This window comes from Neoarius graeffei, chromosome 10 (genome assembly GCF_027579695.1).
Source record: "Neoarius graeffei isolate fNeoGra1 chromosome 10, fNeoGra1.pri, whole genome shotgun sequence".
Classification (NCBI taxonomy): Eukaryota; Metazoa; Chordata; class Actinopteri; order Siluriformes; family Ariidae; genus Neoarius; species Neoarius graeffei.
Window position 1 is genome coordinate 62,115,664 of NC_083578.1, and position 288,358 is coordinate 62,404,021.

The 288,358-nt window shown below is 41.8% G+C and overlaps 5 protein-coding genes across 5 annotated transcripts in view; 3 read left to right on the forward strand and 2 right to left on the reverse strand.

The window, feature by feature from the left end:
- The first annotated feature begins 31,799 nt into the window (after positions 1–31,799).
- Positions 31,800–134,638, forward strand: gnai3 (guanine nucleotide binding protein (G protein), alpha inhibiting activity polypeptide 3). The gene is made up of 9 exons (XM_060932034.1): positions 31,800–32,476; positions 87,986–88,028; positions 91,563–91,704; positions 91,793–91,950; positions 109,146–109,274; positions 109,370–109,499; positions 109,944–110,097; positions 130,633–130,845; positions 133,131–134,638. Exons 1-8 carry the CDS (start codon positions 32,359–32,361, stop codon positions 130,821–130,823), a joined length of 1,065 nt encoding a protein of 354 aa, XP_060788017.1. The 5' UTR covers positions 31,800–32,358; the 3' UTR covers positions 130,824–130,845; positions 133,131–134,638.
- A 3,433-nt stretch (positions 134,639–138,071) lies between these two features.
- gnat2 (guanine nucleotide binding protein (G protein), alpha transducing activity polypeptide 2) lies at positions 138,072–149,594 on the reverse strand. Its single transcript, XM_060930841.1, has 8 exons — positions 149,477–149,594; positions 146,067–146,109; positions 144,788–144,929; positions 144,371–144,528; positions 142,251–142,379; positions 141,994–142,123; positions 139,644–139,797; positions 138,072–138,262 (listed from the first exon to the last, which is right to left on the reverse strand). The coding sequence occupies exons 1-8, from the start codon at positions 149,592–149,594 to the stop codon at positions 138,072–138,074; spliced, it is 1,065 nt and encodes a 354-aa protein (XP_060786824.1).
- Positions 149,595–183,961: 34,367 nt separating this feature from the next.
- ampd2b (adenosine monophosphate deaminase 2b) lies at positions 183,962–235,979 on the forward strand. The gene is made up of 18 exons (XM_060930842.1): positions 183,962–184,012; positions 206,211–206,332; positions 210,216–210,346; positions 210,655–210,723; positions 210,806–210,914; positions 212,293–212,479; positions 212,604–212,745; positions 212,951–213,040; positions 213,435–213,564; positions 217,351–217,545; positions 217,708–217,839; positions 219,178–219,341; positions 219,499–219,625; positions 219,775–219,938; positions 227,577–227,697; positions 228,749–228,922; positions 229,136–229,246; positions 235,104–235,979. Exons 2-18 carry the CDS (start codon positions 206,303–206,305, stop codon positions 235,314–235,316), a joined length of 2,289 nt encoding a protein of 762 aa, XP_060786825.1. The 5' UTR covers positions 183,962–184,012; positions 206,211–206,302; the 3' UTR covers positions 235,317–235,979.
- A 20,435-nt stretch (positions 235,980–256,414) lies between these two features.
- LOC132893177 (glutathione S-transferase Mu 3-like) lies at positions 256,415–267,541 on the forward strand. Its single transcript, XM_060932035.1, has 8 exons — positions 256,415–256,523; positions 262,806–262,881; positions 263,087–263,151; positions 263,241–263,322; positions 264,493–264,590; positions 266,687–266,782; positions 266,902–267,012; positions 267,121–267,541. The coding sequence occupies exons 1-8, from the start codon at positions 256,491–256,493 to the stop codon at positions 267,214–267,216; spliced, it is 657 nt and encodes a 218-aa protein (XP_060788018.1). The 5' UTR covers positions 256,415–256,490; the 3' UTR covers positions 267,217–267,541.
- Positions 267,542–268,703: 1,162 nt separating this feature from the next.
- Positions 268,704–288,358, reverse strand: part of eps8l3b (EPS8-like 3b) — a 36,893-nt gene continuing 17,238 nt past the window's right edge. The window contains exons 14-20 of the mRNA XM_060930843.1: positions 284,462–284,633; positions 281,879–281,910; positions 281,265–281,358; positions 279,953–280,057; positions 279,736–279,821; positions 270,974–271,106; positions 268,704–270,838 (exon numbers count right to left, since the gene is read on the reverse strand). Of these exons, the coding sequence (XP_060786826.1) occupies positions 270,797–270,838; positions 270,974–271,106; positions 279,736–279,821; positions 279,953–280,057; positions 281,265–281,358; positions 281,879–281,910; positions 284,462–284,633 (664 nt within the window). The 3' untranslated portion in view covers positions 268,704–270,796. The remainder of the gene's footprint in view (positions 270,839–270,973; positions 271,107–279,735; positions 279,822–279,952; positions 280,058–281,264; positions 281,359–281,878; positions 281,911–284,461; positions 284,634–288,358) is intronic.

The following is a 288,358-nucleotide window of genomic DNA, read 5'->3' on the forward strand; positions in this document are numbered from 1 at the left end:
TGAGGAAAATGATCCAATAATCTCCTCTTTTCTTTCATTCATTCATTTTACAAATAAATACTTGAAATAGTGCGGCACGGTGGTGTAGTGGTTAGCGCTGTTGCCTCACAGCAAGAAGGTCCTGGTTTGAGCCCCGTGGCCGCCGAGGGCCTTTCTGTGTGGAGTTTGCATGTTGTCCGCGTGGGTTTCCTCCGGGTGCTCCGGTTTCCCCCACAGTCCAAAGACATGCAGGTTAGGTTAACTGGTGACTCTAAATTGACCGTAGGTGTGAATGTGAGTGTGAATGGTTGTCTGTGTCTATGTGTCAGCCCTGTGATGACCTGGCGACTTGTCCAGGGTGTACCCCGCCTTTCGCCCGTAGTCAGCTGGGATAGGCTCCAGCTTGCCTGCGACCCTGTAGAACAGGATAAAGCGGCTACAGATAATGAGATGAGAATATTTGAAATATCACAGATTTTGTGTGCTAATAGTTTGAAATGTTACAGGGAATCACTTTCAGACAAATCACATTTAAATTAATAGGTCCATGTTATTTTACTCTTTTCACTATGCTGACATGCAGCACTAATATACAATATGCTGTAGTTCAACAATAAAAATGGACAAATTTGTCCATACTGCCACTAAACAAACTAGTGGTTTGTCTCAAATGGCAAACTTATATACTACTTTAGACTGTTATTGAGTGCTAATGTTAAATGTGTGTCTGTGTGTGTGTGTGTGTGTGTGTGTGTGTGTGTGTGTGTGTGTGTGTGTGTGTGTGTGTGTGTGAGAGAGAGACCCACCACAGTAATATGGGGTGATTAAAGGGGACCTGAAGGCAAATTTTTTATTATCAAAATTCTATTTCTCTCATTTTACAAAATGTAGGAATGCATTTCTGACGGCTATTTTGTCGCTGCTGTAGCAAGTTAAGAGAGTTTGAAATATGCTATGTAATATATCAGTCCATGTGTCAAAGCAATGGCAATAAACGAAATTCACTGAGACCTGTGCAAGACTTCGTAGGGCGGAAGTAAAATGTACAGCAGAAATCAAAGTGACCAACATCTGACAACATTGTCAAAAGACGTGCACACCCTCCTTCAAATGCTGACGTAATCAAGCCAGATGTTTTCCCTGTGTCTGAAATCGCTTCCTACTCACTATATAGGGCACTATAAAGTGGGGACGCCATTTTGTAGTGCTGTCCGAAACCTTAGTGAGGATTATGTGGGAAATGCGCTCAGTATAATATGTATCACAAAAATACATGTATGTATTTATTATTTTGAAAACCCACCACCCGCCTGATCTGGCACATTTTAATTGTGTGACAGTAATGACGTAAATACCAGCGCGACGGACTCGTCCTTATCCTGTCGTCTTTTCAACTCTTCTCTACTCCACGTTGGTTTGAAGTCGTATGGAATAATCTCCATCACCGATGAAGCTGGCAAATCTCGAAATTAATCTAAATTGGAATGATGTGGCGATCTGGCTGCTGTGTAAATGGTTTTCAAAATGGCAACACTGACACTTCACATTTGAAGTCTCACACAAGTCTCGTGAAGATCGCGCGGATAAGCGACGCCTGTCGTGGACCATACGAACTGCATTCAACATGGCTAAAAACCGAAAAGACTGATCAGTGTAATATAATACGCCAATACGCTGCACGGTATAAGGTTAATAAAACCGAAAACGTAATTGAATAACATGTTAATTAAGAAATAAAGCAAGTTTAAAAATGACTTCAGTTCTCCTTTAATAATTTGGGGTCACAGAAAATTCATGTCCATTTGGGGTCATTTGCCCGAAAAGATTAAGAGCCCTTGCAAAAGGTCAAACAAAGCAATTATAACAAGTAAAGAATAAAACATGATGGGCCATGCTGTTATAGGAAGATAATCCATGATGGAGTGATGTGATCTGGTCAAACCTGAAGCAGAATGAAAAATTTTCCAATAACACCATGTCCTGAAGTGTTGTATTTCACTTGTACCACAGTGAATAACCAAAGATCACAATTTTTAATTTATTAACCAATGCTTTTTATCGTTACTATAACTATCACTTACCTTATAACAGTTATAGCTATAAATATCATTCCCTCACCAGTCTCTCTTTTCTATATCTCTTAAAACTCTCCTAAATTTAATAAGGCAAAAACATTTCCTAGAAAACGGTAACATCTCAACAAGGATAAATTTTTCCTTTGTTAAATAACAACACAATTTTGACCTGCTTATTGTTAGATTCTGTGGAGCATCTGCCATACAATTCCCGGTGAATGAGCTGTTACTATAGAAATGATCTGTGATTTCGAACAATAGCTTTACTATCAACCTATCATTTGAATTACAGCTGGCACTATTGTCAGAGTCATGCTGTTGTAGAAAAATAATCAACAAAGTTGACCAGTCAAATTTGAGAATAAAGCATTTTGGTGAAGTAAAATACAATCATTATTGAATTAGATTTCCCGTGTTATTCTGACAATGCTGTTGTTTTGCAGAGGTGCTTTTTTTTTAAGAAGGATTGGACTGTAGTTTTAGTAATTACATGTGTGTGCACATACAGTAAATAACATACAAATAGTATTTTATATTGACTGGTAATTTGGTGACATTTGCTGAATGGTCAGTGCTTAGTGAGCATCAGTAATGATGACAAGCTGAATAAATCAGCTAATTTAAACCACATATTGTACCTTTTTATTCATTTTCCTTTGTTTACTCATGAAGTGAATCAAATGCTCGACCATGTCTTTAATATACAATGATACATCTGAACAGTTTAAATGTTTGAAATGAAATGTCCTTTCCAACAAAAACTAATAATATAGTCATGTTTTCCACCCTGTAAACATTTTATCTTGTGCTTTGTTATAGGTACAGTATCCTACAAAGATTTTTTTATTTTTTTTACTTTTCTGCAATACAGCAATGTCTCTATTTTAAGAGTTCTTAGCAGTCAACCTGTTGTTTACCATTGCTATCCATCCATCCATCCATCCATTATCTGTAGTCGCTTATCCTGTCCTACAGGGTCGCAGGCGAGTTGGAGCCTATCCCAGCTGACTATGGGTGAGAGACAGGGTACACCCTGGACAAGTTGCCAGGTCATCGCAGGGTGTACAAACAACGAGACGAACAACCATTCACACTCTCGGTTAATTTAGAGTCACCAGTTAACCTAACCTGCATGTCTTTGGACTGTGGGGGAAACCGGAGCACCCGGAGGAAACCCACGCGGACACGGGGAGAACATGCAAACTCCACACAGAAAGGCCCTCGCTGGCCGCTGGGCTCGAACCCGGACCTTCTTGCTGTGAGGCGACAGCACTAACCACTACACCACCGTGCCACCACCATTGCTCTCCTTATATTAAAAAAATAGTCATCAGCAAAAAAGATCAATCAAATCATGATACCCCTAGGATGTGCCGCTTAAATCAAATCCCACAGGGTTTTGATTGATTGATTTTATTTGGCAATAAAAGTACATGTACATAAAATACATAAAACAGACATTGCTGAGGATAGCACAATAAAGCATAAAACTTATTTCCACTGTGGTCCTCAGGATTTTAAAAAAAAAATAAATAGGCATAGCAAGTGATTAACAAAATAAAAATTAACTAGACAGGGACACTCTAACGAGTGCAAACCCCGCCTTTTCCCTATTAAAATACATTGGGCGAAAATTTTGAAGTTCTGCCGTGACCTTGACCTTTGACCTCCAAAATTTAATGGTTTCCTTCCTGGGTGATTGGCAACACATGTACAAAATTTGGTCCAAATCGATCCATTGGTTCTTGAGATATCTTGCAGACACACAGACAGACAGACAGACAGACAGATACACACACACAGACTGACGCAGGTGAAAATAATAACCCCTCCGACTACTGTCGGCAGGGTTAACAAATAAGGCTAATAATACATGAAATTGTTTTGATCATTAACTCGAATTTGTGACATCAAGAATTGTTTAACAGCTTTCTTAAAAGAATCTTTAGTCCCTAACAATCTGATAGAAACTGTTTAAATCATTCCATAACTTAGCACCAGTATAATAAAAACTGTTTTTACTAGAAGAACCAGCATGATTGATAGTAAAACAGCCAAAATTATTTCTGGTACGATGAACTGAAGACAACTGGAAAATAGTTTTCATATATTCATGGGAGCTATTGTAAATATTATACACATGGTTCAATTACAATTGTTTGACTCGATAATTAACAGATGACATATTACCTTCCCTAAACTCTTCAATACCGGTACAACAATTACTGGGTTTCAGTCACGTGACTTTTCTTAGCGGTTTTACCAGAAGTGAAATAGGTGGTGGTCTAAACAGCTGCCGTAGTGCAAACAACTAGCGATAATTTATCAGAGTATGCTCGTAATCTAGAAGCCGCTGCTCGCTTTAGATCTATTCAGAAGATTGCTATGTGCAATGGAATCGACCCCTACAGTCTGGGAAAGAAGGATTTGTCATACGATCTCAAAAATTACCCTTCAGTCGAGTTCCCAGACATCTCAAACTATCTGGTGTTGCAGACGTCCTTCTACACCGCAAAACAGATGAAAGTGTGGAAGAGTATGGAGGCTTACAACTGTTTTGTATGTGGCTGGGTAAAGGACCTCGCTATCAAGTCGCTGCTGAATTATTGTTTTTGCCCGTGTAAGTATGGTTTTTTTTAAGCTTTTCGTTTGCGTCTTTACAACGAAGCGCTGCAAGTTGAAGTGTAAAACAGTAGTTCGCTTGATTCTCACTCACGTTGGCTCTTATCTCATCTCATTATCTGTAGCCGCTTTATCCTGTTCTACAGGGTCGCAGGCAAGCTGGAGCCTATCCCAGCTGACTACGGGCGAAAGGCAGGGTACACCCTGGACAAGTCGCCAGGTCATCACAGGGCTGACACATAGACACAGACAACCATTCACACTCACATTCACACCTACGGTCAATTTAGAGTCACCAGTTAACCTAACCTGCATGTCTTTGAACTGTGGGGGAAACCGGAGCACCCGGAGGAAACCCACGCGGACACGGGGAGAACATGCAAACTCCACACAGAAAGGCCCTCGCCGGCCACGAGGCTCGAACCTGGACCTTCTTGCTGTGAGGCGACAGCGCTAACCACTACAGTACCGTGCCACCCGGCTCTTATCTCTCAGGTAAATCATTCACAAAGATCATCAGAAACCCCTTTAAAGACCTGGATCTTAGTTAAACAGGACGGAGACGTGATCACGGCGCATTGTAACTGTACGGCTGGGGAAGAATTTTGTTGCGACCATCATGCATATGGACTTTTTGAGGAGTAAACAAAGAAACAGCTGGGGACTTTAGCACTTCGTGACTAAAAAAAAAAGTACCATAAAATAACGACACATAGCAAGAAAAATACTTGGAAAACACTAAGGACGTAGCTGAGAGGGAGATACAAACTGTTCACGAAGCAATCAATGCAAACTCGAGCATGCTTCGACTCGGCTCCCTTCGATTTCAGTGAGAGGTTCAAAAGCCACCTTTCTCGACGTCTTTTTGTGAAATCCTGTGTTCGTTCACCCTTTTTTATTAGTTCATGGGGAACCCTGAAGAAACTTATCAGTTTCACAGTTTGATCTATTCAAACAACCTAAAACAACGCAAGCGTAAGGCATTTTTCATGCGAGCAATGCACCTTCTCCGTACAAACGCTTTATCAATTGAACTTTGGTAGACCACCAGCTAAAGTTTTGAATAACTAATAAGGCGGATGTAACGTTACGTGAAACCCAGCAATATGGAGGGAGGTACAACATGAATCTAATGACCTTATTCTGAGCCACTTGTAATCTGGACTGAGATCTTTTTGTAAGTCCACTATACCATGAGCTACAAGCATAGTCAAAATGACTCTGAATCAAAACTGAGACAAGTAATTTCTTAGTTTTTAGGTCAAAATTTTGAGCATTTCTGTACATTTAGATTTATCAGCAATGACATCATCAGATAAAGATTGATCCAAAGTTATGCCTAAATATGTTACTTGCTGCTTTGACACAATTTCATTTCCACCACGTTACATTTACTTGGTTACATTGTTTCAATTTACGCTTCGATGCAAATAAAATACTTTCTGTTTTCCCGAGGTATAATAGATAGCTTGTTATCAATAAGCTGTTCCTATACAGCTGAGAGCTCCACACTGAGGGCCGCCTCTATTTCTGACACATCTTCATCATCTATAAAATGTCTGTAGTGTATCATGTTTGTGTTTCGTAAAGCGTTACATTAATGCTTACAACTTCAATAAATAACGTTAGGGATAGAATGAGAATGAAGGTTAGCACAGGAAGAGGGGGTAAGTACAAGCACAACATTTGCAGACCTTCACTTATTATCCACCCACCTCCAGCACACTGCTCAGATTTTTGTGCTTTGATGTTTGGGAGGTGAGGAGGTAAGAGGGAGGCCCCTAGTGGTGAAGTTCAAACACTCTGACCTTTCACTTGAGACCAGGGATAAAGGTGTTCTGTGAGCTTTGTGAGTCATTTTAAGCATGGTTAAAGCGTTAAAATTGTTACGTGTTACTGGTTTAACATCTAGAAAGAACATAAGAGAACACTCGTTCTATAGTCAGCCCAGTCTCTTAGTATATACAGTGAATATGTCTGTGAAGGTTCTCAGTCATCCAGGTCATCATAAACCATAGGTGCTAAGCAACGGAACTGGACTTGCTTGAAATTCTTGACGATGTTTCACCTCTCATCCGAAAGACTTCTTCAGTTCTGGCTGACTATAGATGACTTGCAACCACGTGATCAAAATGTGCTACGTCATGAGCGTCCGCCATGATGGTGGATATACAAAGCAACTAGGATGGCAGCAGCTGAAAGTGTGTCTGTAAACAATGCTGAATTTTCTCAGGATTACCACGATTTTAACGCTCGAGCGAAGATTGGATACAAAGAGAAGATAGGTATGTGTGGTTTTGACCCATATTATTTTAAAAAGTCAGACTTTTCTGAAGATAAGACGCTTCTACTGACCATCCAGTACCCAGATATCGCGTTCTATCTGGTTTGGCTGCCAAAGAATCAAGTCCGACCTTGGACAAAACATAGCCCATTTACTGACTGGGTGCCCAGTCTGGATTGTCTCCATCATATAATTTTGCTGGCGCTCCTCGAAGCGAAATGGTAATACATGTGCTAAAATTATAACAACAACCGAGTGAACCACAACAAGAGGACACTCATTTTATAGCAAAATTCTAGCAACACGAAATAAAATTCTTCCACGATATTATTGAGAAAGCTTTTGAATCTCATCTGAGATAAAATGATGACTGCAGACACGAGCTGTTTTGGTTTTAGCCTTGGTTAGATCAGCCCTGCCGATGTTGTTCAGCCGTGCTCGTTTCCTCTCCGTACTAAGCCTCAGAGTTTCCTCGCCCTCTTTCCGAATCACAGACAGAATTCTACAACCCCAGTTCCAAAAAAGTTGGGACAAAGTACAAATTGTAAATAAAAACGGAATGCAATGATGTGGAAGTTTCAAAATTTCATATTTTATTCAGAACAGAACACAGATGACATATCAAATGTTTAAACTGAGAAAATGTATCATTTAAAGAGAAAAATTAGGTGATTTTAAATTTCATGACAACAACATCTCAAAAAAGTTGGGACAAGGCCATGTTTACCACTGTGAGACATCCCCTTTTCTCTTTACAACAGTCTGTAAACGTCTGGGGACTGAGGAGACAAGTTGCTCAAGTTTAGGGATAGGAATGTTAACCCATTCTTGTCTAATGTAGGATTCTAGTTGCTCAACTGTCTTAGGTCTTTTTTGTCGTATCTTCCATTTTACGATGCGCCAAATGTTTTCTATGGGTGAAAGATCTGGACTGCAGGCTGGCCAGTTCAGTACCCGGACCCTTCTTCTACGCAGCCATGATGCTGTAATTGATGCAGTATGTGGTTTGGCATTGTCATGTTGGAAAATGCAAGGTCTTCCCTGAAAGAGATGTCAACTGGATGGGAGCGTATGTTGCTCTAGAACCTGGATATACCTTTCAGCATTGATGGTGTCTTTCCAGATGTGTAAGCTGCCCATGCCACACACACTAATGCAACACCATACCATCAGAGATGCAGGCTTCTGAACTGAGCGCTGATAACAACTTGGGTTGTCCTTCTCCTCTTTAGTCCGAATGACACGGCGTCCCTGATTTCCATAAAGAACTTCAAATTTTGATTCATCTGACCACAGAACAGTTTTCCACTTTGCCACAGTCCATTTTAAATGAGCCTTGGCCCAGAGAAGACGTCTGCGCTTTTGGATCATGTTTAGATACGGCTTCTTCTTTGAACTATAGAGTTTTAGCTGGCAACGGCGGATGGCACGGTGAATTGTGTTTACAGATAATGTTCTCTGGAAATATTCCTGAGCCCATTTTGTGATTTCCAATACAGAAGCATGCCTGTATGTGATGCAGTGCCGTCTAAGGGCCCGAAGATCACGGGCACCCAGTATGGTTTTCCGGCCTTGACCCTTACGCACAGAGATTCTTCCAGATTCTCTGAATCTTTTGATGATATTATGCACTGTAGATGATGATATGTTCAAACTCTTTGCAATTTTACACTGTCGAACTCCTTTCTGATATTGCTCCACTATTTGCCGGCGCAGAATTAGGGGGATTAGTGATCCTCTTCCCATCTTTACTTCTGAGAGCCGCTGCCACTCCAAGATGCTCTTTTTATACCCAGTCATGTTAATGACCTATTGCCAATTGACCTAATGAGTTGCAATTTGGTCCTCCAGCTGTTCCTTTTTTGTACCTTTAACTTTTCCAGCCTCTTATTGCCCCTGTCCCAACTTTTTTGAGATGTGTTGCTGTCATGAAATTTCAAATGAGCCAATATTTGGCATGAAATTTCAAAATGTCTCACTTTTGACATTTGATATGTTGTCTATATTCTATTGTGAATACAATATCAGTTTTTGAGATTTGTAAATTATTGCATTCCATTTTTATTTACAATTTGTACTTTGTCCCAACTTTTTTGGAATCGGGGTTGTAAAAAGTTGGAATGTGCCACGGTCACAAGTACTGTTGTGACCACAACCATAAACAGCACAAACGCTTAAAGCAGTGGAAAAACAAAGAGAGTTGCGCACGCGTGACTATGTTTTGTATGGAATGTCGCTTGACCCCGCATGTGTATATCCACCAACATGGCCGACATCAGGGTTTCTATTTTGCTTTGACATCACTTGCAAGTCAAGAATAACAACCTCTCCCTAAATGGTGGGGGGAAGAGTGACTGCTGGAAGGCCCACACCCAGCACTCCCTGCTGACCATCAATGGAACTGCTTTGGAACGGGTGAGCAACACCAAATTCCCGGGGGGTGCACATCACAGCAGGCTTGTAGTACTCGAGTCTGACTCATGACTTGACTTGGACTTCAGCACTGATGACTTGGACTCGGGCTAGTGCGTTAACTGCATTAGGACTCAGATTTTTTTCTTTATTTTTATAACATACCATGATAATTTGGCATAAGATATTTATATCTAAATTAATTTTTTTTTTTTTTAAGATATTTTTTTGGGCTTTTTGCACCTTTATTGGATAGGACAGTGTAGAGACAGGAAATGAGCGGGAGAGAGAGAGACAAGAAGGGATCGGGAAATGACCTCGGGCCGGAATCGAACCCGGGTCGCCCGCATTCACGGCATGGCGCCCTAACCACCCGAGCCACGACGCCCCCATCTACATTAATTTTTATACTAATTTCGTGCAAGAGAATGCACATTCACCTGTTCATACATCATGTTCAGGAAGAAACTAACGTTAATGAAAAAAATACTAAGCTATTACTAAGGCTACATCCACACGACAACGGCAACGAGATTTTATTAAAAAAAAAAAATCGCGTCCACATGGGCAACGGATCAGTAAAATATCAGGTACATATGGCAACGCAACGCTTGCTGAAAACGATGCAATACACATGCCACACCTCTACGCCCATGTTTACATTAGACCGTATCAGCGGATCATCAGATTAACGTTTTTAAAACGATTAGTGTGCACACAGCAACACCAATACACGATTTGCATGCACATAGCAACGCCAATACACGGATACGCTCGGCTCCGCAGGCATCCTGCGCTCCAAATCACTCCGCCCTGAACAGCGAGTGCCCTCTGGAGGGTGCGCACTCCGGCCCTGCGCAGCTCACAGAGCACGCGAGTGGAGCGCACAAGCCACGATCCGGGACTGAGCCGCTGTGTGTGTGATCCCAGCGCATATCACTTACTACTTGCAAGTGGAAGGATGGCAAGCCTAAAGACAATCATAACTACACAATGGGCAGTATTTGCATCAGTATTTGCAGTATTTTCATACTTTTATACTCTTTAATGAAAGGTGATACAAGGCGGAAGTCCGCGCCGTTTTTCAGCAGTCGCGTCACATGACCAACGCCAGCGAATCAGGAAGGTGGATGTCACAGTGACGTTGTCCAATGAGACGCCAGCTAGAGCTCAGCACTGCGTATCCGCGTATTCTGAATGTTTACACAGCACCGGAGCTGACACGATCTGGATTGAATACGTGGACACTGGCGGATTCCCGTTTCCCGGCGTTTCCAGGCGGTTTAATGTAAACGGACAGTGCATCCGCGAAGAAAACGAGACAGATACGGTCTAATGTAAACGTAGCCTACGTGTGCTGTAAGACGGTCCCATCGGAGACACCAGAACAATAGAAGAAGTAGACGCATGCGCATAAACCCCTTCTTCTACCCGGTGTGAAGCACTGTCAGGAACAAACACACAACAACAAGAAGAAGATGGCTGCGACTACGTGAGGAAATCGTGCCTTCTGTGTGTACAAATTAGTTTTATTAGTGTGCATAGTTTTATATAACTTAATTTTCTTATTGTGTGTGAACATTTTGAAAAGCATTTTTATATAATTTAGATAACTTTTTATATTGTGTGTGAACATTTTGAAAAGCAGTCTTATCCAATAAAAAAAAGAAATTCAAGAAATGGTTCAGTTACTTGTTTATTTAAAAGAAAAGCTGTATACAAAAGTGAATGCAATGCAGTGGTTCATACAAAACAGCGAGAGTGCTGCTTGTTCTAGTCATGTGGTTGTGACGTCATCGTAAACAAATCCGTTCTACTCATCCAGACGACTTCGCAACGGCGCCATTGCCAGATTTTTCCACTCTGGAACCCGTTCTCAAAAAATATCATTGTGGGGCACCCAAAACGCCGGTGCCGTGTGGACGCCAGGCCGAAACAATAAACAATTTTATCAGAGTCACCTGAATCCGTTGCCGTGTGGACATGGCCTAAGCCTCAGAGTTTCCTCGCCCTCTTTCCGAATGACAGACGGAATTCTAAAAAATCAGAACGTGCCACGGTCACGTTCTGTGGTGACCACAACCATATACAGCACAAAGACATGGCATAGCTAAAAGAACACTTACAGCAGTGGAAAAACAAAGAGAGTTGTGCACGCATGATTATGGCTACGTTTACATTAGACCGTATCTGTCTCGTTTTCTTTGCGGATGCACTGTCCGTTTACATTAAACCACCTGGAAACGCCGGGAAACGGGAATCCGCCAGCGTCCACGTATTCAATCCAGATCGTATCTGGTCCGGTGCTGTGTAAACATTGAGATATGCGAATATGCTGTGCTGAGCTCTAGCTGGCGTCTCATTGGACAACGTCACTGTGACATCCACCTTCCTGATTCGCTGGCGTTGGTCATGTGACGCGACTGCTGAAAAACGGCACGGACTTCCGCCTTGTATCACCTTTCATTAAAGAGTATAAAAGTATGAAAATACTGCAAATACTGATGCAAATACTGCCCATTGTGTAGTTATGATGGTCTTTAGGCTTGCCATCCTTCCACTTGCAAGTGGTAAGTGATATGCGCTGGGATCACACACACAGCGGCTCAGTCCCGAAAACACTGCTAGTGTGCTTCACTCGCGCACTCTGTGAGCTGCGCAGGGCCGGAGTGCGCACCCTCCAGAGGGCACTCGCTGTTCAGGGCGGAGTGATTTGGAGCGCAGGATGCCTGCGGAGCCGAGCGTATCCGCGTATTGGTATTGTTGTGTGCACGCGAATCGTGTATTGGTGTTGCTGTGTGCACACTAATCGTTTTAAAAACGTTAATCTGATGATCCGCTGATACGGTCTAATGTAAACATGGGCTATGTTTTATATGGAATGTTGTTTGACCCTGCATTTGTATATCCACCAACATGGCCGACATCCGGGTTTCTATTTTGCTTTGACGACACTTGCAAACCAAGGATTGGGGAGTTTCAGGTATTTATCCTTTAGTGGACTAAAAGCAACCATTAGGAGAGTCGTTGAGGTAACGTGGGTCATTGACCCTCTCAACCATCCTGTAGGTTGTTAGGGTCACTGGAGGCCAGGAATGATCTCAATAACAAAGGACACTCATTTCAGGACTGCAATGTATGCATTTTAGCCAGAGAAGACCGGTTTTGAAGGAGGAGTAAAAGAAGCCATCTTCATCAACCTGGAATGACTATAAGAGGAGGTGAACAGAGGAGGTGATCTAATGCTGTGTTCACACTTAAGGCCTCTGCATGCTCTTGCGACAAGGCTTTCGCAGATAGCTTTTCGCAGACAGTTGTAATTTATCGTTGAGCGGGGAGTAATAGGCATGTGCGATGTTATTCACTGCCACAACGCAAGGGGGCGCGAAGTCGCGAAGTCGCTAGGAGTAGTTGGTGGGTGTGGTTAGTGGAGTGTTTATCCTCCGGTTACTTATAATGACTAGAACTGGAGTTGTATAGATGTACGTACTTCCTCACTTCCTCGATCAACTGCTCTTCGTGCTGCTCCATCTTCACTCGTGTTTTTAAAAATGGCAGTCGTGAAAACAAACCGGATGTAGAGTGGACCAATCAGAGCCCTCTTGTCTGCGACGCTGTCTGCGAGGCTGTCTGCGGTGGTCACAATTTTTGGGAGGTGCACGCAGAGCGTCTGCGAAGGGGGGGGCTTCGCAGACGCCATCTGCGAAGCCATCTGCGAGGACTGGGTTGTCAGCATAAATTGGCCTTTATACCGGTACGAAAGTGGTATAACTGTATCGATACAAAGTATACCGGTACAGTTTAGTGCATCTGTCCACACTAGCGAGAAATGTTTGCGGTTTTCTTTCACGGTAGTTGAAATGCGCGTGCGCGAAATGTTTCCGTGGTTACCGAGTAACTTCCTTCCGAGAATATGGTGGATGAAACAATGTGTGTGTGCTTTGTTGTCAATGTACAGTCTGTATTTCTGGTGGTCATTTATTCAGTCGAATTGTATAAAACGCGCGAGGCAGTTGAGAAAGAAACAAAGAAAACGAATCTCCCTTTCTCCCCCCTCACTTTCTCCCTCTTTCCTTCTCTTCTCCTCCCTTTCTCTCCCTTTTCCCCTCTTCCTCCTTTCCCCCTCCCTCCCTCCCTCCCTCCCTCCCTCCTCCCCCTCTCCCTTTCTCCCTCCTTTCTTTGCTCCATGTAGCTCCACGGTCGTTTCGTTTTCGCATGCGCATTATATTTGTACTGTTACAGAGCCGCTTCATCTGTCCACACTACAGCAAAGCGCTACAGTACCGATACTGTACCGGTACGAAACCCAAATGTATGGGTTTCGTACCGATACAGTTATACCGCTACAGTACCGTTATAGTTGCTAGTGTGGACAGGTGTTGCGGTACGAAAGTAGTTTCGTATCGGTACAAAATCCCTAGTGTGGACAGGGTATATGACACCACTTATCAGCCACCTACAATGCAGTCCTTGGCATATTTCCCAGAGAACTGAATACACATCCACACCAAGACCCAGCTGACTTCAATGACTCCCATGATGGCAGAGAGAGTCAGTGACCCACAGATCACCCTAACAACCCTCTAGGCTGTTAACACCATTCACACTCAGCCTCCAGTGACCCTAACACCTACAGGATGACTAAGGCTACATCCACACGACAACGGCAACGAGATGTTATTTAAAAATATATCGCGTCCAAATGGGCAACGATCAGTAAAATATCAGGTCCATATGGCAATGCAACGCTTGCTGAAAACGATGCAATACACATGCCACACTTCTAGGGGCGCTGTAAGACGGTCCCTTCGGAGACACCAGAACAATAGAAGAAGTAAGGACGCATGCGCATAAACTATTATGCGCGATACTTCATATTAGCCACAAAGTCAGGAAAATCTGTTCGTAAAATTACATTATAATGACCAAATACAATGAAAAGTATTTTTCCAGTCTCACCTGTGAAAGGTAATCCCATGTGATCTCGTTTGGACAGCAAACCTGTTGGTACAGTTAAACGCAGCACATGCATCTTTATTCTCCGCTTTGACCCATCCAATATGGCGGCAAGGATGACATATGATTCTATGTGGAAGGCGGCGTCTTTAATGGTCCGAAATAAATTGAATGCTACACGTTGATGGATTAATTTGCTCTTCTACGCCCTTTTTGAGGAATGTAATGTAGGACTTAAACCAACATCTGAAGAGGTGAGATCGCTCCTTTTTTTCCCCTATTTTTGCTGGCGGGATTGACTCTGCCCTAAGGGCAGAGTCTCTCTCTTTCTCTCTCTCTCTCTCTCTCTCTCACTCTTTCACTTTGCACCATTACACAATAAATATTCACAGTGAAAATATTTTGTAAGCGCGTTTCATGAACCAAGTTATAGGATTTGTTGACAACTCGCATCGAGTTCATTACACTTCTACCCGGCGTGAAGCACTCACAGTCATGTGGTTGTGACGTCATCGTAAACAAATCCGTTCTACTCATCCAGACGACTTCACAACAGCAACGTTGCCAGATCTTTCCACTCTGGAACCCGTTCTCAAAAAGATTGCATTTTGGGCACCCAAAACGCCGGTGACGTGTGGACGCCAGGCCTAAATGATAAGCAATTGTATCGGAGTCACCTGAATCCGTTGCCATGTGGACAGGGCCTAAGGCTACATCCACATGACAACGGCAACGAGATTTTTTTTTTTAAATATCGCATCCACATGGGCAACGGATCAGTAAAATATCAGGTACATATTGCAACGCAACGCTTGCTGAAAACGATGCAATACACATGCCACACCTCTACGTGTGGACACCGGTGCCGTGTGGACGCCAGGCCGAAACGATAAACAATTTTATCAGATTCACCTGAATCCGTTGCCGTGTGGACAGGGCCTGAGAGTGTCAACAATCCATGTGACCTCAACGACTCTCCTTAGGTTTGCTTTTGGTCCACTAGAGGATAAATACCTGAAACTCTCCATGAGTCAGACAGAAATGAAGAAGCCTTTTGGATGAGAGGTGAAATGTCTTCAAGGATTTCAAGCAAGTATCCTTCCTTCGTTGCCTTCCTTCGCACTTACGGATATATACAGTAAAATTCAGTAAATTCATCTTTACTGGTTATTGGGTTGATGGCATTGGGTTGCTCTTAATTTCACATCCATCCATCCATTATCTGTAGCTGCTTGTCCTGTTCTACAGGGTCACAGGCAAGCTGGAGCCTATCCCAGCTGACTATGGACAAGTCACCAGGCCATCGCAGGGCTGACACAGAGACAAACAACCATTCACACTCAGGCTACGTTTACACTAGACCGTATCTATCTCGTTTTCTTCGCGGATGCACTGTCCGTTTACATTAAACCACCTGGAAAAGCCGGGAAACGGGAATCCGCCAGCGTCCACGTATTCAATCTAGATCGTATCTGGTCCGGTGCTGTGTAAACATTGAGATACGCGAATACGCTGTGCTGAGCTCTAGCTGGCATCCTCATTGGACAATGTCACTGTGACATCCACCTTCCTGATTCGCTGGCGTTGGTCATGTGACGCGACTGCTGAAAAACGGCGCGGACTTCCGCCTTGTATCACCTTTCATTAAAGAGTATAAAAGTATGAAAATACTGCAAATACTGATGCAAATACTGCCCATTGTGTAGTTATGATTGTCTTTAGGCTTGCCATCCTTCCACCTGCAAGTAGTAAGTGATATGCGCTGGGATCACACACACACAGCGGCTTAGTCCCGAATCGTGGCTTGTGCACTTCACTCGCGCGCTGTGTGAGCTGCGCAGGGCCGGAGTGCGCACCCTCCAGAGGGCACTCGCTGTTCAGGGTGGAGTGATTTGGAGCGCAGGATGCCTGCGGAGCCGAGCGTATCCGTGTATTGGTGTTGCTGTGTGCACGGCTAACGGTTTTAGTGTAAAAGCGAATCGTTTTAAGAACGTTAATCTGATGATCCGCTGATTCGACGTAATGTAAACGTAGCCTCACATTCACACCTACAGTCAATTTAGAGCCACCAATTAACCTAACCTGCATGTCTTTGGGGGAAACCGGCGCGCCCAGAGGAAACCCACACAGACACGGGGAGAACATGCAAACGCCACACAGAAAGGCCCTCGCCGGTGGCGAACCAGGGAACTTCTTGCTGTGAGGCAACAGTGCTAACCACTATACCACCGTGCCACCCTTAATTTCACAATAAATTCAAAATGAAGCTTTCTGATGAATTGCTTTATGAAACGCAAACATGCTACACTACAGGTATTTTATAGATGATGATGATGATGATGATGATTTCGGATACAATCCTATACTTCTTTACTAAAAGAATTAATTACTAATAAAATGAAATTAAAAGAATGAACAAATATATAAAGTATAAAATATACATAGTACAGCGCAGAAGTCTTAGGCACCCTATTTTTTTTTCATACAAACTTTGTTATAGATTTCTATTTTATGACTTCTACATTATCGAGTCAGTATAAAAACATTTAGAGTTCCAAATGTTCGTTTTCCCTCACAATATTAAACGTTAGAGAGAAAAAAAGTTTTTTTTATCTTATCAGCATGTTACATAAGAGAGCACTTTTCAGATTAAAAAAGAAAACATAATGAAGGCTGCTGGGTTTTGGAGCAAAATTGGGTGACAGTCAAAGTGTCCAGAAGAACTGTGGCTGGTTCTGTAAGATGCTCAGTAAAACCTACAGCTCATTTCCTTATCAAACTGCACTCACTGTACCTCAGACTACTATTTTTTTTAAAGCAAAGGGTCGTCTCACACCAAATATTAACTTTGTTTCATTTATTATGACTTACTGCTGTTTATAGTATTTTTTTTTAATGTTGAAACATTTCATTTCATTATTTTTAAGCCATGTTTGGTCTACAGCATTTCTTTACATGTGCCCAAGACTTTTGCGCAGTACTGTATGTGTAGGCGTGAACTTAGAAGGGAAAAAAAAGGCACCTATGTACCATTACAATTGCAGATATCTTTTTATCTTTTTTACATGCTATTTTCTTTTATTGTGTATTAGCTCTCTGGTCTAATATCAGACTGATAGAGCCTTAGGTGTTGCTGAAGTCATAATTAATTTGCATAAAATATTTTTCCTCTGTAACTATGAGAAAGACATTTTAATGTGAACAGGATCATCATTTATAGAAATCTAATGTCATTCTACAGCCTGTACGAGCAGGCCAGACACATACAGCCTGGATTGAACTCCACAGGATTTATTTGCAAGTGCGGAGGAACTTGGTGTTTCCATGGTAACTTATCCGCTGCCACATTGCTCTGTAGGCTGAATGTAGTGAGCATTAACAGCAGACCACTTCTTCAACCATTTATCACACATGATGGAGGAAGACAATGGCGAACAGGCCAGTGTTTGTACCAGGTTGTTTTAGTTTTATACACTCTCTCCTATTAAACAGAGAAAAATACCACATATGAACCATGTTAATTTTCTTTTTACTAAGAAGTACTACTCTGACTCTGACATTTGTCTCTTTTTCATCTCTTTGTAATAGCTGAGTCAAGTCAGGCCACGAATACAAACTGACATTCACACGTTGATTGAGCATTCTGTAGATGACACCAATGTGATGACATGGAGTAGCATGGTGATGTGTAGTTGTTTTCACCAAAAATTTAATTTTGATGGAAAATGAGTCCATATGCAACTATTTCTAAGTATACACTAGAACATCGCAGCTCTGCTTACAGGAGCATCTAAAGTAGCCTAACTTTGTGAGCTGCTTCAAATGATCTTTAGCATTTTATATTCTGTTACAGATTCAGTCCAGCTTGAGTTCATAAAGAGATGGTTCAATCCATCCATCCGTTCTCCGTAACCGCTTATCCTTGCAGGGTTGTGGGCAAGCTGGAGCCTATCCCAGCTGACTATGGGCGAGAGGTGGGGTACACCCTGGACAAGTCGCCAGATCATCACAGGGCTGACACAGAGAGAGACACAACCATTAACACTCACATTCACACCTACGGTCAATTTAGAGCCACCAATTAGCCTAACCTGCATGTCTTTGGACTGTGGGGGAAACCGGAGCACCCGGAGGAAACCCACGCAGACCAGTGGCGGCTGCTGGTTTTTAAAACAGGGGAAGCCCATTTTACGCATTCATCGTAAAACCTGTAGGCCGGATATCAAAGCATAGAAAGGTGTGCCCCATTAGCATAGTGAACTAGACAACCCTACCTAGTGGCAGAAAGTATTTTTGCTTGTACATTTCATGTTATAGTCTGGCTTGCCAGGCTAGTGCCTCATATCCTTAATCAAAAATATCAAACATCCAAAAATCACTGGCTATTCAACAAAGAGCCTTGATCATCATACCCTGATATGCAACACAGAGTCTTTAACACAACACCCAGCTGTGCAACACATCCTGAACATCTTCTGCAACACAGTCTGGAAATTCATAACCAGGTAGGCTATGCAACACACAGAACCTTGAATATTATACCCAGGTATAACCTATAACACAGAGCCCACCATTCTCTTAACATTACTGAACAATATACACACTTCAGATTCATGAACACTATTTATACACAAATTCTGCCCTCCGCTCCTTTTCCAGAAAATGGTCTGTGACCCTGTCATACCAGCTGGTTGTGCTTTCCAGAGACTTCACCAATTTCTGTTAGCAGCTAGCACTGCAGATCCCAATAAGGCTCAAGCTAGCCTACAACCAGATTGAACTACAAATGAAATAAACGAGTGAATTCACGAATGATCAAACTGATAGAATGGATGAAAGTTAACGGAGCACAACGAGTAATATTTACATTTATTTACAGAGTAATGTACAGAGACATCAATGAGAAGAAATGTTTATATGAAAAGAAATTCGGACAGCACTTTAGCACACGACTACACTTTCTCGACATCCGCTAGGGACTGACTGATCATACTTCCGTGTTCCTCGCCGAAGTACCGCCCTCCTCATGTCTTTCATACACTACCTCCAATAATCCTTTATCAGCCCGGCTTCTTGTCCCTCCCACTGTCTCGTTTAGTCCCAGAGAAGCCCGGCTTCCCTGGAAGTGACGATTTTGTTGATTTTAACCAATAACAACTAGCCGAAATTGGCTGTTCAGAGCCGTCTCGTAGACTGCAACGGATACCCGGCTGCCAGTCAGTGTTGCCAGATACTGCTGACGTTTTCCATCCCAAAATATGTTCAAAACCCGCCAAAATGCACTTAAAACCGCCCAATCTGGCAACACTGCTGCCAGTCCATAGAGCCCATTGAAATAAGAAAGGTTACAGCCTGGCAGCAAAGGTGATTCTCGTAGCGAACTGCAAGTTCGTCAGACATCACTCAAATAAGTTACAGGATAGTTATGAACATAAATACAATCTTGGGCATATATTATGCAAGTTATTGTTTTAATGAGAATTCAACGTCGTAGACGCCGCAGTTTGGGGAGAGAATTTTAGGGGAAGCTCGGCTTCCCTTGTTGTCTCTGAGAAATCGCCCCTGATGCAGACACGGGGAGAACATGCAAACTCCGCACAGAAAGGCCCCCGTCAGCCACTGGGCTCGAACCCAGAACCTTCTTGCTATGAGGCAACAGTGCTAATCACTACACCACCGTGCCACCTGAGACAGTTCAATGCTAAAGAAATTCACACAAACTCGCCACTAAAGCCTAGGTCACAACCGGCTGTACGTGCTCCTACGGCTGGTCTACATGCAAAAAATGCAAGAAACGCACAGAGGGCGCACGTATGACGTGCTGATTTTCAAGCCGTAGACTGGCCGCAGAGGTTCTTTGTCATGTCAAACAAACTCTACGGGCGCTTACGTTTTTTTCAGGTTGCAAGACAAACTTATGGCCAACGTGCGTCTTTCTCCACGAACAAAAAAAACGCAGCGATTTGGGAAACGCCAAAAATCGCATGGCCAAAAAAATCGTACGTCCGGTTGTGGCCTAGGCTTGAAATGTTGTTGATTGGCTATCGGCCATGTTTAGCTACGATAATGGAAATATCTATATACTGTATACCGTATAGTACCAGTCAAAAGTTTGGATGCACCTACTCATTAATAGGTTTTTCTGTATTTTGACTATTTTCTACATTGTAGAACAATACTGAAGACATCAAAGCTATGAAATAACATCTGGAACATGTATGGAGGTTTGTGTGAAACAAAAAAAGTGTTAAAAAACAAAAACTGCTTCATAATTTAGATTCTTCAGTGTAGCCAGCGTTTATCTTGACGACGCTTTGCACACTATTGGCATTATCTTAACCAGCTTCATGAGGTAATCACCTGGAATGCTTTTCGATTAAGGCCAAGTTTACATTAGACCGTATCTGTCTCGTTTTCTTCGTGGATGCACTGTCCGTTTACATTAAAATGCCGGGAAACGGGAATCCGCCAGCGTCCACGTATTCAATCTAGATCGTGTCTGGTCCGGTGCTGTGTAAACATTGAGAATACGCGGATACGCTGTGCTGAGCTCTAGCTGGCGTCGTCATTGGACAACGTCACTGTGACATCCACCTTCCTGATTCGCTGGCGTTGGTCATGTGACGCGACTGCTGAAAAATGGCGCGGACTTCCGCCTTGTATCACCTTTCATTAAAGAGTATAAAAGTATGAAAATACTGCAAATACTGATGCAAATACTGCCCATTGTGTAGTTATGATTGTCTTTAGGCTTGCCATCCTTCCACTTGCAAGTGGTAAGTGATATGCGCTGGGATCACACACACAGCGGCTCAGTCCCGAAAACACTGCTTGTGCACTTCACTCGCGCGCTCTGTGAGCTGCGCAGGGCCGGAGTGCGCACCCTCCAGAGGGCACTCGCTGTTCAGGGCGGAGTGATTTGGAGCACAGGATGCCTGCGGAGCCGAGCGTATCCGCGTATTGGTGTTGCTGTGTGCACGCAAATCGTGTATTGGTGTTGCTGTGTGCACACTAATCGTTTTAAAAACGTTAATCTGATGATCCGCTGATACGGTCTAATGTAAACATGGGCTAAGAGTTGTGCCTCGTCAACAGTTAATTGGTGCAATTTCTAGCCTTCTTAATGCGTTTGAGATCAAACAGTAAACAGTAAATAATAACAATACAGTAAATAGCCCTATTCCACAACTGTAATAATCCATATTATGTCAAGAACCGCTCAACTAAGGTGGGGTTTACATTAGACCGTATCAGCGGATCATCAGATTAACGTTTTTAAAAATGATTAGCGTGCACACAGCAACGCCAATACACGGATACGCTAATTACATGACTAATTTGGCACGTAAGTTGAAATGTGTCAGTGCGGCTCATCGCTTCCTCCTCAGCGGCTGCGCTCCAAATCACTCCGCCCTGAACAGCGAGTGCCCTCTGGAGGGTGCGCACTCCGGCCCTGCGCAGCTCACAGAGCGCGCGAGTGAAGCGCACGAGCAATGATTCGGGACTGAGCCGCTGTGCGCAAGTCACTTACTACTTGCAAGTGGAAGGATGGCAAGCCTAAAGACAATCATAACTACACAATGGGCAGTATTTGCATCAGTATTTGCAGTATTTTCATACTTTTATACTCTTTAATGAAAGGTGATACAAGGCGGAAGTCCGCTCCGTTTTTCAGCAGTCGCGTCACATGACCAATGCCAGCGAATCAGGAAGGTGGATGTCACAGTGACGTCCAATGACGACGCCAGCTAGAGCTCAGCACAGCGTATCCGCGTATTCTCAATGTTTACACAGCACCGGAGCTGACACGATCTAGATTGAATATGTGGACCCTGGCAGATTCCCGTTTCCCGGCGTTTCCAGGCATTTTAATGTAAATGGACAGTGCATCCGCGAAGAAAACGAGACAGATACGGTCTAATGTAAACTTGGCCTAAGTAAAGAGAAACAACATCCATCATTACTTTAAGACATGAAGTGACTTTTAATTCTGATAAAAAATAAAGAAAAACCTCTGAATTAGAAGGTCTGTCCAAACTTTTGACTGGTGTGATATATATAAACTGCTGATCTCCTGGGATCCAGAACAGTCTTTCGAGTTTACACAGAATGGTGTGACAAACAAATCCATTCTGTGAGCAGAGGGTCTGCAGGCTGAAACACCTTGTTGATGAGAGAGATCAGAGGAGAATTGCCAGACTGGTCGAAGCTAATAAAGGAATGAAGGCGCCAGAGGTACATTATACCACATACTCACGAACTTAATGAAGATCTTATTCAGGCAACATCACTCTTGTACAAAATTATCAAATATGTGGAAATTAAAAGCAGCGTGGAGCAAGTATGATTTGAATGTTGTGAGTTTAGAAAAACAAGACAATGCAAGCCTATCTTTGCCTCAACTGCATAGCATTTGTTACACAAGTATCCACAGTATTTCAACAATGGCGAGGCAGTAATTTATATAGAGTCTAGAAGTTATACACTCACCAGCCACTTTAATAGGAACTTGTTCTTGATTCTAAGATTCCTGTTCTTGGCTGGCAGGAGCGGAACCCAATGCGTTCTTCTGCTGTTGCATGTTGAGATGCTTTTCTGCTCACCATGGTTGTAAAGAGTTACTATATCCTTCCTGGCAGCTCTGGACATTTTCCTCTGATCTCTCTAGACATTTCCACCCACAAAACTGTCGCTCGCTCAAAAATTTTTTTTTTGCACTATTCTGTGTAAACTCTAGAGACTTGTGTGTGAAAACCCCAGGAGGTCAGCAGTTTCTGAAATACTCCAACCAGTCCATCTGGCACCAACACCCATGCCACAGTGAAAGTCACAGAGATCACAATTTTTCCCGTTCTGATGTTTGATGTGAACATTAACCAAAGCTCTTGATTTGTATCTGCATGATTTGCTGCATTGTGCTGCTGTCAAGGGATTGGCTGATTAGAGAACTGCATAAAAAAAGCAGGTGGGTGGGTGTTCCTAATAAAGTGGCTGGGGAAAGTATATCCTTCTTATTAAAAGTCCTTGGAACATAATTTAGTGTTTTGGTGGACTGTCCTGTGTTTAAAAAGAGGTGCTGTGTCATTGCTAGATAGCTATCTATCCATCTAACACAGAACATAAAAAAACCAACATCATGGTTGAAATAAATACAGCTAGTATGGAGCTACAAATGCGTTCATGTTGCAGTGCATTCTCACACCCCTTGGTTAAATATGTTATACTCGCTACAATAATATCTCAAGCATGGACATAGACCCTTATGAAACAACACAACTAACCTTTAGCTACCCTACTGCTACTCTCAGCGACCTGCGAACAAACACAGCAGATACAGTAGTGCTTGAAAGTTTGTGAACCCTTTAGAATTTTCTATATTTCTGCATGAATATGACCTAAAACATCATCAGATTTTCACACAAGTCCTAAAAGTAGATAAAGAGAACCCAGTTAAACAAATGAGACAAAAATATTACACTTGGTCATTTATTTATTGAGGAAAATGATCCAATATTACATATCTGTGAGTGGCAAAAGTATGTGAACCTTTGCTTTCAGTATCTGGTGTGACCCCCTTGTGCAGCAATAACTGCAACTAAATGTTTCCGGTAACTGTTGATCAGTCCTGCACACCGGCTTGGGGGAATTTTAGCCCGTTCCTCCATACAGAACAGCTTCAACTCTGGGATGTTGGTGGGTTTCCTCACATGAACTGCTCGCTTCAGGTCCTTCCACAACATTTCGATTGGATTAAGGTCAGGACTTTGACTTGGCCATTCCAAAACATTAACTTTATTCTTCTTTAACCATTCTTTGGTAGAACGACTTGTGTGCTTAGGGTTGTTGTCTTGCTGCATGACCCACCTTCTCTTGAGAGTCAGTTCATGGACAGATGTCCTGACATTTTCCTTTAGAATTCACTGGTATAATTCAGAATTCATTGTTCCATCAATGATGGCAAGCCGTCCTGGCCCAGATGCAGCAAAACAGCCCCAAACCATGATACTACCACCACCATGTTTCACAGATGGGATAAGGTTCTTATGCTGGAATGCAGTGTTTTCCTTTCTCCAAACATAACACTTCTCATTTAAACCAAAAAGTTCTATTTTGGTCTCATCCGTCGACAAAACATTTTTCCAATAGCCTTCTGGCTTGTCCACGTGATCTTTAGCAAACTGCAGACAAGCAGCAATGTTCTTATTGGAGAGCAGTGGCTTTCTCCTTGCAACCCTGCCATGCACACCATTGTTGTTCAGTGTTCTCCTGATGGTGGACTCATGAACATTAACATTAGCCAATGTGAGAGAGGCCTTCAGTTGCTTAGAAGTTATCCTGGGGTCCTTTGTGATCTCACCGACTATTACATGTCTTGCTCTTGCTCTTTGTTGGTCGACCACTCCTGGGGAGGGTAACAATGGTCTTGAATTTCCTTCATTTGTACACAATCTGTCTAACTGTGGATTGGTGGAGTCCAAACTCTTTAGAGATGGTTTTGTAAACTTTTCCAGCCTGATGAGCATCAACAATGCTTTTTCTGAGGTCCTCAGAAATCTCCTTTGTTCGTGCCATGATACACTTCCACAAACATGTGTTGTGAAGATCAGACTTAAATAAAACAGGGTGCCCACTCACACCTGATTGTCATCCCATTGATTGAAAACACCTGACTCTAATTTCACCTTCAAATTAACTGCTAATCCTAGAGGTTCACATACTTTTGCCACTCACAGATATGTAATATTGGATACTTTTCCTCAATAAATAAATGACCAAGTATAATATTTTTGTCTCGTTTGTTTAACTGGGTTCTCTTTATCTACTTTTAGGACTTGTGTGAAAATCTGATGGATGTTTTAGGTCATATTTATGCAGAAATATAGAAAATTCTAAAGGGTTCACAAACTTTAAAGCACCACTATACATATGAACCATTCACTACTTAAGCCAGTATCTCACTGGGCTGCAACAGCTTGCAACAAATTGCGAATGTCATTGGCGAGAAAGTTCAAAAGTGTCTTGAAACATTCGCGGGGCTTCTCATTTTCCTTGCATGAGTCGCAAAGTGTCGCTCCTTCGTCGGTGAAATTTTGAACATGTTCAAAAAATTCATGCGATATAATTTCTCTCAAAATAGCTGCAAATGCGGCGCTGGTGTCGCAAAGCCGTCACGAACCCTTCTCAAGTCAGTTTCCGTGAGACAGGAAGTGCGACTGTATCTCACTGGGCTGTGACAGCCTGCGACTAGTTGGAGACACAACAATTGCGATAAAATATGCAAATATCACTTCAGTGTGATTCCAAATGAAAATTGTCGCTAATTCGCATATTTTATCGCAATTGTTGTGTCTGCAACTACAACCCCGATTCCAAAAAAGTTGGGACAAAGTACAAATTGTAAATAAAAACGGAATGCAATGATGTGGAAGTTTCAAAATTCCATATTTTATTCAGAATAGAATATAGATGACATATCAAATGTTTAAACTGAGAAAATGTATCATTTAAAGAGAAAAATTAGGTGATTTTAAATTTCATGACAACAACACATCTCAAAAAAGTTGGGACAAGGCCATGTTTCCCACTGTGAGACATCCCCTTTTCTCTTTACAACAGTCTGTAAACGTCTGGGGACTGAGGAGACAAGTTGCTCAAGTTTAGGGATAGGAATGTTAACCCATTCTTGTCTAATGTAGGATTCTAGTTGCTCAACTGTCTTAGGTCTTTTTTGTCGTATCTTCCGTTTTACGATGCGCCAAATGTTTTCTATGGGTGAAAGATCTGGACTGCAGGCTGGCCAGTTCAGTACCCGGACCCTTCTTCTACACAGCCATGATGCTCTAATTGATGCAGTATGTGGTTTGGCATTGTCATGTTGGAAAATGCAAGGTCTTCCCTGAAAGAGACGTCATCTGGATGGGAGCATATGTTGCTCTAGAACCTGGATATACCTTTCAGCACTGATGGAGTCTTTCCAGATGTGTAAGCTGCCCATGCCACACACACTAATGCAACGCCATACCATCAGAGATGCAGGCTTCTGAACTGAGCACTGATAACTTGGGTCGTCCTTCTCCTCTTTAGTCCGAATGACACGGCGTCCCTGATTTCCATAAAGAACTTCAAATTTTGATTCATCTGACCACAGAACAGTTTTCCACTTTGCCACAGTTCATTTTAAATGAGCCTTGGCCCAGAGAAGACATCTGCACTTCTGGATCATGTTTAGATACGGCTTCTTCTTTGAACTATAGAGTTTTAGCTGGCAACGGCGGATGGCACGGTGAATTGTGTTCACAGATAATGTTCTCTGGAAATATTCCTGAGCCCATTTTGTGATTTCCAATACAGAAGCATGCCTGTATGTGATGCAGTGCCGTCTAAGGGCCCGAAGATCACGGGCACTCAGTATGGTTTTCCGGCCTTGACCCTTACGCACAGAGATTCTTCCAGATTCTCTGAATCTTTTGATGATATTATGCACTGTAGATGATATGTTCAAACTCTTTGCAATTTTATACTGTTGAACTCCTTTCTGATATTGCTCAACTATTTGTCGGTGCAGAATTAGGGGGATTGGTGATCCTCTTCCCATCTTTACTTCTGAGAGCCGCTGCCACTGCAAGATGCTCTTTTTATACCCAGTCATGTTAATGACCTATTGCCAATTGACCTAATGAGTTGCAATTTGGTCCTCCAGCTGTTCCTTTTTTGTACCTTTAACTTTTCCAGCCTCTTATTCCCCTGTCCCAACTTTTTTGAGATGTGTTGCTGTCATGAAATTTCAAATGAGTCAATATTTGGCATGAAATTTCAAAATGTCTCACTTTCGACATATAATATGTTGTCTATGTTCTATTGTGAATACAATATCAGTTTTTGAGATTTGTAAATTATTGCATTCCGTTTTTATTTACAATTTGTACTTTGTCCCAACTTTTTTGGAATCGGGGTTGTAGTTGCAGGCTGTCGCAGCCCAGTGAGATACTACCCTTACTAGCTAATGTTATTTACATTGAGGTATGATTAGATAGCTAGCCAGCTAAACACAGAACATGCAGTCATGTGATTAAACAACATTGTGATCAAGACAAATAGCCAGTGTGTAGTTACAAATACATTAGTGTCACAGTACATTCTCACACCCCTTACAGTAATACTTCAAGCATGGACACACAACATGAAGTGACAACATTAGCTAATCTACCTCTCTCTCTCTGAGAGACAAGTATCCCAAAAGGACGTGGAGGTGAGCTTTTGTGAACTAACACAGACAGCAGATGCATAGAATGTCCCTGGTATCACTCACTGCTTGCTTTAAGAGTAACTAGAATGAAATTAGCTTGCTAGATTCCTTGTACATGTGCATTTCATCAACTGGACTCAGACAATCAGTCAATCAGTTTCTGAGCAAAAAGGATAAATGTTTGGCTTTTCCTTTTAAAAAGTAACCACCAATAGACACCCAAGCCAAAGGCCACTAACACTGAAATATGCAGCCAATGATTAGTAGCATGTGTTTCGGTTTTCTTAGAAATGTGCAACAGTCAGTTAGGTAAGAAATACAAAGGGCGGTGTGATGCGGACCAACGTGAAGCTGACATGAAGCAATTTTCCAACGATTTCAATCGGTTTACTTATTAATGAATGGCATGTCATATGCTTTAACCAGTTATGTTTCATGTTGTTAATGGAAATTCTGCAAAGAAAAGTTAGCTCCAGTAATCATTTATGTTACAGCAGCTATAAACTCACCAGGCTCACATTTCCCCCCTCTATTAAATTTAAGGAGGGGGGAGCACAACTTTATTCATCACACACTTGTGAAATTTCTCTCTGCATTTAACCCATCTGAAGCAGTGAACACACACATGCGAGCAATGAGCACACACACATACCCAGAGCCTATCCCAGCAGCCATGCGAACAGCGCCCGGGGAGCAGTTGGGAGTTAGGTGCCTTGCTCAAGGGCACCTCAGCCCAAGGCTGTTCCATATTAACCTAACCGCATGTCTTTGGACTGTGGGGGAAACCGGAGCACCCGGAGGAAACCCACGCTGACACGGGGAGAACATGCAAACTCCGCACAGAAAGGCCCTCGTCAGTCACTGGACTCGAACCCAGAACCTTCTTGCTGTGAGGCAACCGTGCTAAACACTACACCACCGTGCCACCCAATAACAGTACAGATAAAGCATTTTACCAAGAAACCAGACAGTATGTTGACAGTGAGAAGACTCTCCTGTAGTGTAAAACTTGGGCTAACTAAATTCCACCAAGTTTCACTATATAAACTATTATTTGTTTTCATCTCATTATCTCTAGCCGCTTTATCCTGTTCTACAGGGTTGCAGGCAAGCTGGAGCCTATCCCAGCTGACTACGGGCGAAAGGCGGGGTACACCCTGGACAAGTCGCCAGGTCATCACAGGGCTGACACATAGACACAGACAACCATTCACACTCACACCTACGGTCAATTTAGAGTCACCAGTTAACCTAACCTGCATGTCTTTGGACTGTGGGGGAAACCGGAGCACCCGGAGGAAACCCACGCGGACACGGGGAGAACATGCAAACTCCGCACAGAAAGGCCCTCGCCGGCCACGGGGCTCGAACCCGGACCTTCTTGCTGTGAGGCGACAGTGCTAACCACTACACCACCGTGCCACCAGCACATTAATATAAACCTGTGATTTGAATTTCAGCTGGCAATATTGTAAGAGCTACTGTTATAAAAAATTAACCAACACCTTCTAACCAATCAAAATTAAAAACTCAACAGTGTTGTGGTATAATTAATCACAACAGTACGAAGATATTTTCATCAATATATACAAAAAATTAATTGTGAAGACTTGTGATAAGATTTTTTTTTCATAAAATGCAATTATGAGCTAAGAAATCAGATGTTTTAACTTGGACCTTGATCATATTTTTATAGTCAGCATGTTTGTAATGACATGAATATCTATTTCCATACACATCCCTGTATAAGTCCCTTATCTTATCTTCTGGAAATTTTGAAATAAAAATTCTGTGTGATTTGTTATTTTGGTATATAAATACATTTGTTAAGCAATGATTAAATGTGTCGAATGACAGAGAGCCTGCAGAGAAAATATTCTTGGGAAAAAAAAATCCTTTTATTCTTGGGTGTCTTCTGCATGGGATTCTTCTGAGTTTCCTTCCACCACAAACAACAACGGCACTCCGGAGAGTGCATACCTCCTCCTTGGCATGATTTGCATCATACCTCTTAGGTATGATATTCAGATTTGCATCAAAATCTAATCAACTGTTTCTTGGCTCATATTTCCTCAAAATTTCATCAAAATGCAATTCACTACTTTTTGAGTTACATTGGGAACAAACAAACAAAACAAAGGTGAAAAAAAATGACCTCCAACAAAGTTGGCGGAGGTAATAACAACAACAACAACAACAACAACAACATGTAAATAGATGTACTACTTCTTAGAAGAAGAAACCTTTAGTTGTCACATGCACACTTCAAGCACAGTGAGATTCATCCTCTTCATTTAACCCATCTGAAGCAGTGAACACACGCACACACCCAGAGCAGTGGGCAGCCACACTACAGCACGGGGGAGCAGTCAGGGGTCAGGTACCTTGCTCAAGAGCACTTCAGCCCAAGGCCGCCCCATGTTAACCTAACTGCATGTCTTTGAACTATTGAGGTATTTCACCTGACGTCACAGGGTCACATGACGCCCCAGTGTCCGCCATTTTGAACGTCAAGCTACATACTAACGCTGCAGACAGAGAGGGAGAACCGGCTTGAAAAAAAAGTGTTACAGACACCTAGAATAGATTAATTTGTCAGTAAGCACTCTATAAATAACCATGGTGTTTGCTTGTTGTGCTGTGGGCTGCCACAACAGACAGGGACAGTGTGCAGGACGCTCCTTTTACCGGTTTCTAGTGATGGGAATTTCGGCTCTTTTGGCTCTTCTTACTATAAGGAGCCGGCTCTTTCGGCTCCCAAACGGCTCCTGAGATTTTATTTTTGATTTAATTGCTGCAATTAACTAGTTAATTAATTACATTATTTATATTTTATCAAGGAGTTTGCATGTTCTCCCCGTGTCCGCGTGGGTTTCCTCCGGGTGCTCCGGTTTCCCCCACAGTCCAAAGACATGCAGGTTAGGTTAACTGGTGACTCTAAATTGACCGTAGGTGTGAATGTGAGTGTGAATGGTTGTCTGTGTCTATGTGTCAGCCCTGTGATGACCTGGCGACTTGTCCAGGGTGTACCCCGCCTTTCGCCCGTAGTCAGCTGGGATAGGCTCCAGCTTGCCTGCGACCCTGTAGAAGGATAAAGCGGCTAGAGATAATGAGATGAGATGAGATATTTTATCAATAGGATGTTTTCCATTTTATTTTTTAGTTTTTGAGGCCATTGTAAAGCTTTGTAAAGTATAGCAGTGTAACAATGTTCTAGCTATAGAAATAAAACTTACTTACCAATTAATAAATTATTTTCTCACAAACATAATGCAAAACTGTGTTATATTACCAAGATAAAATACACAGCTGATTTTCCCCTCCGGGCGGCACGGTGGTGTAGTGGTTAGCGCTGTCGCCTCACAGCAAGAAGGTCCAGGTTCGAGCCCTGTGGCCGGCGAGGGCCTTTCTGTGTGGAGTTTGCATGTTCTCCCCGTGTCCGCGTGGGTTTCCTCCGGGTGCTCCGGTTTCCCCCACAGTCCAAAGACATGCAGGTTAGGTTAACTGGTGACTCTAAATTGACCGTAGGTGTGAATGTGAGTGTGAATGGTTGTCTGTGTCTATGTGTCAGCCCTGTGACGACCTGGCGACTTGTCCAGGGTGTACCCCGCCTTTCGCCCGTAGTCAGCTGGGATAGGCTCCAGCTTGCCTGCGACCCTGTAGAACAGGATAAAGCGGCTAGAGATAATGAGATGAGATGAGATGACATTTTACATTCAAATAAATTTACAGTGTTTCTCCTAGGTACATCTGGTGATTTTTTCAGAATTTTTTGAGACCTAAGTGTGCGGGCCCTGGTTGAATTGATGTGGAATGACCCTGTGATGACCTGGCGACTTGTCCAGGGTGTACCCCGCCTCTCGCCCATAGTCAGCTGGGATAGGCTCCAGCTTGCCTGCGACCCTGTAGAACAGGATAAGCGGCTACAGATAATGGCTGGCTGGCTGGATGGATGGCTGGAATCTCTACAGTAGAGGGTGCAAATGCACCCTTTATAAAACCCTATGGCAGTTATCATCACCAGGAGCACTGTGTCAGCTCCAAGCTACCGTTATGTGGACTCATTCAGGACACGCTAATATGAGAATAAAGCAAGTGACATAAGTTGAACCAAAGAGATAACGGCTGGCAAATACTCATTTCGAAAATGGCGCTTGATGACAGAAGAACTACATTTCCCAGCATTCCTGTAACCCCGGCCCCGCCCTCCTGCAGCCCCCCCACCACGGCTGTGGGCTGAGCGCGTGCTCTTCAGCGTCTCACAGGCTTGTCAGCAACTTTGAGGAATTGGGCTTTTTTTCTCTCCACTGAGTTGTTTTTAAAGAATATATTTTAAGGATATCTTACGCTCCAGCTGTATTTTTATTTTTATCGATATGGTATTACTTGCGACTTAGTGGTCACTTTTTAGTCAAAGAAATATCCAAGTGAGCTGCTTTCTTTCTCCGAACCGAACACAACGCTTGGTCTTGTTTATGATCTAAACTAGCTGGGTTTGTTTGTTTGTTTGTTCACACACCACTTTTTTTAACGACTTTATCGTTTAAACGAAGTCGTTTTAATTCCGTCGGATGCCAGTTCGTTTCTTTCCCATGTGAGAATCGTCAGAACCAGCCAACCAACGCCTTTTCTGTGCGAGCCGTAAAGCGTATGGTGTGAGAACAAACCCCAGCAGCCGAACACAGCCCGGTGCGCCATCACCTCATTACTGTTACTGCTCTGTTTTTTATTTTAATCAAGCGTCGTTTCTGTTGTTTTAGACAACAGACGGGTTTTAGGTGAAGATGGGTTGCACCCTAAGCGCTGAGGATAAAGCCGCGATAGAAAGGAGCAAAATAATCGATAGGAACCTGCGGGAAGACGGAGAGAAAGCGTCCAGAGAAGTCAAACTGCTGCTGCTGGGTAAGTAAGAGCACGTTTGGGTACAGTGAACGCACCATTTATCCTCATTCATATATGTGTGTGTATATGGACTACATATGCGCCTTAACGAATTGCTGTGTACTGTATAGATAACATTTATTTTGGGGTTCTGGTTATGTCAGTAAACCCTGTGACTGCTCAGTTTCTGAATAAAACGAGTTGAGTGAAGGTTTGTGTGAGAGGACTGTTGGAGAATCATTTTATTTCGACGGTTTGGTTTTTAAAACACGTCCAGTCTTTCATACAAATAAGAAGTTAAAATACTGAAGTGCATTGAACTCTGCATTTCCTCACTGGGTTAATGTGAGCTGTGCAATAGGCCTTTTACTGTGCTGATTTTTTTTTTTTTAATGCTGTTTTTGGTTCCTGGTTTGTCTGTAAACCTGTTTTACAATCAGGGTACGCAAGCTAAAAATCACGTTTAACACTTCAGTATCAAAAGGCTTGACTAAATCAACTTGGTTGTTTATTGTAGCCCTGTGATAGCTCTATTTACCATGCAAAAAAAAATTTGGTGATAACGTTATGTCATATTTAGCAAAATTACTCGTGTCATTTAGAAAAAGTGTTTTTTTGACCACAGGTAGCTCCAAAAGGGATGCACTTACATCATTCTCATCTCGTTATCTCTAGCCGCTTTATCCTGTTCTACAGGGTCACAGGCAAGCTGGAGCCTATCCCAGCTGACTACGGGCGAAAGGCGGGGTACACCCTGGACAAGTCGCCAGATCATCACAGGGCTCAGACACAGACAACCATTCACACTCACACTCACACCTACGGTCAATTTAGAGTCACCAGTTAACCTAACCTGCATGTCTTTGGACTGTGGGGGAAACCGGAGCACCCGGAGGAAACCCACGCGGACACGGGGAGAACATGCAAACTCCGCACAGAAAGGCCCTCGCCGGCCACGGGGCTCGAACCCGGACCTTCTTGCTGTGAGGCAACAGCGCTAACCACTACACCACCGTGCCGCCCTACTTAAATCATTCTTTATACCATAAAACAAATATTTGGTTCCATATCATTGGAAACATAGTTGTTTTAATGTTGAATGCCAGTAAGTTTTCAGACTATTTTGATCAAATTAGTATGTAATTGTGTCAAAAAAGTCCTCTCCGAGACAGCTAATTTTTCAATATAAAATAACATATCTAAAATGATTTTCATCCTAAAATGTAGTCAAGATACAGGGCTGATAGCGCTCCGGCTATTTCCGGATTTCCGGCGTAGCAACGTGGCTGATTTTTTTTTTTTAATCGTCCTTTCTGTCGTTATTTTCTGGATTCGCGATGCGCAGACCAATTTTAACTGTCAACTACAGATACATGTCTATGTACAAGACGATAAGCCAATCAGAAATAGGGCGGGCCTTTGTCTCAGCCAATAACAGTAGGCTAGATTGATGCTGCTGAACCAGGCTCTCACACGAGCCCGTTTGTGCCGACTCGAGTCCCGCATGCGCCTCCCAACTTGTCTGTGGCGTCGGTTAAGCATGGCTACGTTTATGAAGCCAGGAGAGGATGTATAAAACATCGATAAAGGTATAAAAAATAAATGGCGCTGGGGTTGGCTGGAGGATTTGGGTGTTGACGGTAAACCCTTTTCGAGCTGGTGTCAAAAGTTACCTCAACCCGGTGTATGTTACTGCACTTTATGTAGGAAAAAGTTAGTCTATGGTACAAGTGGAAAAAAAATGCTACCCCGGCACGAACAAGATGCTTTCCACAAAGCAGCAGCCAGGTCAGTGCAATATACATCACGTTTGCCAGGAGCAAGTGCCACAGCGGACATTCCGCCCTCGATTACAGACAGAGTGACTGATTTAAAAATCCGACTGTGTGCCTTCATTGCGGAACATGACTTGTCGTTCACGGTAGCTCAACCACTTGTAGCCCTGTGTAAGAAAGTCGCCGAAGATGGAACCGCACTTGCACAGCTCTCCGTGTCAAGACAGCATGCGAGCTATCTGCTCACCCATGGCATATCGCCAGAATTTAAAAAACGTCTGTCTGAGAAACTTCGGAGTTCTATGTTTTCCCTCAATATTGACGAGGCCACGGACAAAAACATGGACAGGATTATGAATATACTTGTCTGGTTTTATGACGAGGATACAGGCAGTGTGAAGACCCAGCATCTTGCCAGCAGGAAGGTTAACATTGCAAATGCTGAAGCTTTGATTGCAGCGCTAAATGACGTCCTGCGCTCATATGGACTCGACTGGACACAAGTTACCAGTCTGTTACTTGATAATTGCGCCGTTATGAGGGGGGAAAAAGTCTGGGCTGGAAACTCTGGCGAGAAAGGAGAATCCTAATCTACTTGACATATCTGGAGACACGGTGCATATGGTGTCAAATGCGGCAAAAGCCCTTCTGAGCCCATTTCGATCCGAAGTGGAGGATTTTTGCTCCGATGTCTACTATGACATAGAAAAATCGCCCAAGCAAAAGGAGATATTTTCGCAATTCCAAAGTTTATTGCATATCCCCCGGAAGAACTTGATGAGGCCCATCAGCAATAGATTTATCCAAATGTTGGAGGTCTGTAACCGGATGAACGAGCTTCTGGATGCTGTTGTGCTGCACTACTATCACGTAATAGACCCCAATGAAGAACACAGATACAGGTAGTAATAATAATAAATAATAACACCTGTGATTTATTTAGGGTGATCGCCCCAAATCAAATTGAATGAGGCCATTTACTTCCAGTGATTGTGCAAAACTGGGCTAATAATGCCAATCTAAGTTTTGAATACATTGGGAAGGACATGGGCAGTGTTTTCCTGAGTAATAGGGTATTGAAATGAAAGTATTGAAAAAAGAATCAAACTATTATCAAAAATAGTGACTTCACGATAGTGATGTCACACAGGCTGTTAATTGTTTGAATAATGTGTTAAAACAGTACGTCGCATACATAATACCCCCACCCCTTACCTCCTGAGAAAGGAAAAAAAAGATCAGGCTCAGGATTTTTTTTCACTATCAGCCCTGAAGATCTTGGGACATAAATATTAGACAACTAACACAAAGCTTACAGCCTTATATTTAAAAGCACTATGGAAGTAGTGGATTCTGAATTGTCAAAAAAAAAAGTCCTCTCCGAGAATCACTTCATTTGTTTCTCCCAGCTCTGCTTAAAGCTACACTTAATCTTGTTATAATACAAACTATTACACCTGCCTATCTGTTCTTTAACTTCACTTAAAAACTGGTACAAGAACCAGTTTGAATCAATTTGAATTTTGGACCCCTGTGACACACACTTTGTACCCTGATTGTAAAACAACCCATATTGTTCCCCATGGTGTGACTGGGAACCATCTGATGGTTATTTCTAATGGGATTTAGAGCTCTGTGATGGTGAGTTTTAGTACCAGTTTGTATGGGGTTTTTATTTCTACTTCATTCAGTGGAACTTTTTTTGGTGTTTTGCTCATTTTCTCTACTGAACATGAAAAAGAGCAAATTTACTTATGGCACAAATGCTATCACTTCGTTCATATTTATTACACAGATTATGTTCATGTCAGAGCGGTGGAGTGGTGATCACTGTCGCCTCAGAGCAGGATCAGGACACTTCGTTCAATGACCGTTTCGTTCATCCGAAGCCTTTTTCATACACGCTGTCAATTATTTTATACGTGGTGACAATATGTGCGACAAAATTGAGCCAGAATCTACACGGTCGCCTCACAGCAAGAAGGTTCTGGGTTGGAACCCAGCAGCCGGTGAGGGCCTTTCTGTGTGGAGTTTGCATGTTCTCCCTGTCTCTGCGTGGGTTTCCTCCGGGTGCTCCAGCGTCACGGTCTGAATTTACCACCAGTCTGAATTTACCAGGTAAATTTAAACTGTAGCAGCCACGGTCTAACCTTACCACAGTGTAAATTTACCAACTTGGTATAATTGGGCCTAGTCTGAATTTACCAGCCTAATATGAGATTTATGTTCATACTTGAATTATTTACACTTTATCTTGATGAATATTGGTTTGTTTAAGTAAGACTCCTCATGATTATAATAATTTAGTTATTCTCTCAAATTTACCAACTTGGTATAATTAGACTGCTGTCATTGGACCTAGTCAGAATTTACCAGCCCAGTATGATAGATTTATGATCATACTTGATCCACAAATAAATGTTCACTTTATCTTGATGAATGAATGAATGACCCGTGCTTTAGTTCCAGTTTATGCACCAAGTAGGCTGATCAGGACCAGCCAGGAATGATGAACTTTATCTTCATGAATATTGATTTAAGTATATATATGAAAGAACGAAGTCAGAATGTAGTGTTTTGAACAACTTTATTTTTACACATGCTAATAAAATTCAATCCAAACCATTCACAGTTCGCGTTCTATTAGTCCACAAATGTGTTGAAATGCTCGGTACAAAATCGCAGCAAGAATTGGTAAATTTAGGCTTCCCGGAAGTTGGCCGGGAAAAAAAATCGGTCTGCGCATGGTAAATTTATACCAGCGCGCGATCAGACCGTGACACCGGTTTCCCCTACAGTCCAAAGACATGCGGTTAGGTTAATATGGGACGGCCTTGGGCTGAGGTGCCCTTGAGCGAGGCATCTAACTCCCAACTGCTCCCCGGGCGCTGTTAGCATGGCTGCCCACTGCTCTGGGTATGTGTGTGTTTTTTCACTGCTTCAGATGGGTTAAATGCAGAGAGGAAATTTCACAAGTGTGTGATGAATAAAGTTTCTTTCTTTCTTTCTTTCTTTCTTGGCTCGGTAATGCACACTGACATGACGTAATACTTTGCACTGAAGGGGCGTTTTCTCAGTTTTTATTTAGGCACGCTGTTGCGTCGTGTGCAGGTGAGCCTCATTAACAGCGCGTGTGCGAGAGTCCACTGGCACGTGCGCAGTCCAGAGCGCGCCCGAGAGTCCTTCAGGTGCGCCGGTAAAGTGCGTAGGACTGACACCCACAGTAGTTGGGGCTCCAAAAACGGATATCTGGCAAGTGCGAGTGTAGATTTTCTGTGTAATTTGGTCTAATAAAAACGATCTCTCCCCAGAAGCGGCCCCAGCCGGACGCACCCGAAGTTGACACGCTGATTTGCGTTTCCGGTTTCGTTTTCATTTTGCAATGGTGCCGCCCCCCCCCCCCAAAAAAAATGCGCGAAGGAGTATTTCTTGGATTTTACATGAATACTAGGTAGGGACCCATAGTTTATCACACTCACAGAGAAAGGGGAGTCTGGGGTGATCTTTATGCGCCATTAGATTTCACAACTCGCATTTGGTGGGTGGTTAAACTGCACACTGCAAAATGTTTTGTTTCGGTCAAATTCTGTTGAATTCCTTTTTTTTTTTTTTTTAAACTTTTTACAAACAAATACTTGAAATATAAAATAATTTAGTGCATATGAAAAAGGCTTTGGACGAAATGACCCGTATCCCTCACAGCAAGCAGGCTCTGGGTTCGAACCTGCAGGACGACTGAGGAGTTTGCACGTCTTCATCGTGCTTGTGGGGGTTTCCTCCAGGTGCTCAGTCCAAAGACGTGCAAATTGGGTCACCTGGTTCGTCTAAATTTCCCATAGGTGTGAATGAGTGTGTGAATGGTTGTTTGTCTCAGTGATAGCCCTGGCTGTTGGAGAATAATGGCCCTTTTCCACTACCCTTTTTCAGCTCGCTTCAGCTCGCTTCAGCTCACTTCAGCCCGACACGGCTCGCGTTTCGACTACCAAAAACCAGCACGACTCAGCTCGTTTCAGCCCTGCTTAGCCCCTAAAACTCGCACCGTTTTGGAGTGGGGCTGAAGCGAGCCAAACCGTGCCGACTGAGGTTGGGGGCATGAGCAGACACTCCCCTGTGCACTGATTGGTGAGGAGGAGTGTCCTCACATGCCCACACACGCCCCGCGAGCGCGCTGGGATCTGTAAACACCGCAAACCCGGAAGAAGAATAATTACGAATTGCGAGAATTTCTGAAGCCTTATGCGCCTCGCCTCATCTATACGCTCTTGCCAGTATCTGTCCGCGTTGTCGGTGACAACAAGCCACAGCACCAAGACCAGCAACACTAACGACTCCATGTCCTCCATGTTTATTGTTTACTATTCGGGTCGTGAGACTACCGCTTAAAAGCTCACTGAATCAGTGACATACAGAGCATCGTGGACGAGTTCGCGGAGCGCAAGGCTCGTCGTATGCCCTTCAAATAATGCGCGCAGTAGGCTATTGATGTTTTATTATGAGCCATGTACAGTATGTCGCCGAATGTTTTTTTGTTTCTGAGTTACATGTTCGTTTGAAGGACTTAATGTACAAACTAACATAGTTGCACCCCGGAGTGTTGAAATTGGTAAACACAGTGCATTCAGTGAGGTTTGCACCGCCCTCCTTTTATTTCTGACTCTTCCTGTCAGCGTTGCAACCTCTGAGCGCTCATTCGTATGCCCTTCAAATAATGTGCGCAGTATAGGCTATTGATGTTTTATTATGAGCCATGTACAGTATCCTAATGTTTTTTGTTTCTGAGTTACATGTTCGTTTGAAGGACTTGATGTACTAAATAACATAGTTGCACCCGGTAGTGTTGAAATTGGTAAACACCGCAGTTGCGGACATTTTGTAGCCTAAAATGATGTTATGATAAGCTTTAATAAAGGGCCCGGTCATTTGCCCCGCCCCCGGCCCGGCTCTGACTTGTTCCGCCACTGTCACTGATGTCACTGTTTGCGCTGCTTAACGACATCACATGACGTCCACCCACTTTCGCTAACTCCACCCAATGTGTCCACCCACTTCCAGCCAGCACGGTTCAGCGCGGTTGTAGTCGAAATGCAACTCCAACAGCCCCGCTCAGCTCGACTCAGCTCGACTCGGCACGGCACGGCTCAGCCGCGTTTGTAGTGGAAAAGCGGCATAAGCGTATCTCTAGGTTTTGGTTTTCAAAACGCATAGTCTTTCATGCAAATAAGTTTATTTGCATGCAATCCAGATCGCACCCCATCTCTCGCCCATTGTCCGCTAGGATTGGCTCGAGCTCACCTGTGACCTGCAGTGGATAAGTGGTATAGAAGATGGATGGATGTTCACATCATTTTCACACATTTCGAAAGTGGTGAAATATCAATGACTTCCTGAACTGAATTCCCTCTATTCCATTACCTCCATTTCTTACATGCATACACCCTCTGGTAGACGCAACCCCAGGCACGAGAAGTGGTTTTGTATGTCTTTACTGTTGCCCAAAATAAATAATCTTATCAAAAAATATTTTTTTGGCTGCCCAAAGACTATATGACCTGGGGATGGTACATAAGTTGCCAAATTGCAAACAGAACTCAAAGGTCAGTGGTGATGTAACAGACCTGTTGGACTTAAAGGGGAACTGAAGTCATTTTTAAACTTGCTTTATTTCTTAACGTGTTATTCATAGGGATCGACCGATATGTTTTTTTCAGGGCCGATACCGATTATTATGGAATTGGGATGCCGATAACCGATATGTGCAACCGATAAATGTAAACATTATAATTCACATGAAATTAAACATAGCACACACTGACACAGACCTTCATATCCATGAAATGTATGTTTAATTGTAAAATTGAACATGAAATTTTGTGCAGGGAGATGCCAGCAGCATTTGTACAATAAAGTCAAACATTAGTTAGAATAAAATGAGAAATAAAATATTCACCAGTAAAAAAATAAATCACTCCCTACTATATTACAGCTCACCATTTGCAGTGGAAAATAAATGAAAATACACTCTGGATTCTTCTACACTAAGAACTAAGTAAGACTTACCAACTTCAAGTAGTTTTTAAATAACAAATCAAGTGTAGGGAGCTGCCTGCAGCATTTTTTAAAAAGTAAAATCAAACATAAAGTAGGCGATCACTCCCTATTATGTAACAACTTAACAAGTAACCATCTACGGCTCTGCTCCTTTAAGAGTATATCGCTTTCCGAATCGGAAGCGCTAGCGAGGAGAATCACTTGCGCAAGAATTATAAATAATAGTGGAATACATTACAGCGCAATGTGAAGTAGCATAAGAACATTTAAGTCAAGAGTTTAATTGATGTATTTCGTTCATTACCGTTTATCTAAGCAAGTGCGCATCCAGGACACAATTAACTACTGAGCCCACAACAAGCGTCCTGACAAATTCCCTACAGTATTCCATAGCCTACTAGCACCATATCACACCTGGCTTGTTTAAATGTTCAAATAGCGCTTTATAAAGTTACCTAACATATACAAGTGCAATGCGCTTTTTGAGCACGAGTCACGCCATGAAGTTTACTCATCACCATAACAAATAGCCAGTAGGCTTGCGCTAGCCTACAGAACACAAACACTACATTTTATTTCGTCTTCCCTTGACCACCTCTCTGTATGGCTGTCATTCTACTGTTCGAGTAGAACTACTGACACATTCACAACGTTTCCAGACGGGGATTTAAAAATGACTGTAGCCTACGTTATGCTGGGGACTGCTTACAACATTACATGTAGTTTCAGTGAGACTAGTTGGTTGTAGGCTAATTCAAGTGCTTCCTTCCGTAAGCTGTTTGCCTGGCTACACAGATGCAAATGGACAATTTTAACGAGTAGTAGATGAAGAATGCAAACATATAATGATGTTGTGCTTTTGCAACTTGTTTGTGTGACTTATTGCAGCAAAAGCAGCGTGTCCTTACCTTGAAGTGGGATCTGCTTCTGCCCGAGTGCCCATACGGCTGCGTAGCTAAACAGAGTTTAGCTACACGTGTTGATTGGCTGTATCCCTTGTGCCGCTTCTGCCCGAGTGCCCGTGCGGCCGCCTTGAAACAGTTCACAACAAATCAGATGTTGTGGTGGGTGGGACCGTGTTCTTGAACTCGGAGGCGAGTGCAGGAAAGGACGTGCAGTGACAGTCGCGTTAGGAACGAAATGGCTGCAAAAAGGCATGTTATCGGCATATCGGTGGAAATTATGGCCGATACCGATAACCCTAAAAATGCAAGATATCAGCCCGATATATCGGCCAGGCCGATTATCGGTCGACCCCTAGTTATTCAATTACGTTTTATTAACCTTATATTGTGACTCGTATTGGCATATTATATTACACTGATCAGCCTTTTCGGTTTTTAGCCATGTTGAATGCAGTTCGTATGGTCCACGGCAGGCGTCGCTTATCCGCGCGATCTTCATGAGACTTGTGCGAGACTTCAAACGTGAAGTGTCAGCGCTGCCGTTTCGAAAACCGTTTACACAGCGGCCAGATCGCCTTCCAACTTAGATTAATTTCGAGATTTGCCAGCTTCATCAGTGATGGAGATTATTCCATACGACTTGGAACCAACGTGGAGTAGAGAAGAGTTGGAAAGACAACAGGATAAGGACGAGTCCGTCACGCTGGTACTTGCGTCATTACTGTTGCACAATTTAAACGTGCCAGATCAGGCAGCTGGTGGGTTTTCAAAAATAATAAATACATGCATGTATTTTTGTGATAAATACATATTATACTGGGCGCATTTCCCACATAATCCTCACTAGGGTTTCGGACAGCTCTAGAAAATGGCGCCCTATTATTAGTGAGTAGGGAACGATTTCAGACACGGGGAAAACTTCCGGCTTGATTACGTCATCATTCGAAGGAGGGCGCGTGCGTCTTTTGACAATGTTGACAGATGTCGGTCACTTTGATTTCCGCTGTACATTTTACTTCCGTCCTACAATGTCTCGCACAGGTCTCAGCGAATCTCGATTATTGCCGTTGCTTTGACATATGGACTGATGTATTACATAGCGTATTTCATACACTTGCTGTAGCAGCGACAAAATAGCCGTCAGAAATGCATTCCTACATTTTATAAAATGAGAATTTTGATGATAAATTTGCCTTTAGTTCCCCTTTAATATTTTCACCTGTAATAGGAAAACACTAAGATGGTGTTCATGGCTATTTGGTGAGAATCCAAATACTCTAAGTCAATTACTGACACTGAATATTTCATTAATCTGTAACTAAATCAATAAGAAGTCTACTTTCAAACAAGTGGCTCTTTATTGAAGACTTGTCCCCTTTCACATTAGGAATATTGTTGAGTTTCTTTTTCAGCAGGGTGTTTAGAAGAATTAAAATGCCAGCTGTACAACTGCTTGCTTTGACCAAAAAAAGTGTGTGAGGGAATAAACCTGGTAGTTTTCCCTTCAAAGTTTTAAAAAAAAAATTTTTTTATAACTATTGTTTAAAAATGTCAGCTACATGTAATGTTCACAAACGAATAATGCACGGATGAACGTAGCCTGCTAAGCCCCAAATTACAATGAAGGGCTGTTTTGTAGGTCACCCTCCATCACAAGCCATCATTTGGAAAACCCCGGAGTGGCCTTTGGGTTAGCTTGGCTAAATGTAAAGCTTAGAAGAAGAAAGATGAAGTCTCTGTCTTAAATCAAAGCCAGAAGACTGTGAAAACGTCCACTGCTCATGATGTGCATTTTCATTTTAATCGTAGGTTCTGTGCAGGCTTTTAGGCAGGATTTTTTTTTAGGGAGTCTAACTTTTTTGCAGGTGTCACTGTATGTGGCGAGGTGTAGCGGCGCGTTGAGCGCCGCTGGCACGAGTGTTTTAGGGGGTTCCGGGGGTACTCCCCCGGAAAATTTTGAAATTTCTAATGCTCTCAAATGCTATTTCCTTCATTTTGACAGCAAATTTTGAGCAATACAGCCAAGTGTTTTTGCCTTTGTTACAACATTCTTGTATCGTATATTTTTAATGAATATTATTAAAATGGGTATATTTCTGGGATTTTTTGAGCTGGAGTTGCATATTAAGCATGACAAATTAGCTATAAAGCTTTCTGATCGCAGAATACTACATAAATAAAGCTTGTTGTAGCTGTGTTTGTCTCAGTCAGTAGTGCACCTATTGCAATTGCATTACATGTGACAACCAACCCCGGCTGACCAGTTTTGCTTTCAAAGCCGCTAGCGTCCAAAGATTTAGCATAACAAAGAAAAAAACACACAGGAAATATGGCTAAGTCTTCAAACATTATAATGGTATTCGTTTTTTCAATAGAAACCCATTAATTACAAAGCTAGAAGCTATCTTCCTTACCAAATATCCCACGTGTTCGTCCTTTTCACGTGCGTTCTTTGGAATCCCAGCATCCTTTAGAACGTGTCATATTTGATTATTGTTTAGCCTACTAGAAATACTACCCGCCGGCTCGACTACCACACTCTCCACTACGTAGCCTGTAATGTTGGGAAAATCTGCATGAAAATGTGTTATTTACTGTTAAAAGGATTTATTCGGGATAAATAACATGTCAGGTAAGGCCGGTTTTCTATAGACTACATTCCACATTTAGCTGCGGCAATATAGTCTACGGCTATATTGTCTGGATATTTATGCCAGTGTCTCCTAGGCATACATCTTTTCCCCCTCTGCTCTGGGAACGCATATTACAAGTGCTTTGTACACCAAATTTATTTAATAACCCATTTATTTATAACGAGGGCTCTCACAACTTTGAAATTAGTGCAGCCATAGAAACGCGTGTTTCTGTAGCTCTGCGGCGGGTGCCTATATTTTGTACTCTGGGCTCGTGCTGTTGCTATGGTAACCCTGGGCGTCTTCGGGAAAGACAGCTGTCAAAGCGAGACTTCTGAAATTTCCAAAATGGCGGTGTCAACAAAGCTTGTAGATCCTCGGAAAGCTCAGACTCGGCGATTTTTTAACATATTCAGCTAAGTTACCGGACATAACACGGGCGGAAATATTAGGGCGTCTTTAGGGCGTCGTACTAAAAAGTAGGGCGTCCAATTTCTTGTTTTTTTCAGTACAGGGCGTCGAAAAGACGCCCAGACGCCCCTCTATCTAAAAGCCTGGTTCTGTGCACATATGAGGTGCTTGTGAAGCGTTTCTTGTGGTGTCTCAATCATTTCAGCGGTCGTAGGGGGTCCGCAGTGCTCGTTAAACACTGCAGGAAGCCTGTGAGGATTATTACTCCTACTGAATTCATGCAACCTGAACAAATCACATTTTGGATTGTGATATTATAATTTGGATCAGAATCCAAATGGTGGACAAATGATAAATGTATTAGCGAGTCTTCAAGGCAAGTGGACGCCCCGGCGTGCTGCCAGGCCCCAGGTTTTGGTTATCCAGAAAACTAATGGCCCTTTTCCACTACCCTTTTTCAGCTCACTTCAGCCCGACACGGCTCGCGTTTCGACTACCAAAAACCAGCACGACTCAGCTTGTTTCAGCCCTGCTTAGCCCCTAAAACTCGCACAGTTTTGGAGTGGGGCTGAAGCGAGCCAAACCGTGCCGAGTGAGGCTGGGGGCGTGAGCAGACACTCCCCTGTGCACTGATTGGTGAGGAGGAGTGTCCTCACATGCCCACACACGCCCCGCGAGCGCGCTGGGATCTGTAAACACCGCAAACCCGGAAGGAGAATAATTACGAATTACGAGAATTTCTGAAGCCTTATGCGCCTCGCCTCATCTATACGCTCTTGCCAGTATCTGTTCGCGTTGTCGGTGACAACAAGCCACAGCACCAAGACCAGCAACACTAACGACTCCATGTCCTCCATGTTTATTGTTTACTATTCGGGTCGTGAGACTACCGCTTAAAAGCTCACTGATGTCACTGTTTGTGCTGCTTAACGACATCACCTGACATCCACCCACTTTCGCTAACTCCACCCAATGTGTCCACCCACTTCCAGCCAGCACGGTTCAGCGCGGTTGTAGTCGAAATGCAACTCCAACAGCCCCGCTCAGCTCGACTCAGCCCAACTCAGCACGGCACGGCTCAGCCCGACTCAGCCGCGTTTGTAGTGGAAAAGCGGCATATTTGGCTAAAACGTAGTAGCTAAAGTGACTAATAATATTCAGGGATGAGTGTTTTCCGCTTTTCGGCGGATTTCCGCTTTTTCTGAGTAAAAATTAACCTTTTTATATTATGCCAAATCCGTTTTTCATTTATTGAGGGGGGTTGGGGTATGTTCCTTTGTGATACTCAAGCGTAATTCATTCCTACGATGATGTTACATGTTTACATTTTCGCCGTCTTTAGTCTCGCTAAGTCTCGCGGTAGAATACGTGTTATCTACAATGTAATTGGCCAAAACATCGCTGGTGAGAGCATGATAACCAATCATAACAGTTCTTACAAGAGTGTGGGAGAGAACAAAAGCCAATCATAAGTTCTTACAAAAGTACCCGCATCTGTTCTATTTTATCGAAACTTGCACATGTTCATTGTCGCTGCTCTTCAAAAATACGTTTCTCTTTCATATCGGCTTTTTTACTCAAAATGCCGAATACAATTGACAAGTGAGACGAAGCAAAGGCACGTGAAATCAATGCTGGTATAAAAAACAGAGGACTGAAAAGCTCTTGTCTTTGGCCAAAAAGCTGAAGTTGTTGAAATGATCAAACGAAAATGAGAAGTGACTGTGAACTATAAATAATTGTATAAAGTGTGCATAGCCATTATCCCATAAACTTAGCATTCGTTTGATTTAGTACATTGAACATGTATATGATGGTCAGTAAATCTGAATTAATGCTGACAGTTTTGAAAACTTAAATATTTCAAAAGACTCTTTGAAGAAATCATATGCAACTAATGAGGACATGGGGAGAAAAGGTCAGTCACCCTAAAATTGTATTTAATATATGAACATTTTGATAATTAATAAAAGGGTCAGTCCATGAAATGGGGTTACCAAAATGTGACCTAGAGGGAGTCACTTAAAACAATTTACAACTGAAAACAACTTTTATTTCCATGAAGCATTGACCATATAAGAAAATATAACGTAGTTAAGATAACTCCTGCTCTGCAATGTATGATAAAATCCATAAATATTTACCCGGTTGCTAATGTAATGCCTCTTTTCCACTACAAACGCGGCTGAGTTGGGCTGAGCCGTGCCGTGCTGAGTCGGGCTGAGTCGAGCTGAGCGGGGCTGTTGGAGTTGCATTTCGACTACAACCGCGCTGAACCGTGCTGGCTGGAAGTGGGTGGACACATTGGGTGGAGTTAGCGAAAGTGGGTGGACGTCACGTGATGTCGTTAAGCAGCGCAAACAGTGACATCAGTGATCTTTTAAGCGGTAGTCTCACGACCCGGATAGTAAACAATAAACATGGAGGACATGGAGTCGTTAGTGTTGCTGGTCTTGGTGCTGTGGCTTGTAGTCACCGACAACGCCAACAGATACTGGCAAGAGCGTATAGATGAGGCGAGGCGCATAAGGCTTCAGAAATTCTCGTAATTCTCCTTCTTCCGGGTTTGCGGTGTTTACGGATCCCAGAGTGCTCGCGGGGCGTGTGTGGGTATGTGAAGACACTCCTCCTCACCAATCAGTGCACAGGGGAGTGTCTGCTCACGCCCCCAGCCTCACTCGGCTCGGTTTGGCTCGCTTCAGCCCCACTCCAAAACGGTGCGAGTTTTAGGGGCTAAGCAGGGCTGAAGCGAGCCGAGTCGTGCTGGTTTTTGGTAGTCGAAACGCGAGCCGTGTCGGGCTGAAGCGAGCTGAAGTGAGCTGAAAAAGGGTAGTGGAAAAGGGCCATAACAAGGACACGAACAAGCTTTTAAAAATAAAGGAAAAATATTGATAAAATCAAATTTTTGCTTTTATTTGCTTACTTTAAACATTAACACTGAATAAGAATTCATTAGAAATATTAGTTCAACATCATAAACACTGAAAATATGAAATACCAGTATTTCACAAACTTCATAAAATCTCTAAGATTTGAACAATAACGAGTCATTAACAGGAAACAGTTTCATCCTATATGGGGTAAATGAGATTATTGAATTCATTACTTTACTTAGTCACACTTATATCTGCACTTCTCTAGAGCACGTGTTGTGGTGTGTGAGATCCCGCGAGAAGTTATCTCGCGTCAGTTCAGCTGACCTAGATTGAGTAAATAGGTCTCGCAGGTTGTGAACGAACCAGGAAGTGAGTGGACGCCAAGTTAGGATGTGAGAGAAAACATCGATAATTTCTTTTATTGCCGTTTGTTTAAATTTCTTTCTACCTACATCGTTTTATAGTATATTCTTCTTTATATTAAAAACATCAATCATGATTTCAACTCGTTTCATCATTTTTTTATAAGCCTGGTTTCTAACGTAACACGGTAGGACATCACAATGTTGCGTTCACAACCTATTTTTAGTGGATGAATTCGAAGCTAAATAGTTTATAGAACCTTCTTAACTTTATTATGTGAGTGTAAAACTAAATTGCAAGTACCATGAAACTAATTTTATTGAAATTCTCAGAAAGTAATGAAGGTTTATTTAAGCTCAAAGTCAGCAAATATTCCATGTCTCAAAAAACGTGTGATCCGTGTCCAGTCACAGGGGAAGAAAATGTTTCACATTTCTTTATTTCAAAAGAAAACTTCATTTTTTTTAATTTATTTTATTTCTTCAAACAATATTTATGGGTAATCTGCTAAATATTTCTTTAAATCATGGAAATTAAAGATGAAATGATTATGTAAACCCGGACCAATGAAAAGTAACATCATTTCATGGACTGACCCAAAACTTAAGTTTAATGTGAATTTAGTTTGTCGCTTTTGTTGATCATGAATTATAACCATACCCTTGAATGTAGAATGTGATTTTATCTTGAATTCAAACAATACTCCTATTGATTTGAAACATATTTTCATGTAAATATATAAAAAAGACAACAGATATATACATACACTACAGCTCAGATTGCAGGACAAGTGGTTTGTAAGGCCTTATTTTTCTTTGATGACCACCCACTCTCATCCCTGAATATTGGCTTGTGTTGAGCGCTATATCAGATATATTCCATTCAGCTCGCATGATACTGAACGAGGTGAAGATGAGTTCAGTATCCTGCTAGCTGAATGGAACATATCTGATATACCATGGGGCGGCACGGTGGTGTAGTGGTTAGCGCTGTCACCTCACAGCAAGAAGGTCCTGGGTTCGAGCCCCGGGGCCGGCGAGGGCCTTTCTGTGTGGAGTTTGCATGTTCTCCCCGTGTCCGCGTGGGTTTCCTCCGGGTGCTCCGGTTTCCCCCACAGTCCAAAGACATGCAGGTTAGGTTAACTGGTGACTCTAAATTGACCGTAGGTGTGAATGTGAGTGTGAATGGTTGTCTGTGTCTATGTGTCAGCCCTGTGATGACCTGGCGACTTGTCCAGGGTGTACCCCGCCTTTCACCCGTAGTCAGCTGGGATAGGCTCCAGCTTGCCTGCGACCCTGTAGAAGGATAAAGCGGCTACAGATAATGAGATGAGATGAGATGATATACCATGAAAAACTATTATACATACATGTTTGATGGAACAACTATAGGTTTTACTGAAAGTTAAGAACAATGGAGTTACTCACAAATATCCAATGCTGATTCTGATCCAATCAGTCGCTCACTAGCGTACAACTTCCCCGTGTAATACGTATCTTATGGCATTTTCAATTCACTGCGACAGTTTACTGTTTTCTGTTACATGCGCAACAGAACACTTTCTCATTTGAATATTCGCATCAGCTCTGACGTGTGACATCATGTCTTGATAACCATGCAGTATCGTAAACCATATTCAGCGCTCATTCTCCATTGTGTAGAGTGATACACATAGGATAAGCGATATGCTAACAGTATTGCATGCTCTCAAACCAAATGAATGAAACCCACTAGAAGGGAATAGAATACATGTTTTATTCCATCGAAAAAGCGTCCTGTATGTATAATATGTGGCCAGTGTGCATTGGTATAGTATACAAATTCCTGTACAGAGGACAAAGATTGTTATCCATTCAAGAGAGCAAAAGTCTATTAAAAATTATTCGTCCATCAACCAACTAACTTCAGGGCTGATGTGTGTAGTGCAGCAGGTAGTGAGATTTGAAAGCGTACGTTATAATTACAGCATTAAATCTGCAGTACCAGTCAAAAGTTTGGACACACCTACTCGTAGGTTTTTCTGTATTTTGACTTTTCTACGTTGTTGCACAATACTGAACATCAAAACTATGCAGTAACGTGTGGAATGTAATTCCCAGGGGTGATAGCGTTCCGGCGCCGCGCCGGATTTCCGGCGTACCGTGGCTGGGGGAAAAAAAAAAAATCTAGTTCGCCCATTGTCCTGTGTCATTCTGAGATGCGCAGATGGACAGTAAAGGGAATTCGCATGATATGGAACTAGTGGGAAAAAAGTGCCATCACGGCACGAATTAGACCCTCGGAGGTCTAATTCCAGTAAATTATGGGCGACGGAGATGATGGAAATCGCTTGAACATTGAAAGGCAATTTTTTTCCCCCTTTCTTTCTGGGATCGAGTAAGAGAAAACCGCCAGTTGCCGGTGCTTGTGGACATCTCGGGTGCAAATCTGAGAGTCCTTCCATCCCTAATATACACTAAATGAAAACTTTTATTTTGAGAAGCGAAACAGAAATTCTCTTTCTTTGGTTGATGAAGCTGCCTGTCTAACTATTAATAAAAACCGAAAAAAAAAAACCCCTATAGACCCTTTTCAGTCATGTGACCTTCGTAAACGCGACCGCCATTTTAGACATGTAGTGGACTTCGGTTCGAATCGGTTTGAATGCGAGGAAGGCGACAAACGAAAAACATAAAAGAAAAAGGAGCGAGATGCAGAAAACACCTTCACTATCCAGCGACGTAGGGCATTTACAGGGCGAGCAGAGAGAGAGGTGTTTGCAAAAATTGAGTTTAGCAGGCTTAGAGAACGACGTTTACCTGCTTCCACCAGGATTGTTCACTGACGTACAGAAGTACACGAAGCCCTTGTCTTTACCTGACTTCGGCCCACATGATCTGTATACCTATGTCGTTAAAAACCCATCGCCATACACAGGTATTGATCTGAAAGCGTATGAGTTTGGATGCCTACAAATATTTTGTGTCAGGCTGGGTAACATGCCTACATCAGCGGGTCGTCCCTGGAGCCGGTGGTCGCCATCTTATTACAGCTAAGGTTTGTTCACATTTTCATTTACTTTCGGTCCTCAGGATAAACAAAATGTTATTAAATGTCATTGAAATAACTTCTTAGTCTGTTGAGACATGGCCCGTTATAAATTTGCTGTTACCAGGCAATGACCAAGAACTGTATTATTAGGGTTGGTGTCTGTGTTGTAGCAGTGTACTAGCAGCTAGCTGTTAGCACTAGCTAATGTCAACAACATAGTAGCTAGTATGTTACTGTAGCAATGTTTACGTTCAGTCATTTGGATGACTGTTAAAACCTTTCAGTCTCAAGTTTTTCCTTTACTGTATTTACTAGTTTACTGTAATTATGATCCGGCAGCTATTTACACCGGATCAGTGTAAATAGCTGCCGGAGCGCGCTCCGGAACCTCGGCCGGAGCACTCCTGGAGCAAGCCGGAGCGTGCTGCTTAATTTGAGGGGGAGCAAGCCGGAGCGCGCTCCGGAACCTCGGCCGGAGCACTCTGGGAGCAAGCCGGAGCGTGCTGCTTAATTTGAGGGGGAGCAAGCCGGAGCGCGCTCCGGAACCTCGGCCGGAGCACTCTGGGAGCAAGCCGGAGCGTGTTGCTTAATTTGAGGGGGAGCAAGCTGGAGCGCGCTCCGGAACCTCGGCCGGAGCGCTCCGCGAGTAAGCCGGAGCGCGCTGCTTAATTTGAGGGGGAGCAAGCCGGAGCGCACTCCGGCAGCTATTTACACTGATCCGGTGTAAATAGCTGCCGGATCATAATTACAGTAAACTAGTAAATACAGTAAAGGAAACTTGAGACTGAAAGGTTTTAACAGTCATCCAAATGACTGAACGTAAACATTGCTACAGTAACATACTAGCTACTGTGTTGTTGACATTAGCTAGCTTGACCTTCAAAATGGCGGACACTGGGGCGTCATGTGACCCTGTGACGTCAGGTGAAATACCTCAATAGGCCAGCACACACGCAGGGTACAAACCCCCAAAACAAGTTGTGCAGAGTTAGACGAGCAGCCTAACTTTCCCTTTTCTTTCTGTCTGTCTCTCTCGCACTGCTGTGTGTTTTGGACGGTTTTGTTCTTATTAATGCGTTATCACAATCTGTGTTGCTTTTCTTTGCACGTGAAGTGTACTCTGAGAACAGGAGTTCCAGCGAGTTCAGATTTCTGGACCAGCCTTTAACCGTTCTTAAAATTCCACGGGTCCGAATTCTCACTTTGGTCTGAAAATAGGACACTGTGGGCTTTTCTTCCCAGGTCCTTGTGCTCTTGTCTAAACCGTGCAGCTTACTGGAGCATGGAAGTGCGCTTGGTTCATACTGAATGCATGAAGTGGAGTGAGCTATTCAGTGAGCCCAATTTCACACAGGCTGTTTAGCCCAGTATGCAGAGCATAAAATAAAGCCTTCACCATAAGCACAAACATTTATCCTGGGAAATGGAGGTTTAGCTGGCTGAAGATCAGTTCTGTTGAGGGTGAAGTGAGGGGTTTGGATTTGGGAGGCATCCCAATAGCACATTAATTCTTTATTTAGCACTGGTGTGTTGTTGGAAGACTGTTAACACTTGATAATCTCTACTGACAACAGCGCTGAGATGCAAATCAAAGCAGCAGTGGTGTTTGTGCAAGCTAAATGGATTGGAGCTTGGTAGGTTTTTTTTGGACTGAATCCATTCGTTCAACTTTTGGAAGAACGTTTTGCTCTTTTGTGCACTGCACAGCTCTCCTGACGACAGCAGTTTTGTGATTGTCGCGGCTCCACTATCACCGCTGGACTGGAAGTAATCCATTATTCTCAGTTTGTATGGCTTTCTGCAACTACATCCAGCTTTTTGGGCGGGGGGGAAGAATCAGTAGCTTAAATCCATGACAGGATTCTTTAAAGGTTATGGTTGCTCTTGTGGGCATGCGGTAATGGGTGGCACGGTGGTGTAGTCAGCGCTCGAAACTAACGGTGTCCCGATGTCCCGGGGACCATAAAAAATGTCATCGGGACACAAAATTATCATATCTGGGACAATCCCGGGACAATGGAAAAAAACAGATCTAGAAAAAAAGTTCTACATTAATATTATTTACAAAGCCGTAACACATACGTAGACATTCACCTAATTTGTCAATTTTAATTTTAAAACGTTAACAGCGAAAAATACATAGTAGCTACACTTTCGATGCACCTGCATCCGTAGGCTACAGAGCAGCGCATTCTGTTCTAGAATCTTCGGCCGGAGTCCGCATTATATGGACTTGGAATGGAATTGCTACCGCACACGCTGCGCCGACTCTTGCCAGAACAAAAATGCTTAAGTGGTTGAAGCGGACCGACCGCGGGGAAGAAACTGAAAGCCCAGACATAACGTCTCCGGGACCTTCAGGATCCAAAGTGTCATCGCCTGGTCTGCAGGCAACGCTAGCAACTGAATGAACTTAATGAACACTGTTAGACACGTTATAAAATACAACAGGAATGATGTGGATGATATTGACGGAAGATACCGTTCAACAGGATAAGTGAGTTTTCTTGGTGTCTTTCTAGTTCAGAAAGTTTAGTCAGTCAGCAGCACAACTAGGCTCGGACCTGGCAGGTCCGTGTATCATCGTTTTCCAGATTGCATGGAATACTTGAATGATCGGATGATACACGGACCCTGGCACTATGCTGATGTTGCTAATGTTTGCAACCGGCAGCGAAAGTTCATAAAATGGATAACGGAAAGTTCATAAAAATGGATAACGGTAATGGTGAAAATTATAAGTTGGCCTTATATATGCCAACAGATATTCAAGGTATAAGTAGATGAAATGAACATAAATGGGGTCTTATTTTCAACTAAAGTGTACTGCAGATGTAGGGAGTTGAAACATTTTCTGAATGAGCTAGTTGGCCCCTTTAAATAAACGGGTTTCTATTCATACAGTGAGATCGCCAAAGTTTAATAAACTGAAAATACAATAACTGTAATTTTGAAGTAGATGATGTATAGGACATGTGTCGCTTGTGTCTTGTGACTTATTGTAAAAATGATATAAAGGGTTCAAAATCGCATAGTTACAAATATAATAGTAACTTCATATGATAATATTAACCACTGGTTATTTCAGAGAGGAAAAAAATGGGGACACTATTGCTTCCATTCGGGGCAATGCAACACAGAATTCGGGACCACTGGGGGACACAAAGAAAAAAAGTTAATTTCGAGCCCTGGGTGTAGTGGTTAGCACTGTCGCCTCACAGCAAGAAGGTTCTGGGTTCGAACCTAGCGGCCAGCAGGGGCCTTTCTGTGTGGAGTTTGCATGTTCTCCCCGTGTCAGCGTGGGTTTCCTCCGGGTGCTCCGGTTTCCCCCACAGTCCAAAGACATGCAGGTTAACTTTGAAACAGCCTTGGGCTGAGGTGCCCTTGAGCACCGAACTCCCAACTGCTCCCTGGGCGCTGTTTGCATGGCTGCCCACTGCTCTGGGTATGTGTGCGCGCTCATTGCTCGCATGTGTGTTCACTGCTTCAGATGGGTTAAATGCAGAGAGGAAATTTGACAAGTTGTGCTTTCTTCCTTTAATATCTGGAATTTCATCAATACCTGCATGTACTTCAGCGTAACTTGCTCATGGAGTGTCCTTATCTTGAGTAAAAGCTGTGGAGGTTTTGCGCACACCAGTAAGGGTAGTAGCTCACTGAGCTGCAACTAGTTGGAGAGACAATTGCGATAAAATGTGCGAATTAGACAATTTTCACTTGCAATCACATTGAATTGATATTCGCGTATTTTATCACGATTGTTGTGTCTCCAACTAGTAGGCTGTCGCAGCCCAGTTAGATACTCTCGCACTTCCTGTCTCATGGAAACTGACTTGAGAAGGGTTCATGACGGCTTTGCGACACCAGCGACACATTTGCGGCTATTTTGAGAGAAATTTTGTCGCACGAATTTTTTGGACGTTCAAAATTTCAGCGACGAAGGAGCGACACTTTGCGACTCATGCAAGGAAATTGAGAAGCCCCACGAATGTTTCAAGACCCTTTTGAAACTCTCTCGCAAATGATGTTCGCAAGCTGTCGCAGCCCAGTGAGATACTGGCTTAACGCAGCAGTCAAAAAGCACAGTGGTGTAGTGGTTAGCGCTGTCGCCTCACAGCAAGAAGGTCCAGGTTCAAGCCCCGTGGCTGGCGAGGGCCTTTCTGTGTGGAGTTTGCATGTTCTCCCCGTGTCTCTGTGGGTTTCCTCCGGGTGCTCCGGTTTCCCCCACAGTCCAAAGACATGCAGGTTAGGTTAACGTGTGGCGGCCTTGGGCTGAAGTGTCCTTGAGCAAGGCACCTGACCCCTGACTGCTCCCTGGGCGCTGTAGTGTGGCTGCTCACTGCTCTGGGTGCGTGCGCGTGTGTTCACTGCTTCAGATGGGTTAAATGTAGAGGATGAATGTCACTGTGGTTGGTGTGCATGTGACAAATTAAGGTTTCTTTTTGTGTCTGCTTCATCCTCAACAATCCCCTGGGGGATGGGAAGAGTCTCCAAGATAGTGAGTGAGCACAAACAAGAAAGCGGAGTCTTCTGTCATAATACATGTTTGCACACGTTGCATTGAATGATGCCAATTCTTCTCACTTCTACTCCTCACTTGGAATGTACAACAGCCTGTTAAGGCCTCTGCATGCTCTTGCGACAAGGCTTTCGCAGATAGCTTTTCGCAGACAGTTGTAATTTATCGTTGAGCGGGGAGTAAAAGGCGTGCGCGATGTTATTCACCGCCACAACGCAAGGGGGCGCGAAGTCGCGAAATCGCTAGGAGTAGTTGGTGGGTGTGGTTAGTGGAGTGTTTATCCTCCGGTTACTTATAATGACTAGAACTGGAGTCGTATAGATGTACGTACTTCCTCACTTCCTCGATCAACCGCTCTTCGTGCTGCTCCATCTTCGCTCGTGTTTTTAAAAATGGTGGTCGTGAAAACAAACCAAACCGGGAAAATAGGGAAGCGGAAGTGCGTGTACAGCGGATGTAGAGTGGACCAATCAGAGCCCTCTTATCTGCGACACTGTCTGCAGTGGTCACAATTTTTGGGAGGTGCGCGCAGAGCGTCTGCGAAGGGGGGGGGGGCTTCGCAGACGCCATCTGCGACGCCATCTGCAAGGACTGGGTTGTCAGCATAAATTGGCCTTTAGGACCAGTGTAAAAAAAAAAATGGGGGGGTGGAAGTGGAAAGAGTAATATTCTGAGGAAAAAAAGAAATTAAACCCCCCCCCCCCCCCCAGAAATTCCAAAATTAAAAGGAGAGCCTTTCGATTTCATAAAATGAGTGAAATTTGGTCATTGTGATGCATGTTTATTTCTGTAATATCTAAAAATAAAACCAGGCCATTCTGTGGCTGGGAAGTTATTTAATCTGCGGGGATTCCCTCGCAAATAATGTGCATGAAATCGCTCACATCGCGCAGTCACAGAGGAAGTCCGTGTGCGCATGCGCAGATTTACCTGCTTTTCCTTCTTTTTGGTTTTACGGCAGCTGGCATCCACAGTGTTGCATTACTGCCATCTACAGGTTTACCTTGACCGTGCGCTGACAGTTACATCATTCTGTTGCTAAACGAACAGCTGATCACACTGAGGTGCTCGCTGACCGCCGATATTTATTAGTTTGGTCCTGCGTTTCCTTCCCTTGGCAACATAACGCCTTTTCTCACTTTCGTCTGTCTTTCACGTTTCATTCTCACGCTTGCGTCCTCCATTTTTCTCTCCTGTTTCAAATTTGTATCCCACAATGCCTTGCACGAACGGGGAAAACCCACCATGTGTTAAGTCGTTCAAATTCTGTAAAGCTGCTTTGCGACAATGCTTATTGTTAAAAGCGCTATACAAATAAACTTGACTTGACCACATGATTCATGACGTAGTATCCTGAACTGCGTCACGGTGAAGCAAGAAAAAATAGCGGAGAATTTGGGGCCATGTGGCTCTCAATTCATTCATATAAAATTGGAAGTCTGTGATTCGAATTCAGTAGCTTTTGGTCTACTAAACAAAAATAGTGTCGGGGAAAATTATTATTATTACCTACACTTGAAAAATCTGAAAGGCAGTCTGTCTTTAAGAAGTCGCAACTTAATGAGATGGCGAAAAAATACACATTCCCTGTTTCCTGGTTGCAGTGCATTCTGGGAAATACAGTTGAAAATCTCTTGGCACTTTATTCTTTTCTATTGTGTGACTGAGGAGGATAAACTACATTTCCTATAACTTCTGGCTCGACCGGGGCGTCTGTGGTGTGATGTCGATCCAGCCTTGCACAGTGAAGTGATCTGGTTCGTTGATTAAAAATACTATTTTCCCAGTCCCCCCCCCCCCCCCCCCCCCCGTAAAATTGTGACCAGTTTAATCTTGGAATTTCTGAATTTTTAATCTCGGAGAATTTTGTTTCCCCTCAATTTTAATTACAACTTGAATCTCAGAACTTTTTTTTTTTTTTAATCCAAATTTTATTCTTACTCAGTTGCCCCTTTTCCACCAAAGCAGTTCCAGGGCTGGTTCGGGGCCAGTGCTTAGTTTGGAACCGGGTTTTCTGTTTCCACTGACAGAACTGGCTCTGGGGCCAGAAAAACCAGTTCCAGGCTAGCACCAGCTCTCTGCTGGGCCAGAGGAAAGAACCGCTTACGTCAGCGGGGGGGGGCGGAGTTGTTAAGACCAACAACAATAACAAGACCGCGAAAGGTCGCCATTTTTAAGTGGCGAGAAGCCGCAGCTGTACAAACGCGAAGTCATTTATTATTATTGTTGCTGCTGCTTCTTCCGTGTTGTTTTTGCTTTGATATTCGCACCAAGGTTTAAGCAAACGTAGTGACGTAATGACGTATACAGCGACGTAATGACGTGGCACCGCGAGCGATGGAAAAGCAAACTGGTTCTCAGCTGGCTCGCAAGTTGAACGAGTTGTGAACCAGCACCAGCACTGGCTCCGAACCAGCCCTGGAACTGATTCGGTGGAAAAGGGGTAAGTGTTATCCCTACCTCGGTGCCGCCCCCCCCAATTTTTAAAATAACCTACATCGGCCTTAATATGCCTTTTGAAGGCATGCAAATCATGCTTGCTTATTAAAATATTCTCATTTTAGTTTTATCCGCAAATTCTGCAGATGTTGGATTAAAACGTTATTTGGTGTCATGCAGACATTTATTTCCACTGTTTTCACTGTAATCATTAGCAGGGTGTTAACAAAGGCTTTGCAATAATAGCACATAGTAATGTGCTTCTAAAGCACTTGTTTTATTTCTCTAAAAGGCTGGAGGTATTGGGCCTGCTTTGCTCCAGCATCATTGATTTTAAGGAACATATTAAGGTTTAGATCCTCTTGTTTTGGTGAGGCTTTCTCATTATCACCCTATTTTGTCTAATGCAAGTGATAAGTCGGCTCGAGCCAGGGCCTGTTTAACACCTGCATTAAACAAAGCATACAGTCAACGTCTCATAATACCGCTTTCCCACAGAAGACCGTTTAGATTTAATAACCGTAATGTGATTGGTGGCTGATGGGAGGTTATTGTACTTCCAGGGATGCAGGCTTAAGGCCGTGCCAAGCTGCATCGTATAACACCGAGTCGAAATCCTCAGCTGATTTTTATAATAGCAGGGACCACATCCACAATATAGATGGCACCACTGCTCAACATGTAATTACAGAAGTTATGCAGCTATTCACATGCCAACGCAAACCATTTACAGATGTTTATAAAAACGGATGTGCAGTGACCACTGTGCTCATTTACAGTAAGGGAACTCTGATGCCTTCCAGGTGTGCTGGGGTTTATCCGTCATGACCCATCACTTATAGTTAATTGAAGACTTTTTCATTTTGGTTTTCTTGGACAGTAAAATGTCACTGAGTATGGCTTTATTTCTCTCACATTTCAAAAATCCTTTGCATGTAGCAGGGTTCCCGCTAGCGCTCGTCACTGAGTATAATCCATCTAGCCTGGCAAGCCAGACTAAATGTGAATATTTAGTCTGGCCTCGATCCGTAGACATTTCTGAAGGGGGTGGGAGGAACAAACCGCTGTCTTTCAAACTGTCTGTGTGCGTATAGGCCAACGCTCTGACCAATCAGCGCAACTGTGACGTAGTCAGAGCGACAGAAAGCAGTGGGGGAGACCTTGAAATAAATAATTTTTCAAAATGCGTATTAATTAATAAACAGGTTCTAGATATTAAGAAGTTTGGAGATAATGACCAAGTTTGGAGTCTGTACCACATACTTAACATACACTCATTTTTTTCAAGGGTTTGCTTAAACTGTTTTTGAGAGTTTTTATTTAGCGGTGTTTGGTGAAATAATTTCCCTTAAATTTAAAATAACGGGAAAATAAGAAACAATCAAAAAGTAATGTTTCAAAGCTGTTTATTAATTCTTCGTACTGCACAAACTAGCCCCATCCTTTTGGCTACGAGCGGAGCCAGCTGGTAGATCAGACTTTTGCCACAGCCGGTCGGCAAAACCACGAAAACGTCCTTCTTGAAAAGGAATGAGCGGAGAGCCTCTTCCTGCTCATGTTTCAACGAAAACTCCAAGTCTAATTCTTCTAAAACTGATTCCAAAGTGGAGTCAAACGCGCGCTGTTCACGAACCCGTAGCCATCTTCCCTGTTGTGCTTTCTCCAGCGTCGCGCAGCTTTGTCGTCACTCCTGCAAAAGCCCACCCAAAGAATCCAAACAAAAACCTTGCGTTGTGATTGGCAGGCATAATTTGATGCCCGGGGTGTTTTTGTTTATATGGTGCGAGGCTAGACCCATTCGCTAGGCAAAAAATATTTTTGGCCGCTAGGCGGGTGGGTCTAGTTTACTAGGCTATAATCCATCAGCGACGAAGAGAAAATTACTAGTAGCCATCACAGTCATCATTATCATAAGTCATCTTTTCTAGAAGTCCCTCCGTTTGTGACCAATAAAAATCGACGACTTGTACTCCAAGCTTTTGACCAATCGCAGTGTCTTAATCGGCCTGGTGGGGTGGTGTAATCTCTGCGTGAACCAAACAATGGCGCAGTCTAAGCTGGTGACGTTTTTTGGAAGGGGTTTTTCAAGTAATGAAGATGATTTAAGGGCTGAAACAGCCACGGAGGAGGCACACTCCGAGTCCCGACTGTCCCTGAGCACATCAGATAGTGTCAGTAATACAGGGGTTGGTAAAAAAAAGTGAAAGTGCTGTCAGCCGGTAAGTGACTGAAGGGCTCCACGTTTCAGGTGGTGTTGCGTTCCCGTGGCTAACACTGTGGCGTCGTTCGGCCCCATCACTCGGGTTATGGCCCCCGGGTATTTTCACCCTCAAAAAAAAAAGTAAGAGGTTAATCCAGAACAACGGACTTGGCTGTCATCTGGGATTTTGAATGTTGTAATATAATGTAGCATAGAATTGGTGTCTTTGGGGGCGTCGTGGATAAGGTGCCACACCATAAATCCGGGGGCCCGGGTTCGATTCCGACCCGAGGTCATTTCCCGATTCCTCCCCGTCTCTCTCCCTCTCCTGCTCATTTCCTGTCTCTACACTGTCCTAGCCAATAAAGGTGAAAAAAGCCCCCCCCCCAAAAAAAAATCTTTAAGAATTGGTGTCTTTGTGATCCTAAAGGAGCGAGAGATGTGTGAGTGAGAAATATATTTTTATTAAACTGATGATAAATTTTACTAGTGATATTTGTGTCAGTTGACACATGCCTCAGTTTCCTAAGACATTAAGGTTGTTGTTGATAACTTGGTAATAAGGAGACAGAAACTGAAGTACATAAATTTAAAGAGCAGTGAAAAAGCAGTAATAAAGACGTCATAAGCTTTGAATGCGTGCGGGTGGTGGTGATATCTTGTAAAGTTAGATATAACCTCACCAACCTATTTATGGCAAAAAAAATACAAGCCCTAGGAAAACTGGACTCGGCCCCTGGTCTTTTCAAAAGTTAAAAACACCCCTGGGTTAACTAACGTATGATGAAAAACGTGGTGACGTTCTGTGTTCGGTTCATAAATCGACAGGAAATTCGGATTCCTTCACTGTTTGTCCCAAGATTCCTATAATTTTCTCTTCCTCTTTTACAACAGGATTTTCCCGACTATAGCATTTGTTTTCTTAATTCTGTTTTTGGCATGTCGTGCTCTTTTCAGTTTATATTTACATTTACATGTTGTGGAACATTTTTTTAAGGCGAGATGGTTCCCGGTATTGTTTATTATTGCAGCTATAAACGGCGCTTCCTGTCTCACCTGCCTCCCTTTTTTCCACTCCCTTGCAGTTAATGACACAGAACAGCAGCTTGTTCTGCTTCTGAGAAAGTGCAGATGACTCTGTCCTGAAGACTTTCCCATGTTAGAACACGTCCTGACTGTTACAGCGCTGACACTGAAGACTCCTTCCAAATAAATCTCTTACTGAAAGCTTAACCCGATCAACTATTATAGGTTTTTGTCTGTTACTGGGCGTATCGGACGCTTGCTAGCCGTGCTGTGAAAAATGTGCGTGTAGACGCTCATCTAAATTTCCAAATCTGTTACTTAACTCTTGAAGATATTTTTATTGTGAATACTATCATCAAAAAGCTTGTTTTTGCTTTCCAAAGAAATTTGTCTCGTTAAGATCTGTTCAGTACTTTGGGAGTAATGGCAGGTTGAAGTCGGCACAACAGAGTGCGCACTCTGCTTGCGTGACGTCGGGAAACTGCCGGTGCTTTCTGAGTCACGGGAAAGCGCTCAGGCTCTCTCTCTTCTGATTGGTTTTTGACTGGATTACTCGTGAATATCAGTCATAACTTTTATTGAGGTATTTCACCCATGTGACCAAGTCACGTGACGCAGCCATTTTGGACGGCACGCTTAAGTCCTTCAGTGCAAGGTGGTATGAGATGGTGGAGACCTTTGCACATTTTAACAAGAAAGTAAGCTGTGATTCGTGTTAAATTGGATCTGTCTTTTATCACAAACACTGTACCCAGCCTTGGTATGGAGCCCTGTTTATTTATTTCTGTGTCCCGTTTCTTTCTAGCCTCTGTTATTGCGTTTTATGTCTGATGTCTGCTACATGCAACCCTAGACAAATTAACACTGCCTTGTTTCACTGCTCAGATGGGTTAACAAACACTGACCCATTTACTTTTTGCTATATATTTTATCAAAATTGCGTTAACTGATAAACTAACCTGAAATGAAATGATCACTGCAAAGTCTGGAGTACTCTGTTGGCTCCCAATCCTGTCTCTTCACAGCTGCAATCCCTCTTGTCTGGCTCAGTAGGAAACCGGTAGTGATGTGTCAGTCGCGAACGATCCGGTTCAAAGAGCCGGCTCTTTGAAGTGAACGACGGGAGCCGGCTCTTCGGTGGGAGCCGAGTTGGGGAGCCGAATTAGTTTTTTGTCCTTAGGTGCCTCAGAGAGAGAGACTTTCACAAAAAAAGTTGCTGTCCGATTGCGTCTTTGTGTTGTCTATTACCATTCAAAGGAAAAAAAGTAGCATGGTGTACGCCTACTTTTTTTGGTTGGGGGGGTTGATGTCATTCACAGCTGCGAAAATACGAAAATTGGTGTAATGCTTAAAGCTGTGGAGCGCAGGGGAGAGGAGTCTGTGAGGCACCTGAGGAGGGGAAAATCAGCTGTGTATTTTATATTGGTAATATAACACAGTTTTGCATTATGTTTGTGAGAAAATAATTTATTAATTGGTAAGTAAGTTTTATTTCTATAGCTAGAACATTGTTACACTGCTATACTTTACAAAGCTTTACAATGGCTACAAAAACTAAAAAATAAAATGGAAAACATCCTATTGATAAAATATAAATAATAATGTAATTAATTAACTAGTTAATTGCAGCAATTAAATCAAAAATAAAATCTCAGGAGCCGTTTGGGAGCCGAAAGAGCCGGCTCCTTATAGTAAGAAGAGCCAAAAGAGCCGGCTCCCGAAAAAGAGCCGAAATTCCCATCACTAGAAACCGGTAAAAGGAGCGTCCTGCACGCTGTCCCTGTCTGTTGTGGCAGCCCACAGCACAACAAGCAAACACCATGGTTATTTATAGAGTGCTTACTGACAAATTAATCTATTCTAGGTGTCTGTAACACGTTTTTTTTTTCAAGCCGGTTCTCCCTCTCTGTCTGCAGCGTTAGTATGTAGCTTGACGTTCAAAATGGCGGACACCGGGGCGTCACGTGACCCTGTGACGTCAGGTGAAATACCTCAATAGGGATGTTCTCTCGCTTTTACCGTTTCTGATGGTGTTCAGCAAAATTTTCCGTCGGCTAGTTTTGATGTTATGATTCGTGGGAGACTTTGAAGTGAGTTTTCATAGCTTTACCTGCTTATTTTTTCAAATCAAACTGATTTCATGTAAGTACATAACTATTTTATAATTTAACAGTAGTTGTTTTGATGAAAAAATATTAAGGTTAGTGGTCGGAATGGGATTTTAAAAAAACGGAAGTCAGAAACACGAGTGTCAATTTCAGTTCAATCAAAGGGAATTGCTTATTGGATGTGAAACACCGGTTTTTTGAGGTTAGCCTTGAAAGCTGTGAATATCATTTATATTCTTTCATATAAACACTAGTAGGCCCTACTTTTGAGAAATACAAAGGCCTACAGAGCACAAAGAGGGGATTAGAAATAATCTTTTATTACTTTTTTGAGTGTGCAGGTTTAATGTTTTTACCTCATTAGCATGATTAATACTAATTAAATACTAATTTGCATAGTTTGTTTTTACTAATTTTTCCGACTTTTTCAGTATACAACCATCTATGTGCCTTCCAATTTCCATGTAAATATCTTGAAAAATAAAAAGTTATAAGAAAAAACCTTTGATCTCATTCATTAATGAGGCCCATTTTGGACCTCATCTCATCTGTAGCCGCTTTATCCTGTTCTACAGGGTCGCAGGCAAGCTGGAGCCTATCCCAGCTGACTACGGGCGAAAGGCAGGGTACACCCTGGACAAGTCGCCAGGTCATCACAGGGCTGACACATAGACACAGACAACCATTCACACTCACATTCACACCTACGGTCAATTTAGAGTCACCAGTTAACCTAACCTGCATGTCTTTGGACTGTGGGGGAAACCGGAGCACCCGGAGGAAACCCACGCGGACACGGGGAGAACATGCAAACTCCGCACAGAAAGGCCCTCGCCGGCCACGGGGCTCGAACCCGGACCTTCTTGCTGTGAGGCGACAGCGCTAACCACTACACCACCGTGCCGCCCCCATTTTGGACCGTGTGATCCTAATACAGAATATTACAGCAGTTTTCTAAAAATTAAGCCATTTTTTTTTTTCAATCTTTGATTTGTAATATCTCAAGAACAGAAACATTTTAGTTCTGTAAAAAGTATGTTTGGCATTCAATTCTGAATTCAGTGAGTAACTTGGATTGAATTTGAATTTTCACCTGGTATGCCGACTGTTGCATATAAGTTTTAATCCATTTTATTTATTATTAGTCCCTATGAATTCGCTATTAACCATAGAAATGGCATATTACAAGACCATTTATATAATATACCCTGTGATTTGACACTATTGTCAGAGCTGCTGCCGTTATTGTGAAAAGATTAAGAAATTCAGCAGCACTGTGATGTAACTTTTCTGAAAATGGACTGCAATCACAATGTGTAAGGTGTTTATGTGTAAGGTGTTTTTAGGGGGGAAAAAAAATCTTGGCCAGTTGTCTGGGTGTGTTCAGTAGTCTCAACAGTAGTGGATTCTACTGTAGGTTTGATGCACGGTGTCCAGAATTTCCCTGAAACCTCATGTACTGAAACACATGATCATTGCGTGGCCTTTTTATTGCCTACTTCTCTTTTTGGGTTGCATGTCACTTGACCGTTATATTTGGTGAATGAGTTCATCTTAATAAAAAATCTTTTTGGTGACGATGCATGGTGATGTACAGGCGAGCTAAAAATTGTGGTCACACAGCAGGCGAACGCTTGACTGTCACGTCTTCACGCGCTCAAGTGACCACGCTCGCTGAACGGGCCCCTGTCATTATGGGAAACGCATCCTGATCATGCTGATTTGAGCACAATCGGCACATGCACATAAGGACCCTTCACGGTAGCGTTTGTTTCTAGCCATGTTTATGACCCTGCTTTCGGTTTTGCTTATGGCTTCATTTGTGTTTTGTTTTTGTAAATATCACGCCTGCTAATCAACACTCTTCCTGCACTTGCGTCCGTCTACCTGACAGAATACTTCGCAAAGTATCTCGGGCGGCACGGTGGTGTAATGGTTAGCACGGTCGCCTCACAGCAAGAAGGTTTCGGGTTCGAACCCAGCGGCCGGCGGGGGCCTTTCTGTGTGTAGTTTGCATGTTCTCCCCATGTCTGCGTGGGTTTCCTCTGGGTGCTCCGGTTTCCCCCACAATCCAAAGACATGCAGTTAGGTTGTCATGGGGTGGCCTTGGGCTGAGGTGCCCTTGAGCAAGGTACCTAACCCCTGACTGCTCCCCAAGCACTTTGGTGTGGCTGCCTGCTGCTCTGTGTGCGTGTGTGTTCACTGCTTCAGATGGGTTAAATCCAGAGGATGAATTTCACTGTGCTTGAAGTGTGCATGTGACGAATAAAGGTTTCTTCTTTTTCTTCTAAAAAACATCGTCCTTATATACACTCAAATCAATATCCGGTGTTTCCCATAACGACTGGGCTCCAAGTATGTGAACAACATGCTCTGAAGGATCCCCGAATGTAAATACACTTTTGAAGTCTTGGCAAAGTTTAGGCTATGCCGGGTTGCTGTGTTGGCGGCTCCTACGAGCATTGGGGACATGGATTTGAGCCAAATACATCTCAAGAGGCTTGATGAAGGCTCCCTGAGCTTCTGGAAATATTCCCAAACCCATCTGCGAGTATTCGCTGCTTAGTTTGCTGACAAAAACATCACCACCAAATTTCAGTGGATGCATTGAAGTTTTTGGCCACTCATGAGGCGGAGAAGCAACAAAAAACGACTCGCGAAGCTTGGAAAACGTTCGCCATGCATCTTATGATTGGTGGCGATGTTACCGATTTTTCATCGCCAAGTATTCGCAAACCCATTGTGAGCTGTAGTGTGACCAGGGCCTAATATAACATCCTTTTCGTTTTGCTGGGGGGGGGGGGGGGGGGAAACTGCTTGCGTTTTCAGGCCATATACATTGTTTGCTAAGGCCAAAAAAAAAAAAAGTGTTTCCGGTAACCCGACCGATCGAGAATTTCCGCGTCGAAATTGCCGACCGTAAAGTTTTTATTACAAATTTCCCTCGATATTTTAGTGTAAGCGGCGTTAGTTTGTCATAATTTTTTGTTTAAACGCATTCAAGTTGTGAAAGAAACAATAAAAAGTAAAATGTTTCGCCACTTCTATCAGCCCTCCTGCATAAACATGGAAGCGCACTTGTATACTGAAGGAGGAAGGGAAAACTGAGCCGAGCCGCCATTTTGAATCCTCATTCAAGGCTGTAATGCAAATTGCTTCCTCTTCAGTATACAAGTGCACTTCCATGGCAGGAAAAAACACTACGTTTTGCCGCCTATGTAGTCCCCTATTTATACAAATAGGAGTCATTCAGGATTCAGCCATGTTTTTGCTCGGTGTTTTTGCTCGATCCAAGCTCTACAGTAGGCTAGGCTAGGCCGTCTGCATTTAATGGAAGTAGCCTAGCCTAGGACGTTATTTTCACGTTATTTCTTGATAAGGTGTTTTCACGTTATTACATGAAAATATCATGAAATTACGTGATATGTTATTACATGATAAATATATTGTAAAAACGTGATAACCTTAACAATATCTTTTCACGTAATTACTTGATTCTAAGCCAATTTTTTTGAGTGTGGCAGCAATACGCTTCCGTAGATCATAACTCGAACTCTCGCGATTTTTTTATTCGTTTAAAGATTTAAAACACTTTTATTTTATTATGATGTGTGGTGTAAAGGATTCTGTGCCAAAATACTATTTTGTAAGATTTTTACTTGTTAATTTTTTCGAACAAAATAAAAAAAAATTAAGAAAAAAAAACCCTTTTTCCTACCTACCGACCTTATTTTAGTATTTCATGTTACCGGAGACACTTTTTTTTTTTTTTTTTTGGGCTTAAGCGTTTGAATGTGGAGTGTGTGTAATCGACATATGGGTACGTACTGCCCAGTGTATACAGGGTTCCACCTGGGTTCTGAAAAATATTCTTCACTTTTTTTCCTTGAAAAATAGTCAAATAAGTATTCACTTTTTCTTAGTCTGTATTTATTTATTTTTCTTAGTTACCGACTTATCAAAGTGGACTTAGTTCAGGTTTATGCCAACCAAACTAGCACAATTCAAATATTTGTACAGACACAGCTAGGCCTCTCCATTACATATAAACTTTAGGCTCCACTCTAATAAGAGAGACTTGATTTTGAGCATCAGGCTAAAATAGACCTCTTTTAGTTTGAGCTTACCGAAGGTTATTTTAGCCTGGAATTATTCCAAAGAGGTATTTGGACTCCCTTTAGCCTTTACTTCAGCACAAAACTTGATTTACAATTGAAGAGAGTCTAGAAGAATATCAGAACAACCTACAGTGAAGGAATTCAAATTTCCTGTCGATTTACGAACCGAACACAGAACGACACCGCGTTTTTCATCATGCGTTAGTTAGACAGGGGCGTTTCTATTCTAGCTCTTGAAAAAACCAGGAGCTGAGTCACGTTTTCCTGGGGCTTGTATTTTTTTTTTTTAAGAAAGAAAGCACAACTTTATTCATCACACACTTGTGAAATTTCCTCTCTGCGTTTAACCCATCTGAAGCAGTGAACACACACATGCGTGCGCGCGCGCACATACGCAGAGCAGTGGGCAGCCATGCTAACAGCGCCTAGGGAGCAGTTGGGGGTTCGGTGCCTCACTCAAGGGCACCTCAGCCCAAGGCCGTCCCATGTTAACCTAACCACATGTCTTTGGACTGTGGGGGAAACCAGAGCACCCGGAGGAAACCCACGCAGACACAGGGAGAACATGCAAACTCCACACAGAAAGGCCCCCACCGGCTGCTGGGGTCGAACCCAGAACCTTCTTGCTGTGAGGCAACTGTGCTAACCACTACACCACCGTGCCGCCCAAGGAAGATTAGCAATGATAGGTTGGGGAGGTTATATCTAACTTTACAAGATATCACCACCCACACACATTCAAAGGTTGCGATCTCTTTATTGCTGCTTTTTCACTGCTCTTTTTAACTTTATGTACTTCAGTTTCTGTCTCCTTGTTATTAACACCCTTAATGTCTCAGAAAACTGAGGCATGTGTCAATTGAGTTAAATATCACCTAAGATTTCTCAGAAGTTTAGTAAAAATACATCATTTCTCACTCGCACATCTCTTCTTTCGGACCACAAAGACACCAATTCTAAGCTACATTATTATATTACATCATTTCAAAATCCCAGATGACATCCAGGTCAGTTGTTTCGGATTAACCTCTTATTTTTTTTGAGGGTGAAAATACACAGGGGCTATAGCCCGAGTAATGGGGCCTAATGACGCCATAGGGTTAGCCATGGCGACTCAGCATGCCACGCCCCCTGAAACATGGAGCCCTTCAGTCACTTGTTGGCTGACAGCACTTTCACTTCGTTTTTAAAAAAAAAAAAGGTTTATTTATTATGTTTGTTAAACCGACCCCTGTATTACTGACACTGTCCGATGTGCTCGGGGACGGTCGGGGCTCTGAGGGTGCTTCCCCCGCGGCTGTTTCAGCCCTTAAATCATCTTCAGTGCTTGAAGAACCACACTCAAAAACTTTGCCAACTTGGACTGCACCATTGATTAATTCATGCAGAGATCATTACACCACCACACCAGGCCGATTTAAGACGCATTGCGATTGGTCAAAAGCTTGGTGCTCATTTGGTCATTGTGTGTAACCGATTTTTATTGGTCACAAGTACGTGCTCATTGTTTACACACTGGCTTCCCGCCGTCTCTTCACTGGGGTTGGAGTTTGGCAAACGGAGGGATTTGTGGAGGGATTTCTAGAAAAGATGACTTATGATGATGACAAATACATTTGTCACTGTGACGACCGCTAGTAATTTCCTCTTCGTCGCTGATGGATTATATTTGTCAGTGATGAGCGCCAGCGGGAACCCCGTGCATATTACGTGCAGTGTAATTATTGCTTGCTGCGGAGAGAGGTTTGCAAAGTTGCAAGCTTTCAAGGCTTGTTTGGCATGAGGCTGATGAAGACTGACCAAACTTTTAGGTACGAGATGACTGAAATTTATTTGCATACTAACCTGAAATGGGACTGAGATTAGATGATGCGTCATCTTGAAAATCTACAAATCTCTGTTACCCCTTTTCCACCAAATCAGTTCCAGGGCTGGTTTGGGGCTGGTGCTGGTTCACAACTCGTTCAACTTGCGAGCCAGCTGAGAACCAGTTTGCTTTTCCATAGCTCGCGGTGCTAAGGGAAGCCACGTCAGTTACGTCGCTGTATACCTCGGTTACGTCGCTACGTTTGCATAAAACCTTGGTGCGAATATCGAAGCAAAAACAACACGGAAGAAGCAACAGCAACAAGAATAATAATGGATGACTTCGCGTTTGTACAGCTGCTGCTTCTCATCGCTTAAAAATGGCGATCTTTCGCGGTCTTATTGTTGTTGGTCTTAACAACTTGCGCCCCCCCTGCCACCGCCGCTGACGTAAGCGGTTCTTTCCTCTGGCCCAGCAGAGAGTTGGTGCTAGCCTGGAACCAGTTTTTCTGGCCCCAGAGCCAGTTCTTTGTCAGTGGAAACAGAAAACCCGGTTCCAAACTAAGCACTGGCCCCGAACCAGCCCTGGAACTGCTTTGGTGGAAAAGGGGCATGTGAGGGCTGGATAATGCCAGTGAGGTTATGGCTTATATCGCAGTCTTGCATAAATTAAAATTAGCAGGGCTGTTCACTCTGCTTTCGGATTTTCACGGTTTCCCAATCAGCCTTGATACAGATCAGTACGTCTTGAAACATGCACGCTCAGACATTTTGCTGTGCTGCAAGTCAGCTTGCACAACTTGGAATAGTTGCATGCTAAGGTAACAACCAGAACCATACAAATACTGACTTATCTAGTGCTGGGGGATGCTCATAGACAAACAGCTAGTCAATTAAATTAACTTTATGAAGCATGGATGCCCCTGAAACGAAGTGATGCAAACTTGCCAACAAAGCTAAACAGCAACCCACACAAGCACTTAGTACTGATGTAGCAAGTGACTAAGCCTCTGTTGAAATGGACTGACTTGGCTTATGATTAAAGGCTAGCGAGTCGACAATTTTGCTAAGTCAAACATCAAGCAAGTGCAACAACGCAGCACATGGCAAGGCAGCTAATGTAATAAGTTAAACAGAGAGAAGGCCAGCTTGGCATCTGTCTCACAGCCTTTTATTACTTTTGAACTCTCATAGAGTCCAAGGTTTACTCTTGTCCAGTCTCTTGCTCAGTCATTCTCTCTCGCGCTCTCACTTCCTGGCTTCCTCCAACAGCATCGTCTTCACCTTGACTGCAACGATGTCCGTACTGAGAATCCCAATTTAGCTTATTTTTAGGGTGGCTGGAATGCCATAAACTGTTACGCAGTTCTCGCAAGGTGGGACGCCCCACCAGAGTTCTGTAGGTTTACTGGTAAACCAGATGTGGACTCGGAACGGAAGGCGAGCCATTGTCACTATTACAAGTCAATGTACCGTCAAAACGGTTGAAGCTGATATTTTAAAGGCATCCTCCAGCGGATTTACTCTTCAACTTGCGTTAAGTAAAAGTATTCGTAGATTTCAACAGTCAAACATTCATTTTCAGAGACCCAAGTGTTCTAGGAAAAAAATGAATAAGGACGTGAGGATATCTTTTCACCGTTTACCTGGCCGGAATCGTCTGACTGTTCACAAGAAACTTATTAATGCCATTGGAGCACCTCAAAACGTGTCTGCCTGCGATGCCGTACGTATGCTCCGTACGTATGCTCCGAACATTTCGAATCATCCTGTTTCAATGAATCGACGGAATTAAAAGCAAGATTAAATGGGGGCTTCCAGAATAAAAAGAAAGAAAAGACGATGCCGTGCCAACAATACTTGCCCATCGTTCAGCTCCAAAAGTCTGCAGTGTTGAGTGGCAAGAGACTCAAACACCAGGAGGTTAGTTTCGACTTTGTTCTACCGTGATGCTATATAGTATAGTATCAGCGTCTTACCTGGTGAATTGTAATCGCTATTCCGATGCGTTGTAGGCTGTTCAGCATATACTGGAAGAAAATACGGGTAACAAAGAAAACACTGACGTTAAAGAACGATCACTACGAAGACAAGATTATCCAGTGCTCTTTCGAACCCTACTAGGAAAACCACGATATAAGTAGAGGATATAAACAGCCGAGTTGCTCCAAGCTTCCACCACACCGTGTCATCACATGCGTCACTTCCGCAGGAGGCCCGTCTGGTATTTTAATCAAAAATTCGTTTTTCTAGAACACGACTTGGTCTCTGAAAATGAATGTTTCACTGGTGAAATCTATGAAGGCTTAACATACAAGTTTAAGAGTAAATCCACTGTAGGATTCCTTTAAAGGAACAGTCCACCGTACTTCCATAATGAAATATGCTCTTATCTGAATTGAGACGAGCTGCTCTGTACCTGTCCGAGCTTTGCGCGACCTCCCAGTCAGTCAGACGCGCTGTCACTCCTGTTAGCAATGTAGCTAGGCTCAGTATGGCCAATGGTATTTTTTGGGGGCTGTAGTTAGATGCGACCAAACTCTTCCGCGTTTTTCCTGTTTACATAGGTTTATATGACCAGTGATATGAAACAAGTTCAGTTACACAAATTGAAACGTGGCGATTTTCTATGCTATGGAAAGTCCGCACTATAATGACAGGCGTACTAACGCCTTCTGTGCGCTTCAGCAGCGCATTGATACGGAGCTCAGATATCAATGCGCTGCCGAAGCGCGCAGAAGGTGTTAGTACGCCTGTCATTATAGTGCGCACTTTCCATAGCATAGAAAATCGCTACGTTTCAATTTGTGTAACTGAACTTGTTTCATATCACTGGTCATATAAACCTATGTAAACAGGAAAAACGCGGAAGAGTTTGGTCGCATCTAACTACAGCCCCAAAAAATACCATTGGCCATGCTGAGCCTAGCTACATTGCTAACAGGAGTGACAGCGCGTCTGACTGACTGGGAGGTCGCGCAAAGCTTGGAGAGGTACGGAGCAGCTCGTCTCAATTCAGATAAGAGCATATTTCATTATGGAAGTACGGTGGACTGTTCCTTTAAGGTAAAATTCCTACCTGCTGTTGCTTTAAGCAGTTACTGACGCATGCCTACTAATGGCATGTTGATTTAGTACTTTAGAAGCAGATATGATATCTAAAACCTCCTGTCATCATATGACTACTAGCAAGAGATTTATTTCCCAAACATCTGGAATGCCTTCTCTGCACTATCAGTCTGAGCACAGATACAGCGCTCGACATCTCCATCCTGGGAAGTGTTTATATAACTTCTATTTCTGGCATGTGATGCCCTGATGTGGTTCTTTTCCATGACTTGGGGCAAAAATGTAGGCAAATATCTATAATGTTTTGGGTTAAACTCTCGGGCTGAATCGAATCCCGCAGTGATGGAAAACTTCTGCAGTGTAATAAGCTAGTCATTGTGGTTTCAGTTCAGTAGAATTCAAATTTTCCTTGGTGTAGAAAACACTTTGACTCGGGTATTTCCCTGCAAGTCTTAATTTCCAGCTGGTTTGAATTTCACAAAAACCATTGCCTTTAGGGATGGGGGGGAATCGATTCCTGAATGCCTCTTGATTTTCTGTTCACTGATTCATAGATCTCAATCAGTTTTCAGTGCAGTTTGACCCTATGAACCCTGGGCTATTATCAGTGTAATTTCACCACCTTTACTTTTAATCTCTTATCTTGGTCATTATAAGGGCTAGCCATGCATGCTGTATTTATGCCTCCGCCACCGTAAAGCCTCGGTCACAACCGGCCGTACGTGCTCCTACGGCCGGTCTACGTGCAAGAAACGCACGGAGGGCGCGCGTGTGACGTGCTGATTTTCGAGCCGTAGACTGGCCGCAGACCGGCCGCAGAGGTTCTTTGTCATGTCAAACAAACTCTACGGGCGCTTACTTTTTTTTCAGGTTGCAAGACAAACTTACGGCCAACGTGTGTCTTTCTCCATGAACAAAAAAAAACGCAGCGATTTGGGAAATGCCAAAAATCGCACGGCCAAAAAATTGTACGTCCGGTTGTGACCTAGGCTTAAGGTGCAGGAGGTGTTATGTTTTCGGGTTGTCCGTCCGTCCCGAAACCTCGTGAACGCGATATCTCAAAGGCTAATGAAAGGAATTTCACCAAACTTTCACCATTTGTGCACTTTGGGACAAACATGAGCTGATTTAGATTTTGAGATCAAAAGGTCTAAGGTCAAGGTCACTGTGAGGTCAAATGTCTGTCCGCAAACCTTGTGAACACAATATCTCCAAGGCTGATGCAAGTAATTTCACCAAACTTTCACCATTTGTGCATTTGGGGACAAAGATAAACTGATTAAATTTTGAGATCAAAAGGTCAAGGTCACTGTGAGGTCAAATGTCTGTCCGCGTGTGTATGTCCCGAAACCTTGTGAACGTGATATCTCAAAGGCTAATGAAAGGAATTTCACCAAACTTTCACCATTTGTGCACTTCGGGGCAAACATGAACTGATTAGATTTTGAGATCAAAAGGTCTAAGGTCAAGGTCACTGTGAGGTCAAATGTCCGTCCGAAAACCTTGTGAACACCATATCTCTAAGGCTAATACAAGTAATTTCACCAGGTCAAGATTACTGAGAGGTCAAATGTCCATCCCCAAATCACAACTTAAGGCGTGTAGTCTACCGGGTGGAGGCGTTCTATCTAGTTTCTAATTTTTTTATTTTTTTGTAATTTTCCTGTTCCTTCCAGAACAGTCTTGGCTACCCAGATCTTTCATCATTTGATATGATACTTGCACATTATTTTTTACATTTAACATTTTTTTTTTTAATATTAACCTTTATATCAAGGGGGGGGGGGGAAAGATTTACGTTTTTATGAAATTTTGTTTTTACATGCATCTCACTACAAAATGCTGGCTGTAGAGATGTCTCTTCATGGTGTGATACTGTATGGCTTAGTAGTTTGCAAATACATGTGCTTGGTGTCTAATGGAATGAAATGTCATTGTTTTATGACTGCTCCAACCATTTCTTCAGATTTGCTGATATTGACTGTGTTGGGTCAGCAAATCTGAAGAAATGGTTGGAGCAGTCATAAAACAATGACATTTCATTCCATTAGACACCAAGCACATGTATTTGCAAACTACTAAGCCATACAGTATCACACCATGAAGAGACATCTCTACAGCCAGCATTTTGTAGTGAGATGCATGATATGACTATGTTGGGTGGGTGGCACGGTGGTGTGGTGGTTAGCGCTGTCGCCTCACAGCAAGAAGGTCTGGGTTTGAGCCCCGTGGCCGGCGAGGGCCTTTCTGTGCGGAGTTTGCATGTTCTCCCCGTGTCCGCGTGGGTTTCCTCCGGGTGCTCCGGTTTCCCCCACAATCCAAAGACATGCAGGTTAGGTTAACTGGTGACTCTAAATTGACCGTAGGTGTGAATGAGTGTGTCTGTGTCTATGGCCAAGTTTACATTAGACCGTATCTGTCTCGTTTTCTTCGCGGATGCACTGTCCGTTTACATTAAAACGCCGGGAAACGGGAATCCGCCAGGGTCCACGTATTCAATCCAGATCGTATCTGGTTCGGTGCTGTGTAAACATTGAGAATACGCGGATACGCTGTGCTGAGCTGTAGCTGGCGTCGTCATTGGACAACGTCACTGTGACATCCACCTTCCTGATTCGCTGGCGTTGGTCATGTGACGCGACTGCTGAAAAACGGTGCGGACTTCCGCCTTGTATCACCTTTCATTAAAGAGTATAAAAGTATGAAAATGCTGCAAATACTGATGCAAATACTGCCCATTGTGTAGTTATGATTGTCTTTAGGCTTGCCATCCTTCCACTTGCAAGTGTTAAGTGATATGCGCTGGGATCTCACACACAGCGGCTCAGTCCCAAATCACTGCTCGTGCGCTATACTCGCGGGCTCTGTGAGCTGCACAGGGCCGGAGTGCGCACCCTACAGAGGGCACTCGCTGTTCAGGGCGGAGTGATTTGGAGCGCAGGATGCCTGCGGAGCCGAGCATATCCGTGTATTGGCGTTGCTATGTGCACACTAATCGTTTTAAAAACGTTAATCTGATGATCCGCTGATACGGTCTAATGTAAACCCCACCTATGTGTCAGCCCTGTGATGACCTGGCAACTTGTAGTCAGCTGGGATAGGCTCCAGCTAGAACAGGATAAAGCGGCTAGAGATAATGAGATGAGATGAGACTGTGTTGGGTCTCATCAGCAACAATGATGAAGCAAATTACAAAAGTGAGGTGAACCAACTGGCCATATAGTGTAGGAATAACAATCTCTCACTAAATAATGTTGGGGCGGGGGAGAGATTGATTGGCTGACTGTTGGAAGGCCCACACCCAGCACCCCCTGCTGACCATCCGTGGAACTGCTGTGGAGTGGGTGAGCAGCACCAAATTCCAGGGGGTGCACATCATGGCAAGCTTGCAGTCCTCCAGTCCGACTCGTGACTTGACTTGGACTTGAGCACTGATGACTCGGACTCGTGCATTAACTGCATTCAGACTTGTAAACTGGAGACGAGGACTGATTTTTTTTTTTTTTTCTTTATTTTTATAACATACCATAATAATTTGGCCTAAGATATTTATATCTACATTTTTATGCTAATTTTGTAGAAGTGAACGCACGTTCACCTGTTCATACGTCATGTTCAGGAAGAAACTAACGTTAATGGCGCTAAAATGCCTGGAGAGAAGCCCCTAGGATTGTCTGCTTTGCTTATACAGACTTCCTGTGCAGTGGGGGAAAATGCACTGCTGTGTGTTCCATATGTAGAAGAACTATCGAGGAGACGACGCGGACAACCTCGAACTTCAGTCATCATTTGGCAAGACTCCACCCAGAGAAGGAAGTAACATACTATGTTCATTGCTCTGTTGATAGCGAGGCTTGCTGAGCGATGAGCTAGCTAGTGTTAACCCTCTCATGTTATTTGCCCTGTTGATAGCGGGGCCTGAGTCGGATCAATAGTGGACTTGACTCAATTTTCTTTAATGACTCGGACTTGATGCTTGTTTTGTGCATTTATGTTTACACCGAGGGTCTGGGAGAACGGATATTTCAATCCCGTCCATGTCCTGTACATGTGGCAGAATTGACAGTTGATGTATTTGTTGTGATTTTCAAACCAGATTACTTTGTCACACAGCGAAATATTTATCATCTAAAACAGACCTGGGCATTTTACAGCCCGCGGGCCGCATCCGGCTCTTTGGTTCATTCTGACCGGCCCATGTAAGGTTAATTAGAAATTACAAAATAAACGTATTTTTCTAATTTTACCTCATGTATGGACTGAATGTGCATTGCTTTTATTTTGAAGTTGTGTTCAACAAAAACGCAATGCGCGCGACATGAACATGACATGAAATCAGGGGTTGAAATTAAGCATGTACCGACGGACATGGGCAAGTCATTCTCATACTCGGGCAACAATAAAATTATCACTAGTTGTCCGTCGGACAACTGTTTGTCTATTTTACCAAGAAAAATTAAGTTGTGATTCCTAACAGAAACAGAACGAAAACTTTATTTTTCCCGTCTTCTCTTTCGTTTGTCCTTGACTTTGGTTCGTTGCGGTAGTTGACGCTTCCATTCGCGAGATGGTGCTACATGATATGATTATTCACACGAGGCACCACTGTCACGTAGGCTAGAACGAACGAAGCGTCTTTTTGGACTGATTTTTAATTCTGATCTGATCAGTTACACTTGACCATGATGACATGATGTTTTCTGACTGTTTAACATGTTTAATAGAAGATACTAGTAGTTATACCTAGTTGTTTTACTGTTCATCATGATGAAATAAACACCAAACACATATGAGTGTTATAACTTTATTTCTATCAATCAGTAATCAAACAATGGCAAAACAAGTTGAAATATTTTATTGCATACTCTATAATATACATCCAGATTGCTTTTTATGCAAATTACTTACCCAGTCAACCTGCAAAAAAGTAGGGCAACTGATACATGCATGCGGGCAAGTACATTTTTGGGGTTGGTTGCCCTGCAGGCAAGTACATTCAAAAGTTAATTTTGACCCCTGGAAATCCCACGAAACCTAATCCCGCGATAACTACTTCCGTAATTTGTCCAGACCAACCACAAACTTGTACGTCATCCTTCAAACGGTCCAGCCAATCACATAGTGCGACGTCACCAGCAGGCGCCGGAGCCCGAGCCGATCTGTAGATCTGATACCTACACCGAATGGACTGATGATCATCTGTCAGCTGTGCTTCGCATCTCCACCTCAGACATTCAACCTGACTCTGATGCACTCGTTAAAGACCAACAGACACTAGATTTCTCTCACTGAACAAATAAACTGAAAAACACCAAATGAGGTGATTAGACTACAAATGTGGGCATCATGATGTATCTTGCTTGATATTTGGAGTAGAAAGACAATATTGTGATGTCTTTATTGTGTTTTGGGGTGAATGTGACTGAAAAAAAATGGTACAAACGTTCACATTTTGTTAACCATTGTTTTGGGAAATTTGATTGAATAAATGACGTTTTTTGTAAGGCAACCTCGTTTTTTCCATACTCTTACCAGTCTTGGCAGCTTGGAAAAACAATATTTATTGCTTTATATAAAGAAATACAATTAATATTATGCAGAATTTAGTTCAGCCTTTTGGTCTGGCCCTCCACAAAATTCTGTTTCTCATGTGGCCCTATGGAAAAAATAACTGCCCACCCCTGATCTAAAAGGACCGGTGCTGCTGTTTTTGACATGTGGTACTTTGTGAAGTGATATTCAACCAAGAGACAGGAGTGTGAAAACAGGTGAAGAAATTTGTAAAGAGATTCCTTTGCAGAAGTTTGATCAGTCTTCATAATGTGGCTACTTTGGCAGGTCCAAATACTGTACAACTGCGTGGCCCGGCATCATCTAGTCATGCGTGTTCCGTATCTATAGTGACGTTCATGAGTAATTTAAACGAGTGATGGGTGTGGAGATGGATGCTGAGCTGTCTGCTATGATTAAGTTTGATGTACATGAAAAATTCCCCTCAAACAGGCATCAACAAGCGACTCATCATTGGAAAGGTTGAGTCATGCCATTTCATGTGATGTGTAGTATACTTTGTGAGTGATGTGAATGTTTGCGTTTGTCGGGTTCTAAGGGTTAAAAATGGTATACAAGATAACTTAAAAAAAAAACAAACCACTATCTATGCCCCTTTGGGTCATGAAATGCAAACAGATAGGATCGCAAGGGTGCTCTGTGCATGTTCGAGATAACTGTGCTGATGTCTGCTGGTGTGCACACATTCCATTGTCTCTTGTCAAAAAAATTTTTTTTGCTGTCACATGCAAGTGAAGCATAAACTCCATGTAAATCCGTTATAATTTTATTATTATTATTATTATTCATGGATGCAAACGGCGCACCTTTTGGAGGATGCCGCCTTTTTCATGGCTGTCTGGGGGACTTGTGTGAATCACGCAGATCCGATGTGTGTTTTTTTTTTTTTTAAGGGGGGGGGCGTTGGAGTGTCTGATTATAATTTCATCAAAGTAAATTCTGTATTAAAATTACTAAATAAGCAAATGCCGTTACAGTCCATGAAACATAGGAAGTATGAGAAGAAAACAGTAAATCAGAAAGCTGCGCACGTAAAGCCAATTGGCTGTGCGCCATTATCTGCTGCTGGCTGCACTTCACTGCATGCGCAAGGATTTCCATCAGTCCAACGTAAGTTACGTAATTGGCTTTATGTGCACAGCTTTCTGATTTACTGTGTTCTCATACTTCCTATGTTTCATGGACTGTAACGGCATTTGCTTATTTATGGCCCTTTTCCACTACCCTTTTTCAGCTCACTTCAGCCCGACACAGCTCGCGTTTCAACTACCAAAAAACAGCACGACTCGGCTCGCTTCAGCCCTGCTTAGCCCCTAAAACTCGCACCGTTTTGGAGTGGGGCTGAAGCGAGCCAAACCGTGCCGAGTGAGGCTGGGGGCGTGAGCAGACACTCCCCTGTGCACTGATTGGTGAGGAGGAGTGTCCTCACATGCCCACACACGCCCCGCGAGCACGCTGGGATCTGTAAACACTGTAAACCCGGAAGAAGGAGAATTACGAGAATTATGAAGCCTTATGCGCCTCGCCTCATCTATACGCTCTTGCCAGTGTCTGTTGGCGTTGTCGGTGACAACAAGCCACAGCACCAAGACCAGCAACACTAACGACTCCATGTCCTCCATGTTTATTGTTTACTATTCGGGTCGTGAGACTACCGCTTAAAAGCTCACTGATGTCACTGTTTGCGCCGCTTAACGACATCACGTGACGTCCACCCACTTTCGCTAACTCCACCCAATGTGTCCACCCACTTCCAGCCAGCACAGTTCAGCGCGGTTGTAGTCGAAATGCAACTCCAACAGCCCCGCTCAGCCCGACTCAGCCAAACTCAGCACAGCACGGCTCAGCCCAACTCAGCCGCGTTTGTAGTGGAAAAGCGGCATTAGTAATTTTAATACAGAATTTACTTTGATGAAATTAGCCTATAATCAGACACTCCAATGCCGCCCCCCCCCCCCCCCCCCCCCCCCAAAAAAAAAACCTCATCGGATCTGCGCGATTCACACAAGTCCCCCAGACAGCAGTGAAAAAGGCGGCATCCGCCAAAAGGTGTGCCGTTTGCATCCATGTTTATTATCTCACACAGCCATAGGCCAATGAGCTACTGCTATCATACGGCGTCCATTCCCAACTCACAAAAATGGCTACTACTCATGGAGTTTTCACTGGATTTTGATTCTGATTGTTTTGTTTGGAAGATCTAATCAGTCTGCACAAAAGTTCCTCCCTGGTTTTGTGATTTCTCATTAACAAGTTGCTAATTAGGCTGCTTAACGAACTTTCAGGAAAATCGCTACTCGTCACAGAGTTCAATAGATTTTGATTCTGATTTTGTTTGGAAGTTTAAATTGTTCTCATGAAGAATAACTTGGCTATGTCTAAATGAGTCTGGTTTCTCATGGTATAGCCGTGTGAGCTACTGCGTCACTGACGCTCTGGTTTAAAATCTTAATGTAAAGATGTAAAAATTTGGGCAGCGTGGTGGTCATCACTGTCGCCTCACAGCAAGAAGGTTCCGGGTTCGAACCTCGCGGCCGACGGGGGCCTTTCTGTGTGGAGTTTGCATCTTGTCCCCGTGTCTGCATGGGTTTCCTCCGGGTGCTCCGGTTTCCCCCACAGTCCAAAGACATGCAGGTTCGGTACGATGGGGCCACTGTAACTGGTGCAAGAAGCTGTAGTGGTTTTTCCAGCCATAATGCATATATAGATCTTGCTATGGCAAATCTAAATCAGATGGCATGATGGTGCAACCTGTAGCTTAATAGAAAAGTATTTTGTGCAGTAGTGATACTTGTGGATAACCAGAAAATAGGTGAAAAAGCTGTTTATTCCCAGTGTTGTAATTGCAGCTGCTTCTATTGTGTTTTTCATTGACACACTTGTACAGTACCAGTTAAAAGTTTGGGGACACCTTTTAATTCAGCTTTTTTTATTTATTTTTTTTATAAATTAATTTTATTAATTAAACTACACTTCATGTCTTAAAGTAATGATGGACTGTTTCTATTGAGCTGTTCATGACACAGTATGGATTACTACAGTTGTGGAATAGGGCTAGGCCTATTTACTGTATATTTACATTAAAGGGATAGTTCGGGATTTTTGACATGAATCTGTATGGCATCCCCATCAATAGTGTCGTGCAAACACACTGACTTACCCCTGACAGCATCCTGTGAGTCCAGTTCTTGTCCAGTTTTGGTCCAGACGAAAGTAGTCCGGCAAGTTTGTTGGGGTCACGAAAGTAAAACGTTTTTCGTCTCAAAACAGTATGTGTTCAAAAGAGTGATATATTTGCATCACAAAACCGTTGCCAAATAAAAAGTCAGACATCGAAATCGCTTGGCACTATTTTCTCTCCCTTCTTATCACTGCGCGCTGCCGGCTTCATCCAGCTGCGGCTCCAGCTTCAAGGATAAGCTGGAGCCGCATAAGTAGGAGTCCCGGTGGGTGGTTTGTATTCGATTCGTTTATATCCCGACCTTGTCAGCTGTCACATTTATGTTAATGGACCCGGTAAGCTGGTAAATAATATTTATTTTTTTCTTTACCAAATTCTAACAGAAAACGAGAGCGCCCGAAAGGGAAAACCGAGCCGCCTCACGGCTGTAATGCAAATTGCTTTCCTCCTCAGTATACAAGTGCGCTTCCATGGCAGGGAAAAAGAAACTACCACTGCTGCCTATGTAGTGCCCTATTTATACAAATAGGAGTCATTCAGGATTCAGCCATGACACGGAGCAAAAACATGGCTGAATCCTGAATGACTCCTATTTGTATAAATAGGGCACTACTATCCATCAACCTGGAAATGTGCGGTCGAGATAAGCACGAACAGTACGGCCAAAACGTGGCGGTGCTCCATCCTGTTGGAAATACCCTGCCAATCGGATCTGTAGTGCAAGTTCATCAATGGCGTACTGCTGCTAGACGTCTGATGTCACTGTTGGGGTATCAAAAAAAAAAAAAAATGGGCCCATTTACACCAGCAGCGGTCACAGCGCACCACACATTTAGGAGAAAAATGATTTCAGACACGGAAAACTTCCAGCTTGATTTACGTCAGTGTTTGAAGGAGGGCGCGTGCGTCTTTTGACAATGTTGTCAGATGTTGGTCACTTTGATTTCCGCTGTACGTTTTACTTCCGTCCTACGATGTCTCGCACAGGTCTTGGCGAATCTTGTTTACAGCCGTTGGTTTGACATGTGGACTGATCTATCACATGGCATATTTCAAACACTCAACTTGCTGTAGCAGCGGCAAAATAACCGTCAGAAATGCGTTCCTACATTTTATAAAATGAGGGAGAATTTTGATAAATTTGCCTTCAGTTCCCCTTTAACAAAAAAACAAACCCCACTGAAAGCAGTACCTCGCCCCTTGTTGGACTCTGTCCCGGGCGAGGTAATAAATAAAATGAATAAATCCTGTACTATTCTGAAGCCTTCCTACCATGCATTGTTACCTCTTGACTACAACGCATTTTAGTGAAACTTATAGCTACTAAATATTGTTCTGCACAAAATGGTGACAGGTCGTAGGTCATAGGGCTCAAATTAATAGTTAAAATTTAACAAATACATAAATGCAGATTTAATGCCATTTACAGGATGCATGTCTGTTGTGTTCGGAGGTCTTGCGGTCATTACTTTGAATATCAGTTGCGTGTCAAATAATCTATATTCCTTTGAGGTTGTGCATTTTCATTTTCCTTCTGAATTTACTGTTTTTGACTATTCAAGCGACAGTAAAATGACCACAGTAGCATTGTGGTTTTGTAGACGTGGACTGTGCGTCTCCCCCCAGCTGAAATGTGTTCCTCACAGAATGAGCAGACAATCAAAAGCATGCACACACGCACGCGCGCTGGAGATGAAATGCAGAATGTAAATACTGTAAAAGTGATTTTAGGGTCCTGTGTGGAAATAAGTTTCGCTGAAATGTAGTTTAGTGCGACTCTGCTTGTTTTGCTATGCTGCTGATATGAAGAGGCTTAGTCAAAATTGTTAACACTGATTATTTTTCTCCTAAATGTGTGGTGCGCTGTGACTGCTGCTGGTGTAAATGGGCCCTTTTTTTTTTTTTTTTTGTTTTGTTACCCCAACAGTGACATCAGACGTCTAGCAGCAGTACGCCATTGATGAACTTGCACTACAGATCCGATTAGCAGGGTATTTCCAACAGGATGGAGCACCGCCGCGTTTTGGCCGTACTGTTCGTGCTTATCTCGACCGCACATTTCCAGGTTGATGGATAGGTCGCGGTGGACCATTGCCATGGCCTCCACACTCCCGATTTGACGCCCAGTGATTTCTGGTTATGGGGTATGGTGAAGGAGCGCGTGTATAACAGGAAAGTTCGTGATATCGATGATGAACTTTCCCATCATCCGTTCCCTGTAAAATGTGTGTCCGGGCTTTAAACGGTACTGTTGCTCGCTGGTTTTTGTGTGTTGAACATGATGGCAATCAGGTTGAGACCGTCCTGTAAATCATCTTGCACATATGAATAGGGCTGGGTATCAGTCAATTTCCTAGATCAATTCGATTTCGATTCTTAGGGTTTTAAATTGATTAATCACGATTCGATTCAATCTGAATCAATTCAATCTGCTCTTAATGAAAATATCTCCACACAAAACGTTGCAAAATACACACCTTTATTTTGTAAATTTGACAGTTCACACAACTGTAAAACTGTCTTATCTTCCTGTAATTAAAAAAGTGCAAATGAACATTGCAGCAAATTGTATTGTTTAAGTGAAAAAATATTAACAAAAGTATTAATATTAACAAAACGAAGACAGTAAACTTAAACGGTCACCATTAAGCAGGACTGCGTTGACAGCGATGTCCAGGTGTCACACGTGATGGCGACTCTGTTTGCTGACTGCATTTTCATTCATATCGCGTCTTTCACAGATGTATACATCATGGGTATCACCGTTTCAGTCAGATGTTTACGTTGCACCATAGGTTCGAGTACCTGAATGAGCTGCCTGAATCCCTCATTTTCCACTACTGAGTATGGGTGTAAATCTCTGCAAACAAAAGTTGCGAAGGCGTCCGTTATCTTTATGGCCCGCTGAGACTCTGATGGTAATGCTAGCAGGTCTTTTGCTCCGGGCGGCTTGTTGTCGGAAGCTAAGGTTAGCGTAGTGTCCGGTGGTTTCTGAGGTTTGTAGTATTCCTACAATAACTGAGCTCTGCTTGGCATATCTTGCAAACTACCTTGGTTTTATCAAGCTCTTCGTCCTTTGTTTTAAATTTGAAATGATTCCACGCGGCAGATTTCATTTCAGACGGCTTGCCGAGCGGTGTTTTCCCTGCCTCAGCCATTTTGTGTGCGTGCTTGAACGTCCCGACGTACGACTGCGCAGCTGCATCATCACGCACGAGACGGCTGAGGGAGGAAAATCGCACAACACACGAGATTGTGTTGTGGAAAAAAAAAAAAAAACCTCGATCTCGTGCCCTATGAATCAATAGTGCGAAATTTAAATGAAATCGATTTTTTTTTTTAATATACCCAGCCCTACATATGAATAAATGGTTCCTACCATCTCATCTCATTATCTGTAGCCGCTTTATCCTGTTCTACAGGGTCGCAGGCAAGCTGGAGCCTATCCCAGCTGACTATGGGCGAAAGGCGGGGTACACCCTGGACAAGTCGCCAGGTCATCACAGGGCTGACACATAGACACAGACAACCATTCACACTCACATTCACACCTACGGTCAATTTAGAGTCACCAGTTAACCTAACCTGCATGTCTTTGGACTGTGGGGGAAACCAGAGCACCCGGTTCCTACCATTTTGAATGTTAATTTTGACTAACTCTGTATTTCAGTCGATTGTGTATGAACGACTAGCCAAATGTAATGCAGGGGCAGGATTTGAAAGAAGCCCTTCTTGGGACAAAATGCTTCATGCAATCTTTGCTTTGTGTCGCTAGGATTATATGTGAAACTTTTTGGTCTCTCTCACACAATCATGTTTGCCAAAAAAAAAAAAGAGAGAACTGCATGCAAGGTGAAGCACTTGAGACCTGTAACTGTTTAGTTTATTAGACGAATAAGATAAGATAAAGTCTTTGTCACTTTTCCAAAGGTACAACGGAATTGAAGGTGCTGCTGACTCATTGAGTTAAAGAAAGAAAAAAGGGGGGGGAGAACAAATAAAGTATAAAAATAAAGTATACACAGTTGCACTGGTAAAATAGTATAAACAGAATATAAACAGAAATCTATTGTATGGTTCTATATGTACACAGATTGCAGTGAAAATGGTATAAACAGAATTATTTTGGTTCTGTATGTACACAGGTTGCACTGATAAGAAAATACGCACGCGCGCGCGCACACGTACGTTTGTATATATTTATTGCACATTGGCCAAGAATGGTTCTATTGCTCACTGAGTTTAAAGCCATGATTGCTTTGGGATTAAAAACAGTTTTTTAGGCGGTTTGTCCTGGTTTTCATTGCTCTGTATCTCTTGCCTGATGGCAAAAACTGGAAGAGACAATGACCAGGGTGTGAAGAGTCTTTTGAAAGGTCCATTGCTTTCCTGCGGCATCTGGAGGTGTAAATCTGTTCCAGGGTGGGGAGGGGGCAGCTTCTTGTTTTCTCTGCTGCCCTAACGACCCTGTGGAGCGCCGCCTTCTCTGAGGGTGTGCAGCTGCCGTACCATACACACAGTCTGTACGTGAGCGCACTCTCTATGGAGCAGTGATGGAAGGCCCGGAGCAGATAAGGCGAAATAAATCCAAAATGTGACGCAAGGGAGTGTTCAGACAGGCAGAATTGAGGCGATGAGCAGAGAGGTTGGCAGACAAAAACCAGGAAAAGATCAAAACTAGTCAAGACAAGAGGGTTGGGTATAGGCTGGCATAAGCTCATGCGGTGTCTGTGTTTTGCTAGGATACCATGGAGAAAACAGGAAATACACAACATAGGAATGATGAGGAAATCATGAACGTGGTAATTTATGGGTGTGCATGGCGCACATGTAACTGCGTCAAACGCAAATCCGGCACAAGTGTTGAGTTCGATTTGTCTTACACACACATTTACACACAGCTTTAATAAAAGATTGAGAAATGAGGCTCAATGTCCGACAGCTAAACTGTTTATTAACACCGATTTTTCTCCCACAAGTTGAAATCGAGAGAACAAACATTTGCAGTTAGTAGTGGTTCTATTGCTGTTTTCCTTCTGTCTCCGAGAGGTCACACTGTGCTCATAGCACCCTAATAAGATCAAAGTTGTCTAATAAATGATTTTTTTTTTTTCAGTAGAAGGCAAGAATGGCTGTGGTTGCAATAATTTTTTAATGTTTATTCATGATGATAATTCAATAATGTTATCTCAAGTTCATAGCTTGTTTTCTCATGATACTTATTACATATCATTAGTTCTTAATTTTGTTTCAGATATATATTAGGGATGGCGAAAACTAAAAAAAAAAAATCTTGACCGACCACCGAGCCTCATTAGCCGGTTAAAGTTGGTTAACCTATGAGTTTAAACAGGGATGCAAATGGCGCGCCTTTTTCACGGCTGAATCGTGCAGATCCGATTTTTTTTTTTTAAGGGGGGGGGGGCGTTGGAGTGTCTGAATAATTTCATCAGAGTAAATTCTGTATTAAAATTACTAAATAAGCAAATGCTGTTAGTCCATGAAACATAGGAAGTATAAGTATGAGAAGAAAACAGGAAATCGGAAAGCTGCGCACGTTTGCGCGGAAGCTGTGCAAATGTGCGCAGCTTTCTGATTTACTTTTTTCTTCTCATACTTCCTATGTTTCAACTGGGGTGGAAGGGCGGGACATGGTGTTTCTGATTTGTCAGCTGTCTTCAACTGGGGCAGGAGGGTGGGACATGACTGAATGGGTGTTTCTGATTTGTCAGCTGTCGTCCTTACACCGCATGGGACGCCCCAGGCGTTTACAACCCAGAATTCCAGGTTCTCTGCTCCAAAATCGGATTTTTTTTTCTTTAACCGACAACCAAAAAAAAAATTAACCGGTTGACGTCAAATGGTCATCGGTTAACATCCCTTTTATTTATATATATTTATATAATTTATTATTATTATTATTTTTTTAATGTAGCCTAGTTAAGCATTTTTATTTATTCATTTATTTCTCATTCGTTCATGATCAGTAGTAGCCATGGGCGGTGTGTACAAAGGGCAGGGATTTAATCGTGAGATTATGGCCCATGCTTACTGGGAATTCCTCATTCATGGGGAATAATTTCAATCCTTGGTCACAATCACAAACGGGGTCGAGAGGATTAATTCACATTACGTAAATTTTTAGCTACTATCGTCAACCAGAGTAATGTAGGAGTTTATTAATATACACATTGTTCTTTACAGAACGGAGATCTCAATTCTGAGCCAAAATAATTATGATTTTCTATTTTGTTAATCGTGCTGCTCTTGTTCCAGGCCTCCAGTACTATTTCACGTTTTTTTTCTTTAATCTTAAATTAGAAAAATGAAAATAAAAGGCCCCAGTCATTTGGAGTTGATGGTTTAGTGACTAGTTGTTCTACTGCTTGACCCCATCCTCTTTTCCCCAGCTAGCGTGGTCATCGGTACTCATCTGCATCAGTATCCGGTCATGTATTTGACCATCTTGATTTACAAACTCAAATTTGAAAATGCGAGCATTTGACGAGGGAATAGATCTGATATACCATGAAAAGAAGCCAGCCAATATTATTTGTCATTACATTTTAGCATTTTACAATTTAAAGACTCAATACAAATTTTTAACCTCAAGTCACCGCTCAATCCAAGTTTGTAAAAAAAAAAGTATTAAGAGATTTGGGAAAGTGTGCTGTAAAATTTTATCACAATATCAGTGTTGTATCATAACATTTACCCGCATCATTAGTCCTCCATGCAATGTATTGTACGTTGAGAACAGACTAAATTTTATCACAGCACAGATTCGATACCATCATGGGTTTTGTATACTCCGTTACAGGCAGTCGATAAAGTGTGAATAAAATGTTTGTTTTTTTGTTAAGCTGGATTAAAATGTTGATGCTGGTAAAATGAATGTTCGGTTAAATTGTACCCTAAATGACCCTGTTATTTGCCAGCGGATGCTCTGTTTATATCTCGATAATGGTAGTTCCACGAATGATCACAGCATGAAGTTGCACAAGCCTCCAAGGCCTACAGAATGCCAGGGCACCAAGTCAAAAGCCCCTGCGTGTCACCAATTTGCTAAAAGCTTGTCAAATATATCCCATCCTCGATCATAGAAAATGTGAAATTGGTGTTCAGGATGAGTCACATTGGACTTGGTCTCTAAAAAGCATCGCTCCATCTTTGTCGTATCCTCAGGAACAGCAGGGTTCAGGATCCGAGCATCAAATGAACCTTTCATGTGCCTGGCATTTAATCTTGGTGAATGGCAATCACCACTTAAAATAGATCTCCTGCTCATGCTGGGCTTGTGATGATGTGAGTCGAGCTCAAAGATCGTATTCATTCGTGGCCGCATTTATCCCGAGCATGTGATCCAGGCCTCTGGGGTGTTTGTTTGTTTGCTTGTGTTTGTTAAGCTAGATTTCCAAACACCATTGTGACTTTTCCTTCTTTATTTTCCAGGTGCTGGTGAATCAGGGAAGAGCACGATAGTAAAACAGATGAAGTGAGTCTTTTGTTCATGATTGGATAGCTATGGATTAGATGTGTGTTGTAGGGATTTAATCATCTCTACATATATTACAATATTAATATATCCAGTGACTTCTTTTTACTCCAGTTATATTATAACTTGACACACTTCACATAGGAACCCTGCAGTTTAGCGCTGAAGTGCTCTAAAAGATTTGTAAAAGGATCATATAGACAATGTTTTACTGTGTACCGTGCATTACTGAGGATTTATCTAAAAACCACCATCAAGGCGAGTCTTTGCAACTGACACTGCTGTCAAGCAGTTCCCTACTTCACAATATTATTACATCCTCCCCTTACTCTCTTTAAACCTGAAATGGTGGATTTTTTTTTTCTGCATGATTAAATCATTTGTTGCAATTTTATAAATGCTCCATCCCAAGAAGGGAAAAAATCGTCGCGCAAGCCTACTATGAAAAGTAACAAACGTGCCGAGTTAAATTGTGAAAATTCAGTCTGGTCTGTTTTGATTTGAGTGGAGCAATCCTACAAATTTGATTTCCGAAATGCGACTTGACGTCTTTTTAATAATAAGTTCAGTTTATATGGTGCCTTTCTCAAAACCCAAGGTTGCTTTACAATTATGGGGTAAAAAAAAAAAAAGTCCACCAAATAAAGGTCAGGGCATCATTCCAATGGTGTAGCAGCCACAGTCCCACCAAAAGGCACACGGAAACAAGTCCCACGCCGCCAGGCAATATCACTTGGAACACCACGCCATGGATCCACAAAGCGAACACGGATGCATCGCCATGCAGAGCGTTGGTATGTCCCAAACCGCCTGCACAGCCGCCACGAAACCACCGAGCAACATCAGTCGGAACATCACGCCAAGCACTAAAGCGCCGCTGCACAGAGCGCTGGACAACCACGATGTTAAAATGAGCAACGAGCTCACTACAGTCCATAGCTAGGAGCACAGGCATCACCCACAGCGAACCAAGGCCTGGAGGGAACCGACGCCCAAAACTGGGTCCGGAGCTACACCACAACCGGCGGACAAAACACTTGAACATCAAACTACACAAAAGAAAAGAGAAGATGATAAATAATTACACACATCACATCACATTATCTCTAGCCGCTTTATCCTTCTACAGGGTCGCAGGCAAGCTGGAGCCTATCCCAGCTGACTACGGGCGAAAGGCGGGGTACACCCTGGACAAGTCGCCAGGTCATCACAGGGCTGACACATAGACACAGACAACCATTCACACTCACATTCACACCTATGGTCAATTTAGAGTCACCAGTTAACCTAACCTGCATGTCTTTGGACTGTGGGGGAAACCGGAGCACCCGGAGGAAACCCACGCGGACACGGGGAGAACATGCAAACTCCACACAGAAAGGCCCTCGCCGGCCCCGGGGCTCGAACCCAGGACCTTCTTGCTGTGAGGCGACAGCGCTAACCACTACACCACCGTGCCGCCCGATAAATAATTAAATAAAAATAAAAAGCTCCAGTGAGAAGCGGCAGCCAGAATGCGCACGGCGTACTCTCAACTGGAAACGGGAATGGGGAAAAGTGTTTTTGTTGGTATTTTTATCTATTTTTATTTATTGGTTTGGCTTAGGGCTGTGCGATATGGGGAAAAAATGAATATCCCGATACATTTTCTCCATTTCACGATATACGATATATATCTCGATATATTTAAATCTCCTCTAAAGGACCCCATGAAATCTAACTTTTACTATTTATTGTTTTCACTACAATCCCTGCAGATTAAATAACATTCTTGGTTAACTTTACAGGTGGTTTTCAACAAATTTTAAATTGTCATGTTCGTGATTAATCACAATCGAATTGAAATAAGACTATTTTTGTTCAACAAAGATGTGGCACAATCTTGAAAATTGCAGCAAAGGGGCAATACAATACAGAGCTGCTCAGAGCTCAAACCAATAAAGTGCAAGCTCAACACTGAGAGAGACATTTAGCCTAAATAAGAAAAGTGCTCATTCATTAAATTATTTTTAAAAAAATAGATCTCCAAGCTATTAACCTGACTACTGAGAACCACTGGAACATTCACAATAGAGAGAGAGATTGAGGGAGAGAAGAGAGAGATCCGCAAAACATTATTTTTCTCTTTGCACACTTTTGAACTGAATGTTTTCTGGCTCTGCCTCTCAGATGTGTATAATTCCGGCTGCTGCCTTTCATGATGACAGGTTTTTTTTTTTGCACACTTTACAAACTGGCATTTGCTGTTCCACGTCCTCCTCGCGATATCCAAAAAATGCCAGATGACTGACCCCTTACTAGTTCTTTTAGGAACCAATTCGTCCGCTTCCATTATTAATTTGTCGCTGAAATGGCCAGAGCTTACACGGTAGCCTATGCAGAATCAGCGATTGCACGAACTGAGTCAGCGCTGTAAACCGGAACCAGGAAATCTTCCCGCCGGCAGTGTTGCCAGATACTGCTGATGTTTTCCAGCCCAAAATATGTTCAAAACCCGCCAAAACACACTTAAAACCGCCCAATCTGGCAACACAACCGAAACTAGAGAATCTTCCCGGAAGTTCCTTTCAGCACCGAGATGTCGCCCGGGATTGGTTGGCGAGTCCGTGACGTTATTGCTTTCTTTACCCTTAGGCAGCCTCTCACATTACTGCCTGAGGGACAGGGAGAAAACCACCGGGAAATGTTTTAAACAAGCACGAAACGAACGCAAGTCGGAAGATGACCATAAAATACTCAATTGTTACGATATAATAATTTTATGTATCGCACACAGAATTTTCGGTGATATATCGAGTATATTCAATATATCGCACAGCCCTAGTTTGGCTTCTTTACTGATTTTTTTTTTTTTTTCTTCTTCCTCCCCTACCACAAATTTACTGTAAATCTGATGCTGGAAAGTTAGTTGTTCCACAAAAACTTGTTCCACGAAATTGAGTCATACATGAGCTGATAAGCCATTGATGAGATTGAGTGGAATAACTGTTTTATTATATCCACATTCACTGGATTTTGAGAAACGGTGCCCCCCCCCCCCCCCCCCCCCCAAAAAAAAAAATCTGATGATAAAAACTTTATATAAAGCATCTGACAAAAATCATTTCTGCTTAGAATGTAAACAAACCTGTGAAATAATATCAATTTGTGAGAAATGCTATAATTCTTGAAAAATAAATGTTCTTACCATCAAATACCTTCATTCCATTTTTTTTTGGGGGGGGGGGGTTTGTTTTCGAGTGGAGTTTTTATTTCATCCTCGGTTCGTTCAGTAACATGCACCGCCATTTTGTTTTTCTCTGCTCATGGTATATGAGCCAATATCCTAGTTGTAGAGTAGCCAATCAGACTGCATGATATTGCTCATATCCAGTGAATGTGGGTAGAATAATTATAATTGTATGTATATTTGGCATTTTAAAATAAATTTTAGCTTTGCATTGCAACTTTAAACTGTAGATCCAGAGTTAAGTAAGGACAATATTGTCGGGATTAAATCCTCACCTAAACCTGATGTAAATGTTTTCCTATCAGGATCATCCATGAAGATGGCTACTCAGAAGAGGAGTGCAAGCAGTACAAGGTGGTGGTGTACAGCAACACGATCCAGTCAATCATTGCCATCATCAGAGCGATGGGCCGTTTAAAGATCGACTTTGGCGACCCAGCAAGAGCTGTGAGTCTCTCTTCTATCCACTACTTAAATAAATAAATAAATATTCACTCAGGGTCCATTTCTTTTTGACGGTGTGTTTGGTTTCCAGGATGACGCCAGGCAGTTGTTTGTGCTGGCTGGGACAGCAGAGGAAGGGGTTATGACCCCCGAGTTGGCTGGGGTCATCTGCAGGTTGTGGATGGACAACGGGGTCCAGAGCTGCTTTGCCAGGTCCCGAGAGTATCAGCTCAACGACTCGGCCTCCTAGTAAGAGCACACGCTTAAGGACAGGAAAAGCAGAAGCCTTGCTGTGGTGATCAGTTATATGAATGTCAGTTTCTTCTCCTGCTGTCCTGGAGAGCAGGGGTATGTGACGGTCTAACGTGATTTAGGCTACATCCGCACGACAACGGCAACGAGATTTTTAAAAAAAAATCGCGTCCACATGGGCAACGGATCAGTAAAATATCAGGTCCATATGGCAACGCAACACTTGCTGAAAACGATGCAATACACATGCCACACCTCTAGGTGCGCTGTAAGACGGTCCCTTCGGAGACACCAGAATAATAGAAGTAAGGACGCATGCGCATAAACTATTATGCGCGAGACTTCATATTAGCCACAGTCAGAAAAATCTGTTCGTAAAATTACGTTATAATGACCAAATACAATGAAAAGTATTTTTCCAGTCTCACCTGTGAAAGGTAATCCCATGTGATCTCGTTTGGACGGCAAACCTGTTGGTACAGTTAAACGCAGCACATGAATGAGGCATCTTTATTCTCCGCTTTGCCCCATCCAATATGGCGGCGAGGATGACGTATGATTCTATGCGGAAGGCGGCGTCTTTAATGGTCCGGAATAAATTGAATGCTACACGTTGATGGATTAATTTGTTCTTCTACGCCCTTTTTGAGGAATGTATTGTAGGACTTAAACCAACATCTGAAGAGGTGAGATCGCTCCCCCCCCCCCCCCCCCCCCCCCCCCATTTTTGCTGGCGGGATTGACTCTGCCCTAAGGGCTATTTTCTCTCTCTCTCACTCTCTCACTTTGCACCATTACACAATAAATATTCACAGTGAAAATATTTTGTAAGCACGTTTCATGAACCAAGTTATAGGATTTGTGGACAACTCGCATCGAGTTCGTTACACTTCTGCCCGGCGTGAAGCACATGTGGTTGTGACGTTATCGTAAACAAATCCGTTCTACTCATCCAGACGACTTCGCAACGGTGCCGTTGACGGATCTTTCCACTCTGGAACCCGTTCTCAAAAGATTGGACGCCAGGCCAAAACGATAAACAATTTTATCAGATTCACCTGAATCCGTTGCCGTGTGGACAGGGCCTAAAATTGCTAACATGACTGAATGGAGAGCGTTAACTTGAATGCTTAACTATCAGAGATTTGTTCGTGCCTATTAATAAGACCCGTCACTTTGAAATGGTTTTGTTTCACAGTGGAGCTTCATGTGACCATTTTTCAGTAATGCCACAAGCTATGAACATCTGCTTTGCACCTGAAGTGGAGAACAAACGCATACTTCTCTATCCAGTCATCTTTATGCATGGTTTTCCTTGTCAACTGTTAGATTAGGGAAGGTAAAGAAAGTCTCCAATCTGTGAACGTCTGTGTAAACCTTTTCGTTTGTCGGTGAGCTGACTTGACGTGCATGTACGAGATTTCCAGCAGTACAGGATGTTCTACACAAGCCACAATGGTTCATGTTTAGAAAACTGGAGTCTCTGAACTGTAGTAAGTTGTTTGCATATGTGGGCCAGTTCTCCTACGGTATTTTCCGAGTGTTTGTTTTGCCATATGAAATACTTTGCATAAAGAAAGAAACTCTTCTTTGATTGTCTTTCTGACGCTTCTCTCACTCTTACTGATCACTAATGGACTTCAGACAATTAGTTGCGTCCACCAATGCAAATCTATTCTGGGAAGGTCTGTGTGTTGTGAGATTATTTAGAACGGTAGGTGAAACCCCAAAATGGGCTACAATCTAGGCTTGGGATGGTCGATGATGGTATTGGGATTTGGAGATAGATTAGATTAGTTAATGAAAGTTAGACATCTGTCAGGAAACGTTTGCAGCTTTAAGATTTTTCTGTCCTACAGTGTCTTGCAAAAGTATTCATCTTGGTGTTTTGTCGCATTACAAGCTGGAATTAAAATGGATTTTTGGAGGGTGAGCACCATTTGATTTACACAACAGGCCTACCACTTTAAAGGTGCAAAGTGTTTTATTGTGACACAAACCACAATTAAGATGAAAAAACAGAAATCTGGGGTGTGCATAGGTATTCACCCCCTTTCTTATGAAACCCCTAAATAAGAGCTGGTCCAACCAATTCACTTCATAAGCCACATAACTAGTTGATTTAAGATCTACTTGTGTGCAGTCAGTGTCATGTGATCTGTCACATGATGTCTGTATAAATCAAACTGTTCTGGAGGACTCTGACTCTGCAACACTACTAAGCAAGCAACATGAAAACCAAGGAGCCTCCAAACAGGTCAGAGACAAAGTTGTGGAGACGTATAGATCAGGCTTGGGTTATAAAATAATATCCCAAACTCTGAATATCCCAGGGAGCACCATTAAATCCATTATAGCAAAATGGAAAGAATATGGCACCACTACAAACCTGATGAGAAGGCTGCCCACCAAAACTCTCAGACCGGGCAAGGAGGGCATTAATCAGAGATGCAACAAAGACACCAAAAAGACCACTGAAGGAGCTGCAAAGATCCACAGCGAAGATGAGAGTATCTGTCCATAGGGCCACTTTAAGCTGTACAGTCCGCAGAGCGGGGCTTTATGGAAGAGTGGCTGGAAAAAAGCCATTGCATAAAGAAAACGCGTTTGGAGTTTGCCCAACAGCATGTGGCAGACTCCCCAAACACATGGAAGATTCTCTGGTCAAGTGAGACTAAAATTGAACTTTTTGGCCATCATGGGAAATACCATATGTGGCACAAACCCAACACCCTGAGAACACCATTCCTACAGTGAGGCATTGGTGGCAGCATCATGCTGTGGGGATGTTTTTCCATCTGCAGGGACAGGAAAGCTGGTCAGGACTGAAGGAAAGATGGATGGCACTAAATACAGGGCAATTCTGGAGGAAAACCTGTTTGAGTCAGCCAGAGGTTTCAGACTGGGATGAAGGTTCATGTTCCAGTAGGACAATGACCCTGAACATCCTGCAAAGCGACACTGGAGTGGTTTAAAGGGGAAACATCCCAAAACTTGAAGATTTACACCAATGCAACCCATCTAACTTGAAGGAGCTGGAACAGTTTTGCCTTGAGGAATGGGCAAAAATCCCAGTGGCTAGCTGCGCTAAGCTAATAGAGACATACCCCAAGAGACTTGCAGCTGGAATTGTAGCAGAAGGTGGCTCTACAAAGTATTGACTTTTGGGGGGGGGTGAATACCTATGCACACTCCAGATTTCTGTTTTTTTTGGTCTTATTGTGTCATAATAAAACAACAATTTTCACCTACAAGTGGTAGGCATGTTGTGTAAATCAAATGGTGCTAAAATCTCCCCCCCCCCCCCCCCCCCCCCCAATAAATAAATAAACCACATTTTTAATTGCAGCATGTCATGTGACAGAACACAAAGGGGGGTGAATCCTTTTGCAAGACACTGTATATGAAACTTAGGCCAAGTTTACATTAGACCGTATCTGTCTCGTTTTCTTCGGATGCGCTGTCCGTTCACATTAAAACGCCGGGAAACGGGAATCCGCCAGAGCCCACGTATTCAATCCAGTTCGTGTCTGGTCCGGTGCTGTGTAAACATTGAGGATACGCGGATACGCTGTGCTGAGCTCTAGCTGACGTCATTGGACAACGTCACTGTGACATCCACCTTCCTGATTCGCTGGCGTTGGGATCTCACACACAGCGGCTCAGTCCCGAATCACTGCTCGTGCGCTTCACTCGCGCGCTCTGTGAGCTGCGCAGGGCCGGAGTGCGCACCCTCCAGAGGGCACTCGCTGTTCAGGGCGGAGTGATTTGGAGCGCAGGAGGAAGCGCTGAGCTGCACTGAGGTTCATTTACACATTTCAACCTCCTTCAGGCGCTTAAACTCAGTGAGAACATGAACATCACAGCCAGGTGTGTTTATTTGCTGGAGAAGGTGTTCGCTTGCCATCCTTCCACTTGCAAGTGGTGAGTGACTTGCGCATGCCCGATATGCACTGGGATCATGTGACGTGCCGTCTAATTAGTCATGTGATTAGCGTATCCGTGTATTGGCGTTGCTGTGTGCACGCGAATTGTGTATTGGCGTTGCTGTGTGTACGCGAATCGTTTTAAAAACGTTAATCTGATGATCTGCTGATTCGAAATAATGTAAACAGGGCCTTAAAGGGGAACTGAAGTCATTTTCATGCCTCCGCCACCATAAGGTGCAGGAGGCATTATGTTTTCAGGTTGTGCGTCTGTGCGTGCGTCCGTCCTGAAACCTTGTGAACACACTATCTCCAAGGCAAATCAAAGGAATTTCACTATTTGTGCATTTGGGGACAAAGATAAACTGATTAGATTTTGAGAGAGAGGTTTGCGCGGGACAGAATTTTCAGTCCCGCTCCCGCCCGCAAATCCCGCATGATGCAGACGTTCACGTTATTTCTCACGAAAGTTCTTGTCATTGGCTTGGGGAGTTAAACATGCTGAGCTTCGCTGAGCTCTCCACTGACCGATCCTTCATTTATTGTAAGTTTATTGTTTAGACTCTGACATTCTGCTGACACATTCCAAGTTGAGCGTTGCATGCGCTCGCTTTGATTGACAGCTCTCGCTTTGCGCACTCGCACTCCCACTTCCGAGTCTGTGGCGTTATAATTCCAACTGCGATTTTATTCTCCTCTCGTATGAAGTGCTGCGCAACCACAACCAGCTCCTCAGATTATACACTGTCTATTTCTAGCTTTAAATTGAACAATCTGTGCGATACACAGTCCTTTTTAATACTAGTTAATACTTTTTAATACTTAGGACTAATACTCTTTTTAATGGTAAATGTACCTCTTTTTAAAGCAGCACTTACTTCTGAAGCACTGTGAGCTTCACTAGAGGAGCTCTGCTCTTCTGCCATGATCGGAGATCTCAAACACGGAAGAGCGGAGAGGAATCGGAAACGTATGCGAGATTAGACCACATCCGCAAATTTAGGCATCTTAAAATGTTTTTATTAATGCCAAATAAAATCCAGCACAAATTATATACAATAGACATAATTTGTAAATTTTCTTTTAAACACGTTTTTAGTTAGCGGGACTGCAGCTTATCACCTCTCCCGCCCGTGCCCGCATTGTGCACTCCCGTTCCCGCCCGCACCTGCAATGAGCTTTCAAAATTTGTCCCGCGCCGCACTGCTTTGCGTCGGGTCCCGCAGTAGTGCGGGGCTCTATTTTGAGATCAAAAGGTCTAAGGTCAAGGTCACTGAGGTCAAATGTCTGTCCGAAAACTTTGTGAACACAATATCTCCAAGGCAAATACAAGTCATTTCATCAGGTCAAGATTACTGTGAGGTCAAATGTCCATCCCCAAATCACAACTTAAGGCGTGTAGTCTACCAGGCGGAGGCATCCCCAGCGATGGCGTTGAGTTCTATCTAGTTAAACTTGCTTTATTTCTTAACGTGTTATTCAATTGCGTTTTCAGTTTTGTTAACCTTATATCGTGACTCGTATTGGCATATTATATTACACTTATCAGCCCTTTTGGTTTTTAGCCATGTTGAATGTAGTTCATTTGGTCCACAGCAGGCGTTGCTTATCCGCGCGATCTTCATGAGACTGGTGCGAGACTTCAAACGTGAAGTGTGAGCGCCTCCGTTTTGAAAACTGTTTACACAGCGGCCAGATCGCCACATCATTCCAATTTAGATTAATTTTGAGATTTGCCAGCTTCATCAGTGATGGAGTGTCAGTTCTGTGCACCTGAAGGCGCGCCTCGGGCTGCACGCGTGCCGTGAACAAAGCACACCTGAGCTCAATTAAGGAACTATGTGTTTGCCTATTTAAGGACTGTGCTGATGCATTTGCATCGCAAAGTATTACGATATGCATGTGCACATTACTGAGCCTTTCTACCCATTGTCTTGATTTCCCGCTTCACGATCCTTGTGCCTGTTTCTCGTTCTTGTCCTCGCTTAGCCTTTGATGTACTGTTTGCGCCTCGACTGACCCTTTTGCCCGTATTCTCATTTTTGATCTAGCCTGCCGTTTTGGATTGTTTGCCTGTGTATATATTGTCTCACTGTATATATATTCTGCACTTTATTAAACTGTATACTTCTGCACATACATCCGCCTCCCTCGCGTACGTGACATGGAGATTATTCAATACGACTTGGAACCAACGTGGAGTAGAGTTGGAAAGACGACAGGATAAGGACGAGTCCGTCGCGCTGGTATTTACGTCATTACTGTCACACAATTTAAACATGCCAGATCGGGTGGCTGGTGGGTTTTCAAAATAGATGCATGCATGTATTTTTGTGATAAATACATATTATGGACCCTTTTCAGTCACGTGACCTTCGTAAACGCGACCGCCATTTTGGACATGTAGTGGACTTCGGCTTAAATCGGTTTGAATGCGAGGAAGGCGACAAACATAAAAGAAAAAGGAGCGAGATGCAGAAAACTGTATTTACTAGTTTACTGTAATTATGATCTGGCAGCTACTTACACCGGATCCAGTGTAAATAGCTGCCGGAGCCAACGTCCGAGGTTCCGGAGCGCGTGCGCGTGCGCCGGCCGGAGCCGCGAGCGCGTGCGCCGGCAACTATTTACACTGGATCTGGTGTAAATAGCTGCCAGATCATAATTACAGTAAACTAGAATGGAATGTTAACAGCAATGTAATGCCTTTTCTGGCTAATTTTATTCGTCTTACCTCCAACAAAGTGGTCACTACACAAGCGCTGGTATGCCGCTATCCATCTTCTCCGTCGGTCAGCATCTACCGGGATCCGATAAAATGATAACCCTTGCCTTGTGTGTTGATGGTTACTACATCCAGGTGCACAACAATATAGTGGCATGATGGAAGTCTTGGTGAAAATAAACACTTTCTTTGCTGCCGTTCCTCAATGTTGGCTGTGGTAAACTACTGGTAGTACATGTCCAAAATGGCGGCCGCGTTTGTCGTGACGTCACATGAAAAGGGTCCATACTGAGTGCATTTCCCACATAATCCTCACTAAGGTTTCGGACAGCACTACAAAATGGCATCGCCACTATGTAGTGCCCTATATAGTGAGTAGGGAGCGATTTCAGACACAGAAAACTTCCAGCTTGATTACGCCAGCGTTCGAAGGAGGGCGTGCACGTCTTTTGACAATGTTGGCAGACGTCGGTCACTTGGATTTCCGCTGTATGTTTTACTTCCGTCCTATGAAGTCTCACACAGGTCTCAACGAATCTCGTTTATTGCCATTGCTTTGACATATGGACTGGTATATTACATAGAATATGTGACCCCTCACCGGATCCAGGGACACATGTCGGCCGAAACGAATCCAAGATAATCGCAAAAGAAGCATTTTTTTCAAAATTTGTGATTTTTTTTTTTTTTTTTTTTTCCATCATGTGCAAGTTGAGATCTTGAAGAATGCAATCAGTATTTCAGATAATAGATTTTGTTGGAAAAGCATACGTTTTTTTTGTTGCAAATTGTCTCGTTTTTGTCAGGACTGTAGCCTGCTGGGGGGTGTGGGTAAATTACCATATGGGCCATTCACATGATGATTTAAGTCTTTTTTGTTTTTTCTTTTTTTCGCGAGTCAGCTGTATGATCCGAGCTGAGCGCATGGCTACTTAACTGCATACAGGCATGTAATTTCACTATGGAATGAGTTACTAAACAGAGCGCAGAGGAGCCCCGCGAAGCAAACAGACGCACGGTATTTACATCGGAGATCACTATTTCTAGCAAAAAAACCCGCAACCTCGTTTTCCAGATTGAATGGAATACTTGAATGATCGGATTATACACGGACCGTTCTAGGACTACATTCCATCGGAGGCATTGGTGTGTGCAAGGCGCCGTTTCTCTTTCTGATGGGGTGAGTTTATTAATCTAAGGCTGTGTGGTTATTTTTGCATGTAACGGAGAGTGTTGTGGTTTGGTTAAGCCTAGGTCACAACCGGACGTACGATTTTTTGGCCGTGTGATTTTTGGCGTTTCCCAAATCGCTGCGTTTTTTTTTTTTTTCACGGAGAAAGATGCGTGTTGGCTGTAAGTTTGTTTTGCAACCTGAAAAAAACGTAAGCGCCCGTAGAGTTTGTTTGACATGACAAAGAACCTCTGCGGCTCGAAAATCAGCACGTCACATGCGCGCGCTCGTGCTTTTCACACGTGCGCGCTCTCCGTGTGTTTCTTGCGTTTTTTGCATGTAGACCGGCCGTAGGAGCGAGCACGGTACGGCCGGTTGTGACCGAGGCTTTACATCAGGGGTCTTCAATCCTATCCGCAAAGGGCCGGTGTAGCTGCAGGCTTTCATTACAGCCAAATTGGAGGCTCACTTGATTGTTGATTGGAGACCAGGATGAAATGATTAAACAAGTGAAATCAGGTGTAGCTCCTGCTTGGTTGGAATGAAAGCCTGCAGCCACACTGGCCCTTTGTGGATAGGATTGAAGACCCCTGCTTTACATGAAACTAGTGTTGTGTTAGTTGTGTCATCATCGTGCTATCTTTCTTACGGTGTGAGTAATTTTTCAACCACAAAACGTTAAAGTATACTTTAGGACTTATTTTTGTACTTCATAATTATGTTGGGCATACTTTGCATGGAAGGAAAATTGACGTGGTGATCTTTGTTTACATGAAAGTAGCATCGTGCTAGCTAGTAGGGGGTAGAGCTTTCCTTAATATCATGCAAATGAGCAGCATTATGTGCCCGCCCTGCACCCAGAGTAGCTGAGATGGAAAACTTTGAGGGCGATTTTCTCCCTTTTCTGTTTTAAGTAGTATACACTTTCAAAAGGCCACACATTCTTCAAATATTGTCAGATCTCCACATGGAAGGCATCATTGGAAAGCTTAGAAACTGTACTTTCTGAATCTGTCAGTAACTCAAAATGCCCCCGGGCAGACGTGTCCCTGGATTCTGTGATCTGCCACATATTTCAAACACTCATAACTTGCTGTAGCAGCGACAAAATAGCCGTCAGAAATGCATTCCTACGTTTTGTAAAATGAGAAATAGAATTTCGATATTTGTCTTCAGTTCCCCTTTAATAATCTGCTGTGTGACTTTGGAGGAGAATAATAAAAAAAAAAAAAAAACCCTCTTTCTCAGGTACAGCTGATATCCTGTTGGGTTTATTTCCAGTCCTGACTAAAGTTTTGCAGCATTGCTGACCTTGTTGACTGGTAATTAAACCAAGAGAGACTAAATGCTGGTGATTGCAACTACAGCTGACTCATAACCAGCTTCCCGTATTTTGAGATGATGCTGTAACTTGTACATGACTTGTATATCTGACCACATCCCCTTCCTCCCCCTTTTAGAACCACCGGTGATGCTATTGTTAAACAGCGATAGTAGGCAGGATAGGACGATGGAAAATTACACGCACTTGCAGGCAGACTATAAACTCCATCTGAATTGGGCACGCAGTCAGTAGAAGAGGGAATCAAACAGGAAGTCTCAGTACACAGATGGCATCCTTAAGAGTACTAGGGTATTATTAAGCTGCGGGGAGATGCAACCAAGTATTAGGAAAGAATTTTTTGTTCAGGGATGTTTTCATATCCACTTTGGTGCAAACATTAAATAAAATTTTTCCACACGTCCATACTATTAACCTTTTCTTATTCTGTCCATTCTTTAGTCTTGTAAATGGAGAACTGTACCCGATTTTATATTTGACTTGCTGTCTTGCTTACGTTTTTCCTTTTTCTGTCTCTACTCATATGAACCTAGAAACCATCTGGCCTGTCATGCTTCTGAAAATGTCAGGATTATTTAGGTGCCTTGTGTCCGTGGTGGATCTGGTTTAGTGAATGAGTAAAAATGGAAGAGCTGCACTATGGTTTTACTTGAAATCCCAGCCTTATTATGGCTTTTTAATGCAGAGATGGAAAAAATGTCGGTTTGCAAGACTTGACACTTATGCGGATTTGACTGGTCACATAAAAGATGATCACTTGCGAGTGAAATGAAGCATCTGGAATGAGGATCTGGATGTTTACTTGTCGAGACATGACCCTGTAGTAAGGAGTTCCTCGGGTTTTCTGGGACAAGCTCGGTCTTGCTCCTCTGATTCCTGAGTGTATGATCCTGAATAAAGTTTGAAGCTCAGGAGACTCCGACTAACAGCTTTAAGCTTTCCGAGCTGCATTCCAGGTCTGTTCTGTCTGTCCCTATTCAGTGCACTAGTGTAACTCATCCTGGTGGTTTGTTCTACTGGTTTGAAAATTCCAGTAGTTTCCAGTAATAACAAGAGGTGATCACATCTAGCCACCAATGCTTGCTCTCACTCACTCACACTCTCTCTCTCTCTCTCTCTCTCTCTCTCTCTCTCTCTCTCTCACACTCACACACACACACACACACACACACACACACACACACATATATATATATATATATATATATATATATATATATATATATATATATATATATATTCCCAAGCCAAGTTCATGTCTGAAACATTATTGTAAAAGCAGGAGCTGTTCTGTGAAGCACATTTTTTTTACTCTGGCATGGTATCAGCGGTGCTTTGACCTGTGGTGAAATGAGGCATTTTGCACTTACATCATCACCCAAAGACAAGCAGCTACCCCTCTCTCTCTCTCTCTCTCTCTCTCTCTCTCTCTCTCTCTCCTGTTTTAGACATCAGCCTGGGAGTATTTGGACTTGATCCTGTTTTTCTTTTTTGGCATGGATTTTCACCTTGTCAGGTTTTTTTTTCCTCTCATATAAAATTTTCTGGGTTTTTATTGTGTCTTGGGTACTGAGCAAGTAGTTTTATCGTGGGGAAAATAAATGTCTGTTTTCGTACCAAGTCTTTAGAGTACAACCGTTTTGATAGCAATGCACTGAACGGCAACTAATTGAATGCTTCATGGAGTGTGTATGCTGAGCGCACGCTGACACCTTTTCACGGAGGTTTTTTTTTTTCCATTTTAATTGTTTTGTCTTTGTGATTTTTGACATGTACAGATACTTGAGTAACAATCTATGTAGCTGTGAATAATTGAAGTACCTTGATATTAAGGCTGCAGTGATTATTCTTCAGACGTCAACTATTGTTTATAGCAGTTATGAAAAATGATCAACATGGATTTTTTATATTTGACACAGACATGAATTACAGTCTGTTAAAGGAGATGCGCAGAGCCTTTATTTTTAAATGCATTTGAGTGGATGGTATCTCCATCCTTGACTCTTGTATGCTGCATAATTGGGAATAATATATATAAATATGAATAAATAAAATATGAGTTAAAATCGCCCACAAAGTTGGCACTCCAGCGCTGAGTATGTGACGTCGCAGCGGTAACTGGTGCTATAGACCAAAACCAGACTTGGCAGGTGAGAGTGGTTGCTGTGGCCTCTCCATTCAGATTTATTGGAGATTTTTTGGATTCCTCAGATAGTAATACATCGGACTGTGATAGTCCTGAAATTGGAGTGTGTGTACATGCTACTGCTATACACACAGGACTGTATCAGTTCGAACCATCGGAAAGTGAATCCGATAGTAACGCGTCAGCCACGCGGAGGCCCCCACCTTACGAAATAAAGCCAGAGAACAAAGCTGTCTAGAGAATTAGATGGACTTGAACTGACTGTCTCATGTGACTCTGATTAAAACAGGCTAGGTGTTATAACTTATGCAACATACATGTATGCGTTTTCACCGATTACCGTAAAAGGCTAATTAAATAATCAGATGAACTGAGACAATCACGTTCTGAAGCAAATTAAATAATCTTATACCGGTAACTTAAACGCACAATACAAGTTACATGTCTTAATCTAAATGCAGGTAAACGAGTGTTGTTTTTGTTGTGATGTAACCAAATGAGAGTCGCATCTTACCAGTCTTGTTCTCGCTTCTTGAAGGCCGATCTTGTGGCCGATTTGTTTTTGAAATAATCTGACTTTCAGTTCTTTGTTCAGCCGCTTCTTCCACGTAAGGGCGAGATATTGCTCCTGACGCAAGCATATCCAACAGGGGGAAAAAGCATATCCAGCAGAGAAATCTGACGACTGGTCCACTCATTCTCCATACTGAGTACTCCGCCATTACTGCTCGGCTCACACTGCGGGAGAACTGGTGCAACTGAACTTTCTTTCCTTTTTTTTGTAGTTTTCTTTTCCTTTAATTGTTGGTACTGCATCCTCTCTCAATACGGGCTTACAGCCAACACTCCTCAACAGATCAGAGGTTTCGTGCGAGTCTTCAGTAAAATGAGCAGAGGAGAGACCACTTCGTAGGCGCCCAATCTGTGAATTTCTTGCAAAATGCATCCAGAGCTTTGCAGTTTGAACATTCTTGGGCCATGAATGCAACATAAATCCACCTTCTGTCGTGTTTCTGCACTGGCCAAAAACACATCTACGTGGCATGGCGATAAATTAGTTCAAAATGGAGGCTCGGAGTTGCAGTCAGCTCTGTATTTTAGTATAGCGGAAATGGCGACGAGACCGATAGCCTTCCTGCCGTGATGTCACAGATGTCAAGGTCATTCAGTCAGACCGCTACCTATATGAATCATTTTAATCGTAAAAATTGCTATTAGATTTATTGTTAACGCTTAAAGCTATTCCTGTGCCATTCTTGAGGTCTCAAGGCATTTATAAACAAAAAGTGAGGCCATGGTGTTCTGCGGATCTCCTTTGAGATTTTTCTTTCTTACACGCATGCGCGCGCGTGTTCTGGTTGATTACACTTGCTTAGATAAGCAAGCCAGAAACCATGTTATGGGTTTAGTGTTTGCTCCCAAGTTGATGACAGCATGAATTTGCAAACATTAAACACTTGAATGATGGAAGACATGAGGGTGAGCCATGTGACCTTTCCATGCACAAACACACAACCGTTGAAGAAATCTCCTATCGCGGCAGTAGTGGTACTGATAACACTGATTTAGTTTTGGTGAAGGAAAAAAAAAAAAGTACAAGGATGGTACAGTGCAGTAAAGGCAAAAGGGATATTTTTTTTCTTTAAAACTAATTCCGGATTAGATTTCATATTTGTGCCTATTGCTGTTGGAAACAAGGAATAATGAGGAGTCCTAGAGAAGTCAGTACAAGTAGCACAGTGTTAAAGGTTAAGCGGAACCTCAAGTTATTTATATTTTATTAAAGAAGACAAATAAATGACCAAAAATAGCAAGTAACAATCCATTATTTGTTGATTTTATAGATATTCAACCATTTTATGGCCCTCTTTACCTCCTTATACTCCCCATCTATCCCCGTCTCCCCCAATCCCAGATAATCACATGCGTCATTTAAAATGACATGAATGCCATTACTCAGTTTAGCAATAAGTGTTATCTCTCTAAGGAAATCCCACTTCCTTTTACTTGTCCTTTTGTATCCCATTTAAAGGAAAACTCCAGGATACAAAAGAAGTCCTACAGAATTAAGTCTATTTCACAGTAACATCTGAATATTTAGCTCCTTTTGATATTATGAATGAATGTCTGACAACATGGAAAGACAGAAAAACAGGCCCCATGCTTTTAATCGACTACAGGTACTGAATGGTCAGAGACCGGAAGAAGAGAAAAGTAAAACAATGAGTGTAGAAACTGTTTTTTCACAGGTATTGAGGTAGACGGACCCAGGTGCATCTCTGTAGGGATTCTTTCCGTGTAGTCGGACACTTTATAATGACATTATGAGCCTGTTGGTGGCCAAAACAAGCTGTTTACTTTGACATGGATGTGTGACTCATGCAATTATATTGTATAGCTGTTTTTGAGGTTGCCGGTTATAGCAGTGTAACTCAATACTGGACCGATTTCAATCGTTTTTGTCCGTAGTAAATATTTGGAACCAAGCAGATGGGAAAATGGTGCTAAGGTTAGAAAAATCCGAGTTTTTCTTTAACCATATCCTCAGGGTAGACAGGTTTACAACATAACCTCTCTGGTGTTTAGCTGTGAGATGAGATTGATTTGTTGGATGGCCTCGCAGAGTAGCTTTGCATCTGTGTATAAAATGTTTCTTGTAATCTTCCAGGTCATATATTACAGTAGTTTCTGATTGAGGGAGTGTGTGAGTAAATATAAGCATACAATCCTGCTGGGAGCCATTTGGAACCAGTCCATTACTAGATGACTTGTGTGATTTGTGGTGGTTTGAGCTTGTTCACTGGTAGATGGTTGTGCAAGAACTCCAACAGGCCTTAGCTTGAGCAGTGGCATTCCTCTCGTCCTGATCTTCCGTGCATGATGCGTATTTTCCGGCCTTGATAAAATGCCTTGGAGCTGTTGGCTTGGAGTGGTATTTTGTCCATGGGAATTTTTGGCACTGTTAAAGGATATGGGACATGAAACATAAGCACGCTATATCAGTTTCTTTCCATTAAAAATATGAATTAATTGCATCAACAAATACAAAATCATCTATTAAATTCAGCAAAATCGTTATATTCGTGATTATATGGCATTTCTGCTCGACTTCCGATATGCATTTTTTGCAACCGGAAGAGCCGCTGTCACGTGATCATACGTAACAAAAACTTTCGGGCACAGCACAAGCGGGTAGATGAATGGAGAAGTGGATGACAAGAAAATTGTTTTTATAGTCTTTAAAGTACATTGGACATCATGGTGTATTGTGCTGCTTATGGTTGCAATAATTCCAATGGGAAATGCCCTGGAGTAAGGTTTTTTGCATTCCCCAAGGACCCGAAGCTGAGGAAAGTGTGGGCTCACCTGCGCATGCGCAGTAGGCTTGGTAGGACAACTTTACAGAACACCTGTTGAAAAAACTTTGCACCTACTGTTTCCCACAAACTATTCGGACCATTTCAACATTAATACTCAGGTACTGAGCGATATTAATTCATGAAACAGGAAGTATAAGGATGAGAAAAAAAAACCAGTTTAAATCGGGAAGCTGCGCACATTTGCGCCAGGCTGCACAAATGTGCGCAGCTTCCCGATTTAAACCATTTTTTTCTCATCCTTATACTTCCTGTTTCATGAATTAATATTGCTATTTTTTTTTTTTTTTTTTAAATCGGATCTGCGCGATTCAGCCGTGAAAAAGGCGGCATCCGCCGAAAGGCGCGCTGTTTGCATCCCTGCACGGAGGCCAGGGGACAGGGCAGGAATATTTTTGTTGATATGAGTGATCCGGTGCGATTTCGCGACCCCCCCTGTTGAAGACCTCTGCGCTAAGCGTCTGAAAGCCGAGGTAAGGATTAGTATTATAATTTTGGGTGTATCAATTATTGATTATCATAATTCTGACTCGTTTCGCCATTTTGAATGTTTTCATCTCGGACTCTGGAAGCATTGTATCTCAATCAATCTCGAAAAATATCAGCAAAAAAAAAACTAGCTTACAACGGACTTTAGCTAGATCTATGATGAACTTTCAATGTATGATACAAAAATAATACTTCTTTCAACAGATCATTAGCCTTTGAGCAGAATTGTTTTTAACTTACCAGGAAGTGTTATCGAGCCGACCGCTTTCAGTTTCATGAGGGCTGAATGAACTCTCACTCTCAGGATCATCTGACCCGTCAGAGTAAAGACAAGATCCATGTTCATGTGAATTTCCAGCTATCGGTTCGAATTGATAGGGTCTAACTTCACATCTCTGTGAAACATCGGGAATGTCACTGTCGATGGTGTCCATTTCGGTAACCTGTTTACATTAGATACCCAAGCGCTGGCTCCTTGGAAAGTTTTTGTGACGTCACGGGTCATGTGACCACCTAGCTCATTAACAAATCCTTGTTTTACGCTGATGTATAAAAAAACTTGAATAATGTGATTTTCACATTTTTGACGCCCTGCAGTGATTTAGATGGCATTTCTTATGTCCTTTATACATAATTATGCCCAGAAAAAAATCCATGTCCCATATCCTTTAAGTGGTCTCGAGGCTGCTTGACCCTTTGTGATGTGATGTGCCTTTTGTGGATTGGTGAAAATGGTGGCTGCGTGGGCTGTTTTGATACACGGCAACTTTTTTAAAGATTTTTTTTGGGCTTTTTTCACCCCCACTGGATAGGACAGTGCAGAGACAGGACAGGAAATGAGCGGGAGAGAGAGACGGGGAGGGACCGGGAAACGACCCCGGGCCGGAATCGAACCCAGGTCCCTGGATCCACGGCACGGCGCCCCAGCCACCCGAGCCACGACGCCCCAATACACGGCAACTTTTGATGAACACTGTTTTTCTTTTATTAATTGTAAAGCAATCTTGGGCATAAGAAAGGTACTATAAGAGCAATCCTAATCACGGGTGGACACATGACTAACCCAAACACCTCAAATAGATTTTGTGTCTGGGCCATTAGTTTTTAATTATCCACTGCTGGCCGAAAGGCTCGAAGGGGGATTATCGTGGTGATGTCTATCCATCCTGGGAAGGGTACTCACTTTCTGAAATGAACTCGTCTCAGAGCTTTTGGAGAAGTTTCACGAAACTTGACAGGATTCTTTGTTATATGTCGGTAATACGCATATTGCAATTTCATTCAGTTCAATCACATTTTACCAAAGTTATGGCTGAGTTGCCAGCAGGGGATTTTGTGCTCTGAGCACGCTCGTCTTTACCAGACAAGTAGGTAAAACAGACAAACAGATTTCTATTGAAAAATAAAAGCTTTGATTTTGGTTTGTATGTTTGCCCATTTCTGTGAAGTGACACACTTTGATGTAACTAGAGCGTGAGCTGCTCATTCCAACTCCCACCACCTGCTGCGCTATCCAAATGGTCATATAACTCTCCTGCTTAGTATGCTGCACTTAAGCAAGTCCAGAGAAAAATAGACATTAGCCAAGCCTAAATAATCTTTTACATGCAGTGCGACGAGCGAAAACCATGGCTCATAGCGGAGATATTCTCCCGAGACTTGCTGACATTTTCTCAAGGGCACAAACGCAGTGTGCTTCATTAAGCATGTTGTTAAAAGAGATTAATAACCGTAAACTCATTTAGCTTCCATTCACTAGCTAACTGCATCACCTTTTAAATTACATTGGCTGCCATTTTTAACCTACCATGCTTCCAGGCAACCAAAACGGGGTACTTGCCACATGAGGTAGGGTAGCTAATAGATTTATGATTTATCCACCCCCTGGTGGTGGTGATATAATTGCAGTAGTGTGTAGCTGGAAGTCTAAATTTAATGTTTAATTTTAATGCATTTCTTTGTTGTCTCCCTTTTTATATGATTATTTTGAGTAAACGTGCTCGCTATGCCTTTTAGTTATCTGAATGATCTGGAGAGGATATCCCAACAGAGCTACATGCCCACACAGCAAGATGTGCTGAGGACTCGAGTCAAGACCACCGGCATTGTGGAAACCCACTTTACCTTTAAAGAGCTCTACTTCAAGTTAGTAAATCCTTCCAACCTCTTCTCCTCCCTTTTCACTTGTCAGTAACCCTTTTGTGATTTTTGTACTGCATGTTGACTGTGTGTGTGAGCAGGATGTTTGATGTGGGTGGCCAGCGTTCGGAGAGGAAGAAATGGATTCACTGCTTCGAGGGTGTCACAGCCATTATCTTTTGCGTAGCACTGAGTGATTACGACTTGGTGCTGGCTGAAGATGAGGAGATGGTGCGCTTTCTTCTATCTGTCCTTGTTATACTGTATACACACCTGAGCTCAACTTATTTCTGCAGCTCTCGGATCGCTTGAAACATGTAGGATGTATGAAGACGTAGTTGTTTCGAATATGACTTCTCAAGTGCTTTTAACGTCACCCTGTCAGAGTTGACTGGTCCCTGATGTCGAATTTAAAATTGATATGGGAATGAAGCCTCACTCAGTTTTGCACACACGAGCTCCTCTATGTTAATATGCTCCCTTTGTGGATGTTTAGCATAATCATATTCTGTTGCTTCCAAATAATTGGTCTCGTAAAGAAACCCAGTTATTCATTTGTCAGCAACAAACCAGTCAGCACTTGAAGTGGTACATAGCGCAATCATAAATTGTGCAGGAAGTGAATGCACGCATTCTTGTCTTGAGTTTTGAAACATCCTGCATTTGTGTCCTCAGAACCGCATGCACGAAAGCATGAAGTTGTTTGACAGCATCTGCAACAACAAGTGGTTCACCGACACTTCAATCATCCTCTTCCTCAATAAGAAGGACCTGTTTGAGGAGAAGATCAAGAAGAGTCCGCTCACCATCTGTTACCCTGAATACTCAGGTGAGAAGAGACGTCTGTATTTATTTTTTTCTTCCACCCCCACCCCCCCACCCCCCAAATGAGAAGTAAAAGCATGGTATAGTGCACTAAAGGCAAAGAGAATAATTTTTCTTTTTTTCCCCCCTTTAAAACCAATTCCTTATCAGATTTCATGTTTGCAATTTAAAATTGGCTATTGTTATTGGAAACAAGGAGTAATGATGAGTCCTAGAGAAGTCAGTACAAGCAGAACAATGTTAAAGGTTAAGCTAAACCTCATTATTTATAGTATTTTATTAAGGGGGGGAACAAAAATGGCATATATATATATATATATATATATATATATATATATATATATATATATATATATATAAAAAATAAAAAAAATCTATGACCCTCTTTACCTCTTTATACTCATGAATCCCCTTCTCCCCAATCCCAGACTACCACATGCGTTGTCGAAAATGACAAATCAATGCCATTGCTCAGTTTAGCAATAGCAGCTTCATCTCTTAACTCTTGACCCCTTAATGACATGTGTCTACCCCGTGTATATCCCATAATGACGACGTGCGACGCCGGCGTGTACGCCCCACAATGACGACGTGCGACGCCGGCGTGTACGCTCCACAATGACGACGTGCGACGACTCTGAATTTGCCTCTACATACGTATTTTACCCTTTACAGGTATCCCAGGTGAATATTGATAAAATGTATGAATTTTGAAGAGATAATTGAACAATGTTATATAAAGCATCTTTGTAAAGTTGCAGTAATCACTTATTCTACACCATTTGACATTCATGTAAAATGTGAAGATTGGTTTTCACACAGGTATTACTCACTTTTCAGACACTCCCTGTGAGTTGGTGAATGTTGAAACGTATAACTTTGTGATTTTTTTTTTTTTTGTATTCTGTGTCATGCCCTCTTCAGAAACGTATGATGCGTCATGATTGTTTCAACATAATGGAGAAAACTGATATGAACAAAACCTTGTCTTTAGACTTTTTTTCTTGTAAATATGTTCTAAGGATAAACAGTATATACATGGACAAGGGTGGCTGTAGCAACTGCTTTAAGGGGTAGAGTTAAAGGAAATCCCACTTCCTAAAACTCCAGGATACTGAAGAAGTCATGCAGGATTTGTGAAGTCTATTTTAAAGTAATGCCTGAATACACTGCAGCCCCACTATAACGAACTCCTTGTGTGACGTCCAAATAGTTCGTTATACCAGAAAGTTCATAATAATGAAATGGACCCACTTGTCACAACAAACTCATTATATGTGAAATTTTAGGCACAGCCTCCTCATCACTAATTTCTCCTTCTGAGTCACTATGGCAGTTCATTGACTTAAAGGATCACAAACGGAGGCGATTAATTTCTTTGTCTGTTTTGGAAATGATGGAGGTTACTGGTGTATCGTTCTTAACATAGCTGACGGGCATTTAATGTATTCCTTGACCATGTGCTGTTCTCGATAAAATATTGAAAAAAATGAGGACTCTCTCCACAGTGTGTTCAGCCTATCTGCCACAGAGGAAAATGACATGTGATGCTGGTCACATGGTCTCGGGACAAATCATTTTTGAGTTGCAGGGGGGAGTGCTGTTAGTAACATTGATGGAACTTTTGGGGACATTAATAAATTAAGGGGTTTTAAATTATTTAAGAGTGTGTGTTTTGCCCCTTTTCCACCAAAGCAGTTCCAGGGCTGGTTCGGGGCCAGTGCTTAGTTTGGAACCGGGTTTTGTGTTTCCACTGACAAAGAACTGGCTCTGGGGCCAGAAAAACCGGTTCCAGGCTAGCACCAACTCTCTGCTGGGCCAGAGGAAAGAACCGCTTACTTCAGCGGGGGGGCGGAGTTGTTAAAACCAACAACAATAGCAAGACCGCGAAAGATCACCATTTTTAAGCAACGAGAAGCAGCAGCTGTACAAACACGAAGTCATTTATTATTATTGTTGTTGCTGCTTCTGTTTTTGCGCTTCAATATTCGCACTAAGGTTTATGCAAACGTAGCGCCGTAACTGACGTATACAGCGACGTAACTGACGTGGCTCCCCTTAGCACCACGAGCTATGGAAAAGCAAGCTGGCTCGCAAGTTGAGCGAGTTGTGAACCAGCACCAGCCCTGGAACTGATTTGGTGGCAAAGGGGTGTGTGTGTATATATGTATGTATATATATATATGTGTGTGTGTGTGTGTGTGTGTGTGTGTGTGTATAGATAGATAGATAGATAGTGGTAATTTCCTTGTGGGTGGAGCACAGAGGACGGCAGGACAGAGATCAGGTGAAACAAGGCTTTTATTGCCACGCTTTTCAGTTTTAGCAATATGTGTCGGACGCACAGAGACGCACACATCAGCGTCTCGTCCAGGGGAGAACTCCTTCCGCTCTCGCTCTCCCTCCTGATATAGGGCGTGGTCACTGGGAAGACACACAAACAGGTTAATTGCTCTCAGGTGTCATGATTCTGCCACTTACCTTCCCTGACTCCGCCCTCCTGTCACAGACCAGCGCTTGACCACGCCCCCGCTGCCACATACCCCCACCGCCCGACTCAGGCCGGGCGGCTGTCCGGCCTGCAGCCGATCCCCCCCCCCGACGAGAGAGGAAGTCCGCCACGACCATCTGTGCCCCCGGCCTATGGACCACCTTGAAATTAAAGGGTTGGAGCGCCAGATACCAATGGGTGATCCGCGCGTTGGCATCTTTCATGCAGTGGAGCCACTGGAGGGGCGCGTGGTCCGAACAGAGGGTGAAAGGGCGCCCCAGCAGGTAGTACCAGAGGGCGAGAACCGCCCACTTGATGGCCAGACACTCTTTCTCTATGGTGTTGTAGCGCCCCTCACGCACCGACAGCTTCCTGCTGATATACAGGACAGGGCGGTCCTCCCCCTCCACCTCCTGGGACAAAACCGCCCTCTGTCCGACGCATCGGTCTGCAACATGAAGGGGAGAGAAAAGTCAGGGGAGTGTAGAAGTGGCCCCCCACACAGTGCAGCCTTTACCTCTGAGAAAGCCCGCTGGCACTGCTCCGTCCACTGGACCGGACCTGGTGCCCCCTTTTTAGTGAGATCAGTCAGCGGGCTGGTGACGTCCGAATAATTAGGTATAAACCTACGATAATAGCCAGCCAGCCCCAGGAACTGTCTCACCCCCTTTTTGGTCTTGGGCCTCGGGCAGGCCGCAATTGCTGCCGTCTTATTAATTTGGGGACGCACCTGCCCGTTGCCCAAGTGGAAGCCCAGGTACCGTACTTCCACCCGCCCAATCGCGCACTTCTTTGGGTTGGCTGTGAGCCCAGCTCGCCTCAGCGACCTAAGGATGGCCCTCAGATGTTCGAGGTGCCGCTGCCAGTCATTGCTATAGATGATTGTCATCTAAATGCGCTGCCGCATACGTGGCGTGAGGGCGGAGGACTCTGTCCATCAACCGCTGAAACGTCGCGGGCGCCCCAAACAGCCCAAACGGAAGGGTGACGAATTGGTGTAAACCAAACGGTATGGAAAAGGCTGTTTTTTCTCGGGATAGTGGAGTCAAGGGGATCTGCCAATATCCCTTCGTCAAATCCAGTGTCGAATAAAAGCGAGCAGTGCCGAGTCGATCGAGCAACTCAATACGAGGCATTGGGTACGCGTCGAATTTAGACACCGCGTTGACTTTCCTATAGTCCACACAGAACCGGACCGACCCGTCGGCCTTGGGTATAAAGACCACCGGGCTGCTCCAGTCACTGTGGGACTCCTCGACGATGCCCATTTCGAGTATGGTCTGAAGTTCTTCCCGAACCACCTTTTTTTTGTGTTCGGGTAGCCTGTAAGGGCGGCTACGCACTACCACCCCCAGGGGCGTCTCTATGTGGTACTCTATGAGGTTAGTGCGACTGGGCAGGGGCGAGAACACATCCGAAAACTCGGTCTGCAACTGGGCGACCTCCGTGAGTTGGGTCGGGGAGAGGTGGTCTCCACAGGGGACCGGAGAGGTACGTGATGCCAATGTTCCTTTTTGAACCTCCGGCCCCAGCTCCGCCTTCTCCGGAACTACCGACACCAACGCCACGGGGACCTCCTTGTTCCAGCGTTTAAGCAGATTGCGGTGGTAAATCTGTAGCGCCCCAGCCCTGTCCGTTCGCCTCACCTCATAGTCGATGTCCCCGACTCGCCGTGTGACCTCAAAGGGTCCTTGCCACTTGGCGATCAATTTGGAGCTCGACGTGGGCAACGGTACGAGTACCTTATCTCCCAGAGTGAACTCTCTAAGGTGCGTACCCTTGTTGTACAGGCGGGCTTGCCGTTCCTGGGCCTGCCGCAAATTCTCCTGAGTTAGGTGGGTGAGCGTGTGGAGTTTTGCGCGCAGGTCCATAACGTACTGAATTTCGTTCTTACTTTGTGAAGGTCCCTCCTCCCAATTTTCCCGCAGCACGTCCAGGATGCCGCACGGCTTACGCCCATATAATAATTCGAACGGGGAGAACCCCGTGGAGGCTTGGGGGACCTCTCGCACTGAGAACAGCAAGGGTTCGAGCCACTTATCCCAATTACGTGCGTCCTCACTTACGAATTTCTTCATAATATTTTTAAGGGTGCGGTTGAATCGTTCTACTAAACCGTCCGTTTGTGGGTGATACACGCTGGTGCGGATCGGCTTAATCCCCAATAACCCATACAGTTTGCGCAGTGTTCATGACATAAACGTAGTGCCTTGATCAGTCAGAATCTCTTTCGGGATTCCAACTCGGGAGATGACGCGGAAGAGTGCCTCTGCAATACTGCGTGCTGAGATATTGCGCAGAGGCACGGCTTCCGGGTATCGCGTTGCATAGTCCACCAGAACTAATATAAAGCGGTACCCTCGTGCTGACCGATCTAATGGCCTGACGAGATCCATCCCAATTCTCTCAAACGGGGTCTCGATTAACGGTAGAGGGCGCAAAGGCGCTTTTGGAATGGCTGCTGGGTTTACTAACTGGTATTCGCGGCATGCCGTACACCACCTACGGACATCACCGCGAATCCCCGGCCAATAGAATCGGGCCATTATTCGGGCTAGTGTTTTATCCTGCCCCAAGTGTCCAGCCATGGGATTAAAGTGAGCTGCCTGGAATACCAATTCCTGGCGGCTTTTCGGAATTAAAAGCTGCGTGACTCGTTCTTTAGTTTGAGTGTCCTGCGTCACTCGGTATAATCTATCCTTCATAATCACGAAGTAGGGGAAGGACGGGGTGGCATTCGGCTGGAGCGTTTAACTATCGATTACTCTCACTTGGTCAAACGCATGCCGCAGAGTCTCGTCTAGCGACTGCTCTAATGGGAAATCCGCGAGGGATTCCCCAATAGAGAGAGGAGGAGCCGGCGGCTCCTCACTCTGACGCGGAGATGACGTAGACGGCTTTGTGACAGCTGCTCCCGCCAAAGCGACACCGGGACCTCCCCCTGTCAAATGGCAGGACCCACTCTCTACTAGGCGTGTCATTAAACCCCAAAATCCCGGCCAATCAGTCCCCAAAATTAGAGTGGGTAAGGCGAGGATTAACCGCCGCCTTCACTATAAATTTTTCCCCTCTGAAAATAATGTGGACCGACACCAAAGGGTAGCTGTGAACATCCCCGTGCACACACAACACCTTCACCCCTTGTGCTCCCCCCAGTGCCTCGTTTTGAACCAGGCTTTGGCGAATTGAGGTCTGATTACAACCAGAATCCACCAACGCCTGATATGTAGCCCCTTGGATACTCACCGGTATGCGACACGCTCCGGCCCGATCGAGGGCGGCCTCTGGCGCGTCGGGGATCCGAACCACCGCACCCACTTCCATTGCTGTGCACTGCTGTTGAAGGTGGCCTGGCTCCCCGCAGCGCCAGCAAACCGGCCCGGGCTTTCCCTCTGCACCGGTGATCTGGGGCTCACTCACCTGAGGTGGGGGAGAGACAGACACAGAAGGGAGAAACGGGAGGGCACTGCGGGTGCGGCGGGCCGGCTGGGGTGGTGCCGGCCCCCGCCTCCGCGGTGGGGGAATGGGGCGAGGACAGGACACAGGAGGAGAGGGAGAGCGAGAAGAGACGATGCCATCTGCTGTCCTGCCGCCGGGACAGCCGCCAGATGATCCTCCGCCAGCTCGACTGCCTGATCCAGCGACGCTGGGCGGTGGCACTGGACCCACTCCGCGGTTCCGGCTGGTAAGCGGGCAATGAACTGTTCCAGTACCACCTGGTCGACGATTCCCTCGGCGTCGCGATTGTTGGCCCTCAGCCACCGCCAGCAGGCGTCCCGGAGCTGCTGGCCGAACGCGAACGGCCGGCCGACTTCCTCCAGTCGCAGCACGCGGAAGCGCTGGCGCTGTTGCTCCGGTGTGCGCCCCACGCGCTGGAGGACGGCCCGGCGGAGGTCCACGTAGGCCAGCCACGTGTGTGTATGTGTATGTGTATATATATATATATATATATATATTGAAACCAACACTTCGTCAACTTAAAAACAGACTTGGCAAAGACAGTCCATTTAGGAACATCCTGACAAACTTCAAGCTAAATGAAGCATAGGGTGCATATAATGTCAGTGTGATGATGATTTCCATTCATGGGTAAAATATTTTTGAAGGAACGTTAGAATAAATATCAGTGCACATGGAATTGTCCGGTATGTAGGTGCAGAAAAGGAGTTCTTTTTTTAAAATAAAAGCAGGCAGATAATTCCAAAACATGAGGCAAAAACCAGAATAGCAACACATGAGGAAAAGGTGCATGATGGGTGCTGTAGTCCACAGTAGGCTTGTAGTAATCGAGTCCAGGACTCTGACTCGAGTCCGACTCGTGCCCTAATCTTAAAGCATATATGCAGAGCCATAGCCTCACTTTTGTTTATAAATGCCTTGAGACCTCAAGAATGGCACAAGTTTTAAGCCTAGCGGTCTGAGTGAATGACCTTGATGTCCGTAACATCACAGCGGGAAGGCTATCGGTCTCATCGCCATTTCCACTATACTAAAACACAGAGCTGACTGCAACTCCGATCCTCAATTTTGAGCTAATTTATCGCCATGCCATGTAGATGTGTTGCTGGCGGGTGCAGCAACATGACAGAAGGTGGATTTATGTTGCATTCATGGCCCAAGAATGTTCAAACTGCAAAGATTTGGACGTGTTTTGCGAGTAGTTCATTGGCACGTTGGGCGCCTATGAAGTGGTCTCTCCTCTGATCTGCACATTTTACTGAAGACTCGTACGAAACCTCTGATCTGTTGAGGACCGTTGGCTATAAGCCCGTATTGAAAGAGGGTGCAGTACCAACAATTTAAATTTAAAAAAAACTACAAGAAAAGTAAAGCATTTATTTATTTATTTTTAAAAGGAAAGCGTGTTCAGTTGCACCAGTTCTCCCGGAGTGAGCAGAGGGTTGTTGCTAAAACCCGGGATGGAGCAGGATGGGACGTATCGCTCGGGCAGTGACCTCCCTGCAGTTGTTGCTAAAACCAGTGACATCTGGTTCCGTCCCGGGTTTAGTAATTGCCTGAGCCCAGCAGTAATGGCGGAGTACACAGTATGAAGAAAAGTGAATGAGTGGAGCAGCTGTGTTATTTCTAAACTGGATATTGCTGCCGTCTCACCCTTATTTGGAAGAAGTGAATGAATGGAGAACTGAACATACAACTGAAAGTCAGATTGTTTCAAGAACAATCAGCCTTCAAGAAGTGAGAACACAGACGGGTAAGCTCCGAGACTCATTTGGATAAAAGAAAAAAAACAAACAATAACAAACGTTGTTTACCTGCATTTAGATTAAGATATGTAACTTGTATTGTGTGTTTAGGTTACCGGTATGAGATTATTTAATTCGCTTCAGAATGTGATTGTCTCAGTTCATCTGATTATTTCATTAGTCTTAAGTTTTATCAGTGAAAATGCATGCATGTACATGTTGCACAGGTTATAACACCTATCCTGTTTTAATGGTCTATAGCTGTAAAAGGTTTCGGCCTTAAAACCGGTTCCTGCTGTGACGTCACGCACTCAGGGCTGGCTGGCTCAGCGGGGCAGCTCGAATGCCAACTTTGCGGTCGATTTTAACTCAAATATTTTTTAAAATTCCCATTTATGCAGCGTACAAGAGTCAAGAATGGAGATACTATCCACTCAAATTTATTTAAAAATTAAGGCTCTGTGTATCTCCTTTAAGGACTCGTGACTCGACTTGGACTTGAGCACTGATTACTCAGACTTTGACTCTGACTCGTACGATAACTGCACTTGGAATCGTGAACTGGAGATGAGGGGTCTCCCCCCCCCCCCCCCCCCTTTTATTTTTTTGTAACATGCCATAATTTGGCATAAGAGATTTATATCTACATTAATTTTTGTACTAATTTTGTGCAAGAGTGTCACACCTGCGCGCCTTGGCGCATGTATCAGACTCTGCATATGCACCAAGTGGACTCACGTGCGCCATAAATGACTCGCACCTGCACAGGATTAAGGCGCAATCAGTGCGCAGATATAAAAACTGAAAACACACTTTGCGAAGTATTGAGTTGCGTTGCTGACGCATTACTGAGTCTTCTTTCCTTGTTTGGTTTCCTCATTCCTGTTTCTCGTCTTTGATTCTGTCGAGTCTACGATAGCTTGTTTGTGCCTCGCTTGACCTGTTGCCTGTTTCACCGTTTTACGATTTTGCCTGCCATTCTGGATTGTTTACCTGTCTTCGCTTGTATTAATAACCACACCTTCTGCACTTACATCCGTCTCCCAACCATCACTGACAGAATACTTTGCACTCCCTGATAGAGAATGCACATTCACCTGTTCATACGTCATGTTCAGGAACAAACTAACGTTAATGGCGCTAAAACAGCCACCGTCACATGGTGCGGTTGGAGTCTCGGACTCGACTCAAATTATTTTTTTTTTTAATGGCTTGACTTGGACTTGAACACTGGGGACTCAAGATTAGACTCGGACTTGAGGTTTAGTGACTCGACTACAGCACTGTTCCATGGCAGTCGTGTTTGAAGGCTGCTGTGAAACCTGGGAAACAGATTCTATAATTTAGGGTACGTTCCAGCACTCAGAACACTTTTATTTGAATTACAGCAAGAACTACTGTGAAAGCAGCTACCATAGAAATAAAACAAAAACAACTTTATAATACCTTCTGACGAGTCACAATCAAGAATTCAGCAGTGGTGTTGTATAGTGTGTGTGTGGGGGGGGGTATTGATTTATGCCAAAATAAACAGGAGCCATTTTTGAATTCGGAGAAGGATTTCAGAAGGTTTTCTTACGACATGCCTTTGTATTACAATATATTGTCATGTTTTTAATACATTACCTTCTTGGAACTATTAAAGCTCAATTTAAAATTTATATCTAACATTTTTCCCCTGTCCTCCCCTCGGACAGTGATTTAGACTTGGTTGATAGTAACTCCTTAGTAGACGTTCTCCAGTAGGACTGTATTATATGCCAGATAACCACTGCTAGTGCGACGGCTTCCCAATGTGTGCTGCAGATCAAAGTTTCATAAAGTAAGCTGCATTCCAGGTAATAATTTCTGAAATCAAACAGCCACCACTGCCTGTGTCTCCAGCGATCCTATCAGAATTCTCTTTCTTCCACTTTATTGTAATGAACCATTTGAAAACGCTGCTTTTGTGTCAGGACAGAAGAAATGAAGATTTATAGCTTGGTAGATTTAAGAAAACGGAGGCTGGCTATCCACGGTCACGTTTGAACAGTGGGCATCATTAAATAATGCTGGCGCTTTCGCTGTGCTGTGGAAAAATAGCTGTATCTGCGAGTCATCATCCTTCGTCCTAGCATGGAAGTGTAATGTAGCTGGCTTAACCTTTCACTTTGTCTTTGTACACGTCTGAGATTAATTGTAGTTTATCCGTCACAAGTGCATTTTTAAATAAGTTTCACAGACTTGACAGTGTGATCTATTTTAGACAGTGGACCGGACTGAGAAACATTTGCCGATGAGGGCGAACCATGATTTAAAATGTATTTGATTTTGTAATTGTTTCAAATGTTCCATGATTAGTTTAACTCATCAGAGGTGTTGTGGTTGGAATAGTAATTAGAGAAATGCTGAGGGAAGGAAAGCCAAGACAAACTATCACCTAGCTGTTTTATATTCTAAATTTACAAATGACTTTTTTTTTTTTTAAAGCTCATCTGGCCATAAGGTCGCTGAGCTATTGGCGTGGCGTCCATTGTCCACAATTTGGTTAAGTCGTATCTCCTCTGTCAGTTCTCCACGGATTTCCATTCGGATTTGTTTGAAAGAACTCATCACTCCACATGCAACTTGGTCGTTGTTTTGTCAGATTTTTTTGCTGACAAGTTACTAATTAGGCCAAATTAACACATTTTCCAGGTCTCTCACTACAATTTTATCTCCTCTCTCATTTCTCATCCGATTCCAGTTCCGATCAGTGTTTTAGGTCGGTCTTCCCATGAGGAACAAAACTTGCCCTGTGTCCGAAATCACTCCCTACTCACTATAAAGGGCACGGTTTTGCGCTCAGGTTTCTGTCGGTGGGGGGTTTATAGCATCAACGAAGCTGACTTTGTTAGGACTGTTAATGTTATCGTCATGTCTGTTGTTGCCCAAATGAGGATGGGTTCCCTTTTGAGTCTGGTTCTTCTCGAGGTTTCTTCTTGTCGTCTGAGGGAGTTTTTCCTTGCCACCGTCGCCACAGGCTTGCTCATTGGGGATAGATTAGGGATAAAATTAGCTCATGTTTTAAGTCGCTCAAATTCTGTAAAGCTGCTTTGCGACAGTGTTTATTGTTAAAAGCACTATAGAAATAAACTTGACTATATAGTGAGGACGCCATTTTGTAGTGCTGTCTGAAACCTTAGTGAGGATTACTACACCCTATGTAGTGCACTCAACGTATCCCACAATGCATCACAAAAAGTAGCGTACAACCGATGGTCACTAACCAAAGCAATATATCCCATCATGCATTGTGGTCGCGCTGAAAGAAATCAAATTAAAAGCCTCAAATTTGATTTGGTAAAAGGCAGTGGCACAGGGGTGATAGCGTTCCGGTGCCGCGCCGGATTTCCGGCGTACCGTGGCTGGGGGGAAAAAAAAAATCTAGTTCGCCCATTGTCCTGTGTCATTCTGAGATGCGCAGATAGACAGTAAAGGGAATTCGGAATTCCCTTTACTGTCTATCTGCGCATCTCAGAATGACACAGGACAATGGGCGAACTAGATTTTTTTTTTTTTCCCCCAGCCACGGTACGCCGGAAATCCGGCGCGGCACCGGAACGCTATCACCCCTGTGTGGCAAAGAAGAAAGTATTCAGCCTTTTAAAAAAAAAAAAAACTGAAAGACGCAGGTACTTTGTATTGATTAATGTGGGAAATACGCTCAGTATAATATGGATTTATCACAAAAATACATGGATGTATTAATTTTTGAAAACCCACCAGCTGACTGATCTGGCACGTTTTAATTGCGCGACAGTAATGATGTAAATACCAGTGCGACGGATGAGTGTCTGAAAGCGTTTTTCATTTTACCAATGAGCTCACTATGTAGTCCTCTATATAGTAATTCCCAGTACAGGGAGCAGTGAGCAATTTCGGACACAGGGTATGAGGTTTTTTTTGTTTGTTTGTTTGTTTTTTTAAATTAAACCAATATTTTTATTGAATTTGACAAAATATTAACACAGGAATTAATGACAAGTGTCAAATAAGATTAATCATGGTCTGTTTACACACGGGGGGAAACACCACGGTAGCATCACAGTGATTGTTTCTTGATACCCAAGAAAGTCCAGTGTAGGTTTCCACATTTCTTCAAGTTCTCCTGCCTGTCCTCTAGTTATACAAGTCGGGTCTTTCCAGTACAACACGATGCCATCTCCCTCACCCATAGATTTATTGAAGGTACTGCCATCATACTCCTGGCCTGCAGGAGTCTGAAGTCCGTTAACACTGACTGTTTTAAATTAGCAACAAAGTCTTTTGGATATGTGCCTAGTACACACAGTTTTGGCTGGTATGGCACCTGTACTCCAGCAAGCTCCGATACAGTCTGGATAATTGACTTCCAATATTTTTCAATTTAGGACAATCCCATACACAGTGAAACAGGTACCTTTTCCTTCTAAGCGTTTGATGCAGGTGTCTGATACCCCTTTTCCACCAAATCAGTTTCAGGGCTGGTTTGGGGCCGGTGCTGGTTCACAACTCGTTCAACTTGCGAGCCAGCTGAGAACCAGTTTGCTTTTCCATAGTTCGTGGTGCTAAGCAGAGCCACGTCATTGCGTCACTGTATACGTCATTACGTCGCTGTATACGTCAGTTACGGCGCTACGTTTACATAAACCTTGGCGCGAATATCAAAGCAAAAACAACACGGAAGAAGCAGCAGCAACAATAATAATAATGGATGACTTCGCGTTTGTACAGCTGCTGCTTCTCGGCGCTTAAAAATGGCGATCTTTCGCGGTCTTATTGTTGTTGGTCTTAACAACTCCGCCCCCCCCCGCTGATGTAAGCGGTCCTTTCCTCTGGCCCAGCAGAGAGCTGGTGCTAGCCTGGAACCAGTTTTTCTGGCCCCAGAGCCAGTTCTTTGTCAGTGGAAACAGAAAACCCGGTTCCAAACTAAGCACTGTCCCTGAACCAGCCCTGGAACTGCTTTGGTGGAAAAGGGGCATGAGACCTCAGGGGACCAGCGGTTCAGCTTGACCGGGGTAATATAAGTTCTCATCAGCCATTTGTATTGTAGCAACTTCATTCTTGTATTAACTGATCTTGTTTTTGAGCTTTAAGATGAGCTTTTTTCCCCCAGTCGGCTTCTTGTATGTCCTGCTGAACATCCAGTCTCCATGCCTCTGGTCTGTTAAAGTGCCATTCCACCATTGGATGTATTCTTTGGCATAAAATACAATATATTTTATGACAACATGACTAGACAGAGAAATCTTTTAGCTTCAAAATGATATATCAAACATAATTTTTTGACAACGACAAGTATATTAATTTTGCGACCAAAGTCACCTACCCTTTTAATTTCCGCGTGGTATTGAAACGTGATGTCATCGGCAGGTTCCCCTTCTTGTGTACCACGTCACGTGTGACATGGCACAGATTATCAGCAATGGCGGATAGAACGCGATTTCCACTTGTCGATTGCTGTGCCGATATTCACCATCGACCGTCTCCTTTGGGCATCACTTGCTATTTTCCTTCGCTTCTTTTCTGAAGCTGACAATTGCATTCTATCCGCCATTGCTGATAATCTGTGCCACGTCACATGTGACGTAGTACACAAGAAGGGGAACCTGCCGATGACATCACGTTTCACTACCGCGCGGAAATTAAAAGGGTAGGTGACTTTGGTCGCAAAATTAATATACTTGTCGTTGTCAAATTGTTTGATACATCATTTTGAAGCTAAAAGATTTCTCTGTCTAGTCATGTTGTCATAAAATATATTGTATTTTATGCCAAAAAAATACATCCAATGGTGGAATGGCACTTTAAGAGTCGATTATTTATCGTATGTTATCAAATCTGTGTAAAATAAAGAGATCTGACTTCTCCCCTTTAAATTTAGAAGTGTAAGATTTTCAATATGTGGTGATGGAGGTTCAAATATTATATGCGTATGTTTTGATAATATAAAATGTTTTTAATTGCAAGTTTTTCGGTATATGGTATGTCTGAGATAACTGATCAAATGTAAGAAAGTTTCCATTCACATAAAGGTCCTCAGTTTTCTGCAGACCTTTATCAGCCCAGATTTTGAAACCCCCATCTGCTCTTCCTGCCCTGAAGGGCATGTTTTTTTGTTTTTTTTTTTTAATTTTTTTTTTTCCCTCTCTGTGCTCTCGCGGAAGGCGGTCGCATTTCTCTGTCTCTCCTTCCCTTATCTCTCCTGCTTCTCTGTCTCGTCTGTCTATTGTCTATACTTTTGAGAGACTCTCTCCGCACTGCTCTCCAAACTAAAAATCATGGAATTGATAAACTGGTCTCTCCATGCAATTGACACAATGACGAGAAGCCTGGGTTCGGGGGAACCGGCCTGCCCTGCCAAAACGTTCGCAGCTGGCTACACGATGGACACATGGGAGAGGTGGCGGATCGTGTGCCTGGCGGTTCTTTCTGTGGAGGACATTGAAGACATCTACCTATTTGGAACCATGATTACAGGACTTTTGCTGATTGGATTAAGCATTGCCCTGGTGTATCGAGGAAATGAGAAAACGGTGACAGCTGTCCAAAGCCCCATAAAGCTGCCTGACATGATTGAAGCGGTGGGCAGAGCTGTCTGCACTCAGACTGTGGCTATTAGAACTTGAACCGCAACATGGATAACATCATGGAGAAGCTTTTGCCTTTGCAAAGGAAAATAGATCGATTCGGAGACCAGAATGGACAGACAGAGTAGTCGTGTAAAAGAATGCTCTACTTGCCCCAAGACCAAACAATCCCAATCTTATCTGCTTTCGGCTCCCTCAGACAGCACTGGCCTTGGCCAAGGCTGTTGCTGGAACAACAACTCCCCCTGAAGATCACTGCAGTGAGACGCTCTTGCACTCCTTCCCCCACTTCCCACGGTCGCTGCTTTTTATCCCCAGTGTGACAAGCTGAGGGAGCGCCTGTCATGGCTGCAGACCGGACTGCTTGTTTGCGCTGGGTTACCTATACCTCTGCCCCTCCCATGATCCCCCCCCCCCCCCCCCCCCCCCCCCCCGAGTCCCAAGTCTTCATGTTGTAAAGTGTACTGTTATTTTGTGCTTATGTGCTGAGGGTTTTTTTTTTTAAATGTTCCCACACTGTACTCCCCACAGGAGCATAGTGTGGGGGGTTGCTTTTTTCTCCTCCCCTCCCCTCATGTTACTCTGTATTTTTCATCCCTATCTTCCTGTCCTGTCTACTCCCCCTGTGTCAATTGTATGTATGTGTACATGTACGGACGGGTTGATGGCCAATTTCGCTGGTACTTGTGACTAGTGACAATAAAGGGTTCGTTTGTTCATTCATTCATGTTACCCCATATGGGGGGGGGGGGGGGAAACGAGAGATGAGGGGTATCTTTAATATGCTGATGTGCTTTATACCAGACGTCGATAGCATTTTTGAGGAACGGGTTCACTGTGGTTCTCCAAGTTTCTTGGATCTGCAGAGTATAGATATAATTTTATTGGAAGGTTTGGTCCTGATGTCTGCTCAGTATGCACCCAGGCTGGAGGAGCCTCTATTGAGAAATAAAACATTGCAGAATGCAGCTGAGCGGACCAGTAGCACCATTTTAGGTTTGGAAGCCGTAGCCCTCCCCTTTTATAAGGCAGGTAAAGTAGCCCAAGTCTCAATCTAGATTTATTATTATTCCAAATGAGCTTACTGAAAATACTGTTAAGGTTTTCAGAAAATGGTTTTGGTAGTTGAAGAGGGAGTGACTGAAAGAGGTGTAGGAATTTAAGTACTGTATTCATTTCGATCATATTTATACGGCAGGTCATTGATATGGGCATCGTCGTCCATTGGTCCAGTGTCTCCTGTACTTCATTAATTAATGGGTCATAGTTTGCTGGGACAGTTGTTTTAATTTCAGGGATAATTGTGACACCAAGGTAAGTAAATCCTTCCTTTGCATTAGTAAAAGGGGTTTTTATAACTGGTTTCAGTCTTTCTTCTTTGTTCAAAATTAGTATTGATTTTGAGGTTTTTGTTTTTCCCATGAATTGTATTGAGGACTCTTCTAATATTACGAAATCCTTGGCATTTTTCCCAAAATCATTCTGATTGTTATGGACTAGATGTGGGATATAAGGATCTAATCTCCTTGCTTAAGGTAGTATCTCACTGGGCTGCGACAAATTGCGAACGTCATTCGCGAGAGAGTTTCAAAAGTGTCTTGAAACATTCGCGGGGCTTCTCTATTTCCTCGCATGAGTTGCAAAGTGTCTCTCCTTCGTTGCTGAAATTTTGAACATGTTCAAAAAATTAGTGTAACACAATTTCTCTCAAAATAGCTGCAAATGCGTCGCTGGTGTCGCAAAGCCATTGCAAACCCTTCTCAAGTCAGTTTCCATGAGGCTTCCTTTACTTCCTTGCCTGCTGAGGGAAAGCCGGCCTGTGACTAGTTGGAGACACAATTGCGGTAAAATATGCGACTATCAATTCCGTGTGATTCCAAGTGAAAATTGTCGCTAATTCGCATATTTTATCGCAATTGTTGTCTCCACCTTGTCGCAGCCCAGTGAGATACTGGCTTCAGGCTTTAGAGTAATTTTGTGTCTGAGCCCAACAGGCTTACTGGTCTTGAATGAGGAGCATTCTGTAGAAGGCTTGCCTGGTTGCAAGATGAGCGTCATCATTGCCAACCTTAAAGAAAGGGGGGACAGTTCCATTTCGATAAGATTCATCATACATATTTAAGAGTGGAACAAGTAATTTTTCTTGAAATGTTTCATAAAATTCAGTCGGTAGGCTTGTCAGGTCCTGGCGTTTTACCACCGTTAATATTTTGTATGGCCAGTGATATCTCTTCAGCTATTAAACCACCATCCAGTTTTTTTTTTTTTTTTGTATCTTCCGTCACCGTCTGGAATTGAAGCCGATTAAGAAATGCATCTCGTTCTCCTGCAGCTTGGGGGCATTCTGATTTATATAAACGCTCATAAAATTTTTGAAAAATGTTAATTTCCATTGGTGCTACTGTTAGATTTCCCAAAGGAGTTATTACACTGTTAATTGCTCCATCTGACTGCATTTTTTTAAAATTCACCATGCCGAAAGTTTTCCAGCCTTTTCTCCCTGATCATAGTAAGATCGTTTCACCCACAATAAACTTTTTGCAGCATTATCAACAAATAATTTATTAGCTCTCAAAAGTAGTAGATTTTTGTTACATTGTCCCTTTCATTTAGCTTGGTCTCTAATTTGTTTTTCCAGAGTTTCCCTTTTTGTTTTTCCTTGTTTGGCCTTGGAGGCTGTGTAACTTATTTCTCCCCTAATATATGCTTTGAATGCTTCCCATCTCACGCTAGCACTAGTTTAATCTGTATTAAACTCAATTATCTTGGTTCCCACAAATTTTTACAAAGTCTGGGTTTTGTAGCCATCTCACCTGGAATCACCAGTTACGGTGATTTTATGTACAAGTTTTTCTATAAAAATATTTTGATGAAACAGTCGCGTGGTCCCTATGCTATCATACCAGCAATTTCTAATCTTTGACTGTAGTTCTCTTGACACAAGAAAATAATCAATGCAAGACTGAGATCTGGATGTATTCGAGTGACGAGTATTCTATTTTACCAGGGTTCCTTTCTCTCCATATTTCAACCAGATTTAAAGCTACCAGATCTTGTTTTAAGTTTTCTAGTATGTGCCTTAGAAGTGTCACATCCTGTAGAACGATCCATTGCTGGGTTTAAAGTACAAATCAAGTCCCCTCCAATGATGTAAAAGCCCTGTAGAGTGGACATGGTAAGAAAAAAAATCTTCAAAAATTTAGGCTTATCCTCATTGGGGCCGTAAATACTCACCAAGTTTAACTTGAGGGAAAGAAATTTACCCTGAGTAATTCTATATCTTCCAGCTGGGTCTTGGATTGTTTTCATAGTTTGGAATGGTATTGTTCTGTGAATCAGAATAAGCACACCTCTTGCATGATTATTGCATGATGCATATATAACTTGGCCAGGCCATCTGTTCCTTACTAGCCTGATATCCGAGACCGTCGGATGTGCTTCTTGCAGAAAAATAATTTTTGATTTCAGTTGCTTAATCCTATTCATAACCTGTTTCAGTTTGGTTAACTGCCTTAGTCTGCTGACATTCCAGCTCGTAACTTTTATATCACAGATATTCTGGATGTTTGTTTGTTCCATAATATATGTCCGTTATACAAGAAATAGTAGAAAGTAATGTACTGCTGTGTGCACGACTTACACAAAGAAAAACTTGCATTTATACATGAACATTTGAACACCTGAATCCCCCCTCCCTTATTCAGTATAAAAATAAAAAATAAATTAAGGGGCTTGCACTGATCCACTGTAAGGAGGAGCAGCTAAACTGTGTGAACCCAACTCAACAGGCAGCCAGTGGTGCCCACCAACCTCACACCTTTATAATTTAAAGCATTACCAATTCAACCCATATTGCATAAGGATGAAAATAAAAGTAGCCACCAAACTGTATTCTGATATCGTCTGTTATGAACGTTCATTCCGATCCACAGTGTCTCATCTTAATGGAATTAAAGTTTCAACAGAAAGCAGTGCTGTGAGGAATAAAGGATAAGCCCAGAAGCCTAAACTATTTGGCAGCAGATGCGACCTCATTACTGTACTGTACCTACTTAAAAAAAAAATGGCTTTAGTGTCCTTTCTAACGATGCAAACAAAAAAGGAAAAAAATGTCTTCTGAGATTCAAAAAGTGTAGATTTATATATTGGGTAATTTTCATAACGGTTAAGTGATTTTCATCACACTCTTGCTCGGACCACTCAGGTGTGTCCACTGATGGAAATCCTCTGCTTCTTTGGGTGATGAAAGCAGGTGTATTTTCCCGTTGTGGAGGACCCTCGTTTTGCAAGGATTATATTGAAATCCACGGAAGGTTCCCTTTTCAATGGACACTCTTCTGATCGCGTTAAATTCAAACCGTTGCCGCATAGTTTCAGCTGAGAAATCTTGTGTGAAGAGCTTGTTCCCCTCTCATATCTGATGTCGTGCAGTTTCGTGGAGCAGAAGACAAACTCCTGATTTTGAAACTTCAGGAACCTAATGAGAACCGCTCTATTCTGGTTCTGCTTTGGTGGTGCTAGAATTCGGCGGACTCTGTCCAGGATGAAAGATCTGTTAGCGGTCAGTTCCAGCCAGCATGGTGGTATGTCCTGTATGAACTCCAGCAATGGTCTGCTGCCTTTGGCACCCTCCCAGAGGCCGAACAGCCTCAAGTTCTTTCTACAACTTCCGTTTTCCAGATCTTCAGTCTTGGATTCCAGATAAGCAATTCATTTCATGGCATTGGAGAGTTCAGTCTTGTTCTTTTCCAGTTACTCCTCTACTGACATTACTTGGTTTCCATCTGTGTGGTATTGGCAGCAACATTTTGCTTCACATCAGTCATCTTGTTTTCCAGGGCGGTGACCAAGCTTACCCAGGCGGTCATCTATGCTGTCCAACTTGGACCCAAATCCTGCAAACTTTGAACGAAATGACTTCAGTTCAGTTAGCACCGCCATTAGCTCTGTCATGTTGCTCGTAGCTTCCACATCCTCTTCAGTCGATGAGGTACTGATTTTTGGTTTTTGAGGACCGCGTTTTCAGGTGAAAATATCACAATCTTTGATTGCAGATGTTTTTGACAATTTCAGTTTGATTGGCGTGTTCAGTTTAGGGTTTTTAATTGTTTTGTGCAAGGTTGTATGGAGCCTCCACTTTATGCAGCCATCCTGGTTCGTGGTTCCATAGCGCCCCCAACTTGGTCATTTGTTTATTGATTTTCCTGTTGTAAACACTTTTTTGTTGTTGTTTACAACTTTTCTTATTTTCGGTTAAATCGTGTCTCCTCCCTCAGTTCTTAATGGATTTCAATTCTGGTTTGTTTTGAAAGAACTAGACTTTCTGCACAAAACTTCGTCATTATTGTCAATTTTTTGCTAATGAACTGCTGATTAGGTCAACTTTTTTTTTTTTAAATATTTTTTGGGCTTTTTTCACCTTTATTGGATAGGACAGTATAGAGACAGGAAATGAGCGGGAGAGAGAGACGAGGAGGGATCGGGAAATGACCTCTGGTCGGAATCGAACCTGGGTCCCCGGATTCATGGTATGGCGCCTTATCCACCTGAGCCACGACGCCCCCATTAGGTCAACTTTTACGAATTTTGGGATTTCTCATCAGAATTGTATCTTCTCTTGCAGTTCAGTCGATTTCAGTTCTGATCGATGTTTTGGGTAGATCTTCCATCGGGGAACAAAACTGTCGTCTTGTTGACTTTCTTGTTGTAAACACTTTTTTTTTTTTCCATTTAAATTGCATCTCTTCCCTCAGTCCTGAATGGATTTCAGTTCTGATTGTTTTATTTGAAAGAACTAGACTTCCTGCACAAAACTTAGTCATTGCCTTGTCAAGTGTTTTTTTTTTTTTTTTTTTTTTTTTTTTTTGCACTAACAAATTATTAACTAGGTCAACTTACATTTTTCTTCTGACTGGAATTGTATCTCCCCTCATTTATCATGTGAATTCAGTTCTGCCTGATGTTTTGGGTTGAGCTTCCCTTGGGGAACAAAATGTCGTCCTTTTGTTGATTGTCCTGTTGTAAACAGTTTGTCGTGAAAGTTGGTCCTCTCTCACATTTGTCACATTTCAGTTCTGGTTGTTTTGATGGCAGGCCAGATGAGTAACTACGTCCTTGATGTTCTGCTTTTGCTCCATTTCTTCTTTTGTAATTATAGTCTCTACAAATATTCCCTGTCACTACCCATTTGCATCATGATGTATTGTCTGTCTCACGGTGACACTGACTGTGAACTCTTGGGTATCTTTGTTCAGGTTCTAACACGTATGAAGAGGCTGCAGCTTACATCCAGTGCCAGTTTGAGGATTTAAACAGGCGAAAAGACACCAAGGAGATATACACTCACTTTACCTGCGCCACCGACACCAAGAACGTGCAGTTTGTCTTTGATGCAGTCACTGACGTCATCATCAAGAACAGCCTGATCGAGTGTGGGCTCTACTGAAGCAGCATGATTGTTTGCCAAGGTAAGCTCAACAGTTAGCTTCAAGGGGTATGGTTACTCCTTTAATTTTTTAAAGTGAATGTAATGCCCCTAACCCCCCCCACCCCCCACCCCACCTTGTACAAAGCAGCAATCATTGTTGATTGACCATGCGTTTTCGAACCATAGCTGATCCAAAAGGCCATAAATTGATGGAAAATCAATAAACTCAGCCGATTTTCACGGAATCTGTCGAGACTGAACCGGAAGATCCCGAAGGGGTGCGTGACGTCACGCGTGTAACAATCCAGGTATCGATTTCGTTCATGTGCGCAGCAGTGGTTAGACCACCCTCGATATGGAATCACGTTTTGGAGAGAATTCTGATAGTGATTGGGATTCTTGTATGTCGGATGAAGGGGCGGAAGATTATCAAGGATATTCTGGAGTAAATGGTTCTCTTTTTGAGCCCCCAAGACGAGAAACTCAGTTCATGACAGTCCCACTCAGCGCCGATAGCGCATCACTATCCAGAGAGAATTGGAAATGCAGACCGGTTCGTAGATTTTTATTCTAAGCCAGCCACTGCAAAATATAGGGAAAATATTAACATGTACCTCAATAAATGCAGAAATATCATCTTTAAAACATACACTTATTCAGTGTAATTGTTGAAAAAAAAAATATGAAGTGGGCGATAATGGGGTCGTTCTGGTGGTGAACACTTGATGAATCAGATTTATTATTAGTAGGTGACCTGAAATCACCTACTGTCGCTTTAGATTAGTGTAATTTCATGGAAATTCATGAACTGAATGTCCTGTTGTATATGGATTTGAACATTCAAACACAACACAGCACTTTCCCATCGTTATTTTTGTAAGATTCCATCAACAATATTCAGTTTCAGCGAGTAAACAAGCACGGAGTCAGATGAACCGGAATGACCCAGATAACCGGGGTTCCACGTGTGACGTCATGAGAGATTTGCCCTGAGGCAAGGCTGCCTTTTTCCGGGATCCAGAAGCCGCGATTTATTGATAGTTTTGTGCTTGATGATAAAATAACAGATCATTATTATTTTCCCCCCTGCTTTATTAATTCATTCTGGTCATTGCTAATGAGATTCATTTTAAAGCATTACAATAAGGCATTACATACACTTTAATGTGCGTTATAAGCCAAAAAATGCACCCAGAGTTATTTAGATTCATCTTCAATAATAGTGAAATATTTATTTACTTCTGCAATTTAAATGAAGTGTGAAAGTCGGGATGTAAATGTTGAAAAAAGTGGGGGGAGTAAAACCTGTTTGGGAATCTCTGCTGAGTATTCTCAAGTCAACTCCAGAATTACTGCTTATTTTATTAAACTGCCCTTTTTTCATTTAAAAATATCCTTATTGGAACTTTTTTTAAAAAAAAAATCTCTTAAATGTCAATTATTGGCATCTCTGAATATTCAAAAGCTCTACAAAGTGGCATCATTATAAATGCTGCTTTCATGAACTTTGCAGTTGCACTTCTGTTAAAATTAGTGATACTGGAAATATTTCAATATTAGTCATAATGGATGCTGTGCAAAAAAATTGTACTACCTAAAGCTTTTGTTCTCTAGTTGACTAATTGGAAGCGGTTTAGATAAGATTCAACTTGGTCACTGCGCAGAGTACAAGTACAAAGCCAATGAAATGCAGTTAGCATTGAACCAGAATGCAAAACATGGTCACGTGCAGTATACACGGCTAGCTCTTTTATTTATTAAAAAAAAACAGCTTGCAGTCCGTGAAGTAAATATACAGGGAGCTGTTTTGTACTAATGTCGTGTGTATCCTCAGAGTCCTTGCCCACTTGACTTCATGCTTCTTGTTTTTGACCTCAAAATAGAGGTGTGCCCGAGACTGGCTTTAAATCCCACTCCTGCCCACCCCAAAGCAATTATGACCAATCCTGCCAAGAGCAAATTTCTCTTTGCGAGAACAAAATCCACTTTCTCACATCAGCATGAGCAAAATTGCTTGCTTTTGTGATGTTTTTTTTTTTTTTTTTTGGATGCGCACATCTAGCTCAAGATTTTTCCTGCACCACTTTCAACATTAAATGAAGCTGCACTACACGATGCACTGTTACACTGGTAAAGAACATGTAGATTTAACACCATGTACTTGATTGTAGTACATGAATATCCTGTATGATCAGCTACACTGCCCATAGTTTCAGTCTAGCTCTTTCAGCCCTGTAGAGACGACACAACTCTACAGGGATATGGTGATCATCACAAAGTTTAAATGACTCTCTCTTCTGTCCTCATTTCTGTCACTCAATGTAGTGGGACTAACGAGCAATGCCTCATGGGATGGATCTCATTGTCGCTGCCTGTAGTGGACTTCAGTCAGTGGGGGAAAAATGACCAGACACACAGTGCTGCTACCGAACTGCACGTATACCGTACATCTTACTGTGCATTTGGGGGTGGGGGGGGACTCTTCTTCATTGGCCATATTATCATCTGTCTCTTTTGTTTTCGGTCCATGTTGAAATTGGTTGCTAATTCTTTTGGCTGTTACAATAAGTAAAGTAGTTCTATGCACACACCAGAATCCTAAAAGGTTGAGATGCATCTTGCCAAAAGAGGAATTTCTGACCTTCATCCGCTACATAACTGTGATTTCTTCAGCAAGCAGAATTTTTCAAGTGTCCTCTCGTTAGGTTTCTAGGTAAGTTATTGATAATCTGATTCTTTTGAGTTCTTTATTTTAGTTGCACATTTCAGTGGAAACAAGACAAACGAAGGTGTTCACGTTAGTAGAGCATTTTCAGTCAACAAGCCTGTAGCTGTTTAGTTTCCAAGTCAGAGGTATGAGACAGATGATCGTTGCTTTATTTAAAAAAAAAAAGTAAATAGTAGCTAAATACTTGTTTATTTCTTTTATCCTTCTCAATTTATTTTTAAGTGTGGACCACTACGTAACACTTTTTTGGTTCTTTACACTTGTGTATGAATGATTGTTGATTTTAATAAATTCATGACTGCATGCTAATGGAACTAATGAGTGGGTCAAGAACACTTTTGTAATAAATGTAGAAATTGTGACTTTTGTGCATGGAGGCTGAATTTACATTCACTGCTTGAAATTTTGAAGGTTTTGTTGCTGGGATTTAAAAAAAAAAAGTAGATGGGCTTTTACCTTTATGGCAGGTGTACTTAGTGTGTAAATATACATGTTTATTTTTACATAATTCTTTAACTTTTTTTTTTTTTTAATTAAATGCTCATTTTCAAAAATAACCTAGAGAGTCTGGAACTGCAATGCTGATCTGTGCTTTTAATAGTGACAGACAGTTTGTCAGGTTGATCTGCTTTAGGTCACACATTTCTACTCTTTATTTACGTATTTAAAACATTCGGAAGTATTGAACTTTTAAAATAGTTTTAACTGTTAGCCGACAACTAAAGTCTATAATTTTAGTGTAGCTCAGACTGTAGTGTATAATTCTTGTTAAGATCTTAAGGGCTGTTGGATGTACTGTGTTAATCCTGTGGATTTCTGTTTTATAAAACAAACCGACATCATGGACTGCTTTGTAATTTGTCCTGGTTTAATTGTCGAACATGTTTCCCAGTTAAGCTTGACTTTTAATTGCTATAACAGTGTTATGCAGTCCTATAAAATTATCCATTCCCAGTAATGTCTCATTTTTACAGGTCTGTTTATGCCTCTTCTTGTATAACTTTTTTTTTTTTTTTAATTTCCTGCTTGAAAAGTTTTTTAAAAATCCTTTGTCTTTTTTCTGTACTGAGTCACTAATATCTATTAAAGCACACACAAATGAAATCATTAACCTGCCTTGTGGATATTATTATAATGGAGAGTGATATGCCTGGTTGATGGAAGTACATTATATATTATTTACCAGATTGGAGGTCCGTATCGTGAAATACCATGACCGAGGTCTTGAAAATACTGAGCGAGGCCCTCTGGGCCGAGGTCCGTATTTTCAAGACCGAGGTCATGGTATTTCACGATACGGACTGACCTTAAGCTGGTAAATATATATTTATTTTTTTCTTTACCAAATTCTAACAGAAAATGAGAGTGCCTGAAAGGGAAAACCATATTTAGAACAAACCTGCTACAAGCTCGTTTTTGGCTTTCTCCTGAAATTTTTTTTTTTTTTAATTTCATCTTCATCAGGGTTGTAAAACTCGCTTTTGCTGTGAACACTGTCGTTATTGCTATCCATGCTGTAAAATTAATGCTATTATACTGAGAGGCGAAAATAAATGTTGGCAAAAAACTATTGCTATGTTTTTTGTGAACGAGCGAGTCGCCAAAGGTCTGTAACCGGGGTCCAGATCGTAGGATTCCGGACTGCTTGTGAGCCAATCGGAGCGCACGATTTGATGGAAACCGGACCGCGAAAAAAATAAATGAAATTTCTGGACACTCTTTGTTCATTGTGGAAAATTCTCTCAAGTAGCAACTGGTTTAAAATAAATACTAATTCTACAGATTATATTGGAATAATTAGTATTTGAAACAATATTGTAATAAATTCAAAGTGTTTTAAAGGTTACACTAATGTTTTATGTTCAATACACTCTCCTACCTTGGGAGAAGTGCCTGCCCCCACCCCTCGTTATTAAACACATTGGTGGTTAATTAAAGCTAGTCGTTCAGTCCCATTATTCTGTATTTATTAAAATGACACCAAAAGCCAGTGGAGTTGATGCACATGTTTTATTTCATTTTCCTACATTTTTAGTCCAAACCATCTTCACAGAATAATCAGATTCCAGACCACTAGAGTATCTTGGTATTCATTTTCATATTTAGACATTTGGTTATTTCTTTAAACATGATGATAGAATTTCTCTGAAACAAAGTTGCTTACCTACTCTTATTTACAAATTAACCCTCTACTATATTTTATACTGGAGGGAAAATGGGTTCATGCGACGTACAGCATGCTGATCCCATTGAAAATGAACTTTTCCGACAACGTCTTCAACACTGTACATCAAACAAATGAATTATATTCCTAATTAAAGTGTCATGGGTGTCTAAGATATATTAGCCTTTTAATACAATTCTATATCAAACAGAAAAGCATCTATTCTCAGTCTGTACCAGCAGCTTCAACCTGAAAACGACATGCTTCCTTTTCAAATGCCACTCAGAAGTTTGAACTCGACAGATTTATGTTCAGCTCTATAGTGGAAAGCTTGGAGTCTTGACTGATGGATGGAGCCTTGCGTGTCCAGTATGTTGACTGATTATGAAGGGCATCTGACCACTCATTACGTCTTGCAATAGTGATTTCCATCGTGCCATCTCTGTGTCTTCAGAATCATTTATGGGGGATTGGGCAAGAGTTCTAGACAGAACAGAAGTTTATAATGTTCAATATTTGTTATTCCAGGAAATCGAGTCGTACATGAGCTGATAGCCGACGAGGTGCGTACCGCTGAGTTGGCTGTAAGCCGTGTACGACAAGATTGAGTGGAAGAATTTATTTAATTATACAGTAGACCCCTGTTCAGTATTCGCGAATTCACATATTCGCGGGATTTTATATAGAACATATCTCCTATACATTCGCGGAAATCTCAGCGATTCGTGGTCATTTGCGGCGAACATATCGAACGTTTACGCACTGCTACATTCTCGGTGCCGAATGCTCGCTCGCTATTGGCTGAAGTTTGAATGGCGGGCTGCTGCTCATTGGCTGATACGAATGAGCGCATTGTACAGTACAGTCTCGCAGTTCCCGTAGTTCAGACTTGTTCACGTGTTGTGTTTTCTTGGTATTTTTGAATAATTTTTACACCCTACAATGGCTCCTAAACGCTCTGCATCTTCTAAGGCTCCTGCCAAGGAACCTAAGCACCAGAAGAAGGTAATGACGCTGCAGGAGAAGGTAGGACTTCTTGATATGCTAAAGGAAGGGAAGAGTTTTGTGGCAGTGGCTTGTCACTACGGCATCAACGAGAGTACCGTGCGCTACATAAAGAGCAGTTTGGGGGGGGGTTTACAAGTATTCGCGATTTTGGCTTATTCGCGGCCATGTTCGGTCCCTAACCCCCGCGAATACTGAGGGCTTACTGTATTCACATTCACTGGATTTTGAGAAACAGCATTATTTTTTGTAAATTTGAGTAAACAACCTGGCAGAGTGATGGTAGCAATTTGTGAAAAATGCTATAATTCTTGGGGTGGGGGAAAGATGTTCTTACCATCAAATACTTTTATTCCTTTTTTTTTTGGAGGGGGTTTTTGTTTTCGAGCAGTTTTTATTTCAGCCTCAGTTGGTTCAGCAACACGCTGCCATTTTGTTTTTTTCTACCCACCGTATATCAGCTGATAGCCTAGTAGTAGAGTAGCCGATCAGAGCACGATTGCTTATATCCAGTGAATGTGGATAGAATAATTTCAGTTAGAAGTCGTGTTTATTTTTTCTTTATACCACAATGTTCTAGAATTCTTGATTCCAGTTGATCAGAAAGTGTTGATTCATTTTGTACAACAGCATGACTTTGACAATAGTGCCGACCATCATATAAACCTGTGAATTGAATGATGGTCTACGCAAGGATGACTGCATGTTTGGTGAACATGCCACATTTATTTAGCATTTTTCTCCAGTCATCGCACTTTATAACAGGCGGAGGTAAAGCTGTACGCTTAGGTTTTCCGAAACAGGAAAGTCTTCAGGATGGAGGACTTAAGCTTCAATTTCATTTTCAATTTTCATATAATAATTTTGACCTGGCGACTTGTCCAGGGTGTACCCCGCCTTTCGCCCGTAGTCAGCTGGGATAGGCTCCAGCTTGCCTGCGACCCTGTAGAAGGATTAAAGCGGCTAGAGATAATGAGATGAGATGAGATATAATAATTTTAATGTGGTCCGTCTTGAATTTAATAAGTGGCTGGTGTTATATTACAAAAAGAACTAACCTGTACAATGGATGTTCATTAAACATAACTATAAATTAATAAAAAGGTATAACGCACCATTTTTCATTGATTAAAAAATATATAAAATTGTTGACAAATTGCGGTGGTGTAAGTGGAATATAATACTTTGGACATGTTAATTTTATATATATAAAATATCAACTTTGGTGGTAACAGTAAGTCTGCTTGGTGTTGGGTGGCATCATACCATTCCATTGTTGATTATTTTCCTGTAACAGTACATCCTGTAATGTTTTATTCCTTTTTTTAAATCACAACCACCTACCTGAAAAATGTGGCCATTTTTTTTCTTAGAACAGACCACAATCCTTAAGGTTTTCTTTGATGATGATGTCTGTCACAGCATTGAAGACGATTTCCACGTTTTTTGTGTCGGTGGCACAAGTCATGTGCGAGTAGATTTCTTTTTCACCTTTTTTCATGTTCAGCTCCTCAAACTGCTTCTTGATGTAAACGCTGGCATCCTCATACGTGTTTGACCCTACAGTGGAGAGAAAAAGTTGTGACTCAGGAGCTCCAGTGTTTGATTCTCTTGAATTGTTCAGTGTCATTGTTTTTAAACAAGACTCTAGAGTCCAGGTTCCACGTGAGAAACTCTTGGCTGGACTTGGCTGATGTGTAAGACTATCTTGATGACAAAATTCTAAAAATATAAATTACACTACTGTTCAAAAGTTTGGGGTCACTTTGAAATGTCCTTATTTTTGAAAGAAAAGCACTGTTCTTTTCAATGAAGATCACTTTAAACTAATCAGAAATCCACTCTATACATTGCTAATGTGGTAAATGACTATTCTAGCTCCAAATGTCTGGTTTTTGGTGCAATATCTACATAGGTGTATAGAGGCCCATTTCCAGCAACTATCACTCCTTTGTTCTAATGGTACAATGTGTTTGCTCATTGCCTCAGAAAGCTAATGGAGGATTAGAAAACCCTTGTACAATCATGTTAGCACAGCTGAAAACAGTTTAGCTCTTTAGAGAAGCTATAAAACTGACCTTCCTTTGAGCAGATTGAGTTTCTGGAGCGTCACATTTGTGGGGTCAATTAAATGCTCAAAATGGCCAGAAAAATGGCTTGACTATATTTTCTATTCATTTTACAACTTATGGTGGGAAATAAAAGTGTGACTTTTCATGGAAAACACAAAATTGTCTGGGTGACCCCAAACTTTTGAACGGTAGTGTATATTGCCAATTCCATAATATCTGATATATCGCTGGGTTAAAATGCAGATCAAGCAGAGAACAACTTTTAAGGGATTCTCGCTATACGCTCACTGGCCACTTGAATAGGAACTTGTTCTTGATTCTAAGAATCCGGTTCTTGGCTGCAGGAGCGGAACCCAATGTGGTCTCCTGCTGTTCCATGCTGGATGCTTTTTGCTCACCACGGTTGTAAAGAGTTGCTATGAGTTACTTAGTCCTTCCTGGCAGCTCGAACCAATCTGGCTATTTTCTTCTGACCTCTCTTATGAACAAGGCGTTTCCACACACAGAACTGTCACTCAGTGTTTTTTGTTTTTCGCTCCATTCTGTGTAAACTCTAGAGACTGTGTGTGAAAACCCCAGGAGATCAGCAGTTTCTGAAATACTCAAACCAGTCCATCTGGTTAGCACCAACACCCATGCCACAGTGAAAGTCACAGAGATCACAATTTTTCCTGTTCTGATGTTTGAAGTGAACATTAAGTGAAGCTCTTGATTTGTATCTGCATGATTTTATGCATTGTGCTGTAAAGGGATTGGCTGATTAGATAACTGCGTATAAACAGCAGGTGGATGAGTGTTCCTAAAAAAGTGGCCAGCGAGTGTATGTTACTAATAGAAACCAGCGTTGGGCCTGAAAGTTCTAAACATACCGTCATATTCAGGGAAGCAGATGCTGAGGTGAACTTTCTGGATCTTCACTTCAAAGAGATCTTTCTTGTTGAGAAAAAGTACAATCGACGTTTTTGCGAAGAACCTGTGGTTGCAGATGCTGTTGAATAGATGAAGACTCTCATGCATGCGGTTCTGAAATTTAAGGAGTGAAGGGGAAGTTAGTGCACCGTCCACAGGAACCTCTACACCTTCACACTCGGAGTTATCAGCCAGTCAGATACAGGTCAAGAGCTTCAGTTAATGTTCACATCAAAGATCAGAATGCAGAAAAAAAATGATTTCTGTGACTGTGGCATGGATGTTGATACCAGAAGGGCTGGTTTGATTATTTTATAAACTGCTGATCTCACACGACAGTCTCAAGAGTTTATACAGAATGGGACGAAAAACAAAACATTTCTTGAGTGACTGTTCTGTGCGTGATGAGCAGAAACATCTGAGCATGCACAAAAAATTGAATCTTGAGGTTGATAAGCTACAACAGCAGACCACATTGGGCAGGGGTGCTGCTAGAAATTTTAGACCCTATGAAAGAATATAATATTTGCCGCCCCCCAAAACGTACATTTCTGGTAACCCGACTTCATGATGGTGGCAATCTACTGATGGTTCACCATCAATTCTGCTTTAACCGTGCGCAGCTGACGTTAGTGCTGGATTCGAAAGCAACAAACCTAACGCAGTGTCATGCTCTGGCTCCGCCTCCACAAGACTGTACCATGTAATGAATCGGGAGAGCGGTGAAATATAAAGACTGACTATTCTAATAATTTTGCAGAAAATGGAAAACCAAACCAGAAGGTTGTTGTATTTGCTCATTTTAAAGGGGAACTGAAGTCATTTTTAAACTTGCTTTATTTCCTAACGTTTTTCAATTACGTTTTCGGTTTTAGTAACCTTATATCCTGACTCGTATTGGCAACTAATTGCAATTAAATATGATACTTATTGGTCTATTCGGTTTTTAGCCATGTTGAATGTAGTTCGTTTGGTCCACGGCAGGCGTCGCTTATCTGCACGATCTTCATGAGACTTGTATGAGACTTGTGCGAGACTTCGAAACGTGAAGTGTCAGCCAGGTGTCAGTGCCGCCATTTTGAAAACTGTTCTCCAAAAGAAATATTGCACAAAAACGAGTTTAAATGACGATTACTGACTACTTTTTTTTCAAACTTTCCTGATTGCTATCAGAACAAACAAAACTTCCGGCTTGATTTACATCAGCATTCGAAGGAGGGCGCGCGCGTCTTTTGACAACATTGGCAGATGTTGGTCACTTTGATTTCCGCTGTACATTTTACTTCCGTCCTACGATGTCTCGCACAGGTCTCAACGAATTGTGTTTATGGCCATTGCTTTGACATATGGACTGATGTATTACAGAGCATATTTCAAACACTCATAACTTGCTATAGCAGCAACAAAATAGCTATCAAAAATGCATTCCTGTATTTATTAAAATGAGAAATGGAATTTTGATCGTAACATTTTTCTTCAGTTCTCCTTTAAGAGAGAAATAATTTTTTATTAAATGAACTTACACATGGTAATCATGTTAATATTCCCCTCTGAGGGCCCTTTGTCAATGCTGGGCCCTTAAAATTGTCCTAAACGCCGCCCAACATTGGGTTCCAATCCTGTCAGCCAAGAACAAGAGTCTTGAGGCCATCATGGGCACAAACTCGCCCAAACTGAACAGTTGAAGGTGAGAGAGGGGAAAAAAAAAATCACTTGGTCTTTTTCTAGTCTTCAACTGTCCAGTTTGGAAGAGTCTGTGCATAGCGTCAGATTCTTGTTCTTGGCTGATGGGAGTAGAACCTGGTGTGGTCTTTTGCTGTTGTAAACTCCAGACTGTTGTATGTGACCTTAACCCTAATACCTGAAATACTCAAACCAGCCCATCTGGTACTGACAACCATACCACCACTAAAGTCACAGAGATCTTGTTCAGAGAAGCTCGTTTGCTGTATCTTCATGAGTTTATGCATTGTGCTGCTGCCACATGAGAACTGCATGAACGAGCAGGTCCACGGATGTTCCTAATAAACCGAATGGTGGATGTAAGTGATTTTCCCCATAAACCTTTTTCAGGTGGAAACTTTTCAGTTGCGTGGATTGTCCACTGTCTGAGCAATGAGCATATGCCCAGTGCGACAGCGATGGCTTCCGAAAGTGTGTTGAGGGACTGAACAGCCCCAGCTTAATCAACTCCCTGAAATAGGTTGCTTTGGGCTGCTTCTGAGCTAATTTTACTTTACTTATAGTGTGTAATATAATTGATGCATTCGCTGACACTCTGACCTGAGATCTGGAGCAAAAAGTACTCACCACTTCTTCATCCTCTACTAACACCATGTCATAAGCGCTCAGCGCTCCACAAAAGATGATGCAGGTCACACCCTCAAAACAGTGGATCCATTTCTTCCTCTCTGACCTTTGGCCCCCCACATCGAACATCCTAAAGTGGAAAGAATGTTGAATTCACTAGCAGAAAGATTTTAGTTACTTGACAATGCAGGTGTCTTAAGAATGGTGGTTTGAGGAGCATGGGGAGAGAATCACTGATCAGGAGTTGACTGGCTCACCTAAAGTGCAGCTCTTTGCAGGAAAACTGTTCTTCAATGATACCAGTGGTTTTGACTCGAGATCTTAGCACGTCCTGTTCTGATGGGATGTAATCAGCACCACAGATTCTGTCCATGTCACTCAGGTAACTGTGAAATGTACATCTGGGTTAAATAAAAAAAAGCATAACGGAAGTAGAAGTTGTAAGCAATGTATTCTACCCTGTTCATCACTACCATCTTGTGAATCTCCAAATTCTACTTGAGTTGAGCAGCGTAAACTGATGGTGAGCAAGGAGAAATGAAGCACGCATGTCACAGTGCTCGCCAAAGTGAAGTGACCTTATGCATTGAAGCTTGTTTGATTACATGGCATGGCATGTCTGGTTACGCCTCATTCTGTTACATGGCAACACGGTCTCTGTATTAATGTTACAGCACAGTATCAATAATAGATGCACTAGTGGGCGGTACGGTGGTGTAGTGGTTAGCACTGTCGCCTCACAGCAAGGAGGGCCTTTCTGTGTGGAGTTTGCATGTTCTCCCCGTGTCTGCATGGGTTTCTTCCAGGTGCTCGGGTTTCCCCCACAGTCCAAAGACATGCAGGTTAGGTTAATTGGTGGCTCTAAATTGACCGTAGGTGAGAGTGTGAATGGTTGGTTGGTTGTCTCTGTTGCCCCTTTTCCACCAAAGCAGTTCCAGGGCTGGTTCGGGGCCAGTGCTTAGTTTGGAACCGGGTTTTCTGTTTCCACTGACAAAGAACTGGCTCTGGGCCAGAAAAACCGGTTCCAGGCTAGCACCAACTCTTTGCTGGGCCAGAGGAAAGAACCGCTTACGTCAGCGGGGGGGGGCGGAGTTGTTAAGACCAACAACAATCGCAAGACCGCAAAAGGTCGCCATTTTTAAGCGCCGAGAAGCAGCAGCTGTACAAACGCGAAGTCATCCGTCGTTGTTGTTGCTTCTTCTTCTCCGTGGTGTTGTTGCTTTGATATTCGCGCCAAGGTTTATGCAAACACAGCGACGTAATGATGTGGCTCCCCTTAGCACTACGAGCTATGGAAAAGCAAACTGGTTCTCAGCTGGCTCGCAAGTTGAACGAGTTGTGAACCAGCACCAGCACTGGCCCCGAACCAGCCCTGGAACTGATTTGGTGGAAAAGGGGTATGAGTCAGCCCTGTGATGACCTGGCGACTTGTCCAGGGTGTACCCCACCTCTCGCCCATAGTCAGCTGGGATAGGCTCCAGCTTGCCTGCGACCCTGTAGAACAGGATAAGTGGCTACAGATAATGGATGGATGCACTGTGACTCAGCATTAGTTTGAACAGGATTGGCAATAACATGAATCTTAACCGTTAGTTTTTAGCTCATCCGGCTGTAGATGTCGTCCGTCCACAATTTACAAAAATTGCTACTCTTCCTACAGGATTGATTGGATTTCGATCAAACTCGCATCTGATGTTCCCCAGGTGGGTGTGCATAAAAGTTGTCAAGATGGTGGCACCACCTGTCTCATTTACGATTTTATGGGCGTCTGAAATTTTTGGGGGACTCGTCACTTAAACACTACTCTTTGTAAACTGCTGGGACGTTTTCACTGAAACTCACCCAGAAGACTCAAGACATGTACCAACAAGAGTTGTTCACCAGGTGGCGTCACTTACCATGGATGAGGCTACAGAGCGGTCACGTGCAATTTCACGAAAATTGCTACTCCTACAGGAGTGATCAGATTTTGATCAAACTCGTATGGAATGTTCCCCAGGTTGGTATGTGTAAAAGTTGTCAAGACGGTGGCACCACCTGCCATATTTAACATTTTATGGGCGTTTGAAAATTTTGGGTGACTTGTCACACCAAGTACTGCTGTTCATAAACTGCTAGGATGTTTTCACTGAAACTCACCCAGAAGACTCTAAAGACATACCAACAAGAACTGTTCACTAGGTGGTGCTACCTGTCATGGATGAGACTACACAGGGGTCATATGCAATTTCACAAAAATCGCTACTCCTCCCAGAGAATTGGTCAGATTTCAAACGCACAATAACAGTGTGTGAGCTTCAGCTTCATTGAGACTATTTTTAATCCATTTGATCTATATCAGGGTATACAACTGGAAACCACCATGCATTGCACTTACTAGCCAGCAGAGTCGTTGAGCTGAAACTCGGCTGCTCTCTCGTATGCGGCCTGCACACCTGAGTCCTTCCACAGACTTTTGATGACGTCTGCCAGCTCCTTGGGCATTGTGCCATCCTCAGTTGAGTCTGCTAGGTTCTGCAGCTTCTGACCATCTTCCTTTATGGTGAGGGGAAAAAGGAAGCTTTGGTACACTTTTGTGAAGTTATAATGTGTAGAATAAGTACTATAAAGTGATGCATTGTTTGATCTTTTAACCTTTTTGTGTCTGACTCTGAAGCATGCATGCATGTTTTTATTTAACTTTTATTCATTGAGGAGACTAAGAACTGAAAGCTGAAGCTGATCAACTGTGGGTTAAGAGTCTTGCTTAACAGTGCTTGGGCATGTTTATATGCATTTGCGCTGAGATGCAAACCTGTGATCCTGGTGATCCGTAGTTAATGCCAAGCATTTCCATGCCTCTGATGAGGGCCAGTGCAGACTGCAGGATGTTACCGTAGATGATAGCTTTAAATGCAATTTGTTCTTCCTTGGTGTAACCACCTTGATGGAGAATTCTGTGGAAGAGTAAATATGAGCATGACCTTGATGTCAAGTCGACAGTGGTGTCACATTGTTTTGTAACCATTAGCCATGGACTAATGGTTAGAGAAGCAGTTTTGGGACCAAAATGTCGCTGGTTTGATTCCCTGGACCAGCAGGAATGGCTGAAGTAACTTGTGAGCAAGGCGCCTGCTCCCCAGGCTGCTCTGGGTATGTTGCATGTTGCTCTGGATAAGGGCGTCTGCTAAATGGCGTTAAAACTAGACGGCCTTTCGATTTCATAAAATCGGTGAAATTTAGTTCCCTCTGAAATTTGGTCATTTGTGATTGTTTATTTCTGTAATATCTTAAAAAAAAAAAAAAACAGGCCATTCTGTGGCTGGTAAGTTATTTAATTTGAGGGGATTCCCGAGCAAATAATGTGCATGAAACCACTCGCTTCAAGCAGACAGAGGAAGTCCGGTGTGCGCAGGTTTACCTTTTTCTTCATCTTTTGGGTTTTACAGCAGCTGGCATCCAGTGTTGCATTACTGCAATCTACAGGTTTACTTTGACCGTGCACTGACAGTTACATCATTCTGTCGCTAAACGAACAGCTGATCACACCGAGGTGCTCGCTGACCGCCGAGATGTATTAGCTTGGTCCTGCGTTTCCTTTCCTTCGCAACGTAACGTCTTTTCTTCTTGCTTTCCGTTACTGTAGTCTTTCACGTTTCATTCGCATCCTCCATCGTTCTCTCCTGTTTCAAATTTGTATCCCACAATGCCTTGCGCAAATGGAGAAAACCCACCATGTGATGCATGATGGTAGTATCTTGTATTGTGTCATGGTGAAGCAAGAAAAAATAGCAGAGAATTTAGGGCCACATGATACTAAATTCATTAATTGTTCTATTTAAAAAAAAAAACAAATAAAATTGGAAGTCTGTGATTCAAATTCAGTAGCTTTCGGTCCACTAAACAAAAATAATTGGGTGTCAGGGAAAATTATTTTTATGACCTACACTTGAAAAATCCGAAAGGCAGTCTAGCTTTAATGTAATATAATGCAATGTAATGTATCTGACACATCTATCTTACTGTCTGATGGTCACAACTAATAATATTATTCAGGCTGTGCATTTAAATACAGTACTCGTTTTTGTACTCACTTCATTTGCTTTACAATGGTGCTCTTTCCTGATTCGCCAGCACCTACAAGCAGAGAAAAACTATATTATGTCTTCTAGTGAAGTATAAATGTGACCTAAGCTCATTAACAGCATATTCTGATTTGACTCATCATTTCATGTCAAGACAGTGTTTTTTACTTGAAACCTATTTTTTTTTTTTTAAATGTCATCATCTTAGACAATGTCTATTTGAAGGTCACCATGAACTTAAGCATTAAGCCTGCAAACGAAGTGCCTATAGCTTGCTAATAGTGTTTCGGTCAGGAGGAAGGCTTGCTAAACTGCTTTAATAATTGATCTAATTGGATTTGCTCTGAAAATCTGCTCAGGAGAGACTACAGACATTCTGATTCTTGTGGTGCCACTGTCAGGTCAAGTTACTGTGAGCATTTACTGACCAGGACTTCTAGAGTAAACAAAAGTCATGATTTGAGAACCTGTATTATTGCTCGTACTGCTCAAATTACTCCAAAGTAGTTTACGGTACAGTTTAGCAAGGGAATAGCTTCCCACTACCTGATTTGTGCACGCAGTTTCTTCCAGGGAATGCAAACAACATAAAATACTTCATCTTTAACTAAAATGGCCAAGCAATTATTTACTTAATGTGGCCAATTATTATTGTACCTTACTGAAAAGGTCTAGCTGAACACAGCCAGATCATTGGTCCATCTTGACAGAAAGCAAATACTGTGGAACCGTTTTATTTTAAATAAATGTCATTTGTACAGGTGCAGTGCATTGATACTGATTCCTTTCCTCTTTGTACGTCAGGAGTTTGACATTACACGCTATAGACGCAACCACAGACAGTGAAACGGACCTTAAATTTACATTAGTAGGAGTAGCAGAGCATTCGGAGGGAACCCAGGTAAATCCTTTTCAAACAATAAACATGTCCATTGGACATTGTGTTAATGAACCAACAAGCAATTTATAATGAGCAGTTCTTCAGAAAAACATTTGATTCTGGGCCATAATGCAAAAAAAATAACATTTGTCTCTTGCTTTGTACAAGATTCTTAAGAGTCGGGCTAAGCAAAAGCTTAAGAAGATCTTGGCTTAAATCATCAGAGTAATTGGATTCTGTTCTTACTGCTAGCATGCCGAGGGCCTTCAGGATATGAGCGCTTAAGCAGACATCCTTGTGGAGCACTTATAAAGACCAAAAAGAAACTACAGCGTCACATTTCCTAACTACAGTCATCAGAAACCTTAGGACAAATACATAAATGGTTCGAAATATTCTTAACTGTTGGTGTGTTTTCTGGACTTCAGAAGGTCAACCATGTCTTCATTTAAAGACGGAGTGTAACCTAATTAATTTGACCACAATTTACAAACTAAACATTTTAATTCTGACAAGTTTCAAGCATTTGATACTTCAGATTGCTCTTACTTTAACTGAATCGCCACTTTCCCTCAGAGCGATGGGTAAAAGATCATATTTCAGAATTATAGAAACATACTGCTGAGCAGTATTGTGATCATACTCGTTTCATGATGTGAGTTACATACTGATCATATATAAGTATTAACTGTAATTAAAAATGTATTTAAAAAAAAAAAAGCTGACATATGGTTGTCATTTAGTCCTCACTGTAAGAAGATTGGACTGTTGACAAATCATCTAAGCCCCAATCTGTGTCACTGGAGCATCATTTGGCTGGGTTTCCAGATGCCAAAAAAGACACGTATGCTTTTCTTTAGTTGTTCTTCAGTGAAACTCTTACATAATCCAGGACTAAAATTATGCTCAGAATAATGGCATAGTCCTAATGGGAAGGGTAAAACATCTCTGAACAATTAGGTCCACGTTCTGTAAGATTTTTTTTTTTAATTTAACCAGGCTAAACCAATAAGTTTGTCATAAAACTGTTCCCCTTGTAAATATTTCAATTTATCAATTATTAGGTTCAACACAGCACTCGTTTCACAGCTCAGCCTTTGTTTCATCTTTATTGCTCTTATGTGGAAACCAGGGGCGTCACTAGACCCAAGACCATACTGGGGCACAAAAGGGGCACAGGAAATGTATGCGAGCGCGCAAAGCGCGCGAGCTAAAAATTTTGCACTATATTTATATTTATATTTTTTATATAATATATATTACATTTTATGTAATATATATTATATTTTATGTAATATATATTTATGTATTGATATTTATATTTAGAAACGGCCTGCTTAAAACTAGTCACTAGAGCTGTAAAACTCAAAATGATTACGAGGACACTGAATCCAGGTCAATCATTTAATAATAACAGTATGAATATTTGCAACATTTGTGATAATAGCCAGTAGCCTACACAAGTAGGGTGGAGGCTTGCTCAGAATGGCAGTCCAAAACGCCTCTCCAAGCGCTAGGCCTACTGTGTGCGTGTGTCTGTGCGCGCGCGCGTGTGTGTATGTGCGCAGAGCGCGTGCATGTGCAATTGAAATTCGGTTCAATAATTCAATTACAATACTCAACTGGACGTAGCCTCCAAAACAACAGTTGTGTGTCATTACGTTAGGTGGCTATCTTCACACAGTCCATCACAAAACTATCAACGCGATCTGGCAACACGCAAACTGAGGGCTCGCGGCTTGCCACGTTGCAGACGACGGAATGAATGCAAACTTTTCAATATCCCTTCGTTTCAAACAAAAAATCAAGACAACACGAAAACAATGTCCCAACACATATTAATTCTACAGCGTTACAAAAATGACAGTGGAATTACTGTCTACTAACCTGTAAACAGTTGAAAAACACGGAGAGATGGTTTCCCTGCTCTGAATTTCATTGCATCTGAGGGCTGCTGGAGTCTGCGGTCCCCATAGCAACCAAGATGTTACTCATGTCACGCGCACACTTTTTTCACATTGCTTAGTGTGCGCGAGGCCAGCCAAAACTACCAATGTAAAAGCATTGTAGATGGTCTTCTTCGCGCATCGGTTAGCCTACCCCACGTTATGAATTAATTAAATTGCAGCTATTCCCAAGTTTAAAATTCAGAGCGTTTCGTCACTGGATTTTTTTTACTGGGGCACTACAGATCTATACTGGGGCACGTGCCCCAGTAAAATACCCCTGGCGACGCCGATGGTGGAAACGTTACTTGATGTTAGATAACAGCATGTCTAAATAATGTCATGTTTCATAGTCTCACTGAGAAGATATCAAACTCCAATTTTTTTTTTTTTTTACACAAATGCAAAAATGACTTGCGCTTCCTGTCGAGTGTGGGTTATTTTTGAATCTTTCAAAAATCCATTAGCTACTGCCAACTAACGGTTCTGATCTCCTTGCAATTAGCGTCTTCCTGAGAGATTTTCTAAACACAGACTTGATGGATATTAAAGTGACAGTTTTGTTCTTTACTACCCAAGCGTAAAGCCCTTACCTAGTAGCAGCAGCTTGACCGTCCTTGCTTCCTTATCTGCATCTTCCTGTAGCTGCTTTTCCAGCTCTTTGGACCTTTTGGCCATTTCCTTGTCCTCAGCACTTGCTCCACTACCCATGTCTCTTCCGCTTTCCCTTCCCTGTCAAGCTCTTGGAGGTGAGAAATTTTGCCAAATCCTTCTGTGTTTTGTGGACAGCAAAATAGATTTAAGCCAAGAAAAAGGGGGAAAAAAAGAAGAGTCCCTTTGGTCACCTGTCAAAGAGAAGATCCTGCAAAGTCTTTGTAACCTGCTGTTGGTGTAGCTGACTGTCCTTAGGGTAGATGATCAGATGGAAAGTGCTGAAAGCCCAGAGAGAACTGAAGGTCTATACACTCTAATTCTTCTCCGTTAGGCTTAATGCTTTAGTTCAGGATTGAGGAGGGTTTTACTGACTTTTCCGGCCCAACCAGCCAATCCAATTAGCTTGGCAAATAGGACAAGGCTTTAAAACTGAGGAAAACTATGATACTGTGGAACACCTTCTGCCCATCATTTTGTGTTGGTGTATTTTATATGCTTATGGTTTATGGGTTTCTTTTATGAAGCATCCAAATACCATCCACTTTAATCGGAACACCTGCTCATTCAGGCAATTAATGATGATTAGAAATGACTAAAATTGGAAAAACATCTCTTCATACCCCCCCAAATTCTTAAGTTGTCCAGTTTCAGTCAACCTTTGCAAGCTTATAGTCTTAGGCTCCTGTTCCTGGCCGGCACAAGTGGAACCCAGTGTAGTCTTCTGCTATTGTAGCCCATCTGCCTCAAGAATCAACGTATTGTGAAGTGCTTTTCTGCTCACCATGTTTGAGTAGCTATTTTAGTTGTTGTAGATTTCCTGTCAGTTCAAAGCAGTCTGGACATTCTCCTGTCACCTGTATTCTCAACAGCGCCTTTCCACCCACAGAATGGCTGCTCTCTAGATTTTTGTTGTTATTGTTTTTCGCACCATTCTCTGTATAGTTGAGAGACTTTTGAGAGTTAAAGCCCCGGGAAATGAGCGGTTTCTGAAGTCTTCAAGCTCATCCAACACCAGCCTCATCAAAGTCACTGAGATTGTTTCCCCATTCTGATGTTTTATTAACTGGATCCCTGTCGGCATGATGTTATGTATTGGACCAATGCCACAAGATTGGCTGATGATAGCATGAATTAGCAGGTGTTCCTATTAAGTTGGCTGTGAGTATATAACTTCAGTGCGGGAAAATGTCATTTTAAGGTTGTGTGGAGGTTCATATGACAGTGTCACAACATCCTGGGACGTCTGAGGGTGAGAAGGAAGGGTTTTTACATGGATAATATTGGGAAGATGCAACCATTGTCCTCATGACTAAATTGACCAATAAAGTAGTAAAGACATGTCCCGGATATCCTCACCCCAACCTCCTCATGTGCACTAAAGCAGATTAAAGCTTAAAGTACTTTGTGTTATATAAGAAAGGTAATAATAAATATGGGGAATTCTCTTCTCCTTGAGAGACAAACCACCCCATCAGCATTAGTTTTGTTCGAGAACCATGATTTGTGTCAAGTGTAACCCTTAAAAACTTGATTGTCCTGATTAAAGCCTAATCTATCTTGGCTTAGCTCTGATTCAAAAATGGGTCAAGGTGAAGAGATGAGAGGTAGCTGATGTATGTGCAGCTCACTCCTCTGTAAATCAACACAAAGACTGCAATCATGAGTTGGTGCATTAATCAAAATCCAAGGTTTGGCCATGTTGGACATCGACTCTGATCTCATTTAATAATATAAATCCATCAACTTCTCATCCCTGACCAAGCTTCAGCCAAGTATAACATTTAAAATATTCAAAAAAAAAATCTAAATTTATATTGAAATACAAACAAGTTATCTGGAGACATTGTCTTCACAGACAGTTGAATTGACGGGGCTGCTTTCATTACGTGAACCTGCCGTACCAGTCAAAAGTTTGGTCACACCTTCGAAATCGATGTTTAAAGGTGTCATTGCATCGTTTTTTCATTAATTGTGCTGTGGTCTTTAGTATGAATGAATGCCCTGTGAGCCGGTTTTGGTGAAAAAAATGCTGTGGTGCTCCTGTTTCAGGCTGTTCTAGTTTGGTGGAGGAGTGGGTGGGGAGGGAATGACAGGATTTCAGCTCTTACTCATGAATATTCATGACATGTAAACATATCGCTTCTGATTGGCTAACAGCACTGTGACGCTCCCTCCAGTGGGTTATGGGCGAGGCCATGACTACTCATTGGGCTACTCGTAGGGCTTTTTCTGATTCGCTCGTTTTTCCGTCTGTTTTCTTTCTGTAGCAGTTCGGATGGGTGGGTGGAGCACAGAAGGATGGCAGGCCAGAACTGAGTTCACAAAACCCGTTTGTTATAGCTTTTCAGCTTTCTTTCACTCACACTTTCACTGACTCACACACACATCTGTTGTGGTCAGGTTGGGGAGAGAGCCCGCTCTGCTCTCGCTCTCTTCCTTAAATAGGGCGCGGTCACTGGGGAAGACACACAAACACATTAATCAACCTCAGGTGCAGTGATTCTGCCACTTACCTTCCCTGACTCCGCCCTCCGGTCGCAGACCGGCGCTTGGCCACGCCCCCTCTGCCACACTTTCATAGGCTAATACAGGGAATGGGGGTAGAAGAACGTTTTCACGTGCAGCATGCATTATGCAACTCGGAGTGACCTATGGTATTTCAAAAAGAGCAAGTATTAAACGGTTTGTCGTGGAATGACACCTTTTTAAATTAATTAAAAGTCACTTCGTGTCTTAATGATGTTCTTTACTTAGTTGAACGGTTCTTGGCATAACATGGATTACTACAGTTGTGGAATAGGGCTATTTACTGCATATTTTTATTTACTATTTATTGTTTGATCTCAAATGCATTAATAAGGCAAGAAATCGCACTAATTAACTTTTGACGAGGCACCTGTTAATTGAAAAGCATTCCAGGTGATGACCTCAGGAAGCTGGTTAAGAGAATGCCAATAGTGTGCAAAGCGTCAAGGTAAACGGTGGCTACTTTGAAGAATCTAAAATCTGAAACATTTTTTGGTTTTTTTTAACACCTTTTTTTTTTTTTTTTTTGCAGTGTTGTAGTCGAGTCACTTACCTTGAGTCTGGTCTCGAGTCCCCAGTGTTCAAGTCCGAATAAAGTCCAAGTCATTAAAAAAATTTTGAGCGGAGTCGAGTCCGAGAACAAGACTCCAACCGCACCATTTGACGGTGGCTGTTTTAGCACCATTAACATTAGTTTGTTTCTGAACATGACTTATGAACAGGTGAACGTGCATTCTCTTTATCAGGGAGTGTGATGTATTCTGTCAGAGATGGTTGGGAGACGGATGTAAGTGCAGAAGGTGTGTTTATTAATACAAGTGAAGACAGATAAACAATCCAGAACGGCAGGCAAACTCATAAAACGGTGAAACAGGCAATGGGTCGAGCGAGGCACAAACAAGCTATCGTAAACTTGGCAGAATCAAAGACAAGAAACAGGAAATCAGGGATCAGGAAACCAAACAAGGAAATAAGGCCCGGTAATGTGTCAGCAGCGCAACTCAACACTTCGCAAAGTGTGTTTTCACAGTTTTTATATCAGCGCACTGATTTCACCTTAATCCTGTGTAGGTGCAAGTCACTTACGGCTTGCATGAGAGAGTCTCTGCTTGGGGCGTGCGCCGTCCGGAGTTCACCCGAGAGTCTATCTGATGCACATGCCAAGGCACACAGGTGTGACACTCTTAGACAATATTAGTATAAAAATTAAGGTAGGTATAAATATCTTATGGCATGTTACAAAAAATAAAGAAAAAAAATCCAAGTCCTCGTCTCCAATTTACGAATCTGAATGCAGTTAATGCACAAGTCCAAGTCGAGTCATGAGTCCTTAAAGTGCATATCACGGGTAAATTCAGGAGCAAGATCAATGTAATTCTCCTATTTTATATTAAACTTGGGTCAAATATCTGTCACATTCTGCATTCTCTGCAATTTTTTTTTACCTTGCGCAATACCAAAAAAATTCAGTTGAAATCAAGCCATTTGATGGGGAATTGGTCCGCCTCTGAAAAAACTTGGCATTTGGATTTCCCGGGAAACATTGATTTTCATGACGTCGCGTGCGGGACGCCTCCTTCTGAATCCTACGTCAGCACTGGGTTGTTTATGAGAAAACTACCTGGTGGTTTTCTGCAAATTTCTTCAACGTTCTCACATAATTGTTCAAATGGTTAACAGATGTATCGTAGGAGGGTGTAGCAACACCAGTCTTGATGGGATTAGTACTCCTCACTTCCCAAAAGACCGGACAATGAGAGAGAAATGGGAGCGCTTGGTCTACACAGGCTGTGCACTGAAACCGTGCAAAGCTCTCGCAGCCTGCTGGCGCTTCCGCAGGTGACATCACGATTCTGGCTCCAGACTCCCTTGGGATTTTTCCAGACGCGTTTTATTTTATTTTTTCTGCTGTAGACAGATGGCCTTGTGCAAAATTACCCTTCTGGATGAGTGTGTAAAGGGACATACTTTCATATTAAAAAAAATGAAATTGGTCCAGAATATGCACTTTAACTCTTTACCCCTTAAAGCAGTTGCTACAGCCATGCTTGTATATGTATATACTGTTCACCCTTAGAACATATTTACAAGAAAAAAAGTCTAAAGACAAGGCGTCATATGTCGTCATTATGGGATATACATGGGGTCGTCATATGTCGTCATTAGCGGTAAGGAGTTAAAATTAGGGCACGAGTCGGACTTGAGTACTACAAGCCTGCTTTTTTTTGTTTACCACACAATTCCATACATGTTTCATATGTTATTTCATAGTTTTGATGTCTCAGTATTCTATAATGTAGAAAATAGTCAAAATACAGAAAAAAAAAAACTATTAATGAGTAAGTGTGTCCAGACTTTTGACTGGTACTGTATATCACACCAAGGTAGGAAACCAAACCACAGAAAGTAACCAACTCTGGAGTAAAACAGTAGCATCTTCAGTGGATGGTCTAAACATATTTATTAATGAGTAAGGAAGTCTGAGAGAAGCTCCTCCAAATTTAATCCTCAGGAATAAAAGTTTATTCTTGTCAGAACCTACATTAATGCTGACTGATTGAAGGGCAGCAGAATCTCTTGGAGAAAAACAGTTTATAAGTGAGTTTCTTTTTTGGTTTTGCTATTGACTGTTAGGTAAGAGACAAACCACATGGCTTATTTGTTCATTCATCTTCATTAACCACATGGTTGCAGGGGATCTGGAGTCTGTCTCAAGAACACTGGGCCTGAGGTGAGAATGCATGCTGGATGGGATGCCAGTCGATTGCAGGGCATCTCACGCGCACACACATTCATACACTCGTCCACGCCTATGAGAAATGTAGAGTACTCAGATCATCTCCAAGGATGTTTTATGAGGTGGGGAAACCCGTGCAGACATGGGGAGAGCTTGCAAAACTCCAGACAGATGGTAACCCGAGTTCAAGATTGAACTGGGTACGCTGGAGCGATAAGGCAGTAATGCTATGCACTGCACCAAACACAGCACACAGAGAATCTTTTATCAGTCTGTACTAAATTAGTCTCAGTACAGTGCATTGCAATAATTGCTAAAACATTGAGAACCAGAATTAAACCATGCAACATCCAAATAATGACTTTTTGATTGATTGATTGATTGATTGATTGATTCCGAACAGTAAAGAAGATATAAAAACAAACAAAAAATAAAAAATGCAATCATCAAAACATCGTCATAAACAGAATAGCGTAGCCACAAGGCAGTAACATAATGTTCGGAAAGGATTAGGAAGAAGTAAATAACTTATCAAATCCTAACCCTCTATACCACCGTTAATCAAATGTCACTTTCCACCATAATAAATTATATATACAAAAGAAAGCAAAATCAACAACAAAAAAAAACATATCAAGACATACCAACATGGTATATCGCCCAAATCATATATATACACATACAATACATATATACAGTACATACATATACACATAACTATACACATCCATGCGTACACAGACACCCATATCATAATTATGCATATTATGCTTATATATTATATACAATTATGCACTATACATACATATACACACACGCACGCACGCACACACTTTTTATATAATATATCCGAATGTACCCATACCCACATATATACACTTATTATCAATAGAATGTTATTGTAATTCCTCCTCCCTATACCTCATAAAGATCTGTTCCTTATACCTTTTTATGAACTGGTTTATAGTTGTACATTTCACTGTTCCATAGCTTTACTCCACAAATAGAGATACTGAACATTTTTAACATTGTCCTAGCACTGCGAATTTTAAATTTCAATTTCCCCCTAAAATTATAGACACCCCCCCCCATCCGAGAACATCATTCGGATATTCCTTGGTACTTTATAATTCCTTACTTTGTACATTGCTAAGGCAGTTTTATATTCTATAATATCCCTGAATTTTAAACATTTTGAATTTAAGAATACATAGTATGAATAGTATGATCTTGGTAACCATTAGCTCTTTTTTTGAAGTATAGTTATTGCATGAAGTGAACATTTATATGTATTTCCCCACATCACTGAGCAGTAATTTAAGTACGGTAAAACCAGGGAACAGTAAAGAATGCGGAGTGAATTATAGTCCAGGACGTGCTTAGCTTTACTCAACACAGATATGCTTCTTGATAGTTTCATTAGTATGTATTTTATGTGATTTCCAATTAATTCTATCATCTATTATTACCCCAAGAAATTTATTATTAGAAACTCTTTCAATATCAACACCATCTACCTGTACATTTATTGCCCTATTTATTTTATAATTATTAAATAACATGATATTTTTGTTTTAGACAGATTTAATGATAACTTATTTTGATCAAACCAACTTTTTAACCTGCACAATTCTGAAGAGATTGTTTTCGAACTCATGTAAATTTGTTCAACATTTTCTGATGGTGAGGGAGAGTAGACTGGTGTGGATAATCTAGAAATTGCAGGCATTATACTTGCTCTTCCTCGTTTTGATTAAATTTTGCTAACATGACATCTGATCCAGGATAACAGGTTTATGTGCAATATTAATATAGCTCAAATCTTGCCTGGTTCCATGCTGAAACATCTCATCTCATTATCTGTAGCTGCTTTATCCTGTTCTACAGGGTCGCAGGCAAGCTGGAGCCTATCCCAGCTGACTATGGGCGAAAGGCGGGGTACACCCTGGACAAGTCGCCAGGTCATCACAGGGCTGACACATAGACACAGACAACCATTCACACTCACACCTACGGTCAATTTAGAGTCACCAGTTAACCTAACCTGCATGTCTTTGGACTGTGGGGGAAAACGGAGCACCCGGAGGAAACCCACGCGGACACGAGGAGAACATGCAAACTCCACACAGAAAGGCCCTCGCCGGCCACAGGGCTCGAACCCGGACCTTCTTGCTGTGAGGCAACAGCGCTAACCACTACACCACCGTGCCGCCCCTGCTGAAACATCATTTGATTTTTAGCTATGGCTTCCTAGATCAGTAATACTGCATTTTGATGCCCATATGATACCAGAATCCAACAGTAACTGAAATCTTATGTTTGGGTAGGAGTTTTTTACTTGGCTGTTTGGAGGCTGTTTTTAACTTTCCTTAGCAATTTATTTTTATACTATTATTAAGTCGTGCAACTGTTATGTAAGTACTAACCCCATTTCCAGAAAAGTTGGGATATTTTCCAAAATGCAGTAGAAACAGAAATCTGTAATTTGTTAATTCAAGTGAATCTTTATTTAACTGAAAAAAGTATAAAGAAAAGATTTTCAGTAGTTTTACTGACCAACTTCATTGTATTTTGTAAATATAAACAAAGTTAGAATTTGATGCCTGCAGCACACAAAAAAAGTTAGGAAAGAGGCATTATTACCATTGTATTACATCATATTTCCCTTTAATAACACTTTCTAATTGTATGGGATCTGAGGATACTAATTGTTCCAGTTTTGCAATTGGAATTTTTGTCTGTTTTTGCTTGATACAAGACTTCAGCTGCTCAACAGTCTATGGTCGCTGTTGTCTGATTCTCCTCTTCATGATGCACCATACAGTCTCAATAGGAGACAGATCTGGACTGGCAGCAGGCCAGTCAAGCATGTGTACTCTGTGTCTATGAAACCACACTGTTGTAGCTCATGCAGAATGAGGCCTGGCATTTTCCTGCTGAAATAAGCATGGACTTCCCGGAAAAAGACGTTGCTTTGACGTCTCTCTAAAATCCCAAAATATGCCCCAAAATATCAATGGTACCTTCACATACATGCAACTCACCCATGCCATGGGCACTGAATGCCCCCCATACCATCACAAATGCTGGATTTTGCACCTTTCTCTGATCAGAAACTGTATGGTCGTGTTCACCTTTGGCATGGAGAACTCAGGGTCCTGAAAACAAGCTGAAATGTAGACTCATCTGACCACAGCTCACATTTCCACTGTAACAAGTAACACCTTTTGGAAGATTCTATAATAAGCAGGTTAATTGGTATCATGATTGGGTTTTTTTAAAAAAAAAGTGTGCACCAAAGGCTCACCCTTTGTAAGCAAGGATTGGTCGTGGCTCACCCCTTTGTGCCAAAATTTGTGAGAAAATTAAGTCGTCGATTCAAAAAGAACATTTCTCAAGTGCAAGATTTTAGACATTTCAAAATCTGCAGTACATAATATTGTGAAAAGATTGAGGGAATTCAGAGACATCTTGGTGTGTAAAGGGCAAGATCGAAAACCACTGCTGAATGTGCGTGACCTTCGAGTCCTCCGGCGGCACTGCCTGAAAAACCGTCATGCTAATGTGATAAATATAGCCACATGGGCTTGGGAGTACTTTGGAAAACCGTTTTCACTTAACACAGTCTGCTGCTCCTTCAGAAATGCAACCTGAAACTATATTACGCAAGGAGGAAGCCATTCATCAATTCTATGCAGAAACACTGTCGATTTCTCAGGGCCCGAACTCATCTCAGATGGACCAAAAGACAGTGGAAATGTGTGCTGTGGTCAGATGAGTGCACATTTCAACTTGTTGTCAGGAAAACCTGATGTGGAGTTTTCAGTGCCAGAGGTAAACACGACCATCCAGTTTATCAGAGAAAGGTGCAAAATCCAGCATCTGTGATGGTATAGGGGTGCATCAATGCCCATGGTATGGGTGAGTTGCAAGTGTGTGAAAGTACCATTTGATATATTGGGGCATATATTGGAATTTTAAAGAGATCTATCAAGGCAACGTCTCTTCCTGGGAAGTCCATGCTCGTTTGAGCAGGACAATGCCAGGCCTCATTCTGCACAAGCTACAACAGCATGGTTTTGTAGGCAGAGTATGTGTGCTTGACTGGCCTGCTGCCAGTTCCGATGTGTCTCCTATTGAGAATGTATGGTGCATCATGAAGAGGAGAATCAGACAACAGTGTCCTCAGACTGTTGAGCAGCTGAAGTCTTGCATCAAGCAAGAATGGACAAAAATTCCAACTGCAAAACTGAAACAATTAGTATCAATAGATCCCATATGGGGCGGCACGGTGGTGTAGTGGTTAGCACTGTTGCCTCACAGCAAGAAGGTCCGGGTTCGAGCCCCGTGGCCGGTGAGGGCCTTTCTGTGCGGAGTTTGAATGTTCTTCCCGTGTCCGCGTGGGTTTCCTCCGGGTGCTCCGGTTTCCCCCACAGTCCAAAGACATGCAGGTTAGGTTAACTGGTGACTCTAAATTGACCGTAGGTGTGAATGTGAGTGTGAATGGTTGTCTGTGTCTCTGTGTCAGCCCTGTGATGACCTGGCGACTTGTCCAGGGTGTACCCCGCCTTTCGCCCGTAGTCAGCTGGGATAGGCTCCAGCTTGCCTGCGACCCTGTAGAACAGGATAAAGCGGCTACAGATAATGAGATGAGATCCCATATGATTAAAAAGTGTTATTAAAGGAAATGCGATGAAATACAATGGTAATAATGGCTCTGTCCCAACTTTTTTTGAGTGCATTTTATCAAATTCTAACTTTATATTTACAGAATAGAATTAAGTTGGTCAGTAAAACTACTGAAAGTCTTTTCTTTATACTTTTGTCAATTAAATAAAGGTTCACATGAATTAACAAACCATGGATTGTTTTTATTGCATTTTGGAAAATATCCCAACTTTTCTGGAAATGGGGTTAGTATGTCCTTTTCTCAGTCTCTGTAGTTTTCGGCCATGTTTTTTTGTCTGTAATTAAAGCAAGGTAATAATTAAATTTGCCTTTTTGCTTATCACGTAGGTAGAATACTGCTGTGCCAGCAGTCTCCCTTGACTGCTGAGATCAGATGGTTTAATCTTATGCAAATATGCAATATGATGAAATTGCAAAACCATACATCCAGTGATAATAGTCACAGGTTCATAGCCAGAAACCACCTACATAATAGTATATGTCTGTGGCCGTATTTGGTGCATTTAAGGAAATCATTTCCTTCCTGATACTGAAGCTTTAATTTCATAAGCTGTAAAAGTAAAAGGGAAAATCAAATCTGGTCACAGCTTTTTCCTTGATGTGCGCTTGAAGTCATCCATCATCTTCTGAGCAGCACCTTGAAGTCTTTTGCTTCGAGTGTGTCATTTAAAGCAGCGTCACTTTCTATTAGCAGATAGTCTTATTGCTTGGGACTCAAATCCCTAAATGATTTCAAGAGAAATAGAGCAAATTAACCAGGGTATCCTTCTCTCTTCACAGCTAAACTTGTTAAGGTTTGTCCATCCCAGCACTGCCTCATACACCACATCACGCCTGCTGAGCTGTTGACAAGATTATCTGCCAGGTTCCATGCAAGGAAAGGGAGAGACAGAGAGGATAATTATGGTAGCAGATGGTTCTTTGCAAACCTTCCTCATCTACGGACCTCCATGGTAGAGTTTTTTTTTTTCTGGAGAAGAGAAATGGAAATGGAGCAATGTATGCAACTCTACGTTTTCCATTTAAGTCAATTCAACAATTGTGTTTTGGCCAGTTTAACTACAGATTGCATTAAGAAAATGTACTTTGCAAGCCAAGCGGAAGAATAAAGAAGATATAAAGTGGCAGTGCAGATGGAGAACACAGAATCGCAGTGTTCATAAAATGAACTGCTCATGCCGAGTTCAATGTTGGAGTTTCTGTGTTGAGAAAGATTACATATTATTATTCACAGTCCAGTGATTATGTTCCATTGTCGGCTAACCAAGATTCAGGACTTCCTAGGTCTTTTGTTTGTTTTTTACTCACTGCTATAGTGACAGACAAAACTAAATTGTATTTCAAATTATAAACGGAAAGGGATTTTGATTGCATCAGATCATGGAACGTCAGGGTATTTTTGCTTACAATATCCAACGTCCACAAAAATAGGTGTAATTTTTTGTCAGTTCTAGTGCACGTTAGTGTGACTGTTAGTGAGTGGGTGATCGCTCCAGATGTAGGAGGCCAAAGCAGGGCAATAGATAACGTAGCAGTAGGCACTTGTGTGAGGCAGTCTGCTCCCAGTTGTGATAAGGTTGCCTACCATAAGTCACTCTTCTCTAGTATTCGGAGTAGTGCTGAGTAAAAACCGTGTCATGTTTTACAATTCACAACACTCTTTCCTTCATTCAGAATTTTACATTTTAATGTAGTGATCTCTGATGTGGCAGCACGGTGGTGTAGTGGTTAATGCTGTCGCCTCACAGCAAGAAGGTCCGGGTTCGAGCCCCGTGGCCGGCGAGGGCCTTTCTGTGTGGAGTTTGCATGTTCTCCCCGTGTCCGTGTGGGTTTCCTCCGGGTGCTCCGGTTTCCCCCACAGTCCAAAGACATGCAGGTTAGGTTAACTGGTGACTCTAAATTGAGCGTAGGTGTGAATGTGAGTGTGAATGGTTGTCTGTGTCAGCCCTGTGATGACCTGGCGACTTGTCCAGGGTGTACCCCGCCTTTCACCCGTAGTCAGCTGGGATAGGCTCCAGCTTGCCTGCGACCCTGTAGAACAGGATAAAGCGGCTAGAGATAATGAGATGAGATCTCTGATGTGTCTTTCAGTAGAAATATATGGAATTGGAAATTAAGAATTAATTGTATTTGATTTCACAATTAGATCATACACACTCAAAGAAGTACAGTATGTTCAAACAAGGTGTGGACTCTGAACATTCTCAATATAAACGCTCTGTGTTAATTAGTAGTGAAAGCTGCAGTAGACTCAATTTTCATAAGGATAAATTTAACGTAGGTATACTTTACAAATGAAAATATACAGATTGCAAATCATTCGGTTAGCTTCAGTAACTAAATTATCCTCATCTGGAAACACTGGGCTCAAGGAAGGAGTACAGTCCGGATAGGACAACAATCTATCATAAGGCAACACACACACACGTGCGCACGCATGCGCACACACTTCTGATGGCTAATTCCCACCTAGGGGCAATTTATAGTAACCAACCCCTGTGTTTTGTGCAATGGGGGAGGAAAAATGAGAGTCCACACAGACATTAAACAGAGCCGAGGACTGAAACCCAGGACGCCGGATCTGTGAGGCACCAGCGCACTCTGCTGCACCATTGTGTCGCCCCTTATAGATTGCATACTGCACATTGTAATGTTATTAGTTTAACACTCTGGGGAGGTTACTGCACAGAGCTGAGCTTGCAAAAAAACTGAACCAATAATGTTTAAAATCCAGAAAAAGAACCACCGGCTTCAACAGTATACATAAGACTTCACCAAAAGGCTTTAGGTAAGATGTGGCCCAATGCAAAATAGAGCTGTTATCACCCCAAAGTTGATTATTTTCCAATGACTGCATGTCTTGTACAGTTTTATATCTCTTATATCACTGCAATTTACAAACACTAACTTTTTTTATATTAAAGAAAGACACATCATGCATTTAATGTTTTGAAACATCTGCAATACAAGTTAATTCCTGTTCTCCTGTAAACAACTATCAACAGTCTGTCCTTCACCAGCCTCTCTCTGAGGGAAACGCTCAGTTCTATGGCTCTACATAGAACATTTAAGGATTCTCTCAGAAGGATAACTATAGAACTCTTAAGGGTTTAGAATTATCCTTTAAGAAAAGTGTGTGGTGAAAATGAAAGAGCAGAATAAATTATCCTTGCATTGGCTGCAAAGAAAAATAACTTCTCTTTTTCATTTCTTTCCAAAATACATCATCCACAAGAGGGAGCCACATCTTCAAAATCAGTGGCTGTTTCTAACCTTAACACCCAACTCATTTTTATTCTCCGTGAACAAGACCTTGGGTCTAAAGTGTCTTAAAAGTCTACAAGACAAACTTCTTATTTATTTTTTGAGCACCTTACTGGTTCTTTACGTTGCCTCTTTGGAGGAACCTTTAAGTGTCCTATGCAGGATCCTTCTACAGAACCTGTGAGGAAGCATCTCTTCTTCTTGTACTACTTATTCTTTCGGCTGTTCCCGCTAGGGCTCGCCACAGCAGATAATGTCCCACCATCTCCTCCTGTTCTCTGTATCTTTTTCTGTAGCACCAGAAAAAGATACCTCCTTCACCACTTCCATAAATCTCATCTTTGGTCTTCCTGTTTTCCTTCTACCTGGCAACTCCATCTCCAGCATTCTTTTCCCAATATGCCCTGGATCTCTCCTCTGTATGTGTCCAAAACATCTCAATCTCGCCTCTCTCACTTTGTCTCCAAGCCATCCTACATGTGCTGTCCCTCTAATATTCTCATTTCTAATCTTGTCCAACTTTGTCACTCCCAGTGAGAATCTCAACATCTTCAAAGGAACATCTTTTGAATATATATGAGATTTCTATCCACATACACTGGATATGAGCAATCGCGCTGAATGCCTACTCCAGAGATGGGACCAAGTCACACATGTGTAAGTCTCAAGTCTTAACCTTCAAGTCCCAAGTAAGTCCCAAGTCTTTTTTGTCTTGGGCAAGTCAAGTCAGTCAAGTCAAGTCCTATAATAAGTCAAGTCAAGTCCAAGTCAAGTCACCTTAGGCGTATTGGCGTAATTTTAGCAGCAGAATATGAATTTAATACATTGAAAAGGCAATACATAAGTAAATGTCAGTAAACATCCCTGGCACATGTGCCCAACCTGTTAAATATTTGCATTTTAAATACTCATGTTCTGTAAAATACATAAAACAAAACAGTAATAATGTCACAAAGTTATTTACTGATGGCAAAATTGATTGCAAGATTGAAAGCCAACTAAGTTTCTCACATTGTCATCAGCCAACAAGAAAAATAAACAGAGAATTGGCATTCTGTTATGTGTGTAGTTAAAAGATGGTAGGACGACACCTTGGGTTAACAGGGGCATGAGCTCATCCAATCTCTAATCACGTCAGATGAGATCTCATCTCATTATCTCTAGCCGCTTTATCCTTCTACAGGGTCGCAGGCAAGCTGGAGCCTATCCCAGCTGACTACGGGCGAAAGGCGGGGTACACCCTGGACAAGTCGCCAGGTCATCACAGGGCTGACACATAGACACAGACAACCATTCACACTCACATTCACACCTACGGTCAATTTAGAGTCACCAGTTAACCTAACCTGCATGTCTTTGGACTGGGGGAAACCGGAGCACCCGGAGGAAACCCACGCGGACACGGGGAGAACATGCAAACTCCACACAGAAAGGCCCTCGCCGGCCCCGGGGCTCGAACCCAGGACCTTCTTGCTGTGAGGCGACAGCGCTAACCACTACACCACCGTGCCGCCCTGTCAGATGAGATGATTATTATTAATAAGATACACGTGGAGAAACCTGAAGTGACTTCGATGTATGTTTGCGCCAGTAAAAAAAAAAAACCCAAAGGATAGAGAAATGTGTCAGACATAATTTAGGTCTCAAAAAGAAGACCTGTTCGCCCGTGCAAAAGTGACATCATCTTACCCCATATGACAAGCTACAGAGGTGTGTGCAAAAGCGCTCTCTCTCTCGCTCTCTCCCTCTCCGAGGCTGCCTCAGCCTGTGCGGAGCGGGGACAGATAGAACGACTTTGGCGCGGGAATCCTGGTTCCCGCTATAATAGATTGTTACGAAAATAAATGTTAAATGAAATATGCATCCCGCGCATTCCTTTCCACAGGAACTTTGCTCACAACGTTTCGGTCGCGGCTAACGCACTGTCCTCCTTACCACAAGTGCAACGTTTTGGGAACAATACGGAAAGGACAGTGCGCGGGATTCATCTTTCCTTGAACAATTACCCAGAGACTTTTTAAATTACCTCACTGGGAAATATCCAATGCACCTGTTCAGTTACAGAGTTGCGCTCTCTAAACTGTAGTCATTCAAACCATTGTTTTGGCGGCCTGGTAGCCTGATATACTAAATGTAAATTCATGGTTTGGATGACTGCACAATTTATTTTCGTAACACTGTGTTACAGCGGGAACCGAGACTCCCGCGCACAGTCAGCCTATTTTGCAGAGTTTAGTATTGCTGCTAGCCTGTATTCAAACAGCGAGTGGCATGCCGGGGAATCCAAATCATGGCGCTTTTTTCAATAGAGATCTTGCAGTCACGTGACCGGAAAGTACACAGCCGCCATCGTCGGTCAACAGCACAGCTGAATACTGCTGCACTCGTGTACAGAATGGATCAATTTCAACCGACGGACTACACGGCTCATTTTTCTAATGAACAGATAACTAGATATATGTCTAAAATAAACGATCTACAGATTAGTGACCCTTATGGCTTACCGGACGGAGTTTTCACGACCGTGTCAGTGGATGTTGAACTGCCAGCGGAATACCCGGATGTGTATAATTACCTCATTAACTTTCCCTCGCTGTTCAGTGGTGAAGCACTGCGTGCTTATAAATCTCTGCACAGTTATCTTTACAGAAATTCAGGATTTGTCAGCGACTCAGATGTGGCATCTTGTAAACAAGAAAATAACAATCCTCATTGGATGGGTAAGTCACTTAAGTATTACTAGTACTGCACTGACCAGCCAATTATAGAATAGAATAAGGTAATTCCAGCTGTAATTCCAAATCGTCCGTCTTGTTTACCTGGCGTTGGAGAGGTAGAGGCTTAGCAGTGGAGATTTGAGTGGCTGTTTTCTGAGCTTAGTCAACAGGCCGGCTCTGCAGCCTCGCTTTTGCTCCCGGCACCGCCTCCTTCGCTTTGCTTCCAATAACAATCCACGGAGACCCCGCTGGTCTCACTATCTCGTCCGGAATGTTTTTTTTTTTTTCTCGTCTGGAATGTTGTGCATGCGATGGAAATCGCTACAAACCGTCATTTTCTGCTGGAAACCAATGTCCAGTAAGTCCATACGGTTGTAGTGGATATTGAAGTCCGGTACAGACGAACAACACGCAAAAATACACACAAAAAACATAAAAAACGTGCACAGGTAGGGAGAGCTTGTAGCCGCAGCCGTTGTAGTAGAATTGTATATAGTAGGGGTTTCCAGAAGAAAAGGTAGAAGTAGAAGTAGAAGGCGGAAATATGGCGTTTGACCGACAAGGTGGCGTCTGTCACAATCTGGATAGGCTGTGACGTCACATGCAAGTGCTCCATAGAGTGCTCCGAGATGATGCTAAAAATAGTAACACTGCGGTCTGCGCGGCCATCTTGGAAGTCACTCGCTCCAGAGCGCTCATAGAGTACACATCATAGAGTACACATTCACCGATTCGTTTCCGCGTTAGAGGGCTTAGAAGCTTGGATTTTTTAAGAATTTAGACATCTGAAGTGATGGAGCACTACTGTGAAAGTTTAGATAAGCAGGCACGGGAGCGTTATGCTGAGAAGGTATGTTTCATTGGGAATGTAGATCCATACACTGTTAGTGAGAAGGAATGGAAAGCTGACCCCAGCTTGTTGCCGCATGTGACATACATAGATCTTGTGAACTATCTAGTGTTTCACCCAAGTCCATTTTGTGAACTAAAGGATTTCCAGAACTACAAGAGTATGGAAGCATACGATAGATTTGTGTCCGGTTGGGTCCATTACTCCAGGCCTAGATCTTAAATGTCATTTGATGCAACAATGCACTGCAGTAGACATAAGCTACCTAATGTGACAAATATATCCATTAATCATTGCTGAAAGTACATAGAAAATAATTTTATTTTAGTAACTATGAAATTCAAGACAATTTAACCTACCTGTCACAAAGTGATCAGAACAAATCCGGATACAGTCAAGTTGTCCTAAATTTGATCGGTTAATGGCAGCCAGCCACTGTCGTCTCCTCCGCTCGCCTTTCTCCTGTGCTGCAATTCCCTGGTTAGTCACGACTTTAGGGAGTCTGTGGAAGCTTTTGCCACCCTTTTCCCCTCGGTTACTACAGCCAACAATGACACACGTATTCGGCATTGTCACCACTTTTTGCTTCGCTGGACAACAACAATGCACTGACACAGCAAGCTTTGACTTCCAATATGGCCGCCGCCGGGTGCGCGCTGACCTTGACGCGCACTATAGTGCATGATAGGCAGTGGGACGGAGTTTTCTTTTCTTTTTTGATCGGGTAGTGTGACGAAAAAAATGAGCAGGTTGCTGCACTGCTATTTCAAACGGTTATGATAAACTCCCCTGCTTCTATGCCCTATGGGCAGTCTGGCTAATGTACACGAACACACTTACACGAATTTGTACTGCTCATGAACGTGTACATGTTCACAAGCTGACCATTAGCTTAACCCTGAAACAGAACAACAGGGTAGGAAGCTGCTTATGTTATTCAGCATCACGACTGCAAAGTGCACAATCAACTTACTACTACTGATATACAATATCATTAAACTTGACGTAACTACATTGCTTACCAGCATTCACATAAGATTTCACAATAATAAACTGAATCCCTAGCTACATCTGCAACGGCTAAAATCCTCCTACCGCTCACTCTCGTGGCTAACATTGGCTAATGAGGAGTTTAGCTGCTATCACCAAATAACAACACATTAATAAACTTACTGGGCAGAATGGAACTTCAAATGCTGGACGAAATTGGAGGTCGTGGTCTGGCTGTCAGAAATCGTCACGTTGCAAATCTTGCACTGCGCCGTTCGTCGTTTACCTTCTAGGCAGTAGCCCTTGAAGCCGAAAGTGATTACTCTTGGGATGGCTGACATGATGATATGATGTGAAATCTGTGAACACATCGTGGCATGGGGCGTGCCGGTATATAGCCCACGCAGAGAGCGTGCCTGATGGACAGGGCGGTGACAACGCAACGGCAGTGCAATCAAAATTACTGAAGTATGTGCATATTACATTTTATTTTCACAATAAAAACATGATGGAAATAACACTCAAGTCACTCAAGTCATCGTGTGTCAAGTCAAGTCAAGTCCCGAGTCTTAAACTTCCAAGTCCGAGTCAAGTCTCAAGTATTTTCATGTTTTGTCAAGTCAAGTCACAAGTCATGAAAACAGTGACTCGAGTCGACTCGAGTCCAAGTCCCCAAGTCTCAAGTCCCCACCTCTGGCCTACTCTACTACTAGGATATCAACTCGTATATCACGAGTAGAGAAAGACAAAATGGTGGAGCGCATCGTCCAATATATCACTTTATCAAGTATTTAAAAGAAACAGAAATAGCTAAAAGAATATACCCCCCCCCCCCCCCCAATATCTCCTGTTCCACACTCCAGCCCAGTCGATGGTGGTAATGCACCTTTAAGTTGGTTTGTCAACCGCCAAGAAAACCCTAAAGAAGAAGAAAATGGTGGACTGAGTTACTGAACCAACCGAGGACGAAATAAAAACTCTACTCAAAAACAAATCCCCCTAAAATACAAAAAAAAAGTGCAACATAATATGGAATGAAAATATTTTATGGTAAAAACGTATCTACAGCATTTTTCACAATTTGCTCCTGTCATTTCGTCAGTTTGTTTACATTCTAAGCGGAAATTATGTTGTATGTTTTGTATAAAGTTTTTATTTATCAAATTTGCAAAAATTAAAAATGCTCTGTTTCTCAAAATCCAGTGAATGTGAATAGAATAAAACAGTTATTCCACTCATTCTCGTCATACATGGCTTATAGCCAACTCGGTGCTACGTACCTTGCTGGCTATCAGCTCATGTATGACTTGATTTTGTGGAATAGCTGTTTATATATACAGTGGTGCTTGAAAGTTAGTGAACCCTTTAGAATTGTCTATATTTCTGCATAAATATGACCTAAAACATCAGATTTTCACACAAGTCCTAAAAGTAGATAAGGAGAACCCAGTTAAACAAATGAGACAAAAATATTATACTTGGTCATTTATTTATTGAGGAAAATGATCCAATATTACATATCTGTGAGTGGCAAAAGTATGTGAACCTTTGCTTTCAGTATCTGGTGTGACCCCCTTGTGCAGCAATAACTGCAACTAAACGTTTCCGGTAACTGTTGATCAGTCCTGCACACCGGCTTGGAGGAATTTTAGCCCATTCCTCCGTACAGAACAGCTTCAACTCTGGGATGTTGGTGGGTTTCCTCACATGAACTGCTCGCTTCAGGTCCTTCCACAACATTACGATTGGATTAAGGTCAAGACTTTGACTTGGCCATTCCAAAACATTAACTTTATTCTTCTTTAACCATTCTTTGGTAGAACGACTTGTGTGCTTAGGGTCGTTGTCTTGCTGCATGACCCACCTTCTCTTGAGATTCAGTTGATAGACAGATGTCCTGACATTTTCCTTTAGAATTCGCTGGTATAATTCAGAATTCATTGTTCCATCAATGATGGCAAGCCATCCTGGCCCAGATGCAGCAAAACAGGCCCAAACCATGATACTACCACCACCATGTTTCACAGATGGGATAAGGTTCTTATGCTGGAATGCAGTGTTTTCCTTTCTCCAAACATAACGCTTCTCATTTAAACCAAAAAGTTCTATTTTGGTCTCATCCATCCACAAAACATTTTTCCAATAGCCTTCTGGCTTGTCCACGTGATCTTTAGCAAACTGCAGACGAGCAGCAATATTCTTTTTGGAGAGCAGTGGCTTTCTCCTTGCAGTCCTGCTGTTCACACCATTGTTGTTCAGTGTTCTCCTGATGGTGGACTCATGAACATTAGCCAATGTGAGAGAGGCCTTCAGTTGCTTAGAAATTACCCTGGGGTCCTTTGTGACTTCGCCGACTATTACACGCCTTGCTCTTGGAGTGATCTTTGTTGGTTGACCACTCCTGGGGAGGGTAACAATGGTCTTGAATTTCCTCCATTTGTACACAATCTGTCTGACTGTGGATTGGTGGAGTCCAAACTCTTTAGAGATGGTTTTGTAACCTTTTCCAGCCTGATGAGCATCAACAATGCTTTTTCTGAGGTCCTCAGAAATCTCCTTTGTTCGTGCCATGATACACTTCCACAAACATGTGTTGTGAAGATCAGACTTTGATAGATCCCTGTTCTTTAAATAAAACAGGGTGCCCACTCACACCTGAATGTCATCCCATTGATTGAAAACACCGCACTCTAATTTCACCTTCAAATTAACTGCTAATCCTAGAGGTTCACATACTTTTTAGGACTTGTGTGAAAATCTGATGATGTTTTAGGTGATATTTATGCAGAAATATAGAAAATTCTAAAGGATTCACAAACTTTCAAGCACCACTGTGTGTGTGTGTGTAATGTATCTCATCTCATCTCATCTCTAGCCGCTTTATCCTTCTACAGGATTGCAGGCAAGCTGGAGACTATCTCAGCTGACTACAGGCGAAAGGCGGGGTACACCCTGGACAAGTCGCCACGTCATCACAAGGCTGACACATAGACACAGACAACCATTCACACTCACATTCACACCTACGGTCAATTTAGAGTCACCAGTTAACCTAACCTGCATGTCTTTGGACTGTGGGGGAAACCGGAACACCCGGAGGAAACCCACGCAGACACGGGGAGGCCCTCGCCGGCCACGGGGCTCGAACCCGGACCTTCTTGCTGTGAGGCGACAGTGCTAACCACTACACCACCATGCCGCCCTTGTGTAATGTATATATAAAATATTTTTGTTTCCAAGATTATAATGATAATGTTTATAAGAGTATAGCAAAAAGAGAAAAACTAAGCTCTTCCAGAGCTATTGTGTTTGTTGAGGTGGGCGGCATCAGTAGGAACAGCAGTTCACAGAGCACCAGACTCAGTTGTTGCAAACAAGCATTGCTTCAGCATCCAACTGTAACATTTACAATTTATTTTCCATAGCTCTCTTGAACAGACATATTATACTGTACGTCTCATAGAGGCCTGGGATTGCTGTCCCTGCTTATAAATAAGATTAGGGCTGTCTGTTTTAGAACAGCCCACAGTTTACTATTCCGTGTCTGCAGTCTGCCCAGTGCAGCTTGCATGTCACTGAGCTTTTGTTTTCAATTTATGTCAGCAGTAGATCATCTCGCTGGAGATGATTCTCTTCCCCAATATTAACTTGCATTATGTTGCAATACACACACTGGCCACTTTAATAGGAACAGCCGTTCATTCATGCAGTTACCCAATCAAACATGACCTGGTCTTTTTCCAATCTTCAGCTGTTCAGTTTTGTGAGTCAGATGTGATCAGCTGCTGTTGTAGCCCATTCACCTGAAGGTTTGATATATTGTGGTTCTGTTTTTCTCACCACAGAGTGGTTGTTTGAGTGACCATAGCCTTCATTCATGTGAGCTCAAACCAGTGTGGCCATTTTTTCTCTGGCCTCTTTCATCAACCAGGCATCTTAGCCTGCAGAACAGCTGCTGAATGAATGATTTTTTTTCACCATTCTTTATGAACGCTAAAGACTTTTCTGGTGGCACGGTGGTGTAGTGATTAGCACTGTCTCCTCACAGCAAGAAGTTTCTGGGTTTGAGCCCCGCGCTCGACGGGGGCCTTTCTTTGTGGAGTTTGCATGTTCTCCCCGTGTCTGCATGGGTTTCCTCTAGGTGCTCCGGTTTCCCCCACAGTCCAAAGACATGCAGGTTAGGCTAATTGGTGGCTCTAAATTGTCCATAGGTGTGAGTGTTTGAGAGGAGAAAACTTCTATAATCCAGTAGTAGGCATGTAGAACTACTGTCATGTTCCCTCGAGACTTTGATGGCTGAAGCTGTCAGAGCGGTCATGTCACTGTAATGATGTACCAAAATGGATGGATGGAAAGACTCTTCTATGTGAAAATCCAAGGTAATTGTTAGTTTCTGAAACTCACACCAGCCTAACCTGGCTTGAACTACCATGTGCTTTACTTGTATGTGCATAATGTTCTGCATTGTGCTGCTATCACATGATTGGCCCTCTCTGTCACATGTAAGGTAGTGGCTTTCCCTCAATTAACATTTACAACATTTAGCAGACACACTTGTCCAGAGTGACTTGCAGAAGTGCATTGAAGTCTCTTGGGGAAAAAAATGAGAATAGGCTAAACCATAAAGATAAACTATAAGAATAAATCCACAAGTCTAAATCCTGCTACAGTGGTGCTTGAAAGTTTGTGAACCCTTTAGAATTGTCTATATTTCTGCATAAATATGACCGAAAACATCATCAGATTTTCACACAAGTCCTAAAAGTAGATAAAGAGAACCCAGTTACACAAATGAGACAAAAATATTATACTTGGTCATTTATTTATTGACACAAATGATCCAATATTACATATCTGTGAGTGGCAAAAGTATGTGAACCTTTGCGTTCAGTATCTGGTGTGACCCCCTTGTGCAGCAATAACTGCAACTAAACGTTTCCGGTAACTGTTGATCAGTCCTGCACACCGGCTTGGAGGAATTTTAGTCCATTCCTCCGTACAGAACAGCTTCAACTCTGGGATGTTGGTGGGTTTCCTCACATGAACTGCTCACTTCAGGTCCTTCCACAACATTTCGACTGGATTAATGCCATTCCAAAACATTAACTTTATTCTTCTTTAACCATTCTTTGGTAGAATGACTTGTGTGCTTAGGGTCGTTGTCTTGCTGCATGACCCACCTTCTCTTGAGATTCAGTTCATGGACAGATGTCCTGACATTTTCCTTTAGAATTCACTGGTATAATTCAGAATTCATTGTTCCATCAATGATGGCAAGCCGTCCTGGCCCAGATGCAGCAAAACAGGTCCAAACCATGATACTACCACCACCACCATGTTTCACAGATGGGATAAGGTTCTTACGTTTGAATGCAGTGTTTTCCTTTCTCCAAACATAACGCTTCTCATTTAAACCAAAAAGTTCTATTTTGGTCTTATCCATCCACAAAACATTTTTCAAATGGCCATCTGGCTTGTCCATGTGATCTTTAGCAAACTGCAGATGAGCAGCAATGTTCTTTTTGGAGAGCAGTGGCTTTCTCCTTGTAACCCTGCCATGCACACCATTGTTGTTCAGTGTTCTCCTGATGGTGGACTCATGAATATTAACATTAGCCAATGTGAGAGAGGCCTTCAGTTGCTTAGAAGTTACCCTAGGGTCCTTTGTGACCTCACCGACTATTACACACCTTGCTCTTGGAGTGATCTTTGTTGGTCGACCACTCCTGGGGAGGGTAACAATGGTCTTGAATTTCCCCCATTTGTACACAATCTGTCTGACTGTGGATTGGTGGAGTCCAAACTCTTTAGAGATGGTTTTGTAACCTTTTCCAGCCTGATGAGCATCAACAATGCTTTTTCTGAGGTCCTCAGAAATCTCCTTTGTTCTTGACATGATGCACTTCCACAAACATGTGTCGTGATCAGACTTTGATAGATCCCTGTTCTTTAAATAAAACAGGGTGCCCACTCACACCTGATTGTCATCCCATTGATTGAAAACCCCTGACTCTAATTTCACCTTCAAATTAACTGCTAATACTAGAGGTTCACATACTTTTGCCACTCACAGATATGTAATATTGGATCATTTTCCTCAATAAATAAATGACCAAGTATAATATTTTTGTCTCATTTGTTTAACTGGGTTCTCTTTATCTACTTTTAGGACTTGTGTGAAAATCTGATGATGTTTTAGGTCATATTTATGCAGAAATATAGAAAATTCTAAAGGGTTCACAAACTTTCAAGCACCACTGTAGATAGGACTTCATGTGAGAGTTAGTCCAGGCAATAAAGTAGTACTGTTTTTAACATCTGTGTAGATTTATTTCTCATTTAAATATTTATTGAAGTGGTGAGCCGTCTGTCTTCATTTGACGGAAGCCCGTGACTCAGTTGTTCAGCCAGCCAAGGGAAGTTAATTTCACCAACTGGGTGCCAGGATAAAGAAGAGCCTTGGTGCATGTCTTCCTTGTACCTTGAGGAATGGTAGGGGTGGTGAAAGCCATGCTTGTTGCTCAGAACGAACATGGTACCAGGTAGGGTTTGAGGAGTGATGACAGGTCACATGGACGTTGGTCCTGATGTGGGTAGTTACAGGAAGTCAGTGGAGGGAATGCAGCAAGATGGTGGAAGTATGAGAACTTGTGGAGGTTGGATTAATTGCAGGGGAAGACCAACCAGGAGCACTTTGCAGTAGTCCAACCTTGAGATGACCTGCAGGAATGATTCAGGGAAGCAACGTGAGTGAAGAATGACAGCTGGTTGTCCAGCCCCACACCAAGATTTCATGCATTTATTTATATCTTTTTATATCCTTCATTTTCCCAGGAAACAAGATTTTCTGTTCTTTGATACAGGGTTAGCTTTCTTAGAATTTGCAAATTTTTTGCAAAACTATTTTATGTGATTTACCTCATCATAAGTAGACAAATGGGTGGCATGGTGGTGTAGTGGTTAGCACTGTCGTCTCACAGCAAGAAGGTCTCGGATTCGAGCCCAGCGGCCAGCGAAGGCCTTTCTGTGTGGAGTTTGCATGTTCTCCCCGTGTCTGCGTGGGTTTCCTCCGGGTGCTCCGGTTTCCCCCACAGTCCAAAGACATACAGGTTAGGCTAATTGGTGGCTCTAAATTGACCGTAGGTGTGAATGTGAGTGTGAATGGTTGTTTGTCTCTGTGTCAGCCCTGCGATGACCTGGCGACTTGTCCAGGGTGTACCCCACCTCTCGCCCATAGTCAGCTGGGATAGGCTCCAGCTTGATTGCGACCCTGTAGAACAGGATAAGCGGCTACAGATGATGGATGGATGGAAGTAGACAAATGCATCACATACATTGCTAGAGCCGCACAAGTATGATTATCACATTGATAGTTTTCTTTATGTCTGCATGTCCTGGTGCCTGTCTATGTTTGATCTTTTCCCTTCTAAGCCACAGCACAAAAAATATTTGTCATCTTAGTTGTTTCTGGTTTTGTGCATAGGCATCATTTAGAATTAGACACCCAAGAAGTCTGTACATGAAACCAAATGCAGTTTAGCGGAGTGCATCCGTTTTTGTCAGCGAATCATGACCATCATAACCATGCCTTCTACAGCACAGACCCAGTGAGTAAGGCTGTCTGTGTTTGATGACTAATTTCTGCATCCAGCTTTGTGCCAGGCTCCACTTTTGTGCCTGCAGTGTGGGGAATGTTCGCCGTCATGTCTTCTTGCATCACTCTTGTGTCATTTTGTTGCCCTGGTACTCTCTTTGCACCATCATGGCTTTCATATGGTACTCTTATAACACTGTTCTTCAAAAGCCAGCAGTCCCATCCTTACCATCAAAAACACGGATTTGGTGCCATTAGTACTAACGGTTCAGTGGTTGCCTGGGAAACAGAGGAGTGACAGCATATACTAGCATCTGATTGGTTGATGTTAGGCAGGGGTGGAGCCTGTACCTTCTCTGCAATACTAGAATAGGGGAATTCTCACTCCTAAACACCCACACCATCATCACAGCTCCCTTTGTTGCACTAAAATCCCCTGCAGACTCCTGTCTCTATCTCTGTTTCTCTCTGCATCCATCCCTCTCACACCGAGGAGTCCGCTCTGCCTGTTGGCCAACTCTTCATCTTCCTCTATACCAATACAGGGCAAAATGTCTTCCAAGCTGCCAGCAGGTAAACAGAAACCCACATCCCCCTTTAGGAAAAGGGGAAGCCTGCAGTATGCTGCCAGCACAGGTAAGAGCCGCTGTTTATAATCCAACTACAAGATCTCATGTTTTATAAGTAGTTCACAAGATATACATGAATGGGCTTTATATGCATATACAGATAATTATTGCAGTGTCATCTTATCTAGTTTTGCCCCCTCTCCCTGGAGAAGTACAAATTGTCCAAACATTGTCCATGCTTCAGAAATGCACCAGACCCTCTGTAGGTTAAAATCCCCTTTCACTCTTGAACAGAGTGAAAGATGAGAGTGAAAGTGATCTGGCTCATTACGCATGCATCTTAAACTAAACCTGCTGAGAAAAAAAATCACACCATGAATAAACAATTAAATTCAGTAGCTCATCGTGATCTCAGAGAGCCTACAAAGGGCATCAGGGACATAGAAGTGTCATTTAATTTGGGAACGCCTCTTTTTATCCAGACGCTGTCTGATGGTGGAAAGACATGGTTCTGATTACAAAACAAGGAGTTGTGCTAAACTTACTGCACTGACGTGCTTTATATGAGTGCCAAAAACAAAGTCTGCCATGTGTGAGCTGCCACAGCAGGGGGGTAAGATTGTACTGAACACATTTACATAAGATATTTCCACTATAGCCAATAAACATTACATAAGTTTTACATAAGACTTGATTTTCTGAACAACCAACATTTTTAATCATTGATGGCTCTCTTTTTGAAAATAATTAAGTTTTAGAAATAAAAGCATGTCACACATGGTTCTATCCACAGGTTAAATTATAATAGATCATTAAATAACCATAAAGCCCAGTATCATATTTCTGTAATGTGTGCATGTACATGAGTGAAATACTTTCAGCTCCAGGTGTGAATTTTGTGCTGCAGAGTTGTTAAAGAGGTGGAATAATTACCTCAGCAATAAAACCGAGCAGGTGGCTTGTTTTTTTTGCACTCCCTGGGAGATCACATCTGCTGATCTAAGAACTTAAACATCACAATTAATAACGAGGGATGACACTTAAATGTTATTTATTCTGCTTTACTGACAATGAAAATACTGAGCAGGTAAATATGGCTTTAAATCTCACAATACAGTTTGTGCTTGTGTCAGTGTGATTCATGCAGAGAACAATGGAAACGAGCTAAAAGGTTTCATAAAAGTTTTACCCAAAACGACGTATGTAATTAAATGTAAACATCTCTCAAAACTGATTCGAGAAGCACTCAGGCCCACAGCACCCACTCCACAATAACAAATGAGGCAGAGATTAGTGTGTGGGTGGATCCTCAGCAGTGGCTGATCACAGACCCTGACAGTTTAATGGCCCCATTATGGGCGTCTAAGTGTAAAAAAAAAAAAAAAAGTAAAGTGGAACACACACCACCCTGAGGAAGAAATTGCATAAAATGTAGGTTTTTAATTAGGCACTGACTGGCTACGCCAAAGGAGCTTTCAGATTGTTTTCTTAGTGTACAACAGTAAAGTAACTCAGTTAACATTGTTGGTTTCATTTAAAAAAAAAAAATCTGAAAAATATTCTCATGAATAGTACTAGAGGCAGTGAATACAATTAATAAAAATGAATGATTAAGGCTTTGCTGAATTCAAAACACATTATACTGGATTACTTTGCACTATGCACCTATTGCACCATTATTATTATTTTGTTTGTTTGTTTTTGTGTATACGCTTTTTATCTGTTTTGTACTATGAGAGCTAAGTGAAACCAGAGTCAAATTCCTCGTGTGTGGCAATAAAAGTGATTCTGATTCTTATATAAATTCTCACTTGATTTTCTATTATGGTTCCATAACTATTTCTATTGAAAGGTCAATCGCTAACAGGTAGTAGCTAGTATTAGTAACGAGAAGCCAACCATTTGCTAATCCACATTCCTCAACTAATCAGAATATCACCAATAAGGGGGAATCTGTCCATCAGGCTATGTCTTCCTGCATTTATATTCACTGATGACCTTTGGACTTGGACCTGTGAGGGAGTGACTGGGTAGGTCCTATCACTACTGGCTCCACTATGATACTGTAAGACTGGAATCACTTTACTGTCTCACAAACTTCCATCAGCTTTCAGACCACTTCTGCGTTAAGTTCTCTCATCTAATCGAAATCCTCCATGCCCATCAGATCGAAAGAAACCTCTGGACTGTCAAGACAAGGTAGGAAGGGAAAGAATGAATATTAATTATTTGCATGAAGAATTTCTTCAAACATCTTCAAGGCTGGGCGGCACGGCGGTGTAGTGGTTAGCACTGTCGCCACACAGCAAGAAGATTCTGGGTTTGAGCCCAGCAGCCGACGGGGCGCTTTCTGTGTCGAGTTTGCATGTTGTCCCCGTGTCTGTGTGGGTTTCCTCTGGGTGCTCCGGTTTCCCCCACAGTACAAAAACATGCAGGTTAGGCTAATTGGTGGCTCTAAATTGACCGTGAGTGTGAATGGTTGTGTGTCTCTATATGTCAGCCCTGCGATGATCTGGCGACTTGTCCAGTGTGTACCCCACCTCTCACCCATAGTCAGCTGGAATAGGCTCTAGCTTTCCCACGACCCTGCACAGGATGTGCAGTTACAGATGATGGATGGATCTTCAAGGCTTAGCTCAGATATATTGATTATAATTGAACCTAGTATGAAGTACAGTATGTGTGAATAAATTGGTAATAGGATTGTGTTAACATACTTAGTGAGATCCACAAGGTGGAGCTGAAAGCACAGCAATGAGTAGCCATTTTAATATGGATGTCTGGCCAATTTTATAGTTTCTCAGCCTCCCTCTACCATCACAGGCTCATTGTTGACCAGACGTTGTTTGGGTGGGGGACACTCGTCGCACAGCAGCCATGATAAAAATATCTAGCCAACAGCAGCCCTGTGGTCAGAAACTCAGTGATGAAGGGGTAGAAGATATTTAACACACATGATCCAGAAATGGCACCAACATGGCGGGAGTTTGTATTGCTTAAAAACCCTAGAAACATACAAGTCTCTGTTTCTGATTAGATGTGACACTATGTTTCGATCAATAGACAGGATAAAGACTGTAAACATGCATTAATTTGGTTGGTTTGGTTTGCTTATTTATGAATATCAAGGTAGATATTTCTGTCATAGCAGTCATAATAGTGCTCAGGTTGATATCTTCAACATGTTGAAGGTTATAGGTTAGCTAGTGCAGATTCAGCTCTTTGCTCTTGAAGGACACCCTGGCAACCTCTTCACAATGATTTCATAGATGGCTGTATCTCTGCCGGTTTCTTTTTAAGATATGCAGGATACAATGCATATTGCTACCTCTGATTCAATTCTAAATCGGATGATTTTCCCTCAAAAGAATAAAAAAATGCTTTAACCCAATATTGAATCTATTCAGACCATCCATCCATTATGTGTAACTCCTTATCCTGTACAGGGTCGTGGGTAAGCTGGAGCCTATCCCAGCTGACTATGGGCGAGAGGCGGGGTACACCCTGGACAAGTCGCCAGATCATCCCAGGGCTGACACTCAGACAAACAACTATTCACATTCACACCTACGGTCAATTTAGAGCCACCAATTAGCCTAACCTGCATGTCTTTGGACTGTGGGGGAAACCCACTCAGACATGAGAACATGCAAACTCCACACAGAAAGGCCCTCGTCAGCCACTGGGCTCGAACCCAGAACCTTCTTGCTGTGAGGCGACAGTGCTAACCACTACACCACCATGCTGCTGCGTTCAGACCAGCTAAGCTTAAAAAAGAAGCTGATAGTACAAATACATGGCTTGAACAAATGTCTGTCATCCAATAACATTGATCTCTGTCTACAAAAATGCATCATTCGTTCATTTTATTCTTTTTTTTAAAGGAAGATGTCTTTCTTGAAAACATTCTCAGTGAATGAATGAATCGGTTACTGAACAGCAGTTATAATGAGAGATATGTCAATAAAGAACTCCAACAGTTACCAAGAGACATCTTTCTGAGGTTTCTGTTATCTGCTGTAGGACTTGTATTTTATATTTCCAGTGATGGTAGCATCACTGAAGGAGAACTGCTCAGTGTTGTGGAAAAAAAATGGCAGGCTACCATGTCACCTTTTCTAGATCCTGTGCACTGCAGTAAAGCCATGAAAATACAGAGGTGTGCCTCATAGCACACTGTGTTCTCACGATGGTCTCATATTTTCAGTGTCAACATTTTCATTAAGCATTGGCTAATAATAGAGCGCCATAGTCACACTTCTTAGGACAGCATAATGCCTGAACCACTCCATATTGAATTTTATATATATATATATATATATATATATATATATATATATATATATATATATATATATATATATGAGAGAGAGGGAGGATTAGAATAGAATAGAATGCCTTTATTGCCACTATACACATGTACAATGAGATTAAAGATTACACAGTCACGTGAAGATATGAAGTTTATCTTTAAGTTGTGACTGTATATTCAACATGAGAAGATAAACTTTATATCTTCGCATTGGGAAAACACTGGGAGTAACGTCACTGGAGTGAAATATCAGGAATTATTATACAGTGGTGCTTGAAAGTTTGTGAACCCTTTAGAATTTTCTATATTTCTGCATAAATATAACCTAAAACATCATCAGATTTTCACACAAGTCCTAAAAGTAGATAAAGAGAACCCAGTTAAACAAATGAGACAAAAATATTATACTTGGTCATTTATTTATTGAGGAACATGATCCGATATTACATATCTGTGAGTGGCAAAAGTATGTGAACCTCTAGGATTAGCAGTTAATTTAAAGGTGAAATTAGAGTCAGGTGTTTTCAATCAATGGGATGACAATCAGGTGTGAGTGGGCATCCTGTTTTATTTAAAGAACAGGGATCTATCAAAGTCTGATCTTCACAACACATGCTTGTGGAAGTGTATCATGGCACGAACAAAGGAGATTTCTGAGGACCTCAGAAAAAGCGTTGTTGATGCTCATCAGGCTGGAAAAGGTTACAAAACCATCTCAAAAGAGTTTGGACTCCACCAATCCACAGTCAGACAGATTGTGTACAAATGGGGGAAATTCAAGACCATGGTTACCCTCCCCAGGAGTGGTTGACCAACAAAGATCACTCCAAGAGCAAGGCGTATAACAGTTGGTGAGGTCACAAAGGATCCCAGGGTAACTTGTAAGCAACTGAAGGCCTCTCTCATATTGACTAATGTTAACGTTCGTGAGTCCACCATCAGGAGAACACTGAACAACAATGGTGTGCATGGCAGGGTTGTATGGAGAGAACCACTGCTCTCCAAAAAGAACATTGCTGCTCATCTGCAGTTTGCTAAAGATCATGTGGGCAAGCCAGAAGGCTATTGGAAAAATGTTTTGTGGCTGGATGAGACCAAAATAGAACTTTTTGGTTTAAATGAGAAGCATTATGTTTGGAGAAAGGAAAACACTGCATTCTAGCATAAGAACCTTATCCCATTTGTGAAACATGGTGCTGGTAATATCATGGTTTGGGCCTGTTTTGCTGCATCTGGGTCAGGACGGCTTGCCATCATTGATGGAACAATGAATTCTGAATTATACCAGCGAATTCTAAAGGAAAATGTCAGCACATCTGTCCATGAACTGAATCTCAAGAGAAGGTGGGTCATGCAGCAAGACAATGACCCTAAGTACCCATGTCGTTCTACCAAAGAATGGTTAAAGAAGAATAAAGTTAATGTTTTGGAATGACCAAGTCAAAGTCCTGACCTTAATCCAATCGAAATGTTGTGGAAGGACCTGAAGCGAGCAGTTCATGTGAGGAAACCCACCAACATCCCAGAGTTGAAGCTGTTCTGTACGGAGGAATGGGCTAAAATTCCTCCAAGTTGGTGTGCAGGACTGATCAACATTTATCGGAAATGCTTAGTTGCAGTTTTTGCTGCACAAGGGGGTCACACCAGATACTGACAGCAAAGGTTCACATACTTTTGCCACTCACAGATATGTAATATTAGATCATTTTCCTCAATAAATAAATGACCAAATATAATATTTTTGTCTCATTTGTTTAACTGGGTTCTCTTTATCTACTTTTAGGACTTGTGTGAAAATCTGATGATGTTTTAGGTCATATTTATGCAGAAATAAAGAAAATTCTAAAGGGTTCACAAATTTTCAAGCACCACTGTACATACTGGACACTTTTTTGATGGAATAAAAACGTATTCTATTTTCTTCTAGCGGGTTTCATTCATTTGGTTTGACAACATGCAATGTTAGTGTATTGCTTATCGTATGTGTATTATGTCAGTGGAGGATGAGCGTTGAATATGGTTTGCGATATTGCATGGTTGTCAAGACAAAATGACATCACATGTCGGAGACGTAAAACTTCCACGCTAGCGAGTGACTGTGGCAATTTGTAAACAAACATGGCCTCCAGGTTTGCTTTATGAAATACAGAAGATTTTGAGAGAATTTTGAAAGAGAAAGATGTGTTGAACACCAGAAAGGAATGTGTATGTATCATAATAATAATAATAATAATAATGGCTTTTTTTTTTGTGGTCTATCAAATATATTCCATTCAGCTAACATGTTACTGAACTCATCTTCGACTCGTTCAATATCATGCGAGCTGATTGGAAAATATCTGATGGACCACTCAACACCAGCTGACATTATTTCAATATGTCACTCAGATGTGCGATGTATTTTGTATGAAAAATGTGAGTTTTTCAACACGAGAAGATAAACTTCATATATTCAAGCCAATGTGTGATGTTCTTTTTATTATATAGACACATTCACAAACCAAATGTACACAAAACAACTAAAAAAAAATTCAATATTTTCCATCAGTTATTAAAGAAAGTGAAAATGTAATATATTCTACACTGATTACATGTAAACTAAAATGTAAACTAAAAAGTTGCAAGCATTTTTCTCTTTTAATTTTGATAATTATGGCCTACAGCACAAAAAGATGAAAAACATCTCAAAATATGAGAATATTTCATTTCGAGTTTGAGTAAAACAGTATAAATACCATGTATCTCAGTCTAGTTCAGTACCCACAACCACAATCATGGGGAAGACTGCTGACTTGACAGTTGTCCAGAAGACAATTATCAACACCCTCCACAAGGAGGGTAAACCACAGAAGATCACTGCTGAAAAGGATGGCTGGAAAAGGTGCACAAGCAACAAGGATGACTGCAGCCTTGAGAGGATTGTCAAGAAATGTAGATCCAAGAACTTGGGAGAGCTTCACAAGGAGTGGACTGAGGCTGGTGTCAGTGTATCAAGAGCCACCATGCACAGATGCCTTCAGGAAAGGGGCAACAACTGTCACATTCCTAATATCAAGCCACTCCTGAACCAGAGACAATAGCAGAAGTGTCTTACCTGGGCTAAAGAGAGAAAGAACTGGACTGTTGCTCAGTGGTCCAAAGTCCTCTTTTCAGATGGAAGTAAAGTTTGCATTTCATTTGGAAATCAAGGTCCTAGAGTCTGGAGGAAGAGGTGGAGAGGCACAGAATCCAAGGTGTTTGAAGCCCAGTGTGAAGTTTCCGCATTCTGTGATGATTTGGGGTGCCATGTCATCTGCTGGTGTTGGTCCACTGTGTTTTATCAAGTCCAAAGTCAACACAGTCGTCTACCAGGAGATTTTAGAGGATTTCATGCTTCTGTCTGCTGACAGGCTTTATGGAGATGCCGATTTCCTTTTCCAGCAGGACTTAGCAGCTACCCACAGTGCCAAAACTACTACCAAATGGTTTACTGACCATGATATTACTGTGTTTGATTGGCCAGCCAACTCGCCTGACCTGAACCCCGTAGAGAATCTATGGGGTATTGTCAAGAGGAAGATGAGAAACACCCAACCCAAAAATACACATGAGCTGAAGGCCACTATCAAAGCAACCTGGGCTTCAATAACACCTCAGCAGTGCCACAGACTGATCACCTCCATGCCACACCACATTGATGCAGTAATTCATGGTAAAGGAGCCCCAACCAAGTATTGAGTGTATAAATGAACATACTTTTTCAGAAATTGGACATTTGTATATTGTAAATCTTTTTGTTGATAGATCTTAGGAAATATTCTAATAATTTGAGATTCTGGATTTCTGATTTCCATGAGCTATAAGCCATAAGTCATATTTGTTGACAAGCAAACATCACCATCTCTGCAAACTAGGCACTAGGACGGACAAACACATCGCCCCCTCTGTTTTTGCGTGTGTGAGAAAAGCCCAAGCAGCAGAATCGTTGCATGCAATGCGGTCCTCACACTGCGTCACCAATGGTATACTAGGGGGACTGAAGCAGAGACCCTATTAACCAGAGGCAGCAGGGATGCTGCTAAGTCTCCCACCCCCTGGCCCTGCACGCAGGTGGTACAGTCCGACTGCGTGTCAGAGATATTTAAATGAGCAGGGGAATGACAGAGGCTGCCTTAGACAGCTGGCACAAACCAGGAAGAGGAGAGAGAGGGGGGAGTGGATCCATCCGTCCCATCGGCTGAGTTTACTGTATGTATGGTTGAGTTAGAGAAACAGCAACAAGCATGCGGATGAGTGAGTGAATGGGATCTAATGCTGTAGATTTGTGTTGCTGTAGAGTGCCTGTATGGTCTGGCTGCCCCAACCCCCACCTCTCTCTGTCTTTCTCCCTCCCTCCCTCCCTCCCTCTCTCTCTCTCCTTCTGTCTCTCTCCTTCTCCCTGTGTGTGGTTATAGAAAAACAACAGTCATCCCTAAGCCGGTAGTCCATCTCCATACCGTATCTCTCCTCAGCTGGATCATCCAGTTCTTAAGGAGATGCCTGTTCTCTGATAGCCTCTCTCCACTCCTGTGTTTATCTCTCTCCTGTTTCTCTTTGCCTCTGTTCTTAAACCCTCAGCTGTTCTGCTGTCAGCTCACGCTTTCCCCTGGGAAACACTACATCAGTGTGTGTGTGTGTGTGTGTGAGAGAGAGAGCGAGCAGAAAAAGCTATTTCAGTGATGTTTACGGGATGTCTGCAGCTCTGCTCTTCAGGGTAGAGTGCCACATAAGAAGGAAAGGGCCTGAACAGAGAGAATGTTGTCTTATTTTGTGAAAGTGTGCGTATATGTGTGCAGTTTTTACACATTTTATGTACTTTCCAAACAGAGGGTGCGAAAGGCAGAGCAAGAGCGAGATGATGTAAATTATAGGCTAACATATATCCCAATGCCACATCAGCATTTACAAAATTACTTTTGTTATTTTGCCTCTGTACACCACTAAATGGTGGCACAGTGGTGTGGTGGTTAACACTGTCGCCTCACAGCAAGAAGGTTCTGGGTTCGAGCCCAGCGGTTGGCGAGGGCCTTTCTGTGTGGAGTTTGCATGTTCTCCCAGTGTCTGTGTGGGTTTCCTCTGGGTGCTCCGGTTTCCCCCACAGTCCAAAGACATGCAGGTTAGGATAACTGGTGGCTCTAAATTGTCTATAGGTGTGAGTGTGAATGGTTGAGAGGAGAAAACCTCTATAATAATCCAGTAGAAGGCAACAGGAAACCACTACTGTAACGTTCCCTAGACACTTTGATGGCTGAAGCCATCAGAGCAGCTACGTCACTGTAGTGATGTGCCAAAATGGATGGATGGATGGATGGATGGACTCCACTAAATGGATATGAAATGAAGTGTGGACTTTCAGCTTTAATTCAAGGGGTTTAACAAAAATATTGCATTAACTGTTCAGGAATTACAAGCATTTTTTAACATAGTCCCTCCATAGTCCCTTATCTTTACAAACTAACATAATTGTACACATAAGGACTATTTTTTAATCCTTGGATGAAAATCCCTTGCAGTCAGTGACTGCCTGAAGTCTGGAACCAATGAACAACATCAAATGTGGAGTTCCCTTCCTTGAGATGATTTGCCAGGCTTTTACTTCAGCTGCCTTCAGTTACTGCTGGGTTGTGGGTCTTTGTGCCTTCAGTTTTGTCTTCAGTAAGTTAAACAACATGCTCAGTTGGGTTGAGGTCAGGTGACTGACATTTCAGCACATTCCTTTACTTTGCCTGAAAAAGCTCTTGGGTTGCTTTTGTGTTCTGTTTTGGGTTCTTATTCATCTGTATTGTGAAGCGTAGCCCTTTCAGTTTTACAGCATTTTGGCTGAATTTGAGCAGAAAGTATCGCTATGTATACTTCAGAATTCATCCTGCTACTTCTATGAGCAGTCACATCATCAATAAACACTAGTGACCCAGTTCCACTGGCAGCCGTACATGCCCATACTATAGCACTGCCTCCACCATGTTTAACAGATGATGTAGTATACTTTGGATCATGAGCCCTTCCTTTCCTTCTCCATACTTTTTTTTCTCCCATCATTCTGGTACAAATGAATCTTGTTTCAGAACTGGGCAGCTGTTTTTGATGTTTACATGCTTAGCAAAGTCTGCTCTGGTCTTTCTGCTCTTGAGTATTACCACTGGTTTGCATCTTGAGGGTAAACCCTTTGTATTCATGAAGGCAATAGATTTTGACAATCCCCATGTTCAAAATCACTCACTACTCACCATTTCGTAGACTATATAGTGAGTTCGCCATTTCGTAGTGCTGTCTGAATGTATAGTGAGAATTATTACACCCTATATAGTGGGCTCATAGTATCCCACAATGCACCGTGAAAAGTAGTGTACAACCGATGGTCACTAACCAAGCAATATATACCATCATGCACTGCGGTTGCATTGAAAGGGGGAAAAAAAGTGTATTGGGGTGAATGGACGGAGGAAGAAACGCATTATAAACTGACATACAAGTACAATTAAAAATAGTAAAAGAATAGAAAAAAAAGCCAAAATAGAATAAGACATAAAATATAAGAATAAAAGTTACAGTGCAGAGCGAGGAATTAATCAAAAGCCTCAAATTTGATTTAATAAAAGGCAGCAGCAAAGAAGAAAGTATTCAGCCTTGATTTAAAAGAACTGAAAGATGCAGCAGACACAAAGTACTTTGTATTTATTAATGTGGGGAAATATGTTCAGTATAATATGTATTTATCACAAAAATACACGCATGTATTTATTATTTTGAAAACCCACCAGCCATTTTATTAATGTGGCATGTTTTAATTGTGTGACAGTAATGACGTAAATAACGGAGTGGCGGAGTAGTGTCCAAAAGTGGATGGATTTTTTTTTCTTTTTTTTCCTCTCCATTTTACCAATAAGCTCACTATATAGTCCTCTATACAGAATTCCCTAGATAGTGAGTAGGGAGCAATGAATGAGTGAGTGATTTAGGTCACAGCCAATGATAGACCTTCCTCCTCGAGAGTGTTCTTGACTTGGTTTGATGTTGTGAAGGGGTTTTTCTTCACCAAGGAAAGAATTCTACAATCATTCACTTTAGCTGTCTTCCATAGTCTTCCAGGCCTTTTTGTGTTGTTGAGCTCGCCAGTGCATTACTACTTTTTAGGAATATACCAGTGTATTACTTTTTAAATTTCTGCTATTTGTCTGATAGGTTGTTTTTTTTTTTTTCAGCTTAATGATGGCCTTCATTACTTGCATTGACATCTTTTTGGGCTGCATATTGATGGTTCTCATGAACGGCTACCAAATATAAATTCAACACTTGGAATCAACTCCAGACCATCTATCGCTTTAATTTGTGATGAAATAATGAGGAAACAGGCCACACCTGGCCGTGAAACTGTTCATCAGCCAATGATCCAATTAATTTTGAGGCTGTAATTGTCAAGTTTGTTTGTATAGCGCTTTTAACAATAAACATTGTCCCAAAACAGCTTTACAGAATCTGAATGACCCAAGACATGAGCCAATTTTATCCCTAATCTATCGCCAATGAGCAAGCCCGTGGTGACTGCGGCAAGGAAAAACTCCCCCAGATGACATGAGGAAGAAACCTCGAGAGGAATTGGAGGGACAATGTAAAAACAAATGTCTGTAATTCCTAAACAGTTCATGCAATAGTTTTGTTATACCCCTTGATTGCTTCATTTTTAATCCATCATGGTGGCGTCCATCCATCCAGCACATCACTGCAGTGACGTGGCCGCTCTGACAGCTTCAGCTATCAAAGTCTCTAGGGAACATTACAGTAGTGGTTTCCCATTGCCTTCTACTGGATTATTATGGAGGTTTTCTCCTCTCAATCATTCTCACACACACACTCACACCTATGGACAATTTAGAGTAGCCAGTTAACCTAACTGCATGTCTTTGGACCGTGGGGGAAACCGGAGCACCCGGAGGAAACCCACGCAGACACGGGGAGAACATGCAAACTCCACACAGAAAGGCCCCCATTGGCCACTGGGCTCAAACCCAGAACCTTCTTGCTGTGAAGCGACAGTGCTAACCACTACACCACTGTGCCGCTCATGGTGGTGTACAGAGGCAAAATTACAAAAATTGTGTCTGCAAATACTTATGAACCTGACTGGAAATATTAAAGGCTACTAAATATTAAATATTAAAAGAATCAGTCTACTGGGCTAAACTGAGCATATATACGCACAAGTTAATAACAGTGTAAATCAAGCATGGTACAATATGGCAACCCACAATTTCCTCAATAATCACGAAAAAAAACCGGGAAAAAATCTAAAGTAAAATACACACCATGGAGAAATGTTTCTCACACCCCTGTTTTCCTCACGCTGGTTTATTGCATGAAGTGTTCAACATTAAAGCAATCCAAAGCAAAGAGGTGCAGTGAAAACTCCAGCAAGTGACTGTAGCTCATTGAGTAATGCTGTTTACCTTGTCCATCTATCTATCCATCCATTATCTATACCACTTATCCTTCAGGGTTGCTGGGGAAGCTGGAACCAATCCCAGCTGAATTCGGGTGAGAGGTGGGGCACACATTGGGCAGGTCGTTCTGTACCTTATCGTAATCGGCAAATAGCGAAAATTAACAATGATAAACTAATAGCCTGTATGTTTGGGTTTTTTCCCCTCAAATTGTGCAATATTAAGGTCAACAATGACCAACAGTGGAAGGTCAGCCTGCAGTATAGCACTATATAAAGAGTTGGAAGTTTTAACATGGAACTTGATTACTAAGGTGTGCAGAAATTAAACTCCCCCCGATTTCCCACCCTCACAGACACCCATGATTGGCTAGCATCACTGTAATTGACGGGACAGAGAGTATGCCACCCCTCCCTCCCTGAGAGTACAGACAATTTGCTCTTTTAGACTTGCAGTGACAGGTGGCTTGTGGGATCATCAGGATTCAAACTCATGATGTCCAGATGAGAGGGTGACTACTTTTCCGCCGCACCACTCAGGAACCCTGCAGAAATTCAACATTTTGGGGTGCTGTTAGCATCTGTAGAATTAAGCATATCTGCAAATATTTAACATTTGAAACACTGAATTAATACAATTGAATTGACTATGCTGTTAAAAAAAATACCCTGTTGCCAGTAAATTACTGTAAAATTTACACATTTTTTACAGTGTTTCTATTTTCTAGTTATATAATGCAACATCAAATGTCAAAAACCCATGTGGAAACAATCATTTGAAAAAAATCAGCTGACAAAAGAAGTTGCAAATCCGCTCATTGCATTCCCACCCCCTATACAGTCACGTGTGTGTGTGAGAGGGAGAGAGAGAGAGTGTGAGTATCAGATAAGGATAGATGGTGCCACATGTGTAAATGCTTAACCCTTTCAGGATATACGCAGAGACTTTATTTTTAAATAAATTTCTGAGTGGATAGTATCTCCATCCTTGACTCTTGTATGCTGCATAAATGGGAATAAAAAATATATATTTTTGAGAGTTAAAATCGACCACAAAGTTGGCATTCGAGCTGCCCCGCTGAGCCAGCCAGCCCTGAGTGTGTGACGTCACAGCAGTAACCAGTTTTAAGGCCGAGGCCTTTGACAGCTATAGACCAAAGTCATATAAAAACGGAATGCAATGATGTGGAAGTTTCAAAATTCCATATTTTATTCAGAATAGAACATAGATGACATATCAAATGTTTAAACTGAGAAAATGTATCATTTAAAGAGAAAAATTAGGTGATTTTAAATTTCATGACAACAACACATCTCAAAAAAGTTGGGACAAGGCCATGTTTACCACTGTGAGACATCCCCTTTTCTCTTTACAACAGTCTGTAAACGTCTGGGGACTGAGGAGACAAGTTGCTCAAGTTTAGGGATAGGAATGTTAACCCATTCTTGTCTAATGTAGGATTCTAGTTGCTCAACTGTCTTAGGTCTTTTTTGTCGTATCTTCCGTTTCATGATGCGCCAAATGTTTTCTATGGGTGAAAGATCTGGACTGCAGTCTGGCCAGTTCAGTACCCAGACCCTTCTTCTACGCAGCTATGATGCTGTAATTGATGCAGTATGTGGTTTGGCATTGTCATGTTGGAAAATGCAAGGTCTTCCCTGAAAGAGACGTCGTCTGGATGGGAGCATATGTTGCTCTAGAACCTGGATATACCTTTCAGCATTGATGGTGTCTTTCCAGATGTGTAAGCTACCCATGCCACATGCACTAATACAACCCCATACCATCAGAGATACAGGCTTCTGAACTGAGTGCTGACAACAACTTGGGTCGTCCTTCTCCTCTTTAGTCCGAATGACACGGCGTCCCTGATTTCCAAAAAGAACTTCAAATTTTGATTCGTCTGACCACAGAACAGTTTTCCACTTTGCCACAGTCCATTTTAAATGAGCCTTGGCCCAGAGAAGACGTCTGCGCTTCTGGATCATGTTTAGATACGGCTTCTTCTTTGAACTATAGAGTTTTAGCTGGCAACGGCGGATGGCACGGTGAATTGTGTTCACAGATAATGTTCTCTGGAAATATTCCTGAGCCCATTTTGTGATTTCCAATACAGAAGCATGCCTGTATGTGATGCAGTGCCGTTTAAGGGCCCGAAGATCACGGGCACCCAGTATGGTTTTCCGGCCTTGACCCTTACGCACAGAGATTCTTCCAGATTCTCTGAATCTTTTGATGATCTTATGCACTGTAGATGATGATATGTTCAAACTCTTTGCAATTTTACACTGTCGAACTCCTTTCTGATATTGCTCCACTATTTGTCGGCGCAGAATTAGGGGGATTGGTGATTCTCTTCCCATCTTTACTTCTGAGAGCCGCTGCCACTCCAAGATGCTCTTTTTATACCCAGTCATGTTAATGACCTATTGCCAATTGACCTAATGAGTTGCAATTTGGTCCTCCAGCTGTTCCTTTTTATGCCTACGTCACCGTAAGGTGCAGAAGGCATTATGTTTTCGGGTTGTCTGTCCGTGTGTCCGTCCTGAAACCTTGTGAACGCAATATCTCAAAGGCTAATGAAAGGAATTTCACCAGACTTTCACATTTGTGCATTTGGGGACAAAGATAAACTGATTAGGTTTTGAGATCTAAAGGTCTAAGGTCAAGATCACTGTGAGGTCAGATGTCTGTCCGAAAACCTTGTGAACACAATGTCTCCAAGGCTGATACAAGTAATTTCACCAGGTCAAGATTACTGTGAGGTCAAATGTCCATCCCCAAATCACAACTTAATAGGGCGTGTAGTCTACTGGGCGGAGGCATCCCCATCGACGCCGTTGGCGTCGAGTTCTATTTAGTTTGTACCTTTAACTTTTCCAGCCTCTTACTGCCCCTGTCCCAACTTTTTATGCCTCCGCCACCATAAGGTGCAGGAGGCATTATGTTTTTGAGTTGTCCGTCTGTCCGTGCGTCCGTCTGTGTGTGCGTCCGTGTGTGCGTGCGTCCGTCCCGAAACCTTGTGAACACAATATCTCTAAGGCTAATACAAGTAATTTCACCAGGTCAAGATTACTGTGAGGTCAAATATCCATCCCCAAATCACAACTTAATAAAGCGTGTATTCTACCGGGCAGAGGCATCCCCATCGACGCCGTTGGCGTCGAGTTCTATCTAGTTTGAGATGTGTTGCTGTCATGAAATTTCAAATGAGCCAATATTTGGCATGAAATTTCAAAATGTCTCACTTTCGACATTTGATATGTTGTCTATGTTCTATTGTGAATACAATATCATCTCATCTCATCTCATTATCTCTAGCCGCTTTATCCTTCTACAGGGTCGCAGGCAAGCCAGAGCCCATCCCAGCTGACTACGGGCGAAAGGCGGGGTACACCCTGGACAAGTCGCCAGGTCATCACAGGGCTGACACATAGACACAGACAACCATTCACACTCACATTCACACCTATGGTCAATTTAGAGTCACCAGTTAACCTAACCTGCATGTCTTTGGACTGTGGGGGAAACCGGAGCACCCGGAGGAAACCCACGCGGACACGGGGAGAACATGCAAACTCCACACAGAAAGGGCCTCGCCGACCCCGGGGCTCGAACCCAGGACCTTCTTGCTGTGAGGCGACAGCGCTAACCACTACACCACCGTGCCGCCGAATACAATATCAGTTTTTGAGATTTGTAAATTATTGCATTCCGTTTTTATTTACAATTTGTACTTTGTCCCAAGTTTTTTGGAATTGAGGTTGTAAAAATTTATGGTGAAAGCACTGTAAGAAATACCGTTACGGACTTACTCAACTAAGACTGATTTGACTTCACTGATTGTGGGTTGACTCTCATTAAAACAGGATAGGTGTTATAATTTATGCAACAGACATGTACATGCATGCATTTTCACTGATAAAATGAAAAAAGGCTAATTAAATAATCAGATGAACTGAGACAATCACATTCTGAAGCAAATTAAATAATCTTATACCGGTAACTTAAATACACAATACAAGTTACATCTAAATGCAGGTAAACAACAAGTGTTTTTGTTGTTTTGTAACCAAATGAGAGTCGCATCTTACCCGTCTGTGTTCTCGCTTCTTGAAGGCCGATCTTGTGGCCGATTTGTTTTGAAACGATCTGACTTTCAGTTGTTCGTCCAGTTCTCCATTCATTCGCTTCTTCCATGTAAGGGCGAGATATTGCTGCTGAAGTAAGCATATATCCAGCGGAGAAATCAGACGGCTAGTCCACTCATTCTCCATTTTCTCCATACTGAGTACTCCACCATTACTGCTCGGCTCAGGCAATTACTAAAACCCCAGATGGGACGATACCGATTTTAGCAACAACCGCGGGGAGGTCACTGCCCGAGCGATAATATGTCACGTTCTGTCCCGGGTTTTAGCAACAACCCTCAGCTCACACTCCTGGAGAACTGGTGCAACTGAACTTTCTTTCCTTTTTTTTTGTAGTTTTATTTTCCTTTAATTGTTGGTACTGTACCCTCTTTCAATACGGGCTTATAGCCAACGCTCCTCAACAGATCAGAGGTTTTGTACGAGTCTTCAGTAAAATGTGCAGCAGAGGAGAGACCATTCTGTAGCCACCCAATGTACTTGTGAATTTCTCGCAGAACGCGTCCAAATCTTTGCAGTTTGAACATTCTTGGGCCATGAATGCAATGTAAATCCACTTTCTGTCGTGTTGCTGCACACGGCAGCAACACATCTACATGGCATGGCGATAAATTAGCTCAAAATGGAGGATTGGAGTTGCAGTCAGCTCTGTGTTTTAGTCTAGCGGAAATGGCGATGAGACCGATGGCCTTCCTGCTGTGACGTCACAGATGTCAAGGTCATTCACTCAGACCGCTACCTATATGAATCACTTTAATCGTAAAACTATTCCTGTGCCATTCTTAAGGTCTCAAGGCATTTATAAACAAAAAGTGAGGCCATGGTTCTGCGTATCTCCTTTAAACTCCAGCAGCCCTCATTGGGTCCACAGTTAAACCCCTCCACACCTTTTCTATTAGTTTCACTGTAGTTATTGAATAGTTCATGGTAGTTAATATGTAATAAGACAATAACACAATAATGCCCAACCTCAAAATAGCCTTGTTTATCTGGACTGAAAGTAACTAGCTGCTTTCATATGCGCACAAATAATCTATTAACTGATAGCTCAATCAGAATAAAAAAACATTCACTTTAGTTAGAATAAACCTTATTTCTTTCTCTCTCTCTCTCTCTCTCTCTCTCTCTCTCTCTCTCTCTCTCTCTCTCTCTCTCCATGTTTGCATCAGAGTCACAGTAAGCTTTTGGTTGGGCAAAAAATGGTCCTGTGAGGAAACACTTCCTGTGATACTTTATTGCAGTGCTATACTTAATTGTATCTTGTTACATTTCATTCTATTAAAAATTATCACATGGTGCCATCAATACGGTTATTTCTTGTGATGTTCCCAGACAGTGGATTTTAATGTGGGTAATAGTGGTCAGATAAGGAAGGCAATAAACAAACTCCATTTCCAGAAAAGTTGGGATATTTTCCAAAATGCTCTAAAAACAAAAATCTGTGATTTTTTTTTTTTTAATTCAAGTGAACCTTAATTTAACTGACAAAAGTGCAAAGAAAAGATTTTCAATAGTTTTACTGACCGACTTAATTGTATTTTACCTGCTTGTTATACATAGAATTTAAGATGCCTGTTCTTATTTGTAAAGCTATTTATAGACTGGCTCAATCATACCTTAATGATCTACAACCCCGATTCCAAAAAAGTTGGGACAAAGTACAAATTGTAAATAAAAACGGAATGCAATAATTTACAAATCTCAAAAACTGATATTGTATTAACAATAGAACATAGACAACATATCAAATGTCAAAAGTGAGACATTTTGAAATTTCATGCCAAATATTGGCTCATTTGAAATTTCATGAAAGCAACACATCTCAAAAAAGTTGGGACAGGGGCAATAAGAGGCTGGAAAAGTTAAAGGTACAAAAAAGGAACAGCTGGAGGACCAAGTTGCAACTCATTAGGTCAATTGGCAATAGGTCATTAACATGACTGGGTATAAAAAGAGCATCTTGGAGTGGCAGCGGCTCTCAGAAGTAAAGATGGGAAGAGGATCACCAATCCCCCTAATTCTGCACCGACAAATAGTGGAGCAATATCAGAAAGGAGTTCGACAGTGTAAAATTGCAAAGAGTTTGAACATATCATCATCTACAGTGCATAATATCATCAAAAGATTCAGAGAATCTGGAAGAATCTCTGTGCGTAAGGGTCAAGACCGGAAAACCATACTGGGTGCCCGTGATCTTCGGGCCCTTAGACGGCACTGCATCACATACAGGCATGCTTCTGTATTGGAAATCACAAAATGGGCTCAGGAATATTTCCAGAGAACATTATCTGTGAACACAATTCACCGTGCCATCCGCCGTTGCCAGCTAAAACTCTATAGTTCAAAGAAGAAGCCGTATCTAAACATGATCCAGAAGCGCAGACGTCTTCTCTGGGCCAAGGCTCATTTAAAATGGACTGTGGCAAAGTGGAAAACTGTTCTGTGGTCAGACGAATCAAAATTTGAAGTTCTTTATGGAAATCAGGGACGCCGTGTCATTCGGACTAAAGAGGAGAAGGACGACCCAAGTTGTTATCAGCGCTCAGTTCAGAAGCCTGTATCTCTGATGGTATGGGGTTGCATTAGTGCATGTGGCATGGGCAGCTTACACATCTGGAAAGACACCATCGATGCTGAAAGGTATATCCAGGTTCTAGAGCAACATATGCTCCCATCCAGACGACGTCTCTTTCAGGGAAGACCTTGCATTTTCCAACATGACAATGCCAAACCACATACTGCATCAATTACAGCATCATGGCTGCGTAGAAGAAGGGTCCGGGTACTGAACTGGCCAGCCTGCAGTCCAGATCTTTCACCCATAGAAAACATTTGGTGCATCATAAAATGGAAGATACGACAAAAAAGACCCAAGACGGTTGAGCAACCTAAATCCTACATTAGACAAGAATGGGTTAACATTCCTATCCCTAAACTTGAGCAACTTGTCTCCTCAGTCTCCAGACGTTTACAGACTGTTGTAAAGAGAAAAGGGGATGTCTCACAGTGGTAAACATGGCCTTGTCCCAACTTTTTTGAGATGTGTTGTTGTCATGAAATTTAAAATCACCTAATTTTTCTCTTTAAATGATACATTTTCTCAGTTTAAACATTTGATATGTCATCTATGTTCTATTCTGAATAAAATATGGAATTTTGAAACTTCCACATCATTGCATTCCGTTTTTATTTACAATTTGTACTTTGTCCCAACTTTTTTGGAATCGGGGTTGTAATTAGTATTAAGCAAAAGAGCTCATACTGTTTGTGGTCTAATAATAGCTTAATGTTAGAAGTTCCTCAGGAGATCATGTGTAAAAAAAAAAACCCCAGGGTGCTAGGTCCTTTACTTGCGCCGCACCAACTTTATGGAACAGCCCTCCTCCTTGTCTCTGTGAAATTAAATCACCGTTTTTAAACAGAAGTTGAAGATGCATTTGTTTATGGCTGCATTTTGATTTCATTTATGAATTTTATTATTAGTGGTGGTACTACTTTATTTTATTTATCTTTTATTGTATTTTAATTATATATTTTAGCTATTGTATTTTTTAGATAATTGGTTGTATTGATATTTATTTTTGACATTTTAAAGCGCGGGCGGCACGGTGGTGTAGTGGTTAGTACTGTCGCCTCACAGCAAGAAGGTCCGGGTTCGAGCCCCGTGGCCGGTGAGGGCCTTTCTTTGCGGAGTTTGCATGTTCTCCCCATGTCCGCGTGGGTTTCCTCCGGGTGCTCCGGTTTCCCCCACAGTCCAAAGACATGCAGGTTAGGTTAACTGGTGACTCTAAATTGACCGTAGGTGTGAATGTGAGTGTGAATGGTTGTCTGTGTCTATGTGTCAGCCCTGTGATGACCTGGCGACTTGTCCAGGGTGTACCCCGCCTTTCGCCCGTAGTCAGCTGGGATAGGCTCCAGCTTGCCTGCGACCCTGTAGAACAGGATAAAGCGGCTACAGATAATGAGATGAATGAATGAGATTTTAAAGCGCTTTTTACTGTATGTAAATGGTGCTATATAAGGTTGTTGTTGTTGTTGTTGTTATTATTATTATTATTATGTAAATATAAACAAAGTTAGAATTTAATGCCTGCAACACACTCAAAAAAAAAAGTTGGGACAGAGGCAAAATAAGACTGCAAAGTTTATAGGATATTCAATTAATATCATTTTGTAAGATTCCACAAAAAGAAGGTTAATTGGTAATATTATTGGGTATAAAAGGAGCAGCACCAAAGGCTCAGTCTTTGCAAGCAAGAATGGGTCATGGCTCACTCTTTTGTGCAAAAATTCATGAGAATTGTGAGTCAATTAAAAAAAACATTACTCAACAAAAGATTGCAGAGCTCTTTCAAAATCTACAGTACATAATATCATGAAAAGATTCAGGGAATTTGGTGACATCTCAGTGTGTAAAGGGCAAGGTCAGAAACCACTGTTGAATATGCGTGACCTTCCAGCCCTCAGGAGTCACTGCCTGAGAAACCATCATGCTAATGTGACAAATATAGCCACATGGGCTCAGGAGTACTTTGAAAAAATGTTGTCACTTAACACAGTCTGCTGCTGTATCCAGAAATGCAACCTGAAACTGTATTACGCAAGAAGGAAGCCATTCATCAATTCTGTGTAGAAACACCACCAATTTCTCTAGGCCTGAACTCACCTCAGGTGGACTGAAAGACAGTGGAAATATGTGCTATAGTCAGATGAGTCCACATTTCAGCTTGTTTTCAGGAAAACCGGATGTTGAGTTCTCCATGCCAAAGGTGAACATGACCATCCAGTTTATTATCAGAGAAAGGTGCAAAAGCCAGCATGTGAGATGGTATGGGGGGCATCAGTGCCCATGGAATGGGTGAGTTGCATGTATGTGAAGGTACCATTGATGTGGAGGTGTATAGGATTTTAGAGGACATATTCATCACGGCGACATCTCTTCCCAGGAAGTTCATGATTATTTCAGCAGGACAATGCCAGGCCTCATTCTGCACAGGTTACAACAGCATGGCTTCATAGACACAGAGTGCGTGTGCTTGACTGGCCTGCTGCCAGTACAGATCTGTCTCCTACTGAGAATGTATGGTGCATCATGAAGAGGAGAATCAGACAACGGCAACCACGGACTGTTGAGCAGCTGAAGTCTTGTATCAAGCAAGAACAGACAAAAATTCCAACTGCAAAACCACAACAATTAGCAGCCTCTTTTTTCATACAATTAAAAAATGTTATTAAAAGGACTGTGATGAAATACAATGGTAATAATGCCTCTGTCCCAAATTTTTTTTTGAGTATGTTGCAGGCATCAAATTCTAACTTTGTTTATAATTACAAAACACAATAAAGTTGGTCAGTAAAACTTTTGAAAACTTTTTCTTTGTACTTTTGTCAGTTAAATAAAGGTTCACATGAATTAACAAATCAGATTTTAGTTTTTATTGCATTTTGGAAAATATCCCAACTTTTCTGGAAATGGGGCTGTTAATTGCTTTATCCATGGATAATGTGTGTATTTTCACAACCTCTTTGCTGCTGAATGTGGTCTTCTTCCCTTTAATAATAACATTTGGATGATGTTATACTGAGACAGAAATCATTTACAATAAATAAATATTATAAATACAAGCAGCTGTTTGCACGACCTAGACTCTCACACTCCTCGTTATTATAGTAATGTTGACCCTAAACCCGTCCTTTCATGTAAATAACTTACAGATAATGTGTATGAAAAGGAGATTGTCTACTAACAGACAATTGATTTAGAAACTGCAGTCTGACTCATTCAGATTGGTTAAATATACATATACAGACCAATCTGCACATTCATTTCACGCTGCCTGCATTGTTGGCAGAGCTAACATGTATAGCATGTGAAGATCGCTGAATGGCCACTTTTTCCACAATAACAACTTGAGCGATAGCCAAGTGATGGCCCATACTCACTGCTTCATCTGGCCCACATATTGTTATGATTTAACTGAATCTGGCTGCCAGAATACAGCCACAACTCAGCCTCGAAGACACTGGAAGTTTATAGCTGGGCCACTTTCAGTCCATAACTGAAAAGTATTTGTTGCATTTGGGTCATTTCAAGCTGACCATTAGGCCACACTCTTAGAAGGAATGTGTAGAAAAATTACACAAATTATGTGTAGCACTCCAGTTTAGACATTTCGTGTTAAAATTAAATAAAATTGTTGGAAGAATTTAGCTTTTTTTTCTTTTACACATAGTTATGTGCAGTGTAGCACAAGCTGTGAATTTGTTCATAACATTCAACACAGTGTATAGACTGATCTGCTCGACACAAACTGTGTCAGTTTTTTAATGTATGAGCTGTCTGATTTGACTGAACAGCAACCGCCTGTAGTCTGATAATGACATCGACTTGTAATTTCATTTTCATTTTTATCCCCAGCTGGCTGAAAGGCCCGAAGGGGGATTATGTCGTGGCGATATCCGTCCGTCCATCCATCCTGGGAAGGGTGCTCACCTTCTGAAATCAATTCCTCTCATAATTTTTGGAGGAATTTCATGGAACTTGGCAGGATTCTTTGTTATATGTCGGTACTATGCATATTGTAATTTCATTAAATTCGGTCACATTTTACCAGGGTTACAGCCCTTGATTAACAAAAATATAATTTGACAATTTCATGAGAGTGCATTTTCCTTCTGAAATCAACTCCTCTCACAATTTGTGGAGGAATTTCATCAAACTTGGCAGAAGGCTTTGTTATACGTCTGTAGTACGCATATTATTTTGTTCAATGCGGTCGCATTTTACCAGAGTTACAACCCTTGATTTAACAACCTTGTACTTTCACAATTTCATGAAGGTGTGTTTTCCTTCTGACATCAACTCGTCTCACAATTTTTGGACGAATTTCTCGAAGCTTGGCAAAAGCCCTTGTTATATGACGGTAATACGCATATTGCGATTTAATTTCGTTTCTGAAAATTTTCCCAGAGTTTTGACCCTTGATTAAATAAGTTGTACTTTGACAATTTCATGAGGGTGTACATTCTTCTGAAATCACCTCCTCTCACAATTTGTAGAGGAATTTCGCCAAACTTGGCAAAAGGCTTTGTTATATGACAGTTATATGTATATTGAAATTTTGTTTAATTTGGGCAAATTTTATCAGAGTTATGCCCTTAATTATTAACAAACTTTACTTTGGCAATTTCATCAAGATGTGCTTGCTTTCTGAAATCAATTTCAGAAATTGACAATTTTTGGAGGAATTTCATCTACAGTAATTTGGCAAAAAGTTTTTATCTCCTGCTAGCTGAAAGGCCCGAAGGAGGATTATGTCGTGGCGATGTCCGTCTGACTGTCTGTCCGTCCATCCCAGGAAGGGTGCTCACATTTTGAAATCGACTCCTCTCACAATTTTTGGAGGAATTAAAAAAAATATGGCAGGATTCTTTGTTATATGTCGGTAATACGCATATAGCAATTTCGTTCAATTCAGTCGCATTTTACCAGAATTATGGCATAGTTGCCAGCGGGGGATATTGTGCTCTCTGAGCACTCTTGTATTGTATAGCATTGTACATAAAATATCATATTTAACATTATAATCACTTTACTATGTGAATCGCTAAAAAATATCCTCAGCTCAGTAGTCATTAAACGCCTCTGAACATCTCCGTTACTCAGAGATGATATAAACTACACTGCTAACGCCAAGCATTTAGAAGCTAATCAGTACTTACTTACTACTTGCAGTATAATAGCACTGATTACAATCCTCTGAGGACCCTTGATTACAACCCCCTGGAAACCAGTGGAATGATAGTAACTCAGGTGAGGGATTTCAGTGAGAGGAATTTTAACGAATGGTGTCACTCAAGTAGTGTTACATCAATGCTAGCTCTTTCTGTCTTCAGCTTGAATAACGTTAGCTTGCTACTTTTTTAACAACGATATTCAATGTGCTCTTGAAGCGGGTAAAGGCTAGTTTATGTTGTAGTTACAGTAGGAGTTAATTGGTTTTGGTTGGCTAGTGTGTGTCTCATGCATGGTGTCACCGGGTAATGCTAACTTGCAGTGACTCTTGCCGGAGTGTGTGATAAGCTTCATGGAAGTTGTACAAGATTGAAACCAGCATTTTGTCAGACAGAGGATTCTCTGTTTTGTCCTGTTTTGTCTTCTGTTAGAGACATTTCTTTTACTATTGCTAAAATTCTAGAAAATTCTATTCTATGAAGTTGTATTGTTATATTCTGCAGTTTAATTTCTGTGAATCATGTCGTTAATGCTTCATGATAACGGTGTTGAAATGTATAAATGGTGTATTATTGTCGTTAACTAATTTGGTGTCAAATAATAAATTTTTATGTAGAGTTTTAGGCATGTTTTAACACAACGTTACATGTCTCGCCAAGAACAGCACATAATGTGTTATACATTTACACATCGTGTCAACCTTCCTGACACATTCACTGTGTTAAAATCATTTACACAGTGAATGTGTCAAAATGAACACAACAAGCATCGTCCCAAAACGCACCCACTGAAGTGTAAGAATTGAACACAGTATGGTGTCAGTTTTAACACTTTTTCTTTTTCTTTTCTTTTTTCCCCCCCAAAGAGTGCAGTTTTTTACCCTTGGGCCAATTTTGGCCGACAGCAGCAAACACCAACCATATTTGGATCAGATGTCTCTGCTGTCTGGGTTGAAAGATTTGCACTTCATGGACAGACATTAGATCCAAATGTCATCTATTCCTCCTTGCTAATGATAAACTGATATGCAGTGAATCGATACACCACTTTTAATAGCCAAAGTCAAATGCAAACCTGAGGTCAGACAACCTGAGTTTTTTTTTTTTTGGTCAACATATCAAACTAAATTGCAAGTTAATTTATTGTTGCTAAAAGTAAATGCTGGCACCTTTAAAATAGTATATCTGCTATCTTTTGGGTAATCACAGACATATGTTATTACTTTACCCATCTCTGTATAAAGTATGATCAAGGACCAGTATTCTAACTTTTTCCATTGTTGGAGAATACAAGAATACACTCCTACACTGATGTAAATGATTATACAACCATATGTATTCAAAGTGATTCAATTTATTCAAACTGATAATAATTTACTCTTGTCTCTTACCTTCTGGATGATGAAGTGGTTAGGGTTTTTTGTGCATAATGCACTTTATAGTGTGTTTATTAACCCAGGGTAGGTTTTTGTGGCTAAATTTAATGTAAAGGGTGATCATCTTATCTAGGGCGGCACGATGGTGTAGTGGTTAGCACTGTCGCCTCACAGCAAGAAGGTCCGGGTTCGAGCCCCGTGGCCGACGAGGGCCTTTCTGTGTGGAGTTTGCATGTTCTCCCCGTGTCCGCGTGGGTTTCCTCCGGGTGCTCCGGTTTCCCCCACAGTCCAAACACATGCAGGTTAGGTTAACTGGTGACTCTAAATTGACCGTAGGTGTGAATGTGAGTGTGAATGGTTGTCTGTGTCTATGTGTCAGCCCTGTGATGACCTGGCGACTTGTCCAGGGTGTATCCCGCCTTTCGCCCGTAGTCAGCTGGGATAGGCTCCAGCTTGCCTGCGACCCTGTAGAACAGGATAAAGCGGCTACAGATAATGAGATGAGAATCTTATCTGAGATAGCCCATTGTAAATTAAGGACACAAACAAGGATGTCCATCCATCCATCCATCCATCCATCCATCCATCCATCCATCCGTAACCATTTATCCAATGCAGGGTCGCGGGCAAGCTGGAGCCTATCCCAGCTGACTATGGGCGAGAGGTGGGATACACCCTGGACAAGTCACCAGATCATCACAGAGATAACACATAGAGACAAACAACCATTCACACTCACATTCACACCTATGGTCAATTTAGAGTCACCAGTTAGCCTAACCTGCATGTCTTTGGACTGTGGGGGAAACCGGAGCACCCGGAGGAAACCCACACAAACACGGGGAGAACATGCAAACTCCACACAGAAAGGTCCCCGTCGGCCACTGGGCTCAAACCCAGAACCTTATTGCTGTGAGGCGACAGTGCTAACCACTACACCCTGCCACCCTGTAACAAGGATGTTATTTGTTTTATTCCTAACCCAAGCCGAATGGGAATCTTCTGATTGAGTCATCATTGGAAGTAGTAGGATTTTTTTTTTCCAAGTGGGAAGCCATGGCCAAATGGTGAGAGAAACAGCTTTGGGACCAAAAGGTTTCTGGTTTGATTCCCTGAACCAGCAGGACTGGCTCAAATGCTCTTGAGCATGGCACCTAACCTCCATCTGCTCTGGCAAGTGTGGTGGCATACTTTGTGTCTGATTAGCCAAAGAAAAACTGATGTGTGATTATCAGTTTGGCCAAGAACCTGGCCATAACTAACTAAGGATTTAAAAAAAGAAATTTAGATGCATAGCCACTGCAGGAATCTTCTCAGTAATTCAGGAACATTTTCAGAAACTCAGGAACTTACAGTCCTGGAGGGACCAGATCTGATTTTAGTTCCTGGGCTGTATAGTGGCAGAACTTTTTGAGCTTCAGCTCCAGAGTAGGTACAGACTTGGGCCAGAAACTCTTAAAACAGAACACAATTTGCTAAACATTGCTTATGTAAGCTTCACAGAGTGACTGAGTCATCTGCAATTTTCAAAGCCTGTCTTTGGCTAACAAGCAATGATATCAAATGATAGTGTGTGTAGGCTATTTCGTGCTTGCCTCTAGTGTCACATTGCTTGAGGGGGGGAAAAAAGGTTTATTATTGTTAATATCATATTGAATAACAAAAGCAAATGCAATGAATCACCCTGCAATTTCAGACTCATTCTTCTCTGTGTTGATTGTGTTATTTTACATAAATGTTCCCTCAGGTTGACATTCCTTGTACGGAAACTGTTTTGTTCACATTCAGGCTGTTTCACAAGCAATTTAGTTTCTGAAAAGGTTCCAGAACCTCAGTGGAACAGTTCCTTACAGTGTTGCAGTATGATTTGTTTGACTGTCAAAGAAAGAGTCTGGAGTAGACCTCTCTTTACCGTGCTGTTAAAAAAATTATTGTTATTAAGAAGTAGCGGTCTGACATTTGACCTTGCTGTGTCTTAACAGTTGGGTTGCTTGCACAATTGAGTAAACAAACATTTGTGCCCACACAGTTGTGTCATCCCTACACAGTATGATCTGTGGGCGGCACGATGGCTCAGCGGGTAGTGTTGCCACCTGACAACTCCAGAATCCCAAGTCTGATTTTAAGCTTTTTGTTTTACTGTTTATGCTGAGTTTTGGTGCATGTTCTCCCCATGCCCGTGTGGGTTTCCTCTGGGACCTCAGATTTCCTCCCTCCTCTAAAAAAAAAAAAAAGTGCTCGGAGGACGTGGATTGGCTATGACAAATTGTGTGTGATTGTGTGTATGCATGATGCCACTGGCATCCCATTTAGGATTTGTCATTTTTCCACACCCAGTGTCCCTGCAGTAGGCTCCAGATCTACCAGGATCTACTCGGATAAAGCGGTTATTGAATGTGAGTGAGTGAGTGAGTGAGTGAGTATAAACTATTCCAACACTAGCGACATTGTTTAGCAACCTGGAGCTGGGGGCTGGGAGTTATTTTGGAACTATACTGATCCGAGACTGCAACCTTCTCATGATTACTGGCAAATCAGACCAAAGAGCATGCTCATTCATTGTACAATAAGGTCAGGAGCTTTTAAGATTTACTTGAGATTAATGGGTACTTGTATTATTCCTCAAAGCTTTGTGTGTTTAGCCATACAACACTGAAATTATGGCGTATTAAAAGTGCACTGTTTGTCTAATTGTATGCTGGTTAAATGCTATACATATTTTAAAACCAAATGGTGCTACAAAACCCCAAACACTGTAGCCTCATGTCGTCTGAGGGAGTTTTTCCTTGCCACCGTCACCACAGGCTTGCTCATTGGGGATAGATTAGGGATAAAATTAGCTCATATTTTAAGTCGTTCAAATTCTGTAAAGCTGCTTTGCGACAATGTTTATTGTTAAAAGCGCTACACAGATAAACTTGACTTGTAGCGGCTTGTGCTCTGGTGCGAAATTAGAAAGTCAGTTCTTGTAGTCACCTTGTCGGAATGAAATGAGTGAAATGCGTTTTTGACTTTTGTGGCGTGAAGAGGATGGGCATTACATAACTATGGAGCCTGCAGCTCCAAATATAACCATCATTAAAAGATTAGACAGTACTCAACATGCTCGCCTGTGTGTCTGTGGTGCTGGACTTCCATTGTGTTACAACCATGTTGTCAACATAATGAGTGTTTCATTACCATATGCAAAAGTATGCTTGGGATATGATAAAAGGCTTCTGTTATAATTACATGGTTACAAGTAGCGAAGTGACAGAAAAAGCAAGATGGGAGATCCAGAGAGTAAGAGAACTAATCTGGGTGTTTACTTGCTCTCCTTATCTCTTTGATAATGCTCTTTGGTAATGAGCAGTGACTGTCATAATTATCCTCTCCATCTGCCCCACAGCATCAACCCACATGTCCAACTTTCAAGCAGATCTCTATCCGAACCTGTTATTAGTCATGCAATTAAATTACTGAAACAAAATGTAGCGCTAGTATTGAAAACAGTGAGAGGTTGAGTCATTCTGAATATCGTCTTACCCAGTGCTGGCTCAGTTCATATCCTTTTTTTTTTTTTGCACAACTGCTTTATTTAACAGATTGTTTTGTGAATATTTAATGAATTTTGCAAAGGTTTCGTTAGATGAGAGAGCACACTTTCCTAAAATCCAGTTCGGATTAAAATCTGCCTTATATTTCCTCTGTACTTCAAGTGCAGTTTGCAGAAGGAGGCTTTGCATCAAATACGAGTGCATGTGAAACAACTGAAATTGCTAAGCTCAAATATTCAGTACTTTATCACAAGCTGCTTCTGGACCTGCACTGTAGCTGTTTAATGATGTAGTGAGAGTTAGTAATTATGGTTTAGGCTGAAATAGTATTTCTCTCTCTCTCTGGAACTAAAAGGGGCAAAAGGTTTCCTTTTGGTTACTGAGGTTAAAGTTAGGGTTAAATTGAGGTGTCGCATGAATTAGCAATTGAATTCTGTGACTAGTAAGAGAAACGTGTGTGTGTGTGTGTGTGTGTGTTTGTAGACAGGAGCTCCAATGTCTCTACAGATCAGGGGCAAGCCTGCACTCTTTAAATATGCATGAGCTTTATGAATTTTTGATTCTTGGTTATGTCACACACTGAACAGTTCAGAAGGGGTGGCAAGAAGTTCGACCCCATTCTGAGGAAAATTCTCTTTATTTTTACTTACATTTTTCTGATAAATATTTTTAGAAGGACTGTGGAAAAATCCATAGTGAGTAAGATAGCCCACTAAAGATCCCGCTCTCAGATGAGTTTGTGTCCTACAGTTGTTTAAAAATAAAAGTCTAAGCAGTACTCAAAAGTCTACAGATATTTGGTACATTCTTAGCGCTGATTTGAAGAATGAACTCGGGCAGGAATGCAATTCAATCAGTTAACATAATTCTGACCAAACCTGGACGGACGGACACACACACACACACACACACACGCACGCACACGTGAGCGTGTGCGTTCTTTCCCCGAAAAGCTCCATTGTGTTGGAGACACAACCATCTGTTGATCTCAAGCCTGTGGTGTTTGTGGAAAAACAGGAGCAGTCACAAAAACCAGGGAAACACGGTTGTGGATGCAACTAATGAATAAAACTTGAAGTTTTCCTAATACCCTTATCTCACTCTCCCCTTCCATTCTCTCTCTCTCTCTCTCTCTCTCTCTCTCTCTCTCTCTCTCTCTCTCTCTCTGGTAGACCTTCGTGGTGGACGTCATCTTTTAACTTTCCAGTATTCCTTGCCTGGTATCCCAGTAGCAAAGCACGGACCTATAGACCTGCGGACCTCCATGGATGGCAAATACAAAGAAATTGCTGAGGTGATTACTACAAACAACATTCACTTGTTTTGCGTATTTGGAATTGAATCATTTATGAAACACTTAATAGCAGAGGCTTCTTGTAATGTAATGATACGTATTTTGATTTGTTTTTTTGTTTTTTCTCCCAACTGTGTCATTTGTCATGTGTCATGGGGTGAGGCACATGACTGCAAGTGGGAAAAACAGTACTGAAGTGTTTTTTTTTTTTACTTTTGACAGCAGCGTGTATTTAAATGCTGGTCATAAATATAAACAAATCACTGGAAAGCAAGCTAACAGCACCTCATAAACAACTCGGTCCTAAAAATCAAGAAAAAAAGAGAAGCGTAACTAATCGTTTTTATTTTATTAACACAGTTGCTATTGGATTACACCTCGAAAAAGGCAGAAGTTACTAATGAGCAGATAATCAAATCAGCAGACAAATCAGTGCTGTGGTGCGGTGTTATATTTTGCTACTGCAGATTAGATCCCCCTCGATTTTCCTCTCTAGAAATTGTTCCGAGTGCGCTGTATGTCCAGGTCATGTGACTGTTTGACCAGCCCTAATACATTACATACATTTTGAACTTAAACACTTAACAGGTTCAATTACAAAATATTACAACACCCATTATTTGATTGATTTAAATGCTGTTTTTTTAATTAGTTGCTCTTTAAAAATCTTCATTAGGTGATACTAAGTTACTTATTCCACGAAATTGAGTCATACATGAGCTGATGGCCAAGTCAGCTATAAGCCATGTACGACGTGATTGAGTGGAATAACTGTTTTATTCTGTCCACATTCACTGGATTTTGAGAAACACAGCATTTTTATTTTTTGCAAATTCGATAAATAAAAACTTTATACAAAACGTCTGACAAAATCATTTCTGCTTAGAAGGACTTCTTAAAAACATATCGATGGCTGCACAAATTGACTTAAGTGTTGTTTTTTGTAGAAAGTGCTGTCTTTGTCGTGTCGAGGTATAGAATAGCCTTAGACATTTATTTAATTCTTCCTTGGACGTTTCAGTGATGTAATTTTCAAACTCCTTTGAGCTTTTGAACCAGCCTAAAAAAATTCAACAAATTTTAATGCTTAAAGATGAAGAATGTAACAAACCGGCGAAATGACCGTAGCAATTTGTGAAAAATGCGATAATATTAGCTCTTGAAAAATAAAAAAGATACCTTTTTACCATCAAATACTTTCATTCCATATTTTATTGCTTTTTTTTATATTTTTGGGGGTTTTATTTTCAAGTCGAGTTTTTATTTTGTCCTCGGTTGGTTCAGCAAAATGCTCTGCCATTTTGTTTTTCTCTACTCACGGTATATGAGCTGATAGCCTAGAAGTAAAGTAGCCAATCAGAGCATGCGATTGCTCATATCCAGTGAATGCAGACAGAATAATTACTGTTAGAACATGTATAAACGGTCAGTTATTTGGAGCAACCAGAACACACCTATAAAACATCAGCCCTTAATGCTGGAAAAATAAAGCCTGTAACTGGTTGAGTGTTGCACAAAGCTGTACTATATAATTGGTCCTTACATCTGAAATTCATCTGTTCTGTGGTGCTTTATACCAAAATCAACATTCTGTGTTACATTTGGACCATTCAAAACAGATCTGGTTCTGTTATTGGCTGTAAGAATAAGCCAATTGATTGGTACCACTTCCTAGTGAGTGAGAGATGATGTTGGCATTTTTGTCATTGCTTCTGAAAAACAAAAAGCTCAACTTCTTCAGATTGAGGGTTTGTTTGTGTGTGATTTTAGAACACTGTTAACCAGATGTAGCTAGTTCCTCAGCAAACGCAGCCACATTCTCCAAACAGTAACTAGCCTCCCAAAGATCCATTAGGAAACACAAAACCCATCATATTAAATATCTCATCTCATCTCATTATCTCTAGCCGCTTTATCCTTCTACAGGGTCGCAGGCAAGCTGGAGCCTATCCCAGCTGACTACGGGCGAAAGGCGGGGTACACCCTGGACAAGTCGCCAGGTCATCTAAAATTGTCAAATGCACTTGTGACACTATTGAGGTATTTCACTCACGTGACCAAGTCATGTGATGCTGCCATTTTGGACGGCACGGCTCGAATCAGTTTGAATGCGAGGAAGGCGACAAACGAAAAACATAAAAGAAAAAGGAGCGAGATGCAGAAAGCACCTTCACTATCCAGCGACGTAGGGCATTTACAGGGCGAGCAGAGGGAGAGGTATTTGCAAAAATTGAGGTTAGCAGGCTTAGAGAACGACGTTTACCTGCTTCCACCAGGATTGTTCACTGACGTACAGAAGTACACGAAGCCCTCGTCTTTACCTGACTTCGGCCCACATGATCTGTATACCTATGTCGTTAAAAACCCATCGCCGTACACAGGTATTGATCTGAAAGCGTATGAGTTTGGATGCCTACAAATATTTTGTGTTAGGCTGGGTAACATGCCTACATCAGCGGGTCGTCCCTGGAGCCGGTGGTCGCCATCTGATTACAGCTAAGGTTTGTTCACATTTTCATTTACTTTCGGTCCTCAGGATAAACAAAATGTTATTAAATGTCATTGAAATAACTTCTTAGTCTGAGACATGTCCCGTTATAAATTTGCTGTTACCAGGCAATGACCAAGAACTGTATTATTAGGGTCGGTGTAGTTGTAGCAGTGTATTAGCAACTAGCTGTTAGCACTAGCTAATGTCAACAACATAGTAGCTAGTATGTTCCTGTAGCAATGTTTACGTTCAGTCATTTGGATGACTGTTAAAACCTTTCAGTCTCAAGTTTTTCCTTTACTGGATTTACTAGTTTACTGAGCCATCGCGCGCTCTCCGGCCGAGCCAGGAGCCATCGCGCGCTCTCCGGCCGAGCCCGGAGCCATCGCGCGCTCTCCGGCCGAGCCCGGAGCCATCGCGCGCTCTCCGGCCGAGCCCGGAGCCATCGCGCGCTCTCCGGCCGAGCCCGGAGCCATCGCGCGCTCTCCGGCCGAGCCCGGAGCCATCGCGCGCTCGCTCAGTAAACTAGTAAATCCAGTAAAGGAAAAACTTGAGACTGAAAGGTTTTAACAGTCATCCAAATGACTGAACGTAAACATTGCTACAGTAACATACTAGCTACTATGTTGTTGACATTAGCTAGCTTGCCGTCCAAAATGGTGGACGCCGGGGCGTCACGTGACCCTGTGATGTCAGGTGAAATACCTCAATATAACACTATTTATTCTATCCACATTCACTGGATATGAGCAATCACATACTCTGATTGGCTACTCTACTACTAGGCTATCAACTCATATACCATGAGTAGAGAAAAACAAAATGGTGGAGCGTGTTGCTGAACCAACTGAAGACGAAATAAAAACTTGACTCAAAAACAAAACCCCAAAAAATACAAAAAAAAAGAAAGCTCAACAAAATATGGAATGAAAGTATTTCATGGTAAGAACGTATCTTTTTTAAGTTTTTTTATTTTCAAGAATTATTATTATGGCAAATTTCACAAATTGCTACTGTCATTTCACCAGTTTGTTTACAGTGTAAGTGGAAATGATTTTGTCGGACATTTTGTATAAAGTTTTTATTTATTGAATTTACAAAAAATAAAAATGCTCTGTTTCTCAAAATCTAGTGAATGTGGATAGAATAAAACAGTTATTCCACTCAATCTCATCGTACATGGCTTATAGCCAACTCAGCGCTACGCACCTCATCGGCTATCAGCTCATGTACGACTTGATTTCATGGAATAACTGTTAGTCAGTATATAGTCAATTCAGATATGAGTGAATGGCCCAGCCCTCACCAGCTCTTACATTCTTGATTGTTTATACAGTATGCATGTGTGGATATGTGCAATATGTGTGTATTTGTTTGTATGTATGTGTGTAGGAGTTGTTGTCGCGTAGTCTGGTTGAGAGCGAGATGCGCAGTGCTCCGTATGAGTTTCCAGAGGACAGTCCCATCGAGCAGCTGGAGGAGCGGAGGCAAAGACTCGAGAGACAGATCAGTCAGGATGTTAAGTAAGACAATCTGTCTCCTGGCTTTCAGACAACTGCTTTTAATCATGGCAGACAACAGAGTGCTGCTCACACTAATAAGAATTTTATTACTGTCGGCCATCTGAAAGGAAATGTTAGGATCTGTGCGAGATGTTTTACACCCAGGATAATGGATATTGGAAATTGATGCTTTCTCAGACTTCAGATTATCTGTTCCAAGGCAAAGCTAAACATCATATTCAAACCTACTAAAGTTATTTGGTCTCTATTATATAATTCATGCTTTTTAGAGTACATTAATAAGCCTTTCCTTTGTTATTGCTGCACAGATATGAGCCTGACATTCTCCTCCGAGCCAAGCAGGACTTATTGAAGACAGACAGTGCTGCTGACCTTGAGTGAGTTTCGAACCGCTTCTTGAAACTCAACTCTAGAGTGCTGAGATGTGTTCAAATCTATTTTCCTCTTGTCTTTGTCCAGATATCTGAAGGAGCAAAGTGACGCACAACTGGATCTGTATCCAGAGCATGAACTCATACCAGAGAGGGAGTACCAGAGAGTCACTATCTCTGGGGAAGAAAAATGTGGTGTAAGAAAGAAAATACATCTTTATTTGAGAAAGAAAAAGAATTATGATAAATGTGATCTATATAGCAATGTTCAGGATTTTAAAATGCAGCTAAATGAGCTTAAAAAACCCCCAGACAAATAAAGAAACAAAATAAAATATGAAAATAAGCTAATAATAATAGTGCAATAAATAATAGCAGTGACAAAAAAAGTTAAATGTAAAATAAAAAGTACAGGTATGTAAACATAAAACAATCAGATAAATTAAATATAAATGTAATGTGAAAATAGCATGCCAGTTAAAGTTCTAACTAGTTAAACTAAAACGAAAAATAATATATTTTTAATCAGTGACAAATGTTTATTGATAATGTATTCTAGATCCTTGGTTCATTTAAAAAAAAAAAGGCTGCTTCACCAATATATATATATATATATATATATATATATATATATATATATATATATATATATATATATATTTTGTAAACTTGCATACTGTGTGTGGAATATGGAGAAGGCTAGCACTAGATGATCTTAACACAAGATTTGGAACATGGCTTATAAAGCATTCAGAGATGTATAAAGGTGCTCTATCATTAAGAGATTCAATAATAATACCCATCCATCCATTATCTGTAGCCGCTTATCCTGTGTAGGGTCGCAAGCAAGCTGGAGCCTATCCCAGCTGACTACGGGCGAAAGGCGGGGTACACCCTGGACAAGTCGCCAGGTCATCACAGGGCTGACACATAGACACAGACACCCATTCACACTCACATTCACACCTACGGTCAATTTAGAGTCACCAGTTAACCTAACCTGCATGTCTTTGGACTGTGGGGGAAACCGGAGCACCCGGAGGAAACCCACGCGGACACGGGGAGAACATGCAAACTCCGCACAGAAAGGCCCTCGCCGGCCACGGGCTCGAACCCGGACCTTCTTGCTGTGAGGCGACAGCGCTAACCACTACACCACCGTGCTGCAATATTATTATTATTATTAGTTGATTTTTAAGGAAACAGGCAGCAAGTGGAGTGATGCTCAAACTGGTCTGATACAAGCTTGCATTTCTAGCACGTGTTAAGGTTCTTGCTGCCACTGAAAAAAAAAACCAACCTGTGTTTATTTTAATGTGTTCATTAGGTCTTTTTTTATGTAAATATATTTACTTTTATACATTATTATTAACTATATTTAGTAAGTTATTTTAGTTGTTAAGCACTTTTGAAAACTCTATAGTTGAATTTGTGCGGTATAAATAATAATAATAATAATTATTATTATTATTAATTATTATTATTATTAATTTTGTCTTTATTTATTTTTATAATTTTACAAATTCTAAGATAGACCTAACAAGCTCGCCCTCCCTGCTTCACTCTTCCCCCTAGGTTCCCTTCACAGACCTGCTGGATGCTGCTAAGTGTGTGGTGAAGGCTCTGTTCATCAGGGAGAAGTACATGTCCCTGTCCATGCAGGGCTTTTGCAGGACTACTGCTCGGTACTTGACAGAGCTTGGGGACAAGCCTTTGGACCTCAGTGCATACCAGGAAATGCCCGAGACCTCCATAACTGCAGGCAAGTTTTTCAAATGTTTATAAATGTATAATGTGAGAGTGTGATATGCTGTATAGCTTGGAGAGATTTGAAAAGGGTTATAATGGATCACATTGTTATCTTATGTATTGAATATTTTCCACAGATGCCCCAGTCCACCCACCGGTCTCAGAGACACACCCTTATGAGGGCTTAGACCCCACTAGCTTGCCACCAGACATAGGCTACAGCTGCAAGATGATAGATGGTGTCGTACATGTGTTTACTCATAAGAGCAATATGGAAAAGTGAGAATTTTTTTTTTACTATCTTTTATACGTTCATTCTTGAAGTGACAGTCAAATGTACACTATAGAAACATGGGGCTAATTCAATATGCCAACTGTTAGAATGTCCTTGCACAGCTAGAGGAGTATTAACTGCTTCAAAAGAGCACTTCATAACTATTATACTGTATATACCAGATTTAAAACCCTTATCATTTTCCACCAGAGCCACAGAGCTGGATCTAACCTACCCTGATCTGCAAGAGTATATAGCTGACATGAATGTCATGATGGCCCTCATCATTAACGGACCAGTGTAAGTGACGCACAGTCCTGAAGTGCCGAGTTTCCCAAAAACATCGTAGCACAAAGATCATTGTTAAATGGTAGAGCGAGCAGCACAATGAGCACTCACTCTCTCCTAATTAAGATGCTCTTAGCGTAAAGAAGCTTTTGGGAAACCTACCATAGTTCAGTCCAGGGTTAAGGTGCATGTTGTTGATTGTGTTGTACTGAAGGTGTAATACTGATTAATTGGCATATAAATAATATCAGTTGTTGTTTAGTGCCTTGAGTGTGTTATTTTGTTCGAATACAATTTATTAGATTAACAATAGTAACATAATATAGGACATGGATCATTTGTTGCTATGTAACTTGAGTGTCATTTTGAGAAGTATTTCATTCCCACCTGTTGGGCTTGTCAACAGAAAATCATTTTGCTATCGGCGTCTGCAGTACCTGAGCTCCAAGTTTCAGATGCACATCCTTTTGAATGAAATGAAGGAGTTGGCAGCTCAGAAGAAAGTTCCTCATCGGGATTTTTACAACATACGCAAAGTAAACTTCTAGATTTTTCAGTCTGAAAAAATAAATCAATAAGTTCGCCTAGAAAGGAGTTTATATGCCTTTAAAATAAAATGGCACCAACATGTTTAGAGAAACACATTTCAGACACTATATTAACTATACACTGTGTGCACAATTATTAGGCAAGTTGTATTCCTGATGATTAATTTTATCGTTGAACAAATACAGTGCTCTCAGTCAATCCAAATTGTTAATAAACCTAAAACCAGAATGATTAACAAAGGAAAGGGGAGTTTAGGCCTTCTCAGGGGAATATATAAGTGTGCAGAATTATTAGGCAACATTTAGTGTGCAGAATTATTATGCAACTAAATGAAAAGCTTAAAGTTTCCCATCTCACTTGTTTATTTTAATTTTCAGTGTAACAAATAAACAACTCAGAATTAACAAATAAACACTTCTAGCATTTCAAAAATATTCAGTGACCAATATAGCCACCCTTCTTTTCAATAACTGCCATGAGCCTTCCATCCAGTCTGTTAGTTTTTTGATTTGTTGACGATCAACTTTTTGTGCAGCAGCAACCATGGCCTCCCAAATGCTATTCAGAGTGGTGTATTGTCTTCCCTCGCTGTAAATCTCATGCTTAAGAAGGGGCCACAAGTACTCAATAGGGTTTAAGTCAGGTGAGGAAGGGGGCCATGTCATTACTTTGTCATCTTTAAGGCCTTTGCGGGCTCGCCAAGCAGTGGAGTACTTGGGTGCATGTGATGGTGCATTGTTCTGCATAACAATCATGGCCTTCTTGAATGATGCAGACTTCTTCCCATACCACTGCTTGAAGAATGTATCTTTTAGAAACTGGCAGTAGGTTTGGAAGTTGATGTTAAGTCCATCTTCAACCTGAAATGGTCAAACTAGCTCATCCTTAATAATAGCAGCCCATGCCATTACCCCTCCACCACCTTGCTGGTGTCTGAGGCCACATCCACACGACAACGGCAACGTGATGTTATTTAAAAAAAATATCGCCTCCAAATGGGCAACGATCAGTAGAAATCAGGTCCATATGGCAACGCAACGCTTGCTGAAAACGATGCAATACACATGCCACACCTCTAGGGGCGCTGTAAGACGGTCCCTTCGGACACACCAGAACAACCCATACGAAAAAGAACAGTAAAGAACTTATAAGAGTTTACCACTGTCTTAGTAGTAAATCCTTATAAATATAAATAAATATATATGCCATGTATGATTTACTCCTGAAAGTGGCCCATTTTGCATTTTCCTCATACAAATTTTTTATGAAAATCTAGTATGTATGAAGTGAACGTTGTGCATGGTTTTTACAGATAATGTGTATGATGAATTACACTGTCTTTGTATGCTTCATGTAATGTTTGTAGTTTTAAATTATATTTTACAGTTTAAAATGTACATGCCTTTTATATGTAAATCCAACACAAACATATGTGGATTTACATATAAAAGGCATATACATTTTAAACTGTAAAATATAATTTAAAACTACAAACATTACATGAAGCATACAAAGACGGTGTAATTCATCATACACATTATCTGTAAAAACCATGCACAACGTTCACTTCATACATACTAGATTTTCATAAAAAATTAGTATGAGGAAAATGCAAAAGGGGCCACTTTCAGGAGTAAATCATACATGGCATATATATTTATTTATAAATCCTTATAAGGATTTATCCTTATATTTATAAGGATTTACTACTAAGACAGTGGTAAACTCATAAGTTCTTTACTGTTCTTTTTCGTATGGGAATAGAAGTAAGGACGCATGCGCATAAACTATTATGCGCGAGACTTCATATTAGCCACAAAGTCAGGAAAATCTGTTCGTAAAATTACATTATAATGACCAAATACAATGAAAAGTATTTTTCCAGTCTCACCTGTGAAAGGTAATCCCATGTGATCTCGTTTGGACGGTAAACCTGTTGGTACAGTTAAACGCAGCTAATCTTTATTCTCCGCTTTGACCTTTCCAATATGGCGGCGAGGATGACGTACGCGGAAGGCGGCGTCTTTAATGGTCCGGAATAAATTGAGTACTACAGGTTGATGGATTAATTTGCTGTTTCTCACCTGTGAAAGGTAATCCCATGTGATCTCCTTTGGACGGTAAACCTGTTGGTACAGTTAAACGCAGCTAATCTTTATTCTCCGCTTTGACCTTTCCAAAATGGCGACGAGGATGACGTACGCGGAAGGCGGCGTCTTTAATTGTCCGGAATAATTTGAATGATACACGTTGATGGATTAATTTGCTTTTCTACGCCCTTTTTTGAGGAATGTATTGTAGGACTTAAACCATCATCTGAAGAGGTGAGATCGCTCCTTTTTTCCCCTTATTTTTGCTGGCGGGATTGACTCTGCCCTAAGGGCTATTCTCTCTCTCTCTCTCTCACTTTGCACCAGGCATTACACAATAAATATTCACAGTGAAAATATTTTGTAAGCGCGTTTCATGAACCAATTTATAGGATTTCTTGACAACTCGCATCGCATCGCAGTGAGATCATTGGCACTACTGGTGTTAAGAATCAGACCATTTCATAAATGAATATTTTGCTGTAGAGCTGCAGTGTTTGTACAATTGCATGTTTTTGCTTCACTATTACTGTCACTATTCTGCTTCTTGCATTACTACTGTGAACTAACACTGAACATAATAATAATAATAATAATAATAATATCCAAGCTCGTGTTTCACTCTCACTAGTGCTCTGTAAGGCTTTTTCCTGGTGATATTCGTTACACTTCTACCCGGCGTGAAGCATTCACAGTCATGTGGTTGTGACGTCATCGTAAACAAATCCGTTTTACTCATCCAGACGACTTCACAACGGCAACGTTGCCAGATCTTTCCACTCTGGAACCCGTTCTCAAAAAGATTGCGTTTTGGGCACCCAAAACGCCGGCGCCGTGTGGACGCCAGGCCTAAACGATAAGCAATTGTATCGGAGTCACCTGAATCCGTTGCCGTGTGGACAGGGCCTGAGTCAAAGTGCCCTGTGTCCATTAGTTATCCAGCTATGGGCCCATCCATCTGGTCTATCCAGAGTCACTCTCATTTCATCTGTCCATAAAACCTTTGGAAAATCTGTCTTCAGATATTTCTTGGCCCAATCTTCACATTTCAACTTGTGAGTCTTGTTTAGTGGTGGTCGTGTTTCAGCCTTCCTTACCTTGGCCATGTCTCTGAGCACCGAACACCTTGTCCTTCTGGACACTCCAGGTCGGTTGCAGTTCTAGAATATTGTGGCACTGGAGGATAATGGGTTCCTGGTAGCTTCATGTTTAATCCTTCTCAAGTCTTTTGCGGTTAATTTGTGTCTTTTCTTCTCCACACATTTTTTGCAACCCTGTTGACTATTTGCAACAAAACGTTTGATTGTTCTGTGCTCACATTTCTATAGCTTAGCTATTTCAAGAGTGCTGCATCCCTCTGATAGGCATTTTACAATTTTAGTATTTTCAGTGTCTGTTAAATCTCTTTTTTGGCCCATTTTGCCTGAGATAAAGAAGCTGCCTAATAATTATGCACACCTTAATATAGGGTATTAATGACTTTAGGTCACACCCTCCCTCATTACACAAATAAATACCACCTGAGAATGCTTAAATCCAATTAGCATTCAAGTGTATCTAGCTTGCGGTTGGAAAACATGCATAGAAATAATGGTAGGGTCAGAGTACTCACTTGCCTAATAATTGTGCACACAGTGTATTATTATTACTATCATACCTCTTGTCTTTTCTGTCTTGTCTCAGGTGGACACGCATATCCACGCTTCATCCTGCATGAATCAGAAGCACCTACTACGCTTCATTAAGAGAGCTATGAAGAAGTACCCTAAGGAGATTGTACATGTGGAGAAAGGCCGGGAACAGACACTTATGGAGGTCTTTGAGAGTATGAATCTGACAGCCTTCGACCTCAGTGTGGACACACTAGACATGCATGCGGTAAGAAAGTACATTTCCAGGCACGCTGAAAAGCAGGCCGTGATAGATAACTTATCTGCATCAGTAAGGATTATACCCACACCTATAACTACAGCACTGTGGAATTCTTAAATCTGATTGGACAGAAGGTGTTGATTAATTTTCTTCTTTCTGGTGGCTCAGGATCGAAACACTTTCCATCGTTTTGACAAATTCAACTCCAAATACAACCCGATTGGAGAGTCCATCCTCCGGGAGATCTTTATAAAAACAGACAACCATATTGAAGGGAAATATTTTGGACACATTATCAAGGTATCGTTTGTGGATTTTCAATGTAGCCTATAAGTAACACAATTTTGTGATTTTGTTTTTGTTTCAGCACAGGAGTTTTCTAAATAAACCACCCATTATGAGGTATGAGGTTTAAATTAACTTAAGGTCAGTTCAGTGTAAGTGATGTACATCTATGTTGGGTGAACCATCAGGCAGGATTTGGGACCAAGGACAGTGTTATGGCGGCACAGTGGCGTAGTGGTTAGCACTATCGCCTCGCAGCAAGAAGGTTCTGGGTTTGAGCCCAGCGGCCGACGGGGGCCTTTCTGTGTGGAGGTTGTATGTTCTCTCCGTGTCTGCATGGATTTCATCTGGGTGTTCTGGTTTCCCCCAAAGACATGCAGGTTAGGCTAATTGATGGCTCTAAATTGACTGTAGGTGTGAATGTGAGTGTGAATGGTTGTTTGTCTATATGTGTCAGCTTTGCGATAACCTGGCAACTTGTCCAGGGTGTACCCCACCTCTTGCCCACAGTCAGCTGGGATAGGCTCCAGCTTGCCTGAGACCCTGCACAGGATAAGTGGTTATGGATAATGGATGGATGGATATTGTTATGGAGTTAGTAACTAAAGCCAGTGCACATTTTCAGAAAAGACTCTGTGTTTGATTGCCCACCGTGCCAGTTTATCCCACTCATCCCTGGAACGGCCATAGATGGAGAAAAGCAGCTTAATGCTCTGATATTTGTGAAGTACATGTTGTAAATATGACAGTTTTGTTTAAGATTGTATTAGGTCTATTAGTTATGCCCTAAAATGCAGGAAGTGTGAATGAAAATTATTTCAGGTATGTGTCCTGTGTGATTCAGCCAATTAAAGCTGAGGGTTTCAACTGTTTCTCCAGTTGGTGAATCAAAAAGTCAAAGTCCCTTCCATGGTAGGATAATGGTCTTCCCAGGCAGTCTCCTGTCCCAGTACTAACCAGCTCTTTGAGGCGCATGGGTGTGGCGCTGATCTCCGTTTCCATAGCCCTCGGCCTCTCGCCTATACAGCTAGGGTTACAGTGGGGGGCTGGTCCTCTGGTAACCATGAGAGTTTGGCTTCCCTGCTTGCATCTGTATTGCAGCGTGCCTTGCCAGAAGGTACCATTTTTATGATGGTCTTTGGTATGACTCGACCACGAGTAGAACTCTCGATCTCCTGGTCGAAAGGCAGACATGCTAACCACTAGGCCAACTCGCAGTCCGGTTGGTGAATAGCAAGGAAAAACCATTAAGGTGCACTTGGTCTGAATGATATTTAATTATTTTATTTTATTTTATTTTTTTGCCTTACAGCTTGTATAAATTATTTGCTCATTCCCTGCTTTGTATTTCAGGAGGTGATGGAGGATCTTGAGGAAAGCAAATATCAGAACGTTGAGCTGCGTCTCTCCATCTATGGCCGTTCCAGGGACGAGTGGGATAAACTGGCACGGTGGGCCGTCAAGCACAGAGTCCATTCTGACAATGTGCGCTGGCTCGTCCAAGTACCTCGTCTGTTGTGAGTGCTGACGTCTACCTTCATGTTTCTATCACAATGTGACATTTTAGTATTATTAGTAGGTCACATTAAACAGCAGAATATTTTTGGACTTTGGTGCTATTTTGTAGTAAGCATGTGGAAGTAACCTGTTAATAAGGGAGTGTCTCCTCTGCAGTGATGTCTATCACACTAAGAAACAGCTGAGTAATTTTCAGGAGATGTTGGAGAACATCTTCATGCCTTTGTTTGAAGTCACCATCCAACCAAGTAGTCACCCAGAGCTGCATGTCTTCCTGCAACATGTGAGTATTTAGTTGACAGTATTAAAGTCTTTAGAGGTCTATTCAGAACTGGTTTTAGCCCCAGGTCAAGTCTTACAGTAAAGGGGTTTGGTTTCTTTTATGAAGCATTGCATCAGTGTTATGTAACAAAATGCTGCTATGTCCATCAGGTGGTAGGGTTTGACAGCGTGGATGATGAGTCCAAACCAGAGCACCACATCTTTAACCTGGACAGTCCGCTACCTGCCAGCTGGATAGAGGAAGATAATCCACCTTATTCTTACTATCTCTATTACACCTTCGCCAATATGACTGTGCTAAACCACCTGCGCAGGTATTTCTCATACACTATCTGGTAATAGAAGTATTTATAGATAATTGAGAGTCTCCATACATATCATTGTCTCAATAAGTGCACGTGACATGATGAAACATGATGTATTTTGGGATGTTGCAGGTGATTCTCATGACACTTGATCTTGCCGTCAAGAGAACTTGCTCCTTCATCACTAGAATGCCTTTGATGAACAGTAGCAATCAGTGGGTTCACTAGATTTACTAGAAACCAGGGAACAAACCAAACAAAACAACAATCTTTCTTGGGTAATGATACAAAAAAAAATGTATGTTTTATATTTGGCTTATATTTATGAGTTTCTGGTATACCCCAAATCAGAAAAAGTTGGGATGTTAGGGAAAATGCAAATAAAAAAAGAAAGCAGTGATTTCTAAATTTACTTGGACTTGTATTTCATTGCAGACAGTATGAACCCAAGATATTTCATGCTTTGTCTGGTCAGCTTCATTTGTTAATATACACTATATTGCCAAAAGTATTTGCTCACCCATCCAAATTATCGGAATCAGGTGTTCCAATCACTTCCATGGCCACAGGTGTATAAAATCAAGCACCTAGGCATGCAGACTGTTTTTACAGTTTGGAGCTGGCCCCTTCCTCTTCCAACATGACTGTGCACCAGTGCACAAAGCAAGGTCAATAAAGACATGGATGACGGAGTCTGGTGTGGATGAACTTGACTGGCCTGCACAGAGTCCTGACCTCAAGCCGATAGAACACCTTTGGGATGAATTAGAGCGGAGACTGAGAGCCAGGCCTTCTCGTCCAACATCAGTGTGTGACCTCACAAATGCGCTTCTGGAAGAATGGTCAAAAATTCCCATAAACACACTCCTAAACCTTGTGGACAGCCTTCCCAGAAGAGTTGAAGCTGTTCTAGCTGCAAAGGGTGGACCGACGTCATATTGAACCCTATGGATTAGGAATGGGATGTCACTTAAGCTCATATGTGAGTCAAGGCAGGTGAGCAAATACTTTTGGCAATATAGTGTACATTAATTCCTGCATTTCAGGCCTGCTATACATTTAAATTAAAAAAAAAAGTTGGGACGGGTCAATTTAGGGCTAGTAATCAGGTAAAACAATTAAATAATGATGTGATTTGAAACAGATGATGTTCAACAGATGATTTTAATCATGATTTGGTGCAAAATCAGTATCTAGGAAAGGCCAAGTGTTTGAGGAGCAAAGATGGGCTGAGGATCTCTAGTTTGTCAACAAATGCATGAGAAAATTATTGAAATGTTTAAAAATAATGTTCCTCACAGAAAGATAGGAAGGGATTTGGATATTTCACCCTCTACTGTGCATAATATAATTAAATGATTCAAGGACTCTGGAGGAATTTTCATCTGTAAAGGGCAAGGGCACAAGCCTAAGCTGAACACCCGTGATCTCTGATCCCTCAGATGGCACTGCATCAAGAGCAGTCATTCGTCTATAGCTGATATAACCACATGGGCTCGGGATTAATTTGGCAAACATTTGTCAAGCACAACAGTATGGAGTTACATCCACAAATGACAGTTAAAACTTTACTGTGCAGAAGGAAGCCTTATCCAGAAGCACTGTTGATTTCTCTGGGCTCAGAGGCATCTGGGATGGACCTTCAGAGTGGAAACATTTATTCTGGTCAGGTGAATCAGTATTCCAGATCTTTTTTGGAGGAAACAGACACCGTGTGCTCCGGACCAAAACAAAAAGGACCATCCGGACTGTTACCAGCAACAAGTCCAAAAGCCAGGGTCTGTCATCATATGGGGTTGTGTCAGTGCCCTTGGTAAAGGCAATTTACACTTCTGTGATGGCAACATTAATGCAGAAAAGTACACTGAAATTTTGGAGCAACATATGCTGCCTTTAAGATGACATCTTTTCCAGGGGTATTTCAACAAGACAGTGCAAAACCACATTCTGCACACATTACAAAGGCATTGCTGCAGAAGAAGAGGGTGCCTGTCCCCAGTAGAGAATGTGTGGTGAATTGTGAATTGAAAAATATGACAATGATGACCCCATACTGTTGTACACCTTAAGACCAGTTTGCAGGTCTTAACGCTTTATCACTTGATGTCTTCAGTCCCTAAACCTCTTAAGTGTTGAGAAGGAATGGCAACATTACAAAGTGATAAATGCCTTACCATCTCAACTTTTTTGGAAATGTGTTGCAAGAATCAACATTGAAATGTGTTCATTTTGAAAAATAAAAGAACAATAAAATTCACGAGGTAAAACATCAAATAATGTACTGTTGTATTGTTTTGAGTGCAATACAGGTCAAAGATTATTTACAAGTCATTGTTTTCCATTTACTTTCAATTTCTACATACCGTCCCAACTTTTTTCCTGGTTTGGGGTTATAATATTGTGTAGTGTGTGTATATATACAGTACAGTTATATGGAGAAGTTTGGTGAACCCTGGCCAAATTACATATATTTTATTTATTTATTAGATGAAAAGAAGTAAACACAGCTGCTGGAGCAAACTGTTTTTTTTCTGCAAATGTTAAGACATAATTACTTTATATTTGATGAACTTAAAAAAAAAAGTAATTGTAGTATGTGCAAAAGTTTGGACAACCTTCCATTTGGAGTTGGGAACAACTCTTGCGCTAACTCTTCTGTTAAGACCTTCTGCTCAAACTTTGTGCTAACGCTCAACAACCATGGACTCCTCTGTGCAGCTGACTATGGATCTGATAATAAATTTAACTGCTGCTTTCAAAGCACTTCCAGATCACGTTTTCTACTGTGGAAAATGCCATGAAGAAATTATGAAGGCAGTTAAGGAGAATTGTGAAAGTCAAGGGAAGACCAAGAAAACTTCCAGATGCCTGTCTGCTGTGCAGGAATATGAAACTAAGTACCTGCAGTAAGATTTTGTTAAAACAGGAGTGGAGGTGCTCCTTTCTGTTCTGCAGCATTACTTGCACAAACGTGATCTGCATAGAAGAGTCATCAGAAGGAAACCTTACCTGACACCTCATCATAAAAGTGAACGTATGATGGATGCAAAACAATATCTAGATACGCCAGAGGCATTTTGAAAACAAGTGTTGTGGACTGATGCAGTAAAATTTGAACTCTTTGGCAACAACTGCCAAAGGTATTTTTGGAGGGAAAAAAGGAGCAGTATTTGATCAAAAGAACAACTTGCCAGCTATTAAGCATAGGGTGTGTGGCAACGGAAACATTGTACAGGTAGATGGAAGAATGGAATCCAGTAAACATTGGAAAATTCTGGAAGCAAATATTGAACAGTTAAGAAACTGAAGCTGAAAAGAGATTGGTTTCTATGACACGACAATGATCCAAATCATACGTTAAAATTCACCATGAACTACTTCAAGAAACACAAGATGATCTTCTTAGAATGGCCCTCACTTTAGGCGCACTATTTTTTTTTAAGTACAAATTTTGTTATATATGTTTATTTTATGACTTCTGAATTATTCAGTCAGTACAAAAGCATTTCATAACTCCAAAGATTATTTTTCCAACAAAAAATTTGATGTTTGTATGTCAGTAAAGAAAGCAACATATTACATAACAGACCACTTTTTAGACAAAAACATCATAAAGGCTCCTTGGTTTTGCATGAAAAAAGCAATGCACATTTTCTCTGTGTGTGTGTGTGTGTGTGTGTGTGTGTGTGTGTGTGTGTGTGTGTTCGTTGATGCTCTTGTCAGAAGTTTACATACACGGACATGAATGTCATGGCATTATTGGGTGTTCATGGATTTCTTTGAACTGTTCTTTTTCTGGAGCAGAATGATTGTATAACATACCGTACATCTTTAATAGAAAAGAAGAAAACAGCTTGGTGCACAAGCTTTCATTTATTTTAGGTTTTCTGAAACCAACACAGGTTTAGTATTATACATACAGATTTAAAAATTTACATACACCCATTTAGATTATTAATTCAGTGGTGCTGAACATTCCAAAATAGCTTTTAAGTTGCCAATGCCGTGGCCTCTTAACTTCCAGTTATTGATCATGAGTGACTACAGCTGGGAGCTTCTTTGTGCCAACATAAAAAGGGTTTGTTTGACAGCACTCATTGGCTTGACCAACACACAATACAATGGGAAAGTCCAAGGGGCTCAGTGCAGATGTGAGAAAGAGGATCGTAGATTTACACAGCTCTGGAATGTCTCTTGGAGTCATTTCTAAACAACTGCAGATTCCAGGATAATCAGTTCAAACAATTGGATGTAAGTACAAGTTTTATAGGAGGTGTAGACACTTTGCCAAGGTACTTTGTTGGAACAAGACTCAAATTGTCTCCTACAGCTGAGAAGCAATTGGTTCAGATGGTGCAGACAAATCACAGGCCTGCCATGAACTGGAAGCTGCAGGGACATTGTCTACAGTCAAGCGAGGTTTATATCACCATGGACTGAGGCTACATCCACACGACAACGGCAACGAGATGTTATTTAAAAATATATCGGGTCCAAATGGGCAACGATCAGTAAAATATCAGGTCCATATGGCAACGCAACGCTTGCTGAAAACGATGCAATACACATGCCACACCTCTAGGGGCGCTGTAAGACGGTCCCTTCGGAGACACCAGAACAATAGAAGAAGTAAGGACGCATGCGCATAAACTATTATGCGCGAGACTTCATATTAGCCACAAAGTCAGGAAAATCTGTTCGTAAAATTACATTATAATGACCAAATACAATGAAAAGTATTTTTCCAGTCTCACCTGTGAAAGGTAATCCCATGTGATCTCGTTTGGACGGCAAACCTGTTGGTACAGTTAAACGCAGCTAATCTTTATTCTCCGCTTTGACCTATCCAATATGGCGGCGAGGATGACGTATGATTCTACGCGGAAGGCGGCGTCTTTAATGGTCCGGAATAAATTGAATACTACACGTTGATGGATTAATTTGTTGTTTCTCACCTGTGAAAGGTAATCCCATGTGATCTCGTTTGGACGGTAAACCTGTTGGTACAGTTAAAGGCAGCGCATGAATCTTTATTCTCCGCCTTGACCTATCCAATATGGCGGCGAGGATGACGTATGATTCTACGCGGAAGGCGGCGTCTTTAATGGTCCGGAATAAATTGAATACTACACGTTGATGGATTAATTTGCTCCTCTACGCCCTTTTTGAGGAATGTACTGTAGGACTAAAACCAACATCTGAAGAGGTGAGATCGCTCCTTTTTTCCCCTATTTTTGCTGGCGGGATTGACTCTGCCCTAAGGGCAGAGTCTCTCTCTCTCTCTCTCTCTCTCTGTCTCTCTCTCTCTCTCTCTCTCTCTCTCTCTCTCACTTTGCACCATTACACAATAAATATTCACAGTGAAAATATTTTTTAAGCGCGTTTCATGAACCAAGTTATAGGATTTGTTGACAACTCGCATCGCAATGAGAAGATCATTGGCACTACTGGTGTTAAGAATCAGACCATTTCATAAATGAATATTTTGCTGTAGAGCTGCAGTGTTTGTACAATTGCATGTTTTTGCTTCACTATTACTGTCACTATTCTGCTTCTTGCATTACTACTGTGAACTAACACTGAACATAATAATAATAATAATAATAATAATAATAGGCGGCATGGTGGTGTAGTGGTTAGCGCTGTCGCCTCACAGCAAGAAGGTCCGGGTTCGATCCCCGTGGCCGGCGAGGGCCTTTCTGTGCAGAGTTTGCATGTTCTCCCCGTGTCCGCGTGGGTTTCCTCCGGGTGCTCCGGTTTCCCCCACAGTCCAAAGACATGCAGGTTAGGTTAACTGGTGACTCTAAATTGACCGTAGGTGTGAATGTGAGTGTGAATGGTTGTCTGTGTCTATGTGTCAGCCCTGTGATGACCTGGCGACTTGTCCAGGGTGTACCCCGCCTTTCGCCCGTAGTCAGCTGGGATAGGCTCCAGCTTGCCTGCAACCCTGTAGAACAGGATAAAGCGGCTACAGATAATGAGATGAGATGAATAATAATAATAATAATATCCAAGCTCGTGTTTCACTCTCACTAGTGCTCTGTAAGGCTTTTTCCTGGTGATATTCGTTACACTTCTACCCGGCGTGAAGCACTCACAGTCATGTGGTTGTGACGTCATCGTAAACAAATCCGTTCTACTCATCCAGACGACTTCACAACGGCAACGGTGCCAGATCTTTCCACTCTGGAACCCGTTCTCAAAAAGATTGCATTTTGGGCACCCAAAACGCTGGTGCCGTGTGGACGCCAGGCCTAAACGATAAGCAATTGTATCGGAGTCACCTGAATCCGTTGCCGTGTGGACAGGGCCTGAGAGATGGCTGTCCAAGAAAGAAGCCCCTGCTCCAAAATCTTGACTTAAGTTTGCAGCTGATCACATGGACAATGGAATAGCCTTCTGGAGGACCATTGAGTTGTTTAGCCACAGTAACCAGAGTTATACAGATACCACATGTGAAGTATGGTAGTGGTAGCATCATGCTCTTAGGCTGTTTGCTGCCAGTGGAACTGGTGCATTACACCAAGTGGATGGAATAATGAAGAAGGAGGACTACCTCAGAATTCTTCAGCATAATCCCAAACCATCAGAAACTTGAACACAATTGATGTTCCGACAGGACAATGACCTCAAATACAGACCAGATCTGGTTGTGGAATGGATAAAGCAAGCTAACATTGAGCTTAAAACAAGTCCTGACCTCAACCCTATCAAAAATGTGTGGACTCAAGACACACAAATTGAACTCTAGTAATTCTGCCAAGAAGGGTGGTCAAATATCCAACAGGAATTCTGTCAGAAGCTTGTTGATGGCTACCAAAAGCATGTGGTCAGGGTACAGGACATTTAACCAAATATTAGGCGTGCTGAATGTATAATTTTGACTCTGTATAACTTTGCTGATTTCAGAAAAGCTAATATAAATTAAAACTTGTGCAAAAAATTCTTGTTTTTGTTTTCTATTAGAAGAAGAATTAAAATTTTTTTTTTTATTTATCACATGCACACTCAAGCACAGTGAAATTTGTCCTCTGCATTTAACCCATCTGAAGCAGTGAACACACACAAGTGAGCAGTGAGCACACACATATACCCAGAACAGTGCCAGTGCCCAGGGAGCACTTGGGGGTTAGGTGCCTTGCTCAAGGGCACTTCAGCAACCTAGCCCACATGTCTTTGGACTGTGGGGGAAACTGGAGCACCTGGAGGAAACCCACACAGACACATGGAGAACATACAACCTCCACACAGAAAGGCCCCCGTTGGCCGCTGGGCTTGAACCCAGAACCTTCTTGCTGTGAGGAGACAGTGCTAACCACTACACCACCATGTAAAGATCTATGTTGTACAATCTTTCTGCAACAAAAAAAAGAACAGTTCAAGCATCAGTGCCATGACATTCATGTCACCGCAACTGTACATATATATATACATATATATATATATATATATATATATATATATATATATATATATAAAGACAGAAAACTGCACCTCCTGAATGTTTCTTTATATACGGTAGCAGTTCAGTTTATATATCATATATCTTATACCACGATTATTGTACAATATCATATATACTAAATAATATCAGTGAGGTTATGATTTCTTAGAGTATACATGACCACACAGTATTATTTCCTACAGGAGCAGGAACTTCAATACATTTGTGCTGAGGCCACACTGTGGTGAAGCAGGACCAATTCACCACCTGGTGTCAGGCTTCATGCTTTCAGAGAGCATCTCCCATGGCCTGCTGCTCAGGAAGGTAAACTAGGGCTTTACCAAGATGTTTCCAGAATTTTCACCCTGACTGCTTACATTATTATTAGGAAAGGTTAAGAACCAATAATTGATCATTCTCTGTTGGCGCTTATCTATCTTTCTGCCATATCGCTCTTGATAGTGATTTGTCAGTAGGTGTTGATTAATTTTCTAATATAGTAAGGCAAAACACAAATTTATAATAATGCACTTATCTTTACAATGGTAACAATTTGCACAGGGACTTGTGATGGATGCTCCGCAAAACTGATTACAAATTTGTATGAAATTGTTTTTATTAAGAGTTCTTCTGTGAAGAAATATTTATTTTGAAATAATTATTTTTCATAGGATTTCCCACTGTCTGCATTTTGTAGCAGTCTGAGTTAGAGCTGTAAATTTGTTTTCCATGATAGGAGAGTTGTAAGACTTGTTTTAGGACTTCTCTCCTATTCCTGTTAATTTCAATAGAGGGAAATGGCTGTTATGACGTTAATAATAACAGGAACTAACTTGTTTTACGGATGGTCCAGAGGATGAAACATAACTATAATTGGACAAAAATTACGTTTGACATGTTGTTCCTTAACAAATTGAAGGGGTTTTTTTGCACTGGCAAATCGCGGTGGTATAAAAGGAATGAAATACTTTGCGACATGCTGTTAAAGGAAAACGATTACATTTGCATTTTTATGCTGTTTGGCATCTGCCCTTATCCAGAGCAACTTACAGAGGTGAGAACATCAACAATGAACTTCAGGGTGGATTAATATCCTATAACAGTTATCAATGCGCTTTATTCTTAACATAATACATAGATTATAACAGACTTTTAATGATTAAGTTACATTTTCTGCACAGTTGCTTATCTTTATCCTGCATATAATCTACCTACAATATGCATGTTTATTTGTTCTGCTTGGAAAATGACATTCTTATCTATACTCAGCAGGCATCTCTATGTCGGTGTGATTAATGAATAGTAGACAGTATTGCATTAGTGCCTACTGGGAAGAGACACAGGTGTGTTTGTGCATATGTGATGTTCCCTCCAGGCTCCTGTGCTGCAGTATTTGTATTATCTGGCCCAGATCGGCATTGCCATGTCTCCTCTCAGCAACAACAGCTTGTTCCTTAGCTACCATCGCAACCCGCTGCCTGAATATCTGTCCAGAGGCCTAATGGTCTCCTTATCTACCGATGACCCTCTGCAATTTCATTTCACAAAGGTCAGAGTCTGCTCAACAAGCAACATTTACTTCGACACCTTAATAAGGAGCAATTTTTTAGACCCTAAAAGACGCAGGTTCAGAATTCATTAAGTTTAGGTTTATTTGTTTGAGAGATTTTCAGCTGAAAATACAGGCTAAACATTTGTGAAGAGTCTGCGTTGGGTTATATGTTTACCTGGTAAGCACTGAAGTGTCCATTATGTCTTTCAGGAGCCGTTAATGGAGGAGTACAGTATAGCTGCTCAGGTGTGGAAGCTGAGCTCATGTGATATGTGTGAGCTGGCAAGAAACAGTGTACTAATGAGTGGCTTCTCCCATAAGGTGCTGAATCACTCTGCAACAAAGGCGTACACACACACACACACACACACACACACACACACTACATGTATTTCTCACATTGACTCTACCTTGTATATTTACCCTGTAGCCCCATTCATTGGCTCTTCTATCGTCAAAGTCTACCATCGAGGCACAACTTTTATAGTTACAACCCCAAATCAGAAAAAGTTGGGACGGTATGTTGAAATTAAAACTGAAAACAGTGATTTGTAAATGACCTGTATTGCACTAAAAACGACACAACACCACATTATTTGATGGGGTTTTTTTTCTTCGAAATAAACACTTATTTCAATCTCGATTCTTTCAACACATTTTAAAAAAGTTAGGATGGTAAAGTATTACTACTTTATAATGTTGCCATTCCTTCTCACAACATTTAAAAGATGCTGAGGGACTGAAGATACCAAGTGATGAAGCGTTTCAGGTGTTGTTTTGCCCCATTTTTGCTGCAAACAGGTCTTAAGGTGTGCAACAGTATAGAGTCATCGTTGCCTTTTTTGTTTCAAAATTCACCACACATTCTCTGTTAGGGACCGAGGGGACAGACACCCTCTTCTTCCACAGCTATGCCTTTGTAATGTGTGCAGAATGTGGTCTTGCATTGTCTTGTTGAAATATCCCTGGAAAAGATGTCGTCCTGAAGGCAGCATAAGTTGCTCCAACATCTCATTGTACTTTTCTGCATTAATGCTGCCATCACAGAAGTGTAAGTTACCTTTGCCAAGGGCACTGACACAACCCCATACCATGACAGACCCTGGCTTTTGGACTTGTTGCTGGTAACAGTCAGGATGGTCCTTTTCGTCTTTGGTACGGAGCACAAGGTGTTCAGTTCCTCCAAAAAAAGATCTGCAAGACTGATTTGTCTGACCACAGTACACATTTCCATTGTGTCATGGTCCACCCCAGATTACTCTGAGCCCAGAAAAGTTGACATCACTTCTGGACACAGTTAACATAAAGCTTCCTTTATGCACAGTAAAGTTTTAACTAGCATTTGTGGATGTAAAGTCCATATTGTAGTGCTTGACAAAGATTTGCTAAAGTAATCCTAAACCCATGTGGCTATATCAGCTTATAAATGAATGATGGTTATTGATGCAGTGCCGTCTGAGGGATCAGAGCTCATGGGTGTTCAGCTTAGGCTTGTGCCCTTGCCCTTTACACACTGAAATTCCTCCAGATTGCTTGAATCATTTAATGATATGCACTGTAGAGGGTGAAATATCTAAATCCCAAATCATGATTACAATCACCCCCATTCTAACTTGTCTGGAAGTTGTTGCAGGCCTGAAACGCAGGAACGGATGTATATTAACAAATGAAATGAAGTTGACCAGACAAACCATGAAATATCTTGGGTTCATCTCATCTCATCTCATTATCTCTAGCCGCTTTATCCTTCTACAGGGTCGCAGGCAAGCTGGAGCCTATCCCAGCTGACTATGGGCGAAAGGCGGGGTACACCCTGGACAAGTCGCCAGGTCATCACAGGGCTGACACATAGACACAGACAACCATTCACACTCACACTCACACCTACGGTCAATTTAGAGTCACCAGTTAACCTAACCTGCATGTCTTTGGACTGTGGGGGAAACCGGAGCACCCGGAGGAAACCCACGCGGACACGGGGAGAACATGCAAACTCCACACAGAAAGGCCCTCGCCGGCCCCGGGGCTCGAACCCAGGACCTTCTTGCTGTGAGGCGACAGCGCTAACCACTACACCACCGTGCCGCCCCGATCTTGGGTTCATACAGTTTAAAATGGAATACAAGCCAAAGGAAATTTAGAAATCACTGCAAATTTTTTTTTTTTAATTTGCATTTTCCATACTGTCCCAACTTTTTCTGATTTGGTGTTGAATAAAATTACTGACTATAGTCAATTTATTACTCTGTACATTGTGAAAACCCTCATGAAAGGCTAAAGGACACAGCTTGTATACGGAATAAGAAATGCCATCACTTTAATTGTACACCTCCAAGGTGTATGGAATCAATTTTGTGCCAAAATGTTCATACAATACTTTTGAAATATCAAACAAAAACGACAAATCAAAATACAAAAAAAGAAAGTCAATTTTTTTAGACTGGCAAACAAATTATTCGTGTAATCGTGCAAAATATCAGTCTATTACTCTTCAGAAACCTTTTATTTTTGTTCCGCGTCTTTCTCAGTTTTGTTTGACGTAATTTATTTTGGTTGCGATTCCAGCTTTCTCGTTTGCGCTCCCTGACTTTTTGCTTGCAGTTTTGGCACAAACTTCACGTGTGGGTGGGCTGTCCAGGAATGCATTCCCATTGGGTAACTTGTGTTTGACTGGCAGCTATGCTCAGCCATTCCCCTGGAGGCTGTTGCGGCCATTTCCTACTCGGATTTTGGCGGACTGTTTGACGAGTGACCGATCCATTGACGGTAAACAAGGATCGAGTGGACTTCAGTGGCGACTATGACCTCATCTCATTATCTCTAGCCGCTTTATCCTTCTACAGGGTCGCAGGCAAGCTGGAGCCTATCCCAGCTGACTACGGGCGAAAGGCGGGGTACACCCTGGACAAGTCGCCAGGTCATCACAGGGCTGACGCATAGACACAGACAACCATTCACACTCACATTCACACCTACGGTCAATTTAGAGTCACCAGTTAACCTAACCTGCATGTCTTTGGACTGTGGGGGAAACCGGAGCACCCAGAGGAAACCCACGTGGACACAGGGAGAACATGCAAACTCCACACAGAAAGGCCCTCGCCGGCCACGGGGCTCGAACCCAGGACCTTCTTGCTGTGAGGCGACAGCGCTAACCACTACACCACTGTGCTGGCGACTATGATATTGAATTAATTCAACAAAGTGTAAATTCAATATCATAGTCGCCACTGAAGTCCACTTGATCCTTGTTTACCGTCAATGGATCGGTCACTCGTCAAACAGTCCGCCAGAATCCAAGTAGGGAATGGCTGAGCGTAGCTGTCAGTCAAACACAAGTTACCCAATGGGAATGCATTCCTGGACAGCCCACCCACACGTGAAGTTTGTGCCAAAACTGCAAGCAAAAAGTCAGGGAGCGCAAACGAGAAAGCTGGAATCGCAACCAAAATAAATTACGTCAAACAAAACTGAGAAAGATGCAGAACAAAAATAAAAGGTTTCTGAAGAGTAATAGACTGATATTTTGCACGATTACACGAATAATTTGTTTGCCAGTCTAAAAAAATTGACTTTTTTTTCTTTTTTTGTATTTTGATTTGTCGTTTTTGTTTGATATTTCAAAAGTATTGTATGAACATTTTGGCACAAAATTGATTCCATACAAGGTGGACCAACAAGTAGGGGTGTGTAATAAAAGGAGTTAATAAATATACAGTGTTGCTGTGTCTGATACCGTACACTCATACCAGCACCACACACACACTACAGTCTCACTACTGTGAGTGAATGTGTTGATCTTGTTCTATGGATAGAAAGTTAAAAAAGGGTTGTCAGATGTTTGAGAGTCAGTAACGAAATACCTACAAAGTTCACCTACGAGACATGTTATATTATTAATAGGAAAGCTATACTAATAATTCACCTTAATGATACTGCAATGTTGACTTAGCTTGCTATAAGACTTACTAGCTTGGTAAGATATTTAGTAAAATAGTTGAAAAATCCCTGGGCAGGTTTTTATTATCCATCAATGTAGATATTTCGGAGTTAACTGTTATTAGTCCATACTTTATGTAAATATCTCTGTGTTATATAAAACTCATATACAGCCAACAGGCATTACTGTGAAAAGGTATTTAGTACCTGAATCTGATGATCACTGGAAAGAGACAGCAGTCTAGCCCGAGTAAGACTCAAAACCAAGATCATAAAATCAACTGATACAAACATAAGTACAGTTTTCTCAAGATTGGCAAGAAATGAATACAAATTAATATAAAAAATTAATATTGCCAGTAATGAGTATTTTGAACTTGAATGTTCTACCATCTTAATTTAACATGATTTTTTTAACGTAGAGTTTTCTGGTTGGAATCATTGTTTGCAATATTTTTTTTCCAATAAGTCTAGATTTAAATGTCACGATCAAAGTCACAGAGACCACATTTTCCTTTATTCTGATTTTTGATGTGAACATTACCCAAAATTCTTGACCTGTATCTGCATGATTTTTTGCATTGTGTTGCTGCCGCATCATTAGTTAATTACAGTGCCCTCCGCAATTATTAGCACCCTTTGTAAAGATCAGTAAAAAGGGTTAGGAAAAAAAATCCATGTTTTAGTGAAGTAGCTTCATCTAACACTGAAAAAAATGGGGGAAAAAAATCCAACCTTTAATTGAAAATAAATTTATTCAGAGAAAAACAAATCCCTCATCAAGAAATAATTATTTTCTACAAAAACACGTTCTACTATTATTAGCACCCCTGCATTTAATACTTTGTACAACCTCCCTTTGGAGGGACCATTTTATAAGATTAGACATGCAGAGCAGGGCATCTGAGACCATTCCTCTTTACACAATCTCTCCACATCATCCAGGGTCCTCGGCCCTGTCTTGTGCTCTCTCCTCTTCAGCTCAGCCAACAGGTTTTCAATGGGGTTCAGGTCAGGGGACTGAGATGGCCATGGCAGAAGCTTGATTCTGTGGTCCGTTAACCATTTTTGTGTTGATCTGGACATAGGCTTCGGATCATTGTCCTACTGGAAGCGCCAATGACGACCCAGTTTTAGTTTCCTGTCAGAGGCAGACAGATTTCAATTTCAAATGTCCTGGTACATGATGCCATGTACCCTAACAAGGCTTTTAGGGCCTTTGGAGGAAAAACAGCTCCAAAACATCACAGAACCTCCACCATATTTTGCAGTTGGGATCGGGTTCTTTTCATTATAGCCATCCTTTTAATATCAAACCCAGCTTGAGTGTTTTATTGCCACAAAGCTCCATTTTTGTTAAATCAGACCATAGAACACAATTCCAGTCAAAGTTGTAGTAGTGTTTTGCAAACTCCAGGTGCTTACATATGTGGATAACTGACAGAAAAGGTTTTTTTCTGGGATACCTTCCAAATAATCTGTTGGCATGGAGGTGGTGTGTGATGGTGGTTTTGGAGACTTGGAAACCCCAAGATGTTTCTTTTACTTGTAATTCACCAACAGTGATCCTTGGGAATGTTTTTTTCTCACTTTCTTACCCTCCTCCTCACTGTACATGGGAGCAAAATAAACTTGGGTCCTCTTCCAGACAATTTTGTAACATTTCCATTTGGTGTCCTTTTTTTTAACAGTAGAAATGGCCATTTTCAAGCGAGTAGCTATTTTTATAACCATTCCCTGACTTATGAAGGTCAACACACTTCTCCCTCATTGGGTTTGTGTGTTCTCTTATCTTTCCCATGCTAATGAATAACTAAGGGAATTTGGCCTCTGTGTCACCTCATATTTGTACCTCAGTTAATCAGGAAGTCATGGATTACAGCTCGAAAGCCTACACACTCCAATCAACTCAAACATGTACAATTTAAGTAGGAAACATGCTTCAGTTGCATTGTGTTCACTATAATTTCAAGGGATGCCAATAACTGGCACGTGCTTTTGTTTTCTTGACGAGGGACTTGTTTTTCTCTGAATAAATTTATTTCGATTAAAGGTTGGATTTTTTCAGTGAGAGATGAAGCGACTTCAAAAGGTGGATTTTTTTTTTCTAACCCTCTTTACTAATCTTTACAAGAGGGGCAATAATCATGGAGAGCACTGTAGATAACTTCATGAATGTGCAGGTGACCATAATTATAGTGGATGGTGAGTGTTTGCTTCATGCATTATCGTTGTATAGGTGAAGACTTACTGGCTGGGCCCCAATTACATCAAAGAAGGCCAGGAAAGCAACGACATCCGCCGGACCAATGTCCCCGACATTCGTGTGGCGTACCGCTTTGAGACGCTGTGCGAAGAGCTGAATCTGATCATACAGGCAGTGAGGAATGAGGAACTAGAAACCATTGAAGAGGAGGGTCCATGCATGAGCACAGTGCAGAGTGGACAGTAGGGACAGGGTGCAGTATCACCAAGTCAAGAATCTGAATGGGGCTGTTTGATGAAAGTGGTGGTCAGTTACATCTGAGGTGATGCTGAGAGTGTTAAACTGATGTCAGACATATTGCATCAACATAAAGCAAAGTGAAAATTTAAACTTGTGCATGCCCTTTTGAATGTAAATTCGATTACTGAACTTGTCTTCAGTACTGCCTGCAGAAACATCATCGCTGAAAGTTATGCACCTCACAGTGTCAACAGCCAGTAGTTTGCACCAATGGTCGCGGCTCCCTTCAGATATTACCAAAAAAAAAAAAAAAGATGCCATGGCCCCAGCAAGCATGACAAACCAATACGCTGCTATGTGTTGGTGTACTTTTGTGGTAGTGTTGTTATTGTTCAAGGCCTTATTTATAGCATTATCAAAAAAAAACCACCCTGTGACACCCGACTGGGCTTAATTAGATCATGGGCATCAAACGTGGTGTATTAGGGATAGTTTTAATGGAAATTCAATTCCATGAACAATGGTTCTGTGTCAGAGCTGCTATTATTCAGTGTCTGATTTTAATTGAACATTTTTTTTTTTTTTTTTTGTTAGCTATATTCTGATCATGTTGACTTGTACCTGGTATGTTTGTTATTTACTGGTTATCAGTGTATTTACCCATTGGAAACATTTTCTTTTATACATGTGTGTACTTGGATAATTGTATTGAATTATTTATTGCAACTGAAAAAAAAATTAAGTAAACTTTATTTTCCTCTTCGGTGTTCTCTACATAATTAATCATGGTAATTTCTAATCAGTCATTTTCCCCTAGTTTTTAAAGTGGTTTAAAGCATAAAAGCATACATTACCATTTTTATATAGTGTACCTCTGAATAATAAATCTCAATATATATTATGATACTGTATAGGGGAAACATGAAAACTTAAAAACCACACGTTTATATTCAAGTTTTGAAAATAGACTTGGATTCAGAGTTCAGACATGATTTACATAGGCATGTTTATACAGTACAGGCCCAATTCCAAAAAACTTAGGATGCTGCGTAAAATGCAAATAAAAACGTAATGTGGTGATTTGCAAATCATCAAAACCCTATATTTCATTGAAAATAGTACAAAGACAACACATCAACTGTTGAAACTGAGAAATTTTTGTTTTTTGAAAAATATATGCTCATTTTGAATTAATGCCAGCAACACGTTTCAAAAAAGGTGGGAAAGCAACAACAGGCTAAAAAAAATAATTAGGTTAATTGACAACAGGTCAGCAGCATGATTGGTTATAAAAAGAGCATCCCAGAGAGGCTGAGTCTCTCAGAAGTTAAGATGGGCAGGGGTTCACCGCTCTGTGAAAGACTGTGTGGGCAAACAGTACAACAATTTAATAATAACAGGGGCGTAGCTAGGATTTTTCAAAGGGGGTCACACACTGACTGGCAGCCTGAGTACATTATGTAATAAAAAATAATTACCATTGCTAGTTTTAGGTAGCTTAGAAACCGGCTCTTCCATTATTGCTGTTTCTTTCACGTTTTCTTGATGTTGTGTTCTAGAAACGGCACTAAAACTTAGCTTCGAAGCCACAAAATGCAACTTTGAAGGAAAAAAATATACAACCCCGATTCCAAAAAAGTTGGGACAAAGTACAAATTGTAAATAAAAACAGAATGCAGTGATGTGGAAGTTTCAAAATTCCATATTTTATTCAGAATAGAACATAGATGACATATCAAATGTTTAAACTGAGGAAATGTATCATTTAAAGAGAAAAATTAGGTGATTTTAAATTTCATGACAACACATCTCAAAAAAGTTGGGACAAGGCCATGTTTCCCACTGTGAGACATCCCCTTTTCTCTTTACAACAGTCTGTAAACGTCTGGGGACTGAGGAGACAAGTTGCTCAAGTTTAGGCATAGGAATGTTAACCCATTCTTGTCTAATGTAGGATTCTAGTTGCTCAACTGTCTTAGGTCTTTTTTGTCGTATCTTCCGTTTTATGATGCGCCAAATGTTTTCTATGGGTGAAAGATCTGGACTGCAGGCTGGCCAGTTCAGTACCCGGACCCTTCTTCTACGCAGCCATGATGCTGTAATTGATGCAGTATGTGGTTTGGCATTGTCATGTTGGAAAATGCAAGGTCTTCCCTGAAAGAGACGTCATCTGGATGGGAGCATATGTTGCTCTAGAACCTGGATATACCTTTCAGCATTGATGGTGTCTTTCCAAATGTGTAAGCTGCCCATGCCACATGCACTAATGCAACCCCATACCATCAGAGATGCAGGCTTCTGAACTGAGCACTGATGATAACTCGGGTCATCCTTCTCTTCTTTAGTCCGAATGACACGGCATCCCTGATTTCCATAAAGAACTTCAAATTTTGATTTGTCTGACCACAGAACAGTTTTCCACTTTGCCACAGTCCATTTTAAATGAGCCTTGGCCCAGAGAAGACGTCTGCACTTCTGGATCATGTTTAGATACGGCTTCTTCTTTGAACTATAGCGTTTTAGCTGGCAACGGCGGATGGCACGGTGAATTGTGTTCACAGATAATGTTCTTTGGAAATATTCCTGAGCCCATTTTGTGATTTCCAATACAGAAGCACGCCTGTATGTGATGCAGTGCCGTCTAAGGGCCCAAAGATCACGGGCACCCAGTATGGTTTTCCGGCCTTGATGCTTACGCACAGAGATTCTTCCAGATTCTCTGAATCTTTTGATGATATTATGCACTGTAGATGATGATATGTTCAAACTCTTTGCAATTTTACACTGTCGAACTCCTTTCTGATATTGCTCCACTATTTGTCGGCGCAGAATTAGGGGGATTGGTGATCCTCTTCCCATCTTTACTTCTGAGAGCCGCTGCCACTCCAAGATGCTCTTTTTATACCCAGTCATGTTAATGACCTATTGCCAATTGACCTAATGAGTTGCAACTTGGTCCTCCAGCTGTTCCTTTTTTGTACCTTTAACTTTTCCAGCCTCTTATGGCCCTTTTCCACTACCCTTTTTCAGCTCACTTCAGCTCGCTTCAGCTCACTTCAGCCCAACACGGCTCGCGTTTCGACTACCTTAGAACAGCACGACTCGGCTCGCTTCAGCCCTGCTTAGCACCCAAAACTCGCACGGTTTTGGAGTGGGGCTGAAGCGAGCCAAACCGAGCTGAGTGAGGCTGGGGGCGTGAGCAGACACTCCCCTGTGCACTGATTGGTGAGGAGGAGTGTCCTCACATGCCCACACATGCCCCGCGAGCACGCTGGGGTCTGTAAACACCGTAAACCCGGAAGAAGAAGAATTACGAATTACGAGAATTATGAAGCCTTATGCGCCTCGCCTCATCTATACGCTCTTGCCAGTGTCTGTTGGCGTTGTCGGTGACAACAAGCCACAGCACCAAGACCAGCAACACTAACGACTCCATGTCCTCCATGTTTATTGTTTACTATTCGGGTTGTGAGACTACCGCTTAAAAGGTCACTGATGTCACTGTTTGCGCCACTTAACGACATCACGTGACGTCCACCCACTTTCACTAACTCCACCCAATGTGTCCACCCACTTCCAGCCAGCACGGTTCAGCGCAGTTGTAGTTGAAATGCAACTCCAACAGCCCCGCTCAGCTTGACTCAGCCGCGTTTGTAGTGGAAAAGCGGCATTATTGCCCCGTCCCAACTTTTTTGAGGTGTGTTGCTGTCATGAAATTTCAAATGAGCCAATATTTGGCATGAAATTTCAAAATGTCTCACTTTCGACATTTGATATGTTGTCTATGTTCTATTGTGAATACAATATCAGTTTTTGAGATTTGTAAATTATTGCATTCCGTTTTTATTTACAATTTGTACTTTGTCCCAACTTTTTTGGAATCGGGGTTGTATAACAAAATTGCTTACCTCTCTTCACGTCAAAAGAAGGAGGAAAGTTTTGCTTGTTTTGACACGGCGAATTATTAACACGAGGAAATACTGGTAATTCGCAACTAAAAAGACTGCAGCTACACTGGCAGCTTGACCGTGCTTTCTAGTGCGATTGTGTTGCGCTTGCGCAGAACTGTATCAGTCCTGTGTGCCTTGGCTCGTGCACCTGAAGGCGTGCTTCAGGCTGCGCCCGCACCTAACGAGCTCCGGCATGCGTGCCGTTAACAAAGAACACCTGTCTTTAATCAATGAACTATTTTTGGGCTATTTAAGGACTGCGCCCATGCAAGGACAATGTGAAGTATTACACCACATCTAGTGTGCCTTTGAGAGCCTTGTTTTCTGTCCCTGTTCTTGTTGACCACCTGGTTTTTCGACTCCTGTTTCTCATCCCTTGATCTTGTATAGTTTTGCCTCTGATATTCTGTCCGTGCCTCGATTGACCTCCTACCTGTTTCCTCGATAACGATTTTGCCTGCTGTTTCAGACTGTTTGCCCGTTGTGTGTGTTTCACGCACTTTATGCTCATATCACACTGTGTATTATTTAACATATCTGCACTTACATCCGCCTCTCCCGCGCACACTCTCTGACAAATTGGGTTTTCGCGCCCAAACCACAGGAAGTCCATACAAGGTTATCTCATCTCATCTCATTATCTCTAGCCGCTTTATCCTTCTACAGGGTCGCAGGCAAGCTGGAGCCTATCCCAGCTGACTACGGGCGAAAGGCGGGGTACACCCTGGACAAGTCGCCAGGTCATCACAGGGCTGACACATAGACACAGACAACCATTCACACTCACATTCACACCTACGGTCAATTTAGAGTCACCAGTTAACCTAACCTGCATGTCTTTGGACTGTGGGGGAAACCGGAGCACCCGGAGGAAACCCACGCGGACACGGGGAGAACATGCAAACTCCACACAGAAAGGCCCTCGCCGGCCCCGGGGCTCGAACCCAGGACCTTCTTGCTGTGAGGTGACAGCGCTAACCACTACACCACCGTGCCGCCCCCATACAAGGTTATAGAAACCCTAATGAGGCTGAGGTGACAATCTAGTTTAAAAAAAAAAAGTTAGAAAAATTACAGTGGACGCTTTTCTAATATTCTTATGCAGCTATTGAAAAAATGTATGGTCCGACAAAGGGGGGGGTCACGGGCACCCCAGGACCTCCCCTAGCTACGCCCCTGAATAATGTTCCTCAATGTAAACTTACAAAGAATTTGGGGATCACATCATTTATGGGACATATCATTAAAAGATTCAGATAAATCTCTGTATGCAAAAGACAAGGCTGAAAACCAACATTGGATGCCTGTGATCTTCAGGCCTTCAAGCAACACTGCATTAAAAACTGACATGATTCTGTAGTGGAAATCATTGTATGGCCTCAGGAACACTTCAGAAATCAAGTTTATTTGTACAGCGCTTTTAACAATAAACATTGTCGCAAAGCAGAAAGCCATCGTCTGTGAAAATAGTTCATTACTGCATCCACAAATGCAAGTTAAAACCAGATATAAACTAGAAACGCACTCGGACAGCACAGACCTCCACCAAGAATCCTTTAAAAAAAATCCAGGATCCAGACGGTGATCCGGATCACGGCCAAAATTTAATGGATTGTTACTTGTGCCCAGTCACACCTCTGGAAAAAATTTCAGAGCAATCCATTCATTACTTTTTCTGTAATGTTGCTAACAGACAAACCAACCAACAAACAAACGCTACCGAAAACATAACCTCCTTGGTGGAGGTAATAATATCTAGAAACGCCACCTTCTCTGGACCCGAGCTCTTTTACAGTGGACTGAAGTGGAGTGGAAAATTGTCCTGTCGTCTGGTGAATCAAAATTTGAAATTCTTTCTGGAAATCCTGGGCACCACACGATTTCCAAAGCACTAAAGAGGAGAAGGACCATTTGACTTATCAGTGCACAGTTCAAACTCCAGCATCTGTGATGGTTTGGGGATGCATTGGTGCACATGACATGGGAAGGCATCATTAATGCTGAATGAATCTTGATGCGCTCTTGAGCTTTAAGGATTCAATAAAGCCGACTTGTGTTGTTTCAGTTTATGTTACAACTGCTTTCAGGTGCTTGAAGTTTACACTGTAAGTGCACCAGTCATATATACACAGACCAAAGTGTGATAAGCTGTCTAATGCGAGAAAAAAAATTTATATTAACCTGGCGACTTGTCCAGGGTGTACCCCGCCTTTCACCCATAGTCAGCTGGGATAGGCTCCAGCTTGCCTGCGACCCTGTAGAAGGATAAAGCGGCTAGAGATAATGAGATGAGATGAGATATATATATATATATATATATATTAGTGTGGCGGCACGGTGGTGTAGTGGTTAGCGCTGTCGCCTCACAGCAAGAAGGTCCTGGGTTCGAGCCCCGGGGCCGGCGAGGGCCTTTCTGTGTGGAGTTTGCATGTTCTCCCCGTGTCCGCGTGGGTTTCCTCCGGGTGCTCCGGTTTCCCCCACGGTCCAAAGACATGCAGGTTAGGTTAACTGGTGACTCTAAATTGACCATAGGTGTGAATGTGAGTGTGAATGGTTGTCTGTGTCTATGTGTCAGCCCTGTGATGACCTGGCGACTTGTCCAGGGTGTACCCCGCCTTTCGCCCGTAGTCAGCTGGGATAGGCTCCAGCTTGCCTGCGACCCTGTAGAAGGATAAAGCGGCTAGAGATAATGAGATGAGATGAGATATATTAGTGTGTGTGTGTGTATATAATTTTATTTTTTTTAAAGTGCACTCTGACAAAACCAAGGTACTACCTTTCAAAATCAATAATACTGAACAAACAGAATTTACAATTGAGAATGATGCAAACAGCTGCATAACTGAGAATGTTGCAAACAGCTGCAGAACTTAGAATGCTGCAAACATTTGAAGAATTTAGAATTGAGAATGCTGCAAAAAGCTGCATAATTTAGAATTTAGAATGCTGCAAACACTTGAATTTATAATTTTACAAGCAGCTGCAGAATTTAGAATTTAAAATGCATGCTGAAACAGCTGCAGAATTTAGAATTTAGAATGCTCAAAACAGCTTCAGAAGTTAGAATGCTGCAAACAAACAGCTGCAGAATTTAGAATGCTCAAAACAGCTGCAGAATTTAGAATACTGCAAACATCTGCATAATTTAAAATGCATGCTGGAAACAGCTGCAGAATTTAGAATTTAGAATCCTGCAAAATTTAGAATTTAAAATGCATGCTGGAAACAGCTGAATAATTTAGAACACATTCCCCAAAACACACACGTCAACAGTGTGTATATGTGTAAATGTTCATGTTAACTGTTCAGTACACTTGCAGTTTGTACAGCTGTTGATGCAATGAATGAATGAATGTTTAATCACATTGTCCATAAACCATTTCACAACACCTTTCGTAATCACAACCTCGATCTGTTATTTGAATTTTTGTAACGGCGGGGAGCCAAGATGGCAGCGTAGGGAACTACATGCTTCAGAACTCGCTCCGTCCTAATATCTTTTAAAAGCCGCAAAACTACCTTTTGCAGTCGAAAAGTACAGATGCAAGTGATGGCAAAAAACCCAGGTCCAAGTAAGCAACCATCTATTACTCCTGACTCGACTCCAACAAAATCTTTCAACAAGAAAAGAGCAATGGAACATGATCATGGCCGTAGCCAGCTCTGAGGCCTCCGGGGTCCGGACCTCGGTCATTTTTAAGAGCTGAAAATACATCTCATCTCATCTCATCTCATTATCTCTAGCCGCGTTATCCTGTTCTACAGGGTCGCAGGCAAACTGGAGCCTATCCCAGCTGACTACGGGCGAAAGGCGGGGTGCACCCTGGACAAGTCGCCAGGTCATCACAGGGCTGACACATAGACACAGACAACCATTCACACTCACATTCACACCTACGGTCAGTTTAGAGTCACCAGTTAACCTAACCTGCATGTCTTTGGACTGTGGGGGAAACCGGAGCACCCGGAGGAAACCCATGCGGACACGGGGAGAACATACAAACTCCACACAGAAAGGCCCTCGCCGGCCACGGGGCTCGAACCCAGACCTTCTTGCTGTGAGGCGACAGCGCTAACCACTATGTGTGTGTGTGTAATGCAACTAGCTTTTCACCCTGAGAAAAACGAGTAAACTTCAGTGAAAACAGAACTACTCTGTCTAAAACAGTGCAGTCCATGCGCTCGCAGCAGCAACAGTATTGTAGTATAAGAGGTGCATTTTTAAACAGTCGAACTTAAGCTTTATAAACAGCAGGCCAGATCAGCTTCCGCCAAGTTCGTCATTTAATTTCCTTTCTGTCCACAAATGCCCGGGCTGCAACAAAATAAGCAATCTTCCCCTCCTTGCGTGCCTTTTCAATCTGTGGCCAAAGCTGATTGCAATGCTGTCGGTCCTCAGGAGGCAGATCCTCTCTAAAACACAGCTTTTTTTCTGCCAGGAACTCTGAACACTTTGCAGCCTTCCAGATGATGTCGCGAAAGTGCCTCATCATAAATTGCCGGATTCGGGTCCGGGGCTGTGGTTGAGATGCAAACTGGCGTTTCTGACCGAGCCTATGCACCGAGTCCAGCACCTCCGGCAACTTTTCACGGTATTCTGGCGTCATGTTTGGGAGATTTCAATCACCTTCTGGCGCACGTCCTCCCCGTCTTCGTCTTTAAGCCCAAACAGATGCAAATTCCATCTCCGTTTGTAACGAGACAGATCCAGCAGCACTTTGCTTTTGAGGATTTGGGTTTTCTCTTCGGCTTTGCTTACTCGGTTTTCGGTGTGGGATACCTTTCCTTTCAGCTCCTTGATATCTTCAGAAATGAAGTTGATTGCAGCTTTTAATTTGCTGATGCTCTTTTCGATGCTATTTCCCTGCACTTCGATAGCCGTTTTCAATGTAGCAATAATGCTCTCTGCAGCGTCAGGGTCAGGGCCGCAGCAGCACTTTAAAATCCCTGAGGTCCGTGATGCGCAAAGCGCACGCCAAAAAATGTTTGCCATATAGAGTGCTCCGAGATGATGCTAAAAATAGTAACACTGCGGTCTGTGCGGCCATCTTGGAAGTCACTTGCTCCAGAGCGCTCATAGAGTACGCATCATAGAGTACACATTCACCGATTCGTTTCCATGTTAGAGGGCTTAGAAGCTTGGATTTTTTAAGAATTTAGACATCTGAAGTGATGGAGCACTACTGTGAAAGTTTGGATAAGCAGGCATGGGAGCGTTATGCTGAGAAGGTACGTTTCATTGGGAATGTAGATCCATACACTGTTAGTGAGAAGGAATGGAAAGCTGACCCCAGCTTGTTGCCGCATGTGACATACATCGATCTTGTGAATTATCTAGTGTTTCACCCAAGTCCATTTTGTGAACTAAAGTATGTGTACATAAACATTACTAGGCCTAGATCTTAAATGCCATTTGATGCAACAATGCACTGCAGTAGACATAAGCTACCTAATGTGACAAATATATCCATTAATCATTGCTGAAAGTACATAGAAAAGATAATAGTTTGTATCACATTTATTTTAGTAACTATGAAATTCAAGACAATTTAACCTACCTGTCACAAAGTGATCAGAACAAATCCGGATACAGTCAAGTTGTCCTAAATTTGATCGGTTGATGGCAGCCAGCCACTGTCGTCTCCTCCGCTCGCTTTTCTCCTGTGCTGCAATTCCCTGGTTAGTCACGACTTTAGGGAGTCTGTGGAAGCTTTTGCCACCCTTTTCCCCCGGCTACTACAGCCAACAATGACACACGTATTCGGCATTGTCACCCCTTTTTGCTTCGCTGAACAACAACAATGCACTGACACAGCGAGCTTTGACTTCCAATATGGCCGCCACTGGGTTCGCGCTGACCTCGAAGCACTCTATTTAAATGAGCGGGGTGAATTACACGCCACACAAGAGATCTATTCCTGAAATTACTTTTAATGGTGTTTGAACCGAATATCATCAGTTTTGAAAACAAAAAATCATGTATGTGGCAAGAGTAAGAATAATTTAAGCTTGTTTAATGGTTTGATCTGGCCCAAGCAATGAGGACAAAACTGCACTGCTTCGAAAATGTAAATTTAACAGCTTGGCGAAAGTGCGGTGGTTAGTGCTGTCGCCTCACAGCAAGAAGGTCCCGATTCGAGCCCCGTGGCCGGCGAGGGCCTTTCTGTGTGGAGTTTGCATGTTCTCCCCGTGTCCGCGTGGGTTTCCTCCGGGTGCTCCAGTTTCCCCCACAGTCCAAAGACATGCAGGTTAGGTTAACTGGTGACTCTAAATTGACCGTAGGTGTGAATGTGAGTGTGAATGGTTGTCTGTGTCTATGTATCAGCCCTGCGATGACCTGGCGACTTGTCCAGGGTGTACCCCGCCTTTTGCCCGTAGTCAGCTGGGATAGGCTCCAGCTTGCCTGCGACCCTGTAGAACAGGATAAAGCGGCTAGAGATGATATGAGATGAGATGAGATCCTCTGATGATAATATTCTATTTCTCAGTCTAAGTTAGTAAAAGTCAGACAAGTTTGTTAGAATCTAACGTCTGGTCTGGTGATCTAACCCTGTCAGATACAGGGTCATCTTGCTGCCATCCAAAATAGTCTGCCATTTGTCCCTGGCGACCATTGTGACGGGCGAGCCAAACCTTATCTTGGTGATTTTCTGATATTTTTTCTTCGTAGTTTGGCTTTCGCCATTTCCACCAACGGAACTTCATTTCATTATCTCATTCAAGAGAACATAAAGTTAAAGACGAGCAGGCGATAAATGCAGACGCAAAAAGACAAATAAAATGGATGAGTGTCGCGAATTTTCTCGTTCTCTCGCGCGTATCATTAATAGCACCATCTGTATGTTTTATCAGTAACTGGTAAGACATTGGGTGGCTCAGTGTGACCCCGCGGTGGGGACCGAATTCCGCTCGATTCATATGTGCACTTGATATGTGTGCGCATGCCTCCGGCATTCACTCCAATCCCCCTGTTACGCTGATCGGTGTACCGACCGGGGAATCGGCATATACCGCGGGGTACACACTTGAGTCCACCCATACAATGTCAGACACACGAAAAGCAGAAAGTCAACTATTAATTTTCGCCAACATAAACGTATCAAGTTATATATATTTTTTAACTAATCATGTGTAGTAAGGGCCGGCGGGAGATCGGGAGGATTTTCTAAATGTTCCCTAAAGCGGGAGATCTCCCGCCCACGGTGGGAGAGTTGGAGCTTCTGTAATGCTCGAGGTCTAAAGGACAAGACCAAATGGAAAGCCTTATTTATTTATGCAAAAAGTTTCAATGCCGATTTTGTTTAATTCAAGAATCACATTCTGGTTCTAATGACTTCAGTTTTTGGAAATCGCAACGGTGGGATGATGTGTGGATGTCTCATGGGACAAATCATTCTGCTGGAACTTTGACTTTGAAACACAAGTTCAATGGGAAAATTATTTCTTCAGTAACAGATTTGAATGGACACTTTGTTCTGTTGGTTATTTCATTCAATGATCAGTTATTTTTACTGGGTAATGTTTATGGTTACAATAACAAACAAGAGAATATTGCTTTAATGCAGTTGCTGAATACTAAAATTGAGTTTTTAGTAAGCACTTTCCCAGATCTAAGAATTGTTTTAGGTGGGGATTTTAATTGCTCCTTAAATGATGCTTTAGATAGATGGCCAATTAAAAATAATGATAATCTATGCTTGATTTCATAAATGAAAGAGATTTGATTGATATTTGGAGACATAGGTATCCTGCAATCAAAGAATACATGTGGAAGAATAGGTCAGGCTCTTTACAATCACGGATTGATTTTTGGTTAATTTCTGATTCCCTAACTCATTTTATTTCCTCAGTTAAAATTTTACCTACGCCCCTGATGGATCATAAGACCATCCTATTAGAGGTATGTATGTCTGCTAGGCAGGCGGCACGGTGGTGTAGTGGTTAGCGCTGTCGCCTCACAGCAAGAAGGTCCGGGTACGAGCCCCGTGGCCGGTGAGGGCCTTTCTGTGTGGAGTTTGCATGTTCTCCCCGTGTCTGCGTGGGTTTCCTCCGGGTGCTCCGGTTTCCCCCACAGTCCAAAGACATGCAGGTTAGGTTAACTGGTGACTCTAAATTGACCGTAGGTGTGAATGTGAGTGTGAATGGTTGTCTGTGTCTATGTGTCAGCCCTGTGATGACCTGGCGACTTGTCCAGGGTGTACCCCGCCTTTCGCCCGTAGTCAGCTGGGATAGGCTCCAGCTTGCCTGCGACCCTGTAGAACAGGATAAAGCGGCTACAGATAATGAGATGAGATGTCTGCTAGGCAACAACCTAAGGGAATAAGCTCATATTGGAAATTAAATAACTATCTTTTATCAAATGATTCACTGACTAAGGACATAAAAGCAAATATATCTGAATGTTGGGAAAAGGCCTGAACATATCTATGGCAAGCATTGGGAATTTCTTAAGTTTGAATTAAGAACACTTATAATGAAAACGGGAGCTGAAATGGCCAAGAAACAAAAAAGGAGGAATAAGATCTAATCTGTGAAATAATCTCCTTGTCATCTATATCACCTGATAATTTATCAGATGATAATAGAAACAGGCTTCAAATTTTACAACTAAAACTAGACAATATGTATACTCAGAAAGCAAAGGGGGCCTTTGTACACTCTAGGCAAAGATGGATAGAAGAGGGAGAGAAAAACTCCAGTTATTTTTTTAAGTTGGAGAAACGACATCATAAAGTTAATAGCTTAACAAAACTTCATTCAGATGGAGTCATTACAGAAGATCCTCAGAAGATTTCTGAATTTTGTGAATTATTTTATAAGAACTTATATAGTTCTAAATTATCAATAAATGATACGGAATGTTTCTTTAATTCTTTGGGTGATATTAAAACTATAAGTTATACTAATAAAATATCATGTGATGCTCTAATCACATTAATGGATATCGAAGATGCTATTAAACAGCTGAAGCTTAATAAGAGTCCTGGGACAGATGGTCTGACATCTGAGATATACTCTAAGGAGTTATCCCCCTTTCTGCATAAGGTCTATCTGGAAAGTGTTGGCCATGAAAAGCTCCCTCCCTCTTTAACCCAAGGCATAATTACTTTGATCCCCAAACCGCAAAAAGACACCTTACTTTTAGATAATTGGAGACCAATAGCACTCCTAAATATTGATTATAAAATTATTGCTATCTGTTTAGCTAAAAGACAAAGAAACTCTCAATGATATCATTGATGAGACACAATCTGGGTTCATGTCTGGCAGGCATATAACAAATAACATTCGACCAGTACTTGATATTTTAGATTACTCAGAGTTAATAAAAGAAAATAGCTTTATTCTTTTATTGGATTTTTATAAAGTGTTCAATTCTATCGAACATCAGTTTATGTTTAGGGCACTGGATGTATTTGGATTTGGTGACATGTTTATAAAATCTGTTAAAACTTTATACGCCAACGCAACTAGCTCAATTAAACTTCCTTTTGGCACTACCAAAAGATTTAATCTTAACCATGGAATATGTCAGGGTTGCCCAATTTCAGCATTTTTATTTCTTCTCCCTATGCAATTACTCTCTATTCATGTTAAAAAAAGTGATGTAATGGGGCTCTCTATTGCTAGTAACATACTGTCCATAACTCAACTGGCGGATGATACAACTCTCTTTTTAAGAGATAAATTTCAAGTTAGCGAAGCAATAAAAGTGATAAATACTTTTTCATTGGCCTCTGGGCTCAAGTTAAACATTTCTAAATGTGAGCTTCTGCCAGTCAAAGAATGCATGGATATTGTTATCTCAGGAATTCCGGTAAAATACAGTGTAAAATATCTAGGTATTATAGTAGAGAAAGACCAATGTAATAGACTATCAGTTAATTTTAACCCCCTTATAGACTCTGTCCAAAAGAGATTCAGTCTTTGGCTTCAAAGAGATTTGTCCATAACTGGAAGATCTTTAGTTGCTAAAGTTGAAGGCCTCTCCAGACTTACATATGCATCTATGGCTCTTGCTGTATCTAAAAACTTATGTACAAAAGTAGACAAAATCATCTTTGATTTTACAACCCCAATTCCAAAAAAGTTGGGACGCTGTGTAAACCGTAAATAAAAATAGAATATAATAATTTGCAAATCATGGAAACCCTATATTTAATTGAAAATGGTACAAAAACAACATATCAAATGTTGAAACTGAGAAATTTTATTGTTGTTTGAAAAATATATGGTCATTTTGAATTTGATGTCAGCGACACATTTCAGAAAAGTTGGGACACGGGCAACAAAAGACTGAAAAGTTGTGTAATGTTAAAAAAAATCTAATTTGGTTAATCAGTAACAGGTCAGTAATATGATTAGGTATAAAAAGAACATCCCAGAGAGGCGGAGTCTCTCAGAAGTAAAGATGGGGGGGTTCACCGCTCTGTGAAAGACTGCGTGGGCAAAACAGTGCAACAATTTAAGAATAACGTTCCTCAATGTAAAATTGCAAAGAATTTGGGGATCACATCATCTGTGGTCCATAATATCGTTAAAAGAATCTGGGGAAATCTCCGTATGCAACAGACAAGGCTGAAAACTGACATTGGATGCCTGTGATCTTCAGGCCCTCAGGAGACACTGCACTAAAAGCAGACACATGTCTGTAGTGGAAATCAGTGTATGGGCTCAGGAACACTTCAGAAAATCATCGTCTGTGAAAACAGTTCATTACTGCATCCACAAATGCAAGTTAAAACCAGATATAAACAATATCCAGAAACACCACCACCTTCTCTGGGCCCGAGCTCTTTTACGATGGACTGAGACAAAGTGGAAAATTGTCCCAAGGTCTGACGAATCAAAAGTAGAAATTCTTTTTAGAAATCATCAACACCACATCCTCCAGGCTAAAGAGGAGAGGGACCATCCGGCTTGTTATAAGTTCACAGTTCAAAAGCCAGCATCTGTGATGGTATAAGGGTGCATTAGTGCACATGACATGGGTCGCTTGCACATCTGGGAGGGCATCATTAATGCTGAATGATATATACACGTTTCAGAGCAATATGCTGCCATCTACACAATCTTTTTCAGGGAAGGCCTTCCTTCTTTCAGCAAGACAATGCCAAACTGCTTTCTGCACATATTAAAACTGCATGGCTCCGTAGTAAAAAAGTCTGGGTGCTAAACTGGCCTGCCTGCAGTCCAGACCTGTCTTCCATTTAAAACATTTGGTGCATTATGAAACGCAAAATATGATAAAAGGAGACCCTGAACTGCTAAGCAACTGAAACTGTATATCAGGCAAGAATGGGGCAACATTCCTCTTTCAAAACTACAGCAATTGTTCTCCTCAGTTCCCAAACGTTTACAGAGTGTTGTTAAAAGTAGAGGTGATGCAACACAGTGGTAAACATGTCCCTGTCCCAACTTTTTTGAAAAGTGTTGCTGACATCAAATTCAAAATGAGCGTATAGTTTTCAAAAAACAATAAACTTTCTCAGTTTCAACATTTGATATGTTGTCTTTGTACTATTTTCAATGAAAGATAGGGTTTCCATGATCTGCAAATTATTGCATTCTGCTTTTATTGACACTTTACACAGCATCTCAACTTTTTTGGAATTGGGGTTGTATATGGAAAAAGAAAATACATTACATAAAAAAGAATGTTATAATAAACAAACTGCAATCAGGTGGTCTTAACGCTGTAGACTTTGCATCTTTGAATTACTCTTTTAAAATTAAATGGATTAAGCTTTTCTTTAAAAACCCCAATTCAGTCTGGAATTGCATTGCTACCCGAATATTCAATTCTCTTGGAAGGCTGAATTTTTTGCTGAAATGTTACCTGTAAAGCTGTCCAATTTTCACAAGCAACTTTTACTTTCCTGGTCAATGATGTACTCACACAATTTCTCTCCCCACAAATATTTCATTTGGAATAATCAAGATATTATATTTAAAAATAAGTCCTTATTCTTTAAAAGATGGGTTGATAATAATATTGTACTTGTTAGTCAACTATTGAATGAAAATGGTCAACTGTTCACTTATGAAGAATTTCTTTCAGTCTGTGGTTTCCCTGTTACACCTAGGGGATTTTCAATTGGTTTTGATGCAATACCAGAAGGTGCTAGAAGATTGTTGATGTCTGCCCCTAAAGGTAAAAAATTGCACAATACCTAGCTTGAATCTTGATAATATATATATCGGTAATGTCTGCACTCTAATGAGTGTCAAAACAACTGATCAATGTGTTAGGAATATCATCCATAGAGATAGTGTGTCCAAACCAGCAGCCATATACTATTGGAATAACTTGTCCAATGACATAGACTGGAAAAGTACTTGGGTCTTATCAAGGAAATTTCTTCTCGCGAACAAAGTACGAGAGGTTACATTTAAACTGCTTCACAGATGTTATCCTGTCAAGTCTAATCTAATAAAATATAAGAAAGATATCGACACGGTGGCACAGGGTGACAGCACGGTGGTGTAGTGGTTAGCGCTGTCGCCTCACAGCAAGAAGGTCTGGGTTTGAGCCCCGTGGGCGGCGAGGGCCTTTCTGTGCGGAGTTTGCATGTTCTCCCCGTGTCCGCGTGGGTTTCCTCCGGGTGCTCCGGTTTCCCCCACAGTCCAAAGACATGCAGGTTAGGTTAACTGGTGACTCTAAATTGACCGTAGGTGTGAATGTGAGTGTGAATGGTTGTCTGTGTCTATGTGTCAGCCCTGTGATGACCTGGCGACTTGTCCAGGGTGTACCCCGCCTTTCGCCCGTAGTCAGCTGGGATAGGCTCCAGCTTGCCTGCGACCCTGTAGAACAGGATAAAGCGGCTAGAGATAATGAGATGAGATGAGATATCAACACACAATGCTCTTTCTGTGGTAATGCTGAAGAAACAATATCCCACTTATTTTGGGATTGTACATACTGTCATATTTTCTGGGTTGATTTAAATAACTTCATAAATACTAAAATTGACCACCCTTTCAAAATTAAAATTCAATATGTTTTATTTGGTCTTATGAAATCTGAGAAAATAACCATAGACACAATGTATGTTATCAACCTTCTTTTAATGTTAGCCAAGTTTCATATTCATTGTACAAAATTTCTAAATCAAAGACCAGATGTTATTGTTTTTAAGGCTGTATGTTCATCATATTTGGAAAGCCTAAAACACTCCACTAACCCCAAAGGTATTAAAACCAGAAAATTTTGTGAACGTTTTGATATATCATGAAATCTCGAGCCCCTCTTTTTTTCTTCTTTTTCCTTCTTATTTTTCTATTCTTGGAATGTAAAGTTATGTAAGGTAACTCTTTTTGTCCTGATATTTTGTAATATGTCTGTATATAGTGATATATACTGTTTCTCAATAAAAAAAAAAGAAGTTTTTGTAACGGCAGTAATGGCTGTCCGGAAAAAGAATGAAGACTGGGAAAGCAGTCGGACCAGATGGTATCCCGATTGAGGCTTGGAGATGTTTGGGTGAGACGGCTGTGGAGTTCCTAATGAGATTGTTTAATAAGATCCTAGAGAATGAGAAAATGCCAAATTAATGGAGAAAGTGTGTGCTAGTCCCAATATACAAGAATAAGGGAGATGTACAGAGCTGCAGTAATTACAGAGGAATAAAACTGATGAGCCACACCATAAAGCTGTGGGAAAGGATATTGGAGGCGAGATTGAGAAGAGAGGTAGCAATCTGTGAACAGCAATACGGGTTTATGCCAAGGAAGAGCAGGTCAGATGCAATTTTTGCTCTAAGAATGTTAATGGAGAAGTACAGGGAAGGCCAGAGAAAGCTACATTGTGTGTTTGTAAACCTGGAGAAGGCATGGAGAAGTGCCGAGAGATGAGTTATGGTATTGTATGAGAAAGAGTGGAGTGAATGAGAAGTATATCAGAGTGGTGCAAGACATGTACAACCCCAATTCCAAAAAAGTTGGGACAAAGTACAAATTGTAAATAAAAACGGAATGCAATAATTTACAAATCTCAAAAACTGATATTGTATTCACAATAGAACATAGACAACATATCAAATGTCGAAAGTGAGACATTTTGAAATTTCATGCCAAATATTGGCTCATTTGAAATTTCATGACAGCAACAAATCTCAAAAAAGTTGGGACAGGGGCAATAAGAGGCTGGAAAAGTTAAAGGTACAAAAAAGGAACAGCTGGAGGACCAAATTGCAACTCATTAGGTCAATTGGCAATAGGTCATTAACATGACTGGGTATAAAAAGAGCATCATGGAGTGGCAGCGGCTCTCAGAAGTAAAGATGGGAAGAGGCTCACCAATCCCCCTAATTCTGTGCCGACAAATAGTGGAGCAATATCAGAAAGGAGTTCGACAATGTAAAATTGCAAAGAGTTTGAACATATCATCTACAGTGCATAATATCATCAAAAGATTCAGAGAATCTGGAAGAATCTCTGTGCGTAACGGTCAAGGCCGGAAAACCATACTGGGTGCCCGTGATCTTTGGGCCCTTAGATGGCACTGCATCACATACAGGCATGCTTCTGTATTGGAAATCACAAAATGGGCTCAGGAATATTTCCAGAGAACATTATTTGTGAACACAATTCACCGTGCCATCCGCCGTTGCCAGCTAAAACTCTATAGTTCAAAGAAGAATCTGGATCTAAACACGATCCAGAAGCGCAGACGTCTTCTTTGGGCCAAGGCTCATTTAAAATGGACTGTGGCAAAGTGGAAAACTGTTCTGTGGCCAGACGAATCAAAATTTGAAGTTCTTTATGGAAATCAGGGACGCCGTGCCATTCGGACTAAAGAGGAGAAGGACGACCCAAGTTGTTATCAGCGCTCAGTTCAGAAGCCTGCATCTCTGATGGTATGGGGTTGCATTAGTGCGTGTGGCATGGGCAGCTTACACATCTGGAAAGACACCATCAATGCTGAAAGGTATATCCAGGTTCTAGAGCAACATATGCTCCCATCCAGACGACGTCTCTTTCAGGGAAGACCTTGCATTTTCCAACATGACAATGCCAAACCACATACTGCATCAATTACAGCATCACGGCTGCGTAGAAGAAGGGTCCGGGTACTGAACTGACCAGCCTGCAGTCCAGATCTTTCACCCATAGAAAACATTTGGCGCATCATAAAACAGAGGATACGACAAAAAAGACCTAAGACAGTTGAGCAACTAGAATCCTACATTAGACAAGAATGGGTTAACATTCCTATCCCTAAACTTGAGCAACTTGTCTCCTCAGTCCCCAGACATTTACAGACTGTTGTAAAGAGAAAAGGGGATGTCTCACAGTGGGAAACATGGCCTTGTCCCAACTTTTTTGAGATGTGGTGGTGTCATGAAATTTAAAATCACCTAATTTTTCTCTTTAAATGATACATTTTCTCAGTTTAAACATTTGATATGTCATCTATGTTCTATTCTGAATAAAATATGGAATTTTGAAACTTCCACATCATTGCATTCTGTTTTTATTTACAATTTGTACTTTGTCCCAACTTTTTTGGAATCGGGGTTGTATGAGAACAGTGAAACAGCAGTGAGGTGTGCAGTTGGAACGACTGAATGGTTCAAGGTGAAGGTGAGACTCCATCAAGGATCTGCTTTGAATCCTTTTTTGTTTGTCATAGTGATGGACAGCTTGACGGATGAAGTGAGGCAAGAGTCACCATGGAACATGATGTTTGTGGATGATATTGTGATTTGTGGTGAAAGTAGAAAGGAGGTTGAGTTGGGTTTGGAGAGATGGAGGTATGCATTGGAACAAAGAGGAATGAAGGTGAGCAGGAGCAAAACAGAATGCACGTGCATCAATGAGAATGGGGATGAGAGTGTAGTGAAGATGCAAAGGAGTAGACGGAAAGAAAGTTGGTGAATTCAAGTACCTGGGGTCAACTGTGCAGGAAAATGGGGGCTGTGATAATGAGGTGAGAATGAGAGTGCAGGCAGGGTGGAGCAGTTGGAGAAGGATTTCAGGAGTCATTTGTGATAGGAAAGTCCCAGCAAAAGTGAAAGGTAAGATGTATAAGACAGTAGTGAGACCAGCTGTGATGTATGGATTGGAGACCGTACCCTTAACGAAGAGACAGGAAGCAAAGTTGGAGGTGGCGGAGTTGAGGATGTTAAGGTTTGCGATGGGAGTGACAAGGTTGGACAGGATAAGGAATGAGCACATCAGAGGGACAGCACATGTGGAGAGCTTGGGAATTAAGCTAAGAGAGATGAGATTGAGATGGTATGCTTGGGTGCAGATTCCAGGGGGGACGGGGGGGACATGACCCCCCCCCAATTTCTGAAAAACATTAATTGTCCCCCCTAATAAAAATCCCCTAAATTATTCAAAATTGTACAAACAAATGTATTTTCAGACAAATGATTCCCTGTGGGGCGGCACGGTGGTGTAGTGCTTAGCGCTGTTGCCTCACAGCAAGAAGGTCCAGGTTCGAGCCCTGTGGCCGGCGAGGGCCTTTCTGTGCGGAGTTTGCATGTTGTCTGTGTGGGTTTCCTCCGGGTGCTCCGGTTTCCCCCACAGTCCAAAGACATGCAGGTTAGGTTAACTGGTGACTCTAAATTGACCGTAGGTGTGAATGTGAGTGTGAATGGTTGTCTGTGTCTGTCAGCCCTGCGATGACCTGGCGACTTGTCCAGGGTGTACCCCGCCTTTTGCCTGTAGTCAGCTGGGATAGGCTCCAGCTTGCCTGTGACCCTGTAGGACAGGATAAAGCGGCTACAGATAATGAGATGAGATGAGATGATTCCCTGTGCAGTACTTTTTGAATGATGTGGCGAGCCTCTATGAAGTTGTGTTTTATGTTTGCATGGTATGAGTTGTTGTATACGGGCAAAAAAAAAAAAATCACTTTTGTGTCCCCCCCAATCCTGACATCGGATCTGCACCCCTGATGGTATGGGCACATCCTGAGAGGAGATGCAGAGCATGTGGGAAGGAGAATGTTGAGGATGGAGCTGCCAGGCACACGAAAACGAGGAAGGCCAAAGAGGAGATACATGGATGTGGTGATGGAGGACATGAAAGTGGTAGAGAAGGATGCGGAAGACAGGGAGCAATGAAGACGAAAGATCCGGCGTGGCGACACCCCTAGTCAGGAGCAGCCAGAAGAAGAAGAAGAAGAAGAGGCGGAAATGGCTGGCTGGAAGTGACACCAGAGGGTGGGTGGAGCTGGGAGTGTTATCCGCTGTGCAGTTCTGTTGTGTTTCTGACGACGATGATGAAGTTGGCTTACTGGGATATTCGAGGGGTAAGAGAGAGAGAGACAGATGTGCAGCAGAATGCGTGCTTTAAAACCCCGGTGCTGATGAACTCCCCGCGCTGTTTGTGAGTGAATCCGCCAGCAAAGTGACTTTAATATCCGCTTAGCGCCATTTATTTACATTCTAACGGTGAGTTAGCGCAGTAATACACTGAAGTCAGGAAGCTAAAGCCGGAAGGTGCTTTTGGACTTGAAGTGGAAATGAACGGCTCGGTTTCTGGCAGTAAACTGTCGGACTCGGAGTGCTGAGGCGGAGCGGCGGGGTGATCTAATCCCGGGCCAAATCACCACAAGCCTCCCGACTTACCATCTCAGATTTGCTTCATATTTGTTTTTAATTTTAATATCCTTGTCACTAATAACTGCTGTTTAAAATTTTAGCCCAATATCGCCACTAGTTTCGGAGATACTAAGCCTTCAAAAAAAAAAAAAAAAAAGGGCGTGGCCCCATATTTAGCTTTGATGGCTAATAACTTTTGAACTGTTCACACTAAATGGCTAAAATTTCCACACATGATTCTTTAATATGGGTTGTTTTATAATCAGGGTACAAAGTGTGTGTCACAGGGGTCCAAAATTCAAATTGATTCAAACTGGTTCTTGTACCAGTTTTTAAGTGAAGTTAAAGAACAGAGAGGCATGTGGAATAGTTTGTATTATAAGAAGAGCAGGGCTGGGAGAAACAAATGAAGTGATTCTCGGAGAGGACTTTTTTTTTGACAATTCAGAATCCACTACTTCCATAGTGCTTTTAAATATAGGGCTGTAAGCTTTGTGTTAGTTGTCTCTAATATTTATGTCCCAAGATCTTGACCACATTTTAGGATGAAAATAATCATTTTAGATATGTTATTTTATATTGAAAAATTAGCTGTCTCAGAGAGGACTTTTTTTTGACACAATTACAGACTAATTTGATCAAAATAGTCTGAAAACTTACTGGCATTCAACATTAAAACTTAACTATGTTTCCAATGATATGGAACCAAATGTGTGTTTTATGGTATAAAGAATGATGTAAGTGCATCCCTTTTGGAGCTACCTGTGGTCAAAAAAGCACTTTTTCTAAAGGACACGAGTAGTTTTGCTAAATATGGCACATACTGCCATACATTCACCAGAAATAACGTTATCGCCAAATTTTTTTTTGCATGGTAAATAGAGCTATCACAGGGCTACAATAAACAACCAAGTTTATTTAGTCAAGCCTTTTGATATTGAAGAGAAGTGTTAAATGTGATTTTTAGCTTGCGTACCCTGATTGTAAAACAACCCATATGGCTTCCTGGAATGCACATTTGTCCATGGTAGCACTTTTGGCTCTCTAGAGCTCCAGGTTTAATGACACCAGATGTCTGATTCTTTTTAATATATGAGACATGTTCTAGTACTATCAGGAAAGCATGTTATATCTGTGACACAAATTATACTTGTCATATATAGGCCCCTAAAAATGGGGGAAAAAAAAGCTTGCCGCGTCTGTATTTGAATGCTTATAGCAAAAATCTTTCATTTTTGTGCTAAAAATGAGCAGTGTTCGGTTCTTTAATGCCGAGTCTCAGTGCTGCGCATTCATGAGCGAAATACATGCAGAGAGAGTGCGCGCGCGCCTGAGGCAAAGTGAGGTTCATTCACAACTGGTAAAGATCAGGGGAAAATAATCAATTACTGAAATGTGATGAAAGTTAAAGAAAACCGCTGCCCTGAAACATTAAAAATAATGAAATGCAGTGATGCTTGAAAATTTGTGAACCCTTTTAGAATTTTCTATATTTCTGCATAAATATGACCTAAAACAACATCAGATTTTCACACAAGTCCTAAAAGTAGATAAAGAGAACCCAGTTAAACAAATGAGACAAAAATATTATACTTGGTCATTTATTTATTGAGGAAAATTATCCAATATTACATATCTGTGAGTGGCAAAAGTATGGGAACCTCTAGGATTAGCAGTTAATTTGAAGGTGAAATTAGAGTCAGGTGTTTTCAATCAATGGGATGACAATCAGGTGTGAGTGGGCACCCTGTTTTATTTAAAGAACAGGGATCCATCAAAGTCTGATCTTCACAACACATGTTTGTGGAAGTGTATCATGGCACAAACAAAGGAGATTTCTGAGGACCTCAGAAAAAGCGTTGTTGATGCTCATCAGGCTGGAAAAGATTACAAAACCATCTCTAAAGAGTTTGGACTCCACCGATCCACAGTCAGACAGATTGTGTGCAAATGGAGGAAATTCAAGACCATTGTTACCCTCCCCAGGAGTGGTCGACCAACAAAGATCACTCCAAGAGCAATGCATGTAATAGTCGGCAATGTCACAAAGGACCCTAGGGTAACTTCTAAGCAACTGAAGGCCTCTCTCACATTGGCTAATGTTCCTGAGTCCACCATAAGGAGAACACTGAACAACAATAGTGTGCTTGGCAGGGTTGCAAGGAGAAAGCCACTGCTCTCCAAAAAGAACACGCTCATCTGCAGTTTGCTAAAGATCACATGGACAAGCCAGAAGGCTATTGGAAAAATGTTTTGTGGATGGATGAGACCTAAAATAGAACTTTTTGGTTTAAATGAGAAGTGTTATATTTGGAGAAAGGAAAACACTGCATTCCAGCATAAGAACCTTATCCCATCTGTGAAACATGGTGGCGGTAGTATCATGGTTTGGGCCTGTTTTACTACATCTGGGCCAGGACGGCTTGCCATCATTGATGGAACAATGAATTCTGAATTATACCAGTGAATTCTAAAGGAAAATGTCAGGACATCGGTCCATGAACTGAATCTCAAGAGAAGATGGATCATGCAGCAAGACAACGACCCTAAGCACACAAGTCGTTCTACCAAAGAATGGTTAAAGAAGAATAAAGTTAATGTTTTAGAATGGCCAAGTCAAAGTCCTGACCTTAATCCAGTCTAAATGTCGTGGAAGGACCTGAAGCGAGCAGTTCATGTGAGGAAACCCACCAACATCCCAGAGTTGAAGCTGTTCTGTAGGGAGGAATGGGCTAAAATTCCTCCAAGCCGGTGTGCAGGACTGATCAACAGTTACCGGAAACGTTTAGTTGCAGTTATTGCTGCACAAGGGGGCCACACCAGATACTGAAAGCAAAGGTTCACATACTTTTGCCACTCACAGATATGTAATATTGGATCATTTTCCTCAATAAATAAATGACCAAGTATAATATTTTTCTCATTTGTTTAACCGGGTTCTCTATCTACTTTTAGGACTTGTGTGAAAATCTGATGTTGTTTTCGGTCATATTTATGCAGAAATATAGAAAATTCTAAAGGGTTCACAAACTTTCAAGCACCACTGTATGTGATGTACTTATCAGTTCTACTGTTAATTTGATGGCTTTTGCTTTATTTTTATTGTTCCTGTGAGAAACTAGTAGTTTGCTGTGTAACGTCACACGGAGGCCTTGCCAGAGCAGTTACAATGGAGTTTAATTTGAGAGAACCTTTCAGCAAACTCAAAACCATGGGATAAGAGTCAGGATTCACTGTTCAGTCAAAGAAACAAGTGCTCCTTTTCTCACTCGGCATTTTCTACTGATGTTCAAGATCCTATCCGGATAAATAGCAAAGGTTGGATTCTTCCAGTTTCCATTCAGCTCTACGATGCAGTTGTTCAGAGTTTCGTCAGAGACTTGGCTCAGTGAGTTCGAAATCTACGAGATGACAAACATGATGGCGTTGATTGTGGTATTAACATGAAAGGAACCTGATCTGTTTGAGCACGTTGTCCAGAGATGGAGGCCAAAGAGCTCGACAGACTAAAGGATTCCAGGAAAAATATTAGACATTAACCAAATGAGATGAAATAAATTTAAACTAAAAAAAGGTCACCTCAGAATTTCAATAAAAAAAAAATCAAGACATTGAAGGTCAAATGTTAATAAATGAGAATTTAATATGCAAGTCATTTTATTTTAAGCATAAATACAACATGCACAATAATGTAGTAATGCAGGAAATTTTTATCTTTGCTGGAATTACAGGATATTTAAAAAAAATTTATATTATTTGAGATGTAAATATCCCAGAAACTACATAGTCGGCGGCACGGTGGTGTAGTGGTTAGCACTGTCGCCTCACAGCAAGAAGGTCCTGGGTTCGAGCCCCGTGGCCGACGAGGGCCTTTCTGTGTGGAGTTTGCATGTTCTCCCCGTGTCCGCGTGGGTTTCCTCCGGGTGCTCCGGTTTCCCCCACAGTCCAAAGACATGCAGGTTAGGTTAACTGGTGACTCTAAATTGACCGTAGGTGTGAATGTGAGTGTGAATGGTTGTCTGTGTCTATGTGCCAGCCCTGTGATGACCTGGCGACTTGTCCAGGGTGTACCCCGCCTTTCGCCCGTAGTCAGCTGGGATAGGCTCCAGCTTGCCTGCGACCCTGTAGAACAGGATAAAGCGGCTAGAGATAATGAGATGAGACTACATAGTCTCGGCAAATGAAACTGAACAGGCTTAATGTTGAGCAATATAAGATCTGTTCCTCAAAATTTGAATGAGAAATTCAACGGTATGTGGATTTCATGAACGGTTTTACAAATTTTCTATATTCGCGAACCCGTTTGACCGTCTCTTCAGATGCTGGTGGTTGTTCAGATCTCTTTGCCCTGCACACAGACAGCCTTCCTCTTTGAACTTTTTGTGCCGTGTCCAAATCTGCGTTGCAGTTGGTGTGTTTTTAGAGAACCCTCTCATAAATGCACGCTGCACAGTCTTATTCGACTGTATTCGAGCGTACTCTAACACTCAAAACGCCTTTTCTTTTCCAGTGAATGGCATGTCTATAGCTAAAAATATAAAATTTCGACCTGTTTCCACACACGCTGTTAAAATTTGGTCAATTGAATGAGAATTGGCAGTTATTAGATTGTGAAGTGATATAAAATTTTTTTGGAACACCCTGTATTACAATGATTTTATGTAAATAGATTTTCTGATAAATACTTTGCAAGTGTACGGTAATATTAAAATTGTTAATCAGCGTGTAAAATTTGATTTAAATAGTTTAAGTGATTGTGTAAAAATTAACATTAGCCAGCTATGTGGGGGGAACCTGCAAGGAGCTGTTTGAGAGCCAGAAGAGTAGTAGACGATTAAAATGATGAGCTGAGCAGATTAGACCAACTTGCTGATGAGAGCCAGAATTCCCATCATTATTCAAAACTTGTTCTCTCCGTGTCTGCATGGGTTTCCTCCAGGTGCTGCAGTTTCCCTCACAGTTCAGACATGCAGATTAGGTCAAATACGCAGGGTTGTACAAGACGGCGCGTACTTGGTGCCGGTCCCAAGCCTGGATAGATTGGGGGGAGACATACATGTCAACCTTTGGTCAATCAAACCTGTATAACCAACCTCCAAAATCCGTATTTCCCTTATAAAATCCGTATAAGATGCAAATTAAAATAATTTACCTAAAATTTTAATGATATATCCCAGTTACTTTTTATTCAATATTAATAACAATAAACCTTCAGAATGAATACAAAGCTCCAATGTTTGACAAAAACACAAAGTGTTATCAGCGTAGTTACGAAGGAAATACTTCGTTGTTTGGAGACAGGTTTCACCGAGCGGCTATTATGCGCGAGACTTCATATTAGCCACAAAGTCAGAAAAATCTGTTCGTAAAATTACGTTATAATGACCAAATACAATGAAAAGTATTTTTCCAGTCTCACCTGTGAAAGGTAATCCCATGTGATCTCGTTTGGACAGTAAACCTGTTGTTGGTACAGTTAAACGCAGCACATGAACGAGGCATCTTTATTCTCGGGCGAGGATGACGTATGATTCTACGCAGAAGCCGGCGTCTATGACTTCACGGTTGGCGGGATTCTCGCAATGCGGTGTGCGCATGATCAAAAGTGGAACGAAGTCTCGCTACCACAAGATAACGCGCGATTTCATAAGACTCTTTACTGGCTGTCTGTGGTGTACAGTACGTTTGTAAATGTTATGCGCTCTTATCATCGTGGGAATTGATTATAGCTCTAAATAAATATTGAAGTTTTTTTTTTAAAGAATCCGTATAACTTTATTTATACGCCCGTATACGACGTTTATTGAATCAAATCCATATAAAATACAGACATTCTGTATAGGTTGACATGTATGGGGAGGGTTGCGTCAGGAAGGGCATCTAGTGTAAACCCTGTGCCAAATCAAATACGCAGAACAGATCCGCTGTGGCGAACCTTAACGGCCGAAAGATGATGATTGAAAACATGTAAAACTTGTTTTGTTTAACAGCTTGCTCAGCCCATTCGCCTGCTGTTGGAGTACACTGGCACTGAATGGGAAGATAAATTCTATTCCTGTGGTGAAGGTAAATGACTACCGTGCAGTTAATCATATAATTAAAATACAATTCCTTTTATTCACCTTTGCACAACTGTCAAGATAAAAGTAGATTTGATGCAAATAAAAACAAAAGCAATAAATCTATATGTACTAAAAATAGAATTACATTTTAAACTAGCTTTGTGTGTGTGTGTAGAGAGATGCGTTCACATGCATATTCTTAATTACAGCTCCCAATTATGATAAAAGCTGCTGGTTTGATGAGAAAGCCACGCTTAAAATGGACTTTCCTAATGTAAGTGGTGTTAAGAGGGAAGGGGGGGGAAAAGCAATTTGTATTTTGGTGTTTGAAGTCCTCTGTGATAACTCTGCTTTTCTTTTTAGCTGCCCTACCTTGAGGATGGCGAGAGGAAGATTGTGCAGAGTAACGCCATCCTGAGATACATTGCCCGCAAACACAACCTCTGTGAGGGTTTACTTTTCTTTCACTGCAGTGCTTTGGATGCTGGTGGTACAGTAGTTCTCAGCACAGAGTTAGATCTATTGTAGCAACATTGCATCAGAAGCTTCTGTTTCATATTGCAAAAAAAAATTTAAAGTGCTTTTTTTTTTTTTTTTTTTTTAAATCCCCTGCTGGCCGAAAGGTCCGAAGGGGGATTATGTCGTGGCGATGTCCGTCCTGGGAAGGGTATTTGCCTTCTGAAATCAACTCCTCTCACAATTTTTGGAGGAGTTTCATGAAACTTGGCAGGATTCTTTGTTATATGTCGGTAATACACACATTGCAATTTCGTTCAATTCAGTCATATTTTACCAGAGTTATGGCCGAGTTGCCAGCGGGGGGATATTGCTCTCTCGGAGCACTCTTGTTATACCCCCCCTCGAAGGAAGTTACCTCTGTCCGTCCGAAATGCTCTTTTTCTCAGCAACCACAAATCATAGCCACTTGGTACCAAACTTCAGCTTGGGGTTCTGTACCGCATATACCGTTCTCAGGTCTGTCGCACATCAACTTCCTGTTTACCGGCAATGTATTTACGAAACACAGAGGGTGGATTTATAAAATTTTCATAACACTTTTTTTTTTCTCAGCAACTACAAATCACAACTGCTTGATATTTGGTACCGAGCTTCAGCTTGGGGTTCTATACCGTGTGTACCGTTTTCAGGTCTGTCACACATCGACTTCCTGTTTACCGACAATGTATTTACGAAACATAGGGTGGATTTTGACGCTATTTCAAAATGACAGTTTACCAGGATGCTATCTGAAATCCCTGGGGAGAACACTGCTCTTTACTCACTCATTTCAGGGTTAATTATTTGTTGAAGTCAACATTCATAATAAGTGTCCTATTCCTTCGATTGCTTGCATTCTGATATGAGCAGGGGGATACGTTAGTGAGCAGTAGCTCACAGTTGATCTTGTTTTATAAGTGAAAAGACAGAATACTACTAGTTGTTAAATAGCACCAAAGGAAAAGCTTGCAGACATTTAAAACTGTGGTTTGGGTAAACAGTATGTGGAACTGAAGGTCTTTGTGCTACAGTGCTTTTGGGGATATGTTGTAGTTTCTAAATAAAAGGTTCTACAGTTTACTGTATCTTTGTCTCCATTTATTTACCATGACTCGAGGTGGAGAGACGGAGGACGAGAAGATCAGAGTGGATATCCTGGAGAATCAGGCAATGGACTTCCGCAACGGTTTCGTCATTCTCTGTTATCGAGATTATGTAAGTTGCCTGAGTCTTGGTGTTACTACTTGAGCTTTGTTTTTGTTGACTGCATGTGATGTTAAGTAGACGCCGAGGGCCGTGCTCAGAGTTGATGACTTAAGTTCAAAACATATTGTACGCCAGAATTTGGGTTCAGAGTTGGGTTCCGCAGCAGCTCAAGCTGATTTTCCATTTGGATTATTAAAATGACCTGTGTGCAGTTCATACCTCCTCGCTTCTCAAGTAAAGGTGTCAATTTTGACCACTGCCTTTAAGGGGGGCATTATGAAAAGCTCACTTTTTTTTCCAGTGCTTATTCACATACGTTTGTGTATCTGGAGAGCCTACCAACCTACAAACGCTGAAGTAAAACAACCCAGTCAGTTTCTTTTGGGCTGCCTATTTCAGAAAATGTGCTTCAACAAGCCAGACAGATTTGGCTCCCCTTTCTATGCCACCTGTGCGCCTTTCTCATCTCATTATCTCTAGCCGCTTTATCCTGTTCTACAGGGTCGCAGGCAAGCTGGAGCCTATCCCAGCTGACTACGGGCGAAAGGCGGGGTACACCCTGGACAAGTCGCCAGGTCATCACAGGGCTGACACATAGACACAGACAACCATTCACACTCACATTCACACCTACGGTCAATTTAGAGTCACCAGTTAACCTAACCTGCATGTCTTTGGACTGTGGGGGAAACCGGAGCACCCGGAGGAAACCCACGCAGACACGGGGAGAACATGCAAACTCCACACAGAAAGGCCCTCGCCGGCCCCGGGGCTCGAACCCGGACCTTCTTGCTGTGAGGCGACAGCGCTAACCACTACACCACCGTGCCGCCCCTGTGTGCCTTTGTGAATGAATATTCATGATGAAAGTGCTACCTGATTGGCCGGTGGGGTGAGCAGTGGCTCGTTACCATTTAAAGGAACAGGCCCTCAAATTGGCTGGTTTGAACAGGGCTGTTTAGACCGGGTGCGAAGGGAGCTGTGGTGCTTTATCCTCGTCGTATTTTGACCAAAGCAGGTCACAGACGGTTCATTAAGACCTCAGGGAACTGTGTCAACTTGTGGAAAAGGGGTATAATGTCACCTTGAAACACTTGCCTTTTAAGCTTAAAAAAAAATCTGAACTAGAGGAGCGGATCATGTTTTTTCCCCCTTTGCTATGAAATGTAATAGAACATAAAAGCAGCAGACAGTTTGAAAAGAAACATGAGTTCTGCCATTATTATTCGGCAGCTTATAAAATAGCACTCGATCTAGCACATCCTTTTTTTTGCACAGTGAACTGGAAGTCGGCGAGCTGGTGTGGGCTTGCTTATAGCTCCCCAGCTCAGCCACCATGCGTTTGAGTTTACCCCAGTGAACGAGAGGGTCGCCTCTCTGCGCCTTCGGTCATGAGCTTTGGGTAATGACCGAAAGAACAAGATTGTGGATACAAGCGGCCGAAATGAGTTTCCTTCGCAGGGTGGCTGGGCGCTCCCTTAGAGAGAGGGTGAGAAGCACAGTCACTCGGGAGGAGCTCGGAGTAGAGCCGCTGCTCCTCCACATTGAGAGGAATCAGCTGAGGTGGCTCAGGCATCTCTTTCGGATGCCTCCCTGGGGAGGTGTTCAGGCATGTCCCCCCGGGAGGAGGCCCCGGGGAAGACCCAGGACATGCTGGAGGGACTATGGCCTGGGAACGCCTTGGTGTTGTTCCCGAGGAGCTGGCCAAGGTGTCTGGGGAGAGGGAAGTTTGGGCTTCCATGCTCAGACTGCTGCCTCCGTGACCCGGCCCCGGATAAGCGGAAGAAAATGAGACGAGATGAACTGGGAGTGCCGTGACCGAAAACTTGAAATTTAAGGCAGGGGTGAAAATTGTCAATTGTTAAGAGTTGCAGCAAGTGACTGAACAGAACGCACAGATTGAAATATTATTAGTAGTAGTATTGTGCAACAACTGTGTGCATAACATAGCATTTAAAGTAGGTATGAGATTCTAAATCATGGTTCTGAAATCTTGCATGCAGGATGTAGGCTATTTTATCACCCTTGCAATTTAGGGACTGACTTATTACTGTTGATGCTTAATTCATAGTTTAATACAATCTTGTATGTCATTAACGTTTCAGGATACCATGAAGCAAGGCTACTTGGATGCACTGCCAGGAACTCTGAAGCAATTCTCTGCATTTTTGGGGGAGAGGAAGTGGTTTGTTGGTGATAAGGTAAAAATTCTTACTGGATGGAACATGCTGACTGCACAAAATGTTCTGGCTTTACGCCATAACCAACTCGTGCTCCAGCGTTACATAGGCCGTGTAATTAATTCTGCATTTTGATGTAGATCACATTTGTGGACTTCGTCATGTATGAATTGTTGGACCAGCACCGCATGTTTGAGCCCAAATGCCTGGATGACTTCAAGAACCTCAAAGATCTCCTCGACAGATTTGAGGTTTGGGTTAAATGTTTGTTTCTTGAAACTTTGGTTGTTGTGATGTCTGCATATAACCCATAAAATTTTCAGAAAAAAAGTAAGCTAAATGATGTTCCTCTATCTAAGGCACTTGAGAAGATCTCGGCATACATGAAATCAAGCAGGTTCATGAAAACACCTGTCAACAACAAGATGGCAAAGTGGGGAAACAAGAAGGAGTGAAGACTGGCACGCTTTTGTGATGGTCCTCTGAAGTACTGCTACTGCAGGTGACGTTAATGGAGTTTTTGTCAAGCAGTGTTCTAAATCGCCTTCAAAAGCCTTAAAATGTAAAAAACAGTGTGTAATCAAATTATGTGAACGTATTTTGGAAAGAACGTGAATAAAGACAAGTACAGCACTTATAATTTCAATTCGAATTGTTTAAAGGAGGGGAAAAAAGATGACTTGTTTAAAAGTTTGATGCTTTTGTTAACTACTTTTAAAAATGACATTGTACTCCATTCTTATTTTCACACAATAAAAACAGGAAGTTTTTTGTTCATTACCTGTTGACTTATGATATTTTGCTATTCTGCTCTGAATTAAGAAATGGGGAGCATAGTCATGTTGCAACAGCACTGTGAAATAATCACAACATCTCACGTGTCAGATTGCGTCTAGTGAAAAGACACTTTTTATTTGCACATTAATACATCCAAATAGGTCAGTTTACCAGACATTGCAAAACCATTGTAGATAGCGGTGATCATATTTTGTGATGATACACGACGTACACTCTTGCATGAAAATTCCGCTCTCTAAAGTAAAGGATGTACGGTATATACACAGAGACACATGCAGTATGGAGAATTAAAGCTATAATCAGTGTGTTTTAGGAATAGTTTCTGGTTACAGTGGATAGTTTAGATTAAAATGGATCATAGAATCTATAAATATGTGACTGTAAATATTTTTTAAAATGATTTATCAATGCACCTTCACAGTTAACTTCATATTAACATTTAGTTCTTTTGGCATGTTTAAAGGATATAGCGTGCTTTTATGTTTCATGTCCCATATCAGTTTCTTTCCATTTAAAAATATGAATTAATTGCATCAACAAATACAAAATCATCTATTAAATTCAGCAAAATCGTTATATTCGTGATGATTATATGGCATTTCTGCTCGACTTCCGATATGCATTTTTTGCAACCGGAAGAGCCGCTGTCACGTGATCATGCGTCACAAAAACTTTCGGGCACAGCACAAGCGGGTAGATGAATGGAGAAGTGGATGACAAGAAAATTGTTTTTATAGTCTTTAAAGTACATTGGACATCATGGTGTATTGTGCTGCTTATGGTTCCAATAATTCCAATGGGAAATGCCCTGGAGTAAGTTTTTTTTTTTTTTTTTTTTTTTTTTGCATTCCCCAAGGACCCGAAGCTGAGGAAAGTGTGGGCTCACCTGCGCATGCGCAGTAGGCTTCGTGCATGCGCAGTAGGCTTGGTAGGATAACTTTACAGAACACCTGTTGAAAAAAACTTTGCACCTACTGTTTCCCACAAACTGTATTCGGACCATTTCACTGAGGATTCTTTCAACATTAATACTCGGGTACTGAGTGATATTAATTCATGAAACAGGAAGTATAAGGATGAGAAAAAAGTTTAAATCGGGAAGCTGCACAAATGTGTGCAGCTTCCCGATTTAAACTGTTTTTTTTTTCTCATCCTTATACTTCATGTTTCATGAATTAATATCGCTTTTTTTTTTTAAATCGGATCTGCGCGATTCAGCCGTGAGAAAGGCGGCATCCGCCGAAAGGCGCGCTGTTTGCATCCCTGCACGGAGGCCAGGGGACAGGGCAGGAATATTTTTGTTATGAGTGATCCGGTGCAATTTCGCGACCCCCCTGTTGAAGACCTCTGCGCTAAGCGTCTGAAAGCCGAGGTAAGGATTAGTATTATAATTTTGGGTGTATCAATTATTGATTATCACAATTCTGACTCGTTTCGCCATTTTGAATGTTTTCATCTCGGACTCTGGAAGCATTGCATCTCAATCAATCTCGAAAAATATCAGCAAAAAAAAAACTAGCTTACAACGGACTTTAGCTAGATCTATGATGAACTTGCAATGTATGATACAAAAATAATACTTCTTTCAACAGATCATTAGCCTTTGAGCAGAATTGTTTTTAACTTACCAGGAAGTGTTATCGAGCCGACCGCTTTCAGTTTCATGGGGATTGAATGAACTCTCACTCTCAGAATCATCTGACCCGTCAGAGTAAAGACAAGATCCATGTTCATGTGAATTTCCAGCTATCGGTTTGAAGTGATAGGGTCTAACTTCACATCTCTGTGAAACATCAGGAATATCACTGTCGATGGTGTCCATTTCGGTAACCTGTTTACATTAGATTCCCAAGCGCTGGCTCCTTGGAAAGTTTTTGTGACGTCACGGGTCACGTGACCACCTAGCTCATTAACGAATCCTTGTTTTACGCTGATGTATAAAAAAACTTGAATAATGTGGTGATTTTCACATTTTTGATGCCCTGCAGTGATTTAGATGGCATTTCTTATGTCCTTTATACATAATTATGCCCAGAAAAAAATCCATGTCCCATATCCTTTAAGATGATAGGATAAACAGGATCAAAAAATGCATGACAGATTTTACCATCTATTTAAGTTATTCAATGAAATTGAGTCGTACATGAGCTGATGGCTGACGAGGCGTGTAGCACTGAGTTGGCTATAAGCCATGTATGATGAGATTGAGTGGAATAACTGTTTATTATATCCACATTCACTGGATTTTCAGAAACTGAGCATTTTTATCTCATCTCATTATCTGTAGCCGCTTTATCCTTCTACAGGGTCGCAGGCAAGCTGGAGCCTATCCCAGCTGACTACAGGCGAAAGGCGGGGTACACCCTGGACAAGTCGCCAGGTCATCGCAGGGCTGACACATAGACACAGACAACCATTCACATTCACACCTACGGTCAATTTAGAGTCACCAGTTAACCTAACCTGCATGTCTTTGGACTGTGGGGGAAACCGGAGCACCCGGAGGAAACCCACGCGGACACGGGGAGAACATGCAAACTCCACACAGAAAGGCCCTCGCCGGCCACGGGGCTCGAACCCAGGACCTTCTTGCTGTGAGGAGACAGTGCTAACCACTACACCACTGTGCCGCCCGAGCATTTTTATTTTTTGCGAATTCAGTTTAAAAAAAAAAAACTATACAAAATGTCCAACAAAATTATTTCCACTTAATGTAAACAAACCAGCAAAATGATAGTAACAACTTGTGATAATTCTTGAAAAATAAGAAGTGCTCTTACCATCAAATACTTTTTATTCTGTATTTTGGTTTTGGAGTTTTTTTTGGCAGTGGGCAAACCAACTTTAAAGGTGCATTACTCTCACCGGCTGGGCTGGAGTGTAGAACAGGTGATATTGGGGGGGGCATGACTATTCTTTTAGATGTTTCTGTTAAATATTTAATTTTGGGGGTTTTGTTTTCAAGTACAGTTCTGCCATTTTGTTTTTCTCTACTCACAGTATATGAGCTGATTAACCTAGTAGTAGAGTAGCCAATCAGAACGTGCGATTACTCATCCAGTGAATGTGGATAGAATAATTAAAATTATACTTGGAGTATAACGTCGCTTGATACTTGTGTTCAGATCATAAACTTTTCATGAACCAACAAATGATAAAGCCAGCATGTAATCGCTGTGCAGTTCTCTTGAGTGAATCCGTAAGCGGTCATCTGCCCCCTCACCGTGATGGTCAGGTTTAGCGGCCGTTGTAGTGGTTATATTCCGTTTCACTAGCAAGCTGCAGAAACATGCACATGTTTGTGTATTATTAAATGTTTGAACTATTGATGCATCATTAGAGTTGCTCCAATAAATAAGGGTTCTGGTTAGACAGTATGTGTGTGTGTGTGTGTGTGTGCACATTTATACATACTGCCATAGAGGATTTAATGGCCTGCAGTTGGAAGAAAACACGACCTCCTTCTTCAGGACACACAGCTCGTATATCATCACGCTTCATCTCCAAAAGCAATGCTCCATTCATCATGCCCAGGTTCCGTACTGTCCTGTACACACACAATTCACAATCATAAAACTCAGGCAAGGCAAGAGACACGTGTTTTATAGCACTGCATTATAACTGAATATGGGGCCTTTTGTTCTGCCACAGCTCCTAACAGATCTGTACTTTGCTCCTGTCAAAAATAGCTGAAGAATGTTTATGGGCAGTAGGCAGTGAGTACAATGCACATAAAGTGAAAATCCCATACACAAGTAACTAGTTTATTGAGTAACTCTGCTCTTTTAGATGTAGCTAATAGGCTGCTAATGAATACATTTGTAGCCCAGTTGTGGAACTCCATGATTTAATGTGTTTAAACAATGTTAGCTTTTCTTGCGTCTTGATATGGTTTTGACCAAAAGGCCAACAATGCAATAGCAAAATGTACTGAATGCACAAAAACACATTTTTCCTATTATGACATTAACTAAGGGTGGCACGGTAGTGTAGTGGTTAGCGCTGTCGCCTCACAGCAAGAAGGTCCTGGGTTCGAGCCCCGTGGCCGGCGAGGGCCTTTCTGTGTGGAGTTTGCATGTTCTCCCCGTGTCCGCGTGGGTTTCCTCCGGGTGCTCCGGTTTCCCCCACAGTCCAAAGACATGCAGGTTAGGTTAACTGGTGGCTCTAAATTGACCGTAGGTGTGAATGTGAGTGTGAATGGTTGTCTGTGTCTATGTGTCAGCCCTGTGATGACCTGGCGACTTGTCCAGGGTGTACCCCGCCTTTCACCCGTAGTCAGCTGGGATAGGCTCCAGCTTGCCTGCGACCCTGTAGAACAGGATAAAGCGGCTAGAGATAATGAGATGAGATGAGACGTCTATACATACTGTACACTCACCGGCCATTTTAATAACTACATTTGTACTCCTGATCACTTATGCAATTATCTAATCAGTCAATCATGTGGCAGCAGTGCAATCCATAAAATCACACAGCCATAAAATGCAAATCCAGGTCAAGAGCTTGGGGTAATGTTCACACTGAACATCAAAAGGGAGGAAATTGTGATTCAGTGACTGTGGCATGGCTGTTAGTATCAGATGGGCTGCTTTGAGTATTTTAGAAACTGCTCATCTGGGATTTTCACGCATTGAAGCCTTGGGCAGGATGGTTTGAAAAACAAAAGCGCATCCAGTGAAAACACTTTGTTGATGGAAGACGTCACAGGAGAATGGCCAGACTAGTTTGAGGTGACAGGAAGGATATAGAGAAATAAAGACCACGGGGAGCAGAAAGGCATCTCTGAATGCACAGCAGGAGAACATACAGCCGGTTTCACTTCTGTCAGCTAAAAAAAACCCATGACTCTGAGGTGACAGTGGGCACAGGCTCACTCAAACTGGAGAGCTGAAGATTGGAAAAAGACCAGACAATGTTTTCCAACCATCAACTGTTCAACTAAAGAGTGGTTATTGGATGATGTTTGATAAACATGAAGCAAAGCTCTTGACCTTTATCTGCATGATTTTATGCATTAAGAAGAAGAAGCCGCCTTTATCACATGTACACTCAAACACAGTGAAATTCTTCCTCTGCATTTAACTCATCTGAAGCAGTCAACATGCACACACAAGTGAGCACTGAGCGCACACACACCCAGAGCAGTAGACAGATACAGTGGTGCTTGAAAGTTTGTGAACCCTTTAGAATTTTCTATATTTCTGCATAAATATGACCTAAAACGTGATCAGATTTTCACACAAAGTCCTAAAAGTTGATAAAGAGAACCCAGTTAAACAAATGAGACAAAAATATTATACTAGTGCATCTCAAAAAATTAGAATATTGTGAAAAAGTTCAATATTTTCCATCAGTTAAGAAAGTGAAAATGTTATTATAGACTCATTACACATAAACTAAAATGTTTCAAGCATTTTTCTATTTTAATTTTAATCAGATGGCATACAGTACAAAAACATAAAAAAAACCATCTCAAAATATTAGAATTTTTCATTTCGAGTTTGAGTAAAACAGTATGAACACAGTGTATCTCTCGGTCTAGTTCAGTACACACAACCACAATCATGGGGAAGACTGCTGACTTGACTGTTGTCCAGAAGATGATCACTGATGCCCTCCACAAGGAGGGTAAGCCACAAAAGGTCATTGCTGAAAAGGGTGGCTGGAAAAGGTGCACAAGCAACAGGGATGGCCGCAGTCTTGAGAGGATTGTCAAGAAAAGTTGATTCAAGAACTTGGGAGAGCTTCACAAGGAGTGGACTGAGGCTGGTGTCAGTGTATCAAGACCCATCACGAACAGACCTCTTCAAGAAAGGGGATACAACTTTCGCATTCCTAATATCAAGCTACTCCTGATCCAGAGACAATGTCAGAAGTGTCTTATCTGGGCTAAGGAGAAAAAGAAATGGACTGTTGCTCAGTGGTCCAAAGTCCTCTTTTCAGATGAAAGTACATTTTGCATTTCATTTGGAAATCACGGTTCTAGAGCCTGGAGGAAGAGTGGAGAGGCACAGAATCCAAGGTGTTTGAAGCCCAGTGTGAAGTTTCCACAGTCTGTGATGATTTGGGGTGCCATGTCATTTGCTGGTGTTGGTCCACTGTATTTTATCAAGTCCAGAGTCAACACAGCCATCTACCAGGAGATTTTAGAGCACTTCATGCTTCCATCTGCTGACGAGCTTTTTGGAGATGCTGATTTCCTTTTCCAGCAGGACTTAGCACCTACCCACAGTGCCAAAACTACTACCAAATGGTTTGCTGACCATGATATTACTGTGTTTGATTGGCCAGCCAACTTGCCTGACCTGAACCCCATAGAGAATCTATGGGGTATTGTCAAGAGGAAGATGAGAAACACCCGACCCAAAAATACAGATATGCTGAAGGCCACTATTAAAGCAACCTGGGCTTCAATAACACCTCAGGTTGCCACAGACTGATCACCTCCATGCCACACCGCACTGATACAGTAATTCATGGTAAAGGAGCCCCAACCAAGTATTGAGTGTATAAATGAATATACTTTTCAGAAGTTGGACATTTCTGTATTGTAAATCCTTTTTTTGATTGATCTTAGGGAATATTCTAATAATTTGAGATACTGGATTTCTGATTTTCATGAGCTATAAGCCATAATCATCAAAATTAAAACAAAAAAGGCTTTAAATATTTCACTTTACATGTAATGAATATAGAATATATGAAAGTTTACCTTTTTGAATTAAATTATGAAAAAAAGGAATTTTTCATGGTATTCTAATTTTTTGAGATGCACTAGTACTTGGTCATTTATTTATTTATTTATTTATTTAGGAAAATGATCCAATATTACATATCTGTGAGTGGCAAAAGTATGTGAACCTCTAGGATTAGCAGTTAATTTGAAGATGAAATTAGAGTCAGGTGTTTTCAATCAATGGGATGACAATCAGGAGTGAGTGGGCACCCTGTTTTATTTAAAGAACAGGGATCTATCAAAGTCTGATCTTCACAACATATGTTTGTGGAAGTGTATCATGGCACGAACAAAGGAGATTTCTGAGGACCTCAGAAAAAGCGTTGTTGATGCTCATCAGGCTGGAAAAGGTTACAAAACCATCTCTAAAGAGTTTGGACTCCATCAATCCACAGTCAGACAGATTGTGTACAAATGGAGGAAATTCAAGACCATTGTTACCCTCCCCAGGAGTGGTCGACCAACAAAGATTACTCCAAGAGCAAGGTGTGTCGTAGTTGGCGAGGTCACAAAGTAACGTCTAAGCAACTGAAGGCCTCTCTCACATTGGCTAATGTTAATGTTCATGAGTCCACCATCAGGAGAACACTGAACAACAATGGTGTGCATGGCAGGGTTGCAAGAAGAAAGCCACTGCTCTCCAATAAGAACATTGCTGCTTGTCTGCAGTTTGCTAAAGATCACGTGGACAAGCCAGAAGGCTATTGGAAAAATGTTTTGTGGACAGATGAGACCAAAATAGAACTTTTTGGTTTAAATGAGAAGTGTCATGCTTGGAGAAAGGAAAACACTGCATTCCAGCATAAGAACCTTATCCCATCTGTGAAACATGGTGGTGGTAGTGTCATGGTTTGGGCCTGTTTTGCTGCATCTGGGCCAGGACGGCTTGCCATCATTGATGGAACAATGAACTCTGAATTATACCAGCAAATTCTAAAGGAAAATGTCAGGACATCTGTCCATGAACTGAATCTCAAGAGAAGGTGGGTCATGCAGCAAGACAACAACCCTAAGCACACAAGTCGTTCTACCAAAGAATGGTTAAAGAAGAATAAAGTTAATGTTTTGGAATGGCCAAGTCAAAGTCCTGACCTTAATCCAATCAAAATGTTGTGGAAGGACCTGAAGTGAGCAGTTCATGTGAGGAAACCCACCAACATCCCAGAATTGAAGCTGTTCTGTACGGAGGAATGGGCTAAAATTCCTCCAAGCCGGTGTGCAGGACTGATCAACAGTTACCGGAAACGTTTAGTTGCAGTTGTTGCTGCACAAGGGGGGTCACACCAGATACTGAAAGCAAAGGTTCACATACTTTTGCCACTCACAGATCTGTAATATTGGATCATTTTCCTCAGTAAATAAATGACCAAGTATAATATTTTGGTCTCATTTGTTTAACTGGGTTCTCTTTATCTACTTTTAGGACTTGTGTGAAAATCTGATGATGTTTTAGGTCATATTTATGCAGAAATCTAGAAAATTCAAAATGGTTCACAAACTTTCAAGCACCACTGTATGCTGCAGTGTCTGAGGAGCAGTTGGGGGTTAGGTGCCTTGCTCAAGGGCACTTAAGCCATAATACAGAGGGAGGGGTAAGTGCTTTTCACTCACTCCCCTCAAATTTTTCTTGCCAGTCCTGGGAATTGAACTGGCGACATTCTGGGCCCAAGTCTGCTTCTCTTACCTTCAGGCCATGGCTGCCCCCATGACTACCACCACATTATTGGCTGCCTGGATAATTTAATGAACAAGTAGAGCTACAGATGTTCTTATTAAAGTGTGCAGTGAGTGTATACTGTATGTCCATGCACACAGGCAACATTTTGCATGCTTAGGACAAAATATAAAAGGCATTTTCCTTGATATATTTTAGAATTCTGCCTGATGATATTATTCAGATTAATGTTGGAATCCAACAGAGGCATTAAAAAACTTTTGCTTTCAGTCAGGACTATGTTTTGGATTATTGTCTTCTTGTAGTCTAGACCCACATTTTTTTTAAATTCCATTTTTATAAGATTTGTTCCAATCAAATAAATCATAAGGTATGCAAACTCTTACCTTTAATTATACATACTATAACTATATGGCCAAAACTATGTGGACACCTGACCAGTACACCCATACTGTCCATGAGCTCTCCCCATAACTGTTGCCAGAAAGTTTTAAGGGCACACTTGTCTAGAATGTCTTCGTATGCTGTAGCATTACGCTTTCCCTTCACTGGAACTGAGGGCCCAAATATGTTCCAGCATGACAATGCCCCTGTGCATGAAGCTAGCTCCATAAAGACATGGTTTGCCAAGGCTGGAGTGGAAGAACTCAAGTGGCCTGCACAGAGCCCTGACCTCAACCCCACCGAACACCTTTGGGATGAACTGGAATGCTGTCTGCACACCTGACTTCTTCAAATGAGATCAGTGCCTGACCTCACTAATGTTCTTGTGGCTGAATGAACACAAATCCCAACAGCCATTCCCAAATCCCACTGGAAAATCTTCCCAGAAAAGTGGAGGTTATCATAACATTAAAGGGGAGACGAGCTCTGTGTTAATGTTCATCGTTTTGGAATTGGCAAATATGAGTGTGATGGTCAGGTGTCCACATACTTTTGGCCATATAGTGTGTATATTATCCATCCATCCATCATCTGTAGCCACTTATCCTGTTCTACAGGGTCGCAGGCAAACTGGAGCTTATCTCAGCTGACTATGGGCGAGAGGCAGGGTACACTCTGGACAAGTTGCCAGGTCATTGCAGGGCTGACACAGAGACAAACAACTATTCACACTCATGGTTAATTTAGAGCCACCAATTAGCCTAACCTGCATGTCTTTGGACTGTAGGGGAAACCGGAGCACCCGGAGGAAACCCATGCAGACACGGGGAGAACATGCAAACTCCACACAGAAAGGCCCTCGCCGGCCACTGGGCTTGAACCCAGAACCTTCTTGCTATGAGGCAACAGTGCTAACCACTACACTACTGTGCTGCCCGTGTGTATATTAATATATGCATATTGTTGCTATATCGCGAACATTTATTCGATACATATATACATACTGAAACTGTACCTGCCCTTTTCTGTCATTAATGAATAGCATGACAATTGTACACAGAACAAGACAAGCTAAAACCCTGAGATAATTAAAGCCTAAATACGATAGCTGTACCAAAAATGCTTGGAATGAATGTTAAATGTAAGGCAGGCTATCAGGTACTGATATGGAGTATATGACAATAAAAAGGGTGGGCAGAGCTGAGCAAATACTTGTGCTATCAGACAAGACAGCTGCAGTATTTCTTCGGTCACCAGTGACAACGTGGGACACTCCCAAAACATTGTGCCAAGCAGTTTTGCCAAGCAGTCTAGAAGCGTATTAGAAGCCTATAAGTGTAATCTGGCACCAAGGAGGTCCATAGGTTGTTGTTGCTGCTTAGTCATAGAAGAACATACCATTTCTCCACACCCTGTTTCAAGTTTTCTGTCACGCTATAGGAAAAAACAAGAAGACCGAGTCATCTATATCCCCTCCCTATATACCAAGTTTCAAGATATTATTTGTCACATTTTTCAAGTTCTGCTGCAGGAAACCAACCCTACCTCTTTACACTGACCCCAGCAGCCCATGGCATAAGCCCACCGGACCTTTGGTCCAGGTGAGCTATAAATTAAAATTTCTCACATTTCTTATTATCAAAAGGCACATATACATCACTTAGTCAACACATATACCAACTTTCAAGACCATACCGCTCATAGAGTTCAAGTTCTGCTCCGGAAACAAAACCTACCCCTAAGACTAACCTGAGAGACTAAGTCTGAAATTGTTTCCATGGAAACATGAAAAATTTAAATTTCTCAAATTTCTTAGTATGAAAAGGCACATCATCACCTTGTTAACATGTATACCGAGTTTCAAATACATATCATGAATAGTTTTGGATATATGCTCCGGAAAAAAAAAACATTGCTCTTAGAAACGAAGTCAAAATCTATTTATGTAAAAATTTGAAAAATACTTTTTTTTTTCAAAAATCCAAAATAGCAAAAGGCACCAGTTCACATGTTGCCTGATATGTATACAAAGTTTCATGAATATATGTTCAGTAGTTTTAAAGATATGGCCTGGAAACAAAAACATGACCGGATGGACGGAACCCGTTTCTATATCCCCTGCCAAACTTCGTTTGGGCGGGGGATGAATATAGATATAACAAGCTTTCCTACAAGGACATATGAATTTCAATCCCTGAATCTATGCATGTGATAGGGGAAGCCATAGCCTAATAGTTAGAGAAGCAGCTTTGGGAACAAAAGGTTGCCAGTTTGATTTCCTGGACCAGCAGGAATGGCTGAAGTGCTCGTGATCAAGGCACCTAACCCCCAGCTGCTCCCCAGGCTGTATGTTGTACGTCACTCTGGATAAGAGCGTCTGCTAAATGCCTATAATATAATGTAAAAATGATGAAAAATACCATGTATAATGTCATGACCCAAAGTCATATTTTTATCCCCCGCCACGAAGTGCGCGGGAGGATATAAGAATGGAGTCCGTCCATAGGTCTGTTTCAATCTGGACAAGTTTTCTCAGAAACTACATAAGCTGCATCAATGAAACTGTGTGCTCATATTACTATTCATGATCTAAGTTGAGTTCGAAAATCTCATCTCATCTCATCTCATTATCTGTAGCCGCTTTATCCTTCTACAGGGTCGCAGGCAAGCTGGAGCCTATCCCAGCTGACTACGGGCGAAAGGTGGGGTACACCCTGGACAAGTTGCCAGGTCATCACAGGGCTGACACATAGACACAGACAACCATTCACACTCACATTCACACCTACAGTCAATTTAGAGTCACCAGTTAACCTAACCTGCATGTCTTTGGACTGTGGGGGAAACCGGAGCATCCGGAGGAAACCCACGCGGACAGGGGGAGAACATGCAAACTCCACACAGAAAGGCCCTTGCCGGCCCTGGGGCTCGAACCCAGGACCTTCTTGCTGTGAGGCGACAGCGCTAACCACTACACCACCGTGCCGCCCCGAGTTCGAAAATCTTTTACGATTAATTATTATTTTCAGAGTTATGGCCCTTGATTTTTGTTATTGGACTTTGTACAAGTGGACTCAATCTGGACAAGTTTTCTCAGAAACTACATCAGTTGCATCAATGAAACTTTGCGTGCTCATACTACCGAAAAAAGCTGGACAGCGTTTTATGAAGGTGTCCTAGCACTTACGACATCATAAGTCAATATTAAAGCAATGGGCTTATAAGGGCATAAGTGTTAAGAGGTCTTCATAAAATGCTCGTGGCAGGGGATAGTCATGACCACGTCTTCTTGTTATGAATGAAACAGCATTCAGGCTTATAATGTCTTTGTAACATGCAGTTTTGTACAGTTTATACACACAATGCTAAATGGTTCCTTACGTGTTAGAAAAGCCCTTGTACTGTAACCAGGTCCTGACTTCCTCTGGGCTGGATTTCATGTCGAGATTTGGAGTTCGATTCATTCTCTGACACAATGGTAGGGCAGAAGACAAAGTTAAATAGCTTGTATGTCTCTTTGTTTTCTTGTCATTCAGATCAGAAAGTACAGTAAATCATGGATGATGCTTTAAAATAATGGAAAACTGGATGAACTTACTGCTGGCTCTTCTCCATTCATGGGCTCTAGAACATTTGGAGGCACATGTCCCTCCTCATTATGATTGTTTCGCACTATCCACCATTGCCTGGACTTGTTTACCACCTGTAGGAACATGTTCACAAACATCTCACATACAGTGTGGCGTTTCTTAGGTTTAATCTGAGCAAACAGCAATAACAAAGCACTGTTGTTTTTATAGGAAAGAAGGTATGGACATTTTTTTTTTCCAAAAAGAAAAAGACCAGCCAGTATTTGCAGTTTGGCCAATCAGTCAAACACTTTTGATTTTATTTGATCTTATTTGTATGAAGTTTTTAGATATTGCCATAATGCAGATGTTACAGAAATCCTGCTCTTGATCTAGATCCCTCATGAGCAAAAGACTACATAAGACTAAAAGACTTTATTCTATCCACATTCACTGGATATGAGCAATCATGCGCTCTGATTGGCTACTCTACTACTAGACTATCAGCTCATATACCGTGAGTAGAAAAAAACAAAATGGCGGCACGTGTTGCTGAACCAACCGAGGACGAAATAAAAACTCTACTCGAAAAAAATACAAAAAAAAGCAACAAAATATGGAATGAAAGTATTTGATGGTAAAACATATCTTTTTTTATTTTTCAAGAGTTATTATTATAGCATTTTTCATAAATTGCTACTATCATTTCGCTGGTTTGTTTACGTTCTTCATCTTTAAGCATTAAAATGTGTTGAATTTTTTTTAGACTGGTTCAAAAGCTCAAAGAAGTTTGAAAATTACATAACTGAAATGTCCAAGCGAGAATTAAATAAATGTCTAAAGCTATTCTATACTTCGACACGACAGCAAGACGTAACTTTCTACAAAAAAACAACTCTAAAGTCAATTCATGCAGCCATAGGTTTTTAAGAAGTCCGCCAAAGCAGAAATGATTTTGTCAGATCTTTTGTGTAAAGCTTTCATTTATCAAATTTGCAAAAAATAAAAATGCTCTGTTTCTCAAAATCCAGTGAATGTGAATCTAATAAACAATTATTTCAACTCAATCTCATCATACGTGGCTTATAGCCAACTCAGCACTACACGCCTCGTTGGCTATCAGCTCATGTACAACTTGATTTTGTGGAATAATTGTTAAAAATAATATTAAAGGAAAAAAGAAACCTTCAGAGGAACCAGACTCGAAAGACCCATCCTCTTCTTGGTGACACCCAAGTAATAGAATTTTGATAATTATTTGATACAGTCACTAGGGTTAATAAAAAAGTGAACAGGAGTGAATGACTCAAGCATGTATGCCTTTTCAGCAGTGGATCTTACCTGCACCACATCACCTCTCATCACACTCAGCTCCTGACGGTTTCTGGCTGTGAAATCGTAGCTCACTCGCATGTAGAGTGGAGGTTCTCCTGAGCTACAAGACAAAAAAGCACAGATTACGTAACAATTAACTGCCTTGTAGATGCATAATATCGCAGGAATTACATTAACAGTGCTTTTAAATGTATACATTATTCAGTTTATCTGTACAGCACTTTGACCAGTAGACACGGTCATCAAACAGATTCAGAGAAATGTGGATGTAGATTTAGATTCCTAATGAGTAATCCAGAGGTGACAGTCATGCCAACTTTATTGTATAAAGACAGACATTACAAAGTGTGTTGAAAGGATGTACATTATGAGCATATTTCAAATAGGAATCCTGGAATAAGCATAAAACAATTGTTTTTCACATTTCTTGTATCGAGATGAAATACAAATTGAAATCATCTGATCTGTTTGTTCTGAAAATTTGAGCTCTAAAATAAACCCTTAGTGATTGGAGTTTGTACTTTACGTGATTAAGGGATTATGATTCAGATGGCAATCCTCTCCAGATTACTCATAATGATCAGCTGTAGCAGCAGTACAACAAACAAACCATTATTTACCGTTCGGGCGGAGCGCCAAAAGGCCTGTTCTCCTGGAATGGAAACAGCTTGTGTCAGCAATGTCACGATTAAACTACAAACATATAATATACATACTTTCCATTGTTTTGTGATGGGAAATAAATATTTTTTTTAATTTAATATACCTCTAGTAAATACTAACCCTATTTCCGGAAAAGTTGGGATATTTTCCAAAATGCAATAAAAACAAAAATCTGTGATTTTTTAATTCACGTGAACCTTTATTTAACTGACAAAAGTACAAAGAAAAGATTTTCAATAGTTTTACTGACCAACTTAATTGTGTTCTGTAAATATAAAGGGAGTTAGAATTTAATGCCTGCAATATACTCAAAAAAAAAAGTTGGGACAGAGGCAAAATAAGACTGAAAAGTTTATAGGATATTCAAGTAACTCCATTTTGGAAGATTCCACAATAAGCAGATTAATTGCTATCATGATTGGGCGTGAAAGGAGCAGCACCAAAGGCTCAGTCTTTACGAGCAAGGATGGGTCATGGCTCACCCCTTTGTGCCAAAATTTGTGAGAGAATTGAGAGTCAATTCAAAAATAACATTTTTCAATGCAAGATTACAGACAATTTAAGTCTTTCAAAATCTACAGTACATAATATTATGAAAAGATTCAGGGACATCTCAGTGCGTAAAGAGCAATGTCAGAAACCACTGCTGAATGTGCATGACCTTCGAGCCCTCAAGCCTGAGAAACTGTCATGCTAATGTGACAAATATAGACACAGGAGCTCAGGAGTACTTTGAAAAACCATTGTCACTTAACACAGTCTGCCGGTGTGTCCAGAAATGCAACCTGAAACTGTATTACGCAAGGAGGAAGCCATTCATCAATTCTATGTAGAAATGCCGCCGATTTCTCTGGGCCTGAACTCATCTCAGATGGACCAAAAGACAGTGGAAATGTGTGCTGTGGTCAGATGAGTCCACATTTCAGCTTGTTTTTCAGGAAAACCGGACACTGAGTTCTCAGTGCTGAAGGTGAACACGACCATCCAGTTTGTTATCAGAGAAAAGTGCAAAAGCCAGCATCTGTGATGGTATGGGGGGCATCAGTGCCCATGGCATGGGTGAGTTGGATGTGTGTGAAGGCACCATTGATATATTGGGGCATATATTGAGACTTTATAGAGATACAGTGGTGCTTGAAAGTTTGTGAACCCTTTAGAATTTTCTATATTTCTGCATAAATATGACCTAAAACATCATCAGATTTTCACACAAGTCCTAAAAGTAGATAAAGAGAACCCAGTTAAACAAATGAGACAAAAATATTATACTTGGACATTTATTTATTGAGGAAAATGATCCAATATTACATATCTGTGAGTGGCAAAAGTACATGAACCTTTGCTTTCAGTATCTGGTGTGACCCCCTTGTGCAGCAATAGCTGCAACTAAACATTCCCGGTAACCGTTGATCAGTCCTGCACACCGGCTCAAACTTTCAAGCACCACTGTATTTCCATCCAGAGTTGCATTAATGTTTTTGCAGAGATCTAGTCTTGATGATGGGACAGTCGAACCACTCTGTAAAATCTTCTCTAGCACATCCCAAAGACTTTCAGTGTTGTCCAACACAGAGTCAGGACTCTGTGTTGGCCAATTCATGTGTGATCTATTTGCAAGGAAGAGTGGGCAAATATTGCCAGGTCTAGATGTGGCAGGCTGATAGATTCCTACTGTACCCAAAAAAGGCTGAATGCTGTAATTAAATCAAAAGGTGCTTCATCAAAGTATTAGTTTAAGGGTGTGCACACTTATGCAACCAGCTTATTGTACATTTTTTATTCTTTATGTTTTTCTCCTAACAGATTTGTTTGTTTTTCAATTGAATTATACAGGTTATAGGTCACATTAAAGGTGGGAAAAGTTTTGAAATTATTTATCATGGTCTCATTTTCTTTTTACATCAGAAAAACCTATCATTTTAACAGGGTGTGTACATTTTTTATAGCCACTGTAAATGGATATGATTCACTGTTTATTGTTCTCTGTGTAACTGTCGTTCCTGCTGCTTTCAGGTAATCCTGCAACTCTTTTCGAGTGACTAATACCTTCTCACTTATCATTAGTCTGAAAGCATGTTCTGAAATCTTGTGTAGTTCACCTGCCAGCAGACAATCAGTTGTGGTTCCATGAACTTTCCACAGTCAAACCAATTTGTAGTGGCAGGAATGTTTAAGGTCGTTGCTATGACTTTTTTCAAAGCTATTGTTTAATAATGTCCCTGAGAGCTCCTTCACCTTCACCATGATTGCTACTTGTCATGTGAAATCTTCCCAACCAGTGGCAATGTCTTTTATAATTATCTGATGGAGTTTGACAAATTTGTTTTTGCAGCATTTTTTAAATCTAGAATTTGATTTATTTTTATGCATTAAAAAATTATACCTCACTGTATTTATCTAGACTTTAGCAAAACAGAAAGCTAGAGTGTATATACTGTATGTTTAAGATGTGTATTTTATTGAAATACTGTAAATCTACACTCAGCTACAAGTGACACATCATCTCTGCGGTGATGGTCAGAGGGTCTGAGGAGTTTTACCTGTCCAGGTCGTCGTTGTATGTCATTCTCAGCTGGAAATCTCTGACTGTTGCTCCGTGACATAGGATGGTTCATGGGTCCTGACTGGGGAGGGGTCGGTGCAGGCAGCTGCCAGCCATCATAAAATTGTGGAACATATGGTGGTATCTGATCTGCATTTGGCCAGTTTGATCTAAGAATGGAGAGAGTGAATCTAATAAACAGGTCTAAAAAATTCCAGTATAGTACAGTATTTCCTGAGTGGTATGACCTTTGATGCTAAAGCCTTTCATGCAACATTTATGTGTGTTGAGTTGTCAGTTTTTTTAACGTGTCTGCTAGGAATGTCACCAAATATGAACACATTTAGAATGAATGCGAACAGAAATAATAATTGAAAAATAGTTAAAGTTTATATTAGGGTGCATCAGTTGCCCTCACTTTCATAAAATCTGATGCATTTTTGTTTGGGTGTTCCTTTTCACCAATAAAGATAACCTGTAAAATTTTTTGACCATATTCAAAAGTCTAATGGTGGCACCATGAGGTTCATTTATTGCCAAAAAATGCTTATTTTATGTTTTCACGTAAGGTTTGAATCACAATGTTGGACTCCATTTATTGATTTCTTGTGAGCCAGAGATCATGTTAAGAACCTTTGCAAGGGATTGAGAAGCATTAATGTGATTCATAATACATTTGTATTGTTTAAAAGTAGTTGAACAATGATTCAATGAACAGCTAAAACTCAAACTGTGCTTGATAATATATTTAGAATATGTACTAAAAATGTGTATCTAAGATATTTGGTATACTCTATAAGGTGCCCTAATGTTTCATGAAAAGTGATCAAAATTTTGTCATAAAAGTCATAAAATAGCAGCTTTTTCCATAACTTTGAGCTCCTGGTGCCACCATTAAACTTTTGAATTTTGTCAAAATATTTCACCCAGTGCGTTTTCTTACCAAAAGGAACATAAAAACAAAAATGCATCATGATTGGAGGAACATTTTTAGGGGGCAACTGATGCACCCTAGTGTACATCTCTGGTTTTGTCCTCAATTATAAAGAAAAATTGGTTTAGGCCATGCCCACTTTGGGTTTAAATGCGACTATAGATATTTGGAACACTAAACAGACAGTTCTGAGGAAAACAAACCTTCCACCTCATCCCATACGATGTTCAATAAGTTCATGGAACTGTGCAGTTCACTAGAGCAATAAATAACTTGCCTTCATGTTCCTAGAATCAGGACACTGGTATGTGCCTTGTCACACAGCACATTATCATACTGGATGTTTCTCAGTGTAGATAAACTGTTGCCATGATCGGGATGAACATTGGTAACATGAACGACTTCCAATTACACTGTGTTGTCTAGACATCCATTAATGGGTATCCCAGACCCTAATGTGCCAGGAAGACCTCAATACCTCATATTATTTTTGACTATTGTAGCAATAAGTGTTGTCCAATAAGTGGTGCATTCTGTGAGGTTATGCTTCAGAGTAATGCAGGATTCAGATGGGATTTGTTTGGCTATTTGCTTGTACAATTCTTGCCATGCTCTTTAGATCCCACTGCTATTTCCCCCCACAGGATTACTAATCACTGGAGGGTTATTTTTTAATTCTAGATAGCTATCCCCCCTTTCCCAGCAACCTACGTAGGAAGGAACAGGATAAAACACTCCCTCCAACATCGAGCCAGCCAATGAATCATTCTGAACTGCTGCTAATGCAACGTCAACATCTTGCCCTGTACAATGAACCTAACAGAAGCCCATGACTAGCTACAGCTGGGCCAGTTATGTTCTCTTGGACCCTTACAAATAAATAGCTGTTTCATCAGTGGGATTCAAACCAAACAATAAAGCAAATGTCTAAGCCAATACTCTGGATCACTGGTATTTTTTTGTTTGGTTTGTATTTTGCTGTTTTGCTTGAACAAATGTGTAGGGGGGAAAAACAAGACAACTTTCATTTGGGAATAATAAAACACATATATAGTCTAGTTTGGCGGCACAGTGGTGTAGTGGTTAGCACTGTCGCCTCACAGCAAGAAGGTTTTGGCTTTGAGCCCAGTGGCTGACAGGGGCCTTTCCGTGTGGAATTTGCACGTTCTCCCCGTGTCTGTGTAGGTTTCGTCCGAGTGCTCTGGTTTCCCCCACAGTCCAAAGACATGCAGTTAGGCTAACTGGCTACTCTAAATTGCCCATTGATCAGGCTTGGACAGGGATGGGCTCCACCATGTTTAAATACCCTAGACACACCAATGATGGACTGTTAAAATGTCATCAGTGGTGCCCCTACGGCCCTTACCGGCTATGGGACAAAGAAGAAGAAGATATAGGCTACATCCACACGACAACGGCAACAAGATTTTATTAAAAAAAATATATCACGTCCACATGGGCAATGGATCAGTAAAATATCAGGTACATATGGCAACGCAACGGTTGCTGAAAACGATGCAATACACATGCCACACCTCTACGTGCGCTGTGAGACGGTCCCATCGGAGACACCAGAACAATAGAAGAAGTAGGACGCATGCGCATAAACCCCTTCTTCTACCTGGCGTGAAGCACTCACAGGAACAAACACACAACAACAACAAGAAGATGGCTGCGACTACGCGAGGAAATCGTGCCTTCTGTGTGTACAAATTAGTTTTATTAGTGTGCATAGTTTTATATAACTTAATTTTCTTTTTGTGTGTGAACATTTTGAAAAGCATTTTTATATAATTGATATAACTTTTTATATTGTGTGTGAACATTTTGAAAAGCAGTCTTATCCAATAAAAAAAGAAATTCAAGAAATGGTTCAGTTACTTGTTTATTTAAAAGAAAAGCTGTATACAAAAGTGAATGCAATGCAGTGGTTCATACAAAACAGCGAGAGTGCTGCTTGTTCTAGTCATGTGGTTGTGATGTCATCGTAAACAAATCCGTTCTACTCATCCAGACGACTTCGCAACGGCGCCGTTGCCAGACTTTTCCACTCTGGAACCCGTTCTCAAAAAATATCGTTTTGGGGCATCCAAAACGCCGGTGCCGTGTGGACGCCAGGCCGAAACAATAAACAATTTTATCAGATTCACCTGAATCCGTTGCCGTGTGGACAGCCTCATAGTCTAGTTAGAGTCATTTTATACTTAATATGGACTATGAATCACTAATGGGAGTCTGGGATTGATACAATAATAATGATTGTGCCACTTTTTGCTTTTAAATATCTCATCTCATCTCATTATCTGTAGCCGCTTTATCCTGTTCTACAGGGCCGCAGGCAAGCTGGAGCCTATCCCAGCTGACTACGGGCGAAAGGCGGGGTACACCCTGGACAAGTCGCCAGGTCATCGCAGGGCTGACACATAGACACAGACAACCATTCACACTCACATTCACACCTACGGTCAATTTAGAGTCACCAGTTAACCTAACCTGCATGTCTTTGGACTGTGGGGGAAACCGGAGCACCCGGAGGAAACCCACGCGGACACGGGGAGAACATGCAAACTCCGCACAGAAAGGCCCTTGCCGGCCACGGGGCTCAAACCCGGACCTTCTTGCTGTGAGGTGACAGCGTTAACCACTACACCACCGTGCTGCCCGCTTTTAAATATAACCTTTCAAATATATTTTATCATACTAAGCCAGGATAATTGTATTTATCATCTTCAAAATGGGCAGCACGGTGGTGTAGTGGTTAGCGCTGTCGCCTCACAGCAAGAAGGTCCGGGTTCGAGCCCCGTGGCCGGCGAGGGCCTTTCTGTGCGGAGTTTGCATGTTCTCCCCGTGTCCGCGTGGGTTTCCTCCGGGTGCTCCGGTTTCCCCCACAGTCCAAAGACATGCAGGTTAGGTTAACTGGTGACTCTAAATTGACCATAGGTGTGAATGTGAGTGTGAATG

Coding starts and splice junctions, on each gene's coding strand:
- LOC132893177 (XM_060932035.1), top strand. CDS start 256,491: ATGATGAAGTTGGCTTACTGGGATATTCGAGGG. Junction 262,882..263,086: donor ATTCTATTCCTGTGGTGAAG/GTAAATGACTAC, acceptor TCTTAATTACAG/CTCCCAATTATGATAAAAGC. Junction 264,591..266,686: donor TTCTCTGTTATCGAGATTAT/GTAAGTTGCCTG, acceptor TTAACGTTTCAG/GATACCATGAAGCAAGGCTA.
- ampd2b (XM_060930842.1), top strand. CDS start 206,303: ATGGATGGCAAATACAAAGAAATTGCTGAG. Junction 206,333..210,215: donor AATACAAAGAAATTGCTGAG/GTGATTACTACA, acceptor GTATGTGTGTAG/GAGTTGTTGTCGCGTAGTCT. Junction 219,342..219,498: donor GTCCAAGTACCTCGTCTGTT/GTGAGTGCTGAC, acceptor TCTCCTCTGCAG/TGATGTCTATCACACTAAGA.
- gnai3 (XM_060932034.1), top strand. CDS start 32,359: ATGGGTTGCACCCTAAGCGCTGAGGATAAAGCCGCGATAGAAAGGAGC. Junction 32,477..87,985: donor AGTCAAACTGCTGCTGCTGG/GTAAGTAAGAGC, acceptor TTTATTTTCCAG/GTGCTGGTGAATCAGGGAAG. Junction 88,029..91,562: donor ACGATAGTAAAACAGATGAA/GTGAGTCTTTTG, acceptor TTTTCCTATCAG/GATCATCCATGAAGATGGCT.
- gnat2 (XM_060930841.1), bottom strand. CDS start 149,594: ATGGGTAGTGGAGCAAGTGCTGAGGACAAGGAAATGGCCAAAAGGTCC. Junction 144,930..146,066: donor ACCATTGTAAAGCAAATGAA/GTGAGTACAAAA, acceptor ACTCTTCCACAG/AATTCTCCATCAAGGTGGTT. Junction 142,380..144,370: donor CTCAACGACTCTGCTGGCTA/GTAAGTGCAATG, acceptor TACATTTCACAG/TTACCTGAGTGACATGGACA.